The sequence below is a fragment of the Neolamprologus brichardi genome, chromosome 7 (genome assembly GCF_056152115.1).
Source record: "Neolamprologus brichardi isolate AB-2024 chromosome 7, ASM5615211v1, whole genome shotgun sequence".
Lineage (NCBI taxonomy): Eukaryota > Metazoa > Chordata > Actinopteri > Cichliformes > Cichlidae > Neolamprologus > Neolamprologus brichardi.
In genome coordinates, this window is record NC_142110.1 from 42,860,859 (window position 1) to 43,149,216 (window position 288,358).

The 288,358-nt window shown below is 39.0% G+C and overlaps 3 protein-coding genes across 5 annotated transcripts in view; 2 read left to right on the forward strand and 1 right to left on the reverse strand.

Annotated features, from left to right (window-relative positions):
- The window catches only part of LOC148102165 (patatin-like phospholipase domain-containing protein 7), a 3,728-nt gene extending 3,425 nt beyond the window's left edge, over window positions 1-303 (forward strand). For both annotated transcript variants that reach the window (XM_087844463.1, XM_087844462.1), the window contains one exon: window positions 30-303. In XM_087844463.1, the coding sequence (XP_087700589.1) occupies window positions 30-230 (201 nt within the window). In that variant the 3' untranslated portion in view covers window positions 231-303. The remainder of the gene's footprint in view (window positions 1-29) is intronic.
- A 46,811-nt stretch (window positions 304-47,114) lies between these two features.
- Window positions 47,115-236,212, reverse strand: LOC102779832 (transmembrane protein 132C). The gene is made up of 10 exons (XM_087843628.1): window positions 235,817-236,212; window positions 235,182-235,373; window positions 169,073-169,994; window positions 127,226-127,369; window positions 84,807-84,996; window positions 67,233-67,376; window positions 61,494-61,702; window positions 57,525-57,834; window positions 49,952-50,143; window positions 47,115-49,341 (listed from the first exon to the last, which is right to left on the reverse strand). The coding sequence occupies exons 2-10, from the start codon at window positions 235,228-235,230 to the stop codon at window positions 48,259-48,261; spliced, it is 3,243 nt and encodes a 1,080-aa protein (XP_087699754.1). The 5' UTR covers window positions 235,231-235,373; window positions 235,817-236,212; the 3' UTR covers window positions 47,115-48,258.
- A 50,790-nt stretch (window positions 236,213-287,002) lies between these two features.
- Window positions 287,003-288,358, forward strand: part of LOC102778300 (ubiquitin-conjugating enzyme E2 G1-like) — a 4,510-nt gene continuing 3,154 nt past the window's right edge. Inside the window, exons 1-3 of one of the 2 annotated variants that reach the window (XM_035906942.2) lie at window positions 287,003-287,353; window positions 287,733-287,835; window positions 287,932-288,029. In XM_035906942.2, coding sequence (XP_035762835.1) covers window positions 287,311-287,353; window positions 287,733-287,835; window positions 287,932-288,029 — 244 coding nt within the window. In that variant the 5' untranslated portion in view covers window positions 287,003-287,310. The remainder of the gene's footprint in view (window positions 287,354-287,732; window positions 287,836-287,931; window positions 288,030-288,358) is intronic. The other variant, XM_006788753.3, reaches the window with a different exon arrangement.

A 288,358-nucleotide genomic window follows, 5' to 3' on the forward strand; every position in this document is an offset into this window, starting at 1 on the left:
CTTTTTTTTTTTTTTTTAATTATCTACAGCCTGGAAGTGGGATCCATGAGATTAAACCGAGAGGTTACAGAACCATTGGCCAAGACCAAGAGGTCCTGGACTTCGATGACATTCCACATATTGTGTTATCTGCTGTATGGCTAAAGGTGTTCCCAGACATCCTCCCTTCAGTAATCCTGCTAAATTACGAACACGGCACCGTAACAGACATTCTGATGCCAGAGGAGTAACGTCCTTTATTTTCCCAGAATTTCTATTTATTTAGTTATTTATCTAATGTATTTTTCTAATCTTTTGTTTATCTTTAAGTAATTAGTAAAAGATGAAAATTAAATAGGTTGAAAAAAAATCAGTTAATTAGTTCAGTGTTTTGTGGGGTTTGTTGATCCTGAATGTTTTAATAGATGCTTTGCAAACTTGGAGCGTCTTATTTAATTTAATTTAAAAATGTATTTACATGTACTTCAAATGATTTGAGGGGGCAACACTAAATTAGTAAATTCCAACTGTTCCTTGTTTTTACTGTTATTAGCAGCATCTTGAGTCTGTATTGGTTTCCAAGTCATCACTCTTCAGAGTGTTTGTTTGTGTTTCAGTGAATTAATTTAGTAAAAGCAGACTGCATTGTGCCATGATCGCTGCTAAGAAGATGTTGATGACCCCACACATAGACTGTTTTTCACACTGTTCTCTGGCAAGAGGCTGCTGTCCATCACTTCAGCCTTATTCTACTGACTTCCTGCCTGACAAGAAGTCACTGATCTACACACCCAGCACATCAGAGTAGACGTGAAGATGTTCTGGTTTTTCTTTCAAGAATGTAAGATTCTTGAGTTTAGACACTTAAAATGAATAATTCCATTCTTCTAGTGATAAAAAGAATATCATATTTCAATATACATTCAGATGTATTCTTTTGTTATTAGTCAGTTTTTTTTTTTAAGGTACAGTAGAAAAGCATATAAAGATGATCAGCTACTTTCTAACTATTCAACTTTCAACAGTTCTGCACTTTTGTTTTCAGGAGAAAAATTCTGTATTTTTCCATCTCAGTCAACATTTTTAACTTAAAATTCAGCAATTAGTTCATTTCAGTGCATACCTTCAGATTTCAGCATTCACACTGCAGTTTCTTCAGAAAATGCACTTTCTAGTTCCAATCAATTAGTTTTTATTCCACTGTGACTCGTTGCCCACTAATTTCTGGACCAGTTCTTGTGTAATTTTCTCTATGTTATCTTTGAGAATGGATTATTGACAGTCATCAGGTCTTTGAAGGAGTTCTTAAGGACATGACTGTCAGATACTGCTCTGAAAGCAGCCGGTGTCCAAAGAAAGCTTTGAAAGACGTCTTGGAAAATCTTGGAAAACTATCGCTCAAGACAGGTTGGAAATATAAGAAAATATAAATGAATGAGTATTGGTTAAAGACTTTTCCACAGTTTTATAATAAAGAAAAAAACTTATGTTTTTAAACTAAATAACTTTTGTTCTTGTTCTTCTAAAATAAAGCCTTCAAATGTTAATTAATTTAATACTAAAAAAATTATGCTTCAATAAAAGCACCATCAGCTAAGCTAGTTTTAGATTTTACAGCTAAACACTAGTGATGTGCGATACCACTGATTTCCTTTCCGATCCGATACCAAGTAATATTCAGGGTGGTATCGACGATACTGATCCGATACCTTGTACAAAAACGTTTATGTATTGTATCTCAAATTATAGCATCATAATGATTACAGGACATCAGATTACTTGTTCTTATCACTTAATAATGCAGAGTTCATCATATAGAAATAAAAAAAACTGAAGTTGTGCGCTATTTGAACACACAGCACTAAAGGACTCTGTGAGAGACGCCTGTCTCGCCCTAGCAGCACCTGTCCCTCTCCTCCTCTTCAGTTCGCCTCAACATGCGCTCGTCATATTCTGTGATATGATTTACTCTGAGGTGTTTGACAAGGTTAGTGATGTTGCCACAACCATACATGCCAACCCTCCTGATTTTTCCAGGAGAATCCCAAATTTCAGTGCCCCTCCCGAAAATCTCCCGGAGCCACCATTCTCCCGAATTTCTTCCGATTTTCCACCCAGACAAAATTGAAAAACCATATCACAGAAGTCATAGCGCGGCCCAGCCAATTCCAGTTTACAACAATGACGGCAGCTACTTAGTTTTAATATTACTCTTATTTCTCTTTCTGGGTCGCAAAAAAACTTTTAACATATTTTCAGGTGTGAATGTAGCTGTGTAAACTTCAAATATCTGAGCCGACCAACACATCGTCTTCAAACCCCCGTGGTCTTTCGCTACTCAGGTTAAACATGATATATAAGTCACTTTGATAACTTAAAATGTTATTGTTGGGCTTTTTCAGTGTTTTATTTGTTCGTGAGTAACAAAGGTGGAAGCAGCCTCTGAATTTGGACACCCCCGCTGTTTCCGGGCCGGCCAATAATAACGGTGACATTTAACGTATTTTATCCGATAAATAAACCCTGTAAAATGTATTTATCACCCCCCCAACAGCCCTTTTGAATGTCTCCCTAATTCTCAAGGTTGGCAAGTATGCCCACAACACCTGTTTGTGGAGGTAAAATAGTTAACACAATTACGCTCAGCTATTGTTGTGTGTGCGCGCACGCCAGTAGCTGCGAGACATTTATACACCGTATTTCGCACATGACTATGAAAGGTGGAAAAGGAAGTAGTTCCTTTGAATGTAGACAATCCGAATGTTATAGTTTCTTTCCACTCTGTTCCTGTTAATGATAAACTACAAATTTACCCTAAATTACTAAAATATCAATATTTTAATGTGAGAATCGATTCTAGAACATAAATGACTGGTCTCGGAGGAATCGATATTTCAGGATCGATCCACACATCACTACTGAACACTTTAAACTGAGTCCTCAGCTGAAGTTCTGTAAACTCATGGGGCAAAGGGGACTTTCTATTTAACTTTTCAATTTTTAAACAAGTTAAAATGATTTGCCATAGTTGAAAGACTTTCCTCAGCCTCTTAACAAAGCAGATGAGTGCTAAAGAAGTACTGGAATATGAACATAAGCATAAAGGTAGACAAAAGAGACAGGCACACACAGACATCAGTCTTATGATGAATAAGGAGATGAGAGAGATAACTCATATCACAGGTGGAGGGGAGCTCAAACTGCATGGCAGCTCATTAAGACAAAGTACCTTGTGCTTTCCTGCTATACTCATCGCTGTCGTTGCTTGTCATCAGACTGTCAGCGCTCAGCGTGCATCAGAAGATAATGTCACTAATTTTACAAAGAAGGGAACTAAAGACAGAAAAGAAGCTCTCTGTGTTAATGAGACAGATTTTAGAAAACAACTTTGTCAGAACAAAAGAAGAAGCAGTCCTATTTTAGAAAAGAGAAATTTCAGCAAGATGAAACTGTGTACAGACAACAGGTAAACAATTTTGGTCATAATAACTGTTTTATTTTCGATGTCTTTTGAGTAAGAAGGTATTAAACAACATATAGTTTTCTAACTAAACGCCTAAGTAACAAGGAAAGTACAAACTAGGACAGGAGGAAACCGACAGGAGGCAAGCTGGGATACAGAAGATGGGATGACTCATTACTGCATGACTGTCTGCTCCTTAGAAACTGTTTAAATTTTTAAATGATCAAACTATTTTTTTTCTGTTGTTGTTGCTGCGTGGTGAGGCAATTGTGCAAAATATTTTCCAAGTAAGACTTTGTAATTCTCGACAGACATTAAGCCAGATTATTGTGAGATTTCGTGAGTTCATTATGAGTATGAGGAGCTTGGTCTTGTTTTCCTGTTAATGTATGAATGAAATAGTTTTCCTGAGATTGCTACATTTGTGAGACCATGACAATAGTCAATAGCCATTTTAGTCAATGTGAGGCTTGATGTGGAGCTCACAGCAGCGTTTTGAGCTACTATGAATGCTGCCATAGTAACGGTGACAGTGTGATGATAAGGAAGTATAATGTTTATCACCTTCACCATTTTTCTGTTTGGCACGTTGGCAAAAAAGTACAGCTAAGGCTGATTCATGATTCATTGTAAGGTATGTACAAATTCTGATTTATGTTCATTATTGTTTGAAATTGACATGAGCGCTTAAATTTATCATGAAAATATGGTAAATGGCCTGTATTTATATAGCGCTTTACTAGTACCTAAGGACCCCAAAGCGCTTTACATATCCAGTCATCCACCCATTCACACACACATTTTACACACTGGTGATGGCAAGCTACATTGTAGCCACAGCCACCCTGGGGCGCACTGACAGAGGCGAGGCTGCCGGACACTGGCGCCACCGGGCCCTCTGACCACCACCAAAATATGCCAGATTTAGCCACACAAGCTATTTTTTGTCTGTAGTTACTGGCGGTTTGATCGAAGACAGAAATGTAATTAACATAACACACATATTTTATAGATTTAAAGAAAGAAGTAAATGTTCCTTATTTCTGTGAGTGTATGTGCCACCTGATAGTACTTTTCCTGAGGGCTGTTCTATGGTGGTGCTCTGTTAAATGTAGATTATTTTGATTTTGTTGAAAGTTGAGAGTTTTTTATATGTTCTTTTTTGGACCATATAGAATATCTGCAAATTTAATAAACCATATCTTGTTTAAATTTTTGTAATGATAAAACAAATTTGACTTTTTATGCAACAATTTCAAGGCCTGCTTAAAGTCTTTTTATTGACTGTAGTCCAGCTTGTGTTAGTGAGAGAATAGTTTATATGACAGGGAATCATGGCATTGATTTACATTTTTGAGGCTTTAGTCGTTAAATTGTTTCTAATATATTTGACCCTATTGACTCTATCAATGCTTCATTCATCCAATATACATCCTTTGCTCTTGAATGTTTAAGAGAAGAAAATATTATATGAACTTTAGAATCAGTCACTTCTCTAAAAGTCAGCTTTAGTATTTAGAATAATTTAAGTCAGCTTTAACATTTTGATGAAAAATGTAAAAAAAAAAAAAAAAGAGGCTGTTGTTGCCACTATAATTCGATCACGAATCACACTTCTCCCGTTTTGTTAAACCACAGGCATTGTATTTCCCTGCCAGGGGTGGATCCAGAGAAATTTTCTTAGGGTGGCATGAGGGTGGCAAAGAAATCAAATGGCGTGGCAAAATCAAAGCCTTTTTTTTTTTTCCAAACACATATGCAGGTGGTTACATGTGGTTATAATGATTCAAATGCAGTAAGTATACATGTTTTTCATATAAATATAGTCTATAACTTAATTATTGTCTGTAGCCCACATAATTACACACTTTAGTTACATAAAACATGTGAGTTTTGATCTTATGTACTGTATAGCCTGTATAATAAATAAATACGTAGCCCAATAACTATAAAATCCAGAAAGCTACACAACATGGGCAGTTCAGTTACAAACACAAGTCTAACTTAGGTTTCACACTGTCTTTTGTTAGAAAACAATCACATTGTTACATGCTTAAATTACACAAAATGTCAGAAATCTACACCGTCATGAACAAAAATTTAAACCTAATTTTCCATGATTTGTTGGATTAACCCACTGAGGTCTGAAATACAACCGGCCATTTTTGATTCCTTTTGAGTTTACGCTTGTAGTTCACCCTCAAATTGTTTAATTTTGTTTTTTTTCCCCTTACCTTGTTTGGTATCATTCTTTTCAGCTCAATTGAATTTAGTTGTTTTTTTCACTGACATACTGCATTAGTATTACTGATCTGAAATCACACAAAGAACTTAAAATCCTAGTAGTATTTTTTACTGTAAAAAAAACCCCACAGACATGTTGAGTGAATTTTTATAACTTGAAATGCAAATATAAAATGTACATTTTGTAAACATATACAACTATTTATCTAAAAATGCAGCCAATACACCTGCCGTTTTTTTCATTTTGTACAACCATTTAAAAATATTACTAAAACTAAAATGAGAGAACAATCAGGTGTTGCAATAAGATGCCCCACAAATGATGTGTGCCAGTGAAAAAAAAAGTTTGTCCACCAAAAGACAGAGGAGAACAGCACAGTAAACCTGCAGGCCTGACAACAGGAGGTGTATCACTCCGCTGGGTTTCTACTTTGTGACAGTGTTTAGGTTGCAAATGTGCCTCTGACATTCATTAGTGCCCTCTAGTGATGGGATTTCCGGCTCTTTTTAGAGATCCGGCTCGGCTCACTAAAAAGAGCCGGCTTCAGGTTGTTTTGTTGCTTTAATAAATTTCTTATTAACAATAATATAAAATTATGCACAAAAGGAATTACTAATGTAAAAAAAAGTGGTTTTATTTATATATGTTTATATATAAATATATGCGGTGGCCCCTAGAGACAAAGCACGTACAAACTCTAAAGCATATACAAACTCCAAAAAGCACGTACAAACTCCAAAACACATTTCTAGCGTTAACATAACTTCCAAAACAGAGCTACCTAGATCACTTAAATTACACAATTGAAAGCATATGTGTATTGTTTGTGTATTTATAGACAAGCACTCACATATATTCAAATAGTTTTTTTTTAAAAAAAGTTTATTTACCTGTTACTACCACACACCAAATCCGATCGTTGATACTTCCTGGCTTGTGTACCCACTAGGTAACAAAACCTCAACACTGCGCCTAGCATTCTGGAACACTTTTGTTGTCTTTTGTATGTGCTTCGGAGTTTGTACGTGCTTCTGAGTTTGTACATGCTTCTGGGTTTTTACGTGTTTTGGAGTTTTTACGTGTTTTGGAGGGTGTACGTGCTCCTGAGTTTTTATGTGTTTTGGATTTTTTACGTGTTTTGGAGTTTGTACGCGCTTCGGGGTTTGTATGTGCGTCTGAGTTTTTACGTGTTTTGGAGTTTTTACGTGTTTTGGAGTTTTTACGTGCTTTGGAGTTTGTATGTGTTTTGGAATTTGTACGTGCTTCGGAGTTTGTACGTGCTTAGGAGTTTTTACGTCTTTTGGAGTTTGTACGTGCTTTGGAGTTTGTATGTGTTTTGGAATTTGTACGTGCTTCGGCGTTTGTACGTGCTTCGGAGTTTGTACGTGTTTTGGAGTTTGTACGTGCTTCGGAGTTTGTACGTGTTTTGGAGTTTGTACGTGCTTTGGAGTTTGTACGTGCTTTGGAGTTTTTACGTCTTTTGGAGTTTGTACGTGCTTCGGAGTTTGTACGTGCTTCAGGGTTTGTACGTGCTTAGGAGTTTGTATGTGTTTTGGAGTTCGTACATGTTTTGGAGTTTGTACGTGCTTTGTTTCTAAGGGCCACCATAAATATACTTTATTTATTCACTCCACATAAAATGTAATAAATAAATCATATAATACAAAAACCAACTATTTTAAACTTCTAACTATTTACATTTTCAGCTTTTTCCTTTCAAACAAATTTAAAGTGAAACAACACAAAACACTGCAAACCACAACACAATTAAATATAAATTTAAATATGAAAACAAAAAGAAGATGCATATTCTCTGTCTTATGGACCTGCATGAATAAGCTTTCTGAATCTGTTATCATCCGCAACTGAAAATAGTTGTGGATGATTACTATACCTTTCTAATGTGACGTTGTTGTCCCTGGCTGTCTTTCTCTCCGGCTCTGTTCCTGTGCTACTGTGAGTGTAACTACCGCCCCTTCCCCCTCTTCCCAGCGCAAATCACAAGCCTCAAGTGTGGAGTGAAGCGGAAAAAAAAAAGGGCAAGAGAGAGGGTGAGAGAAAGAAAAAAAAAAAAAAAACATGGCTCCCAATAAGGATCCGGATCGCGTCGTTGACTTCAAAGAGTCGGCTCTAACAGCCGTTTCGTTCACGAACGACACATCACTAGTGCCCTCACTGACACACAAAACAAAACAAAACGACTACACAACAGAACAACTACACAAGACAACACAACACACTAAGTATACACTCCACACTAAACTCACAAATCGCCCACATCTAAAAACTCTCTCTCTCCTGTCTCCTGCTGTTACTGTCACTCCCAAAACTTTTCCCTCTTCCTAAACAACCAAATCCCACGTGTTGACTTTTTTTAAAATTCGTTGACATGGTACATTTTTCCACCGATAGGAAAAAGGTGGCTTTTTCCTTTCTTTACTGTTTTCACGCTGTCCTTACAAAACGCTTAAAACACACACACACACACACACACACACACAAATGTGATGACAGTATTTAGAAAAAAGCAGGCTGATATATATTATGGTGGTTCCTTTGTTTCATAAGTAAACATAAACATATTTCCATTTAACCAAAGTAAATAAACTTTTTGGCCAGTTTTACTTTTAAGTTGTCTAATACACTGATATATAGTTTTCTGTAGTAAAGTTATGAAAGCATGACAATTATTATCCATGCTTTCATGTAAAAACAAAACAAAACAGCAACAACCCTGTGCTCTTTACAGTTTATTTCAGTGATTGATTTTTGAGATTCATTTATTCACTCTTATACTGCTCATTAAATCTCCTTTTTGCACATTTTCTTAAAACCAGGATCATATTGTGGTCAGATAGCCCTTTAACACCCCTTTTAACTCTTTTTAAATGTATCTCTCCGATTTATATTAAAATCACCTAATAACCTCACTATTGTTAACACGCTCTTTAATAAGAATATTCAGTTTATTATAAAACACTTTTTGTTGCAGATGCTGGTCTATAGATTTATAATTGCTGTGAAGGACAACTTTCAGCTGAGTATTAATTTGAGAACTGCACATTCCGAGTCATTAACATGACCATTGTATTTGTTTACAGCTTATACTGTTTTTAACATTGAAAAGGACTAAAATAATAAAACCTATTAAAATATAATAACAGTGCACATTCAATATGTGAGCAGGAGAGTTTTCATATAGCCATCTCTACAATAAGAACAGAAGGTCCAGGTTTGAGTCATACATAAGATGTTGTAATTGTTCCACATTAGGAAAGATGTTTTAATGTCCATCCAATAGTTACTTTGTCTAGCCTGAGAATCCCATAATAGATGCCCACCACAGTTATTATGACGCATCCTCCAAACTTTGCAGGAATTCATTCATTTCTCATGGCAGCACTACAGCTAAATCAGTCAGTCAGCATTGTGATGAGCCATCTGCTCCAGAACAATAAACTTCGCTACAAAAATTTCATGGCTGTCCACCAGGGGTTGGCATCAAAAATATCAGGAAGAGAAAGGAACTGTTTTGACAATGCTGTCAAAAGTAATAAATGAATAACTGCCATTCAGTTCAGAGAACCAGCAGATTTGATGATATAGTGATACTCATTCTTAATCCGTTTATCATTATCAGTACTGAAATCTCAGCATCTTTTGGTCAGCAGCAAGTCTCCAACTCTTATTAATGAAATAATATTTCATCTCTCTCACAGAATTCCAGAAAGTGTAGAATGAGTTCCAAAGTGCATTGAAACTGTTCTTGTGGTGACACTTTATGTTGTATTTTCATTAGACCAGTTGTAGCTCAGGTTAACTTTAATTCATTGCTATTGATGTAGAAGGAAGTTCAGTGACCCCCAGCCTTGAAATGTATCTTAATTGTGACAGAGCGTTAGTAGCGTGAGTGAAAAGGTTCATGGGAAGACCAATTATTGTCATATAATTGTCCATTTGCAGCATTCAAAGCCTAGCTTTCAGTTCGTTGACGCTACCTGGGGAGATTTCATGGAGTGCTTCCAGAAGCAGCTTCAACAAGTTGGTTTGTCGGGCACTTGTTACACAACATACATTCATGCTGATCCCACAAGAGTCCAAAAGAGATGAGATTCAGTGACTGTGCCGGCCACTTCACTAGAGACAGAAACCCAGCTGGCTGCTCATTCTATAGTTCTCACATGTTTTGGATCAGTTGTTGTCCTCCAGACGGAAGCAGAGTGATAGCCTTCCTTGTTCCAGATCACTGATATATATCTTGTGTGAATCACCCACTGTGCAATCACCAAAGCACCCCAAACTATTACATTTATCTGCCATGCTTGAAAGATGGCGTCAAGCACTTCTGTAGCAACTTCTTATTTGTTTTGTGTCACACGAATGTTCCTGTTTTTAACCCAAACACCTGAAACAAAGATTTATCTGTTAATAAAACTTTTCTGCAATCTTCTTCTGTCTAATGCTTGTGTTGTTTCGCCTATCTTAATCTTTTCTTTTGTCTTTTTTTTTCAATCCTTTGTCACATATGGCTTTCCTTTGCATCCAAGAGTCGCCTCTTCAATGTTGACATTAAGACTGGTGTTCTTTGCTGTCGCCATGTAATGAAGCTGCCAGCTGAGGACCTCTGAGGTGACTGTTTGTTTCTTAAACTAGAGACTCTGATGTATTTGTCCTCATGGCCTCACACTTCTCAATCGATTTTGGTTAGAGCCAGTTTATGTTGGTCTATGTGTGAAGGGAGTAGTTCCCTCTGTTGAATGAAAACTCAAGTTTTGGGGGGCAATTTCCCATAAATGTAATAGCATTCATTTAGAAAACTCTAAAGTGTTTATTTTGGGTAATTTTGATACTAAAATTGAAAAACCACAAAGACTGATCCAAGAGATATTTAACAAGTCATATGCATAGCTCCATTAAAGGGCAGTTTTTGCCTGTGTGAACCTTATTGCAGTGTTTCATTGGAATACAAGAACATGGTTGGGAGCCAGTATATATAATATATATTAATTCGGATTAAAATCCCAATTGTTTTCAGACTCTGATTAATAACTCTATTGCTCAATAACTGCAATGTTTTAAGAAGATAAAAAGTTATACTAAACCTGTGAATGTTAGTGTATGTATTTATCAAAGAACACCCTGCAAAAATAAGTTGGATGAACACTAGGGACCACAAATATTAACAAGCAATTTTCTAAGAGTAGTGCTAATCTTGCAAATAATACCGAGATGATTTTAGTATTGTTTTAAACATAAATATTAATGTTGAGAACTGACAATGTACACACACCTTTCACACTCAGTAGAATCGATTTCTTCACCTCCAGCAACTCCATCTGTGAATTTATTTTCTAAGGTTGCTAATGTGTTGCACACCATTTCAAAAAACCATGAAAGACTATTTATGCTTTCTCATTAACAAAATGCATTGCTTGATTGCTGTTTGCCCCCTTTTATGAGTTGTATGCCACAAAGTTGCAACCAGAAATTATGGTGCTGCTACCTTCAAGAAAAATGAAATGATGGGACTGCATAGCAAGTCAGACGTACCATGGCGACATTAAAGGTGTTTGTAATGGAATAGTTGTATTCATCCCTGAGATAGCTGCAGGCGCCCGTCTGGCTTCTCAGTTATTTTTCCACCTCATTTCAGATCTGAAGAGCGGGGTATGGGCGTGCGTCTGAGAAATATAATCATAGTTTCACATAGAAAGAGTGAGCTTGGGTTTGCCTGTGCATGTCTGTGTATATGTGGGTTAAGTATGAAGGTAAAGGAGACAGAACTGGTTTGTCAGATAGGAAAAAAAGGAAAATGCTTGATAGGTTGTAAGGAGTGGAAGAATTTCTTAAAACTCACACAAATGTTTGCAATATTTCTTTTTGTTTAGTTGACAAATCATTTTGAAGAAGTAAGCATCAGTGATTCACCCACAGTAGCCTATACTCATTTGTTTTTTGAACTGTGGTCTCAGCTTGTACACGGTAAACAGCTCTCTATTAATTTAATCCTTGACAACTGCTATATTCCACATCTTGCCTCTCTGTCACACTTCCTTCTCCTCTACTTGATTCTCCACTTGCTTCACACTTTATACACATGGTGCATTCATCTTGCCTATAGCCCTTAGACAAAGACTACCTGTCATGCGGTTTTCTTCCCCACGCTCTTTCTCTCCCTCACACCTGCCACTCTCCCTGTATCCTCTTGATATTTGTTTCCCTCGAGTTTTTTGCTGACACTGTGTTTTCCTCTGTCTATAGAATATCTCAGTGCCTGACACACAAGGAAGCTTTATTGTCATTCGCTTTGCATATTTACATGAGGTGGAACGAAATTACATACACACGGTCCCGGAGTGAAAAGAAACAGAATAACAAAGAAACAGAATTAAAAAACAAACAAACAAAAAAACCAGAAAAACAGAATAACAAGTGAATGAATACTTTATTGGCCATATGCAGGTTACCCCGCAGAGGAATAGGACCCCCACAAGTCATAAAGTAATCCAAATAAATAGAGTGCAACAACCCGAGTACCAGTATGGAGTATATATAGAGAAATGTAGGAATTTTGTTTTGGGAATAGATGCAGAAAAAAAGTGAAACAGTAACTGTAAGTGGGAAAAAAAATGCAGAGCATTAAAACTGGAAGGGGAAACCATATTTTGTCCTAAGAAAGGCTGCCACTCAGCCATATATCCTTAGATATGATAACTGTGCAGCAATTTATTCAGGTTTTTCCTTAATTTGGCTCTCCTTTCAATTTCATATTCTGATTTACCTGTTATATTTTTCTTTTTGTAAAAGATTCAAGTTATTTTATTTCCACAGATGTTTGACTCATAGTGGAAAATGCCAATCTGTTAAGAATTCCTTTTGGAAAGAAGAAATCAGAATGGTAAGAAACAGTGAGATGTCAGACCAAAGCAGCATCCAATCACAAAATTAGATCTGCCGTTTTTTTTAATTTTATTGATTGACAGAAAAAGACTAAACATGGAAATGTCACCTTTAATGTGACATTAATGTAACATATATTTAACTGTGATTCATATTGTTAGAGTTTTATTTTTTTTAAAGATAATTTATTTAATATTGAATACTTTGAGTGCCTGTATTTGAAAGTACATGCTTATTTCTGTAGGAAAACAAAAATAATGATTTGATAATTATTATTTAATTTTACAATAATGCTTATTTAATTACAGAAGAGGATTAGAGCCACTGGGAAAAAAAAGTGGGCACGTCTTTCTTTTTTTCTTTTCCAGAATTCTGAGATTGAATTCAGAATTCTGACTTTAATCGTTTAATATGTCATTTTTATTCAACTTCTGTTGTTTTTATTCAACTTCTGTTGAATAAAAACAACAGAAGTTGAAAAAACACACAAGAGAAGTTGAATGAAAGAAACATGGGTTGAATAAAAACAGACTTTGAAATAAAACAAAAGCGCAGAATTCCCAGATTAAAGTCACAGTTCTGGGGGGGGGGGGGGACTCAGACTTTGAATGAAAGCAACAGAAGTTGGAAAAAAACACACAACAGAAGTTGAATGTAAAGAACACAAATTGAATAAAAACACACACAACAGAAGTTAAATGAAAACAACATAAACTGAATAAAAACAGAATTTTGACTTTTTTCCTCATGATTTTGTCCTTTTTCTCAGAATTCTCAGATTAAAGTTGGAATTCTGAGAAAAATAGAACTCAAAATAAGTTGAATAAAAACAACAGAATTTGAATAAAAACATAAGTTGAACAAAAACAACAGAATTTAAATGAAAACAAAATAAGTTGAATTAAAAAAACAAAAGAATTTGAATGAAAACAACAGTTTTCTTTTTCTCTGAAAAAACGTTTTTTTCTCAAAATTCTGATATTAAAGTCAGAATTCTGAGAAATTCAAAAATTCTGAGAAAAAAGTCAGAATTCTGGAAAAGAAAAAAAAAGACGTTCTCCCTTTTTTCAGTGGCCCTAATCCTCTTCTGTATTGAATTATTTAAACAGTGCCTCTGGAAAAGTTGTTATGGAGGCCCCTAAGGATCACAGTGTGAACTATTTTAATGGCCTACAATACCTTTCAGTACTTTTCGATTCCCTTTTATTTCATTTCACTTTTGTGTTGTATTACTAGTGCACATTTTTAATAATTTCATGAAAATAATTTAATCATTTTTTGGCCAATTTTTGCATAGGGCAGTGGAGAAGACAGCAAAGCTGAGAAAAAGACCAGGGAAAGCAAATAACCGCAGGACATATTCAAACCCAGGCCTCTGCATTAGCCTTACACCAATCCACTAACTTTTAAATAAATGTTTTAAACAGCATAATTCAACAGAAAGACCCTCTACAGGTTGTAGATATTTCCTGAGCTTTGACATTGAACATTTCGATTTCAACAATATAAAGCTTCAGTCTGGAAAGCAAAGTTATTACCCCATTCTAATTTCAGAGAGGAACATGGTGTGGAATTTGCAGCACTGAAAGGCAGCATCACCTGAAAGTGTAGCCACCCTCATGGGAGACTCGGGTTACTCAGAGCAACTCATATTTATTTGATTGGAAAATGAATATGATTTTCCTTCACTTTAAGCTTTTTCAGGTCCACTGAGGTCAGGTCCAAGTGTTTATCGTATTTCAGCTCGCAGATCTGGCCGTCCTTCTTCTTGGAAAATGATTGGAAAATACTACTCCCAGTAGTATTCTCCTCTTGGGCTAGAGTAGGACACGCCAGGCCTCGAGTGCCGGTGTCCTGCAGGTTTTAGATCTCACCCTGGGTCAACACACCTGAATCAAATGATTAGTTCATTACCAGGCCTCTGGATAACTTCAGGACATGTTGAGGAGGTAATTTAGCCATTTAAATCAGCTGTGTTGGATCAAGGACACATCTAAAACCTGCAGGACACCGGCCCTCGAGGCCTGGAATTGCCTACCCCTGGGCTAGACTAATGGTTGTTGTTATAGCTTTTCTGAACTTTATTTTCATACTTACATACTTTCCGGTTCAAATTAGACTAATTTTAACACTTAACAGTAGCAAAAACAGCAACTACTTTTCCTAAAGTGACCCAATATACAAACATTAAATATTTTTATATATATTTCCATTATATTTATATGTATTTTTTACATTATTGTGCAGAACCTACAGCATTTTTGTACACACAATGCTGTCAGATTTAACCCACATTGTGATGGATTTTGCAACTAGTGTGGGTCTAATATGGTCTCAGGACCGGAAGGTCGCCGGTTGAATCCCCGGGCTCTCTGTCCTGGTCGTTGTGTCCTTGGGCAAGACACTTTACCCTACCACCTACTGGTGTTGGTCAGAGGGGCCGATGGCATGATATGGCAGCCTCACTTCTGTCAGTCTGCCCCAGGGCAGCTGTGGCTACAACTGTAGCTTACCTCTATCTATCTATCTATCTATGACAAAAAATATATAATTTTTTTAATCTATAGCCTATATCACATTTGAACAGTGCTTTAGACGCAGGCACATTTATATTCCAGGTCTCCAAAAAAACCCACAGCTTTATATTGCAAGGAAAGCTGAAAGATGTGTTTTGTTGTGTTAGGTATGTGCAGTGGAAATTGACAGTTACAGTGATTTAGTGGCCATTGAATTGTGTTCGGAACTAAATTGATCATGATTCATCTCATCTTATCACATGTATGCAACTAATTAAATTACATTCATTCATTATCACATTGCTTTCCCCTACATAAGCTGCCGTTATAGGGCAAAAATATTGGTATCGCATATTTTTTCAATGTATGCAACTAATTAAATTACATTAAAATGAAATGATTGAAAAAGACAGAGAAGAGAAGAGAATGGCCAGACTGCTTGAAGCTAACAGGAAAGCAACAATCATTCAAATAACCACTTGTTACAACCAACGTGTACAGAAGAGCATCTGATCACACAACATGTTGAACCTTGAAGCAGATGAGATACAGCAACAAAAGAGAACACTGGGTGCCACTCCTGTCAGCTAAGACTAGGAAAGTGAGGGTACAATCTGCAAAGGCTCCCCAAAATTGGACAACTCAAGCCTGGTGAAACATTGCCAGGTCTGATGAGTCTTGATTTCTGCTGCAACATTCAGATGGTAGGGGGAGAATTTGGTGTAAACAACATGAAAGCATGGATCCGTCCTGCCTTGTATCAACAGTTGAGACCTATTGTGTAATGGCACATTTTGCCCCCTCATCACGAGCTGAGCATTGTTTAAATACCAGAGCCTACCTGAATGCTGTTGCTGACCATGTCCATCCCTTCATAACCTCAGTGTACCATCTTTTCAACACACCATATCATGACCATTGCCTGGTTACACAATGTCATAAAGCTCAAATAATCTCAAACTGGTTTCTTGAACATGACAGTGAATTTACTGTACCCCACAGGCTGTCTAACAGAGCAGAGGTTCTGTTACTTGTCTGTTGCAGCAGTTTATTCAAACTGTTTTCCTGTATGGTATTATTTTTGTGCCTCTATTCTGAGCGCATGTAAAAAAAAATAAAAAATTGCAAGTGCAAATGTTGCATTCTGATGAGAAAATTATTTTGAGCGAAGAAAAGTTTAATTTGAGCAAACAAAAATCATTGCGTCGTGCAAGAAATGTATTTCAGTGTTTGCTATTATCTATATACACACACAATAACAGGCCCTCTCGCTCAGTTGTTGGCATTTGCTCTTGCTTAGATCTCTGCTCTGTGTGCTCACAGACATCTGCAGACCTGCTCTCAGTGTGTCGTTCGCGCTCACAACATCTCTGCTCTGTGCTTCAACTTTCTGTGCACTGCCACAAGTGTGCCACAAAACCAACCAATCACAAACTTGGATGCAAAAATTCTAATTGGCTGTTATGGTCTCCAATCAGCTCGCTAACTACACTATTCCGGAAACATGATTCAGGATGTAGTTAAATCCATTTTCGGTTAGTATGTTTAATTATTTTATTTTAAAATATATAATTTTTAAAGACCACTGTTGGTTTTAATCTAGTTTAAACCAAACCAGTCCACTGGATTTAGCCAATCTGAATTTTTGCATCCAAGTCTGTGATTGGTTGGTTTTGTGCTGTTATTGTGTGTGTATATGGATAATAGCAAACACTGAAATACATTTCTTGCACGCAGCAATGAATTTTGTTTGCTCAAATTAAACTTTTCTTCGCTCAAAATAATTTTCTCCTCAAAATGCAACATTTAAGCTTAAATTATTTTTAACATGCACTCAGAGTAGAGGCACATAAATAATGTCATATTCCTGGAGTATTTGCTTTGTAGCAATTATAACATGTTTCTGAATTAGGATATAGCTGTTGTTTGCATTTTATACACCACCATGAAGGTGAGTAGCCACAGCAGTTTTCCTCAAGCTTCCTTTATGAGAGATTGTGTTAAGTGCTGTAACAAATGTGTTGGGTTGGGTGAAAAATTCTACTGTTATCCTGAGCTTGTAGGTGGTGATGAGATTAGAAAATAGATAGCTACTCACTGTTTTGTTTTGTTTTGCTTTACAGACTATATCTGTTCCAGTAAATAAGAATCAAGGGAAGGGAATATTTTTTATTCATATTTAAGCATCATGCATCCATTCTTGTTGTGCCCTACTATCCAGAGGGCATGAATGCGTAACAACCTTTTTGATTAGTGTCTTTCTTTCACTTATTCCATATCACTGTATTTTACTTTCTCTCACATTCAGCTTGAGGCTACTATTTTAATTGTGCCATGACAGTAAACTTGTCTTATCCAGGTCAAGAAGAAAAGGTATTTCTTTTTTTGTACTAATTTATCAGTAATCTTTTTTTACCTCACCAGATGTCTTGATTCATTTTTCTCCTGCACTGGGGTTGGAAGTACAGCTCCACTGCGGCAGGTGCAAGAACATAACTGTGGTATAAAGCGGCACCAGTTCAGTTCATGAATATTTGCTGTCTGGAGAGTGAAAAAATCTGATGTGATATTAATAACTTTTTTTTGTCATTTTGAGAACACATAGATCAATCCTGTTTTGACTGACATGCACTGTATGGATGTCTCATCTAAATTACATATGATAACAGACGAAGACATTCTGTTACCAAACCTCTAGACTACTACATCACTACACCACTAGACCAGTGTAAACATGTACATTGTTCTGTGATTGTTATAAATGTCAAAATTTTATACTGCGATAATTTTCTCTATGCTACTGAAAATTATATCAACTTATTCTAGATATATTTTGTAGCTTTAAAATCCTATTTTCAGGACATCAGTACATTTCTTTAATTACAAAATTCAAGAAGCCTTTGTCCGGGAATAAATGGTTGTTGATGAAAACGATTAGTCAGCAAAATTAACACTCCATCCATCCATCCGTCATGGTGAGGGAGTTTGATTTTTAACATGTGCAAGGCATCTTGTTTTTACAAAGTAAGTTCATTTGAAACCCCCCCCCCCCCCAAAAAAAAAAAAACAAACAAAAAACAACAACTTTACTTTTTTGTCACATCCTTTTCATTTTTATCTGATAAATATTATTGCGTGTCTTTAACTAGCCCCTGGCCTCCTGTCATAGTGCAAGAGTGCCCCTAGAGAAAATCAAGTTGAGAATCCCTGCTCTGAACTTTTTCTTTATAAATCAGATCTTTGACATTTTTGATCTACTACTTTGGAAGCATCTTATCAGTGTTATCCCTATAGGCAGGGTTTCATAAGATAGCTTACCTAAGAACACAAAGAGAAATTCACAGTTTACAGAGTTTGTCTTTAAATTTCCTATCGCAGCCATCACAGGGTGCACCCTGTAAGAAGGATTACGCTCCATTCAGGTCACCTCTCCATTGCTGAGTTAACACGGAGAGACATTCACACTCAAATTCACACCTAGGGTCCACCTGTTAACCTAACGAGCATATCTTTGGAGTGTGGGAGAAAGTAGTACCAAGAAGGGAGCCCATGGAGAACATCAAAACTGCACACAAAAAAGGTCCCAGTTGGCTAACATGTTGTTATCTGAAAATTAAATGATAGCAGTAACATTCAAAAATAATTATACTGTAATAATATAGCATTACATCATGACCCCATCAAGCAACAGTTTGGTAGCCTAGTCAATTATGTCATTTTGTTACTAAGACGCTGTTAGTTTAGTCTTATTTTCACCACTAAAAGGTCCTGCAATTAATTAGTTGATGAAATCAAGGTTTATTTCAGGAAGCTCAAATAACTCAGGCAATATTATATATGACAAAGGGTAATGACAAGCATGACTGAAACGCCATGTGGATGGAAGAATTCATGAGTAGTTACAATGTGACTAAATATTAACCTAAATGGAGAAAACTAGAACAAAAGTTCATGCTTTTTTTTGAAGAGTTTTAACATTTGTTTTAACATGACTTTGTAACAAAGCTGTAAAAAAGGCAATGGCACTGGTAAAAACAAGCAAAGAGTCATCATAGAAGAGTTTTTTTAAAGGCCCACATGTTCACCTCAGGCTGCAATCTGGCAGTATCTGCATCCCTGCACTTGTCACCAGATCTGATGTGTGCTGTCCACAAAAGCTTTTAGATCACAAAGACAACTTGTCGTTTTGAGGCATGGGACTTTGATTGTCAGCATTACTACATGCCTGTAATCGTGCAGGATTGGTTTTGCTGATCACGCGGCAACGTGCGGGGGTGCACCCAGCAGGTGGTTGACTTCCACAGTGATCTGATGTCTTAACACCCACAGGATGTCTGTGGGCTGGATGTGACAGTATCAAACGTCGCTACCTTGGATTCAGTGGCAGAGAGATGTAATTACATTGTGTTGCATGAAAAATTAAACGAAAACGACGGGTGTGTGTAGGGGGCTGGGGGTGGGGGAGTTGGGATGGTGGTAGGAGGGAGAAATAGAAAGTTATTACCTTTGCAGTGACAACTCACTGGCAGAGATGGAGGGCCTTTGATGGTGAGCTCAGTGTGTCTCTTTTTGAAGTCAAATTGGAGATCTGAGAATCATTTATTCATGAGTCTACATATCTAATGCTTGCTGGCTGGCTAAGTTGTTTGTTATTCTTGCCTTAGGCTTGTATAGTTCCTGAATAATTTCTTTTCTTCACCATTGTTTCTGGTTTATTTGGGTGCAGAGGATATAGTTGTCACTTTAATTTGCTCTTTCTTCTTAATTTAACTGTCCCTTGTCTTTTGTTGCTCTTCCACCATAGGCTGAATTACTGACCACTACTCAGCTGCTCAGCAAAATGGAAACTTAAGAACTATTAGTTGAAAAAAAAAAACAGTTGTGTTGGAAAACCATGCTTATATACTGCGGACTGACAGTGTCACACAAGCTCAGCAACAACATCGTACAAGCCGAGGGCATCACTTGACAGCATCACATGCTGTCAGTATGAAAGAACAAGTCAAATAAGTCTAAATTAAAGTAAGTCTTACATGAATTTTCTCAGAATAATACAAACAGTGCATTCAGAAGGTATTCACAGCAATTCACTTATGTTATTTTACAGCTTTACTTCAAAATTGATTGAATTAATTTTTCACCTTGTGATTCTACACAAAATATCCCATAATGAGACAGCAAAATAAAACGTTTGCTTGTAATTCTTGCAAATTTATGGGTATTGCATGCAGAAGATTAAAATGAAAAATACATGTAATCTATCTTGGAATAAAACATGCTGCCAGTTAAATAAATCTGCTACATCACAATAGTTCTTCCGACTACAAAATTGAACTGTCATCACAAAGATGTGCAGGGTCTGAAACAATTTGAGAACCTGTTACAAAAAACTATTATCCTAATAAAAGTAGAATTACAGTGACAAAAAAACCCAAATATTAATGCTTCAGTGATTACCTTGGTGGTTGCATCTGTGAGGAGTTCAATGGATCATCTTGGTCCAGGTGCTCTAGTGATCTTCACAGGTAAGAATATGAGAATTTTAGGTGTTGGGTCAAGGGCTTTATATATGGTTCTCATGGTCCGGGTGAGTGCAGGGTTTTTTTCCATAGAGCCGGTGGTTCAACCTCTGAGCGGAGTCGCCACATTCCAGCTTGCAGTCAACACCTGTTGCCAATTAAGCTGCCGGTACTTAAGACCAGTGCTCGTAACTACTCTTCGCCAACTAACTAACCTTCATTTGGACACTGGTCTTCTCTGCAGCTTTTTCAGTCACAGCTCATGCTCACTTCTGTCCCGTGCCTGAGTTACTGGGTACCTCGGATTATCCCCCGTCTGGATTCATCTCTGTCTCACTCGGACCACTTTCCCCTTCCATGCCAGACCTCCACCTGCAACAAGTAAGACTGATCTGCACTGGAACACCGGTTACAGTGACTCAAAGAGTCCTGGTTCCATTCCCCAGCCTGACTTCCCCTTTGCTCCATGCCACAGAGTTCATGTTAATATTGTTTATGAAAGTTTTACATTTATTGCACAGTTCACGTTTGCTACATTACTTCATAGAATTTTACGTACATTTCATAGCTCGTGTAAACCTCATAGTTCACAGTTCATGGCTCCATCTGGTTCGTGCAAATTAAGTCAGTTTTCCTGGTTTGGCCTTCGGCAGCGCCAATGGTCATGCTCAGGGATACTTCCTATCGTCACTCATTTGCCAGACAACCAGGGTTACCTAGGTAACCAAATTACCAAGTGCATGATATTTAATATCATCTTCACATGTTTTCTAGGGTTCCTATTGTGTCATCCGTTCCCCCCCCCCCCCAGCCTACACACACACACACTTGTTCCTCTTGCTTTACCACTCTGCTTTCATACTCTGTACTGGAGATGACCATGTAGACTGTAAAACAGTATCCCAGAGCACAGTTTAATGCTATATCCACAAATGCAGTCCTGAGCTGAGGACCAACAGTGTGGACTTGCAAAGAAAAAAACAAAATCAAAGCCATCTATATGCCCAGGCCCATCTGACAAATAAAAACTGGAAATTATTTTTACAAATCATGGGCAACATGCCCTCCACACCATAGAGGGAAAAAAGGTGTGTGGGTGCTTAAGCATTTTAGTCATGAAGAGCTACTTAACTAAATTTAGGTATTGCTTCTGTTCTATTATTTCCCGAACTTTCTGTATTTAACTACATGTACTTACATCTAGTACACTGCACACAGTGTTTTGTTTTGTTTTTTTTTACTTTGTTAAATTCAGCAGCAGACATTTTTCTGAACAAAGAAATTGTATCTGTGGCATTCAAGTACTTTTCCTATGAATCACTTCAAAAGTTAAGAAGCCCACTTAATGTGTTAGTGAGTTCTTTAATCCTCTAGGAATCATAATGAAACATGACATGCTGAAGCAGCTTTTCTTTTATAGAAGCCTCAGAAATCATACTAACTTTATTTATATAACTGCTCTGTCTGTTTTAGTGGGCAACACTGGCTTTTCCCCTTCTTTTTTTGAAAACAGGAGGTTCACATAACAAAATCAAACAGTCAAGGACAGAAAATGCCAGTTGCAGCTCTTTCAAATCTTAAGACTGTTTCTCTGCTGCACAGATTCCTTTTAATTCACCATATCATTGTGATAATTTAGCTAAGCTGAATCTAACCTGGATGCTGCTTTCAGAGGATGAGATGGGTTTCATATATTCTACTAGCAGTCTTGATTTCACACTGTGCTTTTTTGTGGAACTGGCACTTCCTTTCATTTTTCTAAGGCAGGGGTTTCAAACCTGCTGTGGTTTTATCCATCCCCATTGGCTTCCTGCGGCTTCCTATATCCTCTTAAATTTGCTGCACCTCAATAGCAGTCATTGAGACGGATGTGTACACATAAATGTCTCCTTCTAATAAAAGTGAATAAATAAATAAAACAGAAGGATGAAAACAGAACATTAAAAGTTGGACAGGCGTCTTTGCTTTCACCATTATGCTTGATCTGCAGCTGGTCTTTAATTCAAATTAAAAGAAACTTGACAGCACAGTAGTTTGACGGTTTGTGCTATCGTCTAATAGCAAGAAGGTTCTAGGTTTGCATCCAGTGTCTGCTAGGGGTCTCTCTGGGTACTCGATCTTCCCAAAGTACAGGGACATTCATGTTAGGTTAATTAGTGATATTCAATTGGCTGTGAGTGTAAAAAGTTGTCTCTGTATTTGTCCTCCAACAAACTGGCAGCTTGTCCAGAGTGCACTCTGCCCTTTGCCCTGTGGCAGCTGGGATAGAATCCAGTGTTACAACCCTGTGACCCTGGCTTGGATAAACAGAAAAAATGGGTGGAAATGATGAAACTGGACTTTTTGTGATATTTATTATTTTTAAGGCATAAATGCTATTTAGTAACTCAATTAAAAATATCTATTTATTTGCACAGGCAGAGGCAATATTCAAAGTCCCCTCCACAGCTTTACAGCTACTCTGTTTCAAAATGAACTTATATATGGTAATAGGATTAATTGTTTTGGTACTATGATTTAAATGCAATGAAATAATATATTATTACATTGGAAATGCAAATTCAAAGTCCTGTTGCACAGTAGTCACATGTGCCAAAAGACCCATTGGTAATATTAATAGGCTCAATACGCTATGTTATCTTCATTTAAATACAAGATAAGAGTAGTTATACATTATTTATCCCAAAGCTGGTACAGCAGGTAAAAGGTTAAAAGGCATACAAACATATAGCAAATGCATCAAACAGACAGATTCTGGAAATGATGGTGACATTTCTTTCCATATTCTGTCCAATTTTCAGTCTGTATTTGTGTAAAAGGACATTGTTCATCATGTGAAACATGCTGGTTTAAAATATTTTTTCCTTTTGTTTGTGTTCTGAATCATTTTCTAAAGTGCCTTTAAGATGAATATATTCATCTTACTGGAATCCAGTGACAATAATGCTGGCAATGTTGCATGGCTGCACAAGTACAGCCGTGTACCACTGACAGGACACCATGACCTTTAACTGTCTCGCTTTCTAAAAAGTGCAGGAAACATAAATAAAATTCTCAAGTTCAGCCAAGTTGAACTGTTATTATTAATAATTAATTAATTAATAATTATTAAGCTGTCATAGATTAAACGTGCACAGTTGTCTGAATTCTTAAAATTAATTATTAATTATCTGTATAAGTGAACATAGTCATTGGGGGTAAAAAAAAAAAGGGGCTTAATTTGTCCCTTTATGTCATTAGACAAAGATGCTTTTAACCATGTTCATCTCAGATGAAATGGTTTTTTGTGGGTTGAGTTTGGTGAAGCTCCTATATTGTATTTTCAGACTTCATTGTTTGCTAGGGGCTCATTCAGTTCAAATATGTAGATTCTGAAAATGAGATTTCTCCATTACTTTAACACTGTGTGCTATTGTAACCCATCCAATGGGAAATATCTTATGTATTTATTGTATTGTTTCCACTTTGAATATGTATTTATTCAAAGTGGAAAACTAAACCACATCCAAAATACTGTAAATATCGCTGGTATATAATTAGCAGTGCTGCCATTATGGGTGAGCCTTGGGGGTCCAGGCCCATCCAATAAAGTCTCTATGCTCCCCCAGCTGAATTCTGCTGAGATATTTCAACTGTGTGTTACATTAATTCATACAGTTTGTCGGTGAAAGACATAAACACCCATATGGCCGATAAGCTATTGCAGTGGAAGCTCAATTTGATTATTTGGTTTTGCAGCAAACGTGATAGAACGACAGAAGAGGATACTGCATGGATGGACCTAAGCCAGTCAGACTCTGGGAAGTAACACTTGTGTCTCTTTGAAACTAAAACGGGGTCATTCATCAGCTTGTGCAGCTAGTTTTAAGCACAACCCTACTTGAAAACTGCAAAACAAATTTAAATGTATTGAGGATATTTTGCGATAGTGTGTGGTGAGTTTACAGAGTCATTTCTGCACCTAGAGAAAATGTCTCTCCTGTTTTGCCACTGCAGTCCACTATAGATGTTTCTGCATTGTTTAAACTGTGCATGCATTTCTCTATGACCATGCTATGTGCGTATGGTTATAATTATGCATACTGAAACATTGTTGTGGTTTAAAGTAACATGTTTATCCTTAGATAAATTGTGTAGCCTGTAAATGTTGAGGTTGAGTAATCATACAGGACTAACTCTTATAGTATTCTTTAAAAATGTACATTTAATGGGTATTGCTGTGCATTGTATTTTATAGCTTCTAATGTAGCATGTGTGAGTACAATCTCTTTTTTTCTGTTTGTTTTTTTTGTTTGTTTTTTTTGAATAGCAAAGTTGCTTGAGTCAAATGCCATGCTGTCAAAACCAGTTGCCTGTTCAGTTCAAATGGTATTGTGCTGACCCGAGCTGTTAGTTTTTTCAGTTTTCTGTTATACATCCAGCATAAAAGCAGAAAAAAGTAGATTTATATTATTTTGGACATGTTGAACCTTCTCAAGAGTGTGTGGGTATGTAGTGTCAAACGCTGCTTGATTAACAAGCCTCTTACTCTTCTTTCCACCTAGTTTCCATCACATTTTATTTTAACGTGAACAAAGCTCTAAAGAGAATAACTGAACACACCTTTGTAGGGCTTTTAACTACCATATATTATACACTTGTGAAACACTTCTTAAAAATGCAAAATCATTTCACAATAATGTTTTATTTTGTGCGATGATCTGTGCTTACACTAGCAATAAACACGGTAATTGCAATTTTCTGCTGCTTCCTGAAAAATCCTACCCAGGAAATCATTTAACCTGTGTCTTTCTAAAGGAAAATCCATTTGAGCTCGGCTGAAAGTTTTCATTAGTTTCCATTTATTTTTTTTTCTAAGAAAAAAATGTTACTTTGTGAAAACACAGGCTTTTTATCAGTTGGCATGTATATTCATCTATGGGACCAAAGTCTGTTTCCATCAGCTGCTTTTCTTTGTTTTAGAAGAAGAATTGTTTTATAAGAAGAATTAGGAACTTTGGTGATGGTCTTGTTGCTAGATAGACATCAGTGTGACAGCTAAAGCTCACAGTCCACTGAACAGCTTGTCCTTTTGAGTGCTGAAGGCAAAACTAGTAGACTTGAGTAGTAGCAGGAAATAAGTAGCTTTAAATCTGGACACAATCTTTGGCTTTTATGTGAAGGTGTTTCTCTTTTCTTTCACACTGTTTTCTAAATGTCTTGCACTTAAATGTGATGAATACATTTGGGAGAAGCACCATAGTGCTGTGGTTAACACTGTAGCCTCACAGCAAGCGTGCCCTCCACCATCCAGATGGCGCCCTTCTGTTTGGAGTTTACAGATGCTCTCTTTATTCACCTTCCTCCTGCAGTCCAAAGACATACATAGTGATTAGTTGGCTATTCTAATTTTTTCACAGCTGGGATTGGCTCCAGTCTGCCTATCACCAGTCATAATAAAATTTTTCAGCTATACTCAAAAGTATTTCATGCCAGCATGTTCGTGTCAGTTTGAAAACTTATTGTCCTTTTAAATAGCCCTATATAGTGTTTTTACCTTTTTGACCTACAGCTCAATCTATTGAACTTGAAGGAGAGGTCAGAAGTCAAATGTGGCATCATATTTAAAACTTTATGCAGTACTTTCTATCCGGTCGTTAAGTCTGACATCACTAGCCGTGTCTGGGCCTAAACTCCGCTGCAGGTTCATATATCAAACGATCACTATGGCATTACTGAGAGTTGAAAAACTGTCTAAAGTCTTTCATCTTTAATAAAATGATCAGCGTTCTGCTCTACCAGGTGTAACAATTGAGTTTAACATTCAGGCATACATGAAAACGGAATTTATGACATTTAACGGAGTTAGAAGTTAGCAGGAAGTTAGCTCGCTAGCTTCTATCTAAATACAATATAGCATGTCCTGACAGCGGGGTTTTGGAAACAAATTAAAACGTACAGCTCTGTTATCACTTCCAACATAAATGAAGACAGAAAACTAAACAGCAGTGACGTTTGTAGGGTTACTGAAGTTTGGCTAGCTGGTATATAATGATGTGTTACGTGACTGCTAGCGACACAGCTATGTTAGCATAGTATAAACAAGCTAACTTTTTTTCTACTCAATAAAAGTTAACGTGAGTGTTCTCGGTGGTCAGGAACAAATGTAATCGCATGGCAGGATGCTGTAAAAGGACCAAACCTCAGCCAGGAGAACAACTGAGATAATCCATCCACAATACGAGGTTAGTCATTCATCCTAGTTACATCCTAAGGTTTTAAAAACTGAGCTTAAATAAATGATTAGCTGTAATAAAAGCCGAGGGAGGTCAACAGTGATCACTGACTGTTTTAGGAGCTTTTTGAGATTAAATAGAAGAAAATACATAACATTAAACATGTTAACAACACAAAAGCCATATTAAATGCAGACTACTTTAGGCCCACAAGTAGGATTCGTCACGTCATCACTTAACGACCAGATAGATTGACAAAGTAGGAATCATATTTTTTCATTTGTAAGGCTTTTGGTTAATTTTCAACCAATAACTCACTAATTTGACCTTGGAGACCTTGGTAAACCAAATTTTAATGGTTTCTTTACATTAACCCAAACTCTACTCCCCTAAAAAAAATTATCAGTGTTCATTCAAAACTTTTTGAGCTATCTTGTTTACAGATAGATTGACCTGCAAATGCTACAAAAAACACAACCTCCTCAAGTGGAAAAAAATGGTATCCAGCAGGTATGCTTGTGATTAATGTATTTACTGCAGCAATGTGAAGAAATCATGGTGCCCTTTGGCATACATCAGCTAACTCCACTTAGCGCTTTCCTTGTAATTTTCACACTCTCTTCATAAGTTGCTGCTATTCTTCAGTGAGGTATTGATCTTTTGCTTTGATCAATGCCATCCTTCTTGGTATTTTTAACATGATGCGATAACGTTAAATCACCCCTGTGAAGACGACCTTAAAGTTCTATACATCGACTATATTTATTGATAATGACTGATTTTAACATTTCCCTTTTGTGCTTTTTGTTTAAATATTATTTTTTTAAATCATCAAAGGTTCCACAATGGTTTGACATCTTTGATTTAATGCGATTCTGCACTGACTCTATCCTTATGACTGCTGTCAGTCAGTATTTTCTGATTCTGCATCAGGATAACTATTCTGCAGAAAAATAAACTCTACACTCTGAGACAGAGACTATTTTCTGGAACTTGAAAAAAATGTCTTATGTCAAAAGTCTCATCTAAAAAGAACATTAACCATTTTGTATCACTCCATGATGATACTGTCGTGTATACCCATATGGAAAAGAAATAGTAAAAACTCATGAAAGTGGCCACTTTCTCATTACTTTCATATATTGTTTTAGTAAGTATCCAAAACATACAAGTTTTATTATATAATTTTTCAAGGGATCTTATATGTTTTTTCACTCTTGTATGCTTTTCATACAAGTTTCACACAAGACAGATACAAACTTTATAAGATTTATATATATCTTTTCCATATGGGTATATGATAATGAAATTGAAAAAATGTTGACTTTAGTGTGATTGTAGGTGTATTACAACACAAATCAGCCACACATCAAAAGTATATGACTCAGAAATACATATTTTTCCAGAATTTCTTTTATTCCTTTTCTTATTTTATTTCCCACAAGATTTCCTTACCCCCACTCCCACTGCCACAAGAACAAACAGAAACGAAAACACACCCATGTGTCTGTCGAATGTGTATTAATTCAAACACCATGGTTTGTGCCATGCAGGCTTCATCCTCCATCACCTTGCTGAGCCTCCATCATCCCGTTGAGCTCTCTGACTTGTTTGTCAGGAGCTTTGACTTCCTTTAGCCACGTCAAAGTGAAAGAATAAACATACCTGAAATAAGAAATTAAAGAACACATATAATAGCATACACAAACACTACTGCAGAAGAAGTGGAGTAATTCTTCTAACTGTGGGTATTAGGGTGAAAACTGCTATTCCCAGTCTTAAGAATATTTGATTGTAAATTAATGAATTTGTCTGTGTGCACATTATTAAGAAAATCTGTAAAAACATGGTAAAATATTGTGATGAAAATATGACATACAATTAACAAATAATAAAAAATGTACAGAGCTATGGTATATAGCGATATGCAGAAAATAGGTTTTTATTACATTACTTACGTTAAATTACTATCAGTGCTTGGATTTCATATCAGCGCTGTACTTTTCAATGTCCTTGTGTACCACAAAAGATTGCATCTATTCAGTGGCCATTTGCTGGTTGCTTTTATTTCTCAATACAGCTATGTATTGATAGTTACTTGTAGAGCTCTGGCATCTGGACGGATGAAGAAAGGAGGAGAAGTCTGAATGGAGAGAATTTGCTCCCGTAATGGTTCTGTTGTGTCCCCACATGTCCTTTTCCTTCTCTCTGGTGACTAGAAGAGGCATGTGCTACACTGAGACAGATGGTTTGAAGCAGATTTCTTTTGGAGCCAGGAGGGACACAGAGGGGAGGTAGCAGGAAATGAATGAAAAAAGTAGGAGGACAGTGGGAGAGAAATTGAAGTGAAGAGATTACTTTGTGAGTCCAGACCTAGTCTTTGAAAATCCTTTGATTTAAAAACATCTTGTGCTTTTCAGACAGGATGATTAAAAAACATAATTTCTGGGGATTTTCAATGAGAATAATAAACTATTTTTTATCAGTAGTATTAACAATTATTGTAAGTCTTGAAACAAAATTCCCAATAAGCTAATGTTAGGTGACCTTTAACATGCTTGCATTTTACAACTCCAATTCCAAAAAACATGGAGATGCTGTGCAAAATATAAATAAAAATCAGAATGCAATGTATGCAAATCAGATAATCCCATATTTTATTCAACATATAAAACAGAAAACATATAAAATGTTTCAAATGAAATATTTAGCTATTTGATCAAAAAATATTAGCTTGCTATCAGCTCATAGTTCAAACTTTTGCATCTCTGATGGTACCGGGGCGCATCAGCACCTATGGAACTGGCATCTTGCACATGTGGAAAGGCACCATCAATGCTGCTGAAGACTTTTGGTTTATCATGAGCAGCTACAATCCTATGCAGAGCAATGGAAAAACATGTCTCTCCCAAAGGTCCAGCAACAGAAGAAGAGGGTATGCTACACAGTGGTAAATATGGCCCTCTCCCAACATTTTGGGCCTTTTTTGACATGCATTACTGTCATTAAATTCAAATGAGCCACTTTTTCCCTAAAATGGCCCATCTTCTGAGTTTTACCATTTAACTTGTTTTCTGTGTTTGACTGTAAATAAGAAATGCATTTTTGTGATTTGCAAACCACTGCATTTTTGGAATTATGCTTTTATTTTTGCATGCTATTCTGCTAACATTTTCTAATTAACATCCAACATGTAAGCAAGTCAGCTAAATCACTTTTTAGATTCATCCATACAGGACCATTAATATCTTTACCTGTGTAAGGACATTTGCGCCAAACAATATATAATATTTTAGAACTGAGAACTGCTGATTGTCTCTTTTGCCAGGCGCTCATTGGATAAATGAATGCAATGTGTGCATCGAGGTGCTGAATGACGAGACAGATGATAACAAATACCTTAGAAATTTAGCGTAGCACAGTTAAAGCCCAAGTCAGTCTGCTATGAATGTATTGGTCATCCCTCTAAGATTTATCATTTTAAAAGGCATGATATTCCATCAGTGAAACATTTAACTGTTTCTGGTTGACGTAGTACTACTTAACAACCTTCCTATGCCGCAAATGAGGTGGTTGTTAAACGAAAATTAAATTGAATTCATTTATAGGGTTTCCAGAATAGTTTAGGACCCGTTCACATTGCACCAACATTAATTTATTTTTTTATTACTAGATAGACGGGCATTTAATTAAAGGCTCAATTTAAGGTACTGGGATCCCATACTAGGGGTTTTAGTAACTTCAAACACAGTGACTTACAGTATATATGACCTTTTTATTTATAAGTACAGCAAATGCCTGTAAAGAAATCTAAGACTTTGACCTTTCCTGACATTAAAAGCCAGCCATCAATTACAGATTCCAGTGAAAAGTACCAACTGTTGCCAAGTTGAAAAAGCTACTACTGAAGACTATCTTCTGGCTCATTTAGCAAGCCACACAGCAGGTTGCTTCAGTCTCCAGAGTCAATTAATCGTGCTCCCATTTACTGAATAAGTAAATGACATTTCTGTGCTGCTGCATCCTCCCTGGTGGTTGGTAAAATTGCACCTAGAATTCTTTCCACATTTAACACTTTTAATTGATCTGCTATGCCCCTCATCTGCCGCAGAATCTGCCGCCCTGGTTTTATTCATGTATCTGTGTTTGCAAGGACAGCCAAAGGTTTGTGAGGCAACACCGGATGGGGTTGGCAACCTTAAAGCTGCTGAGTTATCAGTACAGTAAGCCTGAGCTCACTGACAGAGAGGCTGAAGAGGCTTGACAGGTTATGTCAGGGCAGCAAATAAATGTTTGAATGGGAAAGTGGGCCCAAAGAAAGGAAGCATGCACAGCCAGACAAGCTGACACCTCCCAGATAATGGAGCTGCCAGAGCCTCTCCCACATTACATTTCACCTCACCAAAACACAATCACAAGAAAACACATCCATGTACACATGCTGACATGGCCCATACACAGCACATACAACAGAAGTGTCACATGCATTCTTGAGGTTCCTGCTGAGCTCTTTAAGAAATGAATAGCTGAGATAAAGACGGAAAGAGAGAAAACATCAGGTTGGATAGGTGTGAGTAGAGAATGCTGCATTGATTAGTGACTAAGGCATAGGGCTCCACTTGAAAACCAGCTCTCCTTTTCTGTGTACTGGTAGTCTCCCCTGTCAACTGTACAACCAGCCTGTAATTTGATAAATTGCTGGGCTAAGATGAAGTGAAAATGGGCTTGACAGCGCAGAGGCCTCCCACCCTCTGACACCGATCATCTGATCCTTTTTTACAGCACATTAAATATAGAATATAGCTTTTTTCTTCCATGGCTTCATGCTCTAAGACATAATAACAATTTGTGTTGCGAGGAAAAGAGTAGGATTAAAAAGCAAGGGGCCATGGCTGTCTCAACAGAATGATAGGAAAAGTGCAGACCTTTGGAAACAGTTTAAATTGGCCTTGAAGCAATTGACAAAAGTGATCCATCACCTTCAAACCTTGTGTAACACATCATCAGAGTTTTATTTTTGTTTTTTTATTAGAGCATGATCCCAGAAAAGAGTACCAGAAAAGATGACAATGAATGTGTTCGCAGTGAGAAATGCACACGGATCATATTATCTGGATAAAATAAGTGACTGTTATTAATCAAATCTAAAGCTGTTGATCTATGATTTGCTGTCCTCCATTATAGTTTAATGTCATAGCACACTAACATTTAGGTGAGGGATTCAGTGGCAACTTATTCTCTGATTAGAGAAAACTAGATTTCTTTATCAGCTTTGAGTGAATTGTAAATCTTTCATTTGATGCTCTTGATTCAATGAAATATATAAAAGATACCTTTTGCACCTTTTAGCACTTTTTCAGGTAACTATACATACATACCTGCTAAAAAATGTTGTTGTTCATTAAAAAAAGAAAAACAAAGCAACCCTTGAGGCAGTCATTTCTTTTGTCTTTCTTTACTTTGTACATCAAACATGTGCAAAAATGACAACTCTGCAGTTTTGAGTTTCAACTTTTTCAACAATTCCTAAACACACAGAATCCAGCAACGCCAATAAATCCAAGCTTTAGTTGTAGTTGATTTTTGTACTTTGACTGTTTAATCTGTAGACAAACTGTAACGCTGATTAAAATAATTAGATCACAAAAGTTAAGGATATTCATCCTGGAAAAGTATGTGAATATGTGCTTAATGACCATTTATTCATTATTTGTAGTTTAAAGTAACCAGTGAGCCCAACAGCATGCACACAGTCAATTCATTCATTCAAATTAATAAACAGGTTTATTAACAAACGTTGTTAAGAATATTACCACAGGGAATTAAGGGCACAGGTGTACAGCATTATGTACATTAGAGCGCCTAGTAGACTTTATTAATCGTACTTAACTCTATTAGACTTTAATAGACTTCATTGTACAATCCCTTGAGTAATCAGCACTGATTCCTGCCTGGTATCATGAATGGGAAAGGGTAAACCGATTCATTAGGGTCATTAGGTGGACACCCTGCGTCCTCAGTGTTTTGTTGATGTTATGCCCACAACACTTCCTGAGGGCTCAACAGCAACACCTGGTGTCCCAGATGTGCCCCCCTATGCTATTACCCCTCAGTGGTCATCACACTGCCCACTTGTAATTCTTTCTAGTATTTAAGAAGATGACCACAAAATAAGGTCTGACCTGAGATTAGTTTTTATTATCTCGGTTGGAAACACTAGTTTGTCATCGAGGTTGACCTGCAACTTCCAGTTAAGGAGGGTCATGCTTTCTGCTACTGATAATTTTACTGGGCATTCTCCTGCTCGCACAAAGGCAATGGTAATGGATAGTCCAGGCAATGGTGGCAGATCTTCTTCCTTCTAGGATACATGGCAGTTGTCTCAAAACCTGGTTGTTCTCCAGGTATGGTGGCCTTGGGACAGTCAGCCAGTAAGGATCTGCCTTAGAGTTGCTGGAGTTTGGCACAAACCACAAGTAGGATCTTTTTGGGGGTGTAGGAATTACATTATTGGTGGTTCTGATTATAAAGCTGATTCTGGTTCATTGTGACTCCCAGAAATCTTTCTAGGTGAAGTTTCGATGTTCCAGGTTTTCCCACTTTGTCTCCTGGCGACACGTTCTCACTCCCAAAGCGTAACATTTTACGCTAGGTGACAAATCGTCAACATATTACGTTTTCGGCTACCCACCACGTTCCTAAGTGACGACCTCGGAAAAAATGAGGAAATATGAGAACCGTATGGACTCAATCTACACATGTTCGCTCTTTTTCTTCAAAACGCTTAGAAACACGCTATTTAACATCATTAAAGTCCTGGATAAGGTCAGGAAAAAGGTTATGGTTAGGGCTAGGGATAAGGTTAGGTTTAGGCCTGGAATACAGGGCTGGAACGTCTATTACCGTGGGAGCGTCATTGCACTGGATTTCGGCCATAACCCGCCGCGTACCATAAGAACGCCGAAGGTCTCCTTTCGCGTTCCTCAGGAACGCCGCGGGACGTGACAAAACGTCGGCATGTTACGCCTCGGGAATGAGAACGGGCTGCTCCTGGCCCTGATTGGATTGTATAACTGCCTTTCTGCATCGTTCTCAACCTTCTTGACACCAAACCTGTTCAATTACCAGTCTTCTTCTCTGGATGGATGCAAAAATCTGATCAGAATCAGAATCAGAAAGACTTTATTGATCCCCAAGGGGCAATTAAGAGTGTGTGTGTGTCCTGATGTGTGGAGAGTGGGAAGACAAGATTATTTCCAGATGATGAAAAGTGAGACTTCGGATGGGTGGCTGATACACTTGGAGCCTGAAGCAGGAAGATAGAAGACCAAGGTAAGTTAAGGGGAAAAAAAGCTAAACTGAGCCAAACTAGATACCACTAAAGTTTCTGTAACAAATTGATGTGAGTGGGTGTTGATCCAGGCCTTTTGTTTGCAAGATGTGGTCCTAAGATGGGAGGCAGGTGCATCAGCCAGTGTTTTAGCCAGCAGGTAGGACCCTCTTCTAGGAAGACCTTGTAGGCAGGTGGGTACCATGTACATGAAGCAGGGACAGAGGAGAGAAAGACAGAGAGCAGCAGAAAAAAGAGAGGGAAAGAGCCAGGCCACAAAAAAAAAAAAAAAAAATCAAATAGGATGTAAATAAGGAGGTAAATAAGGAAAGGTTGGAGATTGCTCAACGTTATTCATCTAGGAACCAGGAATGTTGGTTCCTAGTTGTAGTCCATATGATACCTCTGATCCACACAAAAACCAAGACCCATGGTTCCACAGAAGAACAATGGCAACACCATCAGTATACCTGTTGCAACCATTTTCCCACATGACTAATGTAGGTCATGAAATACAATTCATTCAGCCCACCTTCCTCCACTGGCAAGTTCTAATACTTGCATGTCCTTTCACAGATGTCCTAACACAACCAGATTTGAAATTGTCAGCAATTTTTTCTTCATTTGCTCTTCTTTAGGATCAAGACATGAGCTAGTCTTTTCTCCCCACCATTCAGCTGTGGAGACCCAAAACACTGCTGCCAGATCACTAGTTTTCCTTTTTTGGACTACTTTTGATAGTGACTAACACACTGCACCGACCCACTCACATCCCTATTAGACTTTGACCCTTGTCAAAGTTCCTCCTTGCACTTGTCCATTTTTCTTGCTTTCAAAACATCAGCTTCAAGAACTGTTCATCTGTTGCTTGGTATCTCTTGACAGGTGCCACTCTTGTTCTACTTCACTTGTCACTGTTTTTTATATTGTGGCCAATAGATCTATACTGCATGTTTGCCTGGGCTGGAAGAGAGATACAGAGATACTTAAGCCAGTAGATGCTCATTGAAGTTTTTCTTTTCCTGATTTGTTTAATCTCCCTTAAAAACAAGTAAAATATTTGCTACTTGGAGCTGTAAGACTGTTAAACAATGCAGTCAAGTTAAAAACTCCTACCACCGTGTGAGTCAACATTTCTCTGAACGTTATTGAGAATAAAAGGGAAAGAAAATATTATTTAAAAATGGTTAAAAGATTTAAGTGTTGAAAACTAGTGCATTATACTGCACAGGTTTTCCAGTAACAGTTGGGTCTTCCGGTTGTCACTGTAAGCCGGCTATGGCAGGGACAATAGTATGCTCACTTTTAAAATATGCCATTTAATTACCGACTGGCAGTGTTCTTTTAATATAGTCTTGCTATGCTTTAACACAACATGTTGTTACTGTATGTTGTTGGTGATACATACATTTAAATAGACTCTGAGTCCTGGTTATTACTATTGTGGCACATATAGAAACTGTAAGAAAACTAGATTATTCTAGTGGACATTGTGCTTTGGGAAAAATGAATTACCTGTATAAATATATTCACATCTAAAGCCAGCATATTTACATTTTACTGTTCACATAACATAATGGAGTTAAGGGAAATGTATTTGCCACTGAAGGCTTGTGATAGAAATATATGCTCTACCCAAGAGTGCTGATAACAAACTCTAAAACTGTTTGTGTGTTTTCTGTTTCCTCCTGCTGGCATTGTTTATTTTGAAGCTCTTCGACTGGGAAAGCGTTGGCCAACATTTTTTCATCTGACTCTACACAAAACAAACACACACTTGGGTTACAACTATGCCTACTTAGCACGTGAACAATAGCAGACAGAAGAAAACTAGCTGCGTCCAATTTTGTTGGACTGCTTTAACCCTAATCTATCCAAGGAATGCTGACTAAATTTGCTGTGTATAATTGTTTTTTTTTTTGTTTTTTTATTGTAGTTGCAATTGAAGCAGATTTAGAAATACGTTTTGTGTGTCCACACTTACAAGGCAAATACTGAGATGCAGTCTACAGCACTTTTTTCAAACCTCAGGTGATGTTTTTTGTAACTATCAGACCCATTAAACACTGACAGGGTAAGAAGCTTCCAGGCAAATCTTTTCTTTTCCATTTAACAGATGTTTGACAGGTAATGGAAAATAGCCATTATTAATGCAATTTGGGATGACATAGTATATGCTAAAGGGGCCCAGGGAACATTAGCATGAATAATATTTGTCAGCAGGTGACAAGTGCAATGACACTACAAGTTCAGAGGCTAGAATGCTGTGAAGCCATTTAAAAACCAAAACAATAATTTTGCAGTATTACATAAATTACCCTGGTGTACTTAAGAACCTTCACTTTCTGTACAAATAAATGACAGCAGTGTCAGAAAGTGTGAGAGAATGTGCTTGACAGTGAGAGAGAAAGATGCATGGGAGAGAGCAAAGATAAAAAAAGAGTTGAAGTTTAAGGGCCATAGAGAAAATCATCCATCCATTTTCTTAACCGCTTATCCAATTCAGTGCCACAGGGGGGTTGGAGTCTATCCCAGCTGTCACTGGCCAAAAGGCACGGTACATCCTGCACTACTCCAGGGCCAACACAGAGAGGCAGATGGACTGTCATTTATACTCTCAGTCACACAAGTAGCTCAATAAGAATCACCAGTTAACCCAACATCCATGTCTCTGGACTGTGAACCAGGAATCCTCTTCCCGTGAGACAACAATACTAACCATTGCACCAACATGGCAAATGCAGAATTGGCAACCCAGTGCGGGGCCATTTAATCTAACGCAAAGCAACAACATATTTCTCAGTCTCCTTCTCCCTCTCTCTCTCCCTCTCTCACTCTTTCTCTCTCTCACACACACACACACACACACACACACTCATTTTCTCATCTTAGTGAGGACATCTAATTGCCATAATGCTTTCCCTAACCCTAACCATCAAAAATAAATGCCTAAACCTAACCATAACCTAATTGTAACCCTGACCCTAAAACCACATTTTGAGTCTCAAAAATTCCTACAAACTTGTGGGACAGGCATTTTTTCCTCATAAGTTACTGTTGTTCCCCACATGGTCCCCACAAGGATAGTGGCATTCCAGTTTTTCTGTCCTCACAAAGATGTTTAAACATGCGCGAGCACACACACACACAACCCCGTTCAGCTATCTTAGTGAGGACCTTCATTGACATAATGGTTTCCCTAGCCCCTAACCCTAACCATTAACCCCTAACCCTATACCTAACCATAACCTAATTGTAACCCTGAGGTGTGTGTGTTTGTGTTCCTGTCTAGCTATCATTGTGAGGACCGAAATCTGCATTCTACTATACTTGTGAGAACCAACAGTCACTTGTGAGGACACACTCAGGGTCCTCACAAATTTGAAGGCCTTTTCGAGGCTCAAAATGTGGTTAGCTTAACAAAACAGTTTCCCACTTTGCCTCACTAGATGGCGATGTGTCTGGATCATGTTTACGTATCGTTTCTTTGCATGATACAGCTTCTGCCTGCATTTGTGGAAGGGTTCCTGAGTCTGTGAGGTCATTTCCATGACAGAATCATGCTTGCTTTTATTGCAGTGCTGTAGAGTGGCCAATGATCACAGGCGTCTAATATTGATTTTCAGTCTTGTCCTTTGCACACAGAGATTTCTCCAACCTGCCTGAATCTTTTGATGATGTTACGTTGGTAAACAGCTACCAAACTTCACTTCTGAGAAACTCTTTTTATAACAAATCATGTTACTGACCTATACTGAATTTTTATGTTATTTGGAAATAGTAGTTTAAATACAAATGCAAAGATTCAAATAAATGGTGTTGACATTGAAAGAGTCAGTGAAAATAAATTTCTGGGGGTAATAATAGTTGAAAAACTTAACTAGAGAGCTCACGTAAGATATATTCATTCCAAAGTATCACGTAGCATTGCAATACTAAACAAGGCAAAACAGGTATTCGACAGAACATCACTTCATATTCTATACTGTTCACTGGTTTCACCATACTTAAGCTATTGTGCAGAGGTCTGGGGCAATAACTATAAAACCACATTACATTCACTTTTTACTCTTCAAAAAAAGGCAATTCGAATCATCCACAATGCAGGTTATAGAGAACATACAAACTCACTATTTTTGCAGTCTGAAATATTGAAAATTGACAATCTAGTGAAATTCCAAACAGCACAAATTCTATTCAAAGCAAAAAATAAAGAACTGCCAGGTAATATTCTAAGTATGTTTTTTTTGAAAGAAGGAAGTTATAATTTAAGGGGTTTTTGTAACTTCAAAACAGGGAAGGTACGCACTACAAGAAAAGGCTTTTGTGTTTCTGTTCATGGAGTGAAACTATGGAACAGTCTGAATATGGAATTAAAGCAATGTCCAAACATAAAACTGTTCAAAAAGAGTTATAAAAATATGATCTTCTCGAACTATAAAGAAAAGGAAAATATTGAAATTAAGTGAACATAAAAAAATTTCATGATGTGATATTATAGTTAGAGATGGCACGATACCACTTTTTATGTCCGATACCGATATCATAAATTTGGATATCTGCCGATACCGATATATGAATCCGATATAGTGTGTTTTTTAATTAATAAAACTGTTTTTTTTTAATATATCGCTGCATTTTGTATAAGTTCATACTCAAGTTTAAATAAACAAAAACACCAAAGCTATTCTGTTATACCTGTATGTAAAAAATACACTGCACCCAAAATATTTCATAGTTCAGCAAAACTGATCAATCTAATAAACTTAAACCTGGACCATCCTTCCTATTCTGGTATTTTAAAGAGTACTTAGCAGAAATATTAAACAACCTAACTAATAGGGTTGCAAACTCCCAGCAAAAAAAAATAGGGAACCACCCCCCACCCTCCAGCTCATGATGCTTAATCGACGTAATCAACTTTAATTTGATGCAGTGTGAAAAAAAATGCACAGAAATAAATTATTTTTCAAGAATAATTAAATAGATTCAACATCTTTCTTCAACAGAATTGCAGACTGCACAGATGGTATCTTCCCAAAGGAAAAAGTACTATAGCTTATTAGGGTATATTAGACTTAACAGTTACTATATACAGTAATGGACCTCTATACATTTTACATCAGATTAAAACTTTGGGTGTAAGATTCAGATAATTATTTATTAAAAGGTGGACATTTTAAATGAGAATAAGAAAGAAAAGCATGTTTTTGTGCCCCCTTTTCCCTGTTAATGCCCTATCGGCCCCCCTGGCTAAACTTTGCTAGATCCGCCCCTGCACAGTTACCAGTAGTGATGTGCAATACCACTGATTTCCTTTCCGATCCGATACCAAGTAATATACAGGGTGGTATCGACAATACTGATCCGATACCGATACTTATTTATTATAGCGTCATAATGATTACAGGACATCAGATTACTTGTTCTTATCACTTAATAATGCAGAGTTCATCATATAGAAATAAAAAAAAACTGAAGTTGTGCGCTATTTGAACACCTTGCCTGCCTGCAGCACTAAAGGACTCCGTGAGAGACGTCTGTCTCGCCCTAGCAGCACCTGTCCCTGTCCTTCTCTTCAGTTCACCTCAACATACGCTCGTCATATTCTGTGATATGATTTACTCTGAGGTGTTTGACAAGGTTAGTGATGTTGCCACAACCATACATGCCAACCCTCCCGATTTTTCCGGGAGAATACCGAATTTCAGTGCCCCTCCCAAAAATTACTCTAAATTACTAAAATATCGATATTTTAATGTGAGAATCGATTCTAGAACATAAATTATTGGTAATGGAGGAATCGATATTTCAGGATCAATCCGCACATCACTAGTTACCAGCCGTCAGCTACATAGAAAAGGATCCTGGTGTAGAAAGTAATATTAAATCAATTCTAACAACAGATTATCAAGTTTAAACGTGCTGCTGTTGTCCAGCCGCTGGTTTCCTCTTTCTGGTGCAAAGTGGGCCAAAAACAAACAAGAGAGACGGACTCGCGACAGAAAAGCCGATTAGCTGATCATTAATCAGTTTTACGATTGAAGTACCAGCAGGAGGGAGAGAGAGAGGCAGTTGCTCCAAATATCGGTTGTTAAGCTTAACATGGGAATGCTTTACAAACATTCAGAGATGAACTTACACACTTGCTTTACTTCTCTCTGGGATAACTTCATCGGAGATGAAATGCCACAGGTTTGGTAGTGAGGCTACAAATACACACAGCCGCTCTATCACGTGATGCATACTACTGCGAGGTGCTAAGGTTATGAGCCGAGTTATGCCGTGTCACAAGTTTTGTGAGGTGCTTTTTTGATATTTAATAGATCGGATTACATTTTTTATTTCTCTCCGATATCCGATCCAGTAATTTACATCAGTATCAGACCAATACCGATACGTAATATCAGATCAGCCCATCTCTAATTATAGTATATAGTATATCAGAAATCTGTTCACTATTTTTATTACAAATTATATCAGTAAGGAAGCTGACTAAATATTAAGTGATAATTTATGGCAAAGGGGTGGGATTAAATAAGTGTTTACTTCTTCCCACTCCCTTTCAACATGTAAATTAATCAGAATGTTTTTTGTATGTATTTTGTATAGTATTTTTTTTCTCATTTTCTTTTCTAAATGTATCTGTATATTGTTCACATGTTGAAATAAATTACCAAAAAAAATAAAATAAATTAGTTACATCTTGCTGTGCTTCACATCACAACTTGTTTTTTTAGATGTGTTGATGCCATTAGATTCAAACTAAGATTTTTATTTTTTATGAAACAGTAAAATGTCTCAGTCTAAACGTTCCATCCATCCATCTGTTTACTACTGCTTATCATGAGTCATGTGTCTATGGTGATTTACTGAGCATTTCGTAAAAATGGTGGCTGCAGGACAAACTGAAGCAAATTGGTAGAGCGGTGACTGTCAAAATTAGTACAATGCTCTCCTTGCCCATCAGCTGCAATTACTCTACCTTCCCAGGAGTCTAGTTTAATCTCTTTTAGACATATCTCATCACCACACTGCTGGTGAATGTGTCGCCTTTTGGAAGGCAGTCTAACCGGGTTGTGAAATCAGACAAAGCAAGTTTCAACTACTTAGGTTTCATTTGGACTCTGGCACACAAGTTATCACTACTGAATTTCCAGGGTAGAGAGTAAAGACTTGAGCTGGTCCCTGAGCTTGTCTCTGAAGCTCTGGGTATGAACGCAGAGCTCCAGAGCTTCAGGAGGCTTTAATTAGCTCACCCTTTCAAATGTAATAAGGTGTCTGTTCACATCTGACTCATCAGTCTGTTATAGAAGGAATCAGTCATCGTCAGATGATTCATCTTCCACATCACACTGAGATACTGTGAGCCTAGAGAGCATTTTAAAACTAATATTGTCTGCTCTTGTCACTGAGGGGTTCACATCAGCCATCCCATTTAAGGCTAAGTTATTGAAGAGACTGTGTACAGACAGTTTATCAAACAGTTTACAGTCAAAGTGATTCATGCAACTCATAATTGCAGATGGATTTTTAAATTTAAAGATGTTTAGATTAAAATGAACAAAAATCTATATAATTTTTTTTCAATGAAACTAACACAGGAGCTATTAAGCCATATAAATACTTGACCCCTTAACAACAATCTCCTCCACTCAGACACACAGCTACTCTGGCTGCTCCCTTATTCCCCAGGGGTCACCACAGTAGATAGCTCCACATGTGTTAAGTTGTCAGAATTGTACACTGGATGCCCCTCCTGATACAACCCCAAAGGCTTGTGTCTCCTCCTGGGGGTTAAACTGGGGATTTTTTGCTCTTTATGCGAATGTGTAAACCACTACACTCTGGTCCTCCACTCAAGAATCCTGTTAAGCAAACACTGGCTTTTTTCCCTCAATTTCTGAACACCCTCCACAAAAACTGTTTCCAACAGCAATTTTCTTAGCCTGTCAGTATGGCATTGTGCTGCAGAACAAAGAAACCAGCTAGCAAGCCATCATTATCACTTCAGGGACCCAGAATACACATTCCCCTAGGATACTGAAAAACACAGACGTAAAAACAAAAATATCATTAGGGATTTTAAAAAACCCACCAAACATATATTCCAGAGCAGAGTAGAAGTGTTTTTTCAGCAGAAGAGGTGCATAAAAACCACAGCCCTGTCGGTTTGCGGAGCTCAACAAGACCATTACCACAGGGATTTGCAATGATCAGCTTCACATTGCTACAAATGCTATGATTTGTTTTGTCTTAATGAACAATTCGTTTGTTTTTCAGGGCTACGCCAGGTCACTTATGGCGACATTCCCTAAGGCTTTATTGTTTACAACTGCAGACAGAGTTGGGTCAAAGACTTCTTGTGTTTCAATGTCAGCAGAATAAAGAAAACAATGCCACAATCAGACCTGCCTTAATTGCAGCACTGCAACCCATAAATCACACTGACGCATGGACACATGTAGGAAGACACACACACTTATACACACACAGTGGAAAATTCTTCTTTTTTATATATATATACACTCACACAACGACAGGCAAGCATGCATTATACAGTACCATTAGAAATGCACACAGGCCAGCGTACACACAAACTACAGTACTTCAGAAGTTTCTTAAACCATAGTGCCTCTTCTGGCTTAAAGATAGATGCAGAATTTTGGCTTAAATTAATGAAAAGAGTAACAACAGGCTTACTTAGGTGTTCAAACATGCAGTCAAATAAATAAATACATTACAGGAGGGTATTTTTGAATATCTTTTTATATAAATTGTATGTCTGGTAAAATTGCATGCCATTGTTACATTTTTTTTAGTCTGCTGACTAGATCACCACCTTTAAATTTTAATTACCTAACCCTAAATGACTTTAGGCATGTCAATAATGGTCTAGAATGAAACCTACTCACTATGAGTATCACTTACCTGACTTATAGAAGTTTGTCCCATGACATCATGTGCGCATTGCTGGAGAGATGTCCCCTATATTGGATGAGATACCACCATCTGTTGTGAGGGGAAATGTATATTCCCTAATGGTTGGTGAGTAGTGCCTGTAGGTTTCTGGCTGTCAGTAGGTGAAATTGGTCACGAAGAGGGTGCTGCACCAAAAATCTCCTTTGGTTTCTAGAAACTTGTTGGCCTCTTTCTGTAGCCAACGTGTTTTTAAATATGCACCTTTTAACTTAGAAGGCAGCATTCTCTGTTCCCAGTTTGAAAAACACTTTCAAGTCTTACTACTTTTTGGCTAATAGTTTGTGAGTAATGACTTGCTGTCTACCATGCAAACAATGGATTTGACTGTGCAGTCAGTGGTTGTCTGGTGATGTATCTGACCAGTCTTTAGGCTTGTGTAACTCAGGCTTTAGCAACTGATTTCCCAGCAGCTACCATGAACCTCGAGCAACCACTCATCAACCAGTTGGGGAAAAGTTTTTTCCTCGCAACTGTTGGTTGCAGACCAATCCTGTGTGACTTATGCCCTTACTCGCTTGCACCACCTTGTCACAATGATTGTCACACGTCCAAAAAGGCAGACAGCACTCATATGTGTGCAAAGACTCATGTTTCCAGTGGGTTACCAGCTGCTCTTTGACAATGGATTACAGCAAATCTCAGTGTAGGCATTTATGGTTAGACCCTGAATTTACGCCACACTGAACTTGGTATCTTGGGTTTCAAATAAAACAACTGGTGGACAGATTATCATGAAAATGGATGCACACAGTTATCAGACCCCTTTCAGAATAAAGTGTTTATTTATTTGCTGATCCCCTGACTTTTTACCATCAGTTTAAACTTACTTTATTACAAAATACCTAAACCTAATCATACAAATCCCATCATCCTCAGCTGTAATGGGCTACATTACACCCACTCAACATGACAATTTTAGCATTGCGGCTTCTGTTGACTCTTATTATAGACTTGCTTTGTTATAGTCAATCCTTTTGCAGTCAAAACGATTGGTCAGCAGGAATATTTTATATATTTAGGATAGGAATCAAGGCCATGCATGGACAAACATAGACTAGACCTTACTTCATATTACAGACTGTATTGGAGCAGTTTTCAGCTGTGCAACTGCTTATACCAGCTAGCCAGCCTACATGTCAAAGAAACAAAATGGTAAGGAGAAGAAGAGGGAAGAAGAGAGGATTATGTTGAGGATTGTTGGCATAGCAACGGTGGGGAAAATGGAATGGGATAACAAGTGATGTATCTGCAAAATGAATGTCAGTGGAGATGGTTCGTGATAGTGAAAAGGTTCTGTTCCATTATACCTGACAGGTGCTCCTAGTTATTTAGTTAGCTAGAGTAGAGACCCTGAGATTCCTGTGTCAGCAAGAAGAGTACCTGGCACTTCAGCATACAAAGGACAAAGGCAGAAGTATAAGTCTCAGACTAAAGTGAATACGGAAGTGGAAGTTCAGGTAGATGTGTGGCAGTGCAGGCTGTTTGTGGTCCAGTGTGATAACAGTATCCTCTGATGTGGTAGACAGATTTTGTTCTGACTGACTGAATTGTTACTCTGTTTTACCTACAGATAGGTAAAAGAACCAGAAAGTGGTAAATATAAAAAAGCAAAATAAGCACATGATACCCCCGATTTTGTACATCTGCTACAATGTATTGAATTAATCTAAAAGCGCATCATTCATGAGGTCTATAAATGAAAATGTTTACATCCTTTCCTGATATGCACAGGTCCTCTGGGTTTATTTTAATTAGGGTGCAAATTATATCAGAGTAGGTACAGTAAGTGGGCAAGACAAATTGCATAGGAAATGCCACATTAACATGTAATAAGACTGAACTAAGTAATCCCTAATTAGGTTGCCCTTTTAGAAAGGGAGCATGTCTGTGATCCTGTGGAAAAAGACCAATTTTCTGAGTATGCTACAAGTGTTTCGGGGCTCATATGCACTTAGCCTATAACCTTTTTTATCAGGAAATTGTTATACACAAATTATGCCCACGGGTATTATTGCAAAGAATGGTCAGTTTAGGCTGGCTCCAAAACCAAATAAATCCCCAAAGACAATCATACTCAAATGCCCAGCATCATAGCAGAGGAAGGAGTGTGTACTGCTGGTACAAAGAATGGTTTTGGTCTTTAAAGGTAATAGCCCACTGTGCTGCTGCTTTGCCCGGATCACGGTTCAACCCTCCTGGATGGTTTTGATCTTTCTGTGTGTTCTCCCTGGCTGTATGGGTTTTCCTTGGCTGTATAGGTTTTCCTTTGGTATTCTGGCTTCCTCTCACAGTCGTAAGACATATGGAGTTGGTTAATTAATGAGTCTAAATTTTCCATAGGCGTGGATGTGAGAGCGTGTGGTTATTTTTGTCTCTGTGTTGGTCCTGTGATGGACTGGTGACCTGTCAAGGGTATACCCTGCATTTTGCCCCATGAAAGCTGTGATGGGCTCCAGCCCCATCTGTGGCCCTAAGCTATATAAGAGCTTAAGAAAATGGATGGATGGAGCGAACTTTATTTAGGCTTAAATGTTTGACTGACAGGTGGATGCCAACACAAGCAGCTGTAGCCAGCAGCTGTCTGCCAGGCTCCATATCTTCTAATTGGAATCACAGGAGTGGACCTTCTAACTGTATTTGTGGTGTTGGTGCCCTTCGGAGCTTTTTGATATGACAAATAACAGAGCTTGCTGTGTGGGTAATTCTACTAGCATGCCATCCAAAGAAGTCTGAACTCCATGTTTGATGAGTGAAGTTCAATTATTTTATTTGTAGGTTGCTAGGCACTAATTAATTGGGGTGGCTGTAGCTCAGGTGGCAGAGCGGATCAGCCGCTAACCAGAAGGTTGGTGGTTCAACCCAGGCTGCTCCAGTCTGCATGCCAAATATCCTTGGGCAAGATACTAACCCCATGTTGCTCTCCGATGCATCCATCGGAGTGTGAATGTGTATGAATGTTAGATACTTAAGCTTAGAAGTGCTTGTGTGAATGGGTGTGATTGGGTGAATGAATTAGCTGTATAGTGTATAGTGCTCGGACAGAGTAGAAAAGCGCTATATAAGAACCAGTCCATTTACCATTTTACCATTTAATTAGGAAGTATTTGTGTGATAACCCATAGTGTCTGTGGATGCAGCTTGCTAATCGTTTCTCTGTGGTAAAAACTGATCGAGCACAGTGATATGAAGGTCGCAAAGTCTGACACTTTGACTGGAGGTGAACATTTTTTAAACAGGTACAACAACATGGGTATCATTGGCTCATTAGCATAGGGCCTGCATTTAGTCTCAAATTTGCAAGTTTTGCTTGGGGAAAAGAAAAATTGCTTTTAAAACCCTGGTCTTGACTGGTAATAATGATAAGGTGCTGCGTTTGAGCCATCTGGTCTCACAGTTTTCCTCACACTGTTCCTCACTGATTTTTTCTTTAAATTTTCAATATGAAAATTTAAATTAAAAAACCCACCTGGGGCTTAAAGGGCTGACCAGTTCTGCAAATTTTGGCTGTTAACTTGGCACACTCTACCCTCTCCTCTCATCTAACTCATCCAACTTTGGTTACTTCCAAAGACCATGCTTCCAAAGCAAACAAACAGACATTATGGAATCAAAACTCGTGGCTGACATTATGATGGTAAAAATATTCTTGTGTTTGTATTTTTTCTGTTTGTCTATTTCAAATCATGGTGCGGCGTAAAGCCAATATATAATATTATCTTAACAGTATTCACTTGTGAAACAAATAAAAAACAAACAAACAAAAAACATCTTTCACTTTTGCCTTTTGAAGAGAAATGTGAAGAACTCCAAAAGCTGCACCAATCATCGTTTTGATATCTGATGAAGCCACTGTCTCTGTGGTTATTCGTGAGAGCAGTATTTGATGGACTGAGATTGGAAAACAATGGCTAGGCCAATAAATCACACAGCCACAAGAAAAAGGAAGAGTCAACTTCAGGTTTAATTAGTCCACCAGCCAATTTTAAAACAGACATACAGTAGAAAATGTTGGAACTGACTAATACTGCTTATGACAAAAAGCGAACAGGTCAGATTTGGGCTTTCTTCTACAGTTTACAAGGATTCAAAATGTCATACAGCAATTTGAAAAATCACTGTAAATGTGTTTTCTGACGTCTTGAAACCTGGACAAGTTTTATGGGAAAATTATAATGAAGAATTTTTTAATTTTTTTTTTTAAATGTGATTGTCTTTGATACTTTTGGTTGTGTCAGTATATTTATATTGACTATTCTGATTTAATCAAAATTTGTCCTTTTGAATCCTAAAAAGTTAGTTTTATGTGAACTATGCAACAGGAGGTTACATAAACCAATATAAGGAGGGAAAATGTAGGGCCCAATAAATCTCTTAAACCAACATCAACATGTTGAATCCAAAGCTAAACTGACCCACAGTGAATGACATGTCTCCAGGGGTACTGGTATTAGTTATCTACAAATTTTCAGTTTGCATACCAGATCAGACTCACATGCCTCCTTTTAAATAACATCATGCGTGGATCTGCTTTCTGGAGACAAAACTAACTGAAAAGAAACTAAAGCAAAACAAAACCATACATCACTTTAAAAAATGTTGCTATACATACAGTTCCTCCAAATTAAACTCTGCTTTTATTTACAATACAAAATTTCTTTTAACCTTACTCTCCTAGATTCAATAATTTCTGACAGGGAAAGAAGCCTCTAGAAAAATAACAGAAAGTCGCAAAAATTACAACAAATGTGATATTAAAACATGGCGATTTGAAAAAACAAAACACAAAACAAAGCGGCGTAGATGGTGCGTAGGAAAGAAAACTAGAAACAAAGAACATACATTTAATTTAAGCAACAATACTAATTTCACATTTTCCTCTTGATGCTGTGGTGTTGTGGTATCTTTTTGTAGTCCATAGCTTGACCTTTTCTGAGTACTTTCATGAAAAAACAGAGGCTGAATGCACTATCCTCTTGCTATGGTAAGGTGTACAGTTTAACAGCGGCTTCAGTCTCTTCTTCACCTCTCCTTCGTAATCCTCCTTCCCTTGTTAGTCTGAAGGCATTCAGGTGAGTTTCTCTTTAGTTCAATGAAAACACCTAGTACCCCCTATGCAATGTTCTTAATTGCGTTCTCATTAAGCTTTTCCATGTAGTTCCTAAGATCCTTTGAATCTCCGAGCTCGATGTCTGGACATACCCATTTTATCTCACTGGTCTGCACAAGTGCTAAGGGGCTGAGGGCAGGACACCCATTACTGGACTTGACACTTGAAAAAGTGGTGAACTTCACCCTCTTTCTCTTGGTGGTGGGTGAGTTAAGTGACTCATTCCTGTGATCCCTCCCACTTGAGCTACATCCTGCTCCACCAGTATTACCTCGCTGGAGGCCTCCATTTAATAGCTGACTACCTTCTTCTAGGGTACCGCCCAGTTCGTCCTGCTGCTGTTGTTGGAGACATAGCCCCTCCTCTTGGCCAAGCCAAACCCAGTCATGTGCATGAGGCATTGCCTCTGGAGCCTCCAAGGAGAACTGCTTGCTACGGTACTTGTATGCATAAGAGATGCAGTTAATGAGAAAAACCAAGATGGCCAGACAGAAAACTCCCAGCAGGGCATACATACCGATCTCCAAGTCCGTCAGGCCTCGTCGGGAGGTCAACAAGTCCTCATCGGTGCTGCGGCTCCGGGGCAGCTCGGCCTGATCGGGATATTCAGAGAATTCATTTGGAGCCCTTGCTCCAACTTCTGCTGAAAGACGGCCCCCACTTGGCCTTACTGGAACATGGCCCCTGATGGTAGTGGCTCCACGGTTATTTAACCCAGTTTCCATGTCAGAGATAGATCCGCCATAATATGGAGGGTCAGGGCGTGTACGTCGGCCACCTGGTTGTCTGAATTGTTCCTCTGTTTGACCAAGTCTTACATGTGTGCTCGCCATTCCTGTGGCTAAAACAGTATGTCGTTTTCCCTTCTGGCACATTTCTGATGGGCTCATTTCAACACGTACAAGCAAACCTTGACCTTCTCCTTTGGCAACAATGATAGGCCACTTCCATGCTGGACTTTGCTGCACCACCACAACCTGTTCATCCAATGAGGTGGCTGCCAGGGTAAAATGGGCAGGGTTGTAGTTATCTAGAGGAGTCATGGATCCATCACTGAAATGAAGCCAAGCACTGATGAGGGACTCCTAAGAAATCAAAACAAAAAAACAAACAACCAAAGAAAAAACCCTAACGTTACACAGTGAAAATAATATTCTTCACAATTCTTATTAATACATAAGGACCATAAACTAAAAACAGACACTAAAAAATAAAGTAGAGGAACATGGAGGACAGAAAAGTCAGTGTTAATTATAACACAAAGGTTCATTGAAACAATTGGATAGAATGGATACAAAACTATTCTCCTGAAAGCTAAATATCCTCTCTAGGGAAAGAGACTGCAGCCTACCTTCATTTGAAATTATAATTATAGGAATAACAGAGCTGTTCCATGGTTAGAGATGCAAATCAAAGAGAAAGCTTTGTATATGAAAAGTGAATTAATTCTAAACCACAATGAATACCATAGACTTCGTAATAAACCTAATCCATTTCTAAACTTGCAAGCTATTATGACTGGGCCGAGCATAAAGCCAAATATGAAGCCAAATCAGACTCACAGAAAAATGCTAATTTTGCATCAACAAGTCCACTCTAGTCTTACTGTTGGATAAGCAGTTATTAGTCAAATTGCCATGTAAAATATTTATATGTCTATATTACCTATATTATATATTATTATAGAAGTCATACCTGCTTGAGAGATTCAATAACTTCCTGTGTTGTTGCAGTGGCAACAATAGCCCTGTTGCTGCCTGGGCTGAGCTGCAGGGACAGAGTTAATCCAGATACCAACTGCACCCCTAGCTCTGTCACGCTCACTTTATCATCCACCACTCTGATGCTCCTCTCAGCCAGGACTGATGATGTCAGAGGGGACAGCACCTGGAACACATAAAAAAACAAACAAAAAAAACCCCCCTTATTGCTTTGTTACTAATGGTAGTCCATTAGGATTTTGTTGTTTATAGTGGTGTCAACGTAAAGGATCAGATGTCTTTTCCCACAGTCCTTCTGCTAAATCCTGGAATTTAAATGGAGTTTTGGCAAAGGTAGTTCCTTCTCAGAATACATATTTACAGAGTACGCCAACTGTTATCAAATTTAAGTCGGTACAATATATGTGCAATCACAACATATTGAAAATGCATGGTTTTAAACTGCTCTCCCAAATGACACAGAATAAAAGTATTTTGTGACAACCTGGTCACCAGGAAGACATTGTTTGTCCATGTTTTTGTATTAGAAAAAAACAGTAGTATAAAACTAAGGGAGATTTTATCGTTGATTTCAACTGTAGCCACAGCTCACACTAAACATTCCTGACTTTGGAATAAATAAATATAATTGACTCCCTACTAAAGGAATAGAAAAACTGACTTTGCCAATGCCTAGGAAATTATAAACGAGAGCAAAAACCAAACAGTTACAAACATAAAACACCATCCTATGAACAGACACATAAACACCAAAAGAAAAAAAAGTTTGAATGGTTTATCTTCCCTGTGAAGCCCTCAAGTATACGTTTGCTTCCTAAATTGGCACTAAGTCATCAAAACTTTGAGAACTGTGCCCTAAGGGTAGCGCCCCAAGAACTACATAACTTCAAGGGTTATTTTTCTGTTTGTATTCACATCACCAGTAGAAACATTTGAAATTATGTAACAGCCGTCTGGCATTTGGTATGTGTCACAGTTGGGATGTATTTCTTCCACAACATATAGCCTTATTAAAGCCTTGGCTTCACTGTCAGTCCAACGTTTTACCAATGTTTGTTTTTTTTCTTCTTTTTTTTATCATAGCAAGAGCTGGTGTCAGTCTGATGCTGTGTCAATCAAAGGTCCCTGGTGTGCCAGGAGAATACGTACCGGGAGCTAGGAGCTCAGAAAAAGCCCTGAGAACTGACTTCTAAGGCCTTTGATGTTTCTTAGATCCTGCAGTGCAAGCACGAAGAAAGGCGGTTCTTCCTTCCACAATTATAAGAACTTCCTACGGTCTAAAAGCACTTCATTGTAGCCATTATGACTTAAGAATGATTGTGGTCAAAGCAGATTTAGTTTCTTGAACACACAAAAAAAATCATACTTTTTCAGCCCTGGAACAACAAATGCAGTAAACGTATGCTTTTGATTGGTAGAGAAAAAAAATACTATTCTTTTTTATTCTTTAGCCTAAACTTTCGTATTTTATGATTTTATATTCTGTGATTATAAAAACAGGCACATACTAACACATGAAGTGTTCCTAAACTCACATGGCAAAAACGATCTCCTCCCTAATAGCACACTCTCTAAGTCTCTGAGTTGCCAGAGGTGTAAGCATGTAAATAGTTGTGATATTGTTATGATATGAGAATCCCTCCCATCCGCTCCAATTAGGGCTCCCGTCTCTCCTCCTGCCGCCCCCACATGGCTGCATTTACCAGCCATAATGAACTGTCAGCACAGATCACTGCCTCATTTGTACAGACCGATTCCATGTTTTCTTCTCTTTGGTTTAGCTCTTTGCATTTTTTCTTTGCATCGCTACTCACACAATGAAACTGATATCTGAATGTTAAACAGCATAAATGAGCATGGTCTCAAAGCAGGCTTCAACCTGATCTTTGATGTAAAAGCAAACATTAAAGAAGCAGACAGCTGGTAAATATGAAGATTATTGAATATTTTCAAAAATAAAGAATAATAAAAATAAAGATACACACTAATTGATGTGAAATCTGGGTTTTCTTTCTTTTTTACAGACAAAAAGGAAAGCAAAATGAATAAAAAATACAGCTGCTGGTTTGTTATATTATTTTAGAGTTTGCAGCAGCCATTTATTCGTCAAGTAAATCCACCATCATTATCTTTTCTTTTCCTCCAACATTGGATGCTTAGATCCATATTATAAAATTAAATAAAAACGGATTCAGAGATCATGCATACTTGCTAGGAACTTATGATATTAAAATAGAAGCAAGGAAATTGGTATATAAGGCAAAGTTTGAGAAGTTAAGAAGAAGTCCATTTTGGAGAAGGATAAGAATGACCTGTATCATTCTCTTCTAAAGGTATAATCTATAAACCTACTATAGAGCTGTCCACACGATGTCAGAAGTGATTTTAGCATCGTTCAAAAAGGAACAATACTCCTCTCCACCAAACCCCAACTCCATACTAACAATGCCCACACTTTCTACTGCTCTCATCTTGGGATGTCAAGATTCTTTTCCCCAGTTCTGTGATGGAAGTCAGATCCCTTCTTCTAACCCCTTCATCAGTCTCCTTTGTCCATCTTTTAGAAATGTTCTGTCTCTGCTTCACACCATTAGAGAAACCGCAAACACTGCTTTTGGCCTACATCCATATTCGCAAGAGTCTCCCAGAAGACTTCCAGAGATGTCAAGTCCCTTCCTTATTCTGGCTCTAGAGTTTACAGATTCCTTCATTCTTCCTCGAGAGAGCAATTAAGTACTCCTTTTAGGTTTACCACTATCTATTCACAGCTGTCAGAGCTGCCTTGTCTTGTATGAACCTGAAATCCCATGTGCACCTGGAACTAGTCTGGTGCAACCGATACTAATATATAAAATCCACTGAGGCTCACACAATGAGTCTCAGACTTACAAACTAACACATTTGCAAAGGTTAATAGCTTAATGTGTTTTGCATGTAAGCACTCTATCCATAACATGTGAGAAAGGCAGTGCTTAAATGGATTTGTTACTTTCTTTTGCCACACTATCAAACTTGCAGCACAGTGTATATCGGCGATCACATTTCCAATTCCCTACCTGATATAGAATCTTCTAGAATCAATGACCTTTTGAAATCTTTGCCTTTAGTTACACATAATCAAAGTTTTCCATTATAATACTTCAAAGCTGAATCTAAATGAAACTGTATTACCACTCTATCATATGGTAGCACTGGAAAAGATAAAAGGTTATACTCACAGCACTTTATTATGTGGAATGGGCCTAAATTAATTCAGACTATTGGCTGATTTAACAACCTACACTACTGTCAGATGTAAAACTGTAAGTGCTACTTTCTAAGTCTAACAAGACCTTGGGTATATTTTTTTAATGGGCTTCCATTTGTGAGTAACTACTTATCCTATTCAGGGTCCATGGCTCGTGTATTTACGAAGAAAAGAAAAGAAAAAATGCAACTTTGCTTTTCAATCTTCTTTTTACATATCTGAATAAAATCTACAGTAGAAGAACAAAAAAGACAAAATATTTGAAAATAATGAGTATATGTTCCTCTTGCACATTCCTCTAATAAGCTACACTTGCGGGTTATTAGTGTAATACTACAATATGTCCACCTGTATAAATACTATTTTTAAAATTGCATTCAAGATGTTGGGAATGAACCAATATAACAAACCAAAAATTGTAGTTCTGCCTCTGTACACTGCCACAGTGTATTTTTAATCAAACAATCAATTTGTGATTGTAGTGCAGACTTTAGGTTCAATTCAAAGGGTTTCATAAAACTTTTCCATTAACACTTCAGGAATTACACATATGCACATACAATATACAGAGTTCCCCATTTTTGGAAGCTCAGAATTAATTGGATGGTCAACTGAAAAGCGGTTTCATGGTCAGGTGAGACATGACAAATTAATTAGGCATATCTAAAGTTGACTCAAAATGTTGAATTTGTATTTTATTGCTTTGCAATGTAATTTTAAATATGAAAGCCTAACAGATGTGAGTGCAAGTAGGGGAGTTACTAGGTTGGAAAATAAAATAAAATAAAATAAATCAGAAGTTTAGCAAAAAACTTTAGTGTCCAACAGAAAAATTTAGTACATTCTTGAAAAGAAGGAATGCACTGACTAGCTTATAAACACCAAAAGGCCTCAAAGACTACAGAAGACAACAAAGTTATTATTTACAACAGACTTATTTCCATGGTTAAGAAAAGCAACTTCATGAGATCTAACCAAGTCTAACCAAGTGAAGAACACTTGAGAGGAGGTAGGAATTCATTTGCAATGTCTGCAATCAAGAGAAACCTTAATTAATGGAAATCCAGAGCAAGGTGCAAACCACCGGTTTCCCAACAAATACAACATTGTACAGATGAAATGAAAATTAACTTGTGCCAGAATAATGTGAAGGAAGGAAAAATTACGGAAAAGGAAAAGAGCAACTTCAGTATACCTCATTACCTGTCTAACACGGTGGAGACAATGTTATGGGATGGACATGTAAGACTCAATAGCATTGATGTGACTGCTGATCGATGTAGAAGGACATTTTCTGAAATGTACAACATTATAATCTTCTAGGGTTCAGCCAAATGCAACCCAAGGGTTAGTCAAGGCAAAGACATAAAATGTTTTTTTGTTACTGAAGACAAAACTGAAGGCAGAGAGAGAGAAGTGAAAGTGGCTGCAGTAAAGACTTAGCAGAAAATTTCAAGGGAGTAAACACAGTATTTGGTGATGTCCATGAGTTCTACACTTCAGACAGTCATTGACTACAAAGGACTTTGATCCAAGTATTCAAAATAATCCTCACATTTTGAAATTATGTTTGTATGTCCGATTAATGTTGAGCCCCTGAAAATGGGAGACCATGGATAAGAATATCTCCACAGAAAAAAACCTTGAATTAAAGCTGGAAGTGCACTTCAATTGATTTTTTGATTTAAAATCCACTGTGATAAAATGAGAAAAATTGTTTCTTTGTCCAACAAATTATGGACCTATAACTGAGAAGCACAAGTCATAGAAAGAGTGATGCTGAAATACGTTGTGCTGATTTTAAGAGAAAATAAAACATAAAAAGGCTTGAATACCACCATCAGGAGTTCATTTGTCACGATCCGCAGTGGCAGACCGAGTGGAGAGTGTGTGGAGGACTCAGGTGCAGACACAGGCGAAGACACGAAACTGAGTTCAAACGAAAAGCGAGCCTTTATTTTGGCTGATGACATGGGGGTCAAACAAGGCAGAAGCATAGTGACGAAACTAAACTGGGAAACTGGTACTATGATGCCACAGAAAACTATGAATACAAACATGGTGGGTGAGAACACAGACGACGCGACACTGAACACAGCAAGGCTGAGGACTAAATACACACATGAGGTGATCAGGGGAAGTGGAGACACATGGGGACACAGCTGACTAGAATGAAACATAATGACAACACAGGGGAGAGTAAACAAAATGCAGTGAACAAAGAACAGACTCTTTCAAAATAAAACAGGAAACACGGAGACATAGACATGAAACGAACTAGACAACAAGAGCCACACAGACATGACACATAACGGGTAGGCGCACGAACCAGGGAGACCGAGTACAGGGGAAGATGACAGAAACGACAACATGAACTTGACAACATAAGACACACAGACATAAACACATGAAGGGCAAGGGAGATTTAACACAAGGGTAATACAATAACAAATGAGCTAAAATAACTTAATGAACCTAAACAAACAATAAACATCAAAATAGACTAAAACTCAAAACACTGGGTCGCACGACCATGACATCATTAGGCTGACTGTTGGGCTTATTCTGTCATTTGTCCACCTACTACACTAAGCTTTAACATGATTTCACTCGATGAAGCCCATAAACTTTGACCTGGCCAGCATGGCATGCCAAGCACTACACTAAAAATACATAAACTGATAGCACACAGGCAACAACGTTGACTTAAAATGGACAGCTGGATAGCTGCAGACTATTTAAACTTTCTCTGCATTTTGATTTAATTAACACAAGCTTCTTTCCTATATCGCTTTATCTGTAATTTAAAGTTTGCTGTGACCAGCAGTGAAAGAAGCACTTGTTCTTGTCTCACACATTCACATACAACTAGCAGCCACGATACTAACAAGTGAAATAAATAAGGTCGGATCTGTTGTGGTGGCACAATAGTAACCCATGTGGATTTAGAGAAATACTGTAGTATAGCTGATTGAACGTAACCTTGAATTTAAAAAGAAGATGGAAGGTTTCACAACGCCATTCGACTGCTTCAACAACTGATGTTCATTTAGTGTGTGAGAACATGTGCTATACTGAGAAACGCCTTATTGGATTATTGGATAAATAGTATTCTGAGATACACGGTGAAAGGGTCACAGAATGAGAGGCTGCACAGGTGCAAGCTTTTACAAGACGTGCCATGAAGGCATGTTTCTTTGTCAACTCATGATAGGCTTAAGTGTTTGTGCCATGCTGCAATCAATATAGTTGTTTTTATATCTTACTCCGTTTAGACTAAAGAAACCATTCTACCATACTCTGCACAGACTCTTTCAGTCCATAACTGCTTCACCATATGTTCATCAGCTTATTGTTAACCTTTTATGTCTGTCTGTCTGTCTTACTTTCTATCCATCTATCTGATTGATATCTATCTTTATGTCTATCATGACCCCGAATTGGATAACTTGGCCTCTTAAATGTGATAATTTGATGATTATTTATCTGTGGCTTACAAGTTCAAATAACATTTTGAACATTAATATTGGAGCAGATGACCATTAACCTTTTAAAAATGTAGTAGACTAATGGTATCTTTAGTGGAGAATTAAAGTTATGCTTTCTATGTGTGTCTTGTCCCTGCATTTATAAACAAACTGGAAAGCCACATTCTGCTCCGCATTGACAAAGCAAAGCGGCTGAGCACAGTTTGCAGCTTTTCAGCTTGAAAAAACTTGAAACCCTGTTGGGTAATATTGACTGTGACAATAAGATGGATAAGACCAGAGTCAAGAGTGGTCCGACTTTTTCTATTCAGTTGTTTTGGTCCATCGTGCTTGTGCTTTGCTAAATCCATACATTTCTAATACTTCAACGTTAACCTAATCAAAATACTTTGCATTAAAAGAGTCTAGATGACTGGATTTGCTTTATTGCTTTTAGACTTCTCATTGTAATTTTCCTAATCCACTTGCCAGGTTACTTTACTGCTGCGTCTATGTCAGTTTATCAGTTCAAATACGTCTGATATTGTGCTCACTTGTGACCTTTTGTTTGGCTGCCAAAACAACCAAGCCAGTCAGGTCATTTAATCGAGTAAAGCTGCATGTTTCCTTAGTAACAACAAAGACTGTATTGCGGTGGCTGATTCAGGCATTAGTTACTGCAGCTTCCGTGACAGCTACAATTTAGGTCTATGAGATGAACGTGTAAATCCCCACTGATCAGTCATGGCAAAACAATCCTGACAGCCACGCTGCAGAGACATGCAGTACAACTTCTGCTTTAGAAACTGTGATAAAATATACATAAAGGCAACCTGTAGTTTGGTGTTTCCAGTGCTCAGCCCGATTACGACTTGGTCGTCCAGAAGCTGGGCAACCTTTGGGTCCTCCACCCTCAGAGACTCCTTCACCAACTGTGTCACATCCACCTGCCAGTCAGTGCCCAGCAGGAAGGTCTGCTGGCCCAGTACATCTTCCTCCATGGCTCCTCTACTTTCACTGATGTCAGCCACAAAGTGGGTGAGGATGCGCAGAGTGGTGCTTTGGTACTGGGCAACACAAGCAGTCTCTGTCCTCCCCTCTACTGGATCGACACCATCCTTATCATCTGTGACCCTCTCGTACCTAATGAAGAATGAAAAGAGGAAAACACTGATCAACTGCTGGCAAGGCTGAAGAGCAGGGATATCATAAACCCATGTCAGACTGTGTTTGAGGCAAAAAGCACTGAGAGCTCTCTGTGGACTCTGTGTCACCATTAGTGTCCATGAAGTAGAAACTCTCTGATGTAAAGTATTTACTGCTGTCAAATCATCTGCTGTGTGCTTTGCTGCAAGTTCTCCTGACTTTCCAAAAGTAATAGCCTCCCATTATTTTCAAAAATCCCTTAAAAACAGCTTGCAGAGAGAAACTGCCACCCGGCTTGCGTTCTCATTTTCTTTAAAAGAGCAACTGATATTTTTCTGTGTACCTGCTATTTATTTGGCTCACAGAAAACACTCTGCAATTTTGGCATCTCAGAAAATATGTTTCCTAAAAAAAATCAATGTTTTTAAACTCACAGCTGGATATTTGTAAAGCATTTGTTCTACACTCTTGCTCCTATTTAAGTGGAGCTTATACAGCCCTTTATTTTTATTTATCTAAAAAAAAGAAGCCAACCAATCCCCCACAGGTAAATCTGAACATGCTGGAAAAGAATGAAGGAGAAATAATCCTTTAATGGTAGTAACTACAGAAATCTGGTTTTTATTTGCCCAGACCCAAGATGGCAGTAAAATACAAACACCAGAAATGTTCAGAGTGACAAGTATTTATTCCTTTTTGAAGTATTTGCAATACTTGCCAGACCTCACAAATAATTGTCTTAATCAGTATTGTTTGGCCTATAAAAGAGGTTGAGTCTTAAAGAAAAAAGTTTTAGCAGAGAGCTGAAGCTCCTCCTTGCCTAGTTTGCTAATGGCCAATTTTTTGGATCAAAGATTTTCATTTCCTGAAATTCTTTTTTTCCATTCAGGGCTAAAGACGAGAGGGACCGCTTACCTGTTATCAACACACACTTCAAAGTCAAGCATCCCTTATGGTACCAGCATGGATCAGTGCACATGCCATGAGTAACCTGCACATTTGGAGCAACATTTCCTGTCATTCAGAGGATCTTTTTTCAGTAAAGACCTTGCTAATTTAAGCAGGTCGATGGCAAATCACATTCTGCTGTTATTACACCAACCTTAATTAAAAGTGTTTGGATATTAAACTTGCCTGCTGTCTATACCTGTCACCCATTTATAACAAGTAGAATGAGAAATATGAGCTCTCTTGAACTTTTATCACATATGAAACAAAAATGGACCCAAATGCTTACAGCATTTTAAAAAAAGCATGCAACACAGTGGTAAACATGCCCCTATTTGAACTTTTTAAAAAGTGTCTTTGTGCTACTTGTTGTCTTCTGTACTTGAATTAATGTTTAAATCATTTGCAAAGGATTTTTTTTACACACCAACTGGAAATGCTGTTGTAATAATAAAAATGTACATTTCTAAAATACTGTAAATATCCCACTGGCCTGTCTGTGCTGTATTTTCTTATTGGTATGTCTTACTATTCCTGTTAAGGCATAAGACACACACATTCTCATCCATCTCCACTCTATATTCCATTAGTGTATATCACTCGCCTATAAATTTGTTTTTCTTCTCTCTTTTTTCGTCCTGTGCTATGCCATCATCATCCCTCTCACACTGTGTGTCTGCCTCATTCTATATTCTCAACATAAACTTGTTATTGGACTTCCTTGTAATCTATTTTTCCAACTTTCTTCCTCTGCTTTTCTCTCCCTCTTCTCCTTGCTCTCACCTCATATTGTCTTATTCTTTCAAGCTCTGCCTGCCTCTTTTTACCGGTCAGGTGGCCAGGGGGGAGTGACAGTGACAGTTCCCATTAGGTTTAATGAGGTATGGCCGGTCTGGCAGGACAACGGGCTGACAGGTTAACGTGATGTGGCCCAATGGCTTGGCTTAGTTATAACCTGCCTTCCCCATCCCCTCCCAGGTTCTTATTCCACATCAGCAAAAGGACGGCACTTTAAACCAAGGTGACACTATTTGCTGGCATCAGAAACAGGAGGTCAGGACACGTTTGTAGCAGGAAGTGAGAGGTCAGCCATAGCACTTTTGTCAATGTACACATAAGCACACTGACCCATGAAAGCATTAATAAACCAGTGCCACCCCTGTTAAAGTACACATAACACACGTTCTTCACACAGTGATGCGCTTGAAAGAAATGATTGATGTGATCTTGCTTAGGTAGCAGGGGGCATTTGTGTTAGAGTGCCACCCTGTGGGTGGTACGCTAACGTGAGGAAATGTGAGGTATTTCTGAGTTGAAATAATCTCCTTAGTTAGCATTTACACTGCTTTCTTTAACTGAAAACATAAATATAAATTAAAAAGTGTTTGTACACATGATATATACACCATAACTACCCCTGCTGCAATAATGAATGACATTATTTTGACATATTTCATCATTACATACTACATAACATGTTTTCCAGTTCAGAAATAGTAAACATGGCCATTTTGAAAGCAGCGTCACTATTACTGAAAAAAGAACAAATCTTAAAAAACTGTCTTCATAAGAAGTTGGGCCAACACCATGAGTGTTCTGATGGTTGAGTTGGTGCCTATGAAGGCCATGCCATATGACCTACATCATATCAAACCACACAGGACTGATTTGGGCTGACCCATCCAAGGTGACAATACTGATATCCATATAATCTTTAAAACATACCTTACATATTCTGATGCTTTCAGAATAGGTAAGGTAAGTTCTTCTGTGTTAAGCACATTGAGTTTCACAGCAAACTGGAGCTCTAACTGTGACGACTGATTCTATCACTCATTACTCACTGCAACAAATCATGACGTGTATGTCATCTGCTAGCTCATGTAACTGCTGCTTTCATTCCACAGTATAATTCATGAATGTATATCTTGGCTCAAAGACAAAGATGGTAAACACTGGGGCGCAGGGAACAATCTAAATCTTGTTCACTTTATAAACACAACAGTGCTCTATTGTTTCTTCAACATAGTCACTATAAATATGATCACAGTAAATCATAATTATAAAAGCTATTATTAAATGTAAATTAGTCACTGTGCTTCACTGATCTTTGATATTGAAAAGGGTTAGTTCTATTTTAATCAGCAGAAATCATATTAGCAGAAAGATCATTAATTTAAATATTTTTTATTAGGATCATCTTGTACAACTCACGCTGCACTGCACAGATCATTGTACACTATATCTCTTTACACCCTCAGGAATATGCTCAAGCTCTGTAATGCTCAAAATTATTAGTCATTCCTTATTCAGTATAAGTACTTTTTTTCCTCCGTAGACCAGTCCAGTGAATTATTAGACACTTATTATGCAGATGCACTTGCATTATGCTTCATATGTCTGCACCATCATTACTGAGACAATTTCACGTGGCCTCCATTTTTATTTTTTTATTTTTTTAACCAAATGAAAAATATGATTGTCATAAAGGGATTGTTAAGAACTTCTCAGGTTTATGACCTACACAGAGAAATTTCGATTTTTGATTCTTGTGATTTTTTTAAGTTGCCAACTTTTCTTGTGATATACAGATGTGGGATAAAGCCCCCTCGGCCCACCGGAGTCAGTTTCTGAAGTGATGGAAGTGATGATGTGTTTTTTTATTACAACGTGCAACAACACAGACACAACAGACAGTCATGACTTACCTCCTATTGCCCATACTAACAGGGACCTTCCAACCCTTAATCTGGCTGAGCTCAGGGTCAGCTACATCAATTAGCAAGGGCAGGCGGGGCATCCATACGCTCATCTCGAGTTGTGCATTCAGAAAACTATAGGTGAAGTTAAGCATCACCCTGTTTTTTCCTCTTGTCTCCTTTCCATTGACATACACATAGTCACAGCGCTCTGACACCTAAAGAATAAAGGAAAAATTGCTGTGAGAGGAAGATAAGATGCAAAAACACTATCTACAGTTCAGTCAGATCTCTCAAGTCATCAGGGCAGATCTTTAAACGGTTCCTATAATTAGATCTAAGCGTGATGAAGGCGCTTTCAGTTATTGCTGTCCTGTTCTTCGGAGCAAGCTGCCTGCTGACCTGAAATCAATTACATCTGTGCATACATTAAAAACAGACTAGAAACCTTTTTATTAACACAGGCCTACACTCAGCACATGTTTTCACTGCCTTTGGCATTGTAAACCTACACAGGTTTTTATGTTCTTCTGTGTTAAGCACATTGAGTTTGCCATTGCCAAAACAATTTACACGACTTAAAGATTGCAAAGTACTCAAGAACAATCTCACTGCCAAAAAACAACAACAAAAAAATAAAATAAAATAAAATAGGAATAAATAATAAAGCATAATTAGACATAATGTTTTCATATTGCCCATCTGTCCATCCGTCTGTGCAACTCTCATAAACATGTTATTTCTTAAAGAATACTTAAACATGACTTAAAGATTGCAAAGTAATCTAGAATCTGATTGCCTAATGTCTAACCAGGAAAAAATAAGAATAAATAAGCAGATACAAAAATCCACTGTAGAAGTAAAGTTGCTCTATTTCACCTTTTTTCTTACATAGTAAGTAAATTTGATCATTTAGGCTGCTTTGAAAAAGATTTAAGTGCTTGGATTACTCAATTACTTTCAGTTTCTTTTCAGTGTGTGTTTGTGTTTGTTTCAGAACCGCTCTATTCTTAATGCGTGCCTGTGTGTGAAGCATAGTATGTGCACAAATTATGTGACTTTGGTCCAACTTAACAGATGGAGCTACGAAATGACCCAAACCTAATTCATCTAGCCAGAGAGAAAAACACTTGCTCAAAACAAATTATGAAGTGGCTGGATAAAGTACACCACCAGTCATTTTCCAAAGTTACTCTAATACATCTCCAACATAAAGAACTGATACAGCATGAACATCAGAAGTATCTTTCATTATCTCCAAAGCCCCAGAATCTCCTTATCAAACATTTCCCCCTTGACGAACAAATGTATTTAACAGTCTGTCATCAAATTTTGTTTGTAATCACTTGCATTTCACTTCTTTCCACTCTCAAATACCATATAAGCTTGATTGGCACAACTGGTAATTTCAGCACATGTCCTCAATACTGACAATTGCTTCTTTATAACAAACCAGTCACAAGAAGACTGTCATCTGTCGCCACTTCTTTGCATATAACTTGGCAGCTTTACTCTCGAATGATGTCAAACCAAGCCCTCTCTCTGAGGAACAAAAGTGACAGCTTGCTGTCTGTCAGTTTTCTCCTCCTCCTCCCTTTCATTTCCCTTTTCTCTTTCTCTCCCACTCCTTCGCTCTCACCCTCAGCCTTCTCCAGCATTACTGCACCTCCTACATATTTCGTCTTCCTGTAATGAGAACAGGTTGCAACTCTTAAAGGAGGATTCGTAGATACGAATCAAAGCGAGGGAAGGTTTAGGGTTTCATCTCGATGCATGCTAAATGGAAATGTAAAGCGGTATGAATGCAATTCATTTTCATTTAAAGTTTTCAAGTTATTTGTCTTAACGAGTGAAAACCAAGGAATACAAGGCTGATACTGGATTGCATACAGTCACAAAACTCACACAAGGATAATTTCTTTGTTCTTGTGATTTTAAAGTATAGAAGGCAACCATCCAGAGAGTAAGCTAAATCTATCTACTTCTGCTCACTTTTTTTCCTCTTTTATTATGCCTCAATGCTGAAGACATAATGTTTTCAGATTGCCCATCTGTCCATCCATCTGTCTGTCTAATTCTAGCAAACGTGGTATTTCTTAAATAATACTTAAACATAACTTAAAGACTGCAAAGTTCTCAAGAATGATCTGATTAAACTTAGTGGCAAAAGGCCAAGGTCACTGTGAGCTTACACAGCACTTTTTTGGCATTAACCAAATAATTCACTTGCAAAATTATGATAAACCTCATACAAATGTCTACCATGCACTGCAAAAGTACATAAACACACTAGATATTGAACAAAATATGATGGAACAGATCCAAACGTGACAGAAACCAAAACATGCCAAGGACTGCATCGGTGTTTTGAGGGAGAAAAACTTTTGCTCTTTTGCTTTTATTCTTGGTTTGCTTTGGTAGCATTTTTTGTTATTTCCATTGTGCTTTATTCAAGCACACAAAACACTGCATCATACTAATAGGATCTAATAACATTTTATAGGTTAACTTCACTGTGACATCATAATGTTCTGAAAAGAAAAGTAAAAACAACTGTTTTCTTACTGTTACAGCAGAGTACAGATGGTGACCAAATGCAATAACTGGTTCCATGTTTATTCCCTCGCTCTCTTTTTTACCGCAATGTTTTTAAACTAGTTCCACTTTAACGCTTGAGCTCCATATATGCCTATACTTACATAAAGTATAGTTCATGATAACCATTAATGATAAACTTAGCTTGAAGACAAAATTAAGACTCATCTGTTTGTCTGGAAAACAGCCAGAGATTACTTTGTCACTTTGTTACTGATAATGCAATCACAGATAAAGGCACTTTATAAACTTAGAGGGTACACATGAGAGTTACTGACTAAAATAAATCTGTCTGACTAACCTGACTAAAACCGACTCATGAGAGAGCACTGTATTTAACATTTATGAAGTACTATGTTTTGGGGGTCGCAAAATTTCTAAAAGTTCCTAAAACCTAAAGAGCTAAAGCTCAGTGGTTTACTGGATCCGTCAAGTGTTCTACATTATTGGGATAGAAGGAGAAACTGTAGCGCAACACTTTAAATCAGAAAATAATCATCAGAAAATAAAAAACTTGCAGTGCAGTACAGCAATGATGGATCTATTGTCTTTTTTGCCCATTCTAAAGCTGTGACTTATATGAGGGAGCTCACAGGATTTGGAAACAATGAGCATTTTAAAATGGGTTCAATGGCAGTTTTTGTCTGGATTGCCATTGAAATACTCTTAAATACAACATGCTATAAATGTCGAGAGCAAGCTAGATGACTGGGTGAACTTCAACACAGTATTATTATATGTGAAGTGTAAAGAAGAGTACTTGCTGTGATTGAGGCTGGAAGTTACACTACATGGACAAAGGTATTGGTCCATTTTAAACTTCAGGTGTTTTCAGTCCTATTTTCACAGGTAAAATCAAGCTCCTAATCATGCATGCAGCATCTGAAAAGAAAGTGCTCACTGAATTCAAGTACCACCGCTGCAGAAGTCAGTTGGTATAAAATTTCTTCCCACTAGAAGATCTAGTTGCTATTTAAACATATTGTGATCATACTGCCCTTCAGTAGAGATTCAAACTATAGACTGAATGTTTTTTGTAAAGGTAACTTTTTTGCTGAAGTTCATAAAAATGTATATGATTATTGCATTTTGTTTTTTTTTTTAGTAATGATTAACATGGCATTAATCATGTAGTGCAGTAAGCACAGCAGTCTGTTGAAGGTATTGTATTTGAATATAATGTTAGGCAGAAAAAAATGTTTTATTTGTGCACTGACAGGTTACTTACACATTTTCGTGTCTTGCAGGACGGGCTGCACATCTGGTTGTGTCGCTCCACTTTTTTCTCCCTAGTTTGATGTATTTTAAAACTTCTTTTTTACTTGGGTTTGTTTTTATGTTAACTGGGCCAGGCGCAATGTTAGTCGGGCAATGTGCAGTAATTGTGGTACATTGTGGATCATTAGTGGTCTTTTATTATGATAGTCTAATTTGATTGCAAACTCTCTGAAATAATAAAATTGTATACATTTTGGCTGATATTGATCACTTGTCCCATTTATTCTGGACTCGTCCCTGCATGATCTCCTGACCGGAAGTTTGTAAGAGCAGGATCACGGCCTCAGTGCTCACCATGTGTGTTTTTGATCACTACACTTATATAACTCTCTTATGTTTCCCAGTGTTTACCAGTTTCCTGTCTTTAATGACTTGATGTTTGTGCCACTGTTGTCACTTTGGGTTTCTTTTGGTAACTACATTTCCTTGGGGTTCTTTTGTTGTTTTACTCCCTCTCTTTGTCCCTTGTAATTATCTGCTCTGCCCTTATTGTGTTCATCAGTTCCTCATTGCCTTGCTCTTCCACTTATCTTTGTCAGAGAAGTGCCCTTTGCTCATGTTTCACCTGTGCTCTCCTTTTATAGCACGTTGTGCCTTCCTCTGCTTCCCTTTTTGGCTCATCACTTTGCTGCAATCAACTTTAGATCATTTACCCTGTGTATTGTATCTGGATTACTTATCACCATTTGGACTTTATTTTTGAAGTATCAGCTTAGTCAAATAAAGCTCATCTTTTGTTTGCTTAACTTAGATTGTGTCTGCCTTCGGGTCCTCCTTTTTGTCTACATATAAAATAAAGAAAAGAAGGATTTAACTTCAAAGTCTCAAAGAAACAGTGAAGTGGGGAAAAATAAAGCTGTTTTATCTTGAGATGCCTTTGAAAATAGTAAGAAGAAAAGATGGGTACTGCTTACTGTTCTCAAACCCGACGAGCGGGCAGGGGAGTAGACTACTGAGGTCAGCGTCACAATATGTGGTACTACTTCAGTTGATAATTAAACCCTTTGAGAGATCTCCCTCTTTTCTTCTATCTGATATGCATGTATAGTAAACACAACACACTTGTAGCACTGTTCTTTTTTTATCACGCCTACTCACAATCAAGAATAAACACTTTTATTTTTCTTATTTTTCCCCAGTTATATTTTTCTTGCTTCTCCTTTCACATAACGCTACAGAGACGGATAATAAATCTGCTGTGGTGGTAAACAGCTCACAATTATTTCCTTATTTTATGTTAACAATAAATCCTTTGCAGCACTTCCCAAAAATTCAGTAAGGTTTCAGATTAATTATGTAAGCCCTCTAAAAGCCAATGAAAATCAACTTACAGAGATTTAAAACTTGCTATATTTAGTCATGGTGAGCAGTTTGTCACCTTGACAGTTTGATGGTGTTATGTAATATATAAGTGGTATGGATACAGACTCTCTTTCAGCATGATGATTGTTAATTATTCCTCCTTTAAAACAAGAGCCGAGTATAGAGTATGTAATCAGTGTTTTTTTTCCTGTCTGTTTCTCACCAAGATTACACAAAAAAGCTGCCAAGCTGCACTTCATGGTGGTGAATTGGAGCACGAGAAAAGGATAAACCAACTCCCCCCCTCCTTTCTAGGGTTTCTGTTTTAAAATCTAACTTTTCAATCAACTTTCTATTTTTCCCTTGCCATTAAACAAATGTATCTTGGTACATGTTTTGATGTTTTGCTAGAAGAAAACGAGCACCTTCATTTTCATTTCACTGTGCAAAAAACTCTTGAAGCCCACAAACAGAAGTGTTATTCTTCCTGTTAACGTACCTGCATGCCACTAGAAAGCTGAGCATTAAGGATGAGATAAAGTGGAAAAAAAAAAGAATTCATGTTGCACGAACCTTGATAACCTGTTCATCCGTTGACTTGCACTCCACTGACTCTGTAACATCAGAGACCGCACCATCCGTCCCTACAGTGACGACCTTCAGCGGAACAGCGACAGTACGCCCAGTGAGCACAGCCGTGTTGAGAATTTCAGTGTCCTGTAAGGTGAAAAAGAAAGAAACACACACATATTCTTAATATTACTATTATTATAAACTTTTTTTGCTGCTGCCTCAATCCTGCTTTACACCTAGTTAAGAATCCATTGGCTGATTTTCTACTAGATAAAGCAGCTGATGGGCTGAAAGTTGATGATGAAGCAGCAAGAGAGCAAAAGAGAGAGAAAAAGAGCAATCTCCAGGGGTAAAAAAAAAAAAAAATCAAGCCAACATGAAAGAAAAACATGTATGTTCTTGAAAGGCCACTCGAGGCTGGCTCTGAAAGCAGATCAGTCCCTGTAGATTCCAATGTTAAAATACAGCTAAAATATGCTTTTACAACCTGCCACCAAATAATTTTCATTGCTTGAGTTGATTTCCCCCTTGACATTAACAGATGATTTTTTTTTTTGTTTGTTTGTTTTTTTATAACTCATCTGTTTATATTTTACTAAGGATTTAATTTACTTCGCTTGAGCCCTTTTGGCGTGTGGCTGTTTTGAGGGATAGGTGGGTGTTGATAAGGCCACTCTAAATCTGCTAGCCTTCACCTCAGCTAACTGGTGACAGTGTGTTGATAGTGTTTGTGGTGTTGGTGCATTGGTGCCAGCAAGCCTTATTATTATCTGACAATATAATATCTGACAAATAACAAGGCTTGTGCTGTGTCTTCATTATAATGAAAGCTGGACCAAAACGTCTGTGCTTCACTTTTGGTGTTTTTTTAATTTTTAATTTTTATTTTGTACGAATCAGCAGAGAGGTGTACTATGAATGGAGATTAGGTTAGCCAGGACTGTTGAGCTTAAGGTCGGAGTTTTCACAAAAGTGTCACTTTTTTTACCTTGATAATCACCATGGTAATATGTGCTCAACTCAAACTGGCTCTCAGCAGACGGTGTTTAGTATTTTGGTTTAAAGGGGGCTGGATGATCAGGGATTTTCTGGAATGCATATTATAGATGTATAAACTACATAAACTGCAGCTGTTGGAGCTCTGATTAGAAAAATGATTAGTAGATTTTGTAACACCAGTAATTTTCAATCATGAAAATTAATTTTGCATTGATAAACTAAAGGGATTTCCACATCTCCTTTCCACCGACTAACATTTAATCCTTAAATGTATCATAATTTTCGGAGCTCTATTGTGCAGCTTTCCTGTTAGGAAAAAAAACAGCAGCAGCGAGTGTGCACAGAGTGGTAAAATAAACACAAGTCAATAATGTTTTTTTTTTCTTCCTGCTCAGCGTGTTTCTAATGATTGTGGAATCAGAAGATTAATGATCATCTGCAGCATTACTTTTTTGTCTTATTTTCAGCACCAGTTTTGCATTTTACTGCTCACTATATATCTTTATAATGTTCATAGATCTTTATTATTCATCAGTGTGATGATGTCTCTGATTGGAGTAGGTGATCCTCAATGGAAGCATGCAGCGAGCCTAATGCAGAAAGCCTGGTTTAACAGAGAATGCTGATAACCACCATCATGATACTCGTCACCTCTGACTGGGGTTTCACATTTTGTCTAGCTAGCTAATGCAAAGAAACACTAGTGAACGTTCTTCATAATATACCCCCTCAGGTCTCCGTCTCCATGGGAAACACCCCTCAAGTCCATGGATACAATTTACTAACCAATTTTGCTATAGCATTACTGTATCTGATAACTTCTGGCACTCCATCCTCTTGTCACTTCTGGTTACAGATGCCAATGGAAACAATGCAATAATGCAGCCAAGACTTCAAAAAATGTCTCTAAAAACCAACAGCAGTTACATCCATATTTAATAATCGAGTCTATGATAATATCACTTTGGGATACTGAACCAGCATGAAACCGATGATCTGACGACATTTGATTGTTACTTTCTACTGACACCTTCAGTGGTGGCAGGGCAAGGGTTATTAGAAACGCCCACTGTGTATAGGCAAGCTTTTGGCCTGTGGGGTCGGGGTTGGGGGTCATAATATTTAGGCAAAAGGCTTTAGTGCTCAGTCTTTTGTTTTCTAGCTAGACCAAACAACACTTCATGTATGTTTGCATACATTAAAAACATGTATTTTAGAAAAAAAATATACGTTTTATATTTATAGTGATATCCCTAATGTGTCTTCTATATACTGTGAACCTAGTTTCAAATGCCATTTATTATCCGAAGGTCAAATCTCACGCAACTATAGACTGTAGTTATTGCAAAAGGTTTTTTACCTCAGCGTTCAAGTAGCCCATCATACAGTAAGGATGAGCAGCAGCTGTGAGAAGTGCTATTTACTGCTACAGAGATCCTGCAAAGCACAAGTGAGGCTGTGTGACTGTTCGCTTAAAGATCTTTGACAGCAAATAGTAACGATTTTTTAAATGGACTTTTGCATCAGTCAATAAGCATGCTTTTTTCATTTTGTTTACATTGCATAGAATGTATGAAGCAGCAAGTCTTCACATTTAACAATCCTGAAATAACTAAGTGTGGCATTTTTTAAATAACTCGAATGATTACAAGATTCTCAAATCTCTGAACGATCAAAAATGCAACACTTCTATGTAAGAAAATACATATAAATCTTTATTCTGTGCATTTTTTCCCTACCTTCTTAAAGTCTGATACCTACATCCCCACAATACAATATTCAGTGATGGGTGTGATGGTTCAATCGAAGATTAGAAGCAGCTAACACAGCTCTGGGCTACAGAAATGTTGTAAGCTCACTTCTAATTCTCCCCTTGATTTTTTTAATTTGAATGTCTACTCTTTAGCCCAGCCGATACCGCCCCGAGAGACATCACTTATTAGTTTAAATCGATTTTGAACAGCCCCCTCTTGAACCACGTAGGGCTTTACATCACATATACAGTGGTAATTCTTCAGATCAGTAAACAGATGCCTGATATTGTTCCCTCTACTGGTTTACATTGCAGTGAGGTCACAGTATGACAGTTATTCGAGTCTTCCCAGCTATTCACCATTATTCCCCAGAACCAATCTTAATTAAAAGAAAAAATACAAAACAATGACAATAATGCTTCACACCAAATGGCAGTCATTCCAAAGCTATAGCTAGATTCACTTGAGAATGACAGCCTTTACAGAAGAGCAGGAAGAAGATAATGAGATCAATTAAGACAATGCCTGGTAATCCTTTCAGTGTGTTCGTCGTATAGAAGATTTGCTATAACAGTAGATCATTCTCATCACTGCACAGTTTAAATAAGACTACTAAGAGCCTGTGAATGTTCATTAAAACGGTTGCCTTTTTGTTTTTCTTTGTCATTAACTATCCCCCGTATCTGCAGACATACACACAGAGAAACTGCTTTTTAACCTTGGTGAAATGTGTGGTGGTGATTCCATGCTGTTCTGTTTCAATATTTCTTGCTTGGCTGATAGATCTTTCTCAAGGGATGTGTTTGGCCTGCCACAAGGGAAACAAACCCGAAAGTTAGAATGAACAGAGGGCAAATTCCTGTAAGTGAGCAATTTAGTGCTATCCTTTACAAGCACAATTGTTAAGCCTCTTGTACGTTTCAAGTTTCACAAAGACAAACAAACTTGCAAGTCTGCCTTGTTTGAGTTTCAGATCATTTGTAGTATATTGATGGTAAAGCATGGGATATACAGCGCACAATTCATTTCCTGAAATGGATTTGAAAGTGAGGCTCGTTTCTCACAGATTCAAATGATATTCAAGCATATTTAAATCTCCAGCATTCCAGTAAAGCCAACACTCAACAAGTGAGACATCCATATAAACTCTAGTCCGTGTTCCTCAGTGAATGATGAATATATCTGCTGCTAACTGTATGGTGCTGATGATAATAAGCACCTATAAAAAGTCTTCTCTGTGTGATCACTACTTCCACATGTAATGGGAAGTACCTTTTTTTTGCTTAGTGAGCCATTACAACTGGAACAGCATGATAAAAAAGAGGTCTTAATGATCTTCAGCATGTATTGGGGAGACTGTCCATCCTCATAAAGAACCGAGTAGTGAACAAGATCAAATGTAATCCACATAATGACAAAAAACAGTGAAATTTAATAAGAGAGCATTAATGATGCACGAGGTAGCAAAGTCAGCGTCTTCATCTGTAAAACCCACCTACGTCTCATCAGCCACCGCCTGGCTGTTCAATATCCCCCCTGTGGATGAGAGGGTCTGGTGTGTATTCCTCATTGACAAGGCGTACTTGTACACACCAGCAGATAAGCATTTATGACTGAAAATGACTATATTATAGATTAATGCGCACACATACACGTAAACAGCTAAACGCAGACACCTCCGCATGCATATAAAAGTGCTACATATATTGCATAGCAACCCACATATCAGTATAGATATGTAAACATATTAACTTAGACACACACTTGCAAGCACAAAGACACCCTACTTTTTTTGCCCAGCTCAAAAAAAAAAGAAAAAGAGGCATGTCTCCCCCCTTCTCATGCTGCAGCTTATCTTAACAACCTCTCATTGCAGTGCAGAGAGCAGGGCAAGAAAAGAGAAGAAAGAAGGCGAGAGAAGGGAGAATCAATAAAAGGCCATTATATTTCTGAGCAGCAGGGGGTAGAAGCATAGAGTGTGTGGGGGCTGATATGGTTGCGGATGAATGTTGTGTAAGGTAGCAGACAAACTCCTGCTTGGAGAATAGTTACTGTATGTAAATGTGTAAACGCTCAAGGACAAAATCTGCTGTTGTTACCCAACTTTGATTTAATATATATGCTTTATTGCAAGAGGGCATTATTATTCTGCCACTTTGGTTTCAAGACCTGCGCAGATCAGTCAAGTCCAATGAAAAATGAGGAACCGATGGCTCTTTTTACACATAACGACTACGCACAACAAACCCCTAAAGTTCCTGCACTTTTGGATAACCTCCCAGTCTCTGCAGTGGAGTCCCTCTTCTGTATGGCAGGCTTGTGTGAATAATGACTAATGTTTATACCCCTATAACGTATTATTTTCCTCACATTTTTTTGCAAACTTGTTCACTGACAGTAACAGTATTTGGATGCTAGAGCAAATGCTAGGAAATAGGGTAGTATTAATAGTAAAATACTATTATTATGGAAAAAAAACAATATACAAAAACTACTGCTAATAAAATCATAAAATTGTGTTTTGTGTGTAGTCTCTTGCTACGATACACCTTATAAGCACAAGAGGTCTAAAGATGGAGTTAAAAGAAATTACAGCATAATGATAAGTGACTACTAATCCATATAGACTTATTCAAAGGGTTTAAACAAGCAGGGTAGGGACACAACTAAGATATGCTGGTCTTAGATGTGGCCCAGAACACCTTTTAACCATGGCTAGCTGTTTATTATTCAGTCACAGAACAGATGCCTCTGACCCACAGAAAACCACAGCTCAACCGTTTTCTAAGCAGCTGAGATTGGCAGGAAGCTCACAGGTCCTGTTCTGTGTTGGCCAACAGTACAGTAGGTTTATATTGCCACTGCAGCACTCCATCCATTCAGTTCATATCAATTATCAATCAAAAAGTCTATTCCCTCTAGCACCTATATAGTCTACCCCTGCCACTCAAAAACTTTGGAACATCTTAAAGTGTATAGTAGGAGATAAAATGAAAGCAAAGGCAGGGGAATCAATGCCTCTAAGGATTTAATTTCTTTTTTCCCACTATTTTTTTTTTTTGTTAGAAATGGTGATACAACAGAAGGAGAGAGCGGTGTTCATACAATGTAATCCTTTTACGGTTATGACTTGGGAAAAAAGGCACAGCAGCCAAGGTGTTCTGCACTGCAATGCTATATAGTCGGAGAAAAACCGGAGCAAGGTGCTGATAACTGAAGTGATGACTGATGTGATGGAGCGAGCAAAAGAGGGAAATTACTATTTTGTTCCCAAAGTTAGGAAGATGACAGTCATTTTACGTGTAGCTGCTGAAACTTAGCAAATCGTCAGGGTTTGGAGTTTTCATTTTAGGGAGTGAACAAAAATACTCCACAGTACTTACAGCGGAGTACGCAGAAATCCTACATTTTGCTAGTAAGCTAGGTATTTGATGAAAACACACTGGAAGTCAATTGAATCTGGAGTTTTTTGTGAGGACGAAATAAGCTGAATAATCAGCTTCTGCGTCTCCGCTGATTTACCTCAATTGGCATAGCAGCTATAATTGCAGTATTAGCAAATAAAGAGTTGAAGGCAGTTTGGGGCCATTCTGCATTGACCATGAGTAAGAAATACCACTATTGATTATTAAATTGGGGCCTACAGTGATTTATACTCTCCTCATTAATTAGATATTGATTTATAACTTCTTGTCCTGGCAATGGGTTGGGTTTGTTATTGTGTACTGTGAGCTCTAAATACTTTTAGTAAGATTAAATATTAAGCGTCTGTTGTTTTTTCCTGCCTCATACTTCCTCACTTTAACATAAGGAGAGGAAATGCCAAAGTCAGCAGTGATAAATTGGCTGTTGCTGATAAAGCCTGTCCATATTCTGAGGACCTTTCTCCTGTCTCTGGCTGAGGCCATTTGATTAGAATAAACCAGAGAGCACTATACTGGACCATGGCCCATGCTGGCCAAATAAATAAAAGACCCTCAACCCAGCCTGACAGAATGAGGGAAAGGGTAAGGAAGGCAAGCCAGCAAAAAAGTAAACAAACCACAACAAATGACAGAACGGACAGGCTTAACTTCAAAGTAAAGCCTGACTGACATACATATCTTGGGCCCTGAGAGAGGCAAGAGAGACATGCTGGGCGGCAGAAGTGAAATAGTTTGTGTGTGAGTACAGAGGATATGCACACATGTCATCCTCATTCTCTGCTGCTCTGCTTCATGCTCACTGTTACACAACCCACCCTGAAAAAAAAGTTTTTGAGTCCAACCAATGTGATCGTTCACATTCTTTAGATTTAGAAGTTGTGTGTCAATAATATGAAGGTACTTGCTGACATACTGCTATTTTACACTACTGTGCAAAGGTTTTGAGCCACCCTTCATTTAGTTCTTGCATAGGATATAGATTCAGTGATTCAGTGAAGCATGCACATGCAGAAATTGCTATACAGAAAAGACGTTCTCAGGATTTCAAAACTGGTATGACATTACTCAGTTTTTGTTTTTTTCCCCCCCGCAGGATCTTTATAAAGTGTTTCCTTAGAGCCTCAGCTTTGGTGTCAGCTGGCCTCTAATGCAGGCATGTGCATAACACAGAAGGAGGGAAGGAAGGAAAAAAGAAGAAGCAAAGAAATTACAGTTCTAAACAACTAAATAAATAACAGAAACATTGTTATTTGAATAGAGTTTGCTAATTTTGATCTCCCTGACTGTCTGCTGTCTCATCTCCCTCTCTTGCTTGCTGTAGGATGATCAGGATCAACAATGACAAACAAGCCTGATGCATAAGGAACATTTTTCCCAGAGCGAAGGTGATAAAGAGAATTCATTTATTCAAAAAGCTCAGCATAAAGATAAGGCAGAAAATTAGAGACCCATATATACACAAGAGGACTTAATTAAGCTATAAGGGGCATTATAGCAGATGGCTAATGTTGCCCTGAGGGCACTTAGCATGCCAATGGATAGCCTCACTGCTTCCCAATTAGTGCTCTGTCATGTCATTTCCAAATACTGTTACTGACAGTGAAACAGTATGACTGATAGCATCTTGCTTGAAAATTGCTGGCGAGTTCTGATGCAGTGATAGCACTTTGTATAAATTATAGATATACGACCCTTTATTTTGGACTTGGTTTAAGCAGCCAAGCAGCATAGGAACACACAGGGTTTCTGCTTTCTCTTCTTCTTTTGTTCTTTTGATTTTCGAAAGCATTCATCCATCAAAGTTGATTGCCAACTTAAAATTGCAAGGACAGGAAATGAGAAAACCAAACTGGGTACAGTGGAACCCCAACTTAGGAAATTAATTAGTTCCCAAGGGTCTTTCGTAAGTCAAAAATTCTCGTATGTCGAAGCACCCATCGCGCCTTTTGAGTGAACAATAGGCTATAGGCTAACGGCAACAACAATACGTCGTTCCAGTGGAACAGCGAAGCGCAAGTATGAAAGCCAAGGGGTTGTCACATGATTTGGAAGGCATTGTGGGCATTGCAGACATTCTGGGCTCAGCCAATCAGAGCCAGCGGATTTCGTAACACGGGCAGAAATATTGCTGTTCAGTGCCTTCGTAACTTGAATTTTTCGTTTAACGGGGTATTCGTAAGTCGGGGTTCCACTGTATATGGATTTATAGTGCTTTTTGTTCAAAAGCACTATAAACTTCGATGCATTCACCCGTCACCCAAGTAGTATTTCAGCTGCTGAATTACAGTATTTGCTTTAACCAAAAAATTATTTTCTTGACTTGTAATACTCACAGGAGGCCGGAAGGCTGATAGATGGCAGCTAGTCATGGCAACTTATTTGATTTATCGAAAACACCATTTTTTTTTTCTTTCAATCTTCACCATTATTGGCACAGATAAACTTCCAGCCAAGCTTCACCAATGTTATCTGAGGAATTTCAGATTTTTTAAAACACCACTGCGAATTCTGACCAATCTGACAAACCGAAAGTTACATTTCTCAGAAACTGTTTCATGTATTGACATGGAATTTGTTCTAGGACTAGGCACCCCTCGCTGAGGGACGTGTCTTGCTGGCTCAGAGTATCATTATCTGTTAATGAAAGATCATTTTAACTTGGGGGTACCTCCAGCCCCTGTTAACCCTCCGCCCTTAAAAAAAAAAGACTATACCCTGATTGCTCACCTGGTCTGCAAAAGTAATGAGTTTTCTGTGAGTATGGGAAGAGCACTCTCCGAGCTGCTGGCTAACTTGCATTCTTCAAGAGCTTGGACAGGACGAAGACTCTTGTGTTCACTATTGAAGTGAACAAAAGAACATTTGCTGTGCTTTGATCGCAGATGAGACTTTCTGAAAGCAGAAGCGGCTGTTCAAAGTAAATAATGGCAGACTGCATTGTTCCTTGAGAGTGTGCCAAAGTAGCCGCTATGCGGGTATTTTACATTTTTTCTTTTTTTTCCTACATAGTGACAAAGACAGGTAGGCTAACAAATGAGAAGCCTTGACTACAAAGAAAGTTTCTCAGTTCTGTAGCAGAGAAATACTCTCTCTGGTGCTGACTTTGGGCTTTGTAACTTTACACACTGCTTAAACGTGGGACTATAAATCATTTAAAAAAAGGAAAACCCTTTTTAAAAAAAAGTCACTTTAAACCACTGAATGGAGCCAAAATGAATAAATCTGAATTTGCCCTGATGATTATAATTCTAGACAAAGGTGCTTAACCACGGCCACAAATACAGTTAATGCAGAGCTTCCTGCTAATGGTGCTGATTATAATGTTATGGGACTGTAAGCACAAAGCGAATGTTATTGAGTTTGAAATAGAGTGCGTTTCAGAAGCTATGAATAAAATGCTAATGATTACATTTGGGATGTACTGTAAAGAGCTATGGGGGCCAACTGGCTGTCTCTTCTAATGAGAGAACAGAGAGGCAGGGAGCAGCAAGAGAGGGATCAAAAATTCATGGGAGGATGCAGTAAAAGTAGTGCACACTGAGCTGGCATGTTCTCTGCATGTACCGTCTTTCAAGCTTATTAATGAAACACCACCATCGTCTCTCTTTTCGTGTCTGTTCCCGGGCCAGATTGTGTTCAGCCCTGCAGTTTTCTTTGATTGTCCCATTAAAATCAGAGTAGCCAATATCACTTAACACAAACAATGTAGTGCCATTTATCTTGGTGACGTCGAGCTGGCATTCACAGGTCCAGAGTTCAGTTCAGTATCTCAGTAATGCACAAGAATTCTCACACAGTAAGAGAAAAATAGCAGCGTCTTAAGTGCAGACAACTTCCTCTGCGCTTGTCCTCTATTAAATGTATTGATTTATGAGATTTCAAACAGGAGTGCATTACAAACTGAAGTTGAGAGCCACTGAGGGTTTCTAAATGGAGACAAAACTGCTCATCTAAACAAGCCATACAATCTAGTATTAACTCCTAAAAACTGCACTCTTGTGAAAGCAGTTTTCAGTAGTACTAAACTCACAAATTTTCCAATAATAACTGCCACTTAATATTAGCAATGCAATCGCTCTATGATTTTGACTTTCTTAAGGGTAGCAATTAGGGATGCAATGATACCAATTTTTACAAACCGATACGATACCGATACTTGGATCTGAGTACTTGCCGATACAGAGCACAAAAACCGATACTTCTACCACACACACGCACAAATGCAATGAATTGGAAGACAGGCTTTATTTTATTCTCTGCCGATAAAAAATTAAATCTTAATAAAAATGACTACAAAAAAATTTCTAGTGAAAAATAAGCACTTCTGTTAAATTATTGCAGAGTGTCCACATTGTAATTTAACAAAATATCACTGAACTATTGGCACTGTCTCGAGCTTTCAGAATAATAAATAAACACTTCTGTTTGGAATAAAATAAATACAAATTAGGTTTGAGAATAAAATAAACTTTTAAATTGTTGCAGAGTGTCCATATTGTAAACAAACAAACAAAATAACAAAAGTATTTGGCATTGACGAACTCCTCGTCTGCCCGTGGATCATCAGTCCACTGTGCCGTTAAACCAAGGACTGACATCGCGCACACACTGCTTGTCTTTACTTCTTCAGAAAGTTTTGGCACCATTATCTCCCTGATGTGTGGGCGGCTGGGAATTTCATATCGCAGCTCGAGTATGCTGAGAAGACGGTGCAATCCTATGTTTTCCACGGCCGGCATTGGCTGGTCATCCAGAGCGATAAAATGAGTCAGAGCCTCTGTTATTTAAACTTCCCGTGGATTTTCTCTTGACATTTTTCATCGCTTTTCCAAAACCTGAGTTAAAGTTGGCTGTTCCAGTCCACACTGCTGACATTTTGTTTAGCCTAGCTACAGCAGCCTCCAGTTTCTCTTTTTTATCTGGAGCCGCCAGTCTCACTCGCCTAACACTGTGCCTGTTCAGCGCGAGATGTCCCCCTAGTGGCCAATCTAAAAAACTACAACAGAAATGACATGCCACCCTCTGATTAATGAAATAAGTTAGTATCGGTTCATGGTATCAGTTAACTTTTACGAGTATGAGTATACACACATTTTACAGTATCGGCCCCGATACCCGATACCAGTATCGGTATCGGTGCATCCCTAGTAGCAATAGATTACATATATCTACAAGTCTATTATTTCATCTTCACGTCAGAATTCTCCTTTCATTTCCAGAAAAAAAAAACACGCTTTGAATGCTAAATTACTTGCTTAGCGCACTCACACAAGATCCTCATTGTCTTCTGTATTCATCTAGCATTGTATAATATCCTGTCCTGCCATAAAAGGCACAAAATTGCGAGTCATCGGTTGAACTACAAATTGCTCTGTTCAATTTTCCTGGAAAATGCATCTCCTCTGAAATTATGAGCTTTGACCATTGCTGTGGGATGAATATCCAATACTGATCTCTCTTGCTCTCTTAAACACTGACTGCAGAAAGCTTATACCTGTAGAATTCACAGAATTCAGTAAAAATGAAAGAAAATTAAAAATGTCAGGGTATGCGTAAACTGATCTCACCCATCTTCTGTTTAAACATGCGCCTTCTTATCCACTCGTTTGTACTTGTTTCTTCTTGACCTTTTTGTGCATGCACACAAATGACAAATTTAAAAAGCAATTCTAGGCATTTTTCAGCTGTTCAAAAACCCCTGTAAGAACAACAAAAAAAAAGGAAGAAAAAACACTTCATGTTTGGCAGCCAGGAGGTACTGGGTAAGTGTGAGCATGCGTGAGCTTCTCTGTGGGAGTTAAGGCCAGAAGCACTCACGGAGAGATGAGAGTTCTCTTGAACAGGGTGTCTGGCATTCTGTACCCAGACAAGTACTGCTAAGTGCCAGGAATGATTGGTGTCTACCTACACATACTGCCACAAAGGTGATGGCTGATGTCATATATCCACCCATCCATCCATCTGTGCATCTATTTTTTACACATCCTATCGAGTTCAGTGTTTTGGAGGAGGCTGGAGCCTATCCCAGCTGTTATTGCTCCGAGAGGCGGTGTATACCCTGGACATGGCCATCTAAGGCGCAGTTTGCTCAGACAATGACTCGTCTACCTTTAATTTATTAGCTGGCACTTAACAAGCAATATGTGCTGTCGAAGCATGGGTGCCCTTTAGAGAGCAGAATTTGTTTTCAGAAGTCAGAGAGACAACTAACGTCTTGAAGACTGCACCAAGACAGTGTCCTACATATGAGGAGTGAGCAAAACGTTTTGAGAACTGGCTAAGAGTAATTCACATGATCTTCTCTTGTATTGCTTAAATATTTTAAATGGGGCTGCTGTTTTTAGATCACTCTGTTGAAGTACCATTATGCACCCTTGTAACGTAGTTGATCCTTCAGACTTTTTGTAAAGTGGGCCAACTTGCCAGTGGTGCAGGTAGTGTGTGAACACTGTGTTGGTGTGGCCAGAAACACAATCACAATTTTTAACTAACTTACAGCACTAGTAAAGATAGCAAAGTACTGTTGTTCTAAGATTTACCTTCATTATTGCAGTGCACTTTTACGTTATCCTTCATAAAAATTCATTTTCTTGTTGCGTGGGCTCTTAGTTCATTTTAGGTCTTCAGCCTTGGTGTATTTAGGTACCACCCCAGATGCTGGCTGTTCATGCTTCTTAGCTGTCACACTTATTGGTTTTGCTTTACTCCTTGAGTTTCCCATTTCCTCTCGCCTTCTCTGTTAACCGGTTTCTATCTTTTTTTTTGCCAATGTGTTATCTGTCTTAGAGTAACTTCCTGTTTTACTTTGAAGGTTATTTTCCTGTGTCTTCCTGCCTTTGTTTCTTCTCCTCACTTTCTTGATTATATTCCCGCCTTACCTGAGCACGCCTTTGTCTCATTTCCCAGCCAGCCCTCTGTATATATCTATTATTTTTTTTTGACAGATCATTTTTTTCCTTCCCGTTTCCGTCACCTGCATTCCCGAGATTCCTGCTGTTGCCCCTGTGCCACCCCATGCTTACTTTAACACTAATTGGCATTTAAATAATGTTTAAATAAGACTTGAACAGAAAATGTTTATTACTACTACTACTATTAATTTAATAACAGCTAACTAATTAGACCTATTGACAAATTATTGAATCTTTAATAAGACACATTTTCTTCTTAAATCAAAGTTTGCACGCTGTCAGTACTTTCTGAAATCTTTATTACAATACATCTTTGCATTTTTTTCACATCTCTTTCAATTAGTTGTCCATTAAACTTTTTAGTAATACTGTTATTTAATACAATATAATTGGAGAGTGCATTCTCTTTTATTAAGCCACTAAAAGTGGAGAAATGTAGCCAAAGCCTTAAAGCTACTCGCCACAAACCATAAATCAGCAGTGCACCGCTGCCTCACAAAATGAGTATGATAAAACTTTATGAAGTGCTTGAAAGCATTTGATTTGTACATGGACATAATCAATGACAAAAAATAAAACTGCCCTATTCTCTCTTCAGCATACAGAACAATTTTACTCAAAAACAATTAAGAACAATTCATTATGTTTACACAGTCATTATCATAATACAGTTAGCAATCATAAGCCACTTGCCAATTCATCCACATTTGGATTGTTAAAATCCAACTCAATTTAACTTCTCATTCTGCAAATTGAGAGCGGCGTTTAAAAGCTTCATGACGATTAGAAGCTAGTCCAAGCTTTGTTTTAAAAATAATAATTGGGTCTGGGTTATTTTTTTCAGGACTAATAAATGATGATTGCTTTGCCATACTTTAATATGGAAAATTATTATTCTTTATAAAGAGGCTAAATACTTTTTTTTTAAGTCAGAATCAAAAAATGCACAATGGCCTTGCTAAGAAACTTGTAGACTTTAAGACTAAAAATGGAAAATGAAAATAAATGTAATACAGAGTTGCTCCTAATTAGACACTACCTTGTTGTTCACTGAACAGGACATGCTGCTTTTATCCCTTTTATCGTTTATACATTATAAAAATGTTTTTAGTGTGGGAGAGCTGTAAACTCTTTACAAAGAAACATGTTTTTTTTTTTTTTAAGTATTTTCACTGGACCTTGAATGTCATAGTAAACAAGTAAAAGAAGCAGTTGCCAAGTAACTGCCAAAACTATCTTCTTACAAGACATGATTGAATGTGGGTGTTCATCTTGTACTATGTTTAGCTTTAAGTTGATCTCACAAATCGAATGGCGTTTGTGAGGTTTTCTTCATTACAGCTCTCTTTTTGCTCTGTAACTTTCCAGTGCATCCACATCTCAGCATTATTAAGATGCCGAGACATTTTGCATTGTGTTGGGTTTTATGATGTCAAACTCAAAATTAGTTTAATTTGTTGACATGGTTCTGTTCTGTTATATGGAAAACCAGAAGAGCAACACTCCTGTGCAGAACAGAGGAGACGTCGGTGGAAAGCGGCAGCAGTAACTATAAACTAAAAAAGCACTGGCTATATGAGATTTGCCAGTTAGACTTGTAGAAAGGAATCAGCTGAGCCAACAGCTGATATTCTGGCCTGCCTGAATTAACACCAGCCTCAATGCAATGGCCACCAAGTTGAAAGTTTATCTTATTAATAGCTACTTTGCTCCCTGCTCCCATTCACAAGGGGTTGCCACAGCGGGTAGCTCCGCATTGATTTGGCAGAGTTTTACACCAGATGCCCTTCCTGATACAACCCTAAAGGGACTGTTTCTCCTTTCGGGATGAAACTGGGGATCTTGTTAGTTGAATGCATAAACCACTACATTATAGAGAGTTATGTTATTAATATAATATTACTTTTTGGGTGGAAATAAGTTCAAAAGCTACTAGACATCTAATATAATCTCTTGCTTTTGCTTTCAGACTACCACTTAACCAATGTAAGGCTGTGGGGTAGAAGTAGGGGGAACCTATCCCTGATTTCACAGGCACGCCACCAGTCTGTCACAGGACTAACACACTGAGACAGGTAACCTTTCACACTCACAATTTAGATTCAGCAGTAAACCTAGGAGTACCCCACCCTGGATTCTAACTCAAGACCTTCTTGATCATCCTTCTTAGTCATGTTTCAGTCTTGTCTTCTGCAATTGCAAAACAGGCTTTGTTGGATATAGGTCACCTTGTTTCAACAAGCACTTCATTGATGCATTTTTTTTAAAAATCCGGTCTCATCTGTTTAAGACAACTGTCCTGCTGCATAGGTCACATTTAGCTCAAGTTTCCACCATTGTGTAGGATTATATATCACCTGCTACCCTTGTTTGAGCTCTTCACATGCCAAAGTGTGTTCTGTTTCTACCAGGTAAGGTCTGCCCCAGATTCTGTTTCTTATGTGTCTCAATAAATCTTTTGTTTTCTTCTCAGTATGTCAGTGTCCAAGAGCTAAAGTTGGTCTGACCGAATCTGTTGATGTGCTTTTTTTGAGGCATTTTAGTCTCATGTAGACTCCTGCACTGGAAGTTGAATACACGGACGACTAGTATAAAAAGCATCACCAGGATGCCACAACCCTTATACATATACATATAATATATGCATTATTTATCCTTTCCTAATTTCATCAGTCAGTTTCATCTGTCCCCTGTCAACCCCAAATGACCCGTGTCTGCTGCTTTTTCTCTCTCGTTGTTTGGTAGGAGCAACTCAAATTGCTCTTTTGATGATAAAGGTTGCTGACGACTGGTTTGGGGTAAAGTATCAGACACAATAATTTCTATGACAATACCCCCCAAAGTAGTAAAAAGTTTATAACATTGGAAGTAACAACTTCCAATGTTATAAACATTGGAGGCCCCACATTCCGACTGGGGTCCGGAATGTGGGGCCTCCCTGCTGCTGCGGAGTCGGGGCGGTCTGCTTCTCCCCACCGCAGGGAAAAAGGGTAACACAACCTGGGTCTGGGTGCAGTTCCCCCCTCCAGGGGCAAGGGTACCTAGACCCGGTTTGTAGAGTACGCTTGGGGAGTGTGATTGTGTGTACAGCGTCTCTTTATGTCTGTCTCCACGTTGGTTAAGTGTGGGGTAAGTGCATATGAGAGCATGAGGGTGGGAATGGATGTTTGTATCTGTGTGTGCCTGTATGTCTGTGTCCATATGTCAGGTTGGGTATCAGACGCCACCTCTCTGAGGACAGCTCAGGCCCTCCAAGGTTTGGAGGCCTATCTCCCCCCACCACTTCCCCTGCCGGGGGCGGACTCCCTCAGACATCGGTGCGTTGGTGGTTCTTTGTGTCCGGGGGTGGGCGTCCGGGTACACACCGGCTCACTCCTTGGCGGCTGCTTATCGGGGCCTGGAGCCTGGGGCTCGCTTGGGCCACTTCGGAGGTGGGGTGCCCCCGGCCTCTCGGCCTGGGGCTCGGTCACTCAGGCACAGCTGGCTGCCGGCGGAGCTCACGGGCACGTCGCTGCAACCCCCCCTGGCTTCTGCTCCGTGGCTGCTGGGTGACCCCTCATCTGGGACTCTCCTCAGCTCTTTCTGGGACAGTGGCACGGCTGCCCCTCTGTTGGTCTTCCTTGGTCTCTTGTGTTCTGGGGGCCTCTGGATGTCTGGAGTTTTGATCTCCTCCATACCTGCTTCATGCCCTGGAGGACGGGGCAGTGGCCCCCCACACCCTCTAGCAGATCATTACATGAGGGAACCTTTTAAGAAAACAAGCGCGTCCATGCTCACAGGTGTACACACGGGTGATCACACACACAAACTACACCCTTTTTGGCTCCTACCTCAATGCACACTGTGCTGTCGATCTTACGTGCTGCACAATAATGTTTAATATTTAGTATTTACTGTCATATTCCCATATATCATTGTGATGTTGTTTATTGTATTACTCTCGTTTTCTTCTGCTTGTTTTCTTTTTTCTTTCTCAACAGGTGATCCAGGTGATCGATACATGTATTTTTTTTTTTTTTTTGCTTATTCTGTTTTTTGTTTTTTGCCCTTCTCCCCCGTCCCTCTTCTCAACTGTTTTTCTTTCCCTCTTTCTTTCTCCCTTTTCTTTCCCCCAGTCAAGTCTGTCCCGTATTCAGCAAGTGAAAATAAAATAAAGAATAAAAGGTGAATCAAATGGACCATTACGGCAAAGCTGGGATGGTCAATTTGGTAAAGAAAATCCGTTGGGCATCTTTCTTCGCCTTTAGACAATAATTCTGATGGCAAAAGAGCCAAACGGGACAGGCAAAAAAAAAAAAAAAAAAAAAAAAAAAAGGAAGTAACAACTTTGAAAACTTACTGTGGCTCTAACTTTCTGTGATGACACACTCAAAAAACAAATACATGTAGTGTTGATGGGTTATTTTAAGTTAGCCTAACGCTGAACTTACGACACATATTCCCTTACGCACACATGCTTCCAATTTCCAACCAGTCACTCCTCACCATGGCCAGTGGGACGATGCCACCCAGGTCCTGCGGTGCCAGACGGATGAGAGTCTGCACTTCACTGGTCAGGGTGCGCGTGAGCGGATACTCGACCTGCCATGCCACCTCCCTGCTCCCCTGAGTTACCATCAGCCCATTTACCTCCAAGTCTACTTGTAGCACTCGCTGGTAGCCCACTGCCTCCATTCTGCAGAGAGAGGATAAAAATTTGTATGTCAGGAGTGGATTTTGATAAAAGGTTAAATAAAAGGTTGGAGTCAAAAGGGATAAGAAGGTAGCAGGGAAAATAAGGTAAAGCAAGGAAAAAAGAAGCAAACACAAGAACTAGAAATAATGTGAACACACAGGAATGATGGAAGGATTAACAGGAGCGGAAATAAAACATCGGTCAGCCCATTCAGGGAAAACTACCAAAAAAGAAGAATTACACTTTACATTTTAATCACCTATTTAAAAAGTTATGGTACACAAACACTTTGATGGTACCATTAAACCATTAAAATTCCATGAACCACGATGTGTGCAAAAAATAAATAAATAAATCGTTGCAATATGAAGTCTGTCTTGCAGATTGCCAGGGCCATGCAAATTATTTTCCAGCATCCAATGGAGATGCAAACAAAGCAGAAAAACAATGAATGTCAAAGAACACCCATCAAACTTATTTGATTTGCTGAATGCTTGCCTTGATCAAGCTGCTGCCTTTCACCTCTCTTTGTCGCAGCTAAAAATCAATGCCGCACCATTTTCTGAACAACCTGAGACTGATATACAGAGTACGCACTGTCTTGAATAATACAGTTTACCAGATTGGAAGTCTGGAAGTGACTCACAGAGGTAAGTGCTGAGGTTGTGAGAGTCTGCTACTTTAAATCACAGCGACAACAAAAGCTAAAAACAACTCAGATGCTTCCTATAATTTTTAAAAAAAGAAGATAATAAGCATGAAAATTCAAGATATTGTTAGCATTGCATCTGTTTATAATGACTACTATCCTAATTATATCTCTAGCCTAAAGAGTAGGCTTGCTTTTTCTGTGTCGCAATCAATACAAGGCTGGATAGAGTCCAAACTGAGGTTCAGGAGGGAGGTTTTGAGGGATAAGATCCAAGGTTTTTCTTGAACATATTTTGGCCAAGTCTGCAGTTAAATATCCCCCAACTCTCCCTTATGTTCACAGTTCAGACACTACCCCATTTCAAAGTGCAGATTTAAGGATCCACTCCGGTTTAAAAAAAAATAAAAAGAAAGAAATGCAAGGGAGGACAGTTTTGAAAACTGAAATCAGTGTGGATTAAAACTGCTTAAATAGCAATTCTAGGTCAGGCAGAAAAGCCTCTCAGTTTCAGTGGGTAATATTCTGAATTATACAAAAACATGCTTTCAAATAACCATTGAGAAGCTTTGGCTCGGGATGATCACAGAGGAGCACTGCTGTGAATCTGACCCCACAATGAGAAATATTAAGGTGCAGTTCCGTTTGAACAAAGCAGAATTTTACAGGTGAGTAGCATTGTGCCAAAGGTAGCGGTGGTTCTTTGTACTGTACTAACATTCACAAAGTTAAAAGTCGTGAGATTTTTACACAAAGGATCTGCCTTCCCTTCTTTTATCCCCAATTTAAAACAAACAAACAAACAAACAAATAAGACAAATACTTTTTTGCTGCATTACTCTATTTTGTACACCCATTTAAATACAGGTTTTGAAAATCAAAGAGAAAAATGTATCAAAAATGTGCCACACTTTGGTGCCAGTATGGTTCACCAGGTTAATCCATATGCTGTAAGGCTACTGCAGAGACCTGGGTTCGAATCTGCCCTCAGGCCTTTTACTGTCTGCTGCCCCCCTCCCTATTTCTACTCGCCTTTACAGAAGTTTACAGAAGTTTACAGGCTTCTAAACTCGTATAAAGTTGTTTTGAAATTGCACAATAAAAATACATATCAACTGAAGGAGAATGGATAAGAACTGAATGCTTTGTTAATCTTGTCATTGATTGGCGACCTGTCTATTGTGTAACCCTTCTTTTGTCCAGTATCAGCTTGAATAGGCTCCACTCTACGGATCGGTGGATAGCTGCAATTTGGTCTGTTTGAAAGCAGTATGCAATTTATGAAGTGTCTGTTGTGATGCACAAGATCATGGGAAATGCTGGTAAATTTGAAAGCAAACGTAGGTAAGATCTGCTAATAGTATACTATCCCCACTCTCTCAGTAGTGTTCAACCTAGCTAGAGAGCAGCTTTGATGGCAAAGATCCTACAACAAGTGGCCCTGAAATGTATTAATAGCAATAACATGGGACAGGGTTAGACACAAAAGATGGATTGTGCACAATGCCTGCCATGCTGGGCTGTTTTGTCCGAATACAGAATAAAAGCGTTTTGCTTTTTGAAATAAATAATCAGGATGCAGATGGCAGAAAAATGGATATTTGTAGAAGTTTCTGTGCAAGATGCAACAATCACAAACCAAGTTTTGCACTTGACAGAGCTGGGTAAATGGCCCAAGCAAAGCAAAAAGACACCCAACTAACTAAATCATGTGTGACTCTCTGTTGATGCAAAATGGCAACCTCTTGTGGAGTCTGATAGCATTCTTTTTGTGGCAGCATCAGTTAAATATATCCATCACTTTCACATTTTTTGGTAAGCCAGGCAGAAAGAATCCCTGTTAAATGCATGAAGGCCTTTTAAATCCTTAAGTTATTTTGGTAAGACGTGCATACTAGCTGTGTACTAGCTTTATCATTATATTGGTTCAAAGTCTCTATGGCAAACAAATTCTAATGTTAAGTAAAGAACTGATAAAATGAAACGTTTAAACCAAGTGTGCATAAATAATAAAATGTAACAGGGTTCTGAAACAATCCACAACTCATCAGAAATACCCAGTTTTTCCATTAAAAGTAGTGTAGAAAAAAACTCAGATTTATGCGATTTAGTTATTAACTCACATATTTGATCTCAGTGCTGCTCCTTTGCAAATTGTGGCAAGTTGGAAAGATGAACTAACACTCATCTGTTTTGGTCTTCCACAGAATAGGATTTGAGAACAGTTGGAAAATATTGTCATTCAATTTTGTAATGTATTCAGTGTAAAGTAAGGCCAATGTACCCCGCTTTGTACAAAAGATGGGGGGAAGGAAATACATTCTCCTTGAATTATTTACCCCATCTCTATCACATCTTTCTACTTTCATTACTATCTGTGTTAAAATTCTAAACAGTTCAATCAGCATATTTGAGGTTGGATCTGTGCCACTGGAACAAGGGCGTAGATTTGGCATGGACGGAAGGGACATGTCCCCACCAATATCCAGCGATTATTGAATTGTCTCCACCAATAATTTGATCTCTTCGAGTAAAGAAAAACAAAACCGATAGAAATAATAATAAAAAAACAAAACAATCTGTCAACGTCTCATTCACCCAGCGGTGCAGAAAGAGTTAAATTACGTTCTCTACTGGAGTCCTACCTCATGTGACAAATATGGCCAATGTGATTGGCTGTGCCTTTCAGGGAGCTCTGTTTAGTTTTAGCAGCGGCAAGCCTGCGCTGCGAGGACCTGCAAGGAGGAGAGGAGGATGGCAGCAAAAAGGAAGAACCTGGATATAAGAAAGTATTTTTCAAAGAAACCTGTAAGTCACTTAAAGCCAAGTTAACGCATAAAATGTGTCCATCATAATAACGTTACAGGCTGTGCAAGGCAATACATGCCAACCCTCCCGTTTTTTCTCGGACAATCCCGAATTTCAGTGCCCCTCTTATTACTCTTTCTGGGTTGCTAAATAAACTTTTAAAAAAATTTCAGGCGAGAATATAGCTGTGCAAACTTCAAATATCTGAACCGGGGAGAACAGCAAACTCCCAGCACATCGTTTTAGGCTTTGGCCCACATCAGTCTAAAATTGTATGTAACCATGAATAATGTGTTGCCATGTCCACCAGGAGAGACTGGACAGTATAGATGTAAAACAAATATGCCGGCAGTTTCAATTCAATTCAATTCAATTTTATTTATATAGCGCCAAATCACAACAAATGTCGCCTCAAGGCGCTTCATAGATACAGAGAAAAGCCCAACAATCATATGACCCCCTATGAGCAAGCACTTTGGCGACAGTGGGAAGGAAAAACTCCCTTTTAACAGGAAGAAACCTCCGGCAGAACCAGGCTCAGGGAGGGGCGGCCATCTGCTGCGACCGGTTGGGGTGAGAGAAGGAAGACAGGATAAAAGACATGCTGTGGAAGAGAGACAGAGATTAATAACAGATATGATTCAATACAGAGAGGTCTATTAATACATAGTGAGGGAGAAAGGTGACTGGAAAGGAAAAACCCAATGCATCATGGGAATCCCCCGGCAGCCTACATCTATTGCAGCATAACTAAGGGAGGATTCAGGGTCACCTGGTCCAGCCCTAACTATATGCTTTAGCAAAAAGGAAAGTTTTAAGCCTAATCTTAAAAGTAGAGATAGTGTCTGTCTCCCGAATCCAAACTGGAAGCTGGTTCCACAGAAGAGGGGCCTGAAAACTGAAGGCTCTCCCTCCCATTCTACTTTTAAATACTCTAGGAACAACAAGTAGGCCTGCAGAGCGGGAGCGAAGTGCTCTAATAGGGTAATATGGTACTACAAGGTCATTAAGATAAGATGGGGCCTGATTATTTAAGACCTTGTATGTGAGGAGCAGGATTTTGAATTCAATTCTGGATTTAACAGGAAGCCAATGAAGGGAAGCCAAAACAGGAGAAATATGCTCTCTCTTTCTAGTCCCTGTCAGTACTGCTGTAATGCTGCAGCATTTTGGATTAACTGAAGGCTTTTCAGTGAGTTTTTTGGACATCCTGATAATAATGAATTGCAGTAGTCCAGCCTGGAAGTAATAAATGCATGAACTAGTTTTTCAGCATCACTCTGAGACAGGATATTTCTAATTTTAGAGATGTTGCGCAAATGGAAGAACGCAGTCTTACATATTTGTTTAATATGTGCGTTGAAGGACATATCCTGGTCAAAAATGACTCCAAGGTTCCTCACAGTGTTACTGGAGGCCAAGGTAATGCCATCCAGAGTAAGAATCTGGTTAGATACCATATTTCTAAGCTTTTCAGCGCCGAGTACAATGACCTCAGTTTTATCTGAGTTAAGAAGCAGAAAGTTAGTGGCCATCCAAGTCTTTATGTCTTTAAGACATTCCTGCAGTTTAACTAATTGGTGTGTGTTATCTGGCTTTATGGACAGATAGAGCTGGGTGTCATCTGCATAGCAGTGAAAATGTATGCTATGTCTTCTAATGATGCTGCCTAGGGGAAGCATGTATAATGTAAACAGAATTGGTCCTAGCACTGAACCCTGTGGAACTCCATAATTAACCTCAGTGTGTGAAGAGGACTCTCCATTTACATGCACAAATTGGAGTCTATTAGATAGATATGATACAAACCACTGCAGTGCAATACCTGTAATACCTACAGCATGTTCTAATCGCTCTAACAGGATATTATGGTCAACAGTATCGAATGCTGCACTAAGGTCAAGAAGGACAAGCACAGAGATGAGTCCACTGTCAGAGGCCATAAGAAGATCATTTGTAACCTTCACTAAAGCTGTTTCTGTGCTGTGATGAGCTCTGAAACCTGACTGAAACTCTTCAAATAAATCATTCCTCTGCAGATGATCTGTTAGCTGTTTGACAACTACTCTTTCAAGGATTTTTGATATGAAAGGAAGGTTGGAGATTGGCCTATAATTAGCTAAGACTGCTGGGTCTAGAGATGGCTTTTTGAGTAAAGGTTTAACTGCAGCCACCTTGAAGGCCTGTGGTACATAGCCGATTATTAGAGATAGGTTGATCATATATAAGATCGAAGAATTAATCAATGGCAGGACTTCTTTGAGCAGTTTTGTAGGAATGGGGTCTAAAAGACACGTTGATGGTTTGGAGGAAGTAATTATTGAAGTTAACTCCGAAAGATCGATTGGAGAAAAAGAGTCTAACTTAACATCAATGGAACTAAGAGTAGCTGTAGATAATATTACATCTGTGGGATGATTATTGGTAATTTTTTCTCTAATGATAAAAATTTTATTTGTGAAGAAGTTCATGAAGTCATCACTAGTTAACGTTAAAGGGATGGTTGGCTCAAAAGAGCTCTGACTTTTTGTCAGCCTGGCTACAGTGCTGAAGAGAAACCTGGGGTTGTTCTTATTTTCTTCAATCAGTGATGAGTAGTAAGCTGTTCTGGCTTTGCGGAGGGCTTTCTTATAAAGCAACAAACTATTTCTCCAGGCTAAATGATGATCCTCTAAATTTGTGACACGCCATTTCCTCTCCAGATTACGAGTCATCTGCTTTAGGGTACGTGTTTGAGAATTATACCACGGGGTCAGGTACTTCTGATTAGAGACCTTAGTTTTCACTGGAGCTACAGTATCCAGAGTCGTACGTAGTGAGGAGGTGAAATTATTAACAAGATAATCGACCTCTGTTGGGGTAGCGTTCAGATAGCTGCTCTGCTCTGTGTTGGTACAGGGCATTGACGATGATAACAGTGGCTGGATTATATTCTTAAACTTAGTTACAGCGCTTTCAGAAAGACATCTACTTTGATAAAGTCCACTCTCCACTGCTGCGTAATCAATTATTGTAAATGTAAATGTTATCAAGAAATGATCAGACAGGAGAGGGTTTTCAGGAAACACTGTTAAATGTTCAGTTTCTATGCCATATGTTAAAACAAGATCTAGAGTGTGATTAAAGTGGTGGGTGGGTTCTTTTACATTTTGAGAGAAACCAATTGAGTCTAACAACAGATTAAATGCCATGTTGAGGCTGTCATTTTTAGCATCAACACGGATGTTAAAATCACCCACAATAATTATTTTATCTGAGCTCAGAACTAAATTAGATATAAAGTCTGAGAAATCAGACAGAAACTCTGTGTAAGGCCCAGGTGGACGATAGATGATAACAAGTAAGACTGGTTTCTGAGTTTCACAGCTGGGGTGGACAATGTTAAGCATCAGGCTTTCAAATGAATTAAAAGTCTGTCTTGGTCTTTCATTAATTAATAGACTGGTGTGAAAAATTGCTGCCAAACCGCCCCCTCGACCTGTGCTTCGAGATTTCTGGTAGTTAGAATGACTCGGGGGTGTTGATTCATTTAAACTAACATAATCATCCTGCTGCAACCAGGTTTCTGTAAGGCAGAGTAAATCAATTTGTTGATCAATTATTAAGTCATGTACTAACAGAGACTTGGAGGAGAGAGACCTAATATTTAATAATCCACATTTCACTGTTTTACTCTTTGGTTCAGATGTGGATACTGTATTGTTCTTTCTTTGTAAATGTTTAAGTTGTTTGTTGCTGGTTTTTAGTTTGTTTTTTGTCTTTTTGGAAGCAGACACAGTCTCTATGGAGATGGGTTTTTGGGGGGGTAGCAGGAGGAGGGAAGCTGCAGAGAGGCGTGTAAGACTGCAACTCTGCTTCCTGGTCCCAACTCTGGATAGTCATGTTTTGAGGGGTTTAATAAATTTGTCGATATTTCTAGAAATGAGAGCTGCTCCATCCAAAGTGGGATGGATGCCGTCTCTCCTAACAAGACCAGGTTTCCTCCAGAAGGTTTGCCAATTATCTATGAAGCCCACATCATTTCTATCTCAGTTAACGAGAGGAGCAGGCATGTGTTTGGCTCCTTCACATAGTGGACACTGAGTTGTTGTGTGGGGCACCAGTAGTCCATGTCTGTTGCTGTAACAGTAGTTCATGTTTAGAGTAAAACATCCCAGCTCACTGATTTGATAGGAGCAATAGTGCCTAAAATGTTGCATAATTTAGCTAAGAGATCTGTTACTTTGTGGTAATCTTAGATGAGTAGATTTATAGACAAAAACCACCAGGTCATTCAGTGTTCCCTTAGTGCTAATGTGTCAGACATGTTGGTGTAGTACAACTGAAGTAATGTTGTTAAATCCTTAAAGTCATATTCTTTTATTGTCATGACTGTATTTGAAGCTATTTTTATTTTTGTATGATACCTGATTTATATGGAATATGGCTGAAGTAAACTAAAGTCTAAAATACTTAGTCAGTCATTTGTTTAATAGTAACTTAACATTATATAATTCACATATAAAACTATGAATTGTGATTTTAAATGGTTTAAAAGCATGTAGAATAGCATATGTTGGCAAGTACATTTCTCCTTTTTTTTTTATCAAGAAGCAAAGACGAAAAGGAAAAAAAAGAAACAGGGCAGGGTTCGGTGGCTGAATCATCCGTCTCCACCAATGGCAAAACCAAATCTACGCCCTTGCACTGGAAAAACTCTAAAATCTAAAATGAGGGATTAATAAAAAATAATAAAATCAAACGATTTGCCAAATATTATATTAGAATAAATGAGTTGTGTTGATACTATATGAATAAAAAAAACATGCTTTCATGAAGGGCACACTTAAGCAATTTCTTGACCATTTTTTGCCCTTTGATTTCTCTTTTAAAGTAGAAACATCAAAAGCAAAAGAGAGGAACTGATGAGCGCAAACATCCCACATAACGCCATGCTGTAGATTTTAGTTCTATTTGGTTAGCTGTATTAACAGATTTGTTGAAAATCCTTACTTCTGTCTGCGGACAGAGTATCAGTCATTTGTTGGAGCTTATTCAAGCCCATCCATTACCTCTTTTTCTTTTCAGTTTCTTTCAGAGACAAAAATTTGGAGTGCTACAAAGCCACAGTATCCTCTACTGCCTGGCAGCATCCTGGGCTCAGCGGTAGTGACTGTAGTGATTATGTGATTTACGCTTTATGGCGTATAATTACAGCCAAATCAATTATCGGTAACAGACAGTTTTGCTTTACAATGTAGCTGCAAGCAGTCAGAGCTTCAGTGCTGAACACAAAACTACACCCCCGCTTCTCCAGCCTGTTCCTCTTTGTGTTGGTTCTACAAGGTGGGTTTTTTCCCCTAATATTCTTCTCATCATCCCTTCTTCATCTTTAATTTATTCCTCTTGCTAACCCGCAGTGTGGTGTTACTCTCAATAGAGGGCAGTGCTCTCTCTCTCTCCCCCCTCACCCCTTCATCCAGCATGTGTTTGGGATGATGAATGTCTGCAGCGCACCAGCTGGAGAGGTCAGGCCGCTTCTCTGTGTCTCATTAGAAACATAACTGCACCGTGTGCCCTTTTCTCACTGCGATTACCATACAATTTAATACACCCATACACTCACTGGCAACTATCACTGCTCTTGCCCTGAGTTGTGCATGCGGATAAGAGCAAGAGGTTGACACGGAGATAGAAACAAAAAAAAAAACACAGAGCAGAAACAGGGTTAGAAGGGCTCAGATAAAAGCAAAATGTCTACAAGGATCACAAAACTGGCTCTGCCACTATTAAAGCGAGTAGTGACAATGCCCTGGTATCATAGTGGGTTTGTTGTGGCAAAATGAGGTAGAAAATCGCTCATGTCAATTTGAGAAGGCTTTTGAGGTATCTCCATTTGTCAGTCCTATTGTTGGATGTAAAAGCACAAACAGAACAAGGTAAAGGAATCCACTTAGATGAAAAAAAAAGAAGCTCACACTTTCAATTCTGTAAGATACATTTCAAACACATCCTTGTAGCAACAAAAGGACTCTGTCAAAAAAAAAAAGTATAACTGGGAAAAAAAATGACAAGAATGAAATTCCTTTTGTTCATAAATAGGAAAATAAAAGTGGAGCTAAGGAACACAAAAGCCCTGTTAACCATACAGTCATGTTTTCCTCTTTTCACTCTTAAAACCTCTGTGGATATGTCTTGGAAAAAAAGCAGTGAAAGAAAAGTCTGCTGTCTCTTCTGGAGACCTGAGGGGGTTCGTTTCATGCACAGCAGTGATTTGGTTAGCACTGACAACAATGATACATCAAAGACCTGAATCTGTTTCAACACCGCAAATTGACAGTGAGTCCAGCAATAGAAGGAGAGATTGTGTGTGTCTTTATGTATTAGATTGTTATGTAAAACACCTTCTCACAGGTAAATGTGCATATATAATTTTTTTTACTCACTATGTGAGCAAAAAGAAAGCAGGACTTTTGCAGCTGGTGTGGAGATATGCTCTGCTATGGCTGTGGCACTTTTTGTGTAGATTTCAATGATAGATTTCCTTTCAAACTTGGTTTTGTTTGTTTGATGTGCTGTAAATAGGGCGCTTGTTTTCGTGACCCAGCACACATGATTTCCTGTGTGTTTGTCTACTGGGTCATACTAACAAGAGAACGGGACATCTGCATGAAAATGCATTCCAAGATGGACATGATAGACCTTTTGGCAGCAGGAAAAAATGACCAGATGGAGGTATTGTATGGAGAACAGTGGGCACAGTTGTCTTGGCCATAACTGAATCCTGACTTGTGAGACCAGCGTTAATTTAAAAATGTGATGATGGGTAGGATGAAAACCCCCCAGCTGTCCATCTATTCTTGCATGAATCTTGCTTGGATTTCTCTCTGTTAGTAGTCAGATTTTCAGTTATAAATTAAAGTAAGGTCTAAATTCAGAGAAGGCACTTCAATCAACTCAGTCACTAGCTTTATTTCTTGAAAATACCTTCTGGAGATTTTTCGAAATGTCCTCTGCGCCTGTCATGAAGGCTTTGTGGTGTGGAAATGGAAAACTAAATGCTAGTTTCTCCTGGTTACTGGAGTGTGTTAGCTGGGTCACATGGACCTCACAGGCACAAGGTGGATAAATGTTACAGCGACAAGGTTTTATTATTCAATATAAAGCAACATCAAATGAATAATTTGGCATAATGGGAACAATGTGTAACCAAACAAAACGTGACAGAGGCATATTTTATGAGGAGTCACGTACTGGAACTATTTCTTGGTAACGGCCAGTAGGGTGCTGTGACTTCCTGTAATTTGCTGGTTGCCCGACTGTGACAAAGTCCAGGAAGTGGCAGCTGCAAGTGAGAAATAATGTGTATGTAACAAATATTTTTAATCTCTCTTTTCCGACACAGATTAGATAAATGAACGTCAATAGTGAGCTAAACAAGAGCCACAAGGCTCATGTTTGCTCTTCAGATGGAGAGGGTATTAAGTGGAGCGCCAAACAATGCTGTATTATTCCATTAATGCAGTCCTTATCATGCTAAGAACTGTATCCCCCCCTGCTTTCTAAATGTCCTGGTGCACTGACATGAACGATTTACTTTTGCAGCTGTTTTAATTATTTGTAGTTCAATTACTCTCCAGCTGTGTGGCTGACTGTTCTCTGTGTCGGAGTCTAGATGTCTCTCAAACTGAAATACATTTTGATTCTAATTGGTTTGAAGACCTCAAGGGAAATCAGATAATAGCTCCAATGAATAAAAGCTGGTTTCAACAGGAGCTCCATCTGCTTCTTGCTGTGACACAGCTATAAAGGCCGTAGCATATTAATAGTAGAGACTACCTCTGACTCTACTAGTTCACCTGGAGCTAACCTAAATGTGTGTGTAATGAGGTCATTTAGCCTGATGTATTTGGGCGTCATTAGACTATTGGGATTAACTCAGGATCTGGTGGAGGAGATACCAGAATTTTTGTGTGCTGATGGCGTGTGTGCTTCCTAGGGGGGGTTTAAGCTCCTCTCTAATGAGTTTCACTTCTAATATTTGCCTTTTCACTCTGATTATCTTATTGAAATGTTAACTTGCCAACAACATGCCTTCAGTAGAGACTGAAAGGCAACAGTAGGTCACTGTTTGGAGAACTGCTGAGTTATTTAGAAAGGACAGGGAGTGTAAACCGGGTTTAAGTGTCAAAATATAGCTCAAATTTGGAAATGACATTATTAATTGCCTTAAAAAAGGGCCAGCATTCTTAAAAGATGACAGCTCACTGAGCCAGGTTACAGCCAGTAATAAATGTACGGAGCTCACAGAAAATCCACTCTAAACTCCCAAACTCATGGTGTCTGGGGAACTAGTGGCTTCCCATACAGTGATGTCTGTTTCATCTAGTATCACTTAAACTCATCAAGTTTAAAGAGTGATAAAGACTGGCATATGACAGACAGATAATGAAAGAGATCATAAAATGAAACCATGTCAAGAGGCAGATGAAACGTAGAATAACCAATTTATGTATGTGGGAGATTTCCCTCAGGATCTATCAAACACTCCACGTACGTCAGCCCTGTCCTTGTCAGTACAGATTAGTTTGCTCTCACAGTAGGACTGCAGACTGTGGATTGGGCGGGGGAAGAAAAACTGAAAGAGAAATATTGGAGTCCCTCTCCAAAATTGCCTTTTTGGTTCGTCTCTTCTTCAATATTTTCTGAAATAACCCCCCTCTGTTTTGGTCTTTTGTTGCCTCACATGCCTATTCCTTCACTGACCTCTGTTCTTCCTTTTCATCCTCTCTTTTTTCCCCCCTCTCTAGCTCATCCTTGCTGTCTCAACTCTCTCCTTCTCTATGCTGCATTTCTTCATATATTTTTTTTCCCAAATGTTGTGTGAAATGAAACAGATGTGGCTCCACGCATCAGCCAATCAAAAGGCCACTCTACACCATATTGTAACAAAAGGCAATCAGACCCTAAAAACGCAGTCGGGGAAACAGAGACGTGTCTTGGAAAATTGAAAATATTAACGTAGTGTAAAAAAACCCAAAAAAACCCTCAAGCTCATCTTCTAAGAATTTAATACGAACCCAATAACCAGAAAGCCTTATTAACATTTTTAAACTTGTGCGTACCCACAGCCATGTCCTTCTCTACTATATAAATGTGATTTTAGTCTGTTAGGTGGTCACCAGGCAATGTGACTGCATGATAATAAATAATATATGTCTTTATATTACAGTTTGTTGATATGAATTTAATGTTATTGGTGTGAAATGAATTGATACAATGCTCTTATAGGTTTTATAGGCACATACATGCTAAAAATGGGTAATTTGAGCCTATTTGAAGAAGGCTGCTAGGCAACATGATGACAACCTAGGATCTGGCACAGATGAGAACCTTAAGGAGCCTAAGATGTACCTGTGTCAAATTTGGTTGCTCAACTCAGGATTATGTAGGAGGAATTTGAGGATAAGCAGACAGACAGAAAGTTGGTGCATTACAATAAGACACCAGTGATGGTATTCAGTGTTGTAGTGTTTAAAATTCCACCCATGTCAAATAAGTGGAATTTTTTCAAAAAAAAAATAAATAAGAGAAAAGGTCTGCATTGACCTCCTGATTACACAGCAATGATGGTGCCTACATTTAAAGGGAAACATATTTTGAACCCTTTCATTAAAATCTAAACGTAATCTTCCTTTATATTGATGCCTTTGCAAACTAATTGTAATATTAACTAAATATGTTTTTTTTTAGAGCCATAGCCTTTATTGATTTTTTTTCTGAAAAAACATCTTTAATTTGCTTTTCCTGCAGTACGTCCTTCTAATTACTTATAGCACAGTTTATTTCCCATTTTGTTTCACCAGTTAAAACTAAAGAAAAATGTCAACATCCACTGAATGGATGGCCATGAAAATTCGTGCATTTGTGATATGTGTAAAAGATCTTGAGCCACCTGACATTTCTGTATATTTTGCTTCCTTTGAATTTTATAAAAATTATATTTTTGTTTGTTATGCTATTTAACACTGACCTATGGATGAAACAGTGATCTGTGTGCACATAATGGACAACTTAACAAAGAAATTGAATCTTTAGACACTGTGTCAACAGCACCGTGTTTCAAAACCATGTGTCCATTTATTTAGTGAAATCCGTAAAAAATGCTTAAAGATTAACCAGCCTCACCGGCATAGCATAATATTTCTGCACCAATATGTTAATTCCTAAGAAGTTGGCAACATGCTGGTGCAGTGTGTCTTTAGCACACATGAGGAAACATGAGGAAGCTGGACAAGTTATAGACAAAACAAGATGAAAAGATGATGATGTTGATAATGTCAATCTACTGTTCACCCAAGCCTGATCAGAAATTATCTCAGTGGGAGGGGGAGGGTAGCGGGATAGAGGTACAACAGTCCGTGTCTTATGGAGGTTCTGCCGTGATTTGGGAATGCATCTCAGCCACTGGTGTTGGGAATCTTGTAGAAAGTGATGGAAGATTGTGATTCAATATCCAATACCATCTGGAAAGAATTTACAAAATAATCTGTTGGCTACTGTTTTATTTTTTAGCATGAAAATGCAGTAAAAGCATAGCTGGATAGAAACACACAATAGAGCACTACCAGTCATGGATTGGCCTCCCCAGAGTCCGGACCTCAAAAATATTGAAGCAGTGAGGGATCATCTTAAAATGGAACAAAAGACATTATTCATCCAAAGAAGAGCTTTGAATGTTCTTCAATAAGCCTGGACAATTATTCTCGAGGACTACTTAAATAAATAATAAGAAAGCTTTCTTAAGGTTCTACTGAGAAATATTTTCTAGCAAATTATAAAGGAATGAGAGGTGACTCAAGACAAAAGCAGGTTCTGCTTTTTTTTTTAAATTTACTTGGCAAACTAACGACACACCCATTACCCTGTACATTGTCTTTAGAGCCAATTAGCAAATACAAGTTAATGCATTAAACTGCCCTGATCGACCCTGTCTCAACCGAATGTTAGATGCGCCACTGTCAGCACACAGCCTGTTGATGTTAACATTTGTCTTTCAAAAGCAACACTGTTTCTAGGTACAGTTTTTCAGATCAGAAGCAAAAGATGAAACATATTGATTTTTAAGTATTTATCCAAAACAATATTCCTATCTTACAATATTCCACTTATAACTAACTGGTTTAGTAGAATACACATGGGGTATAGATGAAAGATTTATTCACCTAACCATCCAGCAAATCCCATTTACATATTTTAGCAAACTCTTTACAACTTAAATTGTTTTTCAACAAATAAACGCAGTTTCTGTAAAGCTTTTAACACTGTCCTTTGAGACACCTACAAGTGTAGGATACAAGATTAAAGAAATTTGTGAAAGCTGGGGAAGTAACATATTGAAGTACAGCAGTTGTTTTTTTTTTAAATCAAATTCATTTTTATTCAGTTTATCAGATTATCAAAGGCCACACAGTGGCAGACTGAAAGACACCAGCTATCATCGTCTTGTAACTATTGGCCACTAAACCGCTCTCAAGGACCAGCTGGTGGTTGTAAGCCATGCTGAACACAGTGAAAATGATACAACACAATCAATCAGTGTATAAACACCATCTTCGCTCCCTTTATTGATTTCTGAAAGCTGTAGCAGTGTTGGTAAAAATCTCCAGAGGGCCATGGTGCTCATCCTCTTATCCTGGACAATGAGATCAACTCAGCGTGACTGCCTAATCTCCCCCTTGGAGCTTAAACTCTCCACCAGAAATGGCACTTCCCCTTTTCCTTGTTACTCACACATACACACACACAGATGACAAGAATTAGATTAACTTGTCCTTTTCATTATTTGCCCCTGAGTTGGTCCTTCCTACTGTTAAGGCTTGTGAGAAGCATGATTTAAGGCTTTGTGCACTGTGGCCTGAAAGGCATCACATTTAAACAGTGTTCTTGTGTACTTTTGTCTTTTCATCTTGCTTTTCTGATTTTGGCTTACCGCTCCAGCCACTTCGTACATTGCCTCTCTTCTTTTTTCCCCTGTTTTGAGTCACTTTATCTCTCAGTGGGTCATAACGATGTGAGAACAGAGGGAATCTAGCATGTAATCACAAGTTTCCTCCCATTTCACTTCTCTTTCCTCTTCTGATCTTAGAACTTCAGTAGTTATATTTGGCTGTAATGTTTATATATAATCAAATGGAGCCTCTAATGCTGAAAAACCTCCTCTAACTTTAGAGTTTACTACAGTGCAAAAATGGTTCGCCAAAGTTTGCGGCAGGCAATTTACTGCATCACATAACGCTGAAAGTAAGTATAACTGTAATACTGCAGGTGTCTATGAGTGGTCATTAATGTGAGTAATGAGTGTGTAATTTGCATAGATGCGTTTTCCAAAGTTGTGATCACGATGCCAAAAATGTGACAGCTCATGTTTAAACTTAGATTAGTTCTGTTAAATAATATTTTTTTAGTTTTTATGTTCAGAAATCAGCAATAACTGCAGGCTGTATGCATCACTTTCTGCCTTATGACTCAACTTGAACAATCTCCAGTTCGTGTCATTGCCCTGTATGTTTACTGGTTTGTGTATATGAGCAGAATTGGTGTTTTCAAAAGGCGAAAAGCTTCAGAAATGACGTTGTGACTTTTGACTTTCTATTAACAAATGGAAATGTGTTACAAAGATGCTAAAGTATAGACTTTTGCTAACATGTTTCTGTCAGAGTCCTGCACCTTCCTTTATATTTTCTGTAGTTTAGAAAGTCAATACACCTTCTGAATTTGTAAGGTTTTAAATTGAAAATGACAATGGTTACTTTTGTGAAGGGTTTTACCTCTCTGTATTTGCTTTGCATGTGTAATACAGGATTTTTAAACAAAGGTCGGGTGGCTAGAAAAAGACAACCAAGTTTGAACTCAATATGGCAAATACAGGCCAATATGGGCAACAAACACTGCTCAATGTTAGAGCTGTTTGGATCACAGAAAGAAAATAGTCTAAACAGATAAAGAACATGCCATGTTTTGTTCTTCTCCTTGATATCATTCAATCAGTGGTCTAACAGGCTAATTGGTGAGCTGCAAAAGGAACCCCAAATCCCCATGTAGCTGTAGAAAAGCTACAGTGGGTGGCTGGTTTGATTTTAAATGACAACTTGCATCCTCTGTATATTGAGTTCAAGTTTCTTTCATTTGGACTAAGGCATTTTTTTTCTCAGACTGTGCATTTGATGATAAATGACCCAACTGCTGCAGACCAAATCTTTCTACAAATAAACCAATCTGAACCAGGAGATAAATAAAGGTCAGAGGCCTGGCCAAAAACACAAACATGTGGCAGCAGGTTTGGACAGCCTCACAATAGGTTATAGTGGCTTATCATCCTAAGTTAATTAAATAGTGAATGCACAAGAAAGAAAGAAGAAGAAAAAGACCACCAAGGCTTCCATCCAGAAAGAAAAAATAAAAAATCCACAAAACGACAGAGAACTGATGGTGCTGCAGAGTAGCTTGGTCTGTGGGACCAAGAGATGCTTTTGCTAATGCTGGCTTCTTTTAAACAGGGGCAAACAATCAATTACTCCCTCCTGACAAAAGTGAGAATGAGAAAAGCTAAAACAGATAAAAACAAACAAACAAGAAGACACCAAAAATGGAGAGAAGAAGGAGTGAATGCAATGGGGATGCATAACGGAGCCAATAAAATGTATGTCCTCATAGCTTGCAAGTTTTTTACTTTTACCATGAATACACTGAGGGTGTAGTAAAATTTGTAAAAAATACTGCTTAAAATCATGAATATTTATGATACTTGTCTCAGCTCTTGTAGGGTTTCCAGTGCAAACTGCTTTTTTTTTTTTTTTTAGCCTAATGCATATTTTGTGGTACTTGAACTTACAACCACAATTGCTAAAAAGTTGGGATGTTGTATAAAACAGAAACAATAGAATGCAATGATCTGCAAATTTCATAAACTCATATTTTATTCTCAATAGAACATACAAATTAAATATTTTTCTGATTTTTTTTAATGAAAAATATCAGGTTTGTTCAAATTTGTTGGCAACAACACATCACAAAAACGTTAGCATGAGAATAACAAAAAGCTGGGCTGATCTAGCTGGGGAATCGCTTTGCAACCAATTAGATCAATTGGCAACAGGTGACATAACAAGAGCATCTTCAAGAGGCAGACTTGCTCTGAAGTAAAGATGGGCAGACGTTTACCAATCAGCAGAAAACTGCAGCTACAAATTGTGGAATAATTTCAGAATAGTGTTTCACAATTGTGAAGACTTTGAACATAGTATCATCTGAGGCACAGATAATGTCATCAAAAGATTCTGAGCATCTGGAGAAATCTCTGTGCGCAAGGGACAAGGCTGAAAATCAATATTGGATGTCTGTGATCTTCGGGCCCTCGGGCGGGGCCACATTAAACACAGGCATGATTCTGTCATGGAAATCACTGCATGGGCTCAGGAACAGTTAAAAAAATGTCATGCCACCCACAACTCCAGGTTAAAGCTCTACCATGCAAAGACAAACCCATAATGAACAAGCTCCAGAAATACTGCCATCATCTCTGGGCCAAAGGTCATTTAACATTGTTCTCCTCTCTTGTTTAAAGAAGAGGGGATGCTACACAGTGGAACTATAAACATGGCTCTGACCCAACTATCTTGAGAGATGCTGCTTCCATCAAATCCATCAAAATGAATCTGATGATTTCTTGCTTCCTTAAAGTGGTGCATAAACGCATGTAAACATTTTATGTGATTTGAATTAGATTAGAATAAAGGCTTGTGAGATTTGCAAATCACTGCATTGTTTTACATGCATTGTTCACAGAATGTCAACTTTTGAGGAATTCGGGCTGTACGCTAACTAAACACACACACATGACAAAGTAGTGAATAAAAGGCCATGCAACCCTTACTTTTTCTCTTTCTTTCCTTACTTTTGCTCAGCACATCTACACCTTATAAATACTCCCTCCAACCACAGCATTTAGTTACATTGATTCAGTTTCACTGATTAACTGGCCTACAATAGATATCTACACTTTCTCTTAAATTTCATTGCCTTTTAATCAGATAGGGCCCCATACATTGTAAAGAAGGTGATCTGCAAAAGTGGTTTTTAAAAAAAGAAGAAAAAAAAATTGGGAATTCAGTCATTTGTGTTTAAATGTATAGCCTGTGGTGGTAGCACTGTGCCCCTGGTGTAGTGCTGTAGACTTTTTTGGGAGCCCTTTGTCCTAGCCTTGTTTACTTGTAAATTCTAATGAAGTCCATGTTTCATTCAAAGTAGTATTAGTGCCATTGTGGGTTATTTTATTATACTCATGGGTCACCATTAGACTGTTTTGTGTTGTACTTGTTTGGCTGAATCTGACACAGGAAATCAATATGAACACAGCATTAATTGCTCTTGACGGAAATTGTGCATTTTTGTTCTGTTTTCTTCATTTTTTGCCTCGGTACATGCCAGAGAAATGGTTGAACAAACTGTCAGTGGCACTAAGCCACGTATCAGACATCTTGGTTTGTATTGCTCTCTCATTAAAATATACCAAAGTGGAAATCTTGTTTATATCTTGAGGGTTTTACATGCATCATCGACTTGTATGCAGTGCATGTTTTCAAAGGCAGCCTTTAATATTTTATGCTACCTTGAACCACTCTAGACACCTGCGTGATTTCTGGCCACAAATCTCATACTCTGTCTCTCTTTCACACACACTCTCTGAAGTACAAACAAATGTAAACACTGGCAACAGACGCACACAAATGTTCAGGTCTGACACAAACATAAACAAACAGGCAGATGCCTCCCTGGATGAGTTTAACTGAATCGGTGTATCTGGCCAGGGTTAATAAGAATGCTGACCCCCACAGTGACCCTTTTCTGATCTGGGCCCTTACTTCCTCTCCCCTGCTTCATTAATCTGTCAAGTAAACAGAATCCTTGCCTCTGGATAAGAGAAGCATTTGATGGGAGAACGAGATATAAAGGCTTTTTTTCCTCCCCCCCCATCCTGTACATTCTGCTTTTTTAAAGGTCGCAGTTCACTGGAAATAACTTTTCAAGCTTGTCTAAATTTTGCTCACTCTTTCATCACATCCCACTGAATTTTAAATGACATTCTGGGAATTCTGGTGATACATGACAATTTGAGTAGCCTTATGATAAGTGGAAAAGGATGAGGTCTGCTAACTTCACTCCATACGCTATGTTTAAGTTGGAGTAGGGCTGTGGGCTGGAAATCCCTTGACATCTTTCTGCACCACCTCAAAGAGAACTCTAAAGCATTAACAGGGGCCAAGGTTTCAGAGGATGATTTATTAGAAGATGAAGTGGATCAGAGGGTCTAAGCCTAGGGTCCCAATGCCAATAGGCCTGCCTTATCAAACACCACCAGGCTCCATTGCCAATCTCCAGCTTGTCTGTGGGCAACACCCCACCAGCCCTGGCTTTGGTTGCTGATAAGTCAGATTGAGGAACTACAAAGCTTTGTTAGGAGGAGAGAAGAGGAGACCTCAGAATGAGGTGTATCCTTCATTCCTAAATAAATATGCTCTTAAACTATCAGGAAGAGGTTATGTTATGAAGATCTTTACACAAGCTTTCTATTGACTTGAATTTTAACACTCCAGGAAGAGTTCAAGGAGCATGCCTGATCTGATTTGGGGTTTTTGATAAAACCTGCAGTGTAGGGCTCGTGATTTGTAGTGAAAGCAATAATGTTAACATGTGGGCTTATGAGATATACAATATACAGTGAAATTTTCCACAGTTGTTTGGACAATATTCATTTATTTAGGCAGATCCCGCTCCAAATATTTTACAAACACCAACCTGTTAAAGAGCCTTAAGGTGATATCTGTGTTGCTCATAGTCACTTCTCTTCTCACAGGGCTCTCCAATGACGAAAAGCTCTACTGAGAGTAATCCGTGTCCTTGCCAACAACAGTTTTCTTTCTGAGACTATAATCCTTCTTCTGAACGTTGAGTTTATCTGGAGCCTTAGAAACTTTGCTTGAATGCATCCAGGTTTTTCTATAGGCGTTGCTTTATCCTGCTCTGTCTCTATGATTGCTTCCACTTTCAGCACACGCAAACCACAGCTTGCTGAAACCACTGCTGTTTTTGGGGCAGAAGTCTGACGTTTCAGTCTTATCTGGGACCAAACTTTCACTTGTTTAATTTTTACTTGCTGTTTGGTTAAGTTTTAGCACAAAAATGAGAAAAACAGCACTGCTTCGGTGGACAACTTGATGAAAGCTGATGAAACTATGGGTGTGCAGGTAAGGTGTGGTAGGGCAATATGGACAAAAATATTTATCACGATATATATTTGAAAATTTGCAATAACGATATAACTGAACTGACAAAAAACTCCACAACTTCATTAGTGCAAAAAAACCCCATCAATTTATTTTCACTTAAACAAGCAGCTGTTTTTATGTGCATTAACGCTATATAAACATTTATCAGTGAAAATGCAAATTCCTTGCTGACAATTTAACCAAAAGGCATTTTCAGTGGAAATGGGCTGACATAACCTGAGCATAACCAGGTATAATATCCACTGAAGTTAAAAAGAAACTGCAGTGTGCCAAATAAATAAATCAAATACGTATTTTTCTAACAGAACTATAAGGCACAATAAGGTCAGATAAGTCTAACTTTACTCAATTCAATTCATTCTTCTTGCTTCCTCCACTTCTGTACCATTGATTCAATAATAACGGTATAATATGGCCCAGCCCTAGCTATGGGTTTCTTAACTTCAGAAACACAAGTACAGTTCATAGGAACAGTTTGTAGAAATAAGCTATGGAGTCATTTTCTGTCGGAGAAAAAGGCTTGATTAATTTGCACTGTGTGCAACTTGTTTAGCAAGGGCTTGAATGTAGCAGACATAAAAGTAAAAGTCACGCACTCCAATGTTAACTTGACAAGACTGAAATTGATGCAAGCGCCAAACAAATGATAAAGGAGCACAGTAGAGACAGATAACAGAAGAAGTTATCCTCCTTTCTCTTCTCCTGCAGATTCTTTGTATCAGTGTTTTTTGGTGCATAGTCAAGGCCACATTCAAAGCCTCTGAAGGCTCAATCACAGATGATTTACTTCACACAGGCAGATACAGTAGTTCACTGATGTTGTGTAGTTCAAGGGTACGAGAAAATCCACAGCAAACATCTAAATTCATGTCTTAAGTGGTTAATGGAGAAGGTTAGATGGAGGAGAAGGCAGAGTGCTTCTACGAGGATGGGGCATAAATCATTCCCCTGAGATTTAATTAATTATATTTCATTAGTGGCATTTGTCATGTTGATTTCCATTAATGATGGCAGATTGGAGAGAATAAATAGGACTTGTGTTTTTATTTTTATCCCATTAGATTCAGGAGGGAGTCTTAATGATTAAAGCATAAGAAAGCCCAGCAACACATAGGACTCATCTGCCACTCATGTAAATTAAATTCTAAACAGTCAATATTACAGATACAGCTAACAATCTCACAGACAGTCTGGCTTGGGCCACTGCAGAGATCTTCTTAATGTAAGAGAGGTAGTGAGAAGAGCCTGTTTTTATCAATGCATTGGTGACCCTATGGGCAAATGCAGGTACAAAACGATATCCGAATGATTGCTTAAAAGGATCGTGGCACGTATTCATATATTTTTCACACTAAATTGTAAGCTACCTGTACCTGCGATAAGCCCGCTGAAGAAAACAGCAGTTCACAAACATACAAATTAGACCACCGGGGAGGGTAATTGCTTCGTCTCCCCTATCCATCAACTATAACATTGCACTTTGAAGACCCTTCGCATATCCAAGGACATGGAAGAAAACACAAACACACACCTACACACACAAATGCATCTTATCTCCTCCTTACACTGGATTTTTCATCTGTCTCGCACTACACAAGCTCCTTAAATCTTTCCGCTGGGCCTTTTACAGTAGAGGATACCGTTTTAACCACTGTTAACTGGGCACATTACAAAAATAGTGAAAACTGCTACACTCCTCCAAGGGTCTTTGTAATGGTATCAATCCTTAAATTCCCCACCTAATCAAAAACACACAAATAAGTGTCTACGTGGCTTACAATAGACCCTTTGCAGGAAGGTCATTAAGATCCACGCGACTTGCTGATGCACTGAGAGTTCCTTCATTGTAATCAGATTGCACTGAAGGGACCTTTGATTTAACTCCAGTTGTAAATGCAGTCCCACCGCTCCCGCTTGGTCTGGCCATTGATTGTATTTGTTCATTCGCCATGTGAGCTAAGCTCAGTGCAATCAGAAAGAACAGCTCGAGGCCCTCTGACCTCTTCTCGTGAAAGCAGGAGAACTGAATATTGAATTCCTTTCTCGCTCAATCTTCACTCATCATTGTTCTGTCAATTACACCAGCTACTAACAACTCTCTGGCATGGAGTGGAGCTGGCTTATAGACGCACACACTCTCTTACCCAAACAATGCAAATGTACATAGGCAGAGGTCCAGTCAAATGTCACTGGTGAATAAACACACTGTTCTTTATGCAAACTCTTGCTCTTGTATATGTGTATATTCCCAAACTGAAACTCTGCAGCCTTATTTTGCATACACAAATTCTAAAATTGTACATAAGGAATATTATCATTATATCCATTGTGGGATGACAATATTGCTCAAAATAAAAAATGGCATCATATGCCAATGACAAATGTCTACTATTTTCTAATGACAGGATTTACATAAGAGAAGTCACACAATGAGTGGCTCGCATTTCATATCAGGCGCAGAGAAAGTGAGCGAATCTGTCATCGGGATGGAGAGAAGAAGTGATGAGCAGGGGAAGGCGCAATCATCTCCTTCCTGACAAGGCTTTAGGCTATTATTACCGTATCATGAGAACAATCATTCAAATTGTGTTAAAATGTACATGCGGTTTCAGGGTCACTTAGGCTTGCGTAACAATATTATATATACAGCACAGCTTTCATATAAGGGGAACAGAGTGGGCTGCTCAAAACCCTGGCCCCAAGTAACCTATGTGTGATTGAAGACTGCATGCAATACAAGGATCATTTAACCTTCCGTGTATTTTTTCGATCCTTGTCATCTATGATTATCTTCTTATCTATTTAAATTAGATTGATAGATGAGAGGCTTTTATTGAGATTTTATAGCATAGTTTCCTCTCCATTGAGATAGATGTCTGTCTATTGAGATAGGATAGATAAACTATTATCTATCTTAGGCATTAGAGTCATCTTAGACAGATGGATGTCTAAATATTTATCTGTTCATATTCTTTCAACATGGTGTTGCTGCTGGGAGTGTCCTTTATAGAATATGATATGTTTGAATCATATGTTAGAATGTGATTGTTTTTATATAAGAGAAAATAGCCATCAGGGGATTTCATCCAATAATTTTTCAAATATTACAATCCATAAGCAAACGCTACCATCAAAGGAGGCACAAAGAACATTTACACAGTCAAATTCATCATTACCACATCAACAACATAACATGATGAGATCCTGTCATTATATGTTTCAGTGGAAAGTCGATATACAATTACTGTCCCTAAGGTCCACAACTATCCATAGATCTCAGCGTAATAATACACCATATGTGATTCACAGGAATCAAGTGATGTCTTGAAGAGCGATAAAGGAATGCCTAGCAGAGGCAATCTTATTTTATCTCAAATCTTTATGGACTTTTTAATACGGGAATTGTGATTTTCTCCTTCCTGGGAACAGAGTATGCTAATCATTTCAGTCTAAAACAAGTCTGCCATTCGCCTCAATGATGCTTGCTTCCTCTGTTTCACATAAAGACCCTTAGAGGCGCATGTCACATTCCCCAGCAGATGGCTGGGGCAAACACAGAAAGACAAGCCTCGATTTCAGCAATGCTTAAAACATGATTTCATCAACTGTCGGAAAACAATTTGAATCTTTAACCTATTTTCACACCGGAGTTTGCACACTGAGCGGAGTCATCAAAGGCTCAGCAGTACACTGAGATTCTTTGTGCAACTTCCCTGTAATCTTACCCCTAAAATAAGTTCCATTAAATGGCTGAAACAAGTGCAAACATGATGAAACACACGCACACACTGTAAAGCACACATTGTTGGCTCGAATTTAATTCCATTTATCCCGGTGTCTCGTTGCATTCTCACTCGAGACGTGTTGTTTGTAGATAGTGGCCCTACGAACTTTGGTTTGCAGGCTTGCATCATTGTGTAGGTGTTGTAAGGCTGTCTTGTCAATCTTTTAGGTTAAACCTTACTCCTCCACACTTACAGCAGGGGTTCTCTCTAGCAACAATAGACAAATTGAATGTGGTGACATGTGTCATGATCCCATAGACTTTGAAGGTGAAAAAATGCTGGAGGGTTCTGTTCCTTCTGTGATGTTTGTTTGGGTAAGTGTTTCAGATAGTGCCCATGCTGAGTTGTACACATACAGTACAGGCGGGACTCTGTAAATATTTACATTAAGACAGCACCATGTAGTTTTGCATATATCAAAGCACATAACCTCATTTAGAGATGTACTGGTTTACATAAAGAGAGCTTCTACTTTTACATCTGTCAAGCCTGAATAAACACCTGAGCCCCTTTTTATGCAAAAGTCACATCATATGTTATACCTGGAGACTATTTATATTACAACACATAGGTTACAAGTCTGAATTTAAGCATAATAATTTAAAGCAGTACATGATGAGATAAAAGGAGAAGGATCCAAAACAAACTGGTCTGCCGGTATAAAAAGACTGCATCTTAACTGTTACTAAACCATGAACAATGAACAAATGTCACGCATGAGGAGACGTTCAGTTTAACTAAACAGATTACACTGGTTTTGCAGTGTAGGCACAGTAATCACATAACTACCAATGAGCAAGGCCATTGTAAATTACTTTTAATGTAACTCTTGTGGCTTGTGTGCGTATTACTGGTCAATAAACAAAAAAGCATGACTTTGTTTAAGTGTCAGTTTTTTCATTCAAAATGTTTTTATGAGAACATATTGATCTGCACAACAAACAGGTTATTTGCTCTGTATGTGTGTGTATTGTTTGTTGAGTTTATGACTTGCTAACAGGTGTTGGTGAAAACCCAGTGCTGTTGGTATTTACAGAGAAAGTGCAGTGACAAGATTGCATGTAAAAGGTAGGACTGATTCTGTTGCATAAAAAGAGACATTTTGTGCCATGCAAAATATACAGAATATTTTAAAAATGCATGTAAAATGATTTATTATCATTTGCAACTCGCAATTTATTGCTAAGTGCACCAATATTTAATGCGCCAAAAAAGCATGTCTTAGTTCATTTCGATATTTTAGACATTTTGGCATATCGGGCTCAATCTTGTGCCCGGGCTTCAGCTTCTTCCAACGATATATTCGATGTCTTTAGGTCTTGATGGAATGACTCCCGCCAGGTGTTGCGGGGACATCCTCGTGGTCTTTTAACGCCCAGGGGTTGCCAGCGCATCGCTGTTTTTGGAATCTGTGCGTCATCCATGCGGAAAATATGGCTGGCCAGTGGGAGTCTTCGGCATGCGACGACTTTGTGAAGTTTGACCGTGCCACTCCTTCGCAGGACCTCCTCGTTGGTGATTTGGTCGGTGTAGCAAATCTTCAGAATCTGGCGAAGACATCGCTGCTGAAAGACGTCGAGCTTGGTGTTGATGCAGGTCGACACCTTTCAAGTCTCGCTGGCATAAATGGCGGTTGGGATCACGATCGAATTAAGCAAGCAGAGTTTGATCATTTCAATATCAACCACTAAAAATGTCCGGAGAAGGACCCTGGACATTTAAGCCCAGGACCTTCTTGCTAACCTCCTCCACCACATATCTGAGAGTGGAAATAACGCCTCTAAATACATGTATAGTCACAGGGTTAGATTTAAGTTTGTCTCTGATTGTGCTGCAGTGTTCAGCTATAAGAGATTTTCAAGATCTCCTTGTCTAACCAGTGTATACCAATCCACGTGGACATTTAAGCACGCCTATGACACTGGCAGTAGAACATGAAATTACCCTTTTAATGTTGTATTTTTCCCATAAGAGGGTGGGTGAATTAACACACAAGACCACAAGGGTAATTTTCAGGGGGAACAGAGCTGAACGTAATGAAGAAAATGTGAGGGCGATAGAGAGGGAAGACAGCATCTTAAGTAGGTTAGAAGGCCTTTTAGAAAAGCAGAAGAAGGCTGAGAAAAACACTTCTTATTTGCTAGATACATATCAGGAATGTGAGATTATTTTGAGTGGGTTTTAGCAAGGCAACTAGATTGATATTGAATTATACATTTCTTAAAAATTATTTTATTAACTCTCTCTCTCTCTCTCTCTCTCTCTCTCTATGTATCTATACCTCTCTGTTTTGTCTATAGCAAAATCCCAGGGCCTCAGTTTGGATACAAGAGTAATCACTGGAACTGCGTAGCTACTTAATTCTATTAAAATAGGACACACAATATTTCTTAAGCGAAGTGGGATGGTAAAATTCACTGTGAATAATAAAGTTTCTGTGAGCTCACACTATAAAGAATGGCCTTAGTTTTTTCTTTAATTAGCTGTAAATCTATGAAATTAATGTTGAAACAGTGAACCGAACATGTTTTCCTAGTTCATAAGATTATGGAATTTCTGTACCGAAGCATCTGATCCTGTATAAAATAAGTAAAATGCCTTCAGCAATTTAACACGTACTGGGTAAAAAATGAATTCCCATCAATAATAACAGAAAATAGAAGTAATTACACATCCAAAACTGTGTACTGTAGCATTGAAGTCCAATTCAAAAAGAATATGGCAGCTAGCAGGCACCGTTCAAAGGGGTGCCTGCCTGAATATATAGGGATTCAACATCCATTGAATAGTGCTGTGTGGTTTCAACTTCCTGTGCTAACTTCATGACTCTGATGAAGTGTTCAATGGTACAGTTTTTACCTGTGGTTATAAAAATGAATAAATTTTTCTGCCAAAAAAAAACCCCAACTGAAACTAGTCAGGAACTCCATTTCATGTGTGCATGTTCAGATTAATAACCTCATTCAAATAAGGTTTTAACCCTGCTGTGAAAGCACTGACTTGTGAAGTTGGTCTGTAGTCCAACTTTCTGTAGAAGTCAGCATTAGTGAGATGTTTTCATCTCCCAATCATATGACATCCTATCTAATATGACCATGGACCTTCATTTATCAGCACTCTGAATAACCTGTGTCATCTTTTTTCCTTTGAAGGAAGATAAAATTTGAGATTTTTCTTTTAATAAGAACTGATTTTCAGTCACCAGACCAGTGAATTTGTCTGCTACACCTCAAATGACAGCTATCAAAATACTGTTTACTTTATTTGGAAAGGATCATAGTCTATGTTGCAGGTATTCCATAATACTAGAACTATCAAGGGGGTCATTTTGACCCCTTTTCATTTTAGAATTGAGTAACTCTTACAATAACATCCAATAATCTCATGTTTCATGACTTTTCCTGAAATGAGTTTATCAAGGATGTCAGTTTGACCTCCATAGAAATCAATGTAAAATGCCGCAGTCAACATTCATATTGTTGACATGCTTTTTCATATGAAGGCTGATATGACAGGAGCCAGAGGTAGCTAGATGCGATTGATAGAGAAATAGGCAGTTGACTAAAACATGAATAATTAAAGGGTAGGACTGAACAGGTCATAAGTCAGGGCAGAGCAGAGAGCCTGGCAGGTTGCTGGCTGTGCAGAACGGTGTGAAAAGTACTAATCTGAGGAAATAAAAACTAAAATCCTAACTAGAGCAACCAAATCGGACAGATTTCAGGCCTGAGGAGCAGAACTGAGGAGCTGAAGGGCTGCAGACTGAGGCGGAGCAGTGTGGACGGTGGATAAGAGAAGATGACTTGGCTGCAGGCCTGGTGAAGAGGAGGCAGAGGTGGACAAGTTGATAAAACGTCACTGTTTTAATTTTACAATCATAGTTTTTGATATGTTATGTATATTGTTCTGTGGCACTGTTTGTCCGTTAGTGAATTCTAAAACATATTTTGTCTTTATGATCTGAAATGAAATAATCTCAAATATTTGTAAAACTAACGAAACCTCCAAAATCTTAAATATTTATTTTCCCTGAAAAAATCCTTTTGCATTCAATTAGATAAATCTGAGGTTTGAATGAAGACTTCTTCACCCAAACCAAGCATCTGGAAAATCATGTCAGACAAAAAGAACATACACAGGCTTGAATAAAAACGTGTATCATTACTTTTTTCCCTACCTGTCACAAACTGAATGCCTTGCTGCTACCCACTGAAAAGGAACTGAACTTAGAATTATTTGTTTGTCATTTCAATATTCAGTGGTTTCAAAACCTTCAGAAAATGTAATTTAAAAAAAAGCTGGCACATTCTTGATACAGATCCAGCACTTAAGAGTGTTTTTTCTGCACCCTCATGTGGTGCACAAAAGACCTCCTGACCTACGTAACATATTGGCTGGCGCATCTTCCCACTCCATCGCACTCACATTTACTCATTCTGTTGTGGTCATTGCCAATGATGCCATTTCACGTATAAAACTAATTCATCCACCCCCTAAATGGGAAAGAAATACAGCATAAAAAAGATCATTTTGTGTTCTACTGTGAAAACCTTGTATATACTTAAATCTCCATGTGGATTGGATCACCATCTTTACAAACCTGCATAGCTGAACACTTCAGCGCTACTGAAAACATAACATAGTAGGGAAAAACAATATTTCACCTCAGATAGAGTTAATCAAAAATCCATTAAGAGGGGAATAGTCTTACTTACGTTGATTCACTTTCTGCATTTAATTTTTGCCTGACACTAGAAAAACAGACAAAACAGACCAATAAGAGCAGGTACCATACTCAGTCTTTATTATTCTGAAATTGTTCTGCAATGTAAAATTATGATGACTTTAAATATCATCTGTAGCACATAATAAAATTCATTATTAATATCATCATAAGATTCCAAAAAGAATCAAGAAAAATCTTTGTGCGCAACAAACAAAGCTGAAAATTAATACCAGATGTCCGTGATCGTTGGGCCCCCAGGAGGCACTGCGTTAAAAACAGCTATGATTCTGTCATGGAAATCACTGATGAAGAAATGCCCCCATTTTCGTTATACAATACAAAAACCGTGTGTGTGTGTGTGTGTGTGTGTGTGTGTGTACTGTATATATACTTCACCAACACAATTGATTTGATAAAAGTCTGTGCAATGCATTCATTTGAAGCTGTTTTTCTTTGCCGTACCAAGTAGTGGTTACATGCTGCTGCTCTTGACTCACTCTGTGAAATAAATTGACGTTCATTTATGCTCTCAGACAAAAACAAAACTAAGAAACAGATGACGAGAGTACATTTCTGTTGATATAAATGGGTGGGGATGTCACCTGCACAAGCTTAAAAATAAAACAGTAGGCAAGAAATAGAGATTTGAACTTAGAGACATCTAAGTAAGACCATTTCATCTGTTCAGATAATCTGATTCAGTTGTTTTGTTTTGTTTATACCCCCTAAACTACACAGTACAGCATTCCTCTGCTTTAATAGCAGAATGTGTCAACAATCTAAAACAGAATTGCCCTAATGCCTGTACCCTTCTTCTGAGAAACTTTAATAATTGTTTAAGGAGACATTCAAGGCTGGTAACCTCCAGAAATTTGAAAACCATGAAAACAGGTAAGTCAAGTATGAGGCACAAGTCATTCATAACTAAATACACTTTTTTTAATCTCCAGGTTTGAAACCATAGAAAACCCAGAAAGATGCTGAGGTGCTGGAGTCTGAAAACAGTGGGCTTAAGATAGAGTGGAAGTCTCAGAGGGTCAGACTGCCAATGTCTTTCAAAACTTTGATGAATGTCATCCCGTCTGCTCCAACAACATCAGTGCCTCTATTCTAAAGACAAACAGTTTTGGATTTACCCTGCTGTGCCAGCCCATTTTCCCTAATTCTCTCTCTCCACAAACACACACATCCATCCACACAGCCTGGGAAACGTCAAGCAGCCTAGTTCTACACCCCAAGGAGTGCAATGAGGTTTAACCCATGGCCCTAAACTAAAGTCTTAATAAGTAACTAATTAGAGAAACAGCTCTCATATGCTCTGATGCCACACAGGATAAACCAAAGATGTGAGAGCCGAACACTGAAGATGTCGTTTCCACCCTTGTGCACATTGTGTCGAAATATCCACTATTACTTAAACAGCGTATAGTTGTGTATCCCTCAAACAGGGATCAGTCTTTTTTTGTGTGTGTCATGGTCTACTGGCATTTACAATCAGTGCCTGATGTATAGCGGTTAAGTCCAATTAATTCTTTGGTTCTTATATTTGGAAAGCAACTTCAAGTTTTCTGGAAAGCAGAAAAATTGACCTCTGATCTTTACCTTGAGTTGAAGGTCACAGAGATTCGAACCCATCTGAGATTTTTAGTAGATGTACCTGTGGTATCAATTTCCTAAATTGCTTCATTCTTGAGTTGTTCACAAAGTTGGGTGTCCACGCCACCCGCTAGCCTGCCAGTCCCACCAGTCCAACCAGCAGAGTGACAACATCAGACTTTTACACTGAGGAGTAAAACCATACTAAAGGAATCCACCTTGTAAAATGCTCTCATACCAGAAGATCATGAACAAGGTTTTTATCTGAAGCTTGTTCAGTTTGTTTTTTGACAGTGTGCATCCATCTTTGCGAAGCAATATTGTAATCTTTGACGTTGATTATGTCGAGTACGTTGTCATTGTCCTCGCTCTAACCTAGACACTGAGTGACATTTAATTTCTCTCTGTTTGTTATTTAACACTGCTCATCCAAACTCCTTCAAATTTGGCACTACACTTCCAGATAGAATGGCTATTGAGAAAAACAGCACGCATAAATTTAGCCAAAAAGAAAAATAGCTATTATCCAACTTATCAGTAAAAACACACAAATAAAGAACTGGCAGATGACACAGCATTTATCTTTTAGTGATTAGATCAGGTAATATATTTTGTGGTCACTGATTGAACACTCAATTCACTCTATTCATAGTTAAATCTTGCCAACAGTGTTTAGTTGTTCACAAATGATGTCATATCAATTAGTGCAGATATGATATTAAGTTTTAGTCTTAATATACAGTACCTAAGTCATCTTGTACACTTGTTAAAACAGAAAAAGAAAGCATTGTATATGCTGGATGTACTTTATGCTGTTTGTATTTCTAAAGAAAAATGTATAACTGTATAGGAAACTGTTGCTGACTGAGCTTAAGTTAGGTACAGTTAACTCAGGTACAGTTCTCTGTAGGATTTCTTTCACTCATACAGTACAGAGTCTGCTACAATATCAATACACAACATACTAATACATGAAGAAGAGCTACAAAGGGGATTTTTTTATTTTTAAATTGCATTTCTTAGTAATAAAGACAAATTTATGGTAGTAAAAACAATACGTAGTTAGTTTAAGATAGCCAACAGGTCAATTTAAACAAAACAACAACAACAAAAAAGTATAAATAAGCTAGAGTTCATATCTAGTTTTATATCCGTGATAAAGTGAGCATACAAGAAATAAAGATAAAAACCGTTCTGTGAGTCACATTTACATATAAGATATTCACTCAGAGGTAAATTGTTAGATTTGTATTGTTCATTGTCATTTATGCTTAGAAATATTTACTCACATATGCTTCGAAGTATATAATCAGTTGTAGATTGAAAGAATGTCTCATCCTAAGAGGTCTGTAACAACTCTGTGTAGCATGAAGATGGGGGTGCGTTCACTCCTCTAGGAGAGGTCGTATCTTCTCTGATATATGGTATAGCAAACACACGTATATCTGTTTGAGTGTAAGAGCCTTTTGTTTAGATGGACCGCTAGACTCCTGGCACCAGCTCTGGGGAGTCTTCATGGGGTCACACTCTGACCCCCCCCCCCCCCCCCCCCCCCCCCGACACACACACACACACACACACACACACACACACACACACACTTACACAACGCACAGGCAAGGTACTCTTTGTGTGTATGTAGACGTCATATGTTAATGATAGGTTTGTTTAAGCTACAAACCTATCATTAATTGGTCCTCCGAGCCGGAGCCCTGGAGTCGACATTCACCGAGGGGAGAAGAGACACGCTGAAAGACTGACGTCAGCCAGGAAGTTCCTGTAGTAAAATCCCGAGACGTGAGAATTTGTCATCGGGCCGGTGGATTAGCTGTCTGCCTTTTCTCCTCGATGAATGATGATCAGCGGGATTTGAGGCTATACTACACGTTAAGCAACACGAGTAAGTTTAGAGTCCAACTCTATAACTGTACGTCTTCGCCGCTTAGTGGGGCGTTGTCCGTGGCCACTTAGTGGGGTCCGCCGCTTTGTGGGGAATTGAGGAGTTCTGCGGGGTCCAGACGTGCTAGACAATAGGCCTATTCTTTGTTGTTGTTTGTAGTGTTTGTGTGAGTGAGTGTGGAGTAGAACACATGATTTGTGACGCCGGCTGTTGTTGTTATCATGGTTTCCTAAGCAACCAAGAGTGCGTCAGAGGGTGACGAGACGTTTATGATGGAATTCGCTCTTGGCAGCGCAAAGTATTTAGAATACTGGCACAAAAAATATGATTTTGGGTGTAAACTGCTTGCTGGAAAATGTTGGAAGTTTTCAGAAAACACAGCAGCCTTAAAGAGTGCGTGGAGAAGGCCAGCCCACATCAGCAGCAGTTAAGATATGCTCTGGTGAATGGCTTTCCCCCACCCCTTGCTGAAACAACGTGGTTAGATGATTCTTCAGATTGCCCTGATCAATAACAGCCTGTGCTCCAGACCATTAATTTAACCAGTTGTTAAAAGTAATTTGCATTAAGCTTGGGTTGCTCAAATTCAGTACGATGTCTTAAGAGCTGAAGTAAAATAGGTAAATATTTAAACTAATGACGTGCATAGCGGCACTTGACCTGTTTGAAAGACTGTCATCCTAATATGAGCCATTGTTGAGATTTAGAGCACACCTATGAAAACAACTAATATGCTGAACCCTGTATGAAACAGCTGAAAACTACATGATGGAGAAGCTGAATTGAATATGAAAGTGCAAGTCTTTGCCACTGTGGGCAAAGCACGCAACCACTGTGTGAGGTTGCGTTGCGGTCTCTTCTGAGCTGATGAGCAAGCTACACATTATCAGATCGAGAGCTGGCTGAGAACTCATCAAAGAGAGGGAAACAGAACTATGATAACTGGAGTGTGCAGTGTTTCCGTGAGTTCAGCTTCTTCTTTCAGATGCGCAGCAGTTTTCCTGTATCTTGACTCATGTGTGTAGAGTGTTCATAGCATCAGCATCATGTTTTGTTTATTTGTTTTGTTAGTTTGAAAAATAATTAAATAAACTTGTGATCATACTTATGGATCACCATGGCACATGCCATTGGCCATATGATTTATTTATGCAGATGAAAAAAGTGAGTGTGAATGTGCCTGACGTCACAGTGTGTGTGTGCGCTGTGTAAAAGTAATTGCCTCCAATTGTGAGAGCTGTGATTCTGCAGGTCACCAGCTATTGTAAAGAGAGAAAAAAAGAATAAAAAGAGACAAAATTTACATTGTAGATGAAAAATAATAATAGGAAAAGGTTTTGTGTTTATCAGTGTTTATCAGTTTATCAGTGTAACAACTACAATCTCATTTTCTGCTTTTAAGAAAGGAGAGTTCAAAAAACAGAGAGAGATGTGTGTTGGTTAAGCAGTGATGATAATAATGAAAAAGTCTTAGTTTGTCACTTTCAGATGAAAAGCAGACCTGGATCAATTTTCCACATGTAGCGGTCGGAAGAAAGTTATAGTTTAACATCACTGGAAACGTTCAGGCCAAGTTTCTGGCTGAATTGTTTACAGCGCCATGTGACCCTCAACCTAACAAGCGAGCTCTCACTCCTCCCTGAAGACAAGGAATGCAGCTCCAAAGAGCTATAACATGGCAGATAAAGAGACAGCAGCAGAGTCCTGAGCAAAGAGTCAGCAAGGAGCAGCAGTGTGGACAAACAGCATCAGAGAAGAAAAGCAAACCCATCATCCTGACTGATTGGATGAATGGCACTGTGTTTCCAACAAGCTGCAACTTCACTGTGCCTGTGAAAAGAACTTATGAGGAGAACTGAGGAGACTGTTGGAGTTTGACATTTGTCACTTTTGGAGTAAAATGGCAAGAAGAGACAGTGAAACACAGGACAAAGCTGAAAGAGAACTGCCTGCTATTGGACTGTTGAAGTGAGAGAGGACAACAGAGTGAGAGTAAGTGAGAATGCTGTGTCTGAGTCTGAAACACTGCAAAAAGAAACATACAAAATCACACACACAAGCAGGATATGCATTAACCCTACTAACACAAACACAAGTGAGCTCATGAAGATTAGACAGCATCTTAAGCATGTGAGTCTGTTTATCATCTTGTGTGATGAGAAGTGATGCAAAGACCAGTGGACTCATAGCAAAGTAGTTAAAATGATCAAATAATGGCAGAGAAGTGTGTAGGAAAGGCAGCTTTAAGAACATGCCCTGCTGGATATGCAGCTCCACAGACATCCATTAAACCTGCCTAATAACACAAACACACATGCAATGAAAATCAGCTTGTTATCTCTCATCAGTGTTAAAATAGTGTAAATTTAACAGACACTTGTTATCAAATGCTGACAACTAACTCTCTAGGTTGCAGGACAACAGTTTCATTTTTGTGGGAAAAAAGATTCTGGTCTGACCAACCAGTGATCAGACAATAAATTTAGTTGTTAATACAGTAAATTGGGAGATGCTTTCTGCTAGATTGATGCAGCACAAGTAATTTACTGTATGAGGGAAATTGTCTTTTGTGATAATATTTTGAACATATATTTCTGTTGTCCTGTCAACTTAGTGGGTTAATAGCTGATATGCAAATTAGTTGATCGTTCTTAGATTAATAAAGGTGACTAAATTCTAGCACAAGTGACTAGGATGTGTTGGAGTTTGTTAGAGTGGAGACTCTAAAACACTGAGTTTCCTGTTTTGATGTGCGAGTGAATCCTGCATGCAGATACACAACTCTGAATACGTAAGAACAAACTTCCTTTGTGAAGTGCATGACAACATGTCACATGTTTTATGATGAAGGGGAAAAAGGAAAACTGAATAAAATGGGTCTGTGGCCTAAATGAGTGAAGAGCACAGACCTGGGGATTAAACTCATATCTAATAAGACATTAGGGTTATGTTGTGTGTTGTGTGGCTACTGATGGATGGTTTGGAGTTAATCTAGCTGATCATTTTTCTTTTCTTGTGAAGTTGAGCCTACCAATTAGGTTTGGTATGATTTACCCTCCTGTGATGAGGAGCATGTGTCATGACTTAACAATGCCTTTTTATTTTGATACTTTCACAGTGCACTGAAAGTTTTGTTTGATAATCTCTGTCATTTGAGCAGATCTGCACAATTAGAACGAAAGCGCTATATGATACATCGTCGAGAAAACTGTTGCAAGTGAGTTTTTCCACATTAAAATGGGCTCGGGAGAAAGCCACTTATTTGGGACAATTAGAAAATGAGTCCCTGCCTAAAAAGGATTCAGCGAGGTAATCCAATCTAAAGTTCTTCTTTTTCTTTTGAAATGACGTCATTTTGCTGAGGGTGGAAACAAAATGCGACGATAGGTTCCACTATCAGCAAAGAAAGAAAGAATGAATGAATGAATGGAAAATGAGTGGAAAAAACTGACTGACTGGTAGAAGCTAACAAAAGCTGACAAAAGCTGACAAGACTTGACTGACGTAACACGACTGTGCGATGTTAACCCCCACCTGACAAAGGTGTGGATGAATCTATGTGTGTTTCTTTTACAGGAGCAGAAAGATGACAGCAACGTCCTAGGTTGCATGACGATTTAACCTTTTAAATGCCACTTTCTGTGTTTGTGCATCTACCAGAAGGGTGTTATTCACTACCTTGTGTTGCTCACTGAGGTCACTGTGAGAAAGTGTGTATACACCTGCACAGCGCTAACTTTTGCATTTTCTTTTCTACAGCATTACAGTTCTTCATGTGATTTGATCATGATTTTTCCTACTACAGGATTTCTGGGTTTATGTGTGAAGAAAACTGTTTACAGGTTATGAGTTGGTGATGCTGTTACACTGTGTTGTTGGGAAATGTTGAAGGTTTACTTTGACAATGTGAATAACATGTGAGATATTTCCTGTGTTGAAACTAGTATCACTTCTTTCCACAGCTATGGATGGTTAACTTTATGGTCTTTTATAGCACCTCTGGAACCTGTCCACCTACGCCTGACCAAAAGGATGATCCATGTGTTTTGCTAATGTTTGTTTTTCTAAGAATGCATGTAGAGGATTCAGCAGAGACAGACAAGTGACATGAGAAAACAAATAGGAGACGCAGTGTTTATGGGATAGTTTAATATGGGGCTCATTAGCTGGCCACTATTGAGCTCCTAGTGATAAATGAGTGGAGTGACTTTGCTTAAGGGAAGTCACCGATTACATTAATGTTGACTGAGTACGATCCATGTCCATGGGGTGGATTATGGCAATAATTGTAGTTTAACCCTTTAAAGCCGGTCGGAGCGGGCACGCTCCGTTTTGCGTAACTATTTTTAAATCCCGGTAGCACTGCAACCACATAAGCTAGCGCAATAATTTTTTTTGCATATGAAACCGGAGGAGTTGTACTTACATCTTATGCCATCAGCTTGTCCTAGGTCACAGTTTCCTTCCACATATAGCTTTGCAAAAACTGCATAAAAAGCACTTGCATCAACAAAAACATAATATTCCAGAAACACGCTTTGCCGATCCGATCAGCTGTTTGAAACACTTCCTACATCCATCAGCGTGAACTATCACATGTTCGCCATGACCTGGCCGAAACCGGAAGTGACGTCATTTTGCGGAAATGTAGTTTTTTACCATCAGGACCTCATGAGCCTATACTGATGTTTTTAAAAGTTATCTTTGACTTTATGACTTTCTGTGTCGTTTCTGGGATGCTTAGGACTCATATTGCACTGCTGGAAATAGTTTATTTTGATGCATATGCTGCTTTTTTGCAAATTTGCACTATAATATTTATTTTCGTTTTTCCTGCAGTATATAAAAATTGGTGTATAGTGTACTTGTGTCTTGCTTTGCTGTGTAATTAAATTGTCTTCAACGTTCCAGTGAATAGGTTTAAGCTACAAACCTATCATAAATTAGAGGCACTTTTTTCTAATTTCATGAACATAGTGTGGGACTATTCCCGCAAAGTTATTGGAGATAGAGAGCCCTGCTGTGGCGAGTAAGACCTAGTTACAAAGCAGTGACGTCCATAGGTTTTCCACTTGGGATTTACATTCAAAAAGTGTCTGAATGGGTTGTGACAGTTGTGACAGTGAGGTAAACTGAAGTATGAAGATTACTGCTGCGGCTGAGTGATGATTTACAAAAACATACAAACCTATAAAATAAAAAAATGACTTATCACACAGATTATCGCACAGATTGACAAGTACAGTTTATTTCTTATCAGAAAAGAAAGATCAATTTATGGTATTAGGGAAGTATGATACTTTATGTACATCAAGTAGCGTCACTTCAAGTTGAAATTCTTTAAAAAAAACAGGATATTTTTAAAGGGTTTTCTATTTGCTCCACAGCTGCTCTTTTTTTCTTACCTTAAAGAAGAGAAGCTGAATCAATACTTTTTTTTTCTTAAAATCAAAACAAGAAACACTTTCTAACACATCAACCTGCTTTGGGCATCAGGGCAATGGTTAGTACTGCCAACTCACATGAAGAAGGTTATTGTCTTAAAGTTTACACCTGTACGTACTTTATCCAGACAGGAGCAGATAGAAGTTTAACACTTATCAAGACCGACTCTTTTTTTTTTTTACCAAAAAAGAAGAACTTTAATGAATGAGTCACTCACGTTGATCAACAGAAATGAAAACAAGGCTTGAATAGAACACAGTGAGAGGAACATTTCCAATAGCTATGCAATTTATTGGTTTTGAACAAATGGGTGAAGTTATGTTTTGATGTACTTTTTTTTAACTTGATCTGTAAACCTTTTCCATACAGTCCCCCTGTGACTATAATGCTGTGATATTTTACTTTAGTCCTTACTGGTGTGCATAATGCATAAGGATTTTGCTCAGGTCATGACGATTTGGTCTCATTTGGATAAACATAAGGATAAACATATATTGAACAAAGTAATGTATGAACGTGTGATTAAAATGTGATTTTTATTCTAAAGTGGTTTGCACATAAGCACATTGCTTACTGTTTGAATGCTTTGATGACAACTTTATGTGCTTCTAAAGAAAAAGAAAAGTTTTTAAACTGATTTAAGGTCTGATGTATATCAGTTATTTTGTCATGGTGAGTTGAAATGTACTGGACCTGAGACCTCATGATTCTACCCTACTTGTTTAGGGTAGACACATTAACAGTTACTGCTTATTTCTGTAATCTCTATTGATCACGATTATCTGTGCCTTCTCCAAATAGCTTCCAAGTCCACCTTTGACTTTAATAGATCATGGCGCTGCAGAGATTTCTCTCTTCCTCTTTTGTGGCTACATTGTCAGTTTTCATTACCTAAGAGGGAAAAATGCTTTCATCTAAATTCCCTAAAATCTATGTTTGCTATTATAACTTTTGTAAGGTTTTATATTACATTAAATCTTCTTGTTTCTGCTGGTCTCTTTAGGGGTCTGCCTCCATCTCACCCTATCACATGCATCCTCTTCTGTCACACCTGCCCTCTGCATGTCCTCCTTCACTACATCCATGAGTCTCCTCTGTGGTCTTTCCTCCTACCTGGAAGCTACATAACAACATCCTTGTCTAGCATATCCACTATTTCACCTCCGCATGTTTTCAGACCATCTCAGCTTCGCCTCTCTAACTTTGCCTCCAAACTGCTCAACCTGATTTGTCCCTCTGATATACTCATTTCTAATCCTGTCCATCTTGGTCACTCCCAGTGAAAATCTTTAACTGCCACTTCCAGCTCAGCCTCATGCCTCCAAACTATAAATCATAGTAGGTCTTACAGCCATCTTGTAAACATTTCCTTTCACTGCCATGCTTCTGTCACAAATCTCCCCTGACACTCGTCTCCACCCACTCCACCCTGCCTGCATCTCTTCTTCACCTCGCTTGGACTCACCTCCCCTGTGCACTGACATTGGTATTACATTGGCTTTGGCACAAAATAAATATTGTGGGAAGATCTGCATACACTTTCCAACTTTAATCAACTGGTGGATTAAAGTTGCTCCTTTAGGCACCAAATGTTTAAAACTTTTACTGACAGTAGTATGCAATGACACAGATTATAACAGCAGGAAAGACTAAAGCTAAATGTGTACAAGAAAACACAGGGAACACTGCTGGAGGCAATGTGGTGTTGCTTCGTGACCTCCAATGAAAGTGGGCAGATGAAGTGACAAAAACACACAAACTCTCTACTGAGATCGAACTGCCCCAACATCATCCTCGGGGTATACATCTTTGAAGCTCTCCTACTGATTCTGTTTTAATGCTAAGCAAAGTAGGTTGACGGACATCTGACCAATATCTTTTAGTCAATCTAGTCAAATACAATGTCTCCCTGACTATGAACATACTGCTGATGAGTACGAAAAAAGTATGTCAAAAGCAAGTACGAGAGTTAAATATTAGATACGTATTTAGGGACTTGGACCAGTGAAGTTTATTTGAAAAACCTCTGGGAGACAGTGGACAATAGGATCCCCCTGCTCAGGAGACGAAGCATACTGTGATTTGTGTATTTTATGTTATTTACATACCTATATTTTTTATGTATTCCACATATTTTTATCTTTTCAATTAAATAGAAAAAAAAACATGACAGCTGCCGTCTACCAGTTTACAACCCTCAAAGAGATTTTCTTAATTACAGTTATGGTCATTTCATGCACATGTGTAGTAAATAACAGAACACTAAATAAGTTACAGATTTTCCACATTACTCAATTTGATGAATAACCCAAAAAACTTGAAATCCCAGGTTCGTGGTCATTTCAATACTTCAAGGCAGTCTTTTGCTGAGTGGTGAATTGCAAGGTGTAGTACGCAGTCAACATGTATGACCTTGATATGAGCGGTCCTGTATAATTCACTGTATCTTCCCCTCAGCAGGGCTGTGAAAGAGAAATATGTAAATGATAGATGACTTGTCTTTCATCACAGCCGTCACCTTGACACCCAGGAGGAAATAACAACCCAGCCAGTGGGGTGTGTCACTTCCTGTGTGGAGCTACTTTGTCTTTTCCTAAAGCCATTTAGCTGCAGAAGTGAATGTCAAGTACTGTAGACTGCCACGCACAGAGACACGCACAGTTATCACTCACTGATTGAAAACAGCGACCTCTGAGCAACAATCACCTACATGCAGTGCTTTAAATCCTTTTGACACATAATGACTTTAACTAAGTTTGTTCTTGTAAATACTTTTAAGTAATTGCATTGTATAGTTGTAAATTAGAGGTTTGCTAGATTTCAGCATATAAAGTATATAATATTTATATACATTTTACCTGATAACCACTTAAGTGTAGCATCATTACTAGTTACCAGCACATGAAGGTTTCACAATCTCAAAATGTTTTTAACACGTCCAATAATACTTACACATCTGTGTCAGTTTATCTTATTGTCTTGGAAATCTGATTTTTATACTAACAGCTCTTTGATATTTCTTGAATCCTCTTTAAATGTAACACTAGTTGTCTCTGCTTGTAATTAGAGTATCACACCATGCTATAGACATTTTTGGATAGAAGCTGCAAAGGATCAAGCATCAATACCAAACTGCAACAACGTGAAATCTCGAGAGGTGTCTGCAGTAAAACAAAGTCTAAATAACTTGCTTAATGTAATGTATGTATACTTGACATTCAATTAATTTTATAAGACTTGAAAGTTTGCTATAGTACAAGATGTTAACTGGAAAACGATATTTGTTGTTCACCGTTTTCAGTTGTGCATTTGGTTTCCCATAGCAGGACTGTTCATGTTTGACTGATACTTAACGCATCATGCATTATGTAACAGTGGATTTCAATAAGCTGTGTGTACACAGAAGGTGTAGTGTGCTGAGATGCTCAGTGTGACTATGTATGTGTGTTTAAGTCCAATACTAAATTTAGGGTTGGCTGAGGTTTTTCGAAGTGCTCAGTACCTGAACCCCTCTAAAAGAAATTGTACCTATGCAAAACATGCTGAAAATAAACTTAAGTGTAACATTTGCTTTTGTTGCATTTGCAGACAAAGTATATGCATTTTGATGAATGCCTTTAATGTGCAGTTACAATGCTACATGTTCAGATATCCTTTTAAGTATCTAATGGTATGTAGACAGAAAGAAAAATATCAGATATTACCAAAATTATCCTTTAAGTCCAAGCATACATGAGACTTTATGTTCCTCAAACAATTCATTTTATTGACTAAACTTGGGACTAGCTGAGAACCTGCATGAATGGCAGTGCCAAAGATTAATATTTCCCATGCTGAATCATGTTCTCCTTCATACTCTTTTTTTTTGCAATCACTCTTTCAGCACCTGAGAAACCAAGCGGGGTGTTGCTGTTTGGTTGTTCAGCAGGGATGTAAGGTTATTATTTCAGTCACACACTCATTAATTCAGTAGAAGGAGGGAGTCAGACGGACCTTTGACTGAAGCTGTTCTCCTTCCTGTGGCAGTGCAGGGTGACAACTCTGTGACCTTCACTTCTGACATCCTGACTCACCGTCCACATAACTGGGTTACTGGCTCTAGCTCCCAAGAACGCCACTCCATCTTTCAGCTTGACCCTGAAACACAGAAATATACTGGTCAAAAGTCCATCCATCTATGAGCACGACAAGGAATGGATGGAGCCTATCCCAGAATGGTGGTGGTGGTGGTGGTGGTGGGTGTGTGTGTGTGTGTGTGTGTGTGTGTGTGTATGGAAGAAAACGTGGCAACTCCTGCTAACAGTCAATTAGGAAGAAGGAAAACGGAAAAAAATGAGAAGAACCAGCAGCTGAAACATTAGAGACTGAAAAGGTTAAGCACAACACTTAAGAAACGTCGAACGCTGCTGGATGGTCTATGCTTGAAAAAGTTTACAAGTCAGATTTATTCTATTAGCAGTCGTAACACCAGGATGACAGATGGCATGCTAGCTGAGTCAGGGTTAGTGAGTTTAAATTAAATTCTGCAAAAGTTAAACAGAATTAGCAAACACACCGTAGTATCTTGTATGGCAAGTCTTGTTTTGCAAACAAAAATAAGGGCAACAACTTGACACCAAGCACCATTTCAGACAAATTGTGTCCATTTTTTTCCCTCTCCAGTATCTACAGCTTTCATGCCACTTCTACCTGCGTCCCACCCTTTCCCCCCCCTGCAATCGCTTCCATTACTCATGGTCACAGTCTGTGGGAGGATACTGAGATAGTGAGAAACCATGACCTCCCCTTCTTCCAGTATGTCAGCAGCTGCTTTCTGCATTCTCGTCTGTCACATGAAGTTACTTCCAGTTCTTTTACAACATGCCAAGCCGCTCTTTTTCAAACCTTTGGCACAAATGTAGCCGTATGTATCAAGTAGAAAAGGAAGCAGAAGAGGAAGATAGATGCCACGTGAAAGCTGCTCTAAAGTAAAACACCGGAGAACAAAAAGAAAAAAAAGTGTGGTGAAAGGAACATTTTCATTCACTGAAATTTCAGCGCTTGGTAATTTTCCCCCTACATCAAAATAATTGAAGACTGTCCTCATTCTGCATCTTTGAAAGACTTGTAAAGGAAGAAAAAAACATGAACGTTAACGGGGGGTGATGACATGACATTCTGTGAAGCAGTGCTTAGAAGAGAACAGTCATTACATCTTCCATGTTCAACCAGGCTCCTTTGATCTTATCATGGTCGCTGCTGCGGTAATAACTGGCCTTGTGTTGGTCGCTGCCTCTGACGAGCAAAGATAAAGGCCGCTGGTGTGGAAGGCGCAGGCAATAACTAGGAGGAGACAGCTGATTGCTGTCTGCCCCCCTGTGTCCAAGTCGTCACCTTAGCCACAGCACAGTAATTACCACAAACTTGCAAGCAGATGTAGCACTGATAGAGAACTACAAAAGGACCAATGATCAACTAATTTCATGCAGCATTCTGTATGCTGCATTGATCACATCTCAAACTCCAATTTCACAGAGTAAATGCACTGCATTTTCCTTCTTTTCCACACCAGTTTATAGCTGGTGCAAAATGAACTTGAACAACAAGTTGATTTGTCTGTTTATGCTGATACCTGCATTTACAGGGGGCGGTTGGCCAAACTTAACTTTTACAATATGCTCTGCATTTCAGAGTAAATGATCAGTTAATCAATACGTTGTAGTTGATGAATTACACTCCACTACAGTGTCGATGTGCTCTCTGTGTTCTTTCTTTCTTACTATAATATTCTGTTTTTCCTGAAATTCATCCACTCTTTGACGTAAAAAACAAAGCATCTCCTATAGGGTCGGAGCAGGGGGCTGAATTAACAAATGGCATGTTGTAAATGAGATTGGTTTGGCTAATGTGATTTCTGGGGGAGGGAGGACAAACGGGGGGGGGGGGGGGGGAGGCAATAAAGGAAAGCAATTTGAAGGGAGCTCTCCTTTCACATGCATCAGCACATGAAGCTGCCTCATTAATTCCATGAAACCGTGCATCAGTGGGATGAGTATTTACAGATGAGATGAGGTTGTCAGAAAAGACAGGTTTCAACTCCACCCAACTGACGCTCAGAAATGACACACCAGAATGGCCATAGTCCAAATAACATGTCAGCACACCTTCCACTCTTACATCCATCTTGCATACTGAAAGAAATACCTATGTGCATTAATATTAATGCACTTTACACAGCAGGAAATTGAACAGAATACAAAAACACATTGCAAACATCCTGTAAGATCAGGTGTTGTATGTTACGTATTTCAATCTGGTAATTGCCCTGGATGATTAGGTAAGGAATTGCCAGCTATTGTGGATAACTATTGTAGCTTTGGGGCTTGGGGAAGTATGCCTGTTTCAAATATTATTGGAATTCATCTAATATTTCACTCAAAAACAGAAATCTAATATTGGTTCTGCAGAAAGTCATTAAGAATTCTCCTTTGAGCTCAACTGCACCAAATGTCATGACAATCTAGCCTACAGTTGTTGAGATTTTTCACTCTGCTGGAGCAAACTGGGTGACAGACAGGCAAACCAACACACTGAATAAAATATACATGCATGCATCTATGTTTTCAGATGCCAGTAGTTCCAGCTTAGCGGCCCCACCAGAAGGCTGAATCACCTTCATACACTATTAGGACCACTTTCTACTCACTATAGAGCCTGTAACAAAATTGTATATCGTTTTTCATTAGCTCTGATTTCCAGTTTATTGTAAGGAATTATACAGGTTTTGCCTCAGTGCAATATAAAAAAAAAGGGTAAAATAAAAAATAAAGGGGTGCTATTACCTTTTTTAAAAAATAAATAAATACTATTATGAGTACTATTCACAATTTCCTCTTAAGACACAGGGGATCCAGAGAAACATAACAGTGCAAACAGTTTAACATGCCATAATTGACATACAGGTAAAGGCCCCAGGAGACAGGACTGGATTAAGCATAAAGCAAACCTGTTTATTGAAGCTGTTTGCAAAGTCAAGGCAAAACTAAATCCACATGTGGGGCAGGGGGACAGGATCACAGACACTCTGACAAGAAAGGTGGAAGTTATTTATACACACAGGGTTAATTAGGGGAAGTGGACACAGCTGGGGAAAATTGTGTGAAAATGACATGAGAAACAAATTGTCAAAATAAAATGTGCTGCCGTTTAAAAAATAATAAATATTCCTCTACAGTAGATTCAGGAGAAAACAGCCTTTGGCTTTCCTACAAAGTACCCCTTTTTAACTCCATACAGGGAAGAAGGAAACATCCATTTGCTAATATCAGGAGCAGGACTTTAGAGTTTATGACTTAATATATTTGTAAAAATGGAATAACTATGTGTTCACGAACTGCAGATTCAAACTTGTGAATGATTATTTTTTTCTATTCTTTTTTTTTTTTTTTAAACACAGGAGTGTGGCTGCTAATCTCTTTCAGCCCTTCACAGCCAACAAAGCCAACAGAATGTGAATGTATTTTCTTCTAGAGATGTCCATTATAACTGCAGGATGTTGCAGTTAGCAGCTTCGGTGCTGGAAATTAACAATTTGAAAGAAGAAGCTGCATAACTAAACTTTGTCACGAATTCAAAAGTCAACGAACAGGCAACTGTTTGACACACAGCAGGAATACTTCTAGGATTTTTGGTGAGCTTCCTGCCACTCTGAATACATTTCACTTCTCTTTTATTTAGTTAACGATAGTTTTGACTCTGAAACAGCGGTGCTTAGTGAGTTCATGAAACGGTGAAGCAGAATGAGATCTGGATGATCTCCCCAAACAGCGTCATCTCTGCTCTTACAGATTGCAAGTGCTAAAAGTCAAAGTCAGTTTCTGATTTGACTGATGTTCGTGCTGTTGACTGTTTCAAGAGCTAAAAATCAGAGGGAGGGGGTTGAATATTTATCCTCGCAGGAGATAAAAAATAATCAAGCAGAGGGAGGGAAATCCCTCTCTCCCTAAGCACACACCCTGGTAATACACAGTTGATGATCACTAACTAGGAGATCTTTTTATTTTAACTGCTGATATTGGGATCGTTGAGAGTTATAAATATCTAGGTGTGGTACTTGACCGTAAACTGTAAAAGTTCAACAAAGACTGTTCTTTTTAAGGAAAATTAGATCTTTTAATGTCTCATCTGAGATGTTGTCTTTGTTTTATAGAAGTTTTAGCGAATCTGTGATGTCCTTTTGCATCGCTGCCTGGTTTGGTAACCTGATGGTGAAGAATAAGAATCGGTTGGGACTTCTGGTAAAAACTGCTAGCAAAATTTCAGGGCGCTGGCAAGATGGAATTTTGGCCATTTACAATAGAAATGTGCTTAGAAAGGCTCATTCTATTATTAATTGTTTGAACCATCCACTTCACAGTGAGTTTGAGTTGTTGCCTTCCGGCCGCCGTTTTAAAGAGTCCCTGGGGGGAAGACTAGTTTTCTTTTATCCCTACTGCATCTTGTCTCTTGAGTTCCTGAAGGCTCTGGACATTAGGGCTGTCCTGGTTGACACGCCTCAGGGCGTGGAGATCAGGGGCAGTACCCAGATTCGGATTGGTGCTGCGAATGCTGCACCGGTCCGTCGTGGTGAAGAGAGAGCAGAGTGTAAAAGCGAAGCTCTCAATTTACCGGTCGATCTACGTCCCTACCCTCACCTATGGCCACGAGCTGTGGGTAGTGACCGAAAGAACGAGATCGCGGATACAAGCGGCGGAAAGGAGCTTCCTCTGAAGGGTGGCTGGCCTCTCCCTTAGAGATAGGGTGAGAAGTTCAGCCATCCGGAAGGGGCTCAGAGTAGAGCCGCTGCTCTTCCACATCGAAAGGAGCCAGCTGAGGTGGTTTGGGCATCTGACAAGGATGCCTCCTGGGCACCTCCTGGGGTTGGTGTTCCGGGCATGTCCCACTGGGAGGAGGCCCCATGGCAGACGCAGGACACGCTGGAGAGATTATATCTCTCGGCTGGCCTGGGAACGCCTTGGTGTTCCCCCGGACAAGCTAGAGAAGGTGGCTGGGGAGAGGGAGGTCTGGGCTTCTCTGCTTAGGCTGCTGCCCCCGCGACCCGGCCCCGGATAAAGTGGAAGAAGATGGATGGATGGATGGAGATGGCATCTTGTCTCCTTAATGGCAAATAACTGTCCTTTGACTTTTTATCACTATTATTGTCATTATTATTTTATATTATTGCTCTGTTTATTTTTATCCTGCTGCTAAACTAATCTCCCCTTGTGAGACAATAAAAAAATTAAATTGAATTGAATTGAATTATTCATGAATTTTAAAAACATATGAAAAGGAAGAAAAAAAAAAGACCGTTAATGAAAGACAAGGATCCCAGTAGTAATATAACATCCTCCAGTGGCAGTAGCAGGGATGATTTCAAAACAAAAGCTAGCTTTGGATACGATAGGTCGATTTTAATCACTCTGACATGATAGACAGTCACAGGATTTGAGACAGAAAAAATTAAAACTGCAGGAATAATTGCCTTTAATGACCTTTAATAGAGTACACACATACTCAGTTAAAACTGAGGCAGGACAGATTTGGAATAAACAAAAAACCCAGGACCCAGAAAATGAGGAACAGCATATTACCTTGAAAGGAAAAGTTCACTTCAAGATACAGTGGGGCAAAAAAGTATTTAGTCAGCCACCGATTGTGCAAGTTCCCCCACTTAAAATGATGACAGAGGTCAGTAATTTGCACCAGAGGTACACTTCAACTGTGAGAGACAGAATGTGAAAAAAAAATCCATGAATTCACATGGTAGGATTTGTAAAGAATTTATTCGTAAATCAGGGTGGAAAATAAGTATTTGGTCAATAACAAAAATACAACTCAATACTTTGTAACATAACCTTTGTTGGCAATAACAGAGGTCAAACGTTTACTATAGGTCTTTACCAGGTTTGCACACACAGTAGCTGGTATTTTGGCCCATTCCTCCATGCAGATCTTCTCAAGAGCAGTGATGTTTTGGGGCTGTCGCCAAGCAACACGGACTTTCAACTCCCGCCACAGATTTTCTATGGAGTTGAGGTCTGGAGACTGGCTAGGCCACTCCAGGACTTTCAAATGCTTCTTACGGAGCCACTCCTTTGTTGCCCGGGCGGTGTGTTTTGGATCATTGTCATGTTGGAAGACCCAGCCTCGTTTCATCTTCAAAGTTCTCACTGATGGAAGGAGGTTTTGGCTCAAAATCTCACGATACTTGGCCCCATTCATTCTGTCCTTAACACGGATCAGTCGTCCTGTCCCCTTGGCAGAAAAACAGCCCCATAGCATGATGTTTCCACCCCCATGCTTCACAGTAGGTATGGTGTTCTTGGGATGCAACTCAGTATTCTTCTTCCTCCAAACACGACGAGTTGAGTTTATACCAAAAAGTTCTACTTTGGTTTCATCTGACCACATGACATTCTCCCAATCCTCTGCTGTATCATCCATGTGCTCTCTGGCAAACTTCAGACGGGCCTGGACATGCACTGGCTTCAGCAGCGGAACACGTCTGGCACTGCGGGATTTGATTCCCTGCCGTTGTAGTGTGTTACTGATGGTGACCTTTGTTACTTTGGTCCCAGCTCTCTGCAGGTCATTCACCAGGTCCCCCCGTGTGGTTCTGGGATCTTTGCTCACCGTTCTCATGATCATTTTGACCCCACGGGATGAGATCTTGCGTGGAGCCCCAGATCGAGGGAGATTATCAGTGGTCTTGTATGTCTTCCATTTTCTGATGATTGCTCCCACAGTTGATTTTTTCACACCAAGCTGCTTGCCTATTGTAGATTCACTCTTCCCAGTCTGGTGCAGGTCTACAATTCTTTTCCTGGTGTCCTTCGAAAGCTCTTTGGTCTTGGCCATGGCGGAGTTTGGAGTCTGACTGGTTGAGGCTGTGGACAGGTGTCTTTTATACAGATGATGAGGTCAAACAGGTGCCATTCATACAGGTAACGAGTGGGGGACAGAAAAGCTTCTTACAGAAGACGTTACAGGTCTGTGAGAGCCAGGGATTTTCCTTGTTTGAGGTGACCAAATACTTATTTTCCACCCTGATTTACGAATAAATTCTTTACAAATCCTACCATGTGAATTCATGGATTTTTTTTTCACATTCTGTCTCTCACAGTTGAAGTGTACCTCTGGTGCAAATTACTGACCTCTGTCATCATTTTAAGTGGGGGAACTTGCACAATCGGTGGCTGACTAAATACTTTTTTGCCCCACTGTAATAACGACTAGACGGCATTTAGCAAATGATTGCACTTTCAGGTATTATATCCTGCTGTCACTCAAAACCATCCTTTCTTACATGATGTGTAAATGGCCTTTTGGTTTCCATGACAATAAGTGATAATGATGGAGGAGAATAGGTTAGGTAGGTGGTGGGGCTGATGTTGGGAACGTAACGGTCTCAACATCAGGGGAGATCTTGGTGTTAAAGGTATGTAAGCAGAAAAACAAATTAGCTGTGAGGATTAGAAAAGAAGGGTGTTGTGTCAGGGTGGGTGAAAAAGGCCAGAGTATGGGGAAAACATCCAGCAGTGGAAAGAAGCTAAAGTGAGAGATAATGGATAAGAAACTGGAATATTATATATATAGCAATGGCATTTGCTGTGTGTTCTGATTATACATTTTCAACCAAAAGAGACAGAAATTTATGTCAGTGCCATTATCAAGAGGCTACCTGAAAGGTCTTGAGCTCTAAGTTATAATAATTTTAGTTTAAATGAGAAGAAAAGCGAGCGAAATGATCCCTTGTATTACCCTTAAGGAGTTATCAGATCAATACTCTGGAAAAAATGGAGAAACAATAGAGGGGGAACCCAGTTCATGTAAACACACACAGATGCGATGATATTAAATAGGAGTTTTTTTCTAAGATCATCTTCTTGGGCATGTCCAGATGACTTCAAACACAGATGATGTTTGTATTTGTAGATTGCTCCCTGGAAGTTCTCTTATGACCACATCAACACAACAGTTGCCTCAACGCACTTTATACTGTAAGGTAAAGACCCTACAATAAAACAAAGAAAACATAGCAAGCGTTTTGGGCACAGTGAGAAGGAAAAACTCCCTTTTAACAGGAAGAAACCCTCAGCAGAACTAGGCTCGGGGAGGGGTGGACATCTGCCACGACCTGTTGGGGTGAGGGGAGCAAGAGAGGACAAAATCATGCTCTGGAAGAGAGCCAGAGATTATTAATAATATAATTGTTTCATCGCCTAACACCTCTTACAAAGGGGTGTTAGGTGATGTAGGGTCACAGCACTTATATATACTTGAAACCAATGAAAGGGAAAAAAATAGATTGCAAATTGCTCTGGTTGGTAAACTCATTGTTAAGCATATTCCAAATTGATTTTAAAGAGGTATTTTAGCTGAATTTAATCTACCAACAGAAGGGTAAAATTGGCCAAATTGCATTTAGGTTATTTAGTCAGCCTGTGTTCCATAATTCTCAAACACCTGCAGCTAAATCCTGTTATGAAATATAAACAGGCAAGCTGTTGGGTATAACAGCCTAGATTTTCTTTAGGCTTTTCTCTGTTGCTCTATATCCCTGTCCTCAAAAACGAAATAATCTTCACCAGCACGGGGTAAAATTGAATTAGAAAGTAGCCCCTGACAGCACAACCAGGCTGGGACCTGGACCAATAAATTAGGAGAATGAAACAGGGCTGCACAGGAGCTTTGAGTCAATTAGCTGAGGAGTAGTTGTTGGCGGAGTGTTTTTCGGGGCGAGTGGACACAGGCAGATGTGGAGATAAAGAGAGAGCTAATTCAATTAATGAGTTTGATGCTGTTCCTCCCATTATCAAAGCTAGTTAAAAGTGCTGGTGCGTAGCAATGTTGAGAACTGAGGACAAGATTACCACTATCCAGATAAAGAGTGCACACCAGACAATGCTCATCTCCACCCATGCATGCCGCTGCGTTTCTCTCCATCTCAACCCTTTGTGTCTTTCTCAGCACATCTCTTTTCCCATCTGCTTTTGTCTGTCTTTATCTTTTTCCTTTGAAACATTATGCTCCTCCTCACTGCATCTACACACCCAAACCTCCCTCACCTCAACTCCATACCTCTAGAGTTCTCCATCTGTCTTTGGTGCTCTGCATTTATTCATTAAAAAAATGAATCACAGACCCTTGAATCGGTCATGCTTATTAGTTTTATGTAATGACCTTATCTTGATTGATAAATTTTCATCAGGCAATTTGAAGCACTAATGAGTGAAACATGTTAATTAAGAAAAGCGTGTACAAATAGCCAACAGTTTGCAGGAACTCCTTCCTAGTTTGCAGTGTTTTGGTCCAGCACACCTGTAATTAGGACTTCATAGGGTCTGAGAACGCTGCTGAAAGTGTTCAGAGGTAGTCTTTCTACCACTGTGGTCCAAGCTTTGATGAGAAATATACCACAAGCAGTAGCAATGTCTCAGCTGTTGAATTGATTAAGCAACTGGTCATGTTCATGTGGCTTTAGTTTACATCTTCTGCCATTACTACAGTAGGTTACATTTTAATTTGTCAGCACTGTCTTTGCTTTCTTTATGGTAAGTATTAAAAACCAACACAGGTTTGTTTCTGCTGTCTCTTGTAATCATTGTGCATAAAATCAGTTGGTGATCAAATCCATAACCTTTACATTTTGGGACCAAAAGACGTACCAAATACGTCTGTTGGTTCAAAAAAGAAATATTTGTTTTGGACTTTAAAACAATTCAGACATAAATGATTAACATCTTTATCTGTTCAAGTGATCAATCACTCACCTAATCATCTGCATCCATGATGATTAGGTGAAAACTGAAAAGTGCTGAAACTAAAGGCTTAAATGGCCTCTAACTTTACCTTTCTTATTTTCACTTCTTTCTACCATTCCATGTGCAAAAGATACAGGAAAAAAAAATGTTTTCGTGAGTTATGCTTAATTTTTTTTAGTTCTTTGGGTAACTGCTACAGCTCAGGAGATCAGGAGATCAGGTAGCCCTCAGCTGGAAGGCTAGTGACTCCTCCGGTCTGAATGCCAAAATGTTCTCAAGGAATATGAGTGTTCGTTTTAGATAAAGCCCCAGTTAAACAGGTCTAGAAACCAGCTGGCCACCCTCTAGTACCTACGACTGCTAGGGAAAAAAAATGTGTATTTTCCAAATGGTTTATGAATGGTTGTTCCAAGTGTTAGGTAAAATTGATGACAAAAAAATAGTAGATTGCCACGGTCGGTTGTAGTTACATTGAAGACACCAACCTGTCTACAAACACTTGCCTAATACTTCCTGAGGAGTTGTGAAACTGAAAAGTGCAAGAAACTAGAAACAGAGACCATAAAGTATAAGTTACGCCTATTGTTATATGTTGGCTGTAATGGTTAGACACAACTCTTACTTTAAAAGCAAATGTTCTCCATTACACCTTTTCAGTTACACTACTGCACAACGAATAGTTGGCGACTGTTTGCAGACAAGTTGGGGGTCTTCTAACTTGTTGGCATCTTGCTAGCAAATTGTCAACTTTGGCAATCTGCTAGCCACTAAAGCAATCACAACGAGGTTTTTCCTGCAGCACCTCTGCTGTCATCTCTGTGTGACCAATTTCACCTTGTGACAGCCAGCAAACAATCACCAATCATTTGGCCACAACCTTTTTCACCTAGAGGCAGCCAGGAAAGTACCGAACAGTCTCTAGGCATAAACTGGGGTTGCGCAAATGTGTCCATCTGCGTATACATTTCTGTTCAGACAGCAAGAAGGGTTTTTACCCATCACACACATGCTCCCGTGCAGTCCTCCAAAATGCTAACTGATAATTGGCTGACATTGGTTTGATGAGAAAATGGAAAGGAGTAATAGCAGAGTTCAAAGGGAATGGTACAGAACTGTGAAAAAACTTAGAAAAGATCAAAAATTACAACACAAAAATCACAGAGAGTGGCTGCAGTTGACATTTTTCACTGTTGTTAACCCTTGTTTCACTTCAGCTCTTTGTCTGTTATAACTCTGCTCTTCTTCTGATAGACCAACAACAACACAAATAAGATTGGCCCACAGACCAGGTGTACCACATGCACTGCCGCCATCTGACAATGAAGCTCTCTGCAGGGACACGGGTCATCTGCAGACTGCCAGTGGACTGCAAACGTGCTACCCTCGCTGAAGGATAAAATCCACTTGAGGCCACACGTACTGTTTGCATAAACTATAGAACTCTGTGAAGCTGGCTTGTACTGTCAAGTGGAGTAGTGTATATAAAAATGTAGAGAAGTGCTAAATAAATGCCAAGACATTTACAACAATTATGAAATTATGAAACAATTATAAGAAAAATTCAAAGGTGGACTTTCATATGTAAATCACACTATCAAAGATATGTAAAACTAATGAATCCTACAATACATATAAAATGTGTTTTTAACTTTTCAACTTCTTTTTCCATATGCATTGACCACCTCGTTCTTTACAGAATACGATCCTAAACTAGACAGCATATATATTAGTTATAAGGACGTGTTAGCTGCGAGGGTTAAGAGCTACCAATCTATCAAGGGACAAGGATGATCAGAAGTAGTACTTAAAGTGCCACTCAGTAATTTCAAACTGTGGTGGATTGTATTGAGAGCTACTTAATTGAGTAGATGCTGTCTTTCACTAAACACTACCCACATTTGTGCATGTGCTATACAAGGTCTGCACTACCCAAGAAAATCAGTTTTCACTTGTAGAGGAGAGAAGAGCACAAGATTGCCTTTAGCCAAAATCTTTCTTCATCCATAGCTCATCCCCGAATAACACACAGAGTGTGGTTATGCCTCATATGCAGTAACATCTAACATCTCTTTCGGTCTTTTTTTAATTAAAGGGAAAAGCAGGCAGATGACTGACATATGAAGCTTGGACCTGAGCTCTGGGAACAAACTCTCGCCTTTAAAGGAGAACATGATGAAATAACTGTCAGAGAAGTGTGGCTGACTTCAAATGAGAAGAGGTTAGAAATGTGAGCTGACCATACCCTCATGACACGAAAGAATCCATGACAGATCAAGAGAAATCACATGGGCAGGAGCACTGAGAAATGAATTTGAGTGAAATTCAGAGAAGCCCCTGAGCGGGGAAAGGAACATTTAATTTAAAAACCCAGGTTTAATACATACAGCAAATCTTAAATATAGGACATCTTAGTACTAATAAAATCATTATTTTCCTGCAGCAAATAGCAAAGGTCCCAAGGTCATGATGGCCTTTGATCCTTGAACAGCTGAATTGATATAATTTACACTCACAATGAGCAATCCTATCATTCTCAAGTATACTTTTCACTTGTCAAACAGCACCAGTTAAACAGCATCTGAACAGTGAACAAAATGCACATGGCTTCTATAACTGAGGCAATGAAAAAAGGAAAATTCCCAATGTGATGGATAAAGAGCAAATTCAACCAGCCACATACTTAAACAAATGAGACAAATTGGGTTCTAAAAACATGACTCTTTGAGCAAAGGCCTCAAGAGTGCTATGACTGTAATATGATGAGATAGCACTAATGTTCCAATTTTTGTACAATAAAGGACTGCTGTTTTGGCCCACAGTGCAATCCATAGAGAAGCCATACTATAAAAGCGAGGAAAGGAGATGTAATTAATGCATTATTTCTTTTAAAAATGTAGGAAATGTAGAAATTGTAGCTCATTAAAAATAAAATTCACAAACGCTTACAGCTTAGAGCAATCAATGAGTTTCTTTAATCTCCCCCAAGCTCTCATTATCTCCCTAAGTCACATTATTTTTAATGTAACAAAGAATACGTTATTCTAAATAAAGAAAAAGGGCTATATGTGGGTGGGTATTGACTGAAATGACAAGGAGATCCTTGTGTGCAGCGACTGTGTACATGAAAGCGGGCCAACGGGATGATGACACCAATGGGCGTGACAGTGCAACACCCACAGTGGCCAAAAGCAAATCACCTCCAGTATATCACAGCTTGGTTCTCATCACCATGCAAGGCTTGAAATGTAAAATTCAGGAACATTACCAATCTGGTGCCCTACATGTAGGATATTTTGATCCTTACTTGAGTCATGGGATTGTGAAGCAAGCACAGGATTTCAGACACACAAATTTGAAATATGTGTCACGAGGGTTTTCCTTTTCATATTTCATGTTTGCGCAAATGTACGCCATGCAGGATACTAAAAACTTCCAATTTTCAATTTGCTTTAATGCTGGATTTCAGGAACTTACTACACTGCTGCTGTAGATTATAGCTGAAGGAATGAGGTCATGTTGTAGCAGACAGAAGCTTGATCCCTATGGCTGCCATTTGAAAAGAAGCCTAGCCAGTTAAATAGGGTAGGAAATAGGGGATACAAACACATGCAAACACTGCTTCCAGTAAAACCTATCTGACATAAGGTTGCGTTCACGGGATAAAAATTAGACTTTGCGTTTTCCTCCATTGAGTTCGACGGATGATCCAGGACTGATCCAATATTTGGATTGGTACACAGTATAATCTCACGATATAGTAGGTCAGATTATGGCAGACTGGTGGACCTGATGGAGAAAGGGTTACACTGATTAACACTGGTGCTATCATTGCTCCAAGCATTGGGGGAGCAATGATAGCACCAGTATACAAATGCAGTGCAATGAGTAGTCTATTGGCTTTTTTGTCAAAAATCACAAATCGAAGCATCAAATGGCTGCACAGTTTAATGACCAAAGGATGTCTTCTATCCTTAGACTGGTGGTTCAATAAAGAAAAGTCCCTCATCAATGAAAGATGAAGGATAGTGTCTGTCCATCCATGTATTCTCTTCCACTTATCATTAACGGGGTGATGAAAGATGGCATTAAACTTAAATTTATTTTAATCACTGATAGTGCACATTTTCAGGCAAGAATTATTAATCCACTCACATTTGCTCTTAAGCCATGCTTTAGTTTTTTCACTGTATTTTTCAGCTGATTTAATACTTTGCTCCAGAGTAAAAAGGATGGATTACTATTTAGAGAGGATAAATATTATATGGAATAGTTCTTGCATAGCACTACTACTCAGATGAGCACTTTCTACTACAAGTCTCATTAACCCAATCACACACGCATTCACACAGTCCATTTATGTATGCCTGAGCACTTTCTAACATTCACACACAAGCATACAGCACCTGGCATTACCAAGAGGCCTGACATCCAAGTACTAACCAGGCTCGACCCTGCTTAGCTTCCGGGATCAGACATGCTCAGGGTGGTATGGCTGTAAGCCATATTACTGGCCAACATCCATCTATCCATTTTCAACTTCCACAGTTTGGCGCCATGGGGTTGCTGGGGGTTATCCCAGATGTCATGGGGCAAGACGTGGGATACACCAGTCTATCATAGGGCTAACACAGAGAGACAGATAACCAGCCCATTCAGAATCCCCAGTCAACCCAACATGCATGTCTTTGGACTGTGCGAGATCCACACAGGCACTGGGAAAACATACTATACATAAACTGAAGCCAGCCGTTGAGTGTGAGGCAACAGTGCCAACCATCACACCTACATACCACCTACTGGTTTACAGTATTTACAAATGGCAAATTGAATCACATTTATAAAGCTCTCATAAATGGTCTTCAAATTGCTTAAAGCACAGAGGTTTGTTTTGCCTGTATGAAGTTAAATGCAGAAATTTCATGACAACATCTGGATGGAATTTGATGGAAATGGATACAGGAGAAATTATCTGTAGTTTTCACATTTTCAGTGAAATTTGTTCAAGTCTACAACATTTGTTGTCATTGTAAGAGGGTAAAAATATATCATGTCAATGTCCTTGTGAGAATGCCATACTGTGTGTGTGTGTGTGTGTGTGGGGGGGGGGTGTCTGTGTGTGTGTGAACTTCATATGTCAGTAACCTTAAAAAGGTATAAAGAACTTTCCTAAAGCTGAACTATGTTTTAGATGCGATATTTTATATATACTTTGGCAGAAAGTTATTTCTAGACAGAAGTGTCAGAAACAGTTTTTGCAAATCAAGCAGATGAAGAGCAGAAAAATCCTAATTGCCATATGTATGCAAATTACATCAATCTGAAGCGATTACTGAAACAATTAATCTTTGGCAATCACTAAAACATTTTAATCACGATCGTTACAAATGGTTGACTATTCATTATGCCCTCTAATTAGATCATAAATTGTATGAGCACATTGTTGTGGGAGGTTTTGAAGGATGTGACACACGGGGGACAAACACAAAAGCCAGCTAGGACTAATGAAGTGTGCTGCATAAATGGCACTGGGAACTAGGGTTGCTGAGGTGGGACTAAATGCCTGTTCCCTCCTGACTTCATCTATGAGTAATTTATTGACTGACTCACTGAAGGCTTGAGCTTGCAGATGTGTGATCAGGTGATCGGTGTCAGATGCGTCAGTAAGTCATTTAGCTGCCCTGAGGTTAAAGAGAATCAATATTCCAGATGCAATTGATTAAATGCTACCTGCTGGTGTGAGTGAAATGTGAGAGCCCTGCCAAAAGTAGACACATTCTTGGTCTAAATGTCATGTGTTGTTGTACTTGTCAGTACTGTGACATTTCTGTGGAGCAGTGGGAAGGAGGTATCGTAAGTGCTGGAGTGGCAATGTGACAAGGTAGATGACAGTTACCATACTAAGACAACATTTCAGATGATGTCCATGTACAGTCTGTCATAATAGTGTCACGAAATCTGAGAGAATGAGATGCTGAGAAAATACAAACTTCACCTTGGTTTCATTCACTGTTTCAGACTTCCTCCAGGGACAGAAAAAGAGGCATATGTCTGAAATTACCACAAATTCTCCTCAGCACCTTGCAAAAATTCAGAAATAAAATTGCAGATGAATTGGTTCAGGGCTGAAAAAGCTAGTATGTCAGCCAGCCCATTAGTCAAATTTTCACTTCGTTATATGCACCAGTGGACAGTCAACATCAGCAAGCTCCACTACATACAGGAGACAGGAAAGAAGCCCAAGTCACTCCAAAGACATGCGTTATATTGTGTGGCTGAAAGTGAGGGACGTGAAAGATGTGATGTGACAAAGAGAAAGAAAGGCAATCAAAGAGAAGATGGATTGTTGATTTAGGGGTTGAATAACTGACTTTGATGAAGGCTTGGGAAGAAAAAACAATACATAACCCCTGCTGATGCATTTGTTGTTTTGCTTTTGTCACAAAAGTATAGACAAAGTAGAACACTGAAGATGTTTTTGCTGCAGTGTTCGTTTTTCAGCGAAGCTGCACTACAGCTCTCCTTAAAAGGAAATAAAAACAAAACCTTACAGGAACATACAGACAGATATTTTCCTTTGATTTTTGTATTATTTAGAAGTATTTGTCAAACATGGTGCTGTGTTATCATTAGCATCACCAATAATAAACTTCTCAAAACTAGTGTTTCTCCCAGTTGTAGGCACTCTTCCCCTCATCATCCTCTCAATCTTGTTATTTTCCCCTCTCAGGGCTCTGATAATAGATCTGAGACAAAGGAAAACAAAGTCTCCTCATCACTCTGTCTGTGTGAAAGTAAGTAGTTTTTTTATTTCCTTGGGAGCAAGGGATACTCAGACTGCATTGCATATTTGTGTCAGTGAAGAATTTATAGGTGATTTATAAGAAGTGGAAAGTCTTAAATTGTAATACTGGTGATACTAAAAAAATCTTTTTTTTTCAAACTGCCCACATGAAAACAGGCATTTACTGGTACCTTTGTTGTCTTCATTTGGACTTCTAACAGCCATTTGTATAGTGCAGGACATTTTAGATACTAAGAATTTAAAACCAATACTTTCATTTCATTGCGTAGCAGGTGTTAAACACAAATAACGTAAACTTAATGATATATTTTTTACTGTTAACAACCTTGCAAGGGAACATTATCCTTACAAAATGGTTTCATCATGCAGTGCTCATGGTGTGCATTTCAGAGACGCCGGAGTAGCATATTTTATACCCGCTGGAAAGTCCATGCCTCACATCTTCAAGGGAGAAGGAAGGGTGAAATTTAAATGAAGTTTAAGGCTTACAAGCAAGGCAACCGCTTACTTGCACAGAAAAACAAACAGTACACTTACTCTTTTTATGGGATGAGAATATATATATATTAGGGGTGCAACAATACACAAAATTCATGGTTCGGTTCGGTTCGATACTTTGGTGTCACGGTTCGATATTTTTTCGATACAAAAAAAAATGTTCATGCTTTTTTTAATTTGTCATTTATTAAAATTATAAATATATATTTTAACTCAAAAGTACAGTTTTTAAATTTAATGTTGCTGAAACAACAAAGTAATAAAAAAATTAATATCTGATTGAGGAATCACTCATCTTTGGAAAAGAGAGTTTATTACAGAGAAATGGCTCTTTCCAAAATAAAAGCTATACTATACGCTTCTTCTGGGCTATATTCTCAGCAGCATATTAAACATATCAGGTCCCCATAAGGAGAATCATGTGCTAACGGCTGTCTAAATGACTCGGGTAAAGTTTGTAGCATGCGTGCTTGTTGTTTTTGTCTGCTTCCACTTGTCTTTGCACTAGGACGATGTCGGAGTAAATGTGCAGTCATATTCGTTGTGTTCCCACTAGTGCTGTCAGCGTTAATCTGAAATGACGTTAACGTCACAACACGGCAAATCTCTGTTAACGAGCTACCGCGGATCGCCCCGTGCCTGGGGCTGGACGGCCAACACGTTAACGGTTAACGAGCTAACCTGCTAACACACTAGTTCCCACCAATGTAATTGAGCATTGCGTGGCACATCCAACATACTGTTTTACTTTTGTCCATGACACGCTTACCTTCAGGGTCACACGTCACATGAAAACCAAAATAGTTCCAAACGCCACATCTGAATGAGGGTGGGGGAGGTTCAATTTGCCATGTTGCAACGAGCTTAACTTCTGTCTCGCTAGCTTGCCCTGCGCTCAGTGAATCTGCGTTCGACTACTCCGCCTAGGCTGCACTGTCGAGCGCAGATCCACTGAGCGCTCAACACAGACAGCACCGTCAGAAGGAAAGTTGATAAAATAAATTAAAAATTTTGTATTGTTCGATACATATGCGTACCGAACCGAAAGCACTGTATCGAACGGTTCAATATCGATACGAGTATCGTTGCACCCCTAATATATATATATACACACACACATATATATACACATATATTATTTATCAGTGGCAGATATCCAAGAAAGGGTCTCCAGTATGAAAAGTTAGATAGCATCAGGACCTGACAAGATTCACACCTACTGGCTGAAGAAGCTGACTGTACACCATGAACATCTGGCAGCACAAATGAAGCTGCTGTTAGTGAGACACACTTGTGATGGCTAACTGAAGGCCAGACAGTTCGGATCCCCAAGGATCCCCAAAAGAGACCGGTCCCATCTAACTACCAGTCAATAACCAGCCTCAGTACTGCATGGCAGCTCCTGTCAGGCATCATAGTAGCTAAGATGAACAGGCACATGGCTCAATACATAAGCAGGGCACAGAAAAGCATTGGCAGGAACAACAGAGTGGCAAAATATCAGCTACTGGTAAACAGAGCAGTTGCTTTACACTGCAAGACTGTCAGGGTTTCTGGGTCGTTGACCCAGTATTTTCAGTTCATGTTCACCGTTTATCTACTGCCTGTTCCACTTCCTGTTTTATTGTGTTAGCCTTAGTCTGTGTGCATTATGTTCAGTCCTCTTCCCATTTATCATTAGTTCATTATGTTCAGCTGTTCACTCACCTGTCTCCAATCGTTGTCATTGTTAGTCAGGTATTTAAGCCCTCTCTTCCCTTCAGCCCTTGTCGTGTCATTGATGTTATGTTGTCGTTTCCGCCTTCGTTCAGTCAGCCAGCCATTCAGTCTTTCAGTCAGTCGTCCAGCCAGCCAGCCATTTCCTGCCTCTGTTCTGTTTGTTCACTCCATCGATAATAAATCTCCAGGCTTCACCTACCTGCGAGTCCTGCGTTTGGGTTCCTTCTTCCTCGCCTCCACTCAGCAACCCCTGACAAAGACCAGGCTCACAAACCTGTGCACCACCTGAATTGACAAAAGCCTATGATTCAATGCCCCACACATGAATCCTGGAAGGTCTAGAACTATACAAGATTAACAGGACATATAAAGTAGGATGACTTCAAGCTGTATGCCAGGAGTGAATGAGACATCAATTCACTAATCCATACCACTAGGATATACTGCAACGAAATCAGAATGTCATTAGGACTGGAGAAGTGTAGTCGCATGGTAAAAAGGGGGAAAGAAGTCAGAACTGAGGGGATAGCAAATCCAAAAGGTAACATTGCAGACATGCAGGACAGCTACAAGAACCTGGGAATCCGCCGGCATGTGGGAACCATGAAGAGCCCGCTAGGAAAGCCACAACCGCCAAATACCTGCAGAGTAAGGAAAGTCCTGACGAGTCAGCTGAATGCTGATAGAAGCCACTGACATCAAGACAAGGAAACTCCTTACCATGCATGGAGGATTTCACCCCAAATCCAGCATCCTGAGACTGTATCCTAAGCGGAAAGAGGCCTAGTGAGTGTCAGAACCACCATCCAGGATGAGACAAGAAACATCCATCCATCAGGTAGATGGCAACAATTGACTGTGTGCTTAGTCAATACCTTAGGCAGTACAAACCTGAGCAAGAAGAGGAGCAAGGAGAAACACAATCATAAAAGGCTAATGTGCCCTGCACCACCAGCAGACAGTAGAAGTGCCTGACATCCAGAAATCATACCAGTGACTGGACAAAGCTGGACTGATAAACAGCACAGAGGCACTAATCATGACAGTACAGGAACAAGCCCTGAGCACAAGATGCATAGAGGCTGGGGTCTATCGCACCAGGCAAGACCCGAGGCCCAGTCTGTGCAAAGATTCCCCTGAGACAATCCGGCACATAATAGTAGGGTCCAAGCTGATAGCACGCAGGGCATACATGGAACACCATAACCAAGTGGCCGGCATAGTATATGGAAACATCTGTGTCAAATATGGCCTGGAAGTCCCGAGGTCAAATAGACAGACAAACTGGTGATGGCAACCAACCGGTCATAGTAGCGGTGGACAAGCAGTGGAAGACAGACGTAGTGACAGAGGGCTGAGAGAAGTGCTTCAGAAGATGTGGAGGATGAAGGAAACAGGGATCCCAGTGGTTTTCGGAGCACTCGGTGCAGTGACCACTAAGCTGGGCGAGTGGCTCCAGCAGATCCCAGGAACAATATCCATGCAGTCCAAGGAACAACAAAGATACTGCACAGAATCCTCAAGCTCCCAGGCTTCTGGCAGAGGACCCAAGCTTTAATTTCCATCCCAGTATCTCACAGTATGTGCTGATAATGTGACTGTGTTCATGGATTATGGAATTAAGCTTTGTGCCAAGAAGCATGTAGAAAAGAGAAAGATGAGAGTCATAAAACATGATCTCACAGATGATAATCTTTTCACAGCTGGTTTGTACTTTTCCAGTCTTTAAGCAGAAATTATTTAATGCCAAGTATGCCCCCTTTTGTGCAAAATTCAGTATTTCCACTTTCAAATCCTTTGGTTTTCTTTGGTCATAGGCTAGGCCTAGGTTGCCATAATGCCTTGAAAAGACATCTACTTCCACTTTATATTGCTCAAGGACACTTATGAAAAATGGGTTTACACTCTGAACCCCTACCGGCCACGGGGACACAATTTTGATGTCACAAATCATACATGTTTTGTGACAAGGAAAAAAACCTTTTCTCATATCCATTGAAAGTTACACATATGACTGTTTTCTGATCCAATCTGTCTGTCCTAAACATTGTTTATCAGTACTATTAAAAATGTTAAATAGTGTTTTACAAACTTCGTCCTTTATGATTATGGACTGGATATAATATTTTATTAAAAATAATTAACCCTTACATACTATCTACTTCAAATATGATGTGAAGTTGACATTTGAGAGATGAAAAAAATAAACTAATTGTCAATTATTGAGCCTGAAATGGCACAAAATATATAAAAAATAATCTATTTTGAAAATTTTACACTGTTTTAGACACGCTACAAAAGTTTGCACACTGAGGATGTTCGGGGTCAACTTCATCCTGTATTTATTCAGAAGGATTTCAGATCTGCGAGTATAGATCAAATCAAGGTAAGTGGTGCTTTTAAGAAATCTTGAAACTCTGAGCCTGCCATGCCACATTTGTGTGTATTTTCTGGTTTTACCTTTGCCCAGGTTCTCACAGAAACAGGAACTTGCTGGCCTTTGAAATAGTGAAATAGTAAAACAGCATAGGATAAAATCATAAAGGCACCAGAGGTGCCAATTTGGTGAGTGTAGGAAACACATGTGCATAGAAACAAAGCTTCCTAGCACTGCTTTGAAGGCATAGATAAGTTTGCAATGAGTCATTTTTTTGAATGTCGTGTGTTCTAAATGTTAATGTTATAAAATATAAGCAGTGGCTCCACAGTGCAGTGGTTTTACATATGTACTTAACTAATAAATGAAAGAGCCCTGGTTTGGTGCATGGTTATATATTAAATCCCACTAGTTCCAGATTATTCCATCTGTTTTTGATTTCAATAAGATATATTTTAATTATCATGCCTTCATCTCTTCATGTCTTAGGTAAAACAGGGCAGTAAGTTGTGTGACAGTACAGGTTTTTCTCCAAAAATGAGTGTTGAAAAACCTTAAAAAATAAACTCTGCCTGCTATCTGAAACATGAATTAAGGATGGATTATCCATTTATTAATGTTAGACTATTAGGCTATTTATACTTTCTAAATATATCTGCAGTTCAAGTTAAAACTAATCAATCCCATACTGTGAAGGCATGAAATATTAACAGTATATATAAGTAACACTTATGTGGCTGTTGGTATTAAATAGGATCTCTCCCTAACATCTCTCCAGTATTTTTGTTATGTAATAATTCTGCTGCTCTTGTGCTTCATCTTCTTATAATTGACCTGCCCACCTTTAGTATACCTTTCAGCTTATGATTCTGTATAATTGATTTGATTGGCCCTATATGTACACACCTGAAAACACACAGTCTTGTACCTAAGGTGCAGAACACGTCATGCCCCACTTTACTTCGCCTGCAGGAGTTTGAGCTTTCTCTTAGTGTTTATCAGCAGTAATATGGTGGCAGGGGAATGGCTGGTTGGCGGTGTTTTAACAGGTATGACCAACTCACTTCTTTACTGCATGTTAGTGGAGCTTATCACCAAGCACCATGCCCTGAGCACTGCTTCTACTTCACAGGGCCACCAACACCTCAACTGCCACTGGATGTTTACACTGATCCCTTCATAGCGGACTCCCTTGGGCTGCTCTCTCTGTTTGTGTGTTTGTGTGTATCTGCATGACTCCCTTGGGCCACAACACAGTGTGTCTGCATTCAGCTTTGTGGAGTGACAATGCTGGGTCTGTTCCTCCGGACCACAGTCAAGCCCTGCGTGCCAAAGGACAAGTGATGAAAGAACGAACAAGGACAACAGGTCATTCGATTAAACTACCTTGACATATAAAGTGAAAAACAAAATATAGCAGCTGCACGCTTTTAATACTGCAGTGCAAATATTTCTTCTCAGATTTAGAATATTAATATGTTTTCATATTTAAATTTAAAAAATATCAAAGGAGATAAATATGACTATATATAAGGTGTAAATGCTGCTGTTACTAGAATTTGATTATACTATGTTGGTCTAAGTACTGCTAATGATACTCAATGGCAGTTAAGGAAACAGGAGTAAAAGGCAGCGCTGTCTTCTTTTATTTTGCTTTTTTTCTTTACCATGGCCAACTTTCCACAAAAGTGAAAATTAATCCTAATTAATCTTGTACCACAGCTACACTCACCTTTATAATCATATTTTGATGGAGATAGTTTCAGTTATAAAAACTGACACATGCTCTTCAGTCTGTTAAGTAGCACACAGTAGCATTTGGCTAAGCAGTGAGAAAGCAGTCAATAGACTGCAGCCAAAACTATTCTTTTCTCTTTTTTTCTTGTTTTTTTTTTTTTTTGTTGTTGTTGCACAAGTGCCATGCTTGGAAAAATCAAATCAATCACATAAAAACAATTCAAACAACACACTGAAGCCTCAGCTGAGCAGACTGAATTTAATTCATTTTGCTTCCTGCTGCTCATCACTTAACACCTCTTTCAGGCCTAATAACAATGTAATGCTCATGGCACAAACCATCGTCTAAGTGTTTGCTGCAATTGGCAGTATCACTATTGATATTGGCTGTGAACAAATCTGTCCTTAGTCAGAAAAAATGTCCACAACAATAGGCAACAGCTAGATCAGAAAGATGACAAGCAATACGCTTTTATCGCATGTCAGGACAAACTAACTCAGACTAGCCCAACCTGCACAGTTGTGACCCCCAAATGTACAAAACTATTATAGTTGATACATGAATAAAAATGACAACAACTGTTCCACTGAGTGGTTTTCTCACAGAGCTATTAGAATGTGCAACATGAATCCTCATGCCAGTATGGACATGGAAATGTGACCTTGTATGGAAGAGGGTTTGTAAATGGACTGGAGCACATTTCACGATGCTCACAAATATACTTAGCAGCTACTAAAGGAATAGGAATAGCACAGAACGATATTTGACATTTGTGTCAGTGTACTGCTTGGTGCGTTTGTGTCGGCTTGCGTGTCACAAAAATGAAACAAAGAGAATCAGAGTGAGTCCTCTGGGCCATAACACAGCTCATCTGTGCTGAGAGAAGTGGAATGACGCTGCCAGATTTCCTCCAGTCACCATTATTATGGCCTCGAATACAGCTAGTGAGTGAACCAAGTGAAATGATCATCCAGGACTTTACAGGCCTTTACATAATTGGCAAAACGACAGGAGAGCAGAAAGCAAACATACATCGGCATTGTAAATTCTCGCTGCAGGGTTTCTGCAGCAGCATTTGAATCACAAGCGCCAGGCGCAGATGACAGTGAAGGCTGCTTTGCAAAACACAAAGGGCGTTTCACCCTAGAGTGAAGGCACCCTTTTCTCTTAGATTATACTGAAAATTGAGGAGGTGCTGTCTTGTGCAGCCTGTACGCACATAGAGAGTAACAGTTTGTAACACCAGGAATCAAAACAAAACCCTTTTTAAAAATGATTTAGACTATTACCCCAGACGTAGTCATTTATAGCTGTAGCAGATGAATCATTTCTTGCATTCTTCTACAGCTTTACCTTAATCAACCAGCACGGAAACTGTGACAGTTTAGCATTCAATCTCTAATCTATTAAGAGTTTAAGTAAATAAAAAATAAGCATTAATAATTCAATTTGTTTGCAGGCTTAATATTTGTTTTTATAAAGATTAATTATACTATCAGCCCCATGACATTTCATGAACAAAATTAGTTTGATCCACCTCCTGAAAGGGAAGTTTCTGATTCAATAATGAGAAATTTAGCAGAATGACGTACTGACATTAGTTTATCTTGAACAAACAAGGCTGCCTTACCAGAGTGATTCTAAGAAATCTTAAAGTTTTTAAATTAGTTCCCAACTTTGAAATACTCGAGATCTTTAATCTTTTAGCACAAGGGATTGTTGCATCATATTCCATGCATTGTTAATGAGAATCCATTTTAAATTTTACTCTGCAACTAAACCAGGGTGGAGATTAAGGGAGGGGGGGGTGGGTCCTGGTGTTTCCGAGTCCGACTAATATAATGACAACTGATTTATCCTTTTCTGGTAAATAGACAAAAATCAGTGCTTTAGCTTTTCTGAAAAAATGAAAACTGATAAAGTTTTAATATTAACATTGCATTTCTTTTATGTTTCACACATGCCATTACCCAATCATTTTCCTCACATTTAGTTACACAGACCACAAATCTGTCAGATTAGACAATTGTTATGGCAGTGCTGACAGCCCTGTGGTGTTTGTAACAAGTAGCAGTGCTATAGAGCAATGCTTTTATGAGTCTGCATACACACTTGTACAGGAAGGATACACATGCAACAGCATGCAGTGAGATACACGTTCCTTTTCAGTGTGGCGTTAACTGATTGTCAGTGGGTGTCTATAATGTGCCAATAAACTTTGCTCTTTGTGGCAATGTGCCAGCGAAACAAGGTAAAAAACCAGACAGACGGAGCCATAAAATGTAGAAGTAAACAATGACTACAGTCAAAACAAGAATCTGCCTTTTTTAAGTGAAGAAGATGCATTTGGTTACGTTCCAAAGATAAAACTGTGGGTGAAAAACTATCTGTATTTCTTTGTTTACTCCACGAGGTGCCCTCATCTTACCCAGGATCTGTATTTTTTTTTGTTCCTTATAGGATAAAACCTGCCTCACTTTCTATTTCAACAAGTACTTGAAAATCTACACTGCAACAATAATGGAAAGAGACTGTTTTATGTGGCAGGTTTTTAAGTATAAGGTGGAATTAGCAAAGTCATGACAAGGCCGCTCATTTTTAACGTCACTAACTCACATTTTAAAAGGCAGCCACACAGCTGAGTCATTGAGCCGAATGGTCGGGCATCAGAAAAACTTGATGTCACTTTTCAGAAACAATAGACGTGAACAATACTCAGGTTGTTCAAATCGCTGCACAGAAATTCATGTTGAAATGTTCCAGATTTCAGATTTTTGGCTGTCACCTGGGGTAAAATTAAAGTGCAGCGTGCCAATGACTGTGACCACTCATGAGGTTTTTTTAATTCTATCTATAGCAATTCATGCTGCCACCGCTCACCTAGAAGTTATTTTATGTAATGCTTTATAAGACAATAATTAATTTTACCATAACTGTATTCATGGGTGCTGCCCACCTTATTTCTATCTTACCTATCATTTATCTCTATATTCACTGTTTTTATTCACTCTCTCCTGCAGGACTGCTATTGACAAAACAAGAATCGTACAGATCACATGCATTAGTATACACACAAACAGAGCGCAGCCACACTGGCACACACACAGATTGAAACCCCTGAGCAGATCAAGGCTTATCCACACACAGTGGTAGCTCTGCAGGATCATGAAGGCTTGGATCCAAAGTACCAGCTTATATCTTCAGATCAATGGCTGACCTCCCAACCAGCTACAGCCAGACTGACCAACACTACGTAGCTTAAAGCCCAGCCAAAGGCACCGCTCCAAGCTGCATGCTGAATGTTATATCAGTCTAATGATTCACCCCAGAAGCCCAAACTCTGTCAGCTTGTCAGTTCTTTTTTTCTCCCTCTTTCTCTAGGTCATTGTCACTGCTTTTTTTGTTGTTGTTGTCACTGCCACAAACTCTGTATTTTTTGCCTGTGTCTGTGAGGGAAAGGCAACCTCTTCTGGGAGTAAAAGCAAAAAAACATAAAAGAGCAATACTTCTGGGGGAGCAGAAGGTAAATTTTACCATTCAGTAATGCAACTATCATAGCCAGCTCCAGGAAAATGCTTTTAAAAGTATGAAAGCAGGAATGATAACTGACACCCCTACAAACAGTAAGATGCCTCAAACCTTCACAGCCAAAGGCAGTGCTGTTGGTCAGCAAGAACAAACAGCATATACAGTTTTAAATCTAACTAGCTACAAAATATAGTATAGTATATATAGAAAAGACAGAGGTGATCAGATTAGGTACAAGTCAAAATACATGTTCTGAATAACAGAGAAATGCAAATTCAATAAATAAATAAGGTTTTTATCAAGTTTTTTTCTAGATTTTTTAGATGAATCAGTTGTGTTTTTTTCTGTGTGTTTATCAGCAGCTTCTGTTACTACTGCTGCATGAAAACACAGCGATTTAACTTTTAATACTGGCTAGTGGGGATGTTTCTGCAGGAGACCACAGTATTTTAGGGATTAACATACTTTTCAGACACTTTCAGATTTCATTTGCAGCATTGAGACAACTGTAATTTTCTCTAAATCTATTAGGGAAAGTGATTCCAGGCCTACCAGACTATCTAGCCCAAGTCTGCGCCGTTGTCAGGCAGGAAATTGATGGAATTTGGCACCTCGTATCCCCCTTTTCAGTCAGTCCAGCTCTTGGCACAGATCTGTGTTTGAATTGCAGGAGGCTAAACAAAACTGATGAATAACCATTAGCATTTTAGTTCTGCAGTGAATAATATATAAACAAACAAACAAACAAAATAACACACTCATGATTCAAATAGAAATGACATTTAATGTCAAAGTCCATTTTACCATCTGTTTTTGGATGTCTGACTTTTTCTTCTGTTGATAATTTGGACATATAACGTTACAGTATATGCAGTATGCTTTTTTTGAATGATCGTTACTCATTGTTACTTTATGTTTTCCATACCTATATGCAAATATTTTCAGTTTGAATCGGTTGAATCACACTCTTCTAGACTCCTCCAGAGCGACACTTCTTAAAGTGTCGGGTAGACTAGGTCTCAAAAATGGAAAAATATGAACCATGTAAAAACTTTTTATTTTGATTAGATTACCTACTGATATTTTTTTGTTTTTGTGGTAAAATATTTGCTTAATATAGCATGAAAATAAATGAACAGCAAACGTTATTGTGCGTTATTGTGAAATTCTATAACTATATAACTTTCAGAAATTGTCACTCGTTGCCCTTTGCAATGTGAATGTGTTTAAATGTGAATGTTTAAAAAAAATAAACATCATTGCATAGAATGGAAGCATTTGACATATGAAGCTAAAAATTCACAGTAATCATTACATCTGTCCAAACTTTCCAGAAATGTTTATGGAAGTCAGAGACAGTCGATTACGAAGCGAACGATGATTTGACATGAAATGAACCAGATGTTTTGGTGTTTTTGGATTCTTGTTTTTTTATCCAGCTGTCATGGGACAAAAGGCAAGGTACACCTGGACAGGCTGACAGTCTATTGTAGGCCTAATAGAGAGCAATCGACACTCTCTCACTCACATTCTCAACTATGGTAAATTTAGACTCACCACTTAATCATAGTTCCATGTATGTCTTTTGACATGCATAGAGCATTGACGAAGCCAGAATACCTGGAGAGCACAAGCACGGTGCAAAATCCACACAGAAAGGGCCCAGCCAGCTTCTTGTGCTGTTTATTATTAAATGTTTTCTGTTTGAGTTCATCCTTTGTCTAATATGTCTTGTCTTTTGTTTAGTCAGAGTTTTTCATTCATCGTTTTAATTTCACAATCATTCCAGTTATCTTGAGCACTAGATCTTTTTGGATTTGAGTTCTTGTTATCCTTTAATGTCTATGGAGTTTGTCTTTTCATCTGAATTACCCCCTCAATTAGTTTATTCTTGTTTTTGTTTTTGTTTTGTTTTTTTGTTGTTGTTTTTTTTTTGGGGGGGGGGGGGGGGGGTCTGTTTTTTTCAGTTATAGTAGTTTGCTTCCCATTTTCTTCTGTTAGCTAGTTTTCTCTTATATCTGGGTTGTACTTCCTTGATCATCTCGATTATGCTCAACTGTGCCTTCTTCCTCCTAATTTTTGTATTTTGCTGGGAAAAGGGGAACCATCTTTAGCAACTTATTGAAAATGCTCCAAACATAAATGGAAATTTTGTATTTAAGGTGAAAAAAAGAGTTTGCACAATTACAACAAGCTTGAAAGTAAGTACTTCATGAGCACCTGTATTGTTTAGTATAGCTTGAACATTCTTGGGCAGACTTTCTCATCATTTCTTGTCATTACTCTTCACGAAGGCTGCTTGAAGGACATTCTCCTCCACTGTGTTTTATAGAGGTCTGTAGACACACACTATTTTACATCATTTGTGATCCCTCTGATTTTAAACAAAGATTTGGATCATCAATCTATAACAGCGGTTCCCAACCTTTTTTGCGCCACGGACCGGTTTATGCCGGACAATATTTTTATGATTTTATATATACAACAAAATAAAACTAGTACCGGTACCGAAAAAAAGAAAATTTATTCTAAACACACGTGAAAAGACCAAGGAAAACCGAGTAAACGATAAAAACGATAACAAAATAACGCTGAAAACCAATAAAAACCCTGAAAACTATACATTTCACACCTGAGCCTCAACTCTCGCGGCCCGGTACCAAACGACTCACGGACCGGTGCCGGTCCGAGGCCTGGGGGTTGGGGACCGCTGGTCTATAAGATATGTTGTGACTGATTTTCAGATAATTGCTCTTTGGAAATCACCTTGTTGGTGCAAAAATACTATGTTATGCCTGTAAAACTGGGTTATCTTTGGGATTTTTCATAGATTCAGCTAAAGGACAAATTACGTGTTTTTGAGATAGACTTCCAGTAACTGAGCCTAGAGACACAATTTACAATCAGTTCTTTGCTGAGTTGTCTGTTTAGTGTAGACAGAACAATAATTTATTCCTTGAATTATGTGGCTTTAAAAAATGCAAAAAGCTTTAAAAGATCTTCAGATAGCAAGTGAACTATTATTCAACTATTGGAGAACTATTGCTTAAAACCACTTGAACAGTTAAAGAGTTGTTGCTTTAAACCACTTTAAAATTACAAGAAAGTCGGGTTCCTTGAATACAGAGGCTTTTTTGTTATAGGCAGGTGAAAGGCAATGCTGTAAAATAGAAAAAAAGCAACAGAACATGCAGCAGGAAAAAATCCTAATGTGTAAAGCTACCAAAGATAACACCAGGTCAGCTGCTGCAGTTTCTCCTGGTGAGCTCTGTCCTTACTGCACAAACTGATTCTCGCTAATTTGGACATAGCTTTTTTGATTCCCTCTTTTTTCAGCCAAAGCAAGGCATCAACTGAAGTTTAAGTTGTGTCACCTTGGCAAAGGCTTGCAGTTCAAATGAAAGCTCATCTTTCTGGTTTCCACAGAAGAGAGAGAGTCTTAATGATTTGAATTTGAAATTTTGTGAAGAAAGCAAAAAGCCATGGCAAATAAGTCATACTCAGATCTATTTGATTTTCATTTTTTCCTTTTACTTGTGACAAAAATTCTCCCGGTTGCTTACCAATGACTTTGCTGTCTAGTTTCTCTCATTCCCAGTATATTCTTTGACAAAATTTCAATCTTTCAGAGTCATCTCTCACCCCACAGTGCATGAAGAAATTTTGCATATAGCTAGGATGAGTAAAGTGCATTTTCTATGTTTTTAGTTGTTAGCTATCAGCCTCTATAAAAAAGACTGCAGTTATGACAGCCAACTCATAATCTCTGTCTTTATTCTTTTCCCACAAGTCCACATTAAAATTTCTCTGATTTTGAGTTTGTGTTACAGCTGTCGAGTCTGTGGAATCAAACTTTCAAAGTAAATTCCTACAAAAAACATCAAAGATAAACAAGTGATTAAAAGGCCAAGCTTATGATTGTCTGAGAGAGACAGAAAAAGAGAGACACATCCCCTCGCAGTTAGCTGGCAGAGCTTATTCTGCCTGTACTGCCTCACTACCTAATCTCACACTGTTTGTCATCCCCTCTAGTCCTATATATATCATCTTCAACTCAGATTGCAAAAACTGGAGTTGTACAAGTTGTAGCAAAAAAATATTGCCTGAAGATGTTAGCAACTGCAGGATAAGTAAAGGAATTGCAGCAGTAGATAAAAAAAAACAAAAAACTAAAGAAAAGAGTAATCCTTCATGACAACCTTGGCTGCTTCTTTACAGGGACATTTTGTTGTTACAACATATTTATGATCAAATGTGTTGGTAAATGGTAAATGGTAAATGGACTGGTTCTTATATAGCGCTTTTCTACTCTTCTGAGCACTCAAAGCGCTTTACACAACTTGTGCATTCACCCATTCACACCCATTCGCACAAGCACATTTCTCTAGGTGCTTTCTAGATAACATTCACACACATTCATACTCCGATGGATGCATCGGAGAGCAATTTGGGGTTAGTATTTTGCCCAAGGATATTTGGCATGCAGACTAGGGGAAGCCAGGAATCGAACCACCAACCTTCCGATCAGTAGATGACCTGCTCTACCACCTGAGCTACAGCCACCCCACGTGTTGAGCTATGTTCCCATTGGATCAAACACAGTGTAAGAAAATTCATCCAGACGCTATCCAGATTTGATTTGACTGAGATTTTAGTTGCCAAGGCTCGTTCTGTATTGCACAGCACACACAGAACATAGCTGCCACAATGACAGCTAAATCAAGAAAAGTGTATTTGTGGTCCCCCTGGGAATTCTGAATATTTGGGTTTTAATCACACGAGCTGTTTCTGGATTAATACATCATTACTCACTGTTAATGAATACAGTCTAAATATTTCTATAGCATTCAAATGTTATCTGTCAACCATGCTTCAGCTGACTGATGATGAAAAAACTAGCATCATGGCTGGAGAAAGATGCTGGCAATATTGTTCAGAGATATATTCAGCTCTATATTATTTTTGGGTGAAGAGCAATACATCATATATGTTTAAGCATCTTCTAAATTTTCAGTTCTAAAGTTTTTTTTAAATAAAGCAGACTGAGTCAGGATTCCCATATGTATTTGAAAGTCTGCTGTTTTCCCCCATTATGCAAAAGTTTATCCAGCATTTAACGGAAAGTTGCTGAAGTCATATAAGGTGACTTTATCTTCTATTAAGCACTTTTCTGTTTGATTTTATGTATTATGATGTCACATACTACAGCAATTAGCGCCAATTAACACATGAGGTCGATGCATCATATTTGTATTCCCTGTACATTGGGTTGCTGCCTCCGCTCTGTGCTCAGATACTGTATTTCACTTTTGAACTCCAAAAAGTAATACTGAAACTTTGTGAACAATGTGAACCTAACTCTCACTCTCACTACAAGGGATTTTTAATATTTTATTTGTGGATAGTGTGAATCAATTAGGGAAATTTTTTTTTTAGTAACAGTTAAATGTGATTGTTTGTTGTTTTTCTTTTACTTTTCTTTTTTTAAGACGTACTTTCTAATAGAGGCCTTGCAGAGACATGAAAAACTGTTCATCTAAAACCAAAATCAAATATGTACCCAAAATCTGAAGCTGACATTTTAAAAATGTATAATTAAAAAATATCAGTTTTACTGTAGTGTAAGTATATTATCTTTCTCATCTCAGCAATGGTTATGAAGGCAGGAGTTTTAGTTTGCTGATCTGCAGCAAACCTTTATACAACTCCAAGGAGGAAAGACAACAGCAATGACTGCAGAGAAACAGTCGTTACTGCTCATCAATCTGAGGAGGGTTATGAGGCCATTTTCAAGCATGTGTCGCGCTGAATGTTACAGCAGATCAGTATGGCTCTCACAGAAATCCATTCCTTGGAAACACACTACCTTTCAAAAGAAACGAGGGTGAAGGGAGAAGGCAAAAACAAAGAAGACAAATTCAAGAAAAGAGCAATGACAGAAAGTCATTATGTTAGAAATATAATGACTTAAATAGATTGCTATTTGATAACGGCGATAGCTTTGTATTGCAACACCCTATAGAGAGTAAGATCTCCATAGTGAATCTCGCTGGATTTCTAATGCTGTATAACTTATTAATGAGTAGATGAGGTGCTGTCAAAGTAAATAACTTTGGCCAACGGGGCTAAATGTCAAAAAGGAGATAGGTAAAGAAGATCAGACAGCCTTAAATACAATTAGTTTTTTATTCAAATTTCTGAAATTTCAAGTCGTGTCTATCTCAGACAGAATCCTGGGGTTTTCTCCCAGTGTTTCAGCACAGAGCAGCTCAAAGAAGAGAAGCATGTCAAAATCGGGGAAAGCAAGAAAAGGAGAACGTGTATCAGGAGAGAAAGGTTAAACAATACAAAGAAGAGAGGGAAACCAAGACAGAGCAGCAGATAAAATACAAGAAAGAGTACAGATAAGTATAGAAATGAAAATGGAAAAGAGACATACCTATCTTGGGTGACCTTTACCAGGAACTGAATCACGGTGGAAAGCAGTCAAGATAAGCTGAATACACTGAGGAGGACATCTTTATTCCTGCCTTTTCTCCTGCTGATATTTCAGCAAACAATTGCCAAAAACAAACAGCCAAAGCACAAGACCTGTAAACCTGAACTGTATTAAAGATCAGAATCAGCTACACACAGCACTGAATCATTTCTGCGTAACGTCTGAGCAACAATAAACTGGCCTTAGCTAAATCAGCTGCTTCATTCACAGGGCAGCGATGAACCTGCCCTCTCTCACCTCCTAAGTCTTCAGAAAACAAAACTGCTCATGCTGGCTGTTTGGCTGGCACAGCAGCTTGAAGAATCTCGTACTTATACCTTCACACTCTCAGATATTAGAAATTCATTTGCATTCATCAGCAACACTGCCCCCGAGGGGATCTGTGGAAATATGTTGAATTGTTTAGTCAAAATTACAATACAGCTGGGGCAATTTATCTTTTGAAAAGCCTGTTAATTTGTTCAGGAGGAAATAGTGTTTTCATTTGCATGTTGAATAAGGAGTAGCTGGAGAACCCTTTACCAACCTGTTACACCACTCTCTCCATGGCTAATGAGGCAGGGAGCAGTGAATTACTGATTCCACCGGGAACATTCAGCATGACAAACACACCATGACTTTACAGCTGGCAAAGAGAAGTTTCACATATGTATGTGTGTGGGTGTCACTATACATGTGTGCATGTATTTGTCTGCAAATAGGAGTGTAGATGTGAAAATTCATGCCGGCGTTGTTTTTCCTTTCTTTTTTTTAGCTGCTCGGATTAAAGCCTATAATTACATTCAAAATAATTACATTAGATTAGTTCAGATTAGATCAAACATAGCCAATTATATAATAAAGCAGAGGGAGTTAAATGCACACATAATATAGCCCTTGGTAAGAGTGCTAATTTAGTTGTGGAGCTAAAGTAACAGGACAGGCATCAATATATGTGATCAAATTACAATCACTGTGCTACTTTAGAGGATAAAAACTTTTTCCAAGAGCTGTAACACTGAGATGCATAAAAATATCTCAAGGATGCCAAAAGTGAATCTATGATTTATGTGAAGCATTGAAATCAAAATACGAGTTTTAAAGGAGTGAAAATTAGCGTTCTTTAAGACTAACTGATGTCGATATTACAAATATTTCATTTGAGAAATAAACTAGTCTGTAAGAATACACTAGATTATTAGCAACATGCCAAGCTTTACACACTTTTATGGAGATTAATTGTCGCAATACTCATACACTTACTCTAGAGCAGTAAATCCCAATATCTGGGACAGGGCCCCCTGGTGGGATGTAAAGGTACTGCAGGGACGAACACATAACATACGTGAGGCTAATTGGCTGAGAACACTGGAAATCAGTTGATTCTTTGTATACTTTTCTCAGCTTCAATCTGAGGCTTTAGGAGAAACACAACACCTTTTAGACATAAATAATTGTGTTATCAAGACAAATTAACACTGTCTATCAAAGTTACAGGAAGGACTGATAACTTTGCTGCCTAGCTCCAACATTAGCACGATCCTGTTATTAACCATAGCCACTACCTTAGTGATAATGTGGCTATCAGATGTGCTCTGGCCAGATTAACATTTATAACTGTTTAATATTTTATTGTTGTTAAAAAGGGATCTTTAGTCCCCTAAAACCATAATATTCCTCATTCAGTGGTGTTCAGCATTGTGATTGTCAACTACTGTTCATGTGTTTAGCTGCTAGTGAGGGGAGGGGCTTGCTGCCTGCCTGTCTAGAGTAGAGCACCTAATCAAATAGCAATTTCGATACTGATTAGAAACTATTACATTTTTGACAACCCTACTGACAATTGTGAAGACCTTCATGAACCAAAAGATAGAATAGTAACCCCTGTTTATCAAATGTAAGCCTGCTGATTGTTTACAGTGCTCTCAATTAAAAAGAAAATATACATTTTTGAGGGGAATTGAAGTCACTGTGACTTTGCTGGGAACAAATTTGAAAAGAAAAAACCTTCAAAAATCACCTTCACAACAATGGGATGGACAGCATGAAAACAGAATGCCTCTTGTCATAGCTGTCACTGGTGTGGAGGCATATAAACACTGATTCCAGCTGACAGCAGCACATTTAGGAGTAAATGCTATCTTGGGAGAGTCCCACAACTCTTTTGTCAAAAGTTAACTGGTGGAGGAAAAGGAGAAGGGGGTTAAAAAGGAGAGAAAGCGATAATGTGGAGAGGAAAGGAATAACCCTATAAATAGTTAATGATGTATCAGTGGCTGGGGGAAACATACCAAAGCTACTTGTAAAGTACGCTTCTCATAAACACCCACGGTCTGCATAGGCAAACATTGCTTCGAGCGAGAGGGAAGAAAAATCTCTTTGTTCAACATAGCAATTTAAAATAAGGATCAACACAAACTCCAGCAACCGCCCGCTGGTGATGCCGAACTTGAATTCACACCTTCACCATGGGCATTTCAAATCCTTAAAGGGTATTTAAAGAAAGTTTTGTATTATCAGAAAATCCAGCAGCTGGGAGAACACCACACTGAATAGCACCACAGGTTTTGTCCTGTAAGATAAAAGCAACGCACAACAAAGCAAATGCGAGATTAATCATCAGCATACGGATGTTCAGCTTGACATGCTGGTAGTCAAGTACTCTAAAGTAGCCTGTGATTTTTTTAAACACTTTGAGGCTTAATCTTTTGGTTGCTAATTAGGTATTTTGGCTGAATTTTAAGTCTTTGCTATCCCTATGGAAAAACATAAAAAAGATGAACTTCTGAACAGTTGGGGTGCAACACTGGTGCAAAAGAGGCACTAAAGGAAAAAATACCGCCTTTAAAGTTCCCATTTACACACATGCTGACAAATGTGATAAACACACACTGTGAGCGCTAATACTTCATGGGAGTTCATCATCACTGGAGTGAGAGAAAAAGCAATGAGGCTTTTTGGCAGATTTCCTGCTCACCCAGGGTTGACAAATTGCCAAGGCTCTCTGTCACAGCTCCACTTTGAGGCCACTAACCGTTTCATCTGCCATGATTTAGATCTCGAATAAAAGTAGCTTGATGGAAATGCATATTCCTTACACCTTAATTTGCATCATGCAACATGCAGCAATTACCGTCTCTTTGAAAAGTCATTTGTATGAGACAAAGCTCAATGAATCAAATACATTTTTGCTGCTACTGTGCAGATTCAACTCAGATTTATTCATTAATTTTTTAAAATCATGATAGTTTTGAGTGCGAACACATGAAACAGTCTTCATAAGTAGCACAAATGTGTAATTAAGGTGTTATCCACTTCACTGCAAACAAACTCCTATACATGCAGTTTGAGACGTAAGCGCTGTGGGAAATCTAATATCCTTCAATTTAAGTTTGTAGGCACACAAGACAAACAAGCTGATTGTATAAAACACATCCATCACAGTTTTTGTAAAAAATAATATAGTTTTTCTGGAGTTCTGTTCACTCAGAAGAAAACAGTGTCTTGTTCGCTGGAAGGTAAGTGTAAAATGCTTTGCTCTTTCAGTTTTCTGGAGCATCAATAAAATAAATCAAGCACAAAATCTGTTCAGAACAAAAAACGAATAATAATACAGGTGATATTCAAAGCATGTTTTTTTTTTGAGAAAAAGAAGTTACAAATTAAGGATGTTTTGTCACTTCGAAACTGTGAATGTGCGTACTGCCAGGAAAGGCTTTTGTGTTTCTGTGCATGGAGTGAAACTGTGGAACAGTTTGAGTGCAGAGCAATGTCCAAACATAAAGCAATTCAAAAAGAGTCATAAAGATACAATCTTCATGAGATAGAAAGAGATGGAAAATGATGAATTTCAGGCTCTGTTTAGAAAGTTGTTATTTGGTGCTTATTTGGATTGTACAGTTAACTTTTCAAAACTGGAGGTACCGGCTTTGTTGTGAGGAGGCAAAGTTATGGAGTTACAAAAACATATTGATATGAATAATTAATATTTTATGTGGTGTATATATTATATTAGAAATATGTTCATTGTTATTACTGCAGATTATATCAGTAAGGAAGCTAAATAAATGTTAAGATAAGATAACCTTCATTAGTCCCACACGTGGGAAATTTGTTTTGTCACAGAAGAAAGTGGACAGTGCAAAGTTATACAGCAAAAATTAGAATACAATAAGAATAATATGCTGTACACAACTGTATAGAATAGAATCAAATAAAATACTATAAACAGTAGAATAAAATAGAATAAAATATAAAATAAGATAAAATAGAATACAAATGCTATATACAACTGAGTGAAAATACAACTTTGTCAGAAAAGAGTATTGCACTTAGTCTTATTGCTCATGTGTGGGTTTGTGTGGGTTTGATCAGCTGCAAAAGTCTTTGTTGTAGAGTCTGACAGCAGTGGGGAGGAAAGACCATGTTAACTGATAATGGCAAAGGAGTGGGATTAAATAAGTGTGCACTTCTTCCCACTCCTTTTAGACATGTAAGTAAATCAGAACAGGTGAAATGTATTTTCTTTTATTTTGTAAAGCATTTTCTTTGCTACATGATCTCCTGTATATTGTTTACATGATCAAAATAAGATTCCCCCTCCCCCCCCCCCCCCCCCCCCCACACACACACACACACACAGTCACACACACAGAAAACTTTAACATAAATGTGCTTTTTAAAGATTTCAAGTTGTTGTGGAGTCAGTAGTTGTTTAAAGTGAAATTAGCATTTGCACCGAAGCAGTGCAATTTAAGGGTCTGTGGGTGTGGTTTATGTTGTGTTCAGAATCAAATTACATAAGGACACTGCCTTGTTTAGTTTTATTTGTTTATGATACTAGCTTTATCTCTTTCTATTGTCATTTTCTGCCTAGTAGACAAATGACTGTCCAAGCCAAAACACCTAACTCTTGCTGGACAGTACTGTACAGACAGCACTGTCTTAAATCCCAGTTGGTAAATGAAGATTTTGATTAAATTTTTACCCTTTGAAAGCCTACTTGAAGTAGGCATTTGCCTTCCTTCATCTCAATTCTGGTAAAACTGAGATTCCAGACAGTTTTTCTAAGGGGGTCAGTCAGTATATCAGCCCCCACAACCTTGAAACTCACATCTCAAAGCTCATCCAATCTTGTGTCCTTCACCTAAGAAATATTGCAAATATCAAACCTTTGCTGTCATTCAATCATCTGGTATTTTTAGTCCACACTTTAATTTTCTCCCACCTTGATTATTGTAATTCCCAGCACGTGCATCAGTCAGTCCTCCATAGCCAGTTTCCAATTAGTGCAGAACGCAGCAGCAAGACTGCTGACAAAAACTAGCCAGCGGTCAAATATTACACCTGTTCTTGCATCCCTTCACTGGCTTCCAGTGAAACTACAAATCCACTTTGAAATTCTGTTACTAACACATACAGCTCTATATAGACAGGGCCCTGCTTATATAGAAGTGCTTCTGAGACTTTATCATAGCACCCGGCATCTCTGATCCTCTAACCAGGGTCCCCTAACTGTCCCTCGCTCTGATTTTAAAACCAGAGGGGATCGCTTTTGAGGTTATTGCGCCTACACTGTGGAACAGCTTTCCTTAGTCAATCAGGTCAGCTGACTCTGTTATTTGTTCTGATAAAAACTCATTTTTACAGGTTAGTTTTCCCTTAATCTTTTCCTGTTTATTTTCAGCCATAGTTTGTCACTATTTGTATGTGTTGGAATGAATAACTGACCATATAGTTGATTATGTGTCTGCATGTTTGAACACGTACACGAGGGGTAGGCAACCTTTCTGATGATGAGTGCCATCTAAAATTTCCTCAGAAGTCAGTGTGCCATATGATTGCATTAGCAATAAATTTAATAACGCTCTATATTAACAGTTACACACTATATAGAACAACTTTATAGAATTATATTTGTTCGCAGATGTTGGCAACTATCAGCGAATAGTTATCATCTATTTTGAAACAACAAAAAAAGACACTTTTTATCCATAACAAGAACTCTATAACAGCAAATGAACTGTACAACAGAAAATACAAATGCTATTTGTGGTCTCCTCACGAGACTGATAAGAAAAATAAACTGGTCCAATATGGCATGTTTTTGATACAGGGATACACATGTTAATGTGATCTCTGGGCTCCCACTCAGAGACACAGGTCTCCGAGTGTCCAGCATTCAGACAGCTACCTGAGGACACTCTTCGTGTGAGAGAAAATCTGCTCACACAGATATGTAGAGCCAAATACTGTCAATAAGGCCTCTGCAATGTTCTGAAGACAGTTAAACTTGTCAGGTAGTGATGTCCAGCAGGTGAAAATGCAAACTCCATGAACACGCACAGCTATGGATTCCAGCTGCGTTCGTAGTTCTGCAAACTTTGACCCCCACAGAGTCGAGCTTTTCAGTTCAATCAGCTGCATTTCGATGTCCTCTGAGTTCAGCCAGTTAATGTGAGACAAATCCAGCTGCTCATTGAAGCTTTCTGGTTTGATCAAAAAAGAAAACATTGGTCCATACACCTGAAAGTCCTGAAAACACATTGTGACTTCTGTCTCGAGTCTACGGATGTATCCATGTATTTACGTGGTGCTGATGCTGCGCTGAGCGGACAGCTCCTGAATCATTTGAAGTGTTGGAATGTGGGAATTTCAACATCGCTTGAAAAAGGTGCCAGCTAGCAACGTCCCTCTCACCAGTAGGCTAAGTTATTTTTAGCCAACTACAAGTTGAATCTGGTAGTTGGGGTTGTTAGCTAAGATACCATCATTAAGATGCGGCACAACTAATGTGTCTATGTGAGCTAATTTGCGATGTGCACCGCTGGCCTGGCCATTTATTTTTCAATGCACCTTCTCAGATTAATTCACTGCGTGTCGTGCCCAGGGCTGGACTGGGACAAAAAAATCGGCCCGGGCATTTTGACTAGAGACCGGCTCACCAGGTATTATAGGAAAAGCCTTTAAATGAAAATGAACGCTGTTGTGACAGTGATGTACACTGTCCTGTTGGTATATGTATGATTTCTATACATTTTACATCAGATGAAAACTTTGGTTGTAAAATTCAGATAATTATTTAATAAAAGCTAGACATTTTAAATGAGAATAAGAAAGAAAAATATTTCTTTGTGCCCCCCTTTCCCTGTTAATGCCCTACCTGGCCCCCTAGCAAAACTTTGCTAGACCCGCCCCTCCACAGTTACCAGCTGTCAGCTACTTAGAAAAGGATCCTGGTGTTATTTGTGTCTCAGAAACAGTTCATAACTTCCCTTCAACTCATTCATGTCACCTAACAGGTAAACCTGTTTCTCCATCACCTGCTCAGCTCTGATTCAGTAAGGACATCTCCTGGTTTCATCTTCATGTTTCCCTCTCACCAGATAACCAAACCGATATCACACAGCTTTTACAGCTGTGGCTCCCGCAAACATCAACTGATACTAGAAATTAATATTAAATAAATTCTAACAACAGCTGATCAAGCTCATTTTACTGCAGGGCAACATGCACGTGGTGAATAAAGCCCTGATTGATTGATTGATTGATCGATTGATTGATGAAGTAGCAACAGGAGAGGGAGGAGAGAGAATGAGAGAAGAAGAGGCAGCTGTGCAGTGTAAAGATGCAGAATAACTCAAGCTTTGTGTCTTTTTCCATTCTAGCTGAAGTCCGGGACAAACTTTTCACCTCAATACGAAACGCATAATATTTTCTCTGAATACAGGACGATTCCATTTTTTACGGGACGGTTGGCAACTCTACTAACTAACCTTATGAATAAAATAAAGTTCACTATCAGTAACATCATAGCACCCACCCAGCTGTATAGAAACTCCGTCATGCTAGCTAGTACTCTGTACGAGTTATTGTAACTGACTGTAAAAAGTCAGCACAACAAAAATACACTACACCTGAACTTGGTTTATATCTGAGCCAGATAGACTGCAGGTCATAACTTCTTACCTGAAGTTCAGTTCACCTGACACCTCCTCCTGCCTCCCCTTTCTCTCATCCACCTGCTGGCCTCTGTGAAAGCTTCGCCATAGCCACCACCAAACAACTGACTTATTTTTACACATCTGGCCAATTCACCACCTTTCATTGTTTATGCCTTTACAAAAAAAAAAAAATCATCGGCCCATAAAAAAGAAAAATAACCATCGATGGCCAGTCCAGCTATGGTCGTGCCAGCTGCAGCACGCGTGACCAGGGTTGCCGACCCCTGGCGTACACCATCTTCAATATGTAGCTTTTATTCAAACTGTGAAGTGCTTTGTAACTCTGTTTCAAAAAGTGTTTCATAAAAAAGTTATTAATTTCATTTACTGATTTATGTTTAACTTTTTACATTTTTTACTGATATATATACTGAGGTCGCAAAACTTGTCATCAAGCGTAAAGCGCAGGTCGTCATCTTTATGGGGAAAAGAGCTTTTTCAGACCATAGTTTCTGGCCAAAGGAAATATGATAATTACGCTTCACCTTTTCTCCCTGTAGAATATGGTTTCATGAACAAGAGCGCACATTTATCTGTGTAATATAACTACTCAGACAGTACACTGTTTTAGAAACAATAATATTTTGTTATTTTGCAAGATTAGTTCTACTCTGTCTGATGCTTTTTACAGTGTGACAATGACCAAGAACTTCTTAAGAAAAGTTTTATAAGCTTAAGCACAATTTCAAACATGGATAAATTGTAAATGTTGTATATTATCGAAGGGTTGGATGTTTAGTGTTCTCAAAGGGTTTTATATATCATTTGTTCTTTTTATAAAATTCAAACGAAACCCTTCTTTTCAACTGTGTGCATTTCAAACAATTTCTGTTTGAATTGGAGAATGGAGAATGAGAAAACATTAGTACAGCTGCAAAGTAAACTGTGTTCTCCCTGGAGGAGGTTGACTCACCTGAGGGTGAAAATTTGTACTGAAGAAAGAGCAGATAGAGCCAGAAAAGTTGAGACTGTTTCTCGCTGCCGAATGGGTTTGGAGGGTGCCATCACCACAAAGTTATTGTCTAGTTTCAGCTCCAACAGTGGCTGAAACAGTCTGACACTTCCAATGCGCTGCATAGGGGTATGCCCTGCAAAGTACCCTAACGGCCTCGGCTGGTCTGTGAGGACAGAGCTGCCCTTTCTCGAATCCTCTGAAGTGCAGTCTCCGTTATCTGTGGTTTGAACCATATAGTAGAGCTCCACCGGAGTGCCTTGGGCTTCCTCGGAGACCTTCTGCCTACCAGGCCTGACAGTAGGTGGGCTGAACCAGCTGGCCAGGGGCTCCAGCTCGGCAACACATATCCCCAGATCGCCTTTTAGCTTGCATGTTCCACGCACCTCTTGAGTCTCATGAAAGGCAAACATCCTGATACAGGGTAGCTTGTGGATGGTGCTGTAATCATCCCAGTCCCTGCCTGCAATATAGAACAGCACTTGAACTTTCGGCCAGCTAGGGTGAATCCTCTCGCTGATAATGTAAGTGTGCACCTTCCAGTTGAATGTAAAGAGAGGCGATGCCGATGCTGATGTTGTTGAGGATGAAGTGAAAGAGGGTGTGCTAAAGGGCCCTGGCGAAGTCTGTAGCAGCTCCAGGGGGACAGGCTGCTGGACAGACAGTGGTCCATAGCTAGCATTGACAAAGGGCATCTGCCGGGCCTGGTGGATGAAAAAGGACTCCGTGCGAGCCTGGAGGCTGGAGTTCCTCATTAAGTCCTGGTTTGCTTCCTGTAAAAAGAACGCTGACTCTGCATTGAGGATCCGGTAGCTGACAGGTAGATATATTGGTGTGGGGCCAAGCCTCTGCAAACCCTCCAGGATCACCTTGGTGTCCACGACTGAAACAGAAACATAAAATGACAATAACCTGTTAGCCTTTATTTCACAGACTGGAAAAAATCTCTACCAGGGATCTAGTAGCTGTGAAAGTAAGCTTCATTTCGCAAACTGTATCAGTAAAATCAAATTGAGGTGTGAAATCTAAAACCTTAATGAGAAAATTTGGATGAAATAATTCAGAAAAGGGAAGCCAACACTTCATATTTTACATAACATTTGCATGCATTGCCTGCAACCTGAGGCAATCATATCTACAGTCAGTTCCAGCAGTGAATGTTAAATGGTGTGTTGGAGACATTTCCATATGATATCACTTTCATGAGCCACTGCTCTTATTTGGAAGAATTTGCTCGACACAATCCAAAACACTTACGTCTTTCTCAGTCACTTGCTTATCAGGCTTGCCCATGTTCCCTCCTGCTTTCAATCCTTTTCATTATGGTGCACTAACTCAATCTCCCACCCCACCCCCACTCCTGTTATTTTAACTTTCATACATTGTCATCTTCTTGTTTCCTGCACCCCTGTATGTTATTCCAACATTTCCATTTTCATATTTCACATATGTCAGATATGGAAAGTTGAAGTCTTCCAAACTGAAAATATTTGATCTGACTCGGTAAGTTGATGTGCCATAGATAAAAAACAAAGAGTGAACAACTTTGTGATAATGGATAGTGTTGGAGAAACGTTGGAGAACAGCTGGGTTAACCAAAGAAGAAAACAGCTGTTTGCCTTTGTCAGCTTATGTGACATATGGTTTTTGGATAAACCCTACTTTGTATATATCTACAGAATATTTCACATCTTTGGAAAAGCATGGCTGTCATATGTTTGTGCTCAGTATCTGCTTGGTTTTAGTGACAAAACCCTTTCGATTTCAAAAGATACAAAGGCGTTCATCTCTTTCAGTATTTCTCTTTATTGTCGTTGTTTGGCTAAACATGCTCTTAAATCGGGCCTCACATGCACCTAAAACCTATGGCGTTATTTTTGTGCCACTATTCTGGGCGCACGTAAAAAAAAGTTTGCAGGTGCAAGTGTTGCATTTTGAGGAGAAATTTATTTTGAGTGAAGAAAAGCTGAATTTGAGTGAACAAAATTCATTGCTGCGTGCAAAAAAAAGTATTTCAGTGTTTGCTATTATCCATACACACACACACACAATAGCAGCCCCTCTCGCTTGGTTTTTGCATTTGCACTTGCTCGCAATGTGTTGCTTGTAGTGATGGGTCGTTCGCGAACGAAATGGCTCTTAGAGCCGACTCTTTGAAGTGAACGACGCGAGCCGGCTCCTTATTGGGAGCCGTGAGGTTTTTTTTTTTTCTTTCTTTCTCTCACCCTCTCTCTCGCCCTTTTTTCCGCTAAACTCCGCAAGCGCGGCCTGTACTTTGCGCTGGGCAGAGGGGGGAGGGGCGTTAGTTACACTCGCAGCAGCACAGGAACAGAGCCAGAGAGAAAGAGAGCGAGGGACAACAACGTCACATTAGAAAGGTATAGTAATCATCTACTATTTTCAGTTGCAGATGATAAAGGATTCAGAAATCATGCAGGCCCATATGACAGAGAATGTGCATCTTCTTTTTGTTTTAATATTTTAATTTATATCTAATTATGTTGTGGTTTGCAGTGTTTTATGTTGTTTCACGTTAAATTTGTTTAAAAGGAAAAGGCTGAAAATTTAAATAGTTAAAAGTTTAAAATGTAAATAGTTGTTTTTTTGTATTATATGATTTATTTATTACATTTTATGTGGAGTGAATAAATAAAGTATATTTATGGTGGCCCTTAGAGACAAAGCACGTACAAACTCCAAAACACGTAAAAACTCCAAAACGCGTAAAAACTCAGACGCACTTACAAACTCCAAAACACGTAAAAACTCAGAAGCACGTACAAACTCCAAAACACGTAAAAACTAAGAAGCACGTACAAACTCAGAATCACGTACAAAAGACAACAGAAGTGCTCCAGGATGCTAGGGCGCAGTGTTGAGCTTTTGTTACCTAGTGGCTACACAAGCCAGGAAGTATCAACAACTGGATTTGGTGTGTGGTAGTAACAGGTAAATGAATTTTTTTTTAATTATTTGAATAAATATGAGTGCTTGTCTATAAATACACAAACAATACACACATGCTTTCAATTGTGTAATTTAAGGGATCTAGGTAGCTCTGTTTTGGAAGTTCAGTTAATGCTAGAAATGTGTTTTGGAGTTTGTACGTGCTTTTTGGAGTTTGTATATGCTTTAGAGTTTGTACGTGCTTTGTCTCTAGGGGCCATACATAAACATATATAAATAAAACCACTTTTTTACATTAGTAATTCCTTTTCTGCATAATTTTATATTATTGTTAATGATTAAATAATTAAAGCAACAAAACAACCTGAAGAGCCGGTTCGGAGCTGAAAGAGCCGGCTCTTTTTAGTGAGCCGAGCCGAAAGAGCCGGATCTCTAAAAAGAGCCGGAAATCCCATCACTAGTTGCTTGCACTCTCTACATTTCTGCCCGTGCGCGCTCAACTCTTTCTGTACACCGTTATATTTGTGCCACAAAACCAGCCAATCACAGACTTGGATGCAAAAAAATCTGATTGGCTGTTTTGGTCTCCAATCAGCTCGAAATGACGAAATGCAATATCCCAGAATCCATTTTGTCCAAAACTCAAACGAGGTAGTGGTGGAGGAGCACATTTTTGGAGATGCCTGGGATATTGCCTTTCGTCATTTTGAGCTGATTGGAGACCAAAACAGCCAATCAGATTTTTTTGCATCCAAGTCTGTGATTGGCTGGTTTTGTGGCACAAGTATAACGGTGTACAGAAAGAGCTGAACGCGCACGGGCAGAAATGTTGAGAGCGCAAACAACACATTGCGAGCAAGCGCAAATGCAAAAACTGAGCGTGAGGGGCTGCTATTGTGTGTGTGTGTGGATAACAGCAAACACTGAAATACATTTTTTGCACGCAGCAATGAATTTTGTTCACTCAAATTTAGCTTTTCTTTGCTCAAAATAAATTTCTCCTCAAAATGCAACACTTGCACCTGCAAATTATTTTACGTGCGCTCAATTTTTTTCTTTACTTGCGCTCAGAATAGTGGCACAAAAATAACACCATAAAACCTGCTTCCATCTCTCCCTCTCCTCATTCTGCAGACCTGACCCCCACCCTCTTCTCTTCACCATCAGTGCACTGATGGAGTTGCCCATGAGAGTCCATTGATTTTCTGTCCTGGACCCTGCATGCTGTGGGAGATGTGGCATGGTGGTGATTTGTGACAATCCATGGCCAAAAAAGCAATGACAAACTTGCCAGACGAACAGCACCAGACAGAAGAGCAACACTTCAGAAACAGTGCAGTAAAGGGTTAAACTAGCTTCCCAAAACCTTACATGAAATGATGAGGGAGGGAGTTTGGGGGTAGGGGGATTATTCTTCCTTGAAGAAATGTTATTGTCATATGTACAGTAAAAATAAACACAGCATTTTACACTGCAAAATGAAATTCTTATTTTAAATAAGCCTTAAAGATAAAGGTAAACCAGGCAAGTGTTGTGAATAAACACAATTTACCTGAATTTGTTCAGCTAATGTACCCCACTGTGAATCGTTCCCTGTTGCTTCTCTCCTCTCGCACCAACAGCAGTGTATCTTGAGTCTGGAGAAGTGAGAGCTGCAACACAGCTCTGTTTTTCCAACTTAGCCACAGACTATGCAGTACTGCAGGTGGACACTGCAGGTGTCACAGGTGTTAACCTCCTAAGCAGCACTGTGTCTAACATCTTTCTTGGCGGTCACCCAACTCTCACGTGGACTGCTGTATTCATCCATCCTTTTTTTCCCCTACAGTGAAATGTCTATTGTTCATTTTCAAACAATTCCATAAGTGAATAATTTATAATATTCCCGGTCTTTAACTTCTTTCACATTACACCTGAGCTACAATTTAGCATATACCTTCAGATTACCCATTTAAAACTTATAGTTAAGCAACTGTTTATGCAACTGTTTATGCCCCATTAAAAAACTACCAATTTCTAGGCTGTGCAAGCTACTTTAATGAGCCGTAGATATAATCTAAAGGTAGGCATCCTCTAGCTGCCAAATACGTGTTTATAACATTTACACCTTTAAATTGGACGACAGGGAAAAATCGAGCTTTCACATTTGTATTTAACCTTGCATAGGTTGTTTCAAATAACACAGCAAAAAAATTATGAGCCTGTTTAAGGGTTATTGATAAACCAGGAGGCCCTCTATCCCCTCATTTCTACCTCTATATCTACTAATCTGTTTCAAAGTCATGCATTATGTTGTGAGAAAAGTTACAAATGTTTCTTCAATATGTCAAGGACTTTCATTTATCAAGCATTTCACTGTTATGTATCTGTATAATTCATTTATCTGTTGCCTTTGGCTGTTAGTTAGTTAACTACTAGTTCCATCTAGCCTAACCCCCTGGGAACTTACACCCTCGGACTGGGAATCACAATAGTTTGGTCTGTTGTGGCATTATTGAAATGCAGGTCAGGATTTGGACTGAAAAGTCAATGGCAAAAAAAAAAAAATCAGCAATCAAGCACATGGCTTCCATTTTATTCTGAAATAATTAAGTATTGTTCTAAATATTGCTTGTGACACCACCCCAGCTAAATAAAATTATGTTTGCTGCCTAAATAACAAACACCCACACAGCTGAAGCTAATTACAGGCGTCTTTCTTCTTTATAATCATATGCATTAATAGTAAAATGTCTGCCTCTGATAAATGAAAAAGAATAAGAATAAGAATGAATCATAAATATGAATTCGTTTTCTAAGCAGTTGCTTTCATGTTTGTATTCATGTGGCACACCTTCAAGCTAATCACACCTTAAAATTAGTCACCCTCTGTGTGCCGAGACAGCGTACAGTGAGTGACTGCTGCTGCATAGCTTTTACTGAGAAAACTGTGTTTGCGAGTGACAAAACTGAGACCGTGGTCAAGGGGCGAGCCGGCGCTTAGTCGGTGCTGGATCACGCTTACAGCCGAGTGAAAGGATTTTCCTGTCTATCCTTTTCTCTGGGGGATGTGACACACTGTCCTAGTTTCCACTTACTATGACACAGATGAAACTAAATACAACAGGGAAAAAAATGCTGTAATTTGTAACTTAGAATATGATTTAGAGATTTAGAGATTTAGAATATGTCCCTTTCTATGACACCAACAGGACATCGTAAACAGAGAGGCAAAGTCGGTGTGATTTGTAGCCTTGACTTGCCCTTGGATTTCATGTAAGCAGCACTGTACTTGTAAATCATGTCTGTAGGACTGTTTCTGCAAATGAAAAACGGAATGATTTGTGTAGCTAGCTTAACTCCATGTGCTAAATCCTGGCTGTAAACTCTACAGGAGTAATTTTGGGCACTGCCAATCCCTCAGGATGTGGCCTGAGGAATCTGATCACATATCAAGCAAACAGCTGAACCAGACCTCATCATTAGACAGATGTGAAACTTGGGATTTACTGACTTGATGTTATATACATGCAGTATGAGGCAAAAGGCCTATGGCAGCAATGGGAATGGAGATTAAAATGTTTTTTTTCCCCATATCATTTCACACCATGCAGCAAGCAACTTCTAAAATAAACCTCAAAATGGTATTGACGCATTCGTGTCCCCAAGACAGACATGTGTGGCTCCAAATCAAACCGTTTCTTATAATCACCTGTTTTTATCCCTGGCGACCTAAGTAGAACTTCACCCAAGAAATATAAGCCCTTCATCTCCCTTCAGCCTCCCTCCTACTCCTCCTCCTCTCATCCTATCTTTATCCTCCACCATGTGTGCATCTTGCAACCACTCCCTGATCAAACATATTAGGCTGGCCAACTTCAGTAAGTCACTAATCAAACAGCATTTTTTTTTAATGAGATTTATAAATGGAGACTGAGGTAAGAGGTAGGAAAACCCGAACAGCAACAAAGATTGGAATGGGGCAGGGCAAGAGGGTGGTGGTGGTGCACTGTTTGTGTTAAGAAAAGTAAAAAATTACAGCAAGAACATTACAGGATGCATTACATTACAGCATGCCTTTATCATGATACTCTGATTACAATTTTGTTTTTTGTAAATCTAGCACAACATTGTTCTCACCTCCTTTAGAAGCACCTACAAAGGTTTAATGCCTCCCAACCTGCTGATGCTACTCTCCCAGACTAATGTTTCACAGAAAAGAAAACAATTAGTGGTCATTGACAAAACTGGCATGTAAAATCTAAGGGCTCCAATCATATAACTGTGCCCATGGGAACAGAAAGTCCTGCAGGTGATCTCCTGACGCTGCTCTAATTTATAAACAAACACGCAGATAGCTCATTTCAATAAAGAACAGCATTCTTAAAGGGACAGTGAAATTAAATGGTCCATGATGATGGGATGAGATGAGGCTGCACTATATCTGCTAACAAAATATCAATAAGAGACAACTGAAGAAGAATCAGTGTTTCTGGTACAAAAGTAGAGTCTTCTGGTAAAAAAGACTGCTTGTGAAAACTGCAGTCTATTACACCATATAAAGCTGAAATCAGTGTATAACTGTGGACATGTGACAAACATTATTTAGCATCAGATATAGAACCAGCCCAGTAGGGCTGCTCAATTAATCAAATTTTAATCACGATTACGATCTGGGCTTTCAACGATCATTAAAAATGACTGAGCTGATTATTAGCCCCTTTGCACACTATTTTATATTATTTGACAATCTTTAAAGTCATTATTCAATACATTGTTATTGTTATGTTATGTGTCAGGAGTATCGGAACAGTTGAGACGCATTTTTTCGAAACACCGGGTCTCTGTGGCTTTTAAACCCCAAAACACGCTGCGCCAAAAATTGGTCCACCCCAAGGATCGGGTCCCCCGACACAAACAGAGTAACATAGTGTACGCTGTTAAGTGCCAGAAGGATTGCCAGGATTTATACATCGAGGAAACCAAACAACCTCTGGCGAAGCGGATGGCACAAGACAGAAGAGCTACCTCGTCAGGCCAGGACTCTACACTCAGGTGTCTATTTACACCTACAGGCTAGTGGACACTCTTTCAAGGATGAGGATGTACACATCCTGGACAGGGAAGAACGTTGGTTTGAGCGCAGAGTCAAGGAGGCCATTTACGTGAAAAGGGAAAGACCATCTCTGAATCGAGGAGGGGGCCTAAGGGTACATCTTTCGCCATCTTACAATGCTGTGATTGCAGCCATTCCCCAACTCTCTGTGAATGGTTCTCATGGCCATTGATCAGTGGTTGTTGATCAGTGGGTTTTGGTCAGTGGTTGTTGATCAATGGTCATGAGAATTTGCATAATTATGATTAAGGAACTGACCTCACAGCCCATTGTCCCTTCAGTGGGCTGGTTTCAGTCATTATGCAAATGTACTGTTTATAAGATTGGGGAAACCTGCAGTCAGCTGAGACTGAAGAAGCCACTTGGATGAGTGACGAAATGTTTCTCCCACAAAACACTACGTCCAGATGAACAGAATCAACTTTTGGAGGTGTTAAATAAATATCGTCAAATAATCGAGATCTCAATTTCAGTGAAAATAATTGTGATTATCATTTTTGCCATAATCGAGCAGCCCTACAGCCCAGTGTTAATGAAGTTACCGTTACCGCGCCAAGCGCACCCCTCTTTAATTTTTTTTCAGCGGTCTGAGGCTGCAGTCATTTATTAAAGTCAATAAAATATATTGTAACATTCCCACACTGATCTAACACTTCAAGTCTGCTTCAGTCTCATTAATTGCTGCATTCTGAGCATTTTAATCTGACAACAGACCTGATACCAGGGAAAAGATGTTTTTTCACTGAGGAGCTTTCTCTGTGTATAAATGTGACTAAATTCCTGGCACACTGCAAACCTCATCTCTGTAAAGAAACCCGGCTGCCTATAAAAAAAGAAGCAACCATCTATGCATTTTGTAATGGGATTCTCCTCTTCTCTCTGACGCTTGGCTCAGTCCAGTTAAGTTAGGCTCTGTTTTATCAAAATGTTAGTTTTACTGAGGACCAGAAGCATGTAGGTTTCATCTTTAAACATGCAGGGTGGAGGAGTCAGTGAAGAGTTACAGGACATGGCCGAAGCTTTCACAGTGCACGGACAGCTCTGAGCCATCAACTCGCACCAATTATATGCTCTTTCTGATAAACTCTCCCCTTCTCATTCCAAATAAATGAATTTTCCTATTGGCAGATATCTCAGCTACACTGGGCACATAATACATGATTTCTTTCCAGGCATTACATTCAGGACAACTTGGAGTAAACAGTGGTGCAACCTTTGTAAATCATATTTGTGTGATTCATTTACATACTCTCCTCCCAGAATTTTGCACTCTGAAAAGGAAACTTATAGTAAGTAAGACTACCTGCATCCACGTCTATCAGTTGGAAAACTGCCCCTGCTTTAGTAAATACCTACAGAAGCTTTTTAATGCCAAAAGAGGATTTCACGATGGCACGAACAGTTAGTAAATCCAGTCCTAAATCTGATCTAATTCCCTGTTTAGCTCAAACGGTTCTGCTTTAGTACATGTTGGGTTCTAAAATGTCCTAAGACAATGTTATCATCAAAAGACCACAAGTGCCAGTCTTTTTTTCAGCGTGTTTATTAATGGCATGAAGCTCAAGAACCGTTTAAACAACACTTAAAAATTATCAAGGCATGTGTCACACCCATGTAGCAGCTATCAACATTAGATTAATACACAGGTGAATGTAAACCCAAATAAAAACCCTATCCCACATAGCAAAATTTGTATGGCCCACACAATGTGCTTACACATGGCCCACATACCGCAAAGAATGACGGCCCCTTGGTGGCCCAGATCTGGTTTGCCAGATGTGGGCCACACATGGGCCAGCACAAGGCCAGTTGCAGACACACTATGTGGTCCTGTGCTGGCCCAGAACAGTTTCAGCTCTGGCTCCAGATGTCAGCCTAATGTGTACCTTAATCAAGCCATGTAATAACAACATGTGCCGGAAGATAATAGTGCAAAAGTAACATGACAAAACTCTATTCAAACAGTGAATGGACTGATTCTTTTATACCGCTCCTCTACTGTCCGGGATTAGTGAACATGCTCTATACAACATGCCACATTCACACTTTCTCTAAACTGAGTGCTTCCTAACTACATTCATACACATTCACACTCTTGACATGCAGCCAAGGATCGAACCACCAACCTTCCGACCAGTAGGTGACCTGCTCTACCTCCTGAGTTACGGCCACCCACTGGCAAAAATGAGTAAACCGTCACTAGGTTTTGGATAAAGTATACACTCACAAACCTGTCAAATCTGCATTTGAAACGTTGGCTACCTATAGCAGTATAGTATTACAACATGGCATTTGGGTCTTCTAACTAAAATAGGAAAATAGGAACATAAACAGTGCCATCATTGCCAGACCTGGCCCACATTTGGTTGACATACACCCTGCCATGACACCAGTCAGTCAGAAGTGCCAGCTTGATGCCAGATCCGGGCTAGACCTGTTTTCTATGAGCCTGGGCCACATAAACCAAACCACAATCGAACCAGATATGGCATACCATCACATAGACAGTGCCATCTATGCCAGGCCTGGCCCATATCTGGATGACATATGTCTTATCATGCCAAAAGTCAGCTACCAGTGCCGGCTTGATACCAGATCCGGGCCAGACCTGCTTGCTATGTGGGATGTTTGTATAACAACTGCATTAAATCTTTAGGAAGCTCACTAACAGTTTAGCCACTATACCTGAAATGTCTCAGCAAACACTTTCATTAACTGTCAGCCAGACATTTGTGTTGTCACACCGCTACGTCTACGTCTACAGAAAGACTTTTAAAGTATTTTTTTAAGACACGTGTTTATTTTTCAAGGTACACACAGAATAACTCAAAATTATGAGTTACCGTGGGTGCACTCTCTACAACTCCAGCCTCTGCTTTCTTGTAAGTGGCAGGCCACCGGAACTGTGGCTTTTCAGCATGTGTGTGTGTCTCTCAGGTCCAAGTGCACTACCGAATAAGAAGGGAAGTTGATTAGAACGTTCACAGCAGGCGTACAAATTGCTCCACCTGGCACTAGTCCCTGAATCACCGTGTCCCACCTTTCCCTCTCCAGCTGGCTAAAACTACACCCCACCACATGTCTTGGGATGAACTGTATTCAGCTGAATGATGATCAATTAATTTTCTCTCAAGTGCAATCCTAAAGTCAAAAATGTCTTCTCTTCCACTTGATGAACAAATATTTCCTTTTTTAAACTGCTTATTCAACTCGGCGGCTCAGAGGTGCTTAAGCCTGGGAGACTCTTGTAATGTGATTTCAGCCACTCTGAAAGTGAAGCATTTAAATTAACTACTGGTGGTAATTAACTAGTTAGTACTCTACACTATTGTACATTCAGAGTTCCTGAATAACATTTTATTAAGTGACAAAAGCTATTGTTTACACTGGCTAAAATTAGGCCTTGCTTGAGGATAATTGAAGGATATTAAAATCCTTGCAAGAGTCTCAGTAATTGTATTACTTCAAATGTATGAATACTTTATTGAACTATTTACAAGTAAATGCAGCTGCAGCTGTGGTGCAGGCTTAATATTAAGCAGGACGGTATAGGTGATGCCGAGATTTATAATTATGTGATGTTGTCCTGAAGAAGGAGACGGAGGTCAAGATGATAGCCAGTAAACAGGAGACGTTCAAGAGGTCAGAATGAGGCAGGTAATAAGGGATTTAAAAAGACGGTATTTAAGGATGCATGTCATCATACCAAATATACAGAAAAAAGATTACTACTACTTGCCCATGTACCCGTACTGATACTGTCTTGTAATATTGTAAAGCTTTTAATGATGTTTTCGCTGCTGCCTGTAAAGACAGCATTATAGCATTATTTTCTTAACCTTGTGGGTTAGCAAATCATCATGAGGGCCAAAGACGCTGGAAATCTGCCATCACTTTGATGAAAGTGATGATCGCTGGACAAGCAACACCATAGCTGGAAAGGCACTGACCTGTGACTGTATATAAAGGATTGTAAAATGGGATAAAGTTCCTGCTGAGCTGCATAGACTTTGTGTTGTCACTGTGTGACAAAGCACCGGCAATGCATTTTTCTAAATAACAGATCAATGGAGTAGTGGCAGTAGTTACAAAAAGACACTGAAACAACACGTGTTCATTTATTGCCATAAACAATAGACAATAGAAAATTCTGACTGTAATATATAAATGCAGAGCTGCAAGTCAACCCCAAAGGCTCAACGGTATATTTTAGCCAGCTTGTTTTAAGGTGTAAGCATTATTGTTAAGAGAGCAGGGAAAATAAATAGCTTCAATTTTTCACTGACAACCTTGTTCAATTACTGAGGCACCTTAAGAGGTCTAGTTGCCTATAAAAGCGTGAAGAGCTCGTCTTGTCTGATGAGTCTGGGGTGCACAAGATGACCTCCTTGGCAACCTGACCAGAAAAGTGACTGAAGATTTCAGAGGGTGTAAACTACAGGAGACACAGGAGCCTCTCCTGAGACTCTGAAAAGACTTGTGATTGCCATTAAGACGCACTTCCAAAATCTGCCAGCTGTAAGAGGCGATTTTCAGCCGTTACCGTGGGTTCCACACATTAACTTTCAGTATTGAGGATGACAAATAGGAAAGCCCAGGAGAGACAATTCAAACCAAACTGTTTTAAGGTTAGACTGATTTCACAGGCTATTTTGCAAACATTTGCCAAGAAACTAGACCATGCAAAGCTCGTCAGCTGTCTTCTTACTTGGAAAAGACTTCAACAGAAAATATTAATCCAAATGCCTATAATGCCATAACATCTTTCCCTTTTATATTAATGGAGGAGATATGAGTCACCCCAGCCTTGACTTTCAAGCTTTCAGACTGAATCCAACCTTATTGTATTATTTTAATATAGTGAAAAGAAAGGTAAGGACTAACAATGCAAAAATGCTCATTTGTTTTTCCATACTTATTTTTTCAATGAATAGTCTAAGAAAAACAGATGATGCATTTAGACAATTGGGCTACGCCTTTAATGTCGGTCTTCACTGTATAGATTTGTATTGGAAATAACTGCATTTCAACTACTCACTGAGCATTGTTGCAAATAGGGCTGCCATGATTAGTCGACAAGTCACGATTACGTCGACTATCAAAATTGTCGACGACTAATTCAATAGTCGACGCGTCGTTTGAAGCTTTGTAAGATCCCAAAAGACGCAGGAATAAGTAGTAGGATTTAAGGACTCAAACAGAAGATTGCAGCACTGCATGTACAAGGATGCCAGCTGCCGTTAAACCCCGAAGAAGAAGACGAAGCGGTGTCCCGGAATTCATAGCGCGGCCCAGCTCAGTTTTCAACAATGGCGGCAGCTAGTTAGGTTTAATATTACTCTTATTATTCTTTCTGTGTCACAAAATAAACGTTTAACATATTTTCAGGCGAGAATGTAACTGTGTAAACCTCAAATATCTGCTCAGTTTATCAAGACACCACATCTTTTCAAAAGCGCTCCGAAGTTTTCGGAGACGTCTGTTACCCACTAGCTCGATAGCTAGCCGGGGGCAAGGCTCACTAGAGCCCGTGAGAACACCGGACTCCCGGCAAATCGTTTTCAAACCCACCGCCGTCTTTTGCTACTCAGGTTAAACATGTAATATAAGTCACTTAGATAACTTAAAAATGTTATTGTTTGGCTTTTTTCGGTATTTTATTTGTTCCTCAATAAATCGGTTTGGCTGAGATCAAAGTTTACACAACTGAATAAACGTCAAGCAGACAACTGATTATCAGAAGTGTGAGATGCTCAAGAATATACTCCGATGTCCCATTATATTTTAGATAGCAAGGCGTTTATTAAACTTCACCGAAACAATCCGCAAATTTCATTTAAATTCAATAAACTATCATCTTGTCTTTATTTTTAGTTAGCACATACCATAAACACTTAAAGCTGTAAGCTAATGATAGTTATATAAGAGCAGATGCTACTGGTGCAATAAGATGTACGTTTTACGTCCAATGGATGCATGATCTGATTAGTCGACTAATCGCAAAAATAATCGGTGACTAGTCGACTATCAAAATAATCGTTTGTGGCAGCCCTAGTTGCAAAATGTATAAATAAATGATTTAGGTGTAATTATGTTTAGTGTTAAAAATATATCTTCAAAGTCCACTTTTAAACAAATCTGTCAAACAAACCACAGTCGAGTTTTTCAGAGAACTCCACAAGAAATGCAAAAAGAAAATCTGAGCACCTATTCAAAATTTCTAAGAAACAAAAAACAGTCTTTAAAAAAAAAACCCCAAAAAAACAAATAAAAAACCAACAATATGTTATTTTGATGGTTGCTAATGGTGTTGCTCACTTTTGCATCAGGTGGTGCCCACATTTTTACTTTACTGATTATGGTGTTTTGAAGAAGATGGCACATCTTGTTTTTCCTCTTCTAGTACTGACATTTAAAAAGCTTTTGAAATCCCAAATTTTCATAAGTCCACAAGGTAAAACATTAGGACGTGATCTTTACATGGCATTTCCTTTGGTTAAACATTTGCTCTATGTGCTGGCTCCGACTGTAGAGAAACTGCTTAAGGGACCTCAAAGTCACTATCAATGGACCTACTGTCGGTTAGCATGAGAGGTAACTTTCCTATTCTCAGCCACAGAACAATGAATTATTTTTTTTTCAAAAAGGTATTTTCGAGCTCGTGGAGGGCTGGATATAAATGTCAGCTGCTCCTCAGATAGAGAAAATGCCACTGGCAAAGTCAAGAAGTTTAAACCTTATCAAAGACAGCTTCTGATGAAGCCTTATGAACACATAAAGGGGAGAAATAGGCTGAATGTGTCCAAAACCACTAAGCAGCACACCACTTAAGTAACACTAAGTTACTGGAGGAAGGTATTTCAGTTGTTATAAACGAGTGTTATGCTATTACAACACCCAACCACTCAAAAAGCTACATAAATTCATCATCACCCCATAATTTATTTGTTTATTGCTCAAAACAATCACCTAATTTACAAATGCCTATTTTTTTACAGCCACAAAGAAAAAAAAGTTTGCCATCTTCCATTCACTACTGGCTACTAGATATAAAGCTAAGCTCCATAGCAATATAATCCCCTGGTTAGTGAATTGACATGGATGATATGTCAACAAAATCCAAACACACAGGAACACTAATCACTCCAAGTGCCCATCACATGCACTCCGACACTGCAGGAGAAGCAGGGCACAGCAGAAAGCCCTCTCCTAGCTGGAGGTTAATTGGATCACATAAAAGCAAAGCACACCTCATCTTTCATCACTAGGCAACACATTTACGCAGCAATCGATAGGTGGAATCATATTTTCCCCTTTCAGAAAAATGAGGGAAAATGAAGTATTGCGACCCGACTGAGATGGATAGGGCATGGCTTCATACCCTACAGATAGCAGCGATAAGTCTGTGCCCTGTGTTTGTTCGCGACTTGAGTTGTTTTTGCTTCTGACAAATTATATAGACTTTTTAGTTCCAAAATGGCCTTTGGTTATTTATGTCGATAAAGTCTGAGTCTGAAAAAAACTGTCTTTCTCAACTCACCTTTCAAACACACAACATACACATGAGATCGAACATCAACAGATTTAAAGATATTTACTTTTAGAAAGACAGCCAGGTAAACTAACACCAATTCTATACCAATTGTTTGCCATTAAACAAGTCTACATCATAAAGGAATAAATATTCTTTCAAATATTAAAAATACATATTTAGATTTTCTCTCAGGGCATATTCGCACAGTTAGCAACCACCTCGCAACTAGAGAATATGAGTATTACCCAACTGGCTGAGAATGGTTGCTGGAGGTTGTTCGCAGCTTCTGTGAAATCATTTGCTAAGACCCATTCCCAAAACTGATGATTAACCTCATGATAACCAACGGTTGTTAGGCAAAAATGATATATGGTCACAAAGAGGTATGCGGTCCTGGCCCAGAATCGTCCTTGTGATTGCTTTGGTTGTAGCCTTCTGTAGTTTGCATGGAAGACACTAACTTGCCCTCAAACACTTATCAACTACTCACTGAGAAGTTGTGAAACTCTTTAGAGAGCGATACAAACTGTAAATGATAATAAACCTTCAAACTAAAGTTTGCGCCATTTGATACTTGTTGGTTTCAGACTTTGTGGTCTTCGTTTCTACTTTGATTTGCATTTTTGTAAAGTTTCCCTGTCACTCTGTGGTAAGTTATCAAGAAACTTTGCAGCCAAGTCACTGTCATCCATGCAATCTACAGGCAACTCTGACAACATGCTAACAACCAAAGTAATCACAAGGAGGTTTCTGTGACCAGTTCTCCTAGGATCTAGCACTGGCCAGCCTATTAGGGCACAATTACAGCTGCGATTCACTGCAATAACAATGACAAATCAACACAAAATGACAGGAATAGCTGTTATGACACATGAACACCAGCATGAACAGTCCCATGAGTCTTTGGGTTAGTGACCCCTCCCCTTGAGCCGTTACAATACATTCTTCCGTAGCAACTGGAGGTTGCTCACTGGTCGCCCAATTACGAAAATGTAATTCCATGTAACATGCTCAAAGCAGTCATGGAAATGAGGCTGCCATATCTTCAACCACGAATGTGTTGCAACACAACCTGCCTCAATTAGATCCTAAAGGTGACTGCTACAGAGAATGGCATTTAAAACCCATCCTCCTTCTCTGCTTGCGTGAGAATAATGTATTTTAGCATCACAGGAATCCTAACAAAATGGAAACAAAAAAGCTAAAGTTCCTGTTTGAGCATTAGTTATGCCTGACTGGGGAGAAATTTCACTAGCTTCCAAACATCTCTCTGTCTGCTTAAAAAACTTTTTTTTTCACAGTCATTTTGCAAGGCATCACGTCTCCCTGGTGGAAGCACTGAGAAACAGCAATCAACATCCCTTTGCCAGTTGTGCCAAAATAAAAAAAAAGAAAAACCTCAAAGCTTTCTGCCTTAAAGACACATTTGGGACATAAATGAGCTTTTTATGACACTTCAATTCTGTCCATTTTCCTTTTGGCCAAGTGTTGTGCATTGTACAGTGTCAGAAAGAAAGGAGGAGAATGGCGGCACTGGGAGTCACAGAGGAGCCGCCGGTTGTTTAGATGAGATGAGCGAGAGACGAGAGCTCTTGAAGGAACGGGAAATGTGCTGAGCAGAGCAGAGCAGCAGTTAGCCTTCTTACGAGGGCACCCACAGGGGTAATCGAAGGCTTCAACTTTAACTATGTGTGCTCTGCTGTTGTCATTTAGGCTCACAGATTGCCTCGGTGCACTTATGAATGTGACCAGCTCTCTCCCTATCTGAAGTAACCACACTTTGAAAGTGAGTCAAATAAAAGCAGTGACAGTGACAGATGATGCGGCATTGTGCCTGGATGGAGGGGGTCCCATGTCATAAATAACAACGAATCTCAGTACTCAGGTATTCATATTCAAGTGAATCCATTTGAGGTATACTGTATATTATACACCAGGGGTGCTTTTTTGCAAATTTAAACAATCAGATGCAGTTAAGTGGGTAAGAATAATGCATTGAGTTGGCAAAAACGAGCAGGGTGAGTAATGTTCTGGCATTTCCAGCAGGGTTATACTGTAAGAAAGTCAATGGGCCTTGGACATCAGGCACTGCAGATGCTCCCTGATCTCAAATAATGTAAACAACAATATTAATTATGGTTAGGACAGGGGATGGGCACAAGTTCAACATTTACTTACTTTACTTACACTAGGATATATATATATATATATATATATATATATATATATATATATATATATTAGGGGTGCAACGATACTCGTATCGATATTGAACCGTTCGATACAGTGCTTTCGGTTCGGTACGGATATGTATTGAACAATACAAAATTTTTAATTAATTTTATCAACTTTCCTTCTGACGGTGCTGTCTGTGTTGAGCGCTCAGTGGATCTGTGCTCGACAGTGCAGCCTAGGCGGAGTAGTCGAACGCAGATTCACTGAGCGCAGGGCAAGCTAGCGAGACAGAAGTTAAGCTCTCCTTGCAACATGGCAAATTGAACCTCCCCCACCCTTATTCAGATCTGGCGTTTGGAACTATTTTGGTTTTCATGTGACATATAACCCTGAAGGTAAGCACGTCATGGACAAAAGTAAAACAGTATGTTGGATGTGCCAGCAATGCTCAATTATATGGGTGGGAACTAGTGCAGTTAGCTCGTTAACGTGTTGGCCGTCCAGCCCCACGCATGGGGCGATCCGCGGTAGCTCATTAACGGAGATTTGCCGTGTTGTGGCGTTAATGTCATTTCAACGAGATTTACGCTGACAGCACTAGTGGGAACACAACAAATATGACTGCACATTTACGCCGACATCACCCTAGTGCAAAGACAAGTGGAAGCAGACAAAAACAACAAGCACGCATGCTACAATCTTTACTCGAGTCATTTAGACAGCCGTTAGCACATGATTCTCCTTGTGGGGACCTGATATGTTTAATATGCTGCCGAGAATATAGCCCAGAAGAAGCGTATAGTATAGCTTTTATTTTGGAAAGAGACATTTCTCTGTAATAAACTCGCTTTTCCAAAGATGAGTGATTCCTCAATCAGATACAGGGCTCGCAAAATTGCTAGCCCGACATCCCGGGGATGGCGATTTTTCCAGTCGGGCTACCAAAATCTATCTCTGCCCTACCCGTCGGCCTATCGTAGGAAGGAAAAATATATGTCAATGCTTTTGCATTCTTTCGGAAATGTAGCTGGGTAATTATGTCATTGGCATCTGTGAGCCACTGTCAATATGTGACATATTGAAATCACGTTTGAATTTGCGCTTGTTTTTTGCTTTCACTTTGCAATCGTGCGAACTGTGTATAGAGAGCGACAGCACTGATTGGTGAGTGATGATAATTTGCGCACCAATTCCTCTGACATCGTCTTATCAATCGTTAGCTTACTATGCAAACATGACAAGTGAAATCTCCCGCAGCAAGCTTAAACATGTGAGAGGTTGATCGCTCAGCGCGTTATGTGAGTGCGTGTGTAAAAGCAGCAGGATATATATTTTAGTTCTGCTGAGCCAAATAAGACAGGTCAGGGTGAAGAAGTGACAGCCAAAGAAAAGCTTACCACAAAACGGAAAAGTTATGACAAATCAGACTATAAGGCAAAAAGAAAGTGCAGCTTTATGGTTTCATGGACAAAAGAATTTCTGTGGCTGCAATATGACGAGCTAAATAACCAGGGCTGCACATAAGTGGTCCGCAGGTGCGCTTTCGCTGTCAAAATAAAAAAACGCGCACAAGATACGAAGTTGCAACGCGTGTTTGCGTACATAAGATTTTCAGGAGGAGGACAGACATTTGTTTAGAACTCTTAAAGATGTCGAAGAAGAAAGCTCCTTTAAGCAATTACTATGATGTTCCTCCACCTCCAAAGAAATGTCAGGAGTCCGAACCACAAAAGAAGCGCGTATTCTTGGAAAGTGGTTGCAGGAGGTGAGCTGGCTTCAAACAAATGATGAACGCACAGAGATGTGGTGCAGAATGTGCCGTGAAAATTTAATAAATGACAAATTAAAAAGGCATGAACATTATTTTTGTATCGAAAAAATATCGAACCGTGACACCAAAGTATCGAACCGAACCGAACCGTGAATTTTGTGTATCGTTGCACCCCTAATATATATATATATATATATATATATATTTATATAAATTTTTTAACAGCTTTACATTACAGAATAAACGGAAAATAAAAAAATCTTACTGTGTTTTATTTAACCTTTGGTATTGTCTATATAACATTCTGTTTATTTTAGCCTTTTGTGTACAGCGCTTTGTGACTGGCTGTCTATGAAAAGCGCTTAATAAACAAACTTTACTTACATATCAGTTAAATGAAGATCAGTTGCAATACATTGTTAAATATGCTTCATGTGCTATGACTTATGATCAGTGTTGGTCAAATTACTTGAAAAAAGTAATCAGTAACTAATTACTAATTACTTCCCCAAAAAAGTAATCCCGTTACTTTACTGATTACTTATTTTCAAAAGTAATTAATTACTTAGTTACTTAGTTACTTTTTAAAAACACGATTTACAACCTGAATAGGTGATAAAGCGATAGATCTTTCAGCCCAATTCTACTTTTTCTGCATAATCCATCATACAAAATGTAATCAAATGGAAAAGTCTCTTTTTTTTAAACTAGTTTCATTAGTTTTAATCTTTTAACTTTATGCATCAAACAAAAATTAAATTATATGCACCATTCTCTGACTTGAAGAAATTAGTTTAACATTTAAACCTATTTTCTGCACATTCCAGCACATAAAATAAAATATTTTTTGTGTTTACACTCAGTCTTTCAAATAGATGCAAGTAAAACACAGCAGAAAATAAATAAAGTCAAAGACTCGCGGTCCTGTTGCTCTATTTTCACCTGTAAAGCAGGAGTAGGGTAGGCGGAGGTTTGCCCTGGTGCAGGTGTGCCGCAGCGGTCAGTTGAAGAATCCGCGAGTTTCTCTGTGAATTTCCCATTACGTCATAGGTACTCGGAGCTTGTTTAGGGTTTTTTTTTCGCTGTAAAAAGAAGTTTTCTTCCCACACACAACGGACAGTAATGTTTTTGTCACTTTTTATGGAATCAAACTCAAAGTTAGGTCAGTACTTCCACGCTTTAAACGCTGCATGCTCATACTCTCTCCCACACTTGATATATTATCCATTGTTGATCTGCACACAGCTGTTGTCACGAATGTCCCACTCGCTTACGTCACTGTCATGAGACATTCTCGCAAAAAAATCACGGTTTTAGTAACGCAGTAACGCAGCGTTCCTTCGGGAAAGTAACGGTAATCTAATTACCGTTTTTGCAATAGTAATCCCTTACTTTACTCGTTACTTGAAAAAAGTAATCAGATTACAGTAGCAGAGACGGGCAGCAGAGATGGGCAGTAACGCGTTACTTGTAACGCGTTACTGCCCATCTCTGCTTATGATACATTTAAAGGAATAACTGGGGCAGAAATTATTATAAGAACATCCAGGTGACTATTATGAACTAAAGATTGGGATGGGATAGGTGTTTATTGATGTCAGCAATTAAAGCCAAACCACAGCTTCAGTAGTCTTTTGTACTGTGAAACTATTATTAGGCGATAGAAAAAGATAAAATCACTGCGACTCTTATTGTAATGTCTTAAGTACAGAAATAAAGTTATACTTTGTCATCGGTCAGTCATAGTACAGAATAGAGCAGAGCGATATGACCAAAAATATTATACATTTGAAAATTTGCGATAACGATATAACTGACGATATAATTGACGCTAGACAAAATACTTTACAACTCCACAACTTTATTAGTGCAAAAAAACAAACATCAATGTATTTTCACTTAAACAAACAGCTGTTTTTTATGTGCATTAACGTTATATAAAAATTGTACAGTGCAAATGCAAATCCTTGCTGACAGTTTAACCAAAAGGCATTTCCAGTGGAAACTGGCCGACATATCCTCAGCATAACCATGTATAATATCCACAAAACTTAGAAAGAGGTTATACACACACACACACAATATGGTAATATTATGTTGAAGCAGTACGTATCACTCCGCGAGGCTCCTGCCTACGATAGCCATAATGCAATCCATCAAGTGGTGCGGGTTCATAGCTTAGCAAAGTCGTACTAAAACATTTGACAGATTTTCGAGCGCCGTGTACCACATAAAATCATTTTGAGGTCAGTAAACACAACCAGAATTCATACATAAGGCACACGGGATTATAAGGGGCACTGTCAATTTTCAGAAAAATCAAAGGATTGATTTTAAGTGTGCCGCATTTTCCAAAAAACAGGGTAATAACAACGGCCCGCTAGCATGCTCTACCAAAAATAGTGCCTTGTTGTGTATCTGACGGACGAAGGCTTAACCAGTTCGACACCACTGAAGTTGCAGCATTTTTACAAACCAGTTCTGGTTCATCCGTTTCATTAATCTCACTCATCTCAACACTGCATAAGGTCATTGGTCCTTTGGTTTGATGAGCAAATGACGTGAGAAAACTTTGCAAGATCAATGTCCAGAAAGCACTTTTTTCACTGAAGAGTGCTATTCTGAGAGTAAAGATAAAGCATTGGTGCTTAAATTTAAGAAAACAAAGATGTCTTCTGAACACCGAACAGCTGTCTGTTCCAAGAAATACTCTGACAAGTTTTATTTATACTTTAGAAAGGTAGAATGGTGGAGGATGGCAGTCTGTTATTTTGTCTTCTTCAATACAAGTGTCATTGTTTTCATGTTCTCGCTCAAGCAGAAAGACAACTGCACTTGGCCTTCCATGATACCGGGTTACAGAAATTCAGGTGAAAAGAGCTGAGATATACAAATATTCTGCTTGAGTGTTTGTGATTAAGTATAAGAAATGTGGGCCGACAAGTGACTCTAAAAAACTGAATTTCAGGCAAAGATAAAAACAACAATAGAAAAAAAAGGAACATATTTTGTAATATAACTACTGCAGAAGCAATTTTACAGCTCAAGGATCTTTCCTTTTGGAGGTGGGGTTTAAACATGACTTGGACGGTTATTAGGAGGTGTTTGCTACAATATCAGAGGTGCTCTTTGTGTAACAGTTGGTATGAAGATTTGTGTAGCTCAAAGTGTAATATCCTACGATTAGACCGTGTACAGAGATGCATCCCTCAAAAGATAGTTCAGTTATATTAAATACAGTGCTTAAATTCAATTCTATTTCATTGCATTTATGTAGCAATAATAAAGATATACATAATGCAAATACACTGTGATATTTTAAACAATAGTATAGAAAGAGCTATTCAGGGTTCAGGGAGTCTGACGACTTTCTCAACCGGTTGGGGTAAAGAGAGATAAGACAGATATGGTTATAATGCCTGTGTGTATTTGTGTGTGTGGCAGCATCCATAGTATAAAATGCATGCATGTGCTGCTTTTTGCTGTTTTTGTGTGTCAGAGTTCATGTTTGCTGCTGAAGACACATTTGTTCACCTTATCTTACAAGTCTTAATTCTATGGTTTTTAGTTTTTAAATTTTTACTGTTTTTAACTTGTATTGTGTCTTTTAACTTTATTGCTATGTATCGCTTTTATTATTATTTTTTTTCTCTTTTTAGTTTCAAATAGTTGTACAGCACTTTGTTTGAAAGCGCTTTATAAATAAAGTTATTATTATTATTATTATTATTATTTATATCCCTATTTATTTGCGCCAGTGAGTGAGTGAGTGCGACTGTCTGATCATGAACACACTTGGATTACCTTACTGCAGGGGTCGGCTACGTTTCTGATGATGAGTGCCATCTAAAATTTCCTCAGAAGTCAGTGTGCCATATGACTGCATAGCAATAAATTTAATAACGCTCTATATCAACAGTTACACACTATATAGAACAACTTTATAGAATTATATTTATTCGCGGATGTTGGCAGCTATCAGCAAATAGTTATCATCTATTTTGAAACAACAACAAAAAAGACACTTTTTAATCCATAACAAGAACTCCATAACAGCAAATGAACTGTACAACAGAAAATACAAATGCTATTTGTGGTCTCCTCACAACAATGATAAGAAAAATAAACTGGTCCAATATGGCATGTTTTTGATACAGGGATACACGTGTTAATATGATCTCTGGGCTCCCACTCAGAGACACAGGTCTCCGAGTGTCCAGCATTCAGACAGCTACCTGAGGACACTCTTCGTGTGAGAGAAAATCTGCTCACACAGATATGTAGAGCCAAATACTGTCAATGAGGCCTCTGCAATGTTCTGAAGACAGTTAAACTTGTCAGGTAGTGATGTCCAGCAGGTGAAAATGCAAACTCCATGAACACGCACAGCTATGGATTCCAGCTGCGTTCGTAGTTCTGCAAACTTTGACCCCCACAGAGTCGAGCTTTTCAGTTCAATCAGCTGCATTTCGATGTCCTCTGAGTTCAGCCAGTTAATGTGAGACAAATCCAGCTGCTCATTGAAGCTTTCTGGTTTGATCAGAAAAGAAAACATTGGTCCATACACCTGAAAGTCCTGAAAACACATTGTGACTTCTGTCTCAAGTCTACGGATGTATCCGTGTATTTATGTGGTGCTGATGCTGCGCTGAGCGGACAGCTCCTGAATCATTTGAAGTTATTTTTAGCCAACTACAAGTTGAATCTGGTAGTTGGGGTTGTTAGCTAAGATACCATCATTAAGAAGCGGCACAACTAATGTGTCTATGTGAGCTAATTTGCGATGTGCACCGCTGGCCTGGCCATTTATTTTTTAATGCACCTTCTCAGATTAATTCATTGCATGTCGTGCCCGGGGGTTGGACTGGGACAAAAAAAAAAATCGGCCCGGGCATTTTGACTAGAGACCGGCCGCCCAGGTATTATAGGAAAAGCCATAAAGCCTTTGAATGAAAATGAACGCTGTTGTGACAGTGATGTACACTGTCCTGTTGGTATATGTATGATTTCTATACATTTTACATCAGATGAAAACTTTGGTTGTAAGATTCAGATAATTATTTAATAAAAGCTAGACATTTTAAATGAGAATAAGAAAGAAAAGTATTTCTTTGTGCCCCCCTCTCCCTGTTAATGCCCTACCTGCCCCCCTGGCAAAACTTTGCTAGACCCGCCCCTCCACAGTTACCAGCTGTCAGCTACATAAAAAAAAGGATCCTGGTGTTATTTGTGTCTCAGAAACCGTTCATAACTTCAACTCATTCATGTCACCTAAAAGGTAAACCTGTTTGTCCATCACCTGTTCAGCTCTGATGATTCAGTAACATCAGGACATCTCCTGGTTTCATCTTCATGTTTCCCTCTCACCAGATAACCAAATCGATATCAAGACCAGCAGGTTTACAGCTGTGGCTCCAGCAATCATCAGCTGATACTGGAAATTAATATTAAATAAATTCTAACAACAGCTGATCAAGCTTAAACGTGTTGCTGTTGTTTAGCACGACATCTGCTGGTTTCTTCTTTTTGGCGCAAAGTGGGCGATAAACAAACAAGAGAGAAAAACCGATCAGCTGATCAGTTTCATGAAGTAGCAACAGGAGAGGGAGGAGAGAGAATGAGAGAAGAAGAGGCAGCTGTGCAGCCTAACGACAGAATAACTCAAGCTTTGTGTCTTTTTTTCATCCTAGCTGAAGTCCGGGACAAACTGTTCCTTTTCAGTTCAATACGAAACGCGTAATACTTTCTCTGAATACAAGACGATTCCATTTTTTACGGGACGGTTGGCAACTCTACTAACTAACCTTATGAATAAAATAAAGGTCACTATCAGTAACATCATAGCACCCACCCAGCTGTATAGAAACTCTGTCATGCTAGCTAGTACGCTGTACAAGTTAATGTAACTGACTGTAAAAAGTCAGCACAATGAAAATAAACTCCACCTAAACTTGGTTTATATCTGAGCCAGATAGACTGCAGGTCATAACTTCTTACCTGAAGTTCAGTTCACCTGACACTCGAACCGGTGGCCCTCCCTTTCCCTCATCCACCTGCTGGCCTCTGTGGCAGCTCCGCCATAGCCACCACCAAACAACTGAGTTATTTTTACACATCGGCCATCATCTGGCCAATCCACCACCTTTCATTGTTTATACCGTTACAAAAAAAAAAAAAAAATCATCGGCCCATAAAAACGAAAAATCACCATTGGCCCACCGGGCAGATGCCCGATGGCCAGTCCAGCTATGGTCGTGCCATCAGTTAACCCTTCGCGTGCCAGCTGTGGCACGTGTGCCCAGGGTTGCCGACCCCTGCCTTACGGTCATATAGCTTCAGGCAAGCAGTGTCAACAGATACTTGGAATTAGAGCCAGTAAGCACCCCACTGGTCAAACTCCAGATGATCAGAAGGTAAGCCTCTAAAGGCCTAAATATAATATCTGTCTAGCCCAGATGTATTTTTTGAGAGTTAAGGAATGTGTGTAGTGCGGTGCCTCTGGCAGAGATACAGTGGACTGTGTTGATCAGTGGCACTGGATGAGAGTTGTGTGCCTCTGACAGCAGTGAGGTGGTAAACAGCGTGGAACAGAGGAGCCTGGTACCCCATGGCCCCGAGGAAGTCCACTGCACGCTCCAGCAGGAGCCGAGGGAGAGAACAGACAGTCATTTCGCGGCTGCTCAGAAATTCTGAAATGAGATGAACTCAGAGGTCTCTCCCTACAGCAAGAAATGCTCACGGCATGCATTTCTTTATCCATATCCTCCCCCAAAGTGCCACGGAGAATTTTGAGTCTTTGAGTGAGCTTAGTGGTTAAGGGAATAAGCAGAAAATGGAAATAAAGATGCCAAGAGAAAGGCTGTCTATCATTTTCACTCAATGCTCAGACCTAGTTTTATTTGTCAGCTCCATCCTTCTCTTGCCAGATTTTGTGACTAACAGAAGCTGTGAAAGGTTTAGTCAGATAATTACCTCACAACCGCCTTAGGTTTTTGCTGAGAAAAAGCTTTTCAGAAAGTTTCTCCATTTTTTTATAGCCAGTCGTAAACTAAAAATCTGCGCATCATAAAATGTCTTTACATCACTGTGGTTCTCTTTAAAAAAAGCTGTCCCTCTTTGGTAGCACTCATGGATGAAATACAGAGGCCCAAGGTCACCCGCTCTATGGGCACACAGAATAAATGTAAAATAAATCAAAAGTAAGTGATTGAAAATCTGTTATTTCATCTTCTTCCAGATGGCAAAACTATGAGAAAGTTATATTTTATTTGCCCCCTGCAGTCATTTCACACGCACGAAAAGGAGAACTCTGTGGGTCCTCCATAATAGCAGGTTGTGGGATACTACAGGAGGCATATGTGGCGAGAGAATTTTCAGTTAGAAAAAGTCAAACACTCTTGACTTGAATTTGTTTTGAAAAAGTTGAAAAGTCTTATGGTATAGAGAGGACAAATATAACTTATCATGCTGCACTTTCAATTAAATCTATCCCCCTGCTGAGGATAAAGAGCATATGCATGAATGAATGAGGGTCTTATGCTCACATTATCCATTCATCCATCCATTCGCATCCGTCTACCCATTCTTTTCTGCCTATCCAATTAATGGATGCAGGGTGGCTAGAGCCTATCCCAGCTTGCTCACAACACATGCATCTAAAATGTCTCATTGCAAGCTTAAAAATATGAAGCTTCAATTCAGAAAAAGGATCAAAGTACTTTAAAACTCTTCACAATGCTCAAGCCCTCGACTCCATAACTCCAACTAAAACTATATAATGAAAGTAGATTTCACTTGTTTCATCATGCCTGTGGGTGAGTAGAGTTCCTAAACCAGCTTGACCATCATGCAGTACATTAGCAGGATAACCTTTGACAGCCTTACTGTTTACATGAGCATTATGTCTGTCCCAAGGACAGAGAGACTACACACAAAGTGTTTTTTCAAAGAATTTAGCCATAGATTTTGCTTTCATTTTTGCATTTTTAAACTATTTATTTATTTGTGTATTGCATTCTTGTGGTATACTTTTCAACAAGGACTTATACTGTACTATTTTTTGATCAGTTGAGGGTTACATTACAAAAGTTTATTTTATGATATATATTTTTTCTTTCTAGGGCAGTGTAGTGCCGCAGTGGCTAGCACAGTCCAAAGATATGACGTTAGTGGTAATAGCTGATTCTAAATTGGCCGCAGGTGTTAATGAGAGTGTGAATTGTCCTATGTTTTCTCTCTGTATTAGCCCTGCGACAGGCTGGTGATCTGTCCAGCCTCTTGCCCCATGACAGCTAGGATAGGCTCCTGCAGCCCTGAATTGGATAAATGGAGGAAGATGGATGGATATATATAACAAGATATCTGTTTCTGTGGCACCCCAATTGTGTCAGCTTGACCAACCTTATAAAAATTCGCTCCACTGTTGAGCGGGAGTGGGTGTTCCTCAACAGCTAGACATACATGGTTGGTTAAGGTTAGAGGTAGAACGCCCACTTGTGTTATGCAGCAACTCTTTACTCCATTACTCTTTGGTCTTTGTTTGGACTGTGTGAGCTTTCAATTTAGTTTTTGTTATGGTTTACTTCTCTCGGTGTTTGTTATCACATTCTATAAATTGCATTACGTTAAACTTCTTTCCTTTCTCTATTTATTTAGTTGCATTCCATCCGGGCTGTCTGCTATGCATGTTCTGCATTTGGGTCCTCATTTCTCCCCTTATCATTACAATGATGTTGGTTTTTATAGGGCACTTGGTTGTGTTTTTCTTTCTTTCTGTGACACCAATTGAGCATTTACAAGTATTGACTGGTGAGTTGATGAGGTGATATTGTTTTATAGACAATATTTGAATCTTAAAGTGGTTATATGTTTGTGTCACTTGTAATAAAACTGACCTTTTTGCTATATGGGGTGAGAAACAAAACACAATAAAACACTGGTCTGAGATTATAAAGTAAGTGTCTTTCTTCTGTGACAAAGTAGGAAAAAGATTTAAAGTTTAATGCAATAACACAAAGTTTCATTATATACAGTAAAGTATATATATTGTACTGTATGGTAAAAAGACCCAGTAAAGGTCAGCGCAACCATTATAGCAGAAAGCTATAATTTATGTGTGCAAATGTGTACATCTACCGCAGATCTATTTTTAGCTTTGCTGTCATACGTTCACTTCATCTTTCTTCTTACATCATCATTCTTTCCATAGCCTCCTCAACTACACGCATGTCCTGACATGTACAGTAACATGCAGACGCACTGACATTTATGCCACAGCCTAGCACTTCCACACTGATTGGTGTCCTTGGAAATCACTCAGAATCACTCTCATACTTTTTATCATCCAAATGCCATCTAGGTCTAAACCTGCCCTCTCTTTACTTCTTAATGTTAACATTAATCTGTTTATCATAAGGAATAATTGACTGGACTCTTTTGTTGATACTGATAAAAATGGTGCATTAAGAAGATGGGCACACAGCCATAATGGCCTGTGATTCAGCAAGGGCTATAATGACTACACTTATATAGTTCCTCTTTTAATTAACTCTATTAGGGCTTGCACGAGGGCATTGGTTCTTACATGCATTGGTATTCATATCACATGTCCTGGAGTCCAGAAAACCAAGAAGGCTCTCAGAGAAAACCACTCTGTTGGTAAGAGCAGATCAATATCTAAGCTGTCTATTATTATCTCCAACCAAACCGGGAACCCAAAAATGATTTTCACAAGTTAATGACCTTTCCTAAATATCAGCACAAGAGACCTGGCCCGTTTATGTTAGCTTAGATCAATCTGACACAGATTGTGCGGCCCTGAACATGTTCTCTGTAATCATATCGGTCCAGATAAACTAAAAACAATCTCTGACTGTGATCAGTACCTCCAAGCATGTGGCAAGCCAAGGAACAGCCAAAATCCACTGTAGAAAAAAAAAAAGATGTATTATTTTTTTCATGACTTTGCGCGCAGTATCGTTAACTCAAGTTTCACATTAAATGGGTAGTTGTTTTTTAACAGCCCAGCTGAGCAGTTCATGAGCCTCATATTGGGCATCATGCCTTGCAACTTGGCAGTCTAGCATAGCTCCCCTGGCCATCAGCAAGCTCTTGTTGTTTTTTTATATTCTCACTTCAGCAGCAAGAGCCATCAAAGATAAAAGCACAGTTGCTCTTTGTCACACAGAGACAACAGTCATGAAATTTTAAAAGCTAGAAGTACCAATCTAGTAGTGGAGAAAAAAATGCTCCCTGAGCAGAACTTAAATTCAATGGCACAGATTCAGGCAAATAAAACATATAAGACTATCTATTAGTGGACAGATTGGGGTTGTTACAGCGTCTCTTATGCATACTCTTTAAATATAATATACAAACAAATTGACTGGAGAAAACATAAAAAATACATAAATAAGCAAAATCCATTAAAATCATCAAATAATATGAAGGTCCAAAACATCCCTGTTTGAAAGTCTTCACAACACTTTTGAAGTTGGGCACCAAGACACGAGTTCTACATCCTTTAAGTCTTGCAAGCTGCAAGCTCTTTTTTCCAGCATATTCGGCAAATGCTTGATCAAACTGAAATCTGAGGAATTTGAAGGCCAAGTCAACACCTTGAACTTTTTGTCATGTTTTTCAAACCATTTGTAAACTGCTTTAGCAGCGTGACAGGGTGCACGGCCCTGCTGAAAGGGGACACCGCCAACAGATAATATCAATGCCATGAGGAAGTGTCTCGTACATCACTATGACTTTGCCTGTTTGCCTTTTTCCCCATAGTGCAACCAATTGCCATTTCTTCCCCAGACAAATTATACACATGCGACCCGCTGTCCACAAGATGTTAAAGATAACGTGATTCATCACATCAGGTCACATTCGTCCACTGATCCCTCGGGCACCCGTGACCCTGTCGGCAGTTCACCGGTTGCCCTTCCTTGGACCACTTCTGGTAGGCACTGAAGACTGAGAACCCCCACAAGACCTATCGTTTTGTAGAAGCTATGACCCAGACATCAACCTAGCATAATGTGACCCTTGTTAAAGTCATTAAAATCATCACTTTTTTTCCTGCTTACAATACATCAGCTTCAAGAACAGACTGTTCCCTTTCCCTCCGTAAGGCATGGTACTACGTTACTACTGCAAAAAAAAAATCAAAAAGCAGTATTTTTGCTCATCTTTCAACAAAAACATGTGATGAATTGACCCTGGTCAGCAAGGCAGAAGAAAATTATTTTCTACAGGTATTTTTTTTTAAGTAACATTACCAAGTCATTAAGAAATGTGCACTTTATTCCTCATCTTACAGTTGTCTGCTTTGCCTGACCTCAACAGCACCAAACACATATATAATCAGCTCATTTCCACATTTGATAAATCTTTAACGTTTCTGCATCATAAATTATGTGAATGTTGCATATCTGGTCAATTTTAACAGTCAGTTATTTTAATACTTAAATTAAAAAATTATTTTGTCTTCAAAATAATGATGAAAAGCCCCAAACAGAACACACTATCAAAAACAGAAACAGTAGAAGCGCCTTTTAAACAGACACTTTACAAAACTGGTTTTGAAAGCACTGATCTGCTCGTCTCCCTCAGCACACTGCAGTCCGTTAATGGCTACCGAACGCAACCCAAAACCTCCACAAGGATGCTGTTCATAGCTGGGCAATGTCTCCAGGGCTCTCATTCACAACTCAGCATCACTGTGAACTCATTTCTAAGCCACACAGGATGCTTCGCGCTCCTCATTCGGTCAGAAATGACATGGTTTCAAAGGTCACACTGTTTTCTGTATGAGAGATCTGCTGGGCTCACAAATAGAAATCGCGAGTGCGTGAGCCTCCAGTGTTTTGTGCGTAAACGTATACAGGTCAGTGGGTGTACTAAATGTGTGTTACGTATCTGCACCTGTGTTTGCAGATGCGGCTGTAGATGAATACCTCCGAACAAAACACGGACCTGCTATCTGAGTAAGGTTTTTGTGTATGTATGTATGTATGTGTGTGTTCCAGATCTTCATACAGCCCCCTGTAGAGATCAGTGGGGCATGCAGAGGAGTGTCTGTTCCTACCAGTACACGCTGAAGCTGAGCTGACAGCGCACACTGTTCAGTGACTTGGATATGAAAAAGAATATTGGGCAGCTTAAGGCGGTCTTAGAATTCGAAACGCACGGTCCCAAGTCACTCCACTATTGTCTCTCTTGATCTTACAGATGCCACAAAATTAGCAGCGGGCATCTCTGGATTACAACTCTCGCTTACAAACTCTCAGTTGTCTCGATATAACAATTCAAAGCTATTCCCAGAAACTACCCAAACCTGTAGTGCTGCCTTCTATTATTCACCATCTCTTTCAAATTCATATTCAAATTCTCTCTTTTCCCTTCATGCATCATTTACTGTCTTCTGGAGAACTGTCCTTTTCATCTAGTGCATAGCGTCTGAAGCCATTATAGAAAACATAAGGTCAGAATGACATCGTTTGTTAGTACCTTCCAAAACGCATATGACTGTTACTGGAAGTATTTTACTGAAATGCAGATAATGTAAGTCTTCACACAGAGATCCTGGAGTGTTCGGTTCAAGGGACAAATTCTGGGAACTAAAGACTTCTGCATCCCTTTGTTATCTGCTTTAGTACCACAGACTGGAGCGCTGTTGTAGTCAATGTAACAATGTAAGAAACATTGCTTTTGGTGATAAAAACTGGATAGGAGTCGATATAATCAGTTATAGCTTGAACAGAAGGCACTGAGGTTAGCGAGAAGCTAATGAGTTACAGGATACCACTGTGTGATGATGGGTACTGGTTGGAATGAACACTTTAAAAATCTACACTCTTTAAACCATAAGACAGATGTGAAGCGATATAAAAACAGATAAAAACCCAAATGTAAATTAATTCGTTAATTACATTTGGGCAGACTGAATGACTAATCAGAAATTATTTTCAGTACTGGTACATCTGTGACATTCAGGCTAAGAAAGTATTAAAACTAATTCTACTTGAGATTACAGCCTTTACTCTAATTATAAGCCAAAATGTCAGTCTTTATTCCTCGCTAAAGCAAATTTAGCTCCAGTGTTTCCTGACATCAAAGAGTGATGCAAGAGAACCTTCACTATTCAACACCGAGCAAAGTGGATTAATGAAAATATAACCTCAACATCAGATTAACGTGCACCTGAGTCTTTATTGGAAGTGATTACGGCAGCACTCTGGTAGCTATAGTAAAAGCGAATGATTTTCTCTGTCTTTCGGTTGCTTTGTTGAATTCAAAGAGCTAATATTCCAATGGATTTTTGACATGTATATTATACAGGGACAATTTACATGTTACTGTTTTTGTTTAAAGAAGACAGAAACCGAAAGGCCTCCAGTATGGCATTCGCACCCAACATAGTCTTGAGCATCACTGCTCTTTTAAACAAATGTATAAATCTTTACACTCTACTGAGTTTCCAGCTGACACTTAATTAAATCCATTTAATTCATTTTTTAGGTGCACTGGTTTTTATTCATCATGGAATAAAGTTCATTTTAGGAGTTCATGCACAGTAAATATGAGTATTTTTGATCAAAACAGTTTTTTTTCCTTCTTTTACCTCTCTCCTGTGTTCTTTCCATAAGCCCCCTATGAATTCTAATTTTTTCAGCCTTACTTCTTCTATTTGTCTCTCTTCTCTTCTTCCCTTTTCAGTTTCAGCCTATAACTAAACCCTGAAGAAACATTCCCCCAGGTTCCCATCAGCACCACTTCACACAGACTGTGTAGTGACATCCCTCTGCAGTATAGCCTGACATCCTGTCAGTCACATGCATACAAAAGCACACATGTATGCATAGTTTCATGCGTGTACACAAATAGATTCTGGATATAAAGGGAACATGTATACACAGAACACTAAACAATGTTATAGATCCCCCTATTTATAACAAAATGCTACGGGCAGTATCATAAATTGACTCTGTATACATATAGCGACAAAGAAAGACAAAGCAAAACAGAGACTCATCCATACACCAACGCTGAGTAAGAGTGGATCCATCCTCAAACACACACGAAAACAGACTTTGTATGGCACGCTGAGAGGAAGTGTACAGTGGCTGTCACAGCTACTGTCACGGTCAGCCTTTCTCAATGTGCTCTGCTCACTATAAACCCAATCTACAACAGTCAATATTTACAGCCAGCCAGTGGAGATGATCCCCGTTGCTAAAACCAACCATTTTACTGCACCTGCTGCTTTGGCTAATTAGACACATTTGTCTTTCATTTATCCAAGCTTGAAGTGTGGGAAAGCCATCAAAGAAAAGCAAGCAGCAGCCGTCGTTTTCAGTTTCACTCGACGACTCGAGCTGAGAAAAAAAAAAGAAAAAAGAAACAAACATCAACAACAACTTTTTTGGCCCTTTCTTCATGTCTGAATTTGTGAGGGAAATCTGGTAAATTTGTTGTCAGTCTGTGACGATAGCCAAAGCTTTGTTCGATGCTCATCTTCTAGCGAATAAGCAGAAAATAAACATAGGTGAAAGTTTCACAGAACTTGACTATCTTGACTATCTTCCTCATGGGATGTCCCACCAGAAACTGCATCTCTAAGTGGGCTTGGGAACGCCTCAGTGTTCCCCTGGAGAACCTGGAGGAGGTGGCTAGGGCTGCTGCTATTGTGACCCGACCCACCTAAGTGGAAAAAAATGTGTGGAAGGATGAATGGACAACTTTGCTAATTTCTTAATTAGCAAAGTTAATTTCCTACTTTAAACAACCACTCCATTGGTTGTTTATGCAATTCCCCAACGCACCAACACATATGGCTACATTTTGGCAAATTTGTTAGAAAACAGCTGCCCATTTGACACAGTGAAGTGTTTCTGTTCAACCATTCTTTGTTTGGTGCTACACATGTAACGAAGCTTGAATAATGTTTTCACTGGAAATGACCACCTACATAAGTGAGTCATATGACACAAATAAATATTCAGGGTGTACAACTAACACTACAGTGACATGAGGGAAAACAGTGGTTGGAAACCACAATTACAACTACTGCATTGCAGATGAGTTGCAGATTGGTGCAGACTGACTGCAACATGATGGCAATCTGTCTGTGTTTATAAATTAGCAGTTACTTGCAGACCTTCTCCAATCTGTCCAAGTATGGCTGTAGACAATTATTTAAGGAAAAGTTGCCTCCCAGTAGGTGACCCCTGCAATCGCTATGAAAAGTGCAATGACTGAGGGCATCGCTAAACCTCTTGGTGACCATTTAGTCTCAACAACTACCTGCAATCAGTTGCAAAAAATTTCAGTGCAGTCACTGGGCAAGGAGGTCGCAGTCCTATTTATTTGTATGACAGAGCCACAAAGAATGATCCGGAGGGTGTTAAAAAGCTTTACAGCTGTGGATTAACATAACATCAGCTCTGGTCTGGGCCACAACATGCATTAAAAATGTCTTTGAACGTGACAGTAGTAGTTTTACACCACAAGGGTCCTGGAATCATATAATTCCCCTTTTGTTGCAGTTGCACAACATATCTGCAACCTGTTGACTGTAGAACAAAGAGTTTGGAGTCTTGGTGATTGCCTGCTTGAGTGAACAGTGTTGTTGTGAATTTCCAGTTTGTTCTCCTTTTCATCTCTTGTCCCTGCGTCTAAACTCTGATCATCTTTTGTCAATGCCCCTCTCAAATTTTGGCCCTGGTGAGTCTTGTACCACTTCACTCTACGTGAAACAGATAAAATCACACTTTTGAAAATATCTTGTCAGCCCACAGTGCATTGCTTTGCTCTCCAGAGCCTGTTCACACTACAAAATAATCTGCACAGGATGCCAGGATGGTCAAGTCAGGTGTAGAATTACTGTTAAAACCATCTGGTGTGACCTTGGCTCAGAGCACAAATGGGAGGGTTCTTGTATGTAATAATCATGCTGAGATTGCAGGGGCTTCAGCTTCCTTCACCTTTTTTTCCCTTTTTTCTCTCTCCGTCTCTTTTTTTGTCAAACACTACACCAACAAAGACCCAATGTTTTCCCTTTTTCGAAATCAAATTAACTTTTTTTCTAATTGAGATAAGTGCCGTGGGCATTAGAAGTAGGTCTATAGATGCTTGGGGGAAAATGCCCAATTTGCTATAGCAAAACACCTCAATGAACTTATCTAATGGGCAAAGTAAAAACTGAATTTAAATTAATTTCCTCATTATTCATGTTCAATGTCTCAATAATGGAGCAATTAACAGAGGCTCCTTAATTGCTGGAAGCAATTAAAGCTGTGAAATTACATGTTCAAATAGTTTTGGGCAGTGGGATCAGACTGGAAACATGATTTAATTAAACTGCTCATTATTAAGGAACTTATCTGCAATATCTCGGGGTTATCAATGAGTAACGATATGAAAGAAGGGAAGAATTTTATTCACATCTGCACAGAAGAACAAACATTTTACATTTGTGTCACTTTCCCTTATTTATCTCCCAAAATTGTTTTATTGTAACTGCCTGAAACAGTTGCTGAACTCCACAGTGGGAGACTTGGGCTTTCAAAGGGATACAAACGCACTAATGAAAACACAAATCTAGCACATTCCTGCAGCTCTAAAACCATACTGATGGGGATATTAATGGAAGATGCTGCTACCAAGAGAGAATAAAGAGAAGACAAAGTGAAGTTATAAAACAAACACGCAAAAACAAATGGAGCTTACATGTAATAATGATGTGAATTGTAGAAAGTTTTTTTTTTCATCAGCTTCTAAACAGGTCAAAACTTTTTTTTTTTAATCACCCACATGAGAAATTTCTGGTGGAGAAAATAAAATGCAAAACGAAAAAGAAAAAAGAAACTGAACGGGGGTGTAGCGCAACACACCACCAAGCAAAATTACTGCAGCTCCACTGACAGCAGAGAGCAGACAATCTGTTTAAGATACAGTCTATGCAATACAGTAAACTGACAGCATCCCATCCTTCGATCACTGCTCCTAGTCAATATCACAGTCGGGCCCAGAAATATTTATTAAAGGAAGAGCAGATTTTTTTTTTATTTACTATGTGCACGCTGGAAAAGGCGAGAGAGAGAAGGGTGAAAGAAATTGGCACTCAAACCAACCTGGATGGATTCTGTGCAGTTAATTAAGATAAAACGATTCAATTCTAGAGAGATTGAGGCAGCGATTCAGCGCGCGTGGCACGTGGGGGCCATTCTGATTAGCAGCCAGCCAGCGCATTCCTCGACATTTTGATGCGAGACAATCTTTTGCATTTTCAATTACACACTCCAACAGCCCTCTAACTACCAAAACCAAGCTCATTTGCATGATTGAAATATAATTATGGTGTGCCAAAAACACAGTTCTGTTTTGGTTTCTGTTACAATCCTTTTCACCCTGCCCTGCTTTCCCACTGAAATCAATCTGCAGTGACAGGCCTATAAGCCAATACATCAAGATAAAAGTTTGACTCAAAGCAAAATAATAAAACTAATGAGAACCCTTTCTGAATTAGTTTAAATAAGGACCATAAACTGTAACTGAACTGTTTCTAGCCTAACAATGCAGTAAATGTAATTGCTGATAGAGCTAATGGCTATTATTATTTCTAAGCAGCACCAAATTGAATGAAATATAAAGATCTGAATAAAATTGGAATCATATTTCAGTATTTCAGAAGGACCTTTTGTCTCCGGGTGTCAACTTGGGGGCCTGAGTTATTGTTTGTGCCTCTTTGAATCACTATTCCAACTTAGCAAGGACACCTGACAGCTGGTGTCAGTCGTCAATTTTATGTTACCTGTGGTAATAGCTTCCAGAGTGATGGAAAGACAACTTCACTACAAATCTGGGATCAAGCCAAATATGCCTCTTTTTAAAGTATTTTTGAGACTTTTTAGTCTTAGCCAAACAGCTCAGGGCAGATTTTAACCCAAGCCTCTGCAATAGTGTTAGGACATATAGGTCACGTGCTCAACTCTATGAACTACAGCAGTGTCTATGCAACATTTAATTAATCAGATGACTTCAAAAGTGATTGGTAAGTAACTGAAATGACAATTTCATCCTTTCAATTTTGAATGTGCCAATGAGCTGTCCACTTATAGTAACGGAGATCTTTGGCATTGTAATTGTCAGTTTCTAGAAGTAATTTTGACATTTTGTTACCAAATGCTCACCAAAAAGGACCTCCGACTAGTTGTACTGGTTTTTGATGGGGCCTGCAGGTGCCATATGGTTGAGCCATTCCCACAACAGGTCAACAGTTGTGAAATCAGTGACTGACAGAATACTGGGTGAATGCTACTTTTGATATGTTTAATGTCTTATAAATGTCTTGTTTTTGGCTGTTATAACCCAAACTACAACTAACAAGGTTTCTCTGTACATGTTTTTTTTCTAATCCTCCTTTGTTCAGCGCGGGCATTATTTTACCCATTTTGACCTTTTTTCTTACTGGCTAGTCTCAGATGACTTCATTTGCAACTGCCTGGAAGGCCAGCATCCATTAAAACTGGTACTTTGCGGGTACCATTTGAGCGGCTCCGAGGCATTTGTTTCTCAAACTGCAAGACAGTGATGTAGTTGTCCCCTTGCTTAGTTTTGCACTGCTCAGTGATCTGAAACTTTGATCTCTACATGTTTTGTGGTTAGAAGCTAGTCTGAGCTGTTCTGTGAAGTAAGTAGCATACACAATTTAATAAAAGCTTCAGTGTTTTTGGCATTTTTCTATACATAACAACCTTCATTTCTAAAACCAATAATAATCTAATGAGTTTCAGAAGAAAGTTCTTTTTGTTACCATTTTGAGTGTATAATCAAACCCACAAGGGCTGATGCTCCACACAAAAAGCCAAATTTACTGCTTCTTTAATGAGCGCAACATTTTTTCCACTGCACTGACATAGCTGTGAAAGAGTTTTTCTAATGACCAATTAACCATTTAACATAATGAAGTTGATTTAGGTAACATAGGGTGTCCTTTGAACACAGAAGTGGAGGTTATTGAAAATGGGCCTCTGGATTTCATGTGGATAATCCATTAAATAACAGATAGTAGTGATAATTAAAAAGTAATCATTCATTTTCATGAATGTTTGACATTGTAATTTTTTTAAATTTAATAATTGTGTGTGTGTGTGTGTGTGTGTGAGTGTGTGAGTGTGTGAGACAGAGAGAGAAAGAGAGAGAGATGGGAGAGAGACAGAGAGGTAAAGGACATTGGGAAGAAAAAAGTTAAGTGAGTGTTTTTTGACATGTTGACATGAAACTGCTCTGTATGCCCCACTGGCTTTCCCTTCTGCTTAGTCAGGATATTTATTCATAGAACCAATAGAGGCAGAGCAGATGGCTGTTATGACACTGTCATATTTTTTCATGGGTCACTGAGCAGCTCCTTGGCATTAATCTGCTGTCTGTTAGCAGCATGCTGGTCATTTCCCTGCAACACACACACACCTGTAAAGGCGAGGGTTTCGCACCTGGACACAGATGGTATTTACAAACTATTTCAATTACTATCAGCTGGGACAAGTGCTGCAGTGAGCTTTCAGCAACTGGATGCTTGATTATGTGTTAGCGTGCGCGTGTATTTCAAACACACTGATTTGAACATGCAGGGTCAGTTCTTGTTGTTGTCGTTGTACACTAAAAGGTTAGGATGTAATCTTTAACACTTAATGAGGAAAATTAGCGGCCAAATGTTGTTTATTTATTTCCCAGCTGGTGACAGCAGTGACCTATGATAGAAGTGATTAGTAGGCAGAAGCATTAGTTGACAAGTTTCTACAGAAACAGTAGCTTGAAGCAAGCAGGCTCTACAAACCCTAATATGATGTCCAAGAATAGGATACATTTCTGATAATCACCTAACAGCTACCTGACTTTACAGGTTTAATTTAGTGTTTGCTTTGGATTTGTTGTTGCCATTGTAACATAGTTATGTCATATACCATGCTCAATACAACACACAGCCAAGAACACTGTTATTGCTCCATATGGCACAAAACTGGGAAAAACACATATATATTTCTATGAGGTCATCATGACTCAAACCCTACCTTCAGTACTTCTTCATCTCATATATATATATATGTATATATATATATATATATATATATATATATATATATATATATATATATATATATATATATATATATATATATATATATATATATATATATATGCACTGTGACAGGAAGTGTGACAAGAAGTTCTTTAAGAAAAAGTGGTGAACAGTAACTTCATTAACGCAGGAACATCTTCCATATTCTGATGGGATGCCCTCTGGCAATACAGACTGACCTGACTCAGCAACCACAGTCTGCTGGGAAGCCCAACTCCAGCTTCAGCTATTGTTCTGTATTGTACAGACAACTTGCTACGGATTTTTTATTGGTTAGTAGTTAGGGTTTTTTTTAATAATGAAAAAACCCATGAACAGATTACGTTTCGTTTCAGACTCAAATTTGTAACGTTCTTTAATTTGTGCAGTAATGACAGTGGCATGACTGGCCAAGTGAAATTGATTTTTACTTTGACTTAACTCTGCCCAGAGTCATAGATGTAGTCTTGGAAGTTCATAAAGAGTTTAAAGTATGTTAAAGATTGGTTGAAAGTGGCCTGATCCCCCTGTTTCAGGTGTTATTTACTCTGTGTTTATTGGTCATTGGGCTGTTTACGGTACATGTACTATGTATCTTCTTCAGAGAGATGGCTGGTGGGAAACTTGATGCAATGCAGATTGTGGACTGCTTCTTGCCCGCTCTACAAGCTGAGGCAAGACATCCAAGGTCATGTCGTCACTGAATGAGGAGCAGCTGCATGAATAGTTCTTTGACTTTAGTTTTCAAACAGTTTTCCCTAAGGCCTTGTCACAAACAGTGTGGCTTCTTTGTGCAGCCCCAGGGCTCAGTAAGATGCCTGGATGAAGTTGACTGTCTCTAGTTCTCTGATATAAAAGTACCAACAAAAGGTAGAGGAAAGTTCATACTGTGGGTTGTTGGCTTGCACAAGTGCTATGGTGCTGATGCAGGGTCCCATCTCCATTAGGGATTTAAATACCTTACACGTTGTCTCATTTACTACTGATTTTATCACTTTATTGTTTGCTGACACTTGTTTTTTAAGTATTTGTTCCTTCTTATGATTTTTGAGACAAAACGGTCTTCTTCGTTGAATTTTAGTCACTTTTTAAAATGCACATCAAATACTCACTGAGATCTAATGGTCTCATTTATTTGCATTACTTACACCAATGTCCCAATATTAATGTGCCAAATGATATGCTTATGTTAAATTACAGCACTTTTAAAAAAATGTTGTTTCAATTTAAGTACAAATGTATGATCATTAACATTGGCTGACATACACATGCAGTTCCCCAAGTGTATTTTTATCCATCAGACCATCTTTCTGTGTGAACGGGTAGCAGAAATGCAACTTATGTTTGGGAGAAACGTGAAAATATAGGAAAAAAAACGTTTTATTTTTCCTATAAAGAAGACATTCTTGGTGGCTATCATTTTAGACTAAATGTAATTATGTGCATCAATCCAGGTAAAACTACTGGATGCTTAAATAGCTACTAAGCACATTTGTGTATATTAGTGGACATTTTGATTTGTACTGTTAATATCTTGATGTTTTGATATTTGTATTCATATGCTTCTCATAATGAGCAACCCTTTGCGCAAACACACCCAAACACCCATTGATCATCACTTTTTCTTTTTGTGTGACCTTGTCCGATGATGGACTCATTTCCCATTCAGAACCTGCCGGGGGGCATTTTAATGTTCCTCCTCTTCCCACATCCCACAACATTCTTCTTCATTACAATTCTGCAACACCACAAACATGACCTGCACCAATAAAGTGTTCCATTAATTCGATCACAGCCCAGAATAGATTCTCAGCAATCTTTGTGCTGAGGCAAGGACTCGACACAATGCGATGCATTGTACCTACATTACCATACAAAAGAAATATAGAATAAGATTCTCTTATTTCACGCAGCCCCTCATCAGACACTTGTGCACACAACACAGCTGCATCAAAGCAAGAAATCAATTTATTTTCTGCTCTGCCTTATTCAGTCACCGCATGTAGTCCCCAAGTTTATGAAGACACACATTATAATTAGTCTACAAAGACTCACTGAATATTCAGTGGTCCAGATACACTGTCTCATTTTATCACAATGTGCATGAAAATAGATGAGTACATAACACAAGTTTGGGACTGATTTTTGATTAGCCAAGCCAAACAACACTGCGGTGCACCAAAATAGATCAGTATACATAATGAAAATTAGATGAAAATACATTAATTTTCCTTTCATACATAGCTTTGAAGGATGACCCATCCAAAAGTATTATATCACTAATAATACATAATAAGCTTGTTTGATGATTACATTATATTTAGTAGTTTAAGCCGCATCAAACTAATTTCTTCGTAAAGTAAAATTAGGCTTGCAAAGCCCTTTGTCCTTTAATAACATCATCAACCCATCATTGTATGCGTTTCCTTTTGTATGAGGAAGAAAAGGGGAAAAACATCCTTTACATTCAACTGAAAATTTGAAGCTCCCTGGCTATGCTGCGCCACAGTAGCATCACAGCCGCACAAAGCTCGACAAGCACTTATGCCCCTCTCAGTGTCTGCTTGTCAGCGTCATACTACCAACAGAACTGTGTGCCCTTCATTTTTGTCCCTGCTCCCAGTTATGGGAAAGTGCATTGGGATTATGTACAGAATTCTGTGTGCAGTGCAGGAGCTTATACTTCACACCATAAGTCTGATTCCCATTGAGAAGCCTGTAATACCTCACCTGCAGAGCTAGATAAGCCCTCAGTCCTCCCTTTTATTTCTACCACTATTATTCTTCAGCGCACTATCAAATCAGGAAAATAAAACTGGAAAAAAAAAATCATTATGAAAGAAAAGCTTCAGGCAAATGGAAATACAGTGTCAATTTGTGATGCTAATATTCATGTACACACCTCATCCTGCATGTTTTGGATGCTGGAAGCACTGCAGGGAGTGCGGCAGCTTATTCATCCGTAAATGTTTAACAGTTAAACTTACCTCTTACTGCATGATGTTAGTGTTGCATACTGCATCACTAACATCATAATCAGCTAGCCGATCATTCCTCTGACAGCTGGAAAGATAAAGTGTTCCTTTTTTCCCCTATAAAATTGCAGTCGGGGGTGGTGTTGGTGCAGAGGAAGTTTGACAGCAGGAAAAACGGCGGCTCGTGATTGATGGCTACCTCTCTAGTCTTTTTTTCTCACGATTAGATCCACTGTATTCTTTAAACAAGCTAACTTAAAACAGTCAGTCGCCCTGTCGATCCATTCATAGGCAATTTCAGCAAAAACAGTTTAAACAAATAGAAACTGTGATGTAATGACTATTGCTCTGAATCCACAAAGTAAAGGTTTTTGCCTGTGAATCTGTTAATTTCACAATTAAATCCCATTCATCAAATTTTAATTCAAAACAATCAATTTGAGGATGAGTTAATTGCTTCTAAACTAAAAAGCATTCTGATTTTCTCAAAAAGAAAAGATCAATGAAGTGACCCACCTACAAAAATGGTATTCTGACTCTACACAGCTGATGTGGCCCAAAATACTGACTGTCTACCATAGTTCTTTGATCTCCTTTCTGACCCACTTAATTAACCAGCCAGACCCATTACAAAACTATGAGAGTGTTTAATATAGCAAAGTGAGCCATAAATTTAAAAGCAGCAGGGTGCCATTTCTTAGCTTTGATGAGCAGACAAGACTTTGTAAGCATGCAGTGCTGCGCTGGTAGAAATCCGGCCAGGAAATGTTAGGTCATCACAATCCTGTGATTGTAGTACCCGCCTTAAGTGGGTTCGGGGGGGATGGAGCACAAAAACATTTCTAAATGTAAATGCAATCCAGTGAGTTCCCCATGGCATAATTTAATCATATCTACATATGAAAGAGTGTCTGTACGGCCTGTACGGCGTCATGATGGACGTGGCGGTATTTCGTTTTATAGGCTGGAGGAAATCCAACATAAGAATCTCAAGATAAAAGTTTACATCATGTTATCCAAGAACACACTTTAGAAGAGCGACAGCAAACGGGTTTTGAAGTGTTTAATGAAAAACCTTCAAGTAATCAAAATGCAGTTTTTCAGTGCCAAGATTCTTCAGAGAAGGTGATGCATATTTTGTTTTGGTTTTTTTTTTACCTTCTCACATCTTTACTTGTAGCTTCAGCTCCTTCACTTGGTCCTGTTTTTTATGCTTCACTACCTTTTATTTTACCATATAGAGGCAACATACCTGTCTCTAGAAGGGTTTGCCACGATGGCATGCAGCATCTGCTTTAGATCATAAGCAATGCTCCGTTGCTTAGCACAGCTTTCTTTAATTTGTACGGCACACAGATGTCGAAGCAACTGTTGTTTGCGCCTTCTTTTGCCAAGTAGAGCTAAAGGAAAGAAATCATCTACAAATGAACCTTGATAATGAGCTGCTGGACAAGGTATGTCATCTTCGAAGCAGGCCGCTACTTCCTGCCACAGCCTTGTAATAGTAAACAGGGGGCGGAACATCATAAGCTGTGTGCTAGTGTGGCAAGAGGCTAAAGAACAAACTGTACCCAGTCAGCTTTCTAATTAATCCTTTTTTCAGTGGTCGCATTCAACAAGCTTCAGCCATTGTTGTATGACTGTTTTATTCATTGACTGCCTGTCCTTCAACATGAATAAGAAGAGGTCAGAATCATAAACAAGCTCTTGACAGCATTACTTCCTCAAACGCACCCAACTTTTCACTTTAACTGTCCTCTGAGACAATTCTTAACCTTAACTTTCCATTTTGGTTCTTTTTATTTAAGATACCAGAACCAGAAAAAAGTTTGGACGCAATATGCAAGTGCGTTTGAAGTTTTGACCGGTGCTGTACTCTCTAGAGTTTGCTCAACCTTATAACTGCAGGTTGCAATAAGACACCTTTGAGGGGAGAAGATTCTAAAAATACACCTAATCAATACTGAAAACAATTACTGCAACCACACTTGATGACTTATAACAGTCCTTCCACTTTAAACAACCTCTGCACTGTGATCTATACTGTATGTTTCACTGATATCTTTCTTTTTCACTGACGTCTGTCTTTTCGAACAGATTGTTTAAGCAAACTGACAGACGGTTGTTTAAACAAAGGCTACACATCTGCTGTTGCAGATAACCGTGTAGGACAGGCAGTCACTACATGGAAATCCTGATCCTACACAATACACGCCTAGTGTACAACATCTTTCTGCCAGGCTAACAATTGTATTGCGTACTGTGCTGAGTACTGAGTGTAAATGTATTTTAGGATTTCTCAACATTTTCTGGCTCCGGAGGATGCTTCTTTTCCCAAAAACATTCATGACACAAGCAATTAGACAGATGCCAAGTTGTCAGTTGAATCTTGGCTTGGCAAAATGTTACATTCGAGAAAACACAAAGGTTTCCACAAAGATTATAAAAGGATGATGATACACCTATTTTATATGGAATTATTTAAAGCAAAAGTCAACATCGGTCACTGAATCTCCCTGGAGACCATCAAGCAAAGAAAACCACAGGGGACCAAAACAGGACGAGAAACTAAAGAAAATTAAAGTGCAGATAGAAATCGCACCTCAGGCCCTCGGTGTTAAGACTTGAGCGGACCATGTCACTCCAGATATTTACCTCATCCGTTACCTTAAATAGAAGTGTCACGTGTCCTTCCACATCTTTGGAAAATGAGGAGTGCGCCTTTACTGTATTTATGGAGATTACACTCACTGACCCAAAGATTCCTGATTACCTGCTAGAAAATGCTGCCACCAAAGAGATCCAAGACTGGTACCAAGAGCCCACATAGGGCTCAGATACTCAGCTTCATACCCACAGTGAAACAAAGGGGATTTCACGTCTCTGAATCCTTCAGCTTTGGATACTTTTCTTCTCCCTCTGTATGGACATTTTAGGAATTGATTTATCCTCTATTACTGAAGCACTGTGCCCAGATCTGGCCCTGGGCATGCTCAGAGCACTGTGTATCACTCTTGTGAAAAATGGGGACAAGACGACTAAATAAGAGGCATCATTAAATCACTGTTACAGCCTTGGATAGGGTGCAGGCACACGCTAAGCATAGATTAAAGCAATAGAAATGCACGTTATGGCCTCTGATCAGATATGTAGGCTAATCTGATCAACCAATTTTCCAAAGCCCTCAAATCTGTTTGTTGACAAATGCTAGCACAGCATCCAGATGAGTCAGAGGCCTCAGAAAACGATAACTTGGTCTATTTTTACTGAAGGCACACAGGAAGGAAATTGCAATATCAATGAAACAAGTTCTGTCTTCTTCACTTTGTCTGTCAATGGAGCCATTGCAGCCACACAGAGCAGGTGGTGGATTGGCTATTCTTCTTTGATTCTGGTGAGAATGCATGTTAGTTGGTCTGGTTACCTTTGATAATTAAATTCTAAATTGAGTAAATTGGTAAAGGTAATGAATTCATGGAGACGGCCTGGTGGATGCACGATGGACAAAGTGAAAACGTGGGTAAATGGTCTGAGCATGGATTACAGTACTAAAGCAAGATGTACAAGTCTACAGATCCTGTAAGACAAGGACTCAACCCAGCAAACATCTGTGATAATTTTATAATGTCTATATGATATTTTCCTAATATTATAGTACCAAAGATGACGTATATTAAATAAACAGGTCGAATATTAAGGTGTCAGTGCATTGACAATAACTCTTTATTTATCTCTTCATTGAAGCTAATGCAGTGGTTTAGTATTTACCTGGTGTAAATTATTATTCACTTTTAATTCACAGAGCTAAATGACAGAACTGGCATTATCCTTGTGAATCATGTTAAAAAAAAGTTGAAGATGTAGTCAGCAGGCAGTCGTCTCTGCTTAGCATTAAGACTGACTTCAGGGTGAACAACCCAGTCTCATGGAAGCTCATGATATTGTCACAAAAAAATCAGTGACTTTTAATGAAAGCAATTGTGATTAATGCAAATATTTTATGTACGTACCTTTTATGCCGATAGTAGGGCGGGTATCACCATGGCAACCAGATAAACAAAGTTTTAAAGCCAACTGTTGCATTTGAACCCAAACCATATTTTTTATTTCAGTTTGAATGCCTAACCTCGTACAATTATACACCTAACCAAGTACCATATTTGTAAATAATAACATATTACAAAGAATAATGTGTCTGACTCAAACTTGGGTCTCTGGTGTGATAGCCATCCTGACTTACATGATTACTTTTTTTTCTCTTCCTTTTGATCGGTACATATGAAAGGAACTGATGAATGTTGGAGTTCAAAAAAATAAAATAATGCTGGAAAATTTTGTGTTGCGGACCAAAATAATGTTAGAAAATTCCCGTCCAGCAACACAAATAAACAGATTAAAGCTTGTTACTATATCAGGAACTGCCGTGAGCCCAGGTTGGGGTAGAAGGTTAGCCTGTCTTTGTCTGAAATAGGCAACCTTTAGCACACTAAACTTGTATTCCTGGTGGGTCCTGGTGGTTTAACAACCTGACAGTGATGAAGGCTGTACATATAACCCATGCAACACCAAAGTGGGTTATTTGTTTCAAATAAGGCAGCAAGGGGCTCACTAGTAACTGGCTTCAAGATGTGCCATTCTTCCCGTTTCCAGTCCTGATCCTACCTTAACTAGCTGCTTGCTGGAGCTTCTTATATAAAATAGACACACAAGAAACAGAGTAAAAATTAAGAGTTATTTACCAAAATGCTGAACTTCATTTAATGTCTTTACCCCTGTTTTTTGGGGGGGGTCTTTTAATCATTTTTTCCTTGAAATGTTACAGTTGCAGTCCTAACAGTCTTAAATATTCCAGTGCATTGAGGAAAATCACAAATCTCGCTGTTTAATCTTTCACTTTAATTTGCGCATGTTATTTCATGTGAGGAAAAGAGAAAACATCAATGAAGCGGGAAAAGGCCACAGAGGATAAGAGGACTCGGAGTAAGATGTGAAGGTGGTGGGGAAATCTAGTAAGCAGGGAAAGGAGGGTTGAGCACAGGATGGATGAGGAGGACGAGAGGAAGAGAATACACGGGGGGATAAAATAAATAAGGGCCATATGTGCTTATCAACATATCTGATTATTGCAAATCAGATTCATTCTTTGGAAGGCTACACCGAAATTGGGAAGCAGACATGTGTATGTCAGCGTTGCTATTATACACACACACACACACACACACACACACACACACACACACCGTTCTGCTCAAAAACAGATTTTTCTCATTTCATGATGGCATCTGCTCCACTGTTGCACAGACTGCAATTTTCTGACCTAATAGGGCCTACCAATTGGCCATCAGCACATTTAACGTTAACAAGAAATTGACCAATAACAGTTTTTAAGGCTGCTCACAATTCTGAGCCCAGGTCTGGCCCGAAGCCCACAAATCGATCAATATCTGTGTCTCATTCTCCTGGCCAATGTATCAGCCAGCCAAGTGAAACACAGATACACATAGATGCAGCTACTGAAATCCAAACCTTGGTACTATATAAAACTGTTTCTGACCTTATACTTTGTTCCCGCACAAAGTAATACTGAAGAACCGTCTTGACACAATTAACTGTGCATAGTTACCACATTAACATATAAAATGCACCGTATCTGTGCTTGAGTTGGCATTGGCTATCAGAAGTTACACGCATTAGTGCACATTTCTGATAATCTGAAGCAAATAGTACCCAATTATTAAGTCTGAAAAGTGCCAGACTATTTAAATCTATTCATCACTATGGTTGAAGTGTTCTGAGCTCCCCTTTGCTTACTGGATCAAACTATTAGCACTTATACAGATATAGGTTTGGGAAGATGGAAGTCCTATTGCTAATACATTTTTTTATTGGCTAGGGCTCTCAGTAATGTTTACCTCTCTTGAGGCAGTGTTGCTGAAAATTGGTAAGGGAATTGAGTCCCGGTTTGGGAACCACATTCCTAAAGGTGTGGAATAGTTTGCCCTTAGGTTTCAATTCTGTAGTGTCTATCAAGTTGGAAATTAAAATTTGCCTCCACTTCCTCTTTCTTTCTTTCTTTTTTTTGTATTTTGTGTTTTTTGTGCTGAGGCTGAACTTTTCCAGTGGTTATTTTTCTGTCTCTTAACATTTAATGAACTGGGCGGTAAATTAAATAATGAGGATCAGCTCTTCACCGCAGACTGACACTCAGGTGAAGCAGCCAATAATGAGCATGAAAACAGGCAGCAGACAGACAAGAATAAAGGAGACTTCGAAAGATGAACTGCGTTGGGACTTAAGAGGAAAAATCTTTTGACGTTGCCACACATCCGCACTGTTTCCACACTAATAGAAGTAGAAGAAGAAGAAAAATAACACAGGGAATTGCTTCCTTTTCTGACCTAGGCACGTAATACCCCTTCTTCCTCTGCCTCCGTATTTGCCGCATTGACACACACAAAAACTGGCAAAAATGATATAACCATCTTCAAGAATACAAGAAAAGAAAAAAACGGTTATTGGCTTTCTCTGACAACTTATTGCACTACTCTTCTGGCAAGTGATGCAGTGTGAGGACATCTCAGTGGGGGGGATGAAACCCAGGCGACAGACTTGCAAGAGAGGAAAGCACGTACTGTACCTCCATTGTCTTATGGGACCAAAGCTGGTGAAGTGAGATAAATATGTGATCTCTCGCTGTCAATCTGTCTTGCAGGAAGTGCCAAAAATGCTGTTAAAATTCTTTCAATGCTCCGAGTGGGTAGGTTCATTCCCATTTCCTTCTGATTTGCTGTGTGTGTGCCCAGTGTTCTGTTAGTTATGCTAATTGTCTCTAGACCTCCCGCAGAGTGCGAACTTTTCCTAGTTGGATGGCTGTGAAGTTGTTTGCCCAAGGAGATGAGGCTGTGTGTGCCTGTGTGTGTGTTTACAGTGCACAGCTACAATGTGTCACAAAATCTTTAATGATTCTGTGCACACGCGTCTGTGTGTGATTATGTGTGTCGAGGTGAATCAGCACAGATCTTCATGCTTTGGTTAGGCATGGTGTAATCCCAATCCTCCAAACACTAAGAGTGAAGAGGGGAAGCAGGGAAGCATTTCATCATTACGCTGTCATATATCGATTATTCTCCCTTTCATCTTTGCTGTGTTTCATCCTATTAGTAAAGAGAAACCTGTGGGAAAAGGGAGAAATTTTTTCACATCCATTTTTTTCTTCAACAAATTTTCTGTGGAATTCTGGAAAAGCAGACGACAATGCTACATGAGTGGAGTTAATCACAGAGGAGTAAAATCCCTTTATGACATGTTTTCTGGAGCCTCAACTTTTAGAACTTTTTTAAAAATCATGTGACTTTGTTCAAATTAAAACCCCATCGACTTTTCCTAAAATTGTTTTATTCTTGGGGTACATGGGATAAAAAATATGGCCGATTCCGTCCAATACACATCAATGTAAAATGCTGCGCTCAACATTTGCAGCATGCCTGGTTGCCTAGCAATGTGTGTTGTTTACATTTTGATATATCCTATGACATAAGTGAGAGCTACCTTTCCTCTCTTCCTGATTTCTTTTTCTTTTGCATATTTGTCACACTGATTTCAGATTACCAAGCAAATTTTCATATCGCACAAAAATAACCCAAGTAACACAAGTTTTAAATTAAGATGTCATGTATTTGAGTGAAAATACCAGGCCCTATATCAAAAAGTAATTAAATCGTGATTTAACTGTGATTAACCACACCCAGGCCTGATTACTGCCACGCTTGTTGCATTATTACATCTGGTGAAAAACTAACACAGCATTTCATACAAAGAACATCACACCAGCAGTCAAACATGGTGGCAGTAGTGGGATGGCCTGGATTTGCTTTGTTATTTAAGGACCTGGACAACTTGCCACGGTTGATGGAACCATGAATTCTGCTCTCCACCAGAAAATCCTGAAGGAGAATGTCACCAGTTTGTGTCCTGAAGCTCAAGTGCACTTGGCTTATGCAGCAGAACGGTGATCCAAGACATAAACAAACAAACAAACAAAAAAACAGAATGGAGGCTTTGCAGTGACTTAATCAAAGTCCAGATTTAAATCAGATTGAGATGCTTTAGCATGAGCTTAAACACGCTGCTCATACTCAAACACCCCCCATCCCCAATGTGGCTGAATTACAACAATTGTGCAAATTCCTCCACAGCGATGTGCAAAAGCTTGATTGCATTTCTTATCGCCAAGGGTAGCGCAACCAAATATTCAGGTTAGGGGGTAATTACCTTTTCAGACAGGGCCAGGTGGGTTTAAATAGCTTTTTCTCCTTAATGAATGAAATCATAATTTAGAAACTGCATCTTGTATTTGTTTGTGTTATCTTCATCTTTAATGTTAAAACTTATTTGATGGTCTAAAACTCATGTGAGAGTGTAAGAGTGAAACCTAGAGCAGCCAAATTGGAAGTGTTTAGGGCCTGAGGAACAAAGCTGAGAAGGGCATCAGACTGATGGGGTTCAGCAGTGGTGAGACTGCGGGTGAAGTGTCAAAAATATATGGGACGATCAGAGCAAAATTCATAACATGCAAAGAACTAACTGAAATTAAGTGTTGAATACAATAGGCAGTGTCCACTGCAGCTATCGTCTGTACTTTTCATATTACATTTTCTGATCTTTGATCCTTTGTTGTGTTTGTGATTGTGGCGGAGGTGTGGTCCCGGGCGCAGCTGCAGGGGAGGAGTGGTGCAGTGAGTTCAACGGGGTGGTGCTGGAGACGCAGGTGAGAACAGCTGATGGCGTTTTGGACTGATGGTGGTTTCCTTCCCTTTTATAGTGAGACAGGAGCTGGAAATCAGCTGAGACCGACAGCTGTCAGACTGTGGTCGGTCATAACACAGGAAACTATAAATAAACGTGGCATCTGGAGACAAAGACCCTTGCGTGTGTGTACCTGTGTGTAGTGCATTTCGCAAGTGGTGCAGAAACCCAGCCGACGTGGGGATGTCTGACCCACAGGCTGCGCAAACCGCCCAGCCTTTGCAGTTCCTGGTGCAAATGCTGGCGGAGATGGCGAAGATGAGCCAAGACCAGGCGGCGGCCCAGCGAGCTCACCTGGCTAAGCTGCAGGAGCAGGCGGACCGGCAGACCCAGGTTCTGGAGCAGCTGGTTGGAGCCGCTGCTCCGCCGAAGCCCCCCCGCTGTCGGTGGCAATGCCCCGGATGGGTGACGGGGACGACCCCCAGGTTTTCCTGGAGACTTTTTGTGCCACGGCGGAGGCCTGCCAGTGGCCGCAGGTGGAGTGGGCTCCGCGTTTGCTTCCTCTGCTGTCGGGGGAGGCTCAGACGGCGGCCCTGAGTCTGCCGCCGACCTCGAGGGGCAGCTTCCAGGACGTGAGCCGGGCGGTGGTGGACAGGATGGGACTCACCCCGAGGATCATCGCCGGCGGTTCCGGGCCTGTCGGCTGGCCGCGGAGGATCGGCCGTTTGCTTGGGCCCGGAAGCTGCACGACGCAGCGGTGCGCTGGCTGCAGCCGGGATCGTCAGAGGGAGAGAAGCTGCTGGTGGACAAGGTGGTGCTGGAGCAGTTCGTGGAGGGGTTGCCTGCGGAGACGGCGAGATGGGTCCGGTGCCACCGTCAGCGAGTCTGGAGGTCGCGGTAACGTTGGCGGAGGACCACCTTGCCGCTAGAGCGGGGGAGTCCGGGGACGGCGGCCGGAGACCAAGCAAACAAGCCCCAGTGCCGGCACCGAGGCGCCGGGTACCTGCGCCAGGGCAGGCAGAGCGGGCGCCGGCGCTGAGCCCCACTAATCCGTTTGCTTCGTTTGTGTCTTCCCAGGGATCAGAAATGAGCAGTGCCGCCCCTGAGCCACGGAGAGCAGCACAGACGCCGGGGCAGGAGTGCTGGAAGTGCAGGCAACCGGGACACCTGAGGAGGGACTGTCCTCTGATGGAAGTGGGGCAGGTGTTCCGCGTCGCCGGTGCCCCAGCACCCTCTCCCAGTCCAGGAGGGACATACAGTCCTTCTGGTAAGGACTCGAGGGGGTATACGCCATGCTTTGGTGGACACGGGCTGTACGCAGACCCTCGTGCACCAAAGCTTGGTTCGCCCCGGGGCATTGCTGGAGGCAGAATGGGTGGAGGTGAAGTGTGTTCATGGTGATGTTCACAGGTATCCCATAGTGCCGCTGTTATTAGGGCAAAGGGCAAAACGCATAGAGTAACGGCTGCGGTTAGCCCGCGCCTGTCGCATCCCCTAATTCTGGGCACGAATTGGCCGGGGTTTCATCATCTGTTAGGGCAGTATGCGGGGATGCGATCCCGACCGTTAGTAGCGTGTAGTGTCTGCGCGGCGCTCAGCGGTGATGCGGGGTCGTCCGACACTGACTCCGGGGAGGGAGCCGGCGGGTCCTTCATGGGAGGCCCCGCCGGCTCCGGAAATGCCCCCCACGGGTGATTTCCCACTGGAGCCGTCTTGTGATGACACCCTACGCTCAGCCTTTGACCAGGTGATTGAGATTGATGGTCACATGGTGCGCCCTGAAGCCGTGTGGACCTACCCGTGCTTCATTTTATTAAAAGATAGGTTATATCGAGTGAGTCGTGACACTCGCATGGAGAAGACACACACCCAGTTGTTGGTGCCACAGGGCCGCCGGGAAATGATTTTCCAGGCGGCTCATTATAACCCCATGGCAGGTCATATGGGATACGAAAAAAACTCTGGAGCGAATAACGGCCCGATTTTATTGGCCAGGCATCCAAGCGGATGTGCGCCACTGGTGCGCATCCTGCCCGGACTGCCAACTTGTTAATCAGCCGGCCATACCAAAAGCGCTTTTGCGCCCGCTCCCACTCATAGAGGTCCTGTTTGAGCGCATTGGCATGGACCTCATCGGGCCGTTCCATCGGAGTGCACGCGGCTACCGCTTTGTATTAGTCCTGGTGGATTATGCAACGCGGTACCCGGAAGCAGTCCTGCTGCGCAACATCTCTGCAAAGAGTGTGGCGCAGGCATTGTTTCAGGTCATCTCCCGAGTCGGAATCCCGAAAGAGATACTGACTGACCAGGGCACGTCGTTCATGTCTCGCACACTGTGGGAACTGTACGAATTACTGGGCATTAAATCTATTCGGACCAGCGTCTACCACCCTCAGACGGATGGGCTGGTGGAGCGGCTGAATAAGACTTTAAAGTCCATGATTCGTAAGTTCATTACCGAAGATGAACGCAATTGGGATCGCTGGCTAGACCCTCTGTTATTTGCAGTGCGGGAGGTGCCCCAGGCCTCCACGGGATTTTCTCCCTTTGAACTGCTGTTCGGCAGGAAGCCGCGTGGGGTGCTCGACCTGATTAAAGAAAGCTGGGAGGAAGGTCCGAGCCCCGCCAAGAATGAGATTCAGTACGTGTTGGACCTGAGAGCGAAACTCCACACTTTGGGGAGGTTGTCACGGGAGAATTTGCTCCAGGCTCAGCAGCGTCAGCAACGCCTGTATGACAGAAGGGCTAGACTCAGGCAATTTTCACCGGGAGAAAAAGTGCTTGTATTACTCCCTTCTTCTAGCTCAAAGTTGCTCGCCAAGTGGCAAGGACCCTTTGTGGACACACGGCGAGTTGGGGACGTTGACTATGAGGTCGCTCGGTCGGACAGGGGAGGGGCCACGCAGATTTATCACCTCAATCTCCTTAAAGGGTGGAGAGAGGCTGAAACCGCTTCTCTGGTAAGCCTGGTTAAGGAGAGAGATGAGTTGGGGCCGGAGGTACCAAATTCCATCATCCCCGCCTCCCTTCCTTGTGATGACCATCTCACACAGGCCCAGAGAGCGGACGTTGTCGCGTTACAACAGCATTTTGCTGATGTGTTCTCCCCCCTGCCCGGCCGAACGTCTCTCATTGAGCACCATTTTGAAACGCAGCCTGGCGTGACGGTGCGTTCACGGCCCTACAGGCTTCCTGAGCATAAACGGCAAACTGTTCAGAGGGAATTGGCTGAAATGCTGAAAATGGGAGTGATAGAAGAGTCGCACAGCGCCTGGTGTAGCCCCATCGTTCTTGTGGTGAAGAAGGATGGGTCTATACGGTTCTGTGTCGACTATCGCAAGGTGAATGAAGTGTCACGCATTGATGCTTATCCCATGCCCCGGGTCGACGAGCTCCTGGATCGGTTGGGCACGGCCCGTTTTTTCACGACACTGGATTTAACCAAGGGCTACTGGCAGATTCCCTTGTCTGCCGAGTCCAAGGAGAAAACGGCCTTCTCCACTCCATACGGTTTGTACCAATTCGTTACGCTTCCGTTCGGCTTGTTCGGAGCCCCTGCCACCTTTCAGCGCCTCATGGACCGGGTGCTGCGTCCGCACGCTGCATATGCTGCTGCCTACATGGATGACGTGATCATCCACAGCGACACCTGGGCGGAGCATGTGCAGCGGGTTGCCGCGGTCCTGGAGTCCCTGAGGAGGGCGGGGCTCACGGCCAACCCGAAGAAGTGTGCGGTTGGACGGAGGGAGGTGCAGTATCTGGGGTACCACTTGGGGGGCGGGCAGGTGCGTCCACAGGTGGAGAAGACGGCAGCTATCACATCCTGCCCGCGCCCCAAGACTAAAAAGGAGGTGAGACGGTTTCTGGGGCTGGCAGGTTACTACCGCCGTTTCGTTCCGGGGTTTGCGCAGCTGACCAGCCCCTTGACCGATCTCACCCGAAAGGGTGCTCCAGATCTGGTTCAGTGGACGAGGCCGTGCCAGGCGGCATTTGTGCAGGTGAAAAAGTCTCTCTGTGGGGAGCCGCTGCTTCACAATCCTAACTTTTCCCTCCCTTTTGTTCTGCAGACTGACGCCTCGAACAGAGGGCTGGGGGCCATTTTGTCCCAGCAGGTAAGGGGGGCCGACCGTCCCGTTCTTTACATCAGCCGGAAGCTGGCAGAGCGTGAAAGACGGTACAGCACTGTGGAGAAGGAGTGCTTGGCTATCCGGTGGGCGGTCGCCTCCCTTCGCTATTACCTCCTGGGGCGCTCATTCACCCTCTGCTCGGACCACGCCCCGCTGCAGTGGCTCCACCACATGAAGGATGCCAACACCCGGATCACCCAGTGGTATCTGGCTTTACAGCCCTTTAAGTTCAAGGTGGTCCATAGGCCGGGGGCGCAGATGGCTGTGGCCGATTTCCTCTCTCGCTCGCGGGGGGAGGAGTAGGTTCGGCCGGACGGCTCCCCGGCCTCAGTCGGGGCGGTGGGGGTGTGTGGCGGAGGTGTGGTCCCAGCGCGGCTGCAGGGGAGGAGTGGTGCAGTGAGCTCAACGGCGCGGTGCTGAAGACGCAGGTGAGAACAGCTGATGGAGTTTTGGACTGATGGTGGTTTCCTTCCCTTTTATAGTGAGACGGGAGAGGAGCGGAGGGCAGCTGGAAATCAGCTGAGACCGACAGCTGTCAGACTGTGGTTGGTCATAACACAGGAAACTATAAATAAACGTGGCATCTGGAGACAAAGACCTGTGCGTGTGTGTACCTGTGTGTAGTGCATTTCACAGTGATGAACTCTGCTGTCGCTCCCCTCCCTATTCCAGCCCACTTGTAAACAAATCAGCATTCGGCCAACGCACAGCATCATTCACACTGAGCACCATATAGGTGGGATTTTGGAGGACTACATGAGAGAAATAGGCAAATGCCTCTGCAAACAGACACAACCGCAGTGGCATAAATTAAACATCTGGCAGAGCAGTGTGCACGGTGGATAAGAGAGCGGCTGCAGAAGTGGAGGCAGACGTAGGCAAGATGGTAAACTTTGACTGTGTTACTATTACAATAATTAATTCATTAAAATTAGTTTTTTTATTTTATTCTAGCCAACTGTGAGGTCAAATTTAAAATGTAGGCAATGACCCGTTCAATCTGTTTAACAGCGGGCCCTCGGTTTTTCATTTCTGCTTTATTGTAGCGTAACGAAAGCAACACATTATCCAAAATTCATTTTTTAACAGTTCCATAATGATCTTCTATAATAATTAAATTACTTATATGTAATATTGAGTAATGTGTTAGTTGTAAATAGTAGACTCTAAAATATAGTTTACCATTTACCATCTGCAAATAATTAAGCTAAATTATTTATAAAACTTAGCACCTACAATGTAACCTTAAAAAACTGTTTTGTCAAGTCCTATTCCTAATTCCAAAAATATATTGTTTAAGAAAACACTTTTTCTGCTATTTCTGCTGTTGTTGCAGGATAGGGTCAGGCAAGACTGAGCATCAGGTCAGGAGAACAACACAATTCTCTGTCATTACTGTACAAGTTCTAATGAGAAAATGCAACTAAATGAGCAATTACAGTGGACACAAGTCTGGAAAAACTGTCACCAATATTCCTGTAGCTTTAATTCTCAGCACAGAGAAATGTGATGGAAAGTCACTGTACTGTAAAGTCACCATGCAAAAGCAAAGCCAATTCTCGTCAATCACTTAGCATGCACAGCTAATGATATTAGCTAATGCCTTTAGCTAACTAAAGGGAAAAAAAGTCAATATCAATTTCAATTACAGCATCCTTAGCCTGATGCTGTTATAACTTTCTTTTCTTAAGCAGCAGCTATAGTTACTATAAATGTGTCAAAATCTTATACAGCATGCGCCACATGACAAGAACAACCTAAATATGACGTTACTAAAACTCCCTAAATGAAAAGTCATTCATTGCCTAATAGATGGTATCAAAACTGTCAAAGCTGTTTTTCCACAGGTTATAATTTAATCTATGTTCTGATTAATATTTACCTTACAGTCTATGTAACACATATCTTCAATTCATAACTAAGAAAATATACAAGCATTGCATTAATCCCTGAATTGTTGCTTTTAATAAGTTTGGGGAAAAGTTTTAGTACGTTTCTATGACAGAATATGAGAGCTCAGGTCACCTAGAGTGCACAAACCAGGAGACGTAAACTGGGGTGGTACGGCGGTGTTTAGCACTGCCGCCTCACAGCAATAAGCTCCTGTGTTTGAGTCCAGCCATAAAGGTTGAAGCAATGCAATTAAATTCATGAAACCCAGGTTTGAAAACATTTTTTTTTCTTCTTGGTCAGCACGTGTTGTTCAGCAATAAAAAGACATGTTAACATCATGCTCAGGTACTCTGTGCAAACGATGACAGCGCCATATATTTTCCTACAGGCCATCACTGTTAGCACATTATTCGACAAAAGAAAGGATGAGAGTAATCCCCGCATGCTCTTCAGACACACACTCCAGTGATGAAAAGGAGGAAATCATTTTCAGGCAGCACTGCGATGGAGCCGGCAAGTGAGGATAGTTCTACAGAAGAGTGTTATGATGAGGAGGAGGGGAAAAAGTTCAAAAAAGCCAAGGGATTTAGGTTACAGTAGGCATATACTTTGATAGAAATAAGTGAATTATTTGTTAAAGTAGCATGTAAGATGTGAAGAAAACAAGGAAAAACAAGAATTTCTATAAAGAGAACATTAAAGTGTCTATGGTTTTAACTGTCAGGAGACAGGAGACTGCCATCAAAACAGCCTAAATAAGCAATAAATATAATGTGTGGAAATGTTGGGGAAAATGGTAAACAATAATTTGCCTGTAATGCGTAGAAACATTGTTTGGTCCACACAATCTTTTAACAGTTAAAGAGTAGATGTTTTTTTTTTATGATTATGTTTCCACATGCACTTTTTTTAGATTTGGGAGCTTTGCTCTACCATTGAAACGTTTAACTATGGTTTTGGATAGAACGCTACATACTTTATTATGCAACCATAAAACATTTTTTAAACTATCATAAGCAAAGGAGCCATCTATTGTCTTCTAGGCTTGGGCCTGTCTTAGAGCAAAAAGTGGGGTACAGCCTGAACAAGTCACCAGCCAGTCACAGGGCTATCACGGAGACACATTCACACCTACGGCCAATTTAGAATCACCAGTTGACCTTGTGAAGCATTTCTTTGGACCGTGGGAGGAATCCAGAGACCGAAAGAGAGCCCACACAGGCAGAGAAAGAACTTTAAAATCTCACACAGAAAGACACCGGCCAGCAGGTGGATTCATATCCAGGACCACAAGATTTCAGAATTTGAAGATTTGACTCTGATGATTATTGAGTCCTGCACTTTGGATGTCCCTGTGAACCCTATGACTTGCATGTGGTACAAAATCTTAGGACCTTCTATTCTGGAAAAATCATTGCAAGTGAATATTCAGTTGTGTTTCTTACAAAATGTCAGCCTATTCTAGAGCATCAGATACTGCCAATCTGTCATAGTTGCTGCAGGGACATACACAAGGTATTCCTGGATATCTGTACTTTAAGAGTGACTGTTCAATGTGCATCTTTTCCTAAACCTAACCAAGAAGTTTTGGCACCCAAAACTAACCATTCAGTGAGCGAAGGTAAAGTAAACAGAGCACAAACTGAATTCAAACTTGTCATTTGTGATATTTTTGAATAATTTTCCTCATAAAAATATTTGTATATTGTGCCATGGTGCAATGTGACAGGCAGAAAACACAAGGGGAAAAAAACACACAAAAAAAGTTTAAAAACTCAAAAGTTTTCCTAGAAACTGGCAGAGGTTAAAACAAAGCTAAAGGAAGTTTAAGACCTGCATTTATCTGAATATCGTGACCCAAAATGTACGTCGATGAAAGCAAGGCAAAAGCAATGCAGCTTAAGTGTTATAGTATGGTTAATCATTTATATCATAATTTACTACTTTCCCATTAGAGTAGCACTGGCGCACATTTACATGTTTACTTGGTCCCACCCATTCTGCAACACCAGAAAAACAACCCCAATCATACAGCCTAAGTCATAAAAAAATATTTTTCAGCGGCAGGAAGAACAAGAAGTCCTGGAACAGATGGTGTGGCCCCCACAGAGCCCTGATCTCAACATCACTGAGTCTGTCTGGGTTTACATGAGGAGATGGAAGCAACTGAGCGACAGCCTAAATCCACAGACGAACTGTGACAAGTCCTCTACGATGTCAGGAACAGCCTACCTGCCAAGTACCTTAAAAAGATTGTGCATAAGCATACCTTAGCAAAGAGTGGTCATAAACTGATTGTTTTTTTTTCCTTTTTACTGTTTAGAGCTAAAAAAAAAAAAAAAAAAAGAAGAAGAAGAAGAAGAAGAGGAAGAAGAAGAAGAAGAAAAACTAAAAATTCCATCTTTTCATGATAAAAATATGCAACAAGCCTTTACCATACTTCTCATCTTGTGACTAGCGTCCCTGTGCTGTAATCCATATAAAACTTATATCATGACTTATGGCTCCCTCCTGTAGCATTCCTTGCTGCTGCTCTCTGAAGGATTCGTATAAAATTCAATTTGCTTTATTCGAGACGATGGTGCGCAGAAGCTTTTTGAAGCATACAAATTTGGATGGTTTGTCTTACAATTTGTTCTCAACATAACTCTACATCTCTTTTCATTTTATGACTTTTGTCTCTGTGTTATGATCCATACAAAATGACATATGGCTCCCTGGTGTAACATTTCCTGCTGCTCCTCTCTGGAGCCTCGTGTAACTACAGTGCAACGCAGGATAACCCAAGCTCCATCCATCAACTTACAATGCAACATTTCATTCACTGTACTTTTTCTTTTTTTTAAATGGATTTATCAAATTATTAATAACTATGTTTCTCCTTTGACTTATAGCTTTAGAAACAGTGCAGTATGTCTTTTTTCAGTGTGGTAAATGTTGACTTTGCCCCAGGAAAGACCCTCAATAAGACTCGCTCAATATTTCCCTTCCTGGACAAAACCCTTCAGTAAAAAGTACCTACGTTTTTGTTTTATGGTTATCGCCATTATAGCACTTAGAACCCATTAGAGGGAAAACAGGAGAAAACGGAGAAGAAAAGACGAGAGGTTATTTTATATAAGACTTTTTGACAAAGTCAGCTAATTCCACAGGCCTCTGCTGTTTCTTTAAGTAAAATCACTGCCCAGAACCACACATCCCTGCCAACTCCCTCCCAGAATTAATCCAGGAGATGTTAAGAGCCAACAAGTAATATCCCATGAGACTTTACTATCCTGGAGGTAGTTGCCAGTTTAGATTTCACAGCCTTAATGTGTGTGCAGGGTCACTTTGGGCTCTTCCTCTCTCACTTTCTTTCACAGTGGCATGAGATAATCAGTTTCAACTCAGCTTTTGGCCTGTTTCTAAAAACACCCCATAGAATGACTCTAATCCCTGTCAAATACACTTTGGCATCTAAAAGTGGCGAAGACACTGTTTGCTTAAATCAGCTGATGTCAGTACGAGTTTTAATTTGCGATTTCAAAATCGTGGAAAAAATATATACAGACGTTGACTGAGCAAGTTGGCGCTGGCGCTGTAAAAGCATTACCTCTGACGTGAAGATAAAAATTTATCAGGGTAACAAAAACGCATCCGTGAAATTTGACGCAGCAGGCAACAGCAACTGATGCTTGAACGTCACCAAACTCTAATTATGCTATCACAACAACTGTCAATGAAGCTGAACTGACTAAAATTCCTGATGGAATATATTGTGACAACAGCATCGAAACTCACTGAGCTACAGTATGTGGAGATAATCTCTTGCCTCTGGGGGCACATGTAGAGTTTCTTAATGGGGCTTTTGAACTTTACGTATTAAGGATCACCTTTCAAACATAAACCTTCCACTTTTTATAACCTTTTATAGGAGTGCAGAGGTTATGTTTGCCCAAGAACCATTTTTAAGCTTTTATAGGGTTTCCAGCCTGTTGCCAAACTAGAAGGCAAAAAAAGGAACATGAAGTCACCAGCACTTTGTTAGGAACACCTGTTTATCAAAGTGGATCTCGTTAACCCCAATTTCTAATTAGCCAATCACATGGCTGCAACTCAAAAAATTTAGCCATGCAAACATTGTCTTGAGGACCTGCTTAAGTTCAAACTGAGCATCAGAATGTGGAAGAAGGTGTGGCATGGTTATTGCCACCAGCGGAATATTTCAGAAACTGATTATTTCCTCAGAGAAGTCTTCTCTGCCTGTTTCGCTCTCTCCTTCGAGCCAATAGGAAGGATATGGTATCTTAAATAACCAGTCATTACAACCAAAGTTTGTGGACGATTATCTCTCAGTGCACAACACGTCAAAACTTGAAGCAGATGGGCTACAGCAGCAGAAAACCACACCAGGTGCCACCAGATGAAAAAATGTTGCCTGGTATAATGAGCATCGATTTCTCCTGCAATATTCAGAGAGTATTAGTTTGGTGTAAACAGCATGAAAGCAGTTATCCATCATGCTTTTTATCAATGCTTCAGCTCGGTGGTGGTGTGGGGGATATTTTCTGGGCACAGTCTGTATCCCTGAGTACCATTTTTGCTAACCATGTCCTTTATGACCACAGTGTTACATGTCACAAAGCTCAAGTCATCTCAAACTGGATTCTTGAACACAAAAAATAGTACATGATACTCCAATGGCCTCCAAAGTCACCAGATCTCAACAGAGCACCATTGGGATTTGGTGGAACAGGAGATTGTCATCATGGATGTTAAGCAAGCAAAACTGCAGCAACTGTGTGATGCTATCACATCAATATGTGCCAAAATGTCTGAAGGATGTTTCCAGCAACCTTGTTGAATCTATGCCATAAAGAATTAAGGTGGTTCTGAAAGCAAGGGCAAACTGTACCTAACAAAGAGACGAGTGAGTTTAATATTTATGTACAACAACTTTTTCCAAACAGTTGGGATACTCAGTAAAATATAAATAAAGCAGATAAAGACATCAAGTGTTGAAAACACTTTTTTGTGTGTGTTTTATTTGAAAAATATATGATACATACATTTTAAATCTGATGCACTTGTTCCAAAACAGCTCTGTTTGAAAACCGCAGAAACCAATGAACCCAGTGCTTCCTGTTGTTACTCGTTATAAAATTTTAGCTTTCTTTGTCAAATTTTTAATTCCACAATGGATTAAATGTTTTCAGTGGATTATATTTATGGTATTTAGCACTTGTCCCCTTGATAAAGTCTTCAAGACCGCCCCTGAAAAGGACAAACATCTATATATCATTCAGCATTAATGGAACCTAAGTTACCCACTAATACAACCCTGTAGCATCATATTATTATTGAACAAGCCAATGATTGCTCTCCTCTTCAGCTCAAAGAACGTGTCATCCACGATTTCCAGAAAGAAATCAGAAAGTGCAACTTAATTAAGCTCATAAAAATGAAAAAGGCCAGGAAAAGTTAGCGGAATTCCAAGATTTTTACGTAACTTGCATTCCCATAGCAACAAACTGAAATTGTTTCTTAAAGACCTCCTGAGACCACTCAGTGATTTCGGAGCCCAGAGATCACGGCCACTCAATATTGGTTTTTAGCCTTGTCCCCTGTGTACAGAGATTTCTACATTTTTTCTCAAATATTTTAATAACATTATCTACTACAGAGCCCCCCACATGCTCTATTTACATTGAGAACTGTTGCACTTAAATATGTGAACAATTTCTATGTCATTTTTTTAAATTCTGAACAATTCAGACTGAGCTTCCCTGTATCATCTCAGAGATGCAAGAAACACTTTTATTTTTATTAGCTGGAAGCGCTATCAGTCCCTACCTTAATCAAACATTTCTAATCCTTATGACTAACTTGACTGTTGTGTTTTGACTGTTCTGTTTGTTGCCATGGACAAATAATGCTGAAAGAAAGCATGTGACATTTTCAAAGACGATGATCTTTACGGAATCATATAATTTTGACATTATTGTTTGATGATAGACTGGAATAGCCTTAAATAAACTGTGTTTACACTGGCATTACTTTATATGAGTAAATCAACTCTATTGTTATTGTTTCAGCACAATATTGCGTGTGTGTTTGTGTGTGTGCTCATGTTTATACATCTTCGTGAGGACCAAAATTTCGACTGTTACAATACTTGAGGGAACCAACAGCCCCTTATGTGGCCCAAATTCCAGGCCTCACAAGTTCAAAGGCTTTTTTTGAGGCTCAAAATGTGGAGGGTTAGGGTAAGCGGCTAGGGAAAGCATTATGTCAATTAGATGTCCTCGCTAAGATATAAAAGGCAAGTATGTATGTATGTATGTGTGTGTGCGTGTGTGTGTGTGTGTGTATGTATGTATGTATGTGTGTATGTGTGTGTGTGTGTGTGTGTGTGTGTGTGTTTAAGTGAGAGCAGAAGTGAGCTATTATTGAATTAATGCTGAATGAGTTTTGGTTTTGTAACTTTTCAACTGTCCATTCCAATTTCCCCGTCGACTCTGGCCAGGCCCACACACATACAAAGAGCAGGCAAACTTCAAGTGAGAATCCTCCCACGTTTAGTATAGTGCCCTTTATGCCAGGCACTTAGGTATCTTTTTAGTGCTATGATGAGTAAGTGATAATAAAAACTGTACATTGTGCAAATAAGGCAATTTAAATGGTAGTGCCATATGACAAATTGAAGGAAAAAAAACATCCCTGTAAAGGTAATTTTTCACCCCGATACTTTTTTCTGTTTGTCAAAGAGCTCCAATCTGCAAAAAGTGCCAGCACCACATCCTACTGCATGCCAGGCTGTAGATATTTCCAAATGTCCTGATGGCTACTCTGACAGTATGTGAGTGTGTGTAGGTATGCTCTACAGTATGTGCCTGTCAGTGTGCTCGTCTCGCAGAGACAACCTCTGGGTGAAAGCAATCAGGTGGCTGGAGACATAATATCCTCAGAGACTGTGAACAGCAGGAGGTTGACTGACAGGACAGGATCTGTTTTTTCTTCTTCCTTTCCACTTTCACCTGAAGAGGCTGACCAAACTGATGAGAAATGGATCAATCTTTGGATACCTTCATATTTCGGAGCGGCTTTCAGCTTGTGAGGAGAATCACTTCCCTCAAGAAATGTTTTTTTCCCCCCAAAACAATTTTCAGTAAAACGAAAAACTTTTTTTTTCTAATCAGGAATTCACAGATGGCATCATCACTAGAAAGGAGTCCATTAGAGCAAATGAGGAAAGCCGTTACATGATCACAGAGAAAAGCAAATTCACAGTTTAACCAGCATCACAAAACGCACAGCTCTGGTAGGTTCAGCAAAAAAGCAGCTTTGATACAGTAGATCTGAGAGGTATTTACAGCAAGAGTTTATGTCACATTATGAATATTTATCACTATTTGCACTTCTAAGTTATATTTCTTCTCCTAAAAGAATATAAATGCCTCTGCTTATGTCTTTTGTATTCCAGGAAAGATGTGATTTGCCTTGGATTAAAACTGGAAACAGAAAGATTTGACTCGTTCTGAAGGTGACAAAAAACCAGGAAGACTCAGTAACATGTTTTAACCTACTGTCTACTTTCAGCTGCTTCTTTGAGGGGTCGCCACAGTAGATTATCTTCCTCCATCTCACTCCATCCCTTGCATCCTCCTCTTCACATCAACCCTTTGCATGTCCACCTTCAGTGCATTCCTCTCTGTGGTCTTCCTCTTCTTCACTAATGTCCACTATCCCTCCTCTGCACATGTCCAGACCATCTTACCCTTGCCTCCTTTAACTTTGTCTCCAATACTGTAGCCTACTTTAACTTTTACTAAAACCTAGCTATGTCCAACAACTTAAAGTGAGTCTTTAAGCATTACATATTATTAAAAGTTAAATGTAACCTAATTTACCTGAATATAGTCTTTGGATACATTGTGTATTTATGCAAATGAATGCTTTGGATAATGAGGTTAAATTACTAGTGTATTATTTTCAAGTTTGTGTGTTAATGAATCCTGTCTGCATCCAAAAATCTGCACATAAATTTACACATAAATACAGAGTAAGTGTTTTGTATTTGAGGCTAGAGATGATTTCTACCTATAGCAAAGTAAGAGAGGATGTTCAACATAGAGCTTCAAATAGCATTTAAACACTCTGGATTAAACTGATTTTCCCTGGATTGGCATTTTAAATCGAATTTCTCCATATGCCTGTGCAATTTTTAAAGTCACACAAAGCTTCATCTCACAGTAAAATGCATACACTTAGGCATCCTGAACACAATGGCAGTCGCTCACAAGTACACATTCACCCTCATATATTATTTTTTTCCAAGAGCAGATCAGCTCAAACTTAATGAAAAGATGCATCTCTTCTGCTTTGCTGGGTTGTGTCTGCAGCCTGTTGTTATTCCTGGTGCTCTGCAGTGCCACGCTCACACACTGCATCCTGCTCCAACAACCAAACCCACACACTCTCTAGGCAACTGTCATTGTTCATTCATGTTAATATTACACGTCATTTTGTATTCTGCCACAACAGCTTACAGCTAATTATATGTCTCATAAATTATATATGTCCTGCTGGCTGAAAGGACATCATTTGCATTTCATTAGGTGAATGAAATCACTCAGCAAAGGTTGATGTATTTATAGTGTTTCTTATTTCATGACCATTAACTTTCATTTCCATAAATCTTGTTCAGATGTATGAACACAAGTGCTCACTGTGGTTTCTCATCGGGGTCGAACCTGTGCACAGGAGAAGCGCGGTGAGTCCCATCCACCGGAGCGGCCCCATGTCTCTCCTCGGACTCGTGGTAATTCGGTGGAAGCCGGATGGATAGCTCCCTCAGCAGAAAGCAGCACAACTTTGCACACAATTTATCCCCTCTGAGCAGTTCTCCATTTAAAGCAAAACTGTTGTATTCCGTCCGAAACCACCTGCCATCACAGACATGAACACAGAGCGTCACCCCAGTGAAACACAGAGCATGTAGAGGGCAAACAGCAGGGAAGTAAAGTCCAAATTTTTCGTTTTCACTCCCAAAATGGATAATTTATATTAATCAACTGATTTTTTCTTTCAGCTTAAGGGTTTTTTTTTTCACCCACAGGACAAAACAGGTGCTTTGGGACGTGTGAAAACAAACCGTCTGTCACAAATCGCACCCAGCACCCAAAGGATGCTCAATATTTGGCAGACCTCTGCTGAATTTGTGCCATAATTTTAACAGCTTAGAGTCTCACTATCTTTCTAGAAAATAAACACGTTTCTTTCAACAACTGTCGAGTGGGAGGCAGCGAATAAAGCAACGCAAACGTCATTCAAAGGAAATAAGAACAAGTGTGTGAAAGTGATGCGGTGTTTCTCTGTGGCTTCTTACCATTTCCCTTATTGCACAAGATCCGGGCGCCGCGGTCTCATCCAATGTTGGCAATGTGGTTTGAAATTCGAGCGGCTTTTCCTTATCAGGCTGCAATTTGTATATATATAAATGTTTTCCCTAAATCAACGAGGTCAGCAAAAAAAACAATCCTCGAAAAAAAATTCCAAACACTTTGTAAGACATTCTGTTTTCTTCTTGTTGTATTTCACATAGTGGTGGATTTACAACGGTCCAGATCGCCTTTGTAGTTCACGCGGAGGGCTAAGTGTCGTACAGGACTTGTATTATCTCACAAATAGTCCTGCAACTTTGCGCACGGCAAAGACGCGTGCACAGATGACAGCGAGCGCGGGAGAAAGGCGGTGGTGAAGCGGATCCTGTTGCCGCTCTGTAGCCTGTAGTTGTGGACCGGAGAGTGGTGCAGAAACTGAGGGGGTGGAGGTGGAGGGAGGTGGAATGGGACGCGCACTCCTGGCTGAATTGGCAAATTAGAGGGTTTGCGGGAGTCACGTCAGCAAGTATAGTCCCATCAGTTTCCTAAAGCTCAGATCACGAGACGACTGCGCTTTCTGTCCCACATCGTTGGAAATAAAGATAATAGTAATCATCATAAATAAAGTTGGCACATTAGAAAGGAGCTTGGCACCTCACGATGCAGAGTAATTACGCTGTTGATTCCGGGTCGAAAATGAACATATACACGTGACTCACGGCGGAATAGACACTAATTACAGTTGTCCCAGTGGGGAATGGAGATAGGAATTATTTAACACTGTTTGGAATAAACCGATTTTTACATGAAAAGCTTAATGTCATGTGCACTGCCTTGCAGGAAAAGAAATCTTGAGGCACGCGTTTACGTTTAAAGCATTTTATTAAAAATAAAAAATCAGGTTCAGCGGGTTAATTATGGCAAAACAGACCGCATCATTTTCCATTTCTCCGCTCGTGCCTGTCAAGTTGGCTGGACAGCGAATGTACACTTGGCGAAGAGAGAGTGGAGCACTGCAACCTGTTGTGCCACAGGTCGTTCATGAGAACCAACAGTGCCCTCTATGGGACACCTCTGACTGCAAACAGCTGCCCTGGCTCAGCTTCATGACTCAGACCTTGAGAGTGCTGCATAATTATGAGTGTGTCTTAGATCAGCTGCAGGCTGAACATGATGGCCAACCTAACATGGCACAACGACACCATAAACACTACTGTTATCAGAGCTTGAGCTCCGGGTTAAAGAAATCAGTGACATTTAGAAGATGGCGCATTTAAACGTGTTTTTCTATTCTGCCTTTTTCAGTGGATGGAGCCGATCAATAAAGAAAAATAATGTTTATCCCAAAATCTCGCCACAGTACTCTTGTTAGTATGTAAAAAGGTTAGCTAGTAAAGATTTTTAAAGTCAGCGTTCCCTGCTGGGTGAAAGCCCAATGGCCAAACTGTCAGTGTTTTTTTTTTACATTGACTATTCTTTAAGAGAAAAGTGAACAGGCCATTATGGGGCACACAAACCAGAGTCATGTTGAAAAGTATCAAAAGGGTGACCCTGCAGCTCCAGCCACTTCACATCAGTGCCAAACACCGATTACAGACCATCAGCAGAGCAATGGAGGGACCCTGTGGGTTTGACGGAGAATAGTTCCCTCCTTTATCCCTTTTCCTGCTTCTTGCTCCCTGCTCCTATAGCACCATTCAAGTAGAATAAGATATCAAAAGAGAAACAAATTATGCTTTTTCCCCGCAAAGCACAGCGCCAGAGGAGATCTTCCCATAACACACATCTGCTTCGAGGTTAACATAAAAGATGAACGGCACATTTTATTGCTGCTGGAGTCTTATGCTGACTTCCACGATGATGTACGGCTTCAGCTGCTTTCAGGATCTTGGCGTGTTACATCTTCACTCAAGCGGCAAATCCAAACATATAATTATACATTTCCTGCACTCTATTTACAGAAGCCACTATGTGTCCTGTAATATGTTATTACTCTAAAAAGAAAAAAAGGATGCCTGAATGATGCTAAATTAATGCTTTACAGATCGCTAAGTGGCGGAAGGTGTTTGCCGATATTCATGTTAGAACCGCAGCAATCAAAACAATGTCACCAGCTAAAAAGAAGTATCCTTGAATTGTTTCTTACATAAGCCTCTCTGTCTAGCTTCCTTCCTCTTTGCTTATGCGTCTCTTCACAAAGCTTTGCTCTCTCTTGTTCACTTTACAGTCGCAGACATATTCTGAAACATCGTGGCTGTGACCTAAACTAATCATTTATGGCTGCTTGTGAGAAGTTTATTGCACTTGCATTGCAAGTTGATGAGAACATATCACATGTTAAACGTCTGGTTTGAGCAACTGTGCGACTCACACGCAAGGTGTTCATGAATTGGATTTTTGCATATAGCTGCATTAGGAAGAATTGAACTACTGTGGATTTTACAGAACTAAAGTCACCGGTTTCACCTAACAGTTTGCACAGTGAGTGTTTAATAAAGAAATGATAGAAGAGGCAAAAATACACTTAAACAGATTATCTGATGCCAGTGTAAGGCAAGAGAAGAGTTTGGGCATGATCCTGCTCAGACACACTGCCTCCAGGAGAAAGCTTGACTGCCGTTTTCCTCCTGGTGAGCATGAGTCCCATGAGATGACACTTGTTTGCTCTGAGCGTCTCCTGATTTTGTTCTGGGACTGGTTGCTACAGCTGCATGCTTCAAGGCATCAGCTCAGCTTGCAAAATGGTGAGAGGTTCACTGAATGGGTTGACTTTCTTAGCATTTCTCTCTTTTTTTTCCCTTTCTTCTAAGGAGCAGCAATAATTGTGATGTTTGTCTCATGCAACAGGCATGACCAGAAGGACAAACTCTAAGCATTCAGTTCAACTCAGTTGTATTTATATACTTCACACTTTACCTTTTATACTTCACCTCGAGGCAATAACAGTTCCTTCACTGTGCTTTATGTTGCAAGGTGAAGGCCCTGCAATATCTGAGACAAACAGATGATTGCCTTATGAGCAAGTAGGTGGCAATAGTGGAAAGGAAGAATTCCCTTTAAACAGGAAGAGATCACTGCCATCTACTGTGGCTGGTGGGGGTGGGAGGGTGCAGCTGAAAGAGATGAGAAAAAAAGTAGAACATTGGGAGAGCAGGATAAAACATAAACTATGGGACCAAGTAGAAAAAGAGATGAGTGGAGAAGAACGGCTCAGTTCATTGTGGGACTGCTCCAGCAATCTGATCCTATAGTAGAAAATAGTATATAGTACCAAAGGGTGGTTCAGGGAAATCCAATCCACACACACTGTGGATACCCATTAACCATTGAACAGTACAGAGCCTTTCAGCAGTGGAGCTATGCATTTAAATTATCATCTAGACAAGAGTGACACGACGAATAATCTCTGTGGATCGGAGACAAAAAAGATCTATCTGTCACTAGCAACTGTAGTTATTGAGGCACAACTATTTTACTCATATCTTAGTTTTTTTAAGTGTATATTTTGTTAACTGTGTATTTGTGATTAGTCGTGCCTCTCAGTTATCTTGCCTTTTTCTTGAAGTTGCTTACAACATACAGACAAAAGTACTGGGCCACCTGCACACTGGAGCTGTTCAGCCATAAAAAAAAACAGGTTATGAGGCTCCTGGTGCTCAGTTTTTCTGCTGATGTTAATGCCGGAGGTAGTTCACAGCTCTGCAGTTATTGTGTGTGTGTGTGTGTGTGTGTGTGTGCGTGGGGGGGGGGGGGGGGGGGTTCTATGCACCTCAGTGCTTGGCGACCCTGCTCTGTAATTTTAATTTTGGTCGTCCACTTGGTGGCTGAGTTCCTGTGGTTATTAAAATTAAGAGGCATGGCTCAACACTTTTGTCCAGAGATATATGTATGATCTCTGTATGATTGCCATGCTCCCTTATCCACTAAGTTCAGGAACTTTTTATGTCCTGTCAGCAGTATGCATTTGTCTAGGTTTTAATGGAACATTGGCATGGATGCATAAAACTGGCATCCAGAGGGGCTCCTCGTGGATATTTCAAGCATCATATCCTTCAGTTACTGCATTATGGCTCATTTTTATGCACCAATTTGTGCCTAAAATTTGTGCATAAAAATTTTATACAATTTGTGCATCAAATCTTTATGCGATTTGTGCATAAAATATATGGAGGTAATCTCAGTAAGACTTTTCTATCACATATTGATACGCACAAATTTATGCAATATGTGCACATCAATATATTATGGAAATGTGTCAATTCATGGAACACACAAAATACAGGCAGAAGGTGGCAATTCACAATGTAATGGAATATCACATAAGTCAGCAGTAAGCATTCTGTAATTCTTACTTTCCTCAAGTAATAATATCCATATAATGTCCTAATATAACAACCTCCTTTTCTCTTCAGGCTCCTACATGCTTATCAACCTGACTGCATGCACACTGCATCAGAGGAGAAGAGCATTTGCGTCTGGTGGGATAATTACCTTTGCAAAAGAGTGAGTCATTGTATGAGTTCATAATTCATATTAATATAGATTTTTTTCTTGCCTAAAAAAGACCCAGTTATGAAGCAAAAACGAAACACTCCTGTCTGAGTATTTATGAGTGGCATTTTATCGGCTTTTATAAATTAAATAATTAAATAAATGATTCTTTTTGTGCTTACAATCATAAAGAATCGCAGATATTCTCAACATTTAGGAGGCAAGTGCAGGAGCCACACTGTGCAGAGCTTTGTTTTGCTGCTGGGATGGAAGGGGTCTTCCCTCCAACCCGAGTTAGATCGTAATGTAATGTCTTAAATTATCATTTTTACAAGACACTTAAGATGCTTGTGTCTGGTTTACAGCAGTCCTTACAAGTTTTCAAGTGAAGTCTGATAAACATGACTCAGAGTCTCATCTCTTTTTTACAGGGTCGTCCGTCTGGCATGGGCACCGTTAAAGTGCACAGACCTTGCAGTGCGAATTTGCTTGCAGTCATGTATTTGACAGCTTTCTGCCAGCCTTGGATAATGTGCCGTGTTCGATCTGTTTGCCTATACTGCTGGCATTACAACTAAAGTTCCTGTGAGCTGGGATCCATTGGTAAACACTTATGTGGTATTTCTTTGGTGCGGTTCTGTTCTCAGGTAAGTCTGTGTGGCTTCTTATGCAGCAGTGGAATGAAGTAAAGCATCTCTTCTGTCAGTGACCCATACATCATAACGGAGCAGCATAAGTGGCGACGCTGAAAGAATCTTAAACGGTGAGTGTAAAGGCTGAGTGGAGTATTAATCGCACTGCACTTTCTCTATAAATGTTAAATTGAGCTGGTTAGCTGTGAGCCCAGCTCCATTGTTAAGGTTTTACAACAAAAGATACCGCAGTTCATGTATTTTCTTCATAATGCAGTAAAACCTGAACCCTCCTACTTAAAGAGTAAAGGGGAGACAAAAGGAGTGAGTCAGTAAGCACTGATATGATTAAATATCCCCCCAATATCTCTCTCATACATGCACATACATAAACACACACACACACACACAATTTAGGGTCATTACCAGAGGCTGACCTGATTAGGGATTTAAAAAGAGAATTGTTTTATGCCCTTCTCGCAGCAGGGGCAACACAAACAAAACAATATCATAATGTGCTGATGAATGAGAGTGGAAAGACAGACGCACAATGACGGCGATGCGTTATGAATAAAAGATCAGATGCCGCTGCGAAACCCGTCTTCCTTCACATTGAGATGCACCTTTTAGGTATTCTTCGATGCAAATGAAGGACCGAAGAGTTCAGAGACAGAGTGTCAATGTAACTCATTGAGAATGAGAAAGAGTTAGAGGAAAACCATTAGTGAAGGAAACATATTGTCAAGCTGATTTATCTCATCACAATGCTTTCCACTTCTACTACTAGAACAGGGATTTGTTTCCCCTAAATCTGTGCTAGGTTGGAAAATACCTCCAACCTGATACAATAATGCGATGGTGCGAATGGATGGGGTCGAATTTTTTCAGACTCATTCTCAGAAAAAGTGTTACTGCCAAGCAATCCAGCAGTCTTTTAGCTGGAAGTTAACAGCATGTTGGAAGCTTGAACTTTGACAATAACAGAGTGCTCCTGAAAGCCAAAGGTTTCAAAGACAAAATGATTGCTCACTGTCTTGTAAAGCTAGGTGAGATCAATACCTGCAAATTACTGTATTGTTTCAGTATACAGACCTGAAGAAATGAATAGCCTGGTTCACAGTAATCTCTGTAGGAGCGCTTCATTCAGTTGTTTAGTGGGGGAAAAAAAAGAATAATTTGAATGTGGGGACACATACAGCAGTGTTTTTTAGCTAGGTGTGGTGTCATTGTGAGGTTGCACAAATACAAATAAACACATTTCTCAATTACAAACCATAATTATTTGATTGCTGAGTCTTTCCTACTGATGGCCTGATTAGAAATCTATCTTGACTCCTCTGTCAGGTTTCTGCTTGCACAGTTTTGTAAGTGCATCCAATATTGTCCAGCTTCATTGCTCATCTTGAAGCAAACAATATTTGGATATAGTCCAAATCACTACTGAAAGTCACCCACATTTGTCTGTTCAGAAAAAAAGATGAAGCCTTTAGTGTAAGGAGTTTGGAAAGAAATCAGCTGGACTTCTTTAAGTTTCCTGAAGAAGCTTCTTCAATGCTAAAACCAAATGGTGGCGAGTCCCAAGTATTTAATCCCTAGTGGGAGTTGTCCATTCTTTCCAAGCTCCTTAACATGATCTGGATGACTGAGAACCTACACAGATGCGATGGAGCCTTTTCTTTTCAAAATGTATTTGTGCACAGAGCACAGAAAAGAGCTAACTCTAAAAAGAGAAAGCAAGGATGAAACTTCCCACGAACAGACTTTTAACAAATGATGACAACATTTAAACCGCATCAGTGCACGAACCTCCTTTTGACTGTAGCGTGTTTCCATGGTAGAAGAGAATTAACACAGGCTGCAAAACATCATATAAAATAAAATATAAGAGACGCATCTCCCTTATTTGCTGTTTTCATATACAGGATACCAATTTAAACAGCTTGCATAGATGTGGGCGATGTCCACAAACACTGCCAAAGAAACCTTGATTAGCACACACTTATCTCAATATCATTAACATCAGTTTAGTCCTGATCCTATTTTTGTTATACATACAGTGAGCTCTAATTGTAGTCTATCCTTGTGGCTGTCTGCTCTTCTCTAATTGTGTCTCTCTTTTTCTAGCTCACATGCACAAAAATGTCGAGCCTGCATCAAGTTTTGTGTTAATTTGAAGAAAAGATTTCTCCTGTAGCGGTTCTAGTTTTTCAGGTGATTAGTGTTAGAATTTCTTGAGGACTCATCAGCTGGTTCACTCACAGAGCATGTGTTCTCCTCGAGGCAAAATCACTGAAGTATTGATTAGCTGTATCACATCCTTGCCACTTCCACTGGGCAGACTCAGAGCAAGGCTGTTAGCTGCTATATTGATTAATGAGGACAAATAGATGGACGATATGCCCCTGCACCAAATAAATACTTATTTAATTCCCCCGGTTAATACTTGCTTCATTCATTTTTTATGCCTTTGACTTAAGTGGTTCCGGTTCATAAACCTCAAATCATAGTTACTCCTGATTAATTTGTTTTATGATCATTTATTGGGACATGCTGAAAGGTCATTTTTTGATTATTTTGTATGTATTTCTGAGAAGCTGGTTTGTGCCACAGAGCTCCACCATTGTTCAGAACCTTTAAGGATACCTCTATCATTTGCTCTCTGACAATATGCATGGATTTATTAAGATCTGGCTACCCATAGCCAGTTGTAGATGTAGATGTCAACCAGTTCTTGTTGTTTGTTTCCAATGTAGACTGCTTGACAGTCAGTGTGTTCAAGTGCTGACAGTACAGTTCTATCGATTTTATTATTTTTATATTTCAATGTTGGTGAAAATTTCTTTTCTTTCGCTTTTATTCCTCACATCTTCTATTTCTGTCAGTTTTAATACCATGACTATACTATTTTTTTTTTTTTTTTTTTTGCCTGTCCCATTTGGTTCTTTAGTCGTCAGAATTGTTGTCTGAAGACCAACAAGGATACCCAATGGATTTATTTTGCCAAATGGATCATCATGGCATTGCCGTATTGGTCCATTTGATCGACCTTTGTTTTTATTATTTATTTTATTTTATTTTCAGTTGTTACAGACGGGACAGACATGAGTGAGGGATAGGAAAGGGAGAAAGAAAGAGGAAGGAAAAGAAAAACAGAAGGGGAGAGGGACAGTGAGAAAGGGGGGGAAAATATCTCCTGGATCACCTGTTGAGAGAAAAAGAATAGAAAACAAGCAAAAAAAACCAAAACAAAGCAACATACTAAACACAACACCATCGCATTAATCTAGCTAAGTGTAAACAGCAGTAAATACTAAATATTGAATGTTGTTGTGCAGCACGCAGGACAGACAGCGCACAATGTGCTTTGAAGTAGCAGCCAAGAAAGGTGTGATTTAAGTCTACGAACAGTGAACACCCGTGTGCACACCTGTGTGGATCGGCGCGCTTGTATTCAAATGGTTTCCCCATGTAATGGTCTGCAAGAGGATGTAGAGAGCCATAGCCCTGTCCCCCAGGGCATGAAGCAGGCATGGAGGAGATCCAGGCCCCGAGAGTTCACAGAGAGGTGGAGTCTAAGACCCGACCTGACATATAGACACAGACAAACAGGCACACACAGACACAGACATGCATTACCACCCTCATGCACACATATACAAACACTCAGCACTCACCCAACGTAGGGATAAACGTAAATGGACATGTACACACAATCACACTCCCCAAACATACTCTATACCCCGGGTCCAGGTATCCTCGCCCCCAGAGGGGGAAACGGCAGCCAGACCCAAGAGATGTTACCCTTCCCTCCGGGGTGGAGGCAAGCGGACCGTACCAGGCTCCGCAGCAGCAGGGAGGCCAATCGGACAGCCAGCATCTCTTCCCAGCCCCCCCGCCCCGATGGCTAGTAGAGAACGGGGGGGGGGGGGGGGGGGGGGGGGTGTTAAGACCCCATACCTCCATCCTCCGGCTCAAGTGTAGTGTTGCTGCGTGTTGCTCTAAAGTGCATTTAAAACAAGGGAGAGCATGGTGCTGCTGCCAGAGAGCAGCAGGTGTTAGCACGGCCTCTCCCGACCATGACTATACTAACACAGTAGCACAACTTCTAAAACATCACGCATTTGTCAAATTTCCTGCCCTAATACTTTTCATATTTGTTGTTCCTTTGACACTCTTGTTTCAAAAGCTCTAGCTGAAAACCCAGTACAGAAACTCTGTCAGTTTTACCTTTTAAAGAGGTGTATAAATTTAAAGGCGAGCCTTGGATTTATAACACACATAAAAAATTAGAACACCATTATGAAAATAAATAAATGTTTTATCTTGAATAATGTACCACTCTTGTTTTTGCAATCCTAGGGCACAATTTTTGTAATTTAATACACAATTAGAAGACACTTTATTAGATGTACCTCTGGAGTTTAAATTCAGCAAGGTACCAGAAATATTCCTCAGAGATTTTGGTCCATATTGACATGATAACATCACACAGTTGCTGTGGATTTGTCAGTTGCACATCCATGATGAGAATCTCTTGTTCCGGCACATCCCGAAGGTGCTCTAATAAGATCCCTTGACTGTGGAGGTTATTTAAATACAGTGCACTCACTGTCATGTTCAAAAAACCAGTTTGAGCTTTGTGATGTGGTGCATTATCCTGCTGGAAGCAGCCATGGGCAAATATCAAAAAGGTCAGCAACAATACTCAGGTTGGCTATGGCACTGAAACGATGTTCGATTTGGTGCTAAGGAGCCCAAAGTATGCCAAGAAAATATTTTCCACACCTTTTCATCTCTACCACAGTCCTGAATTGTGATACAAGGCAGGATGGATCCATGCTTTCATGTCGTGTACACCAAATTTAGACCCAACCATCTGAATGTTGCAGCAAAAATTAAAGACCAATCAGACCAGGTAAAAATTTTCATCTATTGGCCAGAATCCATGTGAATTGTAGCCTCAGTTTCCTGTTCTTGATTGTTGTAGCCCATCTGCTTCAAGCTTCAGTATGTTGCACATTCAAAGATGCTCTTCTGTATACCTTGGTTGTAACAAGTTTGAGTTAATGTTGCCTTCCTAGCTTCATGAAGCAGTCTGGCCATTCTCCTCTGACCTCTAGGATCAATAACATATTTTTGCTCAGAGAACTGTGACTCACTGGGCATTTTCTCTCTTTTTAGTCTGTTCTCCGTAAACCCTAGAGATGGTTGAGTGGGGAAGTTACTGCAAATCAGGAGTTTCTGAAACACTCAGACCAGCCACACTCAGAGTCTACGTCCCTAAATGCAAAGAGCTGCTGCCATGTAATTGGCTTATCAGAAGCGTCACCTAACAAAGTGACCAGTTATTTAAATCTGTCAGTCGCACAGCTCTATAGTCACACAAGCATCCACATGAGCATGCATTGTTCAGAGTGGGCAGTTTAAATATGGCTTAAGTTTGGACTGGCCTTTAAAAACTGAGACAGGACTTTGTGAGGTAAAGACGAGTTTGCCAGATAATAAACCAAATAGATAGTAGACCAAAGTGAATATTTTACTGCACTCGTCCAGCATTTTAATTCAGTTCCTTTGGACCCAGAATGTGATTTTAATTAGATTTATAAAAAGGTAATAAAAAAAATAAATACTTATAATACAAACTAATATGGGAAAAAAATGCCTCATACTCAGAAGTAATTCCCCTTTCGCCATCACCAGCTCCTTAATTTGCTGCCTGGGTTGCGCTCTCTGACTGATGTCAGGATTGAGTAATTAACATTTATCAGTCTCAAAGAGAGACCTTTCCCCCACAAGAGGAGATTGATGTCTAACCTGCCATGGTCTTTACTTGCCCACTACACCACTCCCTCAGCCATTACTAACAACAGACGGTCAGGGAAAGAGCTCATATCAAGGCTGAACTGTCATTAGCTGCCATTATATTCTGTAGAGCTGCTAATACTGAGTGACTGGCCAATTTGATATGGTGAGATCTACTTGGAAAGTTCATGACCAGCAATACAGCCATCGATTCTAATATGCACTGATACAAGTAGTGATAAATGTCAAATATAATATTATTAAAACTGCCTTATCATTACCAGCCCTGCATAAAAAGAAAATACCTCACTTTATACTCACCTTGTTATGAGTGCAGTTAATAGGTTGATCCCATCTGGTGCTGTGCTGGCTACTATAAAGTACTGACAGACAGGCTTTCACAGGAGGATGAATTTATGATTATATATGAGAGAGTCTTATCCGTTATCTGCATTATATCTGAGTTTTGTTTTGAATACGGGAACTGAATAGCCTTTTTTCTCTCTCTTTCAGCTGGTTGCAAGATTGCAACTGGATAATATAGAAAAGAGCCTCCTACTAAAAAGCTAGGAATCTATACTCCAGCAGAAACCACAGTGTACAGTGCAATAAAGAGATTAGAGATGACTGTGGTGATTAATTTGGATTTGCTCACTCTGTGCGACACTACAGTGGGCTGCATTCCAGATAAAAACAGTAGAAACATGACGTATGTCGGTCTGCACTGAGGATCTGTTAATGAATTTAGAAAAAGCACATTTCCCGACATCTATGAATATTTATAAAAATTTGATCAGTTGGTAAACCTTAAATAAAGTAATAAATATATAAATTATGAAGATACAATATTTGCTCTTGTTGACTTTTCAGACTTTTAGCCTGTGGATATAACTCCTGATAACTGGAGACCTTTGGCGAGAGAGGCTCGCTGCTGCGGTTTGCTTAATTATAACAATGTATGTCTCCTTTTAATGTTATTCATTGTTTTGCAGTTTATTCACTGTTCAAATATACATGCTGTTTATTATCAAGCGTACACTGAAAGCTCCAGGCACTGTGGAGTAACAGCAGAGCATTCGAGAGAAAACTACACTGTTGTGCAAAAGTCTTGAGCCACCCCTCATTTTTTTATACTTTGTTTCCAAGCAGCCGGAGTCTGTTGTAATTTTTTAAAGCTGTGTAAATCATTAGTTAGCTTTCAAAAGGTCCTTCAAAGCTTTTTTTAATTGGACATTTTATTGACTGTTTTTCCAACTCATTTTCAGTCCAGCCCTTGACTTCAGCATTTTCAGAGTAAAAGTTGTATTATTGAATGTCTGTTGTGTCTACACGTAACATACAGTTTACCAAAGAACAAATTTAAAATGATATCTTTGTTGCATGTCTATTCTATGAAAAATGCCAAAGATACCTGATAAACTAAAATAAACTAAAAAATTGGATAATTGAAAAAGAAAATAAAAAGTGGTAGGCCTAAAAAAAAACCTGTCTACAGCAGATGAAAGGTATCTGAAAATCATGTCCTTAAGAAACAGGGGAGGGGGGGGGGGGGGGGGGGGGGAGCTAAAACCTAACATGACACACTGCTTTTCTTCTATGGGCACTGACCACTTAAAATGCTAGCTGCCTTTGAGTGTAGTTTGTGCATAATTGATTTTTAGTTTGAGAAAATGGTGTTAATACCCTGCAAAGAAAAAAGGGAGAATTATAGCAAATGGCCCATTTTTTCCTTTTCTTCTTTTTCCAAACTGATTTTTTATTGCCAACGTGCTGTAACTACAAGAAACCAGTACATGCAATATTACAAAATACTAAATATAAAATGGTTTAATTGTTTCTCCAGTCTTGTTTCCTTCTGCTCTATATTTAAGTCCCAAAAGGAAACCTTTTCATACTATATGGTTCAGACTTAATGTGTGACATGTCAACATATCACACCACTAAACTGTAAGAACCCTGAATTGCTGTTGTTCAGACCATTTGTCGTGAATGCTAATTAGCAAAATCATTCATAAGGTTCAGGTGTCGGTGGAGTGTAAATGAAACAAAGAGTAAAACACTGTCATATCGCTTAACACAACAAAAAAACAACAACAACAACAAGAAAAACAAGAAAAAGATGTAGGCGAGCTGTGAGCGAAGCTAAGTGTATAATTTATGTTGATGCTCCTCTGGCTGTATAAACGATTTTACATCTGAAGTGAAGCTGTATTTGATGGGAAGCTCTCAGGTGAATGTTGCTTCATTAACTTTTAGTGATTGCTCTTGGAAAGATGGATGGGAAGTGTAAGAATGTATGAGAAACGTGCCACTGTGTACCCACAGACTCCACAAAATCACACAGAATTCACTTGCAAATAATAACAAACAGCATACATTTTGAGTCACTTACACAAAAAAACCAATCTAAAAATAAATCATCTAAAGAAAACCTGGTTTCATTAACTGCAGTGGGAAGGGCATTACTTTTGAGCACACAGCACCCGCAACCTTTGAATTAACTTATAATCTTCCAGACAGTAAAAAATTATGCCTTCAGACTATTTTCATACACCTTGAGACAGAGACTTAGACTTCAATTAGAAAGTACTTGATGAGTCATTGTCACGAAGTCATTTGTAGTCAGAAAAAACTAAAAAACTTTATATTTTATAACATCAGGTAGGAGGAGATAATCATTGGTGTTTGATTTGCACGCGAGACAAGTCAGATACACTGAAATTATTACTGCAAGCACAGAAGTGAAGAGCTACAGGGAATATACAATGTGTTTCCACAACATGACACTATCATGAAAGAGCCTGTCCCACTGAAAGAAGGAATACACACTATTTTCTCATCATGCAGCATGTGAAAATAGCAGGAAAATACCAGACATGTCTGGAAATATATCAGAAACAGCATTTTAACATCATCTAATGTTGGTGCTTTAAAAATAAGGTTTATCTGAGAGTGAGGAGATTTTCCTTTTCAGCTTTGTGATATGGAGAATAGCCCTGTATTTGCCAAGGTGCCTAAAGCCCCTTGAGCACCTATGTAATCTCACTTTTTGTAGCGCCGCCAAACATGAGCTCCCTATTTCAGTGCTTGGCTAAATGGGACCGACAGCAACAGATTGCCCTGCAGCCCATTTACCTTTGGTAATAAAGGCCTCAGTTATCCACTCAGAGTCAGTTAGGAGGCTAACTGTAACACACTTTGCCTGTAACCTCGAGCGCAAATCACAAACGCTCTTTTCTAAATGTAATAAAATACTTTTCTGCTTCAGTGGTAATTAATAACAATGTTTACAATGGATACTTTGATTCCAAGGCCAGCTATGATTAAAATTCATGCAGTGTCTTAAATAGATTATTGTATTATATTATATTATATTAGATTAGATTAGATTAGATTAGATTAGATTAGATTAGATTAGATTAGATTAGATTAGATTATTGATTTTGGATTAGTGTTAAACATATATGAAGCAATATTAATGGGTTAGCACATTTGTACATGCTATTTATCACCCAAATTAACTATCAATAAAATCAATTTCAGTTACCTGCTACTGGTGCTACAGCACGAGAATAGATTTAGTGTGTTCCTGGACTCTGTTTTCTCCCCGATGAAGACTTTTATGTGAAATCTAACCACACCATGGAGAATAAAGATATTTTCATTTTATATGATAGTGCAGTGGATTTTTTTTTGAAGAAGAAGAAGAAGTTGAAGTGTTTCCTTCTTAACAATTCAAAATTCATGCAGTGTCTTAAATAGATTATTATATTATATTATATTATATAATATTAGATTAGATTAGATTAGATTAGATTAGATTAGATTAGATTAGATTAGATTAGATTAGATTAGATTAGATTATTGATTTTGGATTAGTGTTAAACATTAACATTTTCGTCTAGACTATACTAGACCACAAAGTGGTTGGTCCTTGTTATCTGTTGGGTTTGTTGAACCTCTCTCTGCTAATAGCATCTCCATTTCCATCTGCTCTTCTTTGTTCCTCTGTGTCTGTTTTCATTTTTCAGTGTTAGCTATATGCCTTTTTGTCTGATGATGATGGTTATTTTTTCTTATATGTTTTGTTGTGGTCTTACCTTTGTTATTTTTCTTTCTTCCCTGATTGTCTGCTATGCCTTTATTGTTTCTACCTGTGTCTCATTTCCAAATTACAAGTACATTTAACCTTGGCTTTCCTTGTCTTTTTTTTTATTTATTTTAGGATCATCTGGTGTGTGAGTATGTCCTGTGTGACTGTGGTTATTAGCTTTTCCCCCCTTCCTTTTATTCAGTAAATAAAGCTCAACTTTGGATTCATTCACCAAGTTTGTTTATCTGCATTTGCATCCCAGTTTGAACTTATGTTAGCTGTATCTACAGCCTACTGCACAACATAAAAACACAACTAGGGAGTTTACTTTATTATTTTACAAAGTAGTAGATACCCCTCAGTGGAGCTGAGAGGGAATAGATGAAAATTTAAGGGCGATTTTCCAGAGAGGACTTGAAGTAAGCCAGGAACAGGTCCTAATCCTGTAATATGAAGCAATATTAATGGGTTAGCACATTTGTACATTTGTAGGCTATTTATCACCCAAATTAACTATCAATAAAATCAATTTCAGTTACCTGCTACTGGTGCTACAGCACGAGAATAGATTTAGTGTGTTCCTGGACTCTGTTTTCTCCCCGATGAAGACTTTTATGTGAAATCTAACCACACCATGGAGAATAAAGATATTTTCATTTCATATGATAGTGCAGTTGTTTGTTTGTTTTTTGAAGAAGAAGAAGAAGTTGAAGTGTTTCAAATCCAGGAAGCACTCCTTCTTAACAATTCAAAATTAATTTCTGTTAAAGAATTACAGTGATTTCCACATCTCCTTTATTAGGCTGTAAGAGAGTGACAGACCTGAAGACACTGAGTGTCAAACTCTAACATGTAGCTCTGATATTAAACAGCAGCACTGAGCAATAAAGCAAATATAACTCGAGATAATAATATGTTTTCCACTCAGTGTGCTTCTGGTGATCATAAACTCACAAGATAAATCATTTTGAGCATTAGTCTTTTTATTTGCAGCAACAGTGTTGCATTTGACTGTTTTTGATCTTTATCACCCAATCATCTGATCATGTCCCGATTCGAGTTAATAATGCTCTGCTGTTCCCTTGTGTACAGAAGAAGAGTCAAAGTCAAGCCACCCTTCTTGTAAGCTCACACATAACCTGAAGCAAAGAGCTTGTGTATAGAAAGACAGTTGGTAACCACCATTATTTTTTATTTTTATTTAACCTTTATTTAACCAGGAAGATCCCACAGAGATTAAAAACCTCTTTTTCAAGGGAGACCTGGCCAAGATAGGCAGCAGCAAGTATCTCACAATTGTGACACCATTATTTTAGTAAAGAATGTCTAGCCATGTTTAAGTTTCTTCAAGCTACACCGCTCTGGACTGTAGAGTACTGAATTATAAGAAGATTTAACTAAAACCACCTATGCTAATCTAAATGAGGTGGAACAAGGTTTCTTATAAAACAATGAATGAATTTAGAAAAGCCTAAAATTGTACCATAATGTGAAGAATTCTATTTGAAAAAAAAACTGCACAGTGTATGGAAGATAAACGGCACGCATCAGCTGTAGAAACAATGAAAATGAAAGCCAGGATGTCTATTTGTAACGACTTCACTGAGAACAAACAGCTAAACAACAAGTATCTCCTTATTCTTCTGTGAAACAAATATGTTCACATTATAATACTTATGCTACACAGCTGTTGGGGAAGAATATAAACATTAATCTAAAGATATCTGCTGCTGAAAGCTCAATAGAGACATTACAGATTGGTGGGGGACCTGCAAATGAAGACCACTTGGATGAGTTACTGACAGGAATACTGGAGTGCCAGCAACCTTTGGACAACACCAGGTTATGTCCATCTAGATAGTTTGCACACATTTTTCTCCTGTTAAATTTTCTGTTGTTTATGTGTGTTCCCATCTCCTCATTTAATCTCATTTATTTGAAATTTGTATGAATTATTCTATTTCTCAGGTGACAAAACACATGGAGGAAACTAAAGGGTTGCAAAGCAGTTTAAACTTCAAATCCTCAGAGGCAAGGGTAGCAAGGTTAGTGCTGGTCATTTACTATCCATCGAAAGCCCAGCTATTGAATTTCGTGAACTTAAATTAAGGTAATTTAGGGAGGAGCAGGAAATGAAAAAAATAAAGATACTGCTAGTAGATCTGGAAATGAAGGAGAGAGATGCACCTCTCATTTCAAAAACGTAGACGTTTTCATTACTGATGCTGGCTTTCTGTTTTTTTTCTGTTTCTCTGTGATAATTAATTCTACATCTGGACTGGATCAGACTGTTTTAAACCAAGGATGAAGGGAGGGAGGTCAGTGCAGTTGCTGCAATGAAGTGTGTGCATGAGCCTGGTTATAGTGCCATTACTCAACTGTCATGGGGTGCAAGCATGGTGGTCTGAGCACACCCACTGTCACTAAGCAGTACTCTATTACAATGTCCACTTTACCTTTTAACAGTGGAAAACTAACTGAAGGGTGCATACATTTTTTTTTTAATTCTATGAGGCTATGACTTCTGGGAAGCTCTCATAATCATGGATATTCATTTTAACTTCTAGCTAGCCTCAAGGAAGTCTATGGCTTGTCCTTTTTGTAGCACTGCATACACTGTGAATGACTTCACATACGAATCATTCATTGATGCCACCAAAAAACACCTTAAATTTAGAGGCACCTGGTGACAAATTGGTGCAGGCTGTCCTCTTTGGTTCACGGAAGTGAAATAATCTCCGCTGTATTTCCTTCATGCATTTGAAAATGATGTTGAAAACTCCTTTCATCAAATTCTTGTTGATCTTAATTAATGCAGTCCAAGTAATCCATATGTTTTCTTCGACAAACATTACCCTGTGGTTAAACCTGCATCCCTGGAGGTTTAGTTTAAGCTTCAATTTAATCCTAGAGAAGCACTAATCTTCCTTCAGAAAATTGCCAATTTCATTCAGGACTAAGCGTAGTCTAGGAGAATTTCAAAGCATTATTGAGAAAACTTTTAGATGGTTATTTTAGTCTAGGATTTGACTTGATGTCTTGGAAGCCATCCCTCAGTGTTTTTGAGACATCACAAAGAACCTGCTATGGCCATAGCACATCTTCACCATGGTGAAGAAGGCTGCTATATGTCTGTACCTCTGAAAGAAACTTGAAAGGGCTAAACAGAAGTCAAGTTCTTCATCGGAAGTTAACTTTCACAAAGAAGCAATAGAAAGCATCGTAACGGGAAATGTCACAAACTGGTATAACCTGAAGGCTGTGCAGCAAGTGATTAAAACTGCGCAGAGGATCACAGACACCCATCTCAAAGCATCCGTGATATCTGTGAAGTGAGGAGTCTGCAAAGAGCTCAAAAGATAATGCTAATAATATTGATAATATCAACCCCAGCCACAACCAGCCAATTAAATGATGCAATTATGAAGTGTTAGATTTATAAAATACAAAGTGATGGTTGCATCTCCTTTATATATGTGTTTGTATTACATTTGCAGTGCAAAGTTAGGCCTGTGAAAACAGCGAGTATGAAAGTTTGGCATTTATATGCAAAGAAACGTGATATTAAACTGAGTGATTTTGCTCATTCTTATTCATCCAAAAGGTTTTGGCTACTTTGTGCCACAATGTCCTATATATTAGATGCACCTTGGAAGACTGTCCATGATTGCATGATACTGTCCATGAGCAAACTTTGCAGGTCATAGGAGGAGACAAAAGCTTAACATAATGAAAAGCACCAACAGTGTTCATCTTATGTCTCTATCTGGTATTGGTGCTTTCTGGGGAGGCTGTAGCTCAGGTGATAGGATGGGTCAGTTCCCAAATCGTCCAGCCGCAATCCAAAGTATCCCTGGGTAAGATACTGAATCCCAAGTTTCCCCCCAATGTGAGCATGTATGTGACTGTTAGAAACCACTTAGGCACAGAAAAAGTGACTGCTGCAGAAAGCACTTTGAGTGCTCAGTTGAGTAGAAAGGTGCTATATAAGTACCACTCCATTTATCATTGTGTTTTATTTTGGTAATCACTTACTTTCTGTGTCTCTAATGCTTTTGCTTAATGTCGTTGTGTTTTTCCCTTCATTTTTGGATTGTTTGCTCCTCCCTCATTAGGCTTAGCTGCATCTATGTATATTTATATCCCATCCCTCCCTTTGTTAGCTGTCAGCACGTCTGCTTGCTAACATCCTTCCCTGTCTTTATTCCTGAGTTTGTTCTTTTAGCATGATTTGGATTGTTCTTCATTATCCTTCTCCTGCCTGAACCCTGAGGCATCTTTTGCCTTTCTTCTTCAGTAACTTTCATGAAAGTTTGTTTTACCTGCCTGTCGCTTTGTTTGTGTTTTGAACTATACCAAACAATTATATTCTCTCTGAGAATAACACTTTTATCTTTGAAGACAATGATCATGGTAAATCTTCACATTTATATGGTGGGTTTTAAGGCCCCTGAAACTTGCTATATATATATTTTTTATATTATCTTCCTATTTGACTATACGAAGACCATCATTTACAAAACAAATTCCAAGTTGTATTTAGTACAAACCTAATAAAAAAAGAGTTGTGATGCCGTGTGAAAGTTAAATAAAGTCAGAAAGCAGTGATTTGTAAATCTTACAGACTCATATTTTATTCACAATATAACATCTCAAATGTTTGAAACTGATTAAATAAACAATTTTTAAAAGAAAATATTAGCTTACTTTTACTCCCTTTCATACATAGTACTTAAATGTCTTGCATCTAAAGACACTATAGCTGCTAAAGTAGGCAAGGCCTTCTATGAAAAATAAATTGTCTGGATGGGAGTATATGTTGCTCTCAAAAAGCTTTCAGCACTGATGGTGCCTTTCCAGATGTACACGTTACCAATTCTAGTTCCAATTCCAGCTGCGCGTCCTTCTTCTCTATAGTATGGATGATGCAGCATCCATAGTTTTCAAAAAGGAATTTCACATTTCTGTTTATCGCTGCAGTGAACTGTGTTCACAGACAGTCAATAATGCATCTTTTTAATACAGAGTTGAGATCTCAGATTTCCAATGCTAATTTTCAGCCTTGTCCCTTGTGTTCTATAGCGTGCCAATTTTTGTGATATCATGTAGTGAAGAAGTCATGTTACTCTTACCAGTTAACCTAATTCTTTTTTATTAATACTTATTTTATTAATTTGAATTTGAATTGAATTGAATTGAAATGTTTATTTCAGTCAACAACAACAACAACAACAACAGATTATAATTTTACATAAAAGTACTCAAACAGTAACCGAAAAAGGAATAGGCTGAAGCCTTATGGCTTATACTTATCCTATCCCTTACCCCCATAGAAATAATCAAATCCTTAACCAAGAAAATAAATAGCATTGATAAATAAGTTGTATAACAGTTTGAAAAGAAATCAATGATAAATCAAGAAATTAAATCAACACAAACCATTTTTAACAAACCAAATTTCTAAACCCTGTATAATACTAATTTTTAAAATCTTCCTGAAGAATGACAAAGAAAAACACATCTTCAGTTCATCATTAAGTCCATTCCATAATTTCACTCCCAAAACTGACACACATCTATACTTAACATTGGTTCTCACTTTAGGCATTTCAAACTTATAAGACCCTCTCAAATCCTATTTTCCATCTCTTAGTTAAAACATACTTAAAATACAAATTGGAACATTCTTTTTAATCACACGATATATCATTTCTAAAGTTTTAGAATATATAATGTCCATGAATTTTAACATAGATGATCCTACAAAAAACTGGTTGGTGGACTCCCTATATCCAACTTTATTTATTATTCTAATAGCTCTTTTTAGCAATTTAAATATTGAATCCAAATATGTTTTGTATGTGTTCCCCCAAATTTCTGCACAGTAGGTCATATAAGGCAAACAAAGGGAAGTATACAATAAATAAAGGCAGTTTTTATTCAAAAAAATCTCTTGTTTTATAAAGAATAGAAATAGACTTGGATAATTTCCGTTTCACATGTTCTATGTGGGGCTTCCAACAAAGTTTATTATCAATAATTACTCCTAAAAATTTTGTCTCATATACTCTTTCAATTTCAACATTATTTAAATTCAATTTTACTTTAATATTACTTTTACTACCTCCAAATAACATAAATTTTGTTTTACTTTCATTCAATGATAGTTTATTAAATACAAACCATCTATTTAACTTCATGAGTTCTGTTTCCACTGTTTTCAGTAATTTCTTTATGTCTTTTCCAGAGCAAAATAAGTTTGTATCATCAGCAAACATCACATATTTTAAAGTATCACTGGCTGTACAAATATCATTTATATAAAGTAAAAATAACTTAGGTCCCAAAACAGATCCTTGCGGAACTCCACAAGTTACTTTTCTAAGTTTAGATTTCATGTTATTAATACTCACATATTGGAACCTATTATTCAAGTAACTATTTAACCAAAATTGTACAACACCTCTTAAACCATACCTTTCACACTTCTGTAAAAGTAAAGAATGATCTATCGTATCAAAGGCTTTACGTAAATCAATAAACACACCTATTCCAAACTGTTTTTCATCCACAGCCGTTGCAATATTTTCAATAAATTCCATCACAGCTAGAGATGTTGAGCGATTTCTTCTAAACCCATACTGATGATCATTCAATAAATCATATTTATCAATAAAAGAATCTAGTTTGTTTGCAAATAGTTTTTCAAGAATCTTTGAAAACTGAGGCAGTAAAGATAGATAAAGATAAAGAAGGTCTATAGTTTGACACAATCTGTTTATCACCAGTTTTATATAGTGGGATTACTTTGGCAATTTTCATTTTATCTGGAAAAATTCCAGTTTGAAATGATTTGTTACAAATATATGTTAACGGTTGAAGGACACTATGAAGAACTTCTTTAACACTGGAAATCCCAGCGACATGTCAAGGTCGTCACAATCCAGGGATTTTTTACTCTTGAATTTACTCACCACTTCTACAATGTCACTCTCACAGACTCCACTAAGAAACATTGAGCTACATTTAGAAGAAGTAGAATCTACTTCATCATTTCCTCCTGGTACAGAAATCTCTTTTGCCAAGTTGGGACCTACATTAACAAAGTAATCATTAAATTCATTAACTATGCTCTCAGTATTCTCAATCACTACATTAGCTCTTGTTACAATACGTGTTGGAGAACATATATTATGTTGATTTTTTATTATTCTATTTAATACACTCCAGGTAGCCTTAATATTACTTTTATGTTTTTGAAGCAGCTGTTCATAATATCTTTTCTTTTCATATCGCATAATAGATGTTAATTTATTTCAATATTTCTTATATTTGTCTTCATTTTCCTTTGTTCTATGTGTCAAAAAAAATCCTGTATAACCTATTTTTCTTTTTACAGGCTCTTTCCAGACCTTGTGTAAACCATGGTTTTTTCTTTTTATAATTTCCAGAAAACTTTTTAATTGGACAATGGCTGTCATAGATTGACAGAAATATATCCAAAAACACATTGTATGCATCATTAGTGTCTTCCACATAAACTTTTTGCCAGTCATAATTTTCTAAGTCTGTTTTAAAAGCTGCAATTTGTTCTGGTGTTTTTATTCTACCACTGTAATCAATTTGCTTTTCCTCTTGAAAATGAAGTTGATTGTTCATTTCAAACACTGAAAAGACAGGCAAGTGATCACTTACATCTGTGACTAACAGTCCACTATGTATCTTGCCGTCTATCTTATTGACAAAAATATTGTCGATCAAAGTGGCACTATCCATCATTATTCTGCTCGGCTTTAGAATCAACGGATGGAATCCAAAACTAAACATTGTATCAATAAATTCTGAAGTCTTATTATGGTCGTTTACCTTCAATAGATCAATGTTAAAATCACCACAAAAAAAAGTCACCTTCTCCTTGTGTTTTTCTAATATTACAGAAATTTCTTTAGTAAACTGATCTATACAGGATGCAGGTGTACGATAAATGCAGCTAACTAATATGTTTTTCGATCTTTCAACCTGAATTTCAAACATTCCATCAAGTTATCAATCATAGCAGTCATATTGTTAACAACTTTACATTTAAGATATGAAAAAACAAACATAGCAACACCTCCTCCTCTTCTATTCTTCCTATTTTGCCAAAACATTTCATAGCCCTCTAGTCCATCTTGCAATTCTTTGTCGTCATTCAACCATGTTTCTGAAATTGCTACCACTGCAAACTTATTTTGGAATTGATCAAGATACGCTTTGATTTTAGAAAAATTACTGTAAAGACTGTTAAAGTGGATTAATGAAAAACCTTTTATCTTGGGATCCAACTCTTCCCCATTATAATATTCACATGTCATATCAACATTCTGATAGAGGTGGATATCTGGATCAATACTATTGTCCAACTCATAAAATTTATAATCATGAGATCCAAAATATTCAATTTTTTGCCTTTTTTTTTTTTTTGTTCACACATTCACATGCATAGTTATTTTTCTCACACTTATCAGATATTGTTCATATCACAGTCAGCAGCACAATTCTTTTCTACACTGAACTCTATTTCTTTTGTTTAAATCTCTCAAGATCTGCAATGTCTCTGACAACAATTACTTTAGCTTGTTCTGGTGTCCCATTAAGTCTTATGAATACCTTACAGAGTATATAATACTGAGACCATCATTAGGAAACGTTATAAAGAGGTCAAGGGAAATCAAGAGAGCAGATGGATCATTTTCCATAGATTTTCCGAAACTATTCATGGCATTTTAATCACCATGTTGGTAACTCTGGCATTCTGTTTTGCCAAACTTCCATTGTTCAAGCATAACTGCTTGAATTGGTATCTTGCAAATTAATTTTGGGCAGATAAACTGACAACTAGAGACAAAATTTAATATCAGTCAATACTGGCTAAAACTCTTTTGAACTTCACTTCATCTAAATACAGCACTTTAAGTCATTAAGCGGGGTGTAAGACTCCATCACTCCATCACATAATCAGACTGTTTTCTTTGAACTTGGCATCATTATGCATTCCCATTGTTTGCACTGATTTGATCAAAGGACAGCCACATAACACTAAGCTCTTCAAATTCTCCCCTAATATGTCTGTAACTGTAGTGAAAGTTAATGGTGACAATGCAATCAATCAAGTTGTGCAGGCATCTTTTCTCTTATATGTATAATCATTTAATTCAAAGACTTTTTGGGGACATGAGTCCCTCAGTGGGCATTCTAATTTTCTTCTTAGACAACAACAGAGACACATTTACAGTTTTTCATTGTTGCCAAATTATGTCCTTGATCACATAGTAGTTAATGCAGCTGGATCACATTTTCTACTTTTGGTGCTTTTTATTAAATGTGGTCACATGTTACTGCAATCCAGTCACATGTGATCCATGTTAATGGTTTGTAAAGCTAGTCTACTAAAGGTGCTTTGGCGCAAAAGAACAACCAGATCTAAAAATGTAATTTTTTTTTATGCTGTCTCATCATGATGGCAGTTGCATCAACCTTAAGCCACAAAATGTGTTCTGAGCAACAAATACTCTAAAAAGAAGATATTATTGGGAAAAACTGTGTCGTCTAGATTTGTGTCACAATGTCTAGACAAGCTAATACAATGCCTGCTGTCCACCTCACTAATCATGACATCAAACTGTATCAGATGAAATGTCTAACTGTGGAAGAAATGCCTGACAGAGTGTTTACTCTGCAGTCCCTGCTTGTGTCAAAGTGACATATGAAAGTACTTAAACCCTGTTAAACCCAAGGAGGTGGTGTGGCTATTCACGAGAAAGTTGAAAAGGTGTTCAAGTGCAGGAGCAGCATGTTTATAATGAGAAGAACAGGGTGCACTGCAGCAGTATAAAGAAAGAGCTCTATTGCACATTAAAGTCTGGAATGTTTTACAGAGGGTAATAAAGCCCCTGGCTAATCACAATCGCCAGGAGTGCACTATCTGTCAGCCAATGGCCGTGTACAATCACTGAGGTTTACCCCAATAATATATAATATATAATATATAATATATATATGCAATACAAAATCCATGTCCATCCTCCTTTTTGCCATGTCGGAAGACTCTCTCTCTCTCTCTCTTCATATATGAAGAGAGAGAGAGAGATACAGAGAGACTGAAGAGAGAGAGAGAGAGAGAGTCTTCCGACATGGCAAAAAGGAGGATGGACATGGATTTCGTATCGCAGTTTTAGGTTATAAGTCTATTTGTTACATTTTTTTTTCTCAAAAACTGACAGTACATGTATGAATTTTGGTTGTGCTTACTGACCTGGAACTGATTTTATGTGATACACGGCGCTCAAAAATCTGTCAAAAAATGTTTTAGTATGACTTTGGTAGGCTACGAAGCCGTGGCATCACTGAGAGTTAAAAACTGTCTAAATTCTTTTATCTGTATTAAAATGATCAGCGTTGCTGCTTTACCAGGTGTAACAATTAAGTTTAACATCCAGGCATCCATGATTGAGCATGCAACAAGACACTATAACAAACATCATCAGGATGTACTCCACAAGTCCTCTCTGTGTGGAGTTTGCATGTTTTCTTCAGGTACTCTGTCTTTCTCTCACCGTACAAGGACATGCATGGGGTTAGGTTAATTGGCTTCTAATTTGCCCATAAGCATAAATGGTTGTCTGTCTTTATGTGTCAGCCCTGCAACTTGCCCACAGTATGCCCTACAACCCTAAATTGGATGAAGAGAAGAAAATGGATATATTAGAAAGGAAAAAATAAAATTAGTGTAGCATGTCAAATTTTTATAATTAAAATAATCTAAAACTTGGTTTGTATGCACAGATCAGCAGTCCACAAGCACCATCGGCTCATTAGCTAGCAGGTTATTTACTATGTCACCATGACATGAATGCACGCCAGCCTAGCCTATTGTTTAGTCGGCACAGTGGTGACACAGTCACATAAGTATTTTATGATTCATTTAGCTCGTGAGGATTCGGGGCAATTAAGAGTATCATTCATTAGCAGCATCATGCTGAATTGTAAACAGAGGCTCTCGGTGGGAAAAGATGAAACAGGTCTGCTTTTTTAGACTGACACAAGCACAAAAGCAAGCTTTAATCAGTTTAATCACCATCCAATACAGTTATCTTCACTGATAATACTTGGCCTTTCACTGCCTACATTCAATTATTATTATGTGGACTAACTTATGGATTCATCTATCTGTGTGCTTAAGAAGATATTTTCAAACACAATATTAGATTCTTAATACAGCGGTTCATTACAGTGAAACAAAGATAAAGGTGAGTCATATTATGACTTATGTCCTATTGCACCAACTATTTTCTGGGAAAGAGTTTTTATTGTTTTTATAGCTTTTATTGTTTAGAAATGCTTAAAATGGAAATAACAATCATATGGATGATATAAACACCCGTTTATGCTCATACATTTGACAAAATTGACAAAGACTAAAAACTAAAGACATTTTGATTATGTTTTGTAATCACAGGGCTTCAAATAGTGCTGTTTTTACAGATGTAATTGGTGTCTCAGAGATAAAGTGAGGGTATTATTAGATACCAATAAATAATGGTTCTCTCTTGAAATGGATGTTGAATGGGGAAAGTCACGAAAAAAGCTGTGATGGGTGTCACTTAATTTATTTTCACTTGCTTTTTCATTTTGCTTGAAGCTTTGTTCAATTCAAGTTCATTTTATTTATATTGTAAGGTAAAGAGCCTACAATAATACAGAAAAAACCCCAGAAATCCAATGCTTTTTCTTAATCCTTATCCTGGGGAAAAAACAGCCAGTGTCTCTTGCTTTCTTGCTCTTTTTTTTTGTGGTATCACCTACGGCGTGGTTGGCACCTGGTCAGTCCTGTTTTTTTGTTTGTGCCACACAGTTAGCATCATAGCAGGAAACCATGGGATACCTTTCAGGTGGAAGTCATGGCTGGTTTAAAGGACCAAAAATTACTTGGTCAGACTATTGTTTGGTTTAAAATATACCCTTCCACAAAATTAATCCTAAAAGTGCTCTTAAAACTAGCTGCTTTAATCTGTTCTGCCAGACTTTGTCCTGAAAGCCATTTTTTAATGTATGATAACTCTGTGGCTGAGTATGAGGTTATTCATAAGTTCTAAATTTGCATGTGGTTTGTCCAGTTTTTCCCTCTGGCTCTTGTGTCAGTATACATCTGTTTCTTTATTTGTTGGTTTTGTAGTGTTGGGTGTGTGTGTGTGTGTGTGTTTGTGTGTGCGTGTTGTTTATTTGCCTGGTTTTTAACCTGCATACATACAAATTCATCTGGCCATCCCTGACTGAATAAAGGAATGCTTTTATTCATTGTTTTTTGCTACTTGTATGCAAGCGTTGACCTTTAATTGTCTGACATTGACTGACTTGAAATTGGCTTTTGTATAAATAAGTACAGTATATTGTAGACAGCAATATGTGAATGTTATGCATCCTTCAGTTGAGGCTACAACAAGAGCATAACCTAATAACCTAGCTGAGTTTTTCTCTGTGTATTTTTTGCATACTCTTCATATCTTGGTTGAAGAAGATCACAACATGCTGTAGATTAGAAATGTTTAGTAGCAAAATCCAGAATTTATCCTTAATAGATAAACTTACAAAAGAAAACAACCCCCATCAACAAAAATGCAGGTACAGCGTTTAAGGGAATCATGTGGCAATTAAACAGGAAAGGAAAATTATCAACGTTTTAGATGCCAAAAAATTGTTTCAGTGAGAATATGTGTTGCCCAGAAATGCCTCGCTAGCATGTAATCAGGTAATGTTTAGAGGGTTTATGATAGCATAATGACATATTAACATGTGATTTGCCATCACATTCAGTCAGCCAGAGTGAAGGAAAGATAAATGCCTCGCTGTGGTGGGGTTTGCGAACGCCTCCGGCTCACTAACATCTTACAAGGAGCTTTGGACTTTACAGAAAAATGAGTAAAGGCATAACATATTTTGAAAATATTCAAATGTGCATCACAATAACAGAGTTCACTACAGAAGGGCAGCATCTGCAGAAAGGCATCAAGACGGAGTGAACAATTTCCCTGCAGCAATCATTAGAGCACCACATGGGTTTGAGCCAGAGTAAAGGCTACAAAAGATATTGCTCCTTCCATCCAGCAGGGCATCTGTGTTTAAATCATAATATTTGCATAACTGTACACATTTTTTACTAAAGAAACTTTATGAATATATGATGTAAACCGGACCCAGAGATGGGATTACAACTTAAGCCTTTAGCAAATGCCAAAGTCAAGTATGCAGAACAGTTCCAGCTGTCTTAATGAAAGACAGTGAAGAACATGAGTGACAAGGAGCAGCTTTAGGAGATCTGGCAGGAGAAAGAGGTACAAAGGATTAATTGAGGGCACAGAGGTGTTAAAGAACTGTAAAATGAAATTTCTTCCTTTTTCGAAAACAATTTGGCTCCTATTCTCAGTAGTCATGCACACCATCGGTTTGCATTATATGGCAATCTGCCATTATGCTGGTCTAAAGAAGTGAAGGCAGGAATTGCATGGTCAAACTCCAAAATGTTCAATCGACACAAAGGAAACACAAAAATCATAGTTATTACTATCAAAATGTCTAGTTTATAGGGTACGTTAGGAAGTGATTTCTAGTCCCATCTCCACTGTATCTCTTATTGCGAAAACAATTTATAACTAAAACATCCTGAAGAAGGAACGCAGCATGACTGAACATGAAGCAGAGACAGTTTAGAGCAGAGGTGTCAAACAAAAGGCCCGGGGGCCAGGATCAAGCCGGTGGAGGCTCAAATCCACCAGAACTGGACAGCTTTAGGTGAAGGAGTGCAAAGATTTTGAACTTTAAACTGTATTTTCATAAGTTTTACATGTTTTCCTGATGATAAAAACAACCAACCACTATTGTTTTTCATTCTACATCAAAGTAATAAATAAACAGTAAAATGAAAGGATCGTTCCTGTTTTTCATCTGTTAATGGGTCAAAAACTTAATCTTTTGTAATTACAGGACACTCTGTTTATATTAAATGTTGTAGTAAATTAACAAAAACTTAGATGTTTTATACTTACAGACAGCCTGTGGATTGAACAATCACAACTTTTTGTAATTTTACACATTTATCATGTAGTTTCAGTACTACCTAAGATCAAATTGGGCTGTTTGAGTTTGACATCCCTGTTTCAGAGAGTGCCATCAGTGTAGGACAGTGTTTCAACAAGGCTGGATTCAGCCTGCTTTGACTGATTGGTGCAGCAAAAATCACTGGAGGGGTCAGCAGAGAAAGAGAAAACAAAGATCTGCTCCATTCTCTTTACTCCTGCTCTCTGTGGTGACAAAATACATTACAAAGTAATCACATCATAGTGACCTATAGTTATTGGGCTTGAGCCAGCAAAATGAATAGGACTGACTCTGATGTGTCGCATCTCAATAGGGAATTTTGAGTTGCTTGAGTTGGCCCAGCGTCAGCTCCAGAGCAACTCTGCCCTCTATCTGACCAAAGCAGGCATGAGCTTATCCCTTCAGAAGTGTTGGTCATTGGTCAAAAAATTGAAATAAATGAAAATCTGCTTTTTTTTAGTAACTGTTTTATTAAATTGCAAATATTCTAGTACATCATATTATTTATCATTCAGAATATTTCCTCACCCATATGTGTTTTTTTAATGTTGATCACTGATCCATCATCATCAATGTGCCCTTTTATTTGCATTTTCTAATTGTGTGACGCCCTCACTTGTATAACCAGCTGCCCCAGTTGGCACAAAAAACTATATTGATTGATTGAACATCTGCTTTCATTGAATTTTCCCTTTAAAAAACTCTAGATGTGGCTAAATCATCTGTTTTCACTTTATATTTTATATCAAAACACTTTGTGAAACATCTAAAACAAATACTTTACTTTCTTGCTGTTTGTTTGCATGTTTGAATAGTGGTACAATTTACTGAAAAAGAGAAAAAATTAAGTTTCTAAACACATCAGCTGTTGTTCAGTTTTCCACACCTAATAGTTAGATACAAGACTACAGTCAGCAATCAAAAATCATTCAGAAAAATCTAATAACAGGGGAAATGCGGATGGGTTTTTTTTTCCAGACTGATGTCTAATAAACAGACAGGCCTGAGGCAGCCTAAGAGCAAGTATAGATGCAGTGGAATGAGTTTATGTGTGTCGCTTACCGCTTTCATACTCAGTTGTCAGTTGTAATCATTCAAATAGCTGTGCACTTACATTACATTTTTTTTCTTTGCTTGCAGAATAGCAGTTTCAAATGAAACTCAAACAGATGCCAAAGCTCCAAGAAGCAATGTGTTTATTACACTTGAGCTGAGGCAACAGTCTGAATCTATGGCCCTGAATTCCACTTGTCAATTCACCATTGCAGCTATATTATTTGTAAGTGCCCAAGATGGAGCGGAAGACTGAATTCGAGACATGAAAAAGACATAACATTACAACGGAGCAAAGAAAAGAAATGTAAATGAAATTGTGTATTCACTTTGACCCCATAACATCTCTTTCAAAGGCTGTATTATTACTCAGTAAACGAAACCACTGAATATGACTGCCAAATGTAGGCATATAAATATAAACGCAGAACAATCAATATCATCACCTTTTGTCATTTTCTGTTTTGCTTGTCTTCCCGCTGTCTTTGGTCTCAGTTGGGGAGGATTGCCTTTGAGTCTTTCGAAGAGAATCACCTGCCGTCATACCTTCGGGCATCAAAAGACTTCCAGAAAAAGCTCTCTAAAAAACCTCTAATAAGACATCATGAATTATGCTCCAAGATAGCAGAAACAACAGAGCTGCTTTTCTGACATGATGAATTGGTGCCAGGCAGAAACTGGTAAACATACAACAATAACAAAAATGTGTAACTATATCCCACGCTCTAATAATCTTTATAACAGACAGTAGTTGTGTGTGATCAGCATGAATGGAAATTTAAGTTGGTCTTTCTGTCGTTAGCTTTCTGTGAAAATTCCCCAAACTCTTCAGTGGTTAAATACCATGTCTTTGGAAATAATGGGAATTTTTCCTATAGTTACACAAGGGGGTCTGCATACCTTAGATCCTTAACCTTCATTTTCTGTTAACATACTTGTTACCATTTTCCAAGTTCTTGTAAAAATTCAGTGATAGACAACATTACCAGTTGTTCATCATGAACAACAGAGGGCAAAGGTAGGTCAGGAGAAAAGTTGTTTGGATTAGAAGCCTTTCACACAGAGAAATGGAAAGATAGTAATCAGTGATAGTAATTTTTTCCCTCACAATCCTTGTAGTAAGACTTCCAACTTAACAACACAAACTCTTTCATCTGGAACATGTCCTTGCCTGAGATAGATGACTTCTGTCAAAAAGAGCCAACCCCCATCTGAACTATGGCCAAGACCCCACCTGATTTACATGAACGTGCAGAACAACACCATAAACACCCCACATTCACTTTATCCCTTCATGGATGTGTTGAGCCCCTCCCTGACCGGCTTCTGACAGCCTTCGTGTCTTAGCTGGGCTGGAGCCACCGAATCCATCATCTTTCTCCAACTCTGCCGGTGCAGCCGTCTGATCAATGATACCACTAATAATAACTGCCACGCTGTCACCTCACCTCTCATCATCCCAACTGGCACAGCCGGGGGCAGCTCTCTGCAGATTGCCTCTGCAGATTAGGACTCCATTAGTGAAGCTATTTACCCACCTTTCCTCCCCTCAGGCTCCCCTTCACTTTGTTTGCCCACTAAAAGACCCCATAGAGGGCATAATAACCTTTTTTTTTTTTTCAAAATGAGAAATAATACTGTTTCATGAATATTGCTCCAAAGGTATCTGATAAATCTAGAGTCCAGAGTTCCTGTTCGGCATACCACTATAGGCAGGTTCTTCATAAAGTTTCAACTTCAAGGCTTATGGTAAGAAACTGCATCCGACTTTTCTCTTTGTGAGCCCCATTCATCATTTTGCCAGTACACACCTCCATGGCATCACCCACGCAGTCAGCGAAAGGTTAACTCGGCACACAGCCACTCCTCTTCTCTTTATTTAGCATTCAGCATGTAGAACCACACTTGGCTTTGCAGGTCTGAAAAAAGTGCATTATATATGAACATAGAGGCTGAAATCTCTGGTTTGCCCCTTCATGCAGCGTCACTGGTACGACATTCTGTAAATCACTGGCCCTGACATCCCAGCCCATTACAGCAGTCACTTAAACCAATCATTAGAGTAAGAAGAGCCATTGCATCTCTGCCCTTCTCTTCCATTACCACTTCTATATTAATCATCTGCAAAGAGAAGGACAAAGAGAACAAAGGTTCCAATTTACCCCCCCAAAAACAACAATACGCAAAACTTTGTCTGCATGACTAAGTTGATTCAAACTAATGTGAAGTCAAAGCAATGGTCAGATTATAAAATGCTGTAAAATATCAAACCTTAATATATAACCTGAACAATATATAACTTCTGGAAATGATGAACACTGGCACTTGTAATTATGCACAATGAGTCTTGTAAATCAAATATTCACCCAATATGATTTGTGGAAGACCAGCTCCTATTACACAATAGAAAAATAGGTATTTAAGCAGATACAAATGATCTATTATGATAATGTGACTGCTCTGCCTCTCGGATTTCCCAAAAGACGGTGAAAGTGTTTTGAAATTTCAATGCCAATCTGCCCTTACTAGGAGAGAGAAATTACTATAGTGAATCTCTCCTCCGCCAGTCCATTATCGGACCAGCTTCTCTCCAGGTAATTTCACTGGCAAGCGAGTGTACTCCTGATAGACAGAATGGAAAAGAAAAATGTCATATTTCCCCCCACCACTCTTTAATTCATGAGTCCTCTGCCTTATCAGACCACTGGAGTCCTGACCTGTTTTACTTTCTGCAGGTGTCCATTATGTGTGTGGGTGTTCTTCTCCCGGAAGACTTCAGTTTTTTTCCCTTTCCTTAACACTGTGCAGGCCGAGGTTCCCCCGCTTCCCCCAAGGGACTGATAACACCTCACACATACTGAGTCAAGGGGATGGAATGGGATAAGTCTCTCAGAATTCAGAAATGGTTTTCCCTAAATTTGATTAGCGTTTCATAGTGCTCAATTTTCTTGCCCTGCACCAAGGGCAAGCCATGGGATTATGCAGTCTGCTACGCACATGCGAGGCACACATAAAAGTAGTGTTGGCCAAAAATACTTTGCATTTATTTCAAAGTGCTTAGGGTGGCAATGAGTCATAGAAGGGGTATCAGGATGGTAGCTGGCTCTGCTATGTCATAATTTGGATTTGTCTTTTGAAGTTTTGGCAGCCTCTGCGGAGCAGTCCATCTTCTCAACCTGGGACCAGGAGAGAACTTACCAGGAGCTCTTAGTTATACAGGCACAACTGCTCCATAACAGAGGAGAATGTGAGACTGAGGTGGATAAGAGCTTTGTTTGGGGTGATGGAGACACTCTCTCACCTGATGGTTAGATTTTTACTACAATTTATAATTTTCCATTTTGAATTGGTATGATGCATGGTTTGGTTATGTATGGTTTTTAACACATTTGACTCTTTTATGTTTGTTAGTTTTTTTTTTAATTCTTGATGTTAAAAAAAGTATTCCCTGATTACCAACCTTTGTGTCATCTATTCTTGAGCAAAACCAGAATTTTTCTCTTTTTTTGTACCTTTTGGCCATAACCCCAATCCACAAAGGATGCCATCGCCCACATCCTGCACACCACCCTCAGCCACGTGGACAAGAAACAGGGTAACTATGTGAGAATGCTGTTTGTTGATTACAGTTCAGCGTTTAACACAATAGTGCCCAGCAGACAAAGCTGAGGGATCTGGGACTCAACAGCTGTCTGTGTGCTTGGGTGTTGGACTTCTTCACTGGCAGAACTCAGGTGGTGAGGGTGGGTAGATGCGTCTCTAACAGCATCACCATCAACACAGGAGCACCACAGGAATGTGTCTTCTCGCCACTGCTCTACTCCCTCTACACTTCAGACTGTGTGGCCACCCACGGGATAGTGTTCGTTAACAGTCTGAATGGCCCAGGGGAAGAAGTTGTTTGTGAGTCTGGAGGTTTGGGACCTGACTGACCTGAGGTGCTGACCAGAGGGCAACAAGTCAAAAAGGTGGTGCACCTGTGATGGGCATGGTTTTGCTGAAACAGGAGGATCTGGCAATGGCCTCCAGGTTCTCTGCCCTGCTCTTTTCTGGGACTACCCCGAGGGGGTAAAAGAAGAAGTGGCAAGGGATTGGATCAGTTGGGCTGCTTTGGCTATAACAACTAGCCACAACATTAAATCCACCATTTTTTGGCAGCTGACCTTTGGAACCTGTAAGTTGTGGGGCCATTGTGAAATCTGATTTTTTAACCAAGTTTTCTTCAACCAAGGCTGAACTGGGTGCATTGTAATGTTTAAAGAGAATATTACTACTCTAATATTGGACACAGTGTGAACAATATGTGCTGCATGTCAAGGCAACCCAAGCTTTCCACACAAATCATTGTAAACTGCTGTCTTTATGATCCTATTCTGGATCGCTAGAGTTGAATAATTGCATGAGAATATACTAACCACTTTCATTTCTGAGATTTCAGAATTCTTCAACATTGCTAAAAAGAATCGAGTGCTGCAAAACAAACAAACAAAAAAAAAACCCCACGATATTCAGGTCAAAGTCATCTATAAAAATAATAATGACAAGGAGTAACTTACTGTTAATCATACATACACATCTTGCTGCCATGATGTGTATAGGCGCTTCCTATGTCCCAGGTAATGTCTCCAATCAGCCCAATGACACAAAGCAGCTTTATGTTAATGACTATTCACGTAAAGATAATATTGCTGTCTATGACGGAGTATGAATAAAAAAAGAGGAGGTTAATTGCACTGTGATTGAATCGAATCAAGTGAAAGCAGAGCAGTTAAAACATAATTAAGAAGGGGATCTGGTTGTAGATGGGCTTTCAGTTAAACCCATAAGTCATGAAATTGATTAGGGAAGATGAGCAAAGATACCGGATGCCCAGCATGGATGTCAGGGAATGATAGATCACAAGTCAGGCTGATCACTCTGCATCATTATGGTATGCACTTCTGCTATCAAAATATGTCAGCTGGAAATGCTGTCATAACTTTTGACCTATTGGTAAATTGATGTTGATGTCAATTTGAGTCAGTAGTGAAGAGGGAACCATTTCATCAGTTTTAATATAAAGGTAGAGATATACAGTAAAATCTATGTTATTCATATTGACAGAAACACAAAGTTGGATTATGCTAGCCGGGGAGTTTGGATATCTAACCATTATGGATAGCTGCTTGTGTGCAATCTGGCAAGAGTGAGGTATTACCTGAGGACAGACTTCCATCAATCATATCAAGCAGAACAATATATAAAACTAGGGAGGCACAGCTAAGAACACAGCACCCATTTGTCTTGTCCTTCATTATGGTCTTTCTCAATTTGCATTGATTGGCTACAGAAAATGAATGTTGGCAGTGAGAGAGAAGACTGAGCAAAACAGTGAAAAAAAAGAGGAACTGTGTGCAAAGAAGAGATGGGGGGGGGGGGGGGGGGGGAGAGAGAGAGAGACAAAGACATAGTGTCAAGATTAGAAGGGTAGAAAAACTCAAGCCAACAGTAATAAAGAAAAAGAAAGGTGAAAAAATAGATAGCAACAACATGTCAGGATGAGGAAAAACAACAAAATAACTCGGGGCTTTAGTGTGAAAGTAGAAAAAACATGCAGCCCGATTGTGATGCAGGTTAATCACAGGCTTGGCCCTTGTCCAGCTGCTCCTGGTCACAGAGAGGTCAAGTAGGCCACATCCATCAGCAAAGGAAGGCAGGATAGACTCTTAAGTGGCCTGGTTCCTCCCCTTCCAGCCACTACAGAGTGATGACGGCCTTGTCTGAGATAAAGGGCGATCCGTTGGCCTGATTTGTAGCCAGTAGAACAATTTCAATACCCATCTTTGGCTTGATAGATGAGGTCCTTGTTTGATAAAGGGCCAATTTGCCATTGGGCCAATAGGGATGAAATTGCAGCAGTCGCCTTTATTTTGTCCTCTCCTCAATCCATAGCAAAAACAAGGATGAAGGGAAAGAACCACATAATGCAAAACAGATACTCTAAAAATTAATCTTCATGGAATATTGCTCTGTATGCTTGTGATTGAGTCTGAGGTTTGCTTTGATCACAAGCGCATCATGTTACTTTAAACAGCAACAGTCAGATTTTATTACATGAATGGCGGAAAAGACAATAAAAACATCTTTAAGGGGCTAGGCTGCTCAGCGGTATACATGGAATATTAAATGTCTCAATCGATAGGCCTGGTTCAGCTGTAGTAAAATAAGATAGCACCAAAGGATCCACTTCAGCCTCCTGTCAATCTTCTCCCTCTAGACTTAAGCTTACACTGGATAACTGTTAAGTAGGGAGACGTGTCAAACTTTGGTTGCCAATCAGAAATCTACAGAATTGATGTCAGCTAGAGGGTATGCCTGTCATTACGATTGAAGTACCTGGATCGAGTTCTCTGGATTCCAAATTACACTAAAGCAGCAGCATACTGATTTTCATCTCTGGAGATATCCATGATCCAGAGGCTGTATATGCATCTTTTCAATTTGAAGGAGTCAAGCACCCAAAATTGCCAGAAGCCTTTGGGAGCACAGTATTCTGTGTTAACTCCCAGAACATATCTGTAGTAATTAGGACTATATATTCTTTAACTAGCCGAATTGAGGACAAGGAAGTGTGGTAGGACACGTTAATGTCATTCCTCATCTAAGTATGCTGTGCACACTATGAGATCAGAAAAAAAGAACCAAAAATTGTTCTTTTGAGAGTCTCTAAAGTTTTTTTTTCTGTTTTTATTCAGTCCATGTCACATAGCGGGGCATGTGATGCAAAATAAATACGCTCTTGGTGTGGGTGACAGGGCTCGTGTGGAAATGCTGAATATTCAAGAAAAAAAACAACAGTGACAAAAAGAGTTTATGATTGCCAGGAGTTGGCTTCAGGACACTGAGGACTTATACGTTTGCACATTCTGAATGCTGTTAGTTTGGTCTTTGGAAAAGAGAAACTGATTATTTAGCCAGTTCTTCCTTTTATGTCAGCGATTTCCAACAATTCCAGTCGGTAACCTGAGCAGTGTGGGGATGGACTCAGGTAATTCATAGTACCATAAGTTGAGTGACAAAAATTGGATGCACTATTTAACCATCTGAAACGCTGTTCACATCTACTTATTTTATTCTTTTAACTACGGTACCGTACAAAGGTAGTAGTCTATTCCTCATGCCTGGCTATGTTCAGAGCAATTTTTGTTTGTTTTTTTGTTTGTTGAGCCACTTAACGTTGATCTGTTGAATCATTCAAGTGTAAAAAAAAAAACTTTAGACACTTTTTGTTACTACTACATCATCTGCTCCCATTTCTTTATCTGAATCTACAAAAGATGCCAAAGATAACACAGTTTGACAAACATGGCATTTTTGCACCAACAAGGTGATTCTTAAAGACCTATTATCAAAAAACTTATCTTACTATCTTACTTACTAACATATCTTAGCAGGATATGCAGTGTGTCCTCTAAAAACATATCAAAACCAGACATGTGGAGGACAAAAGAAAAGTGAGAGGCCTGAAAAACACTATCTAGCAAAAGAAAAGTATCTGAACCCTACGTGATTAAGAAAGAGGAAAACATCAAGCAATGAGCTGAGACAAGACCTAAGAGATGCATCTAGTTCTTCAGTTGATCCATCTGCTGTTTGCCAAAGCCTCATTAGAAATGGTCTCAATGAAAGAGTGGCTGACAAGTAGCCACAGTTAAGGAAAAGGAAACGGGGACAAAAGGCTGAGGTATAACAAATTACACAAATTGAAAATCAGTGGCAACAGGTTTATGGAGAGTGTTTGTTTTAAATTCTCTTCATGTGTATGGAGGAGGACAGTCTAAAACTGCTTGAAGAAGAAAACTTGCTTGAAAGCGTTCAGGCTGTGCTGGAGACGAAAGATGGTCATGCTTAATATTGACTTTCAAACTTCTGTTTTACCTGAAATACTTTATTTCCATGTGTGTTATTATAGATTTCAATAGATCACTGCATCTATTACCACTTTGCTACCAAAATAGTTTGCTATTTATCTGAAGAATTTCGAAATGCTACCATTGCTATAAGTTCAGTATACATTGGACAGAAAGCATCAAGTATATTATCCATCTTTGAGAAACGTCCACAGATGAATGAAACACTATAGTGATACTATGCCGATAGTGTGTTTGCCATTTGTGAGAAGTGCCAAAAGAGAGGAGAAGTGACATGATCTTCTGTAAGATGTGATATAAAAATATGTGATTTTTGACAATTTTTTACAATCCTTGAGAATACTTTAAATTCAGACATATTGATGCAATATGTAAAATGCAATTACACACAACCATTGTTCTGATTGCACCACCTGCCTTCATTAAAGTCATGTTGTGGAGTAATACATCAAAACTCAGCTTCTCAGACAGAGATTATTAGTAATCTTGTTTCTGCCTCCTGAGTCTCGTTATGCTTGAGAATTTCCTCCATGTGCACTCTGAAACATCGATGGTAAATGAATTTTAAAGAATTGGTCATTCAGCCTATTTTTTACAGACACACCGCGAATGACAAGGAAAACCATTCAATATATTAAAATGCTTTCAAAACATCAACCGAAAACCAACGTCTACAAAAAAACCCCCGCCATAGTGTGAGAATATCCCCCCTATTAACACTGGTGTAATTTAAAACACTTGAAGAAGAAGAAATAGGAAAAGAGAAATCTTCCATTTAAAATCAGTGGTACTTATGCACCCTAAATCAAGGGCTTTCTTCCTCAACTAGACATAATACGACATAATCATACTTTTTCCCAAAAGTAGATTAATATTTCAAAGTGTAACGCTCTTTCAGTGGGACATTAAACTAATTTTAAACCCGGCTGCTGCCCAAGCCATTTGCGTGCATGAATGATCTCCGTTAGATGTTGCATTATCCGAACCAATTTTGTTTTCATCCTGTAATCATGTTAATCAATTCAGCTTTCTCCTGTGTCATAGCTCGTTGCGTATTCGTGTAAGTAAATAAATAGGAACACTGATGAACATTGAACACATGCAGCCTCTCATTCACGGTCACCAGCTGAGAGGACAATCAGGACAGCAGCTATTCCTGGTCACATGCCTGTGGGGGCCTCTGTCTATTACTTTGCTAGACAATGCTCAGTGATAGAGCAGTTGGCTTTTATAAGCACAAAGCAGTGAGTATTGCCCTGGTTTTCGACAGGAAGTATTTACAATGTCAGTTCTAAAGGTCCTGTACTGAATGTCAGGAAGCAATAAAAAACGCATTAGAAGTCTGTTTTGCATAACAGCTGAAATCTGTCTGCTGTCTGGGGCGTATGAGGTGTTATCGTGTGTATTTGCATTTAATATATAATTTATCTTAGATTTAAAAGTCAAGCACTTTTACAGAGCTGAAGTGCTGTATTTATTTGCAAGTCTTTTTTCACAAGAAATCTTTTAAGTAAGAAAGGCGTTTGTTTTTCTTTGACTTTTTCTTGTATTTTTTTTTATCTCAGCAGAGCAAGAATTCAGGTCGGATCTCTCTTTTTTTGGTGACTCATTATACACATTTTTGTAAAGCAGCCCTAATACGGAAACCTCAGTGTGGTGTGTCGCCTATACAGTGACAAAATTAGATTTATTTACCAGCCATTTATTAATCATTTTGACTGGCTCACTAATTTCCGGGCAGGACGGGTAGACTCCGAGGATGTTTGTGAGGGATGAGTGCATTTAAATCAAAGCAGGATGTAATCAGCCATGCAGGGTTTTGCGCTGTCCCCGGGGGATTTAATACTCCATTATTTAAAGCAAGGCCCCATCATTGTGAAAATAAAACAAAAAACTGGCAAAGGTTGCACCGAGCTGTCAAACATCAGACTAACAAAAACTACCTGATTTGTAATTTGACAACATATCAAATTAGTGTTTTTAACTGGAATATTTAATCTTTTGTGATGACTTTTATGCTGGAACATTTCTCCATGAATAAAATTTGAACCTCACACTTTTATCACAAAAAACATTTGTTTGTTGTAACCTTTCATTTTCTTTTTCCTCAAAGCGCACTTTTTTTCTCGCACATTGTGAATGATGTCTTAACGGCTTAGGCACAAAACATATCCACACTCTTTCCAAATTAACACCCTATGCTCAAATCTACAACTGTGCTGCTGTTGTGACTGGAGTTGCCCTTAATCTGGTGGGAATCAGTCTGAGCTATCTGAAAATGCCAGTTTTCCAATTACTTCTGTATTTATTTATCCATCCATCCATTTTCTTAACTGATTATCCTGTTCAGGGCTGGAACCTATTCCAGCTTTCGCAGGGTGAAAGGCAGGTTACACCCTGGACAGCTTGCCAGTCTATCAGAGGGGGACAGATAACCATCCACACCAATTTAGGATCACCGCCATCAACCAAAGATACATTTCTTTAGACTGTGTGAGGAAGCCAGAGTACCTGCAAAGAACCAATGCAGGCACATGCATGGAGTACATGCAGGATGGGACTGAATGGCACTGTTAACCAATCTGCCATCCCATTTTTTAAAACCATTTTTCAAAATCCTAATTTAATTTTGCATTCTATTTACCGATTTACTACTGTTAAGTATATACTACATGTATCCATTTATTCATGTATTATGTCATGGAGACATTTATTTACCCAAACTAATTTATTTCTACTTTTTCTTTTTACATTCCTTTATGCCTTTCTGCTTTATAATGGAAATGAGGGGGCCGTCACTGCAAGTGCACCTATTGATGATCAATGGAGGGGGCCCATTTTAACCATAGAACTAATAAAGACTGAGATCCATTTAGTTTTATTTAATGACTTTTGTTATTATTTTCTTTCAGTTTGCTCCACTGTATCTCATTGTGAACTGAAGATGAGATCCTTTATGTTGTAAAAATTGAAATTTGTACAACATACTCACCAAAAGAGCAGGAGGAGTCCAAAGTTCTTATCTATAACATTTACAGGAATCACTGGTGGTAAAAACAAATCCGTCCATGCTCACAGGTGTACACACGGGTGCTCACACACACAAACTACACCCTTTTTGGCTCCTACCTCAAAGCACACTGTGCGCTGTCGATCTTACGTGCTGCACAATAATGTTTAATATTTAGTATTTACTGTTATATTCCCATATATCATCGTGATGTTGTTTATTGTATTGCTCTCGTTTTCTTCAGCTTGTTTTCTTTTTTCTTTCTCAACAGGTGATCCAGGTGATTGATATATGTATTTTTTTTTTTGTCTGCTTATTTAGTTGGTTTTTTTTTTTTTTTGCACTTTATCCCCGTCCCTCTTCTCCGCTGTTTTCTTTAGACAATAATTCTGATGGCAAAAGAGCCAAACGGGACAGGCAAAAAAAAAAAGAAAAAAAAAAAGGAATCACTGGTGGTTGCAGCAGACTTTTCTCTAGTGTGTTTGTCCAGCAAAATTGTACAGAAAGTTGCACACTAAGCAACCTCTCTCTTGATGGAAAATACCAGACAAATAGATATGCTGTCAAATCATTTAAATCACGTAAGTTTCAACCTGTATAGTCTTAAACTTGTAAATCTAAGGAAGCAAAATCTTCCCGTGTAAAATTTGGTTCACACTGCCATCTACTGAAAGGTGACATCAACCGTTGCCACATGTGGACCTTTTCAGAATAGGAAAGCTTTTTTAAATAAATATGAATCTTACACACCAAAACGATAACGTATTATACATGTTGTTAGAAATGTTCCCTGTCCCTGATAGGGGCTTGTAAGCTATGCAACTGACATTTTATCATGCAGGAAATGCATAATTTCACTAACAGGGAAATGGAATCCTCCTATTAACCACTTTAGAATCTACAAATAGCAAATAAGCCAATGTGATTTGATGCTCCTGAAAAGATGGTACTATTTAAAAAAAAGAATGAAAAGAAAATAATGTTTACTTAATCCAGCAGAAAGTGGCTCTCCCTGACTGATGGCTGCTGGGGCTGTGTGTGGGTTGTGATAAAGAAACTAGCCTGTGCAACAATTCCTTGTATCAGTCTCATGAGAATGAAGGTTGTTAGCCAAACTGCTGTGTGTCATTCAAAAAAGTAATTAAGAATGACTTGTAAATTTTAAATGCCATATAAACTACCACTGCTTTAAATTAAACTTTAATGCTTTGTTCTGGATGAATAAAACTCCTGTTGCGTTATACTACACATTGTTGTTACAAGCAAACAAACCAGCATGTAGTGAATGATTGTCTATTATGCAGATAATAATGTAAATGAGATGAGTGCTTAAAACTGTATCTCTCTACGGTGCTTACATATTCAATCCATATTCTCTTTTTGTAGTTTCCTGTGGTGCTGAAACATTCAACAAAGATAGCAGTTGGTTCTATAATGCCCTTCCCCAGTGTCTTCTCCATAGCAATGAAATATTATCGCAACCAATCAGTGATTATAAATACAAAAATTCTTTAACTAATAACCACAGGCATAGACTAGTGCTGCATTGCCATTGCAAAACTCACACAGTGATTAAAACGTGAAAAGATTGTTAGAATAGAGAGAACTTGATCAGGATTATATGCAGGTGTACAAAAAGTTCAAGGATTCATAAAATGACCTCGCTTCAAAATCAAACAATCACCGAAGGGTAATCAGAAGAAGTAAGAGCGTGTCAGCGGCACTTGTGCTAAAGCAATTTTATACATGAAAATGTGTTTCATTGCCTCTGTAATTATGCCATTATCAGCATTAAAGTATTGTTAATGTTTCAATTAATATGTATTCTGAGTGGAGTTCATTGGCTCATTACACCTTGATGAATACAACAAGAGTTAAAATGGGATTTGGCAGGGTGGAGAAGCCTAAGATCCGGTGCAGCAGTGCAGTTTGAGGAAAAGAATCATTTAGAAATAAGTCATATAATATCTTGTACTGTGAGTTCTAGTAAAGATTTTTTTTATATTTTGGCTCTCATCAGACTTGTGCTGCTACTCCCATATTCATTGCTCTAATTCAACAAGATGTGAGCAGATGTTTTATGAGCCATATGGCTGATTTCCAACCCCTAGACACTATAAAGCTAATATAAAGGTGAAATCCGATGAGTGAATCTAATCAGCATCAAACTGCCTAGAATAGTATTTTCATATAACATTACAACAGAATAGTTATAAGCGTACTTAAATTTATTTTGCAAGATTTAAAAAACAAAAACAAAAACATAACTCATCAATCATGTGTAAATCCTGTATCTGATTTAAAAGCTTTTAATTAGACTATTACAATACATCTAAGATTTAAATTTCCAGCTTATAAAATTTCACTTGCTAAGCAATCCTTACTTTTGAAAAATGGTCTTTCATCTTCCTTTCCTGTCTTCTCTTTCTCACGCTTCTCCATCTCTGAGTGATGCACATTTCACTTTCTCTCTATGGGAAATGGCTACAGCGACTGTACATTTAGCTGGCAGGCACATTTTGGGACAATCTGTGCAGAAATTGGTTGTGTGTTTGGTGAAATTTGTTGAGCTGTTTGAAAAACTGCATTTTCTAAAAAGGTTATTCCATTCACGCTCACTCCTCTTTTGTAGCGCTAGCTAGATGCTGAGTAGCACAACCAAAACTTTATTTGCCTCTGAATTATGAAAGCATCACAGGAAAGGGAAGGAAAAAAAGAGATGTGTTGAAGGCGTAAGCGAGTGGTAGGATGCAATTATTTTGTTATTAGTGAGCAAGTGCAAATATCTTCATGCCATCGCTGGAAGTAATACCACGCCGCAGCACATAAAAAATTAAATAATTTGACAGTAATATGCATTAACCTGCCTATCAGATTTAATTGCTCATTAACTGAAGGTGCTGGAACGGTGTTTCAGATTGTTCCGGTGCTGAATACAACTAATGTCTCCCTTTTTTAAGCTTTTATTGACAGAATAGTAGAGAGAGTAGACAGGAAGGCAGAGAGATAGAATTGGTGGGAACGACATTCAGAAAAGGGTCCGGTGAAGATTCAAACCCAGCCTCTCCAGCAGTCTTTGGCAAATGGGTCACCTGCTAAACCCAGGAGCTATAGAAGGACCCCAACTAATATTTCTTGAATTAGCGCAGATTAATCAGCTTTTTATTGTGGCTTTATTTAACTTATTAGAGCTATTGAAACAAATCTGTTCTTATCAGTTAAAACAGTTGAGCCAGTAAGTGAGAATCTTCATCCTGAGCCTATAACTTGCGCCTATCACTTTCAGAGGGAGGGTCAAGGGGTCAGATTTATTTTCTTTCAGTGCCTGAAGGTACATTGCAAACTTCTTGGCAAAATGTGTGTTGCGCATTGATAAAAACAAACATATGGAGGCAAGGCTATAATTGCAGAGCTTTCACTTGGTTTCCTAAATAATAAGGTATATGAAGTTTCATCTACCCATAGGCACAGGCACTGCTTGTTCGAGGCAGTGAATCATTGTGAACCTTTAACAGCAATCTGAATCGCATGAGAGTAAGTAATCCCACTAGCTCTGCAGTGCAATACTAGGAACAACCTTTTCACTAATTGCTTCAGCAACAGCATGGCGACTTTCCATCACAGTATTCTGCAGTTTCATAAAGGTCAAAGATATTCTTCATGCTTTATCTAGCACTTTTTCCCCAAAACTGTAAATGGTTCCATGACCACAATCATAACTGAATTAAGAAAAGTTATACTAACTTGTAATTGCATTCTTTGTATATATATATACATATGTATTTAAAAAAGCAGTCTGCTGAACCAGTGCATTTCAAATTGTTTCAACAAATAGTGAAATAATGGAACAGACACCATGTTTAGTAGTAATTGCTGCTACCGTTACACTGGCACGAACAAGTTTAGTAACAAGCAATTTCATACATATAGATATGCTCATTGATCATTTAAAGCACATCAAAAACAACAGTGCACATGGTTTAATTCAAAGTTAAGACTTCTGATCTATTCAGGCCAAAACGCTGTGTGAAACTGTGTGAAACTGTGCACAACCTTTGGTGTCTACTTTAGCTTTGATAATACTGTCAGGAATCACATTGCCATCTGTGTTGAGAAGCACATGAAGTAGCAAGTGTTGGACTGTTTTCTTAAGGAGGAGTGCCTAAGGCTCAAACTTGTGCTTGCCTTTCAACATTCAAAGATACAATGTTACCTACTGAGTTCAGAGGGCGATACACTGCGTGACTACGAGGAAAAAAGAAAACTCTTTAAAGATGTTTAGAGCGCCTTTGCCATGCAAGGTAAAGAGATCACACAAACAGCCAAAGCCTGAGACCATAAAGACAAAGTTGTTTGTGTGATGTGTCTAACACCACCAGATAGGAGTGTACCTGACTGAAATGCTTAAAACCACTTCTAAGGAAAAAACAGCTTTTATTGTTAAGAGGTGCTCTGATAAAATCTAATAAACCAGACAAGCACAAACACAAGTAATTAAAATCATTTCTCTGAGGTACTCATAACCTGCCACTTCATCGTTTTCCTCATCAGAACATGCTGACATTTCAGTGAAACACAGTGAGTATGGTATATCTGATTTCCAGGTTTCAGCCATCCACACCTGAATTACAAGGAGTGGGCACTTTTCAACCATTGTCACGGGGGTCTAAGTAAATTATCAAGTAAGAGGTATAGGTCAGCAGCTAGTTTGCCTTCTCAGTGCAAACTCCACTGTGATTTTGAGACAACTCTAATCAGTGCAACAAATTACTTTCTAATAACCACTGCCCTAGGCTCTGTCTTTTCTCCCAGTGCAGTCTTTCACAGATGCAGATGTATGCAGCATTTTTACCATCATCATCCTATATCATAGTCTAATGATAGGGCATTTAATAGTACCATAACAATAATCAAACCAGCATATATACAATAAGTACAGCTTCTATTTAATACCATGGTTATTTTTAGTGTGCTGAGTTAATATCACACTTCCCAAGAGCTCTATTACATTCACTTATAAAATGGATGTTGCAACATTGCCCCTCCTGGACCCATTGTTTGTGCATTTGTCTTTATTTACTGTTTCACTGTAAAAGATAAATGTGTCTGAAATTGATTGCTTTAATCTGCATTTTGCTTACAGCACCATCTAATGTTGCAAAATGTAAAAGCTTTGGATCTTTTCACACAGTCAGATGCAAATAACAGTTGATACCCAACCAGGCCAAAACCATCAAAGTATTGCATCATTCTTCAAAGGAAGCATAGCTTACATTTACATTCCGGGCACTGTTAAACGGAGAGGGGGTATTTTATGATGCTGACACCAGCACATGCAAATTGTATTTAAGTTAAATAAATAATAAATTGCAAATTATGTTGGGTTAAGACTACAACAGCCATCCATCCATCCATCCATTCTCTTTCGCTTATCCTTGTCAAGGTTGCGGGGGGACTGGAGCCTATTCCAGCTATGATAGGGCGAGAGGCAGGATACACCCTGGACAGATCGCCAGAGCTAACACAGAGAGACACAACCACTCGCACTGACATAAGACTGCAACTTTTTTTTTTAACTCTTGTGTTGATTTGACACACTATACATTGATTCCTGCACAATACTGCTCTCTTTTGGACAAAAAGAAACAAGAATTATAAGCAAACAATGGTATGAGTGGTATTGGCTGCCTTGTGCTAAGCCTAAAAAACAGGCTACTATGTCTACTTCTCTCACACAGGCTATGGTTAACATTGAAAGTCGGGAAAAACATGAACATACATTCTATGCTGACATTTCATCCAGGATCGCTACTTAAAGATAAACTTATTTGCGGATTTCCTCCCTCTACCACCAATGCTTGATTTGTGTGTGGATACATTCTTCAAATGCCCCTTTTATGTGACAGTGGACATTATTGATTATTGAATGATTATTGCGGTTTTTTTGCATATAGAAATGTGAAAAAGACTTGAATCAAGAGGGTTAATAGCAGACAGGTCATAATAATCAAATGCACTTGATTAATTGCAAATTAATCAAGTTCACCCCAAGATAAGACCATGTAGTTTTCAGAGAAAATGCAAAAAACCCAACAGGCCCCCTGAACTGACACCTCCCTGTCGCCGGGCCAGGGGTCGGGGGCGCCCTTAGTCAGGGCTGATTGCCTCTTCCGCTCGCGGGGGGGTAGGCGGACTCACCTGAGCGGCATCCGCAATCATATCTCTCTGGCTTAAAGGGTGAACTAGGTCCTGCATTGTTCTTGTTGGTTGACTGGGAGCTGCAAAGTTGCAGCTGATTGTGAAAACAGCAACCGTAATAATAACGTATGCGAAAAAGCATGAAAATCGGGTTGGGTCTGCCGTGGAGCTATTAAACAGACCAAAATGGAAACATTTGGCTATAATGAAGACCATTACATCGGTCAAAAACGAATGTAGCATATGAGCACAAACACCTCATATCGACTGTTTACCAACTGTGTGCTTAGTTTTCCACAGGACTGCATAAAGTCCTGTAAAAAAAATTCTTTTTCACATGACTTGAACTTCTCTACTGTTCACTGACTCCTGACCAGAACCAAATCCCACTTCATTTCTCACTCTGACTAATGCAATTTAGGTCTAAGTTTTTGGCTTTCTGGTATAGACAGTAACAGTCTGAAACCAGCTGTAGTGTGTTTAGGGTTACCACATTGTACATTTGCACAGTTTTGATTCTATACTAGTCAGCAAATAGCTAAGCAGCTGCAGGATGAGACTGTGGATGTAAAACATGAACTGAGCAACCAGTTAGTTAGTGCAAGCTTGACTTCAGTGCTTTGGATGAACCAACACAGAGAAAGATGCACACATCTAATTTAGACCCTGCCTTACCTATTTTAAATGTTGGACATTTAGATGTGTTTTTGTTTTCTGCAGTTTCCTGCAATGTGGGAGTTGTGGAAAGCAGCATATGCAAAATGACTGTTCTTCTTCTTCTTGTTATTTTAGTCAGGATGACAGCAGCATCTGTGAGCATGCAAAAAAAATTCACCCTTAAGACCAACTGAAGTAGAAACTCCTCCTGATACATATTTGATTAAAAAAACTGTCTTTTCTCTGCATTTATAATGGGTGCCTGTGGGCCAAAACCAAACAAGTCTGTAAAGGACCACCTGGGGTGACTAGAGTGCTGGTTCAGGCAGCATGAAAGTTTCTGGAGAAGTCACAAGTTTTAGAGGAGCTGCACAAACATGTGAAAAGAAAACAAGGGAGATTAAGGGAGATCTTAAAAAAGTGAGAATGTCAGTTAGGGTGCTAATCAGTTAAAGTCCATGACATTTAATGTGCTTATGTTTCTGTCAGTAGGCAGGGAATCTAATGATATCTTTTTAGATAAACACAGATTTCACACATTCTTCTAGGGAGGAATGACTCATGTGATAATGCAGATGGTTAGAGCAATAGAGTCAACTAGAAAAAATTTTTTTGCATTGCATTACAGTTTCATAGGCTCAAAAACATCAGCGGGGAAAGCAAGTAATAAATATTAGGGAGAATAGGTGAACTGGAATCTAAACATGTATTTTATTGCACAAAATGATTAGATCAATAAATTACTACACCAGAATGGCCTTAAGGGTGGAGACTATCAATGCAGTGTGAAATATCATCAGATAGCATGCAGTTTTTCAATTTCAAACCAAGAAAGGTGGCCACATACTAACATGCATACAGACCTAATGAATCAGCTTATCCAAGTCAGGGACCAGAGGTGGCGAGCCTATCCCAGCTGTCATAGGACGAGAGGATAGATAAACCCTGGACACGTCGCCACTCAATCAGGTCTAGCAAGGAGAGACAGACAAGCATTCACACTCATGTTCACACCTACAGCTATTTTCCATCCATCTATTTTCTTATCAAATTCAGGGTCGCAAGGAGGCTGGAGCCTATCCCAGCTGTCACTTGGGAACAAGGCAGGGTACACCGTGGACATGTCGCCAGTCCATCACAGAGCTAACATAGATAGGCAGACAACCACACCTATTGCCACTTTAAAACCACCAGTTACCCTATTGTGCAGTCTTTGGACTTCAGGGAACCAGTGCAAACTCCACACAAAAGGGTTTCCAGTCAATTCAAACTTCTGACCTTCTTATTGTGCAAACCCCTTCACCGCTGTGCTGCCAGCATCTCTAATGTGTAAGATAATGAAGACAATATTAAATGATGGCAATCTAAAGATACGTGCCCTGAGTAACAACATGGAGCCTTAAATACATCTTTAAGAAGAGAGGAAAAATAATAGCCAAGACGGTGAAAAGGCAAAATATGTGGAGGCTGTAAAATGACTGAAAGAGAATTAAGCATTTCACCTTCACAGTATAACACATGGATATCTATTTCTTAGAGAAGGCTGCTACAACCACAGATGATGTTTTAAGCCCATGCATTGACAGCATGATAAAGGGATCATTTTTGGTCAAGCCTGGAGTCATTTTAGAGGTTTTTTGAAGATCTGTATTGGGTGTTTTTGGAATGTAATGGTATTTTTAGAGATCAAAGCACATGTAGGCGTGGAATGCTATGAAGATGTTGCTGTAGCAAGTAAAGAAGCAAAATGAGATCAGTGTATTTGAAATCTGACTTAAACGGATTTAAAAGCGGTCAATCATAGAGGAAAGTAACAAAGAGACAGTAGAGGGAGTGGGAGGAGAGAAGGGACATATATGCTAGATAAGAGTTGATGATGGTAACCAGCACTATTATATCCCACTATATGGAGTTTAGTTCAGGTTAAAAGGCCTGAATAGAGTAAAGTTTTTATATAGGCCATTTCTGCGAATTCAGTCATCCAACACAGAAATATAAAGGCTTTAAAGTCTTCAAAGTACCATAGAAAAAACAGTCTTCTTATTAATGGCCTTTATGTAGTAAGTATAAACACTATGTAACGAAAGCTTTCCAACTATTGTTAACCCTGACTAATATTTCTGTGTGTTGATTTCCACTTTTTTATATCACAGAACAGTTGTAATTCAGTCTTCTGTGTCAACATTTGCCTACATTTGAGTGGTTGAATTTACTGTGAACAATTGTATTCAGAGTAAGTCTGACAAGACAAACAAGGGATTTTTACCTGCTCTCCATATATCACAAATCCATGCTCATCTTTTTCTTGTTGAGCATTAAGAATTTTATTTTTAAAAATTCATATCAAAATAAGGCTGAGAATATTTTTTTATTGTATGAATATATTATTTAGAATATAAATTTCTAAAGTTCTTTGTGTCAATATATTTTGTGCTAAGTTGTCAACTTTGCCCATACTGTTGTGTAGTGTCGATAAAAGTGTATAGTGAGTGATGCAACAGCAAACAGGACTTTATCATACTTACCTGTACTTAATAATGTCTTAAATCTCAAGCAGGTATAAGGATAAATTATCTAACAGGCTTGTGGGTTGCTTTTATGCATACTGTATATCTCTTAACAGTAAAGGTTATACATCAGAGGGCTTATATATATAGCCGTGGCGATCGTGGCTCAAGAGTTGGGAGTTCGCTTTGTAATTTCAAGGTTGCCGGTTCGAGCCCCGGCTTGGACAGTCTCGGTCTCTGACCAACACAACGCCTCTGTCGGTGCGCCCCAGGGTGGCTGTGGCTACAATGTGGCTTGCCATTACCAGTGTGTGAATGGGTGGATGACTGGATGTGTAAAGCGCTTTGGGGTCCTTAGGGACTAGTAAAAGCGCTATATAAATACAGGCCATTTACCATTTATAGGGCCTTATGTTTTTATTTTGCTGTAACCTTGACCTTGACGATCTTTAAAGGCGCCTATAATTAAAATGTATTATTATCATTATTATTATATTATTATTATACATTAATATGCATAAAGTAGAAACAAAGTGTTTTAGTCAGTTATATGTTCGTTAGGGAGATTTTTAATATCTGTAGTCTTAATGTTTCCCTGGTTAAATTAGAGGTAAAATGATAGGTTTTTTTAAGCTAGCAGATAACAGAGGTTTTTATTTTTATTTTTTAAATGCACGGCATTTGGCTGTTTAACTGTCATTACGTGTGCACATGATTTAATTTACGTTACATTTTTTCTAAAACCCAGTTGTATTTTTATTCGATTTAATTAAATATTTTAGCACAGTTTTAGCTGTGTTTTACCCTGACATTTGTGGTATGCTACGTACCTTGGAAGGAAGATTTGCCTGAGAGATCTGACTCAGGGTAAAGCTCACCAACTTCCTCCGACCACTTTTTTTATAAGTCACTGACGGCGCTGTCTGAGAGAGAAGAAACGTGGACGGTGTAAATCGTTTCCACAGCTTTAGTTTGTGTTAGTTACTTCTTACTCGAAAACATACATTTGTAAAATGACGGGACAGTCTTCGTTGTTATTGCGTAAACAATTATCAGGTAAGTTAGCTAACTGTTGCTGCTAAGTCTGTGGACACTAGCATTTAACTTTATTTTATTGTCAGTCACAAGTGAGAAGCAGACGTGTTTCGTTTGGTTGTTGTTTAGTAGTAGCAGTGTTTGTCATATGTGACCTGTGTGTTTTATATATAAAAGCTTGAAAATGTAGTTGTAATGCACGTGTCGCGCGTAGATAGCGTGTCACACAGCTGTTAGCGGACATATGACTAAGGCTAGCTGCTATTGCTCAACAGCTACTATTTAAAAGTCAGCACACCCCCATTCATTACATGTGCTTGCTCTCTCCATGTCTACCTGACGATAGTCGAAACACACAGCGTGGTGAGTTTAAACACGTTTGATCACTTTGAATCTGCAGAACTGATCAAGAACCCAGTGGACGGCTTTTCTGCCGGGCTCGTGGACGATGATAACATCTATCAATGGGAAGTGGTCGTTATTGGACCTCAAGACACATTATAGTGAGTGATTCTTGTTTATTGATCTTAACTAATGGATTTATATCCATCTGAAGCTAAAGCTGGTCTTGTTAACACCATCCCCTTTCTCATTTACAGTGAAGGAGGTTTCTTCAAAGCTATCTTAACGTTTCCTCGCGACTATCCTTTGAAGCCTCCTAAGATGAAGTTCGTCACTGAAATCTGGCATCCAAATGGTAAGAGCAAGCATCTCAGAACCTCTTCCTCTTTATGTAATCTACATTAAAGGATAGGAAATTAGCATTTTTTTTTTTTTTGGGGGGGGGGTCTTAAATTGTGGTTATGATTATGCAAACATTACTTCTAATCACAGCCAATGGCTTAGATGGTAATTTATATTATTAAAAAATACAATAATTATGAGTTTTAAGAATATGTGAGCCTTAGCCTACCACTCAGGTATGTACAGTAGTGCTGTGCAATACTGCAGATTTTGGTATTGATCAGATATGAAGCAAATACAGGGGCAGCATTGCCGATACCCCTACTTTTACCCTATAAATGC

Bases quoted from the DNA above. Each gene is read 5' to 3' on its own strand.
- LOC102779832 (XM_087843628.1), bottom strand. From the start codon at position 235,230: ATGGGGCCGCTCCGGTGGATGGGACTCACCGCGCTTCTCCTGTGCACA. The intron at 169,995-235,181 runs GTTCGACCCCGA...TTTCTGTTTCAG, and splicing joins CGCGCTTCTCCTGTGCACAG to TCGTGGACACCAAGGTGATC. The intron at 49,342-49,951 runs GTATGACTTCTA...TTGATTTCTTAG, and splicing joins TTATTGAATCTCTCAAGCAG to GAGTCCCTCATCAGTGCTTG.